Here is a 288358-nt window from a genome sequence, read left to right as displayed (position 1 = left end):
GTTCCCAGGACAAATGTTTCTCCGTGTCTGGGAGCTAGTGAGCTGAATAGCTGCTCTAAGGTTCTCCACCTCTGACACCAGTAAACACTCAGCCACGTGAAAAAGATTTTAACATGCCCAGACACTCTGGGGTGTGTGTGTGTGTGTGTGTGTGTGTGTGTGGTGTGAAATGTAGTTCTCCTGCCATAACCGTTTTGTACTTTTAGAGGAAAAAATGCTTCACTGTTTGTCTCTAGGACCTGTAGCTGCCAGGACAAGGAGCCATGGACCATAATCTTATTTATACTCTGTCTCCGATGAGTTACTCTGCATTTACAGCAATGAGAGCAGAAATTGGCACAAACTTGTATTTTAGGAAAGTGTTTACATTTTTGAAAGCATCCCTCTGATATTTGCTCAGAGAGGGCCAGATTTAACAATATACTTTGTCTGCTTTGTGCCACTCCAGCGAGACAAAGCAGCAGCAAATCCACTTTAACTGGCTGGCTAAACTGAGTTTATATTGTTTGCATTGCCTGACCAGTGGAAAGCAGCCTGGAGAGTACTGCTGAATCTGGTCCAAAGTTTAAACGAATTGCAAACTCGCACTGGGGACCATTTGAAGAATCAAATAGCTTTGCAGCACAAAAAGTCCAAGACCAAATTCACTGGTGACATAAACCGGGGTGGAAGTTACATGTCACTTCTAAATTGGTCAGAAAATGGGTGTAAGCAATAAAGCGATGTAACTTGTGACTACTAGGTACTCAGTGAGTGTACAAACTAGGTGTAATTTACACGTTCAGAGGAAGAAGAGGGAGTGTTCAGGAAAAGGAATTAACACAGGGTGTAGGATAAAGCACAGGATGGGCTGCAGCTGCTATTTCAGCAGCTAGGTTATTGTTGCAGCCCTGTGGGTGAGAAGGACAAGGGACCTTTGTGGCATACCTGAACCCTGGCCATGCTTTGGGAGGATTATGAGCCCCCTGCTTTAAGGCCTGTTTATATTATCTATACTTCCCAAAATTCTGATCAGTGTTAAAACTGGTTCAGTGAAACTGATTTAAAATCCGGTTGGAGGTACAGTGGCGAGCAGGCTCCAGGTTTCCAAACCACCTTCAGGGATTAGATTTCGATCTCAGTTACACTTGTGTCAATCTGGAGTGACTCCATCTGAATCACTCTGGTGTAACTGAGAGCAGACTCTGTTCCAGTAAATGGAATTGAGTCAAATAGCAGATCTCAGACTGTGGGAACCACATTCCTTCATTCGGACGCCTGACTCATGCTGCATTAAACCCAACTGAGCATTCAGACCAAGTAACAAAACACCAAGGCAAAGAGGTAAACAGGACCTGTTCATTCATGCTCTTAGCAACAGTTCGTCCTAATAAGGAGGAGAAACTAGGACACCTTAGAAAGAACGGTTTTGTTTTTCTTGTATTGGGTTAAAAAGAAAAAGAAGTCCCTGTTACATAAGTGCAAATTGCTGCAACTTTGAGAAATGTGTGTCCTGGGGCCCTTCTTTACGTTGTTTGTCATTTATCACTTTGAAAGTCTAGGAAATGTATTCGGTTAATTTTCCATAGTAATTTGTGGCCAGATTCTGATCTCAGTTATGCTGCTGTGCATCTGGAGTTACTCCAGTGGAGTGAAAGGAGTGATTTATACCAGTGTAAATGAGAGTAGAGTCTTCCCTTAAAATGCACTCATTCCTGTAAAAAGAATGAGGAGTACTTGTGGCACCTTAGAGACTAACACGTTTATTTGGGCATAAGCTTTCATGGACTAAAACCCACTTCATCGGATGCATGCAGTGGAAAATACAGTAGGAAGATATATATACTCAGAACACATGAAAAAATGGGTGTTGCCATACCAACTCTAACGTGACTAATCAATTAAGGTGGGCTATTGTCAGCAGGAGAAAAAAAAACGTTTGTAGTGATAATCAGGATGGCCCATTTCAAATAGTTGACAAGAAGGTGTGAGTAACAGTAGGGGAAAATTAGCATGGGGAAATAGTTTTTACTTTGTGTAATAATCCATCCACTCCCAGTCTTTATTCAAGCCTAATTTAATGGTGTCCAGTTTGCAAATTAATTCCAGTTCTGCAGTTTCTCGTTGGAGACTGTTTTTGAAGGTTTTTTTATTGGAGAATTGTGACTTTTAGGTCTGTAATTGAGTGGCCAGGGAGGTTGAAGTGTTCTCCAACTGGTTTTTGAATAATTCTTGACGTCTGATTTGTGTCCATTGTTCTTTTGTGCCTGGTTATAGAGAATCACATGGTTATAAACCACCCCGCCCCTAAATATTCAGTGATAACTGCCTTTTAATATCCCAGTCGCAAAATTCTCCCTAAGGGGAGATTGCGTAAAGGTGGGAAGAGAGCTAAAGTTGTGAGGAGCAGGTTATTGGGGCTGGGGGTGTGGAGGGAATTAAAAAAATTGCCCCTAAATTATTGAAAGGATTGAGCCTGATTTTCATCGCAGACTGGGTTCACCCTGCTATTGGCTCCTTTGGCTTCAGTGGAGTTACTCTTGATTTGCACCGGTTGGAATGGAAGCAGCATTGGGACCATTTCCTTGAGCAAACCAAACCTTTTGTTACTTGGAAATAAATAAAAACAGAAGAGTCTTGGAATGAGCTGAACAGAAATTCTCAGTGACTCGGGCAAATTTGGGTTGCTGTAGCCTGTAAACAAACAAAAGGAACCCTTAGCAGGAGCATGTTGATTAATGCAACTTTCTTCGGTGCATGGGGGATGATGCAAGGGCTGCTACTGTGCCCTGGATCTGGATTTTGGGCAAGCTCAGAGCAGGATTCAGGTTGGAATTTGGCCCCGGGCTCTATAAACGGAGTCAAACCAAAACCTGGATCCAAACACCCCCAAATACTGGGAGAAATCTGAGACGCAAGCCTGAATCTATGGCCAGATTTTCAAGGTAAATAGGTGCCTTAAACTGCAGATAGATGCTTAGAGAGGTTTTCAAAAGTGGGATTTTGAAACTCCAATGGGAGTTGCAGCCAAATCCTCAGCTGGTGTAAATCAGTGTAGCTCCACTGAGGCCTGTTTCTTGATAATGTGTCTTTTCCACCTCCAGATCTCAGGCTTTTGTGGTCTGGTAGAACCATTCAGTGTGCCTCAGACATTCCCTGATCAGCAGTGATGGTCGGGGTGAGAGACAAAAGTAATCCTGAGCCAGGACTTTCCAGAAGGAGGGGAGGGAATTCTACCTGAAGGTCAATGCCCTTGATGGAGGGACACGTATCTTACGGCCAGAAGGGCCCACCAGATCATCCAGTCTGACCTCCTGTATGTCACAGGCCAGCACCCAGGGGTGGCTCTAGCCATTTCGCCGCCCCAAGCACGGGGAGCGCTCTGCCGGTCGCCAGTCCCGCGGCTCCGGTGGACCTCCCGCAGACGTGCCTGCGGATGCTCCACCGAAGCCGCGGGACCAGCGGACCCTCCGCAGGCACACCTGTGGGAGGTCCACTGGAGCTGCCTGCCGCCCTCCCGGCGACCGGCAGAGCGCCCCCCCGCGGCATGCCGCCCCAAGCACGCGCTTGGCGTGCTGGGGCCTGGAGCCACCCCTGCCAGCACCACCTGCACAGTAAACCCAACAACTGAAACTGGACTGAATTATTACAGCCCACAGGAGACTAGCCTGTTACATGTCACGGGTGGAGAACAGAAGTGACTGAGGCCCTGGAGTGCCAGGCAGGGGCGGCTCCAGGCCCCAGCACGCCAAGCGCATGCTTGGGGCGGCATGCCGCGGGGGGCGCTCTGCCGGTTGCCGGGAGGGCAGCAGGCGGCTCCGGTGGACCTCCCGCAGGTGTGCCTGCCGAGGGTCCACTGGTCCCGCGGCTTCGGTGGAGCATCCGCAGGCACGTCTGCGGGAGGTCCACCGGAGCCGTGGGACCGGTGACCGGCAGAGCGTGCCCCGCGGCGTGCCGCCGTGCTTGGGGCAGAGAAATGGCTAGAGCCGCCCCTGGTGCCAGGGAAATGATTAAGTGAGATATACCCAGATAATCCCCCATGCTGCAGAAGAAGGCAAAAAAAGCTCAAAGTCGCGGCCAATCTGACCTGGGCGAAAATTCCTTCCTGACCCCACGTATAGTGATCAGTTAGACCCTGACCATGTGAGCAAGAACCAGGCAGCCAAGTACCCAAGAGAGTGAATTCTCAGCGATCTCAGAGCCCTGGCCCACCCTGCCCAATGTCCCATCTCCACCCATGGCCATCCCTGATGCTTCAAAAAGAGTTTAAAAAAACCCGTGCAGAATACATTGGGCCGTGGGGGAGGGAGAATCCCTTCCTGACCACTGCAAGTGGTGTCTGAAACCCTGAAGCATGAGCTTTAGGAACATAAGACATCTTGCATGGTGTCCCTTCCATGAAACGTTAAAGCCATGCTGCTTTGAAATGTCCACAGAGCCTGAGCTACATTGCAGAGAGCTGGCCAACTCTTCAGCCATCAGGCAAAGAGCGTACACCCAGAAAGAGCTTCCCTCCAGCAAAGGAGGAGAAATATATACACACGCAGCTCGCTTAGCACAGTCCATTAAACTCAGCATGAACTCCAGGCCCAGCCACAGCCCAGGATATTTATGGAGTGAATATTTTCCTGTAAAGGATGTGAAAGAATAATGCAACTTCTGTGCTTATTTTACCTTCCCCCTCTCATGTATACAGGCTCTTCAAACCATTTCATTTAGCTAAGACTGTGGGTCATCTCCTGGCTGCTCCGGCATGATGGATGAGAAATGAGAAGGCACAGAGAACTCGTCTCCCCACTCCTCCACATGACGGCGGCCCCAGTGCAAGGATGTGGGGCGTGGGGCATGCGTCCTGCATGTCTGAAAAGGAGGCTTAGAAGTTGCAGCTGAGCTGATGGCTGCTCCCAGCCCAGGAGAGGCTCTAGCTGCCTCAGCATGTCACAAGCAGAATGTCTCTGGCTGTGCTGCTGGTCATCTCAGCAGTGAGGCGTGGGGCTGAACAGGCCATGGAGACAGAACTACTCTTTCACTACTAGAGCCGGTTCCCACAGGGCAAGACACTGCAGCAGTATTGGGAGAGTTGCTTTGTTGTGGCCTGTTCTGTGACTAAGCAGAGTCCTCGGGGCTCTCAATCTGATACCTATCAAAATCCTAATGTATGCTAGACCCACCACCATGATTCCTGAGGCAGGATAACCCTGGGTGCTTCAGGGGTGGGAACCGTGAGTGTTGCTCTCTCTAATGTTTCTGAGTGGAATGGTGTATCCCGCTACCCCCGGTCCATGGATGAAGCCTGATTCTGGTCTCACACTGGGGTAAATCAGGAGTAACTTCCCTGAAGTCAACAGCTACACCATGGTAAAATCAGCATAAGTGAGACCAGAATGAAGCCCATTTTTGCTCTTCACATTTATAGGATCCGATCACCATGGCGTGAACCTCTAAATCTGGGGCAGACTACGGGAAAATACCTTTGGCTTTCCTCCTCCTAGGCTGAGTGACCAAAGGAGTGTAGGATGATACAAATACAGAACTGCAGAAGTTGGTGAAGGTGGTGGGGAGAATGCCGTAAATACATCGCACAAAGCGCTTGGCCAGACGAAGGTCTCTGAGCAGCTTGTGGCTAGAAAAGAAGACAGGAGCAAGATGGCGCCCTGTCACGGGTGCTTTCTCACCACACTCATTTTTCTTCCATCTAAAGTATGGAAACTTGGCTGGCATCCCTGCTGTGAGACTCTTCCCTGATTCAGCCTTGCCTAGGAATCCACACAAGACTCCCTCCCCCTGCCTCCTCATTGCATATGTAGGCTGAGAGATCACCAAGACACCCTTCCAAAGCTGTCCACATTCATTTTCCAGGGACTCCTTTCTATGCCTCATTCTGGTCAAACAGATGGACCCCAATGAGAGTGTGGGCGAACAAGTTCTTCTATTCCTCAGTCTTCTTGTCCCAAACTTTCTAAGGGACAGCAAAGCAGGTCGAGCTGACACATTCTCTCTAGAAGAATTAGAGGAACTGGAAAGAAATCTGTTTGTTTTCTTTGCAGAAGGAAGGGTGTCCTCTTCGCCTCACCAGCTCCATGTGTTAGGGGGAGAATGACGAGGCAGCTGGGGCCAGCTTATGCATCGTATCCTGTGACACCTCTTTGGTCTTGTCTACACTGGCAAGTTTCAGCACAGTAAAGCAGCTTTCTGTGGTGTAACTCCCGAGGTGTGCACACAGCCAAGCGACTTAGCGCGCAAAAACTGTGCAGCTGCAGCGCTGTAAAAAAACCACCCCGATGAGAGGTGTAGAGCTTTCTGCGTCGGGGCTACAACGCCGCAGTGCCAGTGTAGACACCCTGGTCGATCATAGCACTGCAGTTGGCCTCTGGGAGGTGTCCCAAAATGCCTGTTTTCGCCTCTCTGGTCATTGATTTGAACTGTACTGCCCTGCCCTCAGGTGACCAACTGTGAGCCCCACCCCGTAAATTCCCTGGGAATTTTGAAAGTCCCCTTCCTGTTTGCTCGGTGATGCATGCAGTGGTTTCAGCGCGTCTTTCCAGGTGACCATGCCTGCTCCACGCACCAGGCGATCCCCCGTTTGGAGCAAGGTCAAGGGCTTGTAAAACTAACTTGAAAATTCATGTTAATGTAGTTTTAGATTATAATTTATAATTAACTAAATTATAAATGTGGGATATTTTTAAATGCCACTACTAGTAGGGTATCTAATTTAAATATTGCAAAACTGCTAGGGGAAGAAAGTAAATATTGAATATTAAGGCCCTGATCCTGTAGACACTTAACAGGTTATATACGTTTATTCTCAAAAATAGTCCCATTGACTTTGATGGGAATTCTTGTGCTTGAAGTTAAACATCTGTAGAAATGTTTGTAGCAATAGGAGCTAATGTGTTTATTAAAAACTTTTTTTCTCAGTGGCATAAAATCTTTGTCCCATCAAAGCAAACTTGTTTCAGTGCTAACAGTGAGTAGTTATTTTGACTTTTTTGATACATTAACAAAAGTGAACTTTTATTTTTATTTTATTTTTTAAGATCTACAGGGCAAAATTCTCAAAAATAAGATTCTGAAGTTAGGCTTCTAAGCTCATATTTAGGGATGTATAGGTTGGCTTTTCAAAAGCAGCTAAGTGTTTTAGGGGCACAACTCCTGTTGACTCAAACTCTGATGGAGTATAGCTTGGTTGAAGCACTTCAGCTTTTTTGACTTGTGTAAGTTCAGTCTATTGGAAGCTGGTGTTGGTTGCAAAAGAAGCGTGGACTATTGGCTTATCAGTTTTGTATTTTGAGTTTGTGGTGTTCTCAGGGTCAGGATATCAATGAGGCCCTGAACTTGTCTTTTTCAGCATAGGTTAATATTTTAAGTATGAAACTTCCTAGCAGATAGAAAATCTAAATGTAAAATCTGAAATTCTACTAATTAGAAGAAGAAACTAATCAAAAGTGGAGTGCCCCAAGGGTCGGTGCTGGGGCCAGTTTTGTTCAATATCTTCATTAACGATCTGGAGGATGGTGTGGACTGCACCCTTAGCAAGTTTGCAGATGACACTAAACTGGGAGGAGTGGTTGATACGCTGGAGGGTAGGGATAGGATACAGAGGGTCCTAGACAAATTAGAGGATTGGGCCAAAAGAAATATGATGAGGTTCAACAAGGACAAGTGCAGAGTCCTGCACTTAGGACGGAAGAATCCCATGCACTGCTACAGACTAGGGACCGAATGGCTGGGCAGCAGTTCTGCAGAAAAGGACCTAAAGCTGAATATGAGTCAACAGTGTGCCCTTGTTGCCAAGAAGGCTAATGGCATTTTGGGTTGTATAAGTAGGGGCATTTCCAGCAGATCGAGGGATGTGATCATTCCCCTCTATTCAGCACTGGTGAGGCCTCATTTGGAGTACTGTGTCCAGTTTTGGGCCCCACACTACAAGAAGGATGTGGATAAATTGGAGAGAGTCCAGCGGAGGGCAACAAAAATGATTAGGGGGCTGGAGCACATGACTTATGAGGAGAGGCTGAGGGAACTGGGATTGTTTAGTCTGCAGAAGAGAAGAATGAGGGGGGATTTGATAGCTGCTTTCAACTACCTAAAAGGGGGTTCCAAAGAGGATGGATCTAGACTGTTCTCAGTGGTACCAGATGACAGAACAAGGAGTAATGGTCTCAAGTTGCAGTGGGGGAGGTTTAGGTTGGTTATTATGAAACACTTTCACTAGGACGGTGGCGGTGCACTGGAAAGGGTTACCTAGGGAGGTGGTGGAATCTGCTTCCTTAGAGGTTTTTAAGGTCAGGCTTGACAAAGCCCTGGCTGGGATGATTTAGTTGGGTTTGGTCCTGCTTTGAGCAGGGGGTTGGGCTAGATACCTCCTGAGGTCCCTTCCAACCCTGCGATTCTATGATTCTATGAAAAGAAACTAGTATAAAACATCCATTTCAGACATTTAAGACTATGAAATGGAAAAAGTAAAGACCTAGCAATATGTAAATTAAAAAAATTAATTTTAAATCCATTTAAACTTAAATCATGACTTTTTAAATTGGAAAAAAAATCAATCTCTAAGTTTTTTAACTTGGGGTTTTTATCTACCCTGCCACTTATCTCCTTGTTCTTGTGTGCTTTAATTGGCAGTGAAATAGTTCACAAAAATGATTTTTAAATTGCATCATTCCACTCCAGAATCAACAATCCCTTTGGCTGGGTGGGAGAAGTTACATTTCTTTCAAGCTGTGTGTAGATTCAGACCAACAGCAGAACATTACATTGCACTTGGTTCACATTTTGAAGGTTACCTTTACCCTAAGGGCTAGAAATTTAATTTTCTTTCCTACTGAAAGCTGAGATTCTATTGTACAAGACAACAGCAAAGGGTCCTGGCTGGCGGAGCTTCTGCATGTGGAGCCAATCCAAAACTCTGCTCTTCTTTCTGCCTCTGAACTCTTCCTCTCCTCTCTCTGTCCTCACCACGTGGTTCAATGAGCCTGTTCTCTGTCCACTAATCTCACTGGTGCAGAATGGGTGACTTGAGTTTGCATTGGAGCAACCTTTCCAAAAATGTAAGAGTGCCCCCCTTAGGCAGTGTGAGGGATACAATCCCTAAATACCCAGGCATCCCTTCCCAGCCCTTCAGAGTCAGATTTTCCCTTTGCTTCTACCATGAGCTGTTGTGATTTGGCATTCAGTATTTGAAACCACCCTGTGGGGAAGGGAAAGTGAAAGATTTGGGGTGACAAAGCAAACTGCATAGGGAACATCAGTCAATAGGGGCACAGGGCAGGTGGAGTGGTATCCACTTCGTTGTTCCCCCTAGTGGCTGCTGTCATTGTTATGCCATAGCAAGCAAGCGTGATTAATATGTTACTAATTATTTCTTGAGCTCATCAAAGCCTCTGTGCAAAGCATTTGATTCAGCGCCCTTGTCCCCTCTGTAGTTTCCCCAGAGTTGCTTTGTTTTAGGTAAATGTGGGGGACACATCCCTCATTACACCTTTTTATTTTTAAAGCTACAGGTTACATAAAAAATGAAAGGTGTATCCAGAGCGCATCTCAGGGCGAATGGTCCAGGCAGAGATACAGCATCATTGCCAAATGTGGCTCTGGTGGGCCGGTGCGGGAACATCTTGTCCCAGTACCTCTCTCTGCCACCCTCCGCCTGCAGCTTCCGAGTTGTCCTTTGACATTACAAACATAAGCCTTCCCCTAGCGAGCTTCAGTTTTCTTGCGAAGGGTGTGGGTAACATCCCCATTGCAAACCTGAGTCTAGTGCGGCAATCACATGAGCCCAGACGATGTGGCACTCAGACAGCATCCTCCTGACCACGGTGCCCTGGGCGCGTGCCCACCCTGGTAAAAGGATCGATGTATGTGGGGGAAGGGATTGACAAATGGGGAACTGAGGCACGGAGAGCAATGCCTAAGGTCACACACAGGCTGTGGTATGGTAAGGGATTGAACCCAGCCCCCTGAGTCCTAGTTAAGGCCCTTGGCCACAAGGCCATCCTGTGTGCCTAGTATGCGTAGGAATGTTGTAGCTGCTTGCAGCAGTTGCTGACAGTGTTTCAACCCTGCTGTGGCCAGTATAATGTAGGGAGATATTACTAGCTGTGCTTTGCCAGACTCGGGGACAGGGCTAGTAGCATGAAGGCCAGTACCAGAAGGGAGGAGAGAAAGAGATGGCAGCAACCAGCCGTCAGACTCTGCACTGATTTGAAAACATGGGGCCAAACCCTGTGCTGTTGACTCAGGCCAGCTTCCCACTGAAGACAGTGGGAGATCTGGCCCATTGTAGGGGTGACACTCTCCCGGCTGCTCAGACCAGGTGACCAAAATGCTCCCTTCTGGATTTAAGAACTATGAATCAACTAAAATGCCCTGGATTTGGAGTATGGGCCAAATTTTTCCAAGAGCCCAGGGTCATATTTTCAAGTGTGCACCCAGGACTGGGACCTGATTTTTCCAAAGAACCCAAACATCCACCACACTGGGCTCGCTTGAAAATCTGTCCCTAAATGTTTTAGCTTCATATTGTTTTATCTGCCTGGAAACAGGAACCACCAGTGTTTTGATAAACAGTATATGCTCTATCCCTGTAGTCCCTACATACGCGCGACCAAAGTGGCATTTTGTGCCAGAGGACCCATTGCCTGGCCTTCTACAGAAACCATACACCGAGGGGACTAGTTCCCCCTTCCTTTCCCCAAAGCGCAGGCACACTTTGGTTGCAAAGCTCGGTACCTCTGGGAATTGGCTCTGAACTGGGGATGCTAAGAATGCTTTAATGTCTTTATTTCATTTATAAGGACATACATAGACACCCGCCCATCCCAACCTCTGAGTGCCCCAATAGACTTGAATCTCACAATAAATGTTCAAATACAATGGGCTGCTCCACCCCGCACCAATGTAAATATATCACATATTACATAACCTCTCAGCCAGGGACACAATCTTGCCCAAAAGGTGGATGCTGCAGCGTGCCCCGGAAGCTAACAGGTCCTGGCCCTATTGAAGTCAATAGGAGTGGAGACAGGATTCCATCCCTGGGCTCTGATGGACAGGGGATGTGTGACATTTCCCACCCTTTCCGCCTTTCCCACCTGCGTGTGAGTCAGAGAGCGAGCAGTCTTTAACTGCTGCTGTGCGCTGAGCCTGCCTTTATGTATCACTTTTGCCTGCCAGCTTAAAGTGCCGACACAACAGTGCAGTGAATTCATATGTCAGGTTTGTTTTTCACTTCCATTGAAATGGGATGACTGTTTTAGCTCTCAAGAGAGAGCTTCACAGCAATAGACTGGATATGTTGCACAACCACACAGCCCTAGTATCCACAGAAGCATTGCATCTTTCTTGAGGTTTTCTCTCCCCAAGTCTCCACTGTCTCATTGGAGTTTATGATAAAATGGATTTAATTAATCCTTGGTGGGTAACCCTATTGGATGAGTCTCCTGAGCAGAGACTGTGCAGTAAGAACATGTAGAAGAAGGTCAGACCAGGTGATTTTAGGGATCCTTTCTGGCTTTATAATCTATACTTTATAAATCTATTCTATAATTTAGTTCAAGTGGGACTGGGCTGAACTCACCAAGATGGCTGTAATTGGCGTTGAATTTGGACTGGATCCTGAATCTGGGAAAGAGGAAGACAAAGGAATGGAATCCACATGCTTTTTGGATTCTCTGCTTATGAATTTCATCCAGCTGGATGAAATTCAGCATGTTCTATTCGTAGGGCCAAATTCACCCTTGGTGTAACTCCATTGAGGTCAGTGAAGTTACCACAGGGATGAATTGGACTGATTGCCAACACAGAGAGTTTACTCCAACATAGGTTCTTTCTAATCATTTCTGTTGCCCTTCCTCAGACCTCAACATTGTTTTGTTTTATTTTTATTTTTGCTGGTAAAAAGCCATGTGTTCTGTTGCCAGGTATCAACTTTTAAAATAATGTGAAGTGATTTTAAGGCTGGTTAAAGTTGACTGCTTTGGAGAATGAAATCCTCCACTGCCCTGCACGTGTGACTCATCCCTGACTCAGAGAACCCCTACATAGGGCTTGAGAATAAATATGGAAACATACAGAAATCCTTTTGTTTTTACGAAGTCTAATCAAACAAGTTTTCTTTTTGGCTCCCGTTTTATGTGAACATTCTGATGCCAGGCTCTGTGTTTGTCCCACTTCTGTTTCAAATAGTTGTGGATAACACAAAGGGTGCTTTTGGGTTGCCTGTCGGGTTGGATTTTGTGTTGCAGCTGATTCAGATCCAGGTTCCCTCTCCTACCTAGGGATTGGCCTACTTCATAGTGCTTAACTCTTCTACAACTTAATGTTCTGAATCCAAACCTGGACCTGGATTCAAATATCATGGCTTGAGCCATTTTAGTTTTATTCTCATCCCCAACGTTCAGGGGAGTTAGGTAACTGGAGTTGGTTTTTTATCTCATAATTAGTCAAGAGGGAAGTCCAGTCTCCGGCCCGTTCCCTCCTTGGAGACTGCTATCAAGGGGGCCAGTTATGATGGTAGTTTTTATGCTGTGGACCCCTTCCCATGAGGAACTGTCCCGAGATCCATCAACATTTCATACGGGCCACTGAACACCCTGCAGACGGGACAATATTTTTTAAATCAAGGGTTGAAGGAAACAGTAACATCTTATTGATATTCCTTCAGCACCTGAGTGCTCCAAGGAATTGTACCAGGGTGCTCTTGTTCTGGTTTCTGATGGTGTTTATTTGCCTGATATTCACTCTGCAGCGTGACATAAGTTTTTAGCAATTATCCAAACTTCTTTTCAATAAATTAATAAAAACAAATTCAAGAGAAGCCATTAGCAGGACATTGAGAGTGACGCACAGAAGAGCATAACAATTAAATGAATTAAACACCAAGCATTCTTCGCTCCAGGGAGATATTAAACTGGGTTGACGTCTTTATCCCTTCATTAAAAACAGCTCAGGCAAAAAGAAGAGACACAAATTGCTCCTAACTTGGGTGTTTCCTCACTTTGAAGGTTCTGAGTCACTCAGTCTTAATGTTCTCTTGGCTTTTGGCACTGGAGGTGAATAGCTCAGTTGATAGTACCAGGCGTGGTTTTAATTTGTCCAATGCCCCGAGGAACAACTCAGTCCTTGAGCTACTGATGGTATAGGCAAGGGATCTCAGTCACTAGGCCTTGTGTTCAATCCTGCTACCAGAAGATGGTAGATGTTGTCTGGCAAGTGCTACTTTCACAGAATCATAGAATATCAGGGTTGGAAGGGATCTCAGGAGGTCATCTAGTCCAACCCCCTGCTCAAAGCAGGACCAATCCCCAACTAAATCATCCCAGCCAGGGCTTTGTCAAGCCTGACCTTAAAAACCTCTAAGGAAGCAGATTCCACCACCTCCCTAGGTAACCCTTTCCAGTGCACCACCACCGTCCTAGTGAAAGTGTTTCATAATAACCAACCTAAACCTCCCCCACAGCAACTTGAGACCATTACTCCTTGTTCTGTCATCTTCTACCACTGAGAACAGTCTAGATCCATCCTCTTTGGAACCCCCTTTTAGGTAGTTGAAAGCAGCTATCAAATCCCCCCTCATTCTTCTCTTCTGCAGACTAAATAATCCCAGTTCCCTCAGCGTCTCCTCATAAGTCATGTGCTCCAGCCTCCTAATCATTTTTGTTGCCCTCCGCTGGACTCTTTCCTATTTTTCCTCATCCTCCTTGTAATGTGGGGCCCAAAACTGAACACAGTACTCCAGAAGAGGCCTCACCAATGCTGAATAGAGGGGAATGATCACGTCCCTCCATCTGCTGGCAATGCCCCTACTTATACAGCTCAGAATGCCATTAGCCTTCTTGGCAACAAGGGCACACTGTGGATTCATACTCAGCTTTGTTGACTTTAATTCAGCATTGCCTGTTTTTAACACGGTGAACGTTTTATTAGCAACATTCTCGCCAGGTAATATGCACGCAGACCACTGGCAAAGGCCTGCACTGGTAACTTCACCTTGACAATATTTTTTTTCCGTAGAGGGATTATTTTTGCTGTGTGCTGAAAACATGCTCAGTGCTGCTTAACAATAATTATGCTGATAATATTTATATAGTGCTGCCTGCTCCACCGCACATCCCTGATAGTAGGTAAGTATTATCATCCCCGAGCCAGGGCGTGGCCACAGGGTCATGCAGCAAGTTTGTATCAGAGCCAGGGTTAGAACTCCCAGAGCTCCCAGCCCCACCTCAATAGACTGTGCTGCCTTTTATACCGTGGTGATCGCCGTAAGTTATTGAGCAACAACAAAAGTGTCTAGGATTTACAGAAGCACAGATGTCACAGCTACAACGTGGTCAAAATGATTTGCAATCCAGATGTGGGTTATTTCTTTGTTGCAAGAAGAAAATGAGAACAGAGGTGCACAAGGCCCTGCCCCAGCCTCTCTTATTTACAACTTGTGCATGTCCTGCAGAGTATGATTTTGAGCAGCGGGTATTAGACAGCACAACTAAAGCACAGCTTAAAGGTGCAGCAGCTTCCAAGCCCAGATTTGTATCAATGCCTGGCTAGACTGCTTTTGTCTTGTAACTGCTGCTGGGCACTGTGTGTTTATGCCACTTCCAGTTCATTAACTCCTCTGTGTAGAGACATAATCTTCTGTTTTGTGGCGTCAGAACCAGCTGCTATGAAAATGATTGTGAAATCATTGATCTTCAGGTGGGAGAAGAGCAGGAGGAGCAGATAATGCGGTTAGCACTTTACTGGTGCCTTCTGTGCAAGGATCCCAAGGGATTTTACAAGTCTGAATGAAACGTCACAACACCCAGTCTTACCGTTGGCAAAACAGAGGGCAAGCGACTTGCTCGTCTAACTCACTTTGCGACTCTGAAGAAGGAAGAGAATCTAGGGTCCCATTCGGAGACAGGAAACGGGGAGGGGGGAGACTTGATGTTGCTTTAGGCCACCTTTGCGCTCCCTATATTCTGAGGCTGTAGAGGGCCCAGTACAGGACCTGGAGTAAGTTGGAGCAGCCTCAGGGCTGCTCCTACTTCTGTTCTGCTTTCCCTGCCCCTCAGTGAGTGCGGGAGGCAGAGAATGGCCATGGTGTAGTGCGTTCTGTCCACACCCCTTCCAGTGGGGTTGGAAGCAGGGCTGGGGTAGAGCCAACACTGGCCAGGGAGACCCCCTGTACTGGGCATATTGTCAAAGGGCTCCGTCTTTCACCCCCTTTATGGCCCCTCGACGCTGCCCGTGCAACATGAAAGGGCTCTAGTGTAGATGAGAATCATGCCCCAGGTCTCCAGACTCTTGATCTAATCGTGAGTGCACCCTTCCTCTCTGTATGTATGCACTCCAAAGGAATAAAGGTCCTGCTTTCACACAGTCGCCCTGAATAAATAGAGAAGGAGCATAGAACATATGACAATGTGTGGGGAAAAACTGTTTCTATTCTAAACAGCACATTTTGCAACAGGCAACATTGTTGGCAGCTGCCCAATATATTCAATCAGTAGAGATAATGCTGTTGCTTAAATGTCGGCTTAACGATTCCTTTTGAGAATTTACCCTGATGCGATACGGCTGCTAAGCAGCTTCATGGAACAGTAAGGCAAAGTTTTGATGGGTGATTGTTATTTTCCGTAGCAGTTTCATTTCTGGTTTGCTGTGTTAGCTATAAATGGCATGGGTGAGTCGACTGACCAAGAAACTCCTGAGTTCTAATCCCAAACATGACTAGCTCTGGGACAAGCTACACCCACCCGCCTCAGTTTCCCCATCTGTACAATGGGGATAACTATATTTGATGAGCCCCCGTGGAGGTGGTGAGTATTGGCTAGTCAATGTTGGCGCAGTGCTTAGAAAATAAATGGCTCTGTTGTTAGGAACCCTGGTTAGGTATGGTTCTCATATTGGTGTTGTATGTATGTGTAATGTTATTGTGCTTTTATTTACTAACAGTACTGAGTGTTTTACCTTTGAAAAACAATGGAGAAATAGTAAAGTATACATTTAAACTCCCAGCACCCTTGGTAGGCAGCATATTATCTCTGCCCTGTTGTCTTATGCCTATATTGCAGATAGAGAAACTCAGAGACAGAGGTGAAGAGACTTAACCAAGGGCACACAGTGACTCAGTGGCAGAGCCAGAACAACCTGTCAGGAGTTCCTGGATCCCCTGCCTTGCTACCCACACCGCCGTTTCCCAGCATTCTGAGGCCAGACCAATCAAAAGTGCCACCTTGTGCCGCTCTTGGACTGTACGGAAGCCGAGGGACCTGATTGGTGCAAACCACAGTACGCTGGATCCAGTTCCCAGGCCTGGTCTGTCACTCCCCAGGCCAGCATGGACTCTGGGCTCATCTAATCTATGGGGACAATAGCAGCCTGCCTACAGCATCATAGCTATGCCTCTGTAACCCTGTAGCATAGCTGCAAGCTGCAGCTACGGAAGGGGCTTTTCATCCCAGTAAGAATTCTGCCTCTCCGAGCGACAGTAGCGAAGGTGATTGAAGCGTTCTTCCATAGTAGACCTAGCCACGTCTACACCAGGGGTGAGGTCAACATAGTTACAGCACTCAGGGGGGGTGGGTTTTTTTAGACCCCTGATAGCCACAGCCTATGTTGACCTAAGTTTTCAGTGTATGCCAGACCTGAGATTACTCCCCTCTGTCATATACATATCCTGAGTTCATTTCCCAGCCTTCCTCTCCTCTCCTTCTCATCTCCTGCTGCGTGGGAGTGTTCTGCCTTGCTAGGCAGGTGTAAGCAAAACAACTGTCCTGGATTGTAAAGGCTGCCCTTTATATGACCCCACGCTCTGTCTGTATAGGATACACTAGGTCACAAAACTAAGTGATTGGGCAACAAAATGGCAAATGAAATTTAATGTGGATAAATGTCAAGTAATGCACATTGGGAAAAAATAACCCTAATTATACATACATTATAATGGGAGCTAATTTAGCTACAACTAATCAGGAAAGAGATCTTGGAGTCATCGTGGATAGTTCTCTGAAGATGTCCACACAGTGTGCAGCAGCTGTCAAAAAAGCAAACAGGATATTAGGAATCATTAAAAAAGGGATAGAGAATAAGATGGAGAATATCTTATTGCCCTTATATAAATCCATGGTACGCCCACATCTTGAATACTGCGTACAGATGTGGCCTCCTCATCTCAAAACAGATATACTGGCATTAAAAAGGTTCAGAGAAAGGCAACTAAAATGATTAGGGGTTTGGAGAGGGTCCCATATGAGGAGAGATTAAAGAGGCTAGGACTCTTCAGCTTGGAAAAGAGGAGACTAAGGGGGGATATGATAGAGGTCTATAAAATCATGAGTGGTGTGGAGAAAGTGGATAAGGAAAAGTTATTTACTTGTTCCCATAATACAAGAACTAGGGGCCACCAAATGAAATTAATGGGCAGCAGGTTTAAAACAAATAAAAGGAAGTTCTTCTTCACACAACGGACAGTCAACCTGTGGAACTCCTTGCCTGAGGAGGTTGTGAAGGCTGGGACTATAAAAGCGTTTAAAAGAGAACTAGATAAATTCATGGAGGTTAAGTCCATTAATGGCTATTAGCCAGGCTGGGTAAGGAATGGTGTCCCTAGCCTCTGTTTGTCAGAGGGTGGAGATGGATGGCAGGAGAGAGATCACTTGATCATTACCTGTTAGGTTCACTCCCTCTGGGGCACCTGGCATTGGTCACTCTCAGTAGACAGGATACTGGGCTGGATGGACCTTTGGTCTGACACAGTCTGGCCATTCTTATGTTCTTACGTCCTGTATTTCAGCGATTAATCACCCAAAAGATCATGCACTGTGATGCAAGTGTGAAAAATCAGGATGGGGGTGAGGGATACTAGATGCCCATATACGACAAACCCCTGAATATATGGGACTGTCCCTATAAAATCGGGACATCTGGTCACCCTAGGTGTGTGCTCTTCGCCTCTAGCCATTTTGTGACCCAAATTAAAACATTGTGGGAAGCTGCCATCCCTTAAAAGCAAGCTTTGCCCTGTCGCCTTTCATTTCCATGCCGTGCAAGAAGCCACCCTAGGCAGGAGCATTGGGTTCAGGCCCTGTTATCTTGTAGCTTTGACTCCCCTGGGCCGGGTTGGTCTGCAGGCCCAGGATGCACTATCACGTATGGTACCGATTGGCTTCTAACAAAGCTACACTTTCTGTCCGTTCCCGTTCCCCTTCCCCTTCCAAGGGGAAAAGATTAGCCCAACAAAGCTTCATTTATTTAAGAGTACAGCTCTTGTGGCCAAAAGGAAGGTGGAGAGGGGGAGTGGAGGAAGCTGTTTCAGGCTTCATACTTTTAGAATTAAAGAGAGAGTAATAATAATAAAATCCTAGCAAAGAGGGTTTTTTTGGCCACGATTTGATTTCCCCAAGTGTAATGCAGCCGAGTCCCAGACTCCACCAGCAGCCCGTGACCACCAGGCACACAGGAATCTGCTAACGTTCTCTGGAATTCGGACACTTTTTGGTTCACCCAGTTTGGGCCGCTCTCCAGCTTGTCACTCAAGTGCAGGGCACACCCCGTTAGGAGGCTATTTAAAGTGGAGCTCGTGTGCAACATTCTCCAAACAGAGCGGGGAGCGAGCGAGTTGTCATTCTGAAACCCCACCCCCTCACTCAGGATGCGTGACAGCTTTGGGCTAATAACCTGGTCTCTCTTCCTTCTCCTTGCGCCTGGCTGGGTATGTACTGTACTGCAGTCGTTTTATTTACTGGAGGAGCTTTGCAGTGCCTTGTTTTGCAGAATGCTTTCAGCAAGCCTAACTGTTGCAGCTGTCACCTGCCTCTGACAGTGCTTAGGAGGAGTTAGCATTCCAATGCACTGTGTAGATAAATAACACTCATAACGGCATGCTGCACACACACAGTGACCTGCGTGGTGCTCTCCGTCCAAGGATCTCAGAGCACTTCGGAAACACATGTGGATGACGCTCCCCCGTGCTCTCCTGCTATCCCCGATTTACAGGAGGGAAACCCAAGGCACAGAGAGATCAAGCAACTTCCCCGCAGCATTACCTGCCAAATGTGCGGCACTGCTAGGGGTAAGACTCTGATATCTCAGCCATGTGCCGTCCTTCCTGCCAAGAAAAACAGCTGTTTGTTTGCTCCTGGAAACCATGAGCTTGAAATCTGAAAGAGAAATTGGATTGGAAGCTCTGTGGGGGCAGGGACTGTGTCTCGCTGTGTTTTGTGCCGTACCTAGTACAATGCGGCTCCGTTTCTGATGGGGCCTTTGGATGTGACCACAATCCAAATGGCAGCAGCAGGGGCATTATTAATGATGACGATTTGTTATTATAGGGCCCAAATTGTACTAATCACCTTGCAGACTAGTAAGGAGATGAGGTCCATGCCGCCAGCAGCTATGGATCTAAATAGATTCTTGTGGCTTATCGCACTGATGTATGCAAAGTGCTTTAGGTAGACGAACTCTGTGTATTGATTGTTGCTAGTTGCACCAAAAATGTGCTCCGTGATGTCCAAACAGAAAGAATGCTGATCTCTGTATGGAGATGCTTATAGTACAATGGTATCAGGGGCTGGGCAGTTTCTGTGCAGAGGGGAAATTAGCAAATGCTTTGGGGCAGGGACTGTCTTTTTCTTCTGTGGTTGTACAGCTCCTTGCGCAATGAGGTCCTGGTGTGTGACCCAGCTTCCTGGGTGTTACAGCAACACACGTTTCTGAAACACTTTACAGTCAAACTTCGGCCACAAATTTGATTTATCCAAATGAGATCATGTTCTCAAGCGTCTGCTGAGTGCTTTGAAGATGGGACTTTGGACTCCTATTCTCTTCCTAGCGTTGGGAGGGGAGCAAGGATCTGGTGGTTAGAACAGAGGAGCAGGAGCTCCTGAACTCTGCTCCTAGGTCTTGACGAGGATTATTGTCTAGTGGTTAGAGCAGAGTACTCACATTCAGGATTCCTTGGCTCTGCTCTCAGCTCTGCCACTGACTTTTTTGACCTTGGGCATGTCACTACCTCTCCCTGCCTCGGTTTCCCTATCTGTGAAAAGGGGATAGCAATTCTTACTTACCACACAAAGGTGTTGTAAGGCCTAGTTTATCAGTGCCTTGAAATCCTGTAACGGAGGGTAAAGCACTGTTATCCAAACTAATCCAGTTAGGGTGACCGGATGTCCCAATTTTATAGGGACAGGCCCGGTTTTTGGGTCTTTTTCTTATATAGGCTCCTATTCCTCCCCCCAATCCTGATTTTTCACCCTTGCTGTCTGGTCACCCTAAATCCAGTGTTAGGACTGTTGGAATGATCACGCTTTGCCTCCTTTATCCTCGTCAGTGTCCGACCATACAAAGAGCATTAACCATACCTGTCTTGCACCTTTCATCCCAGGCACCCAGGGTGCTTTGTAAATATTTATGTGAGCCTTACAATACCCTTTCCCACCTCTTTGAATGGGATCATGGTCCAAAAAGCAGGTTTTTTAAAATAAAGAACCCTGTGTCATTGCCTGCGTTTGCTCTTTCCCTGGTGTTACAGCTGCTTGGTTCACTGATCGGTCCCAAGATTTCCCTGCTATCCATGCTGCAGAGCCAGCAGCTGCAGAGATGTGAGCCAGTTTCTCCCACCCCACCCCAGATTCTTCACCAGTGCTAAGAGTTATGTGAAGCAAAAAGAACATTACCCGTCTCTCTTCGTCCAGGTACCTAGGTTCAGCCTGCGGTGCCAGCAGTTAGGAAAATCTTGTTTTGACTTGTGAGCTAAGGAGATGGGACCTGGGAGCCAGTGATGAGGATCATATATGCAGCTCGGAGATGTGATTCTGCTAGTCAGCTTTTTACACACAACTGCAGCTCAGACAGTGCTCAGGGCTCCTGGGAGTGGCTGCTTTGCAAATGATGTTTGTGATGCATGCAAGAGCTGCCAGCAAAACCAGAGGCAGGGCAGTCATCTTTTTTTGGCTTCTTTTTCTTTCTCAATTCCAGTAGCTATGATCCATAATATTGGCTCAATTCTGTTTCCACTGAAGTCTGTAGACGTTTGCCACTGACTTCAACAGAAGCAGGATCAGGCCTTTAAAGAGAAGTGGGGCCCCCTCCCTTGAAAACTCCAGCAGCATGGAACTTCAGGGCCAGTGACTTTTGTGGGTGGGAGAAAGATGAAATGTACATTGTCTGATCTGCTGCCTGGGTTCCTGTTCCACCCACCTCTGCAGTACAACCTGTTAAAAACGTACTTTGTATTATGCACAGGTCTGTTGCAAAGCGCCTGCTCAGTTCTCTGGGGAAGTTTGGAGCTGAACTTCAGACCTGGATTCATCTTCTTTGTATCGAGGCAATTTCTAGAAGAAAGTCTATGGGCAGGAATGAGGAAGTGTCTTCAGGCATGTTGCAGAATAATTCATCTTTTAATATGGCATGAAAGTGGAACAACTTATGGAAGGTGCTAGTGAGGCGACTCCAGGTAGCCACTTCAGCCCTGCCCAGTCTGCACTAGCGTTCCCTACCGTACAGGCTCCTTGTCTCTGCTCACTGTTGATAGTGGATGAGCCAGAAAAGACTCCAGCTGACTTGCTGCTCTGTTGGCTTTTGCATGGTGTCAAGTATCAGGGGGTAGCCATGTTAGTCTGTATCCACAAAAGCAACAAGGAGTCCGGTGGCACCTTAAAGACTAACAGATTTATTTGGGCATAAGCTTTTGTGGGTAAAAAACCTCACTTCTTTATCTGAAGAAATGAGGTTTTTTACCCACGAAAGCTTATGCCCAAATAAATCTGTTAGTCTTTAAGGTGCCACCGGACTCCTTGTTGTTTCTGTTGGCTCTGTAAGGCTAGCAGGAGTTAAAAGACACAAAACCTGAGCAGATTGGAGTCTGAATACACACTGGGGCCAGGTGTACTGCGTACCAAAGTGAGGTGACATGCGTGGTGTGAAGTCACACAACAGTTCTGTGGCAGAGCTAGGAAGAGAACTTCGCTTATCTGGGTCTGTGCTGCTGTAGCCACCAGACCATCCTTTCTCTGCCACTCTTGAATGGAAAGTTAACCTGCCTATAAACAAAAAGTGAAACAAAGCAGTTCAGTTTCTGTGTGTGAAGCTGGGAAAGGAGGCAATCAGCACGGACAGTGACAAGGTCAGGAAGTGATTTAAATTTTGTTGGGTTTAATCTAAGATTGTCGTCACTGGGAATTTAAAAAAAAAACAGAGACATTTTGAGAACGTTTCTTTAAATAGGCTGCCGCCACCACAGTGTTGGAGAGCGCCTGCTGCTGCTAACCTTTTCAGTGCACGGATCACATCTTAATATTGATATTGTGGCAGACACACATCACTCCCATTCATAATCCTCCCCTGTACCCACCTCTTCACCCAGTCTTGATCGAATAACTTGCCCCTTTGGCAACTACAGCAATTGCATCTATGAAAAATAGAGGAAAGCACTGAAGTACTGTCAGCTTCTTGTAATGCAGCCTCACAGCTGGAAACAGGGAGGATCCTGCCAGCTCTCGACCGCGGTTTGAGAATGGGTGTGTTACAGGCAGCAAGGCGGTGTTATTTATTACAAGAAGATTTTGCACTAGGAGTTTTCAAAGCGAATTAGATGAATTCCTCTTGAATGGGGTAAGACTTGGTGAGGTCTTGTGGGTTACGATTAAGCCAAATCCCTGTCCTATACTATACTGTGCTGCTTGTTGCAAGAGTGTAAAGCAGCTGGCATCTCCTAGCTCCATGTGAGGTTCAGTTAGGACAGCGGTTGGGAACAACAGCCAAAGCAGCTGGAGAAGTTTTACTACTGTTATTGGTCACGAAACAAAACACGCAAGGAAGCTGCTTTACCGGCAAGGGTTGGGTATGATACAAGAGCAGATACGTATGAACTTGGTTGCTTTGTTACTTTACACTGATATCTCAAAACGTGTTGTAAGCTTAAACTGACACATGCAGATAATACTCAAAGATCATTTTGTCACTGCAATTGCAGCCACTTCTGGGGTGGAACATAGCAGATGACTAGTGGTGCACAGAGGCATGACACAGCAGTTAAACATGGGAAGTGAAGAACTGTTCCATATCCCTGTTGAAACGACATACTGGGAATGTTGGTAGGCAGAATGTAGTTACCCAGGTGGGATTAACACCGATTTTTTTTTTTTTAATGAAAAGGGGGTTCTTTAATGACTGCAAATTTAGCACCTTTAGTGACCCTGGTTTCACATCTCATCCAAACCATGCTGTGTACAGCAGCTGGGGGGTTGGTTCAGCACTGGCTCTGGGGGAAGGCTGCCACCTGCTGTATCACCAGCATCACTTACAGCATCCCGGGTTTTCCCTCGAGCGTTCCCATCCTTCGGACCCAGCCCAACCTTGTTCACCATGTGAAATCAAACAGCAGGAATACTGAAGTGTGGGTTTTTGAAAGGAGGGAAGGGCACCCTGAAGTCCTTTGACCAGAGATGGCATTACTTTTGCAAGGTCCCAAGGAAGGAGGTTACATTAAGGACCCCCTAAAGGCAGGGCTCACCTCTGAGGGCCTACTTGGAGAGGTAATGTGGCCTTTTGAATATAGCACTGCACTGGGATTTGGAAACCTGGGTTCTATTCTTGGCCGGGCTGCTGGGTGACTTTGGGCCAATCCATTCCCCACTCTGTGCCTCAGTTTCTCCATCTGTAAAATGGGATTAATAATGGTGACCTCCTTTGTGAAGTGCTTTGAGATGTACTGATGAAAGAGCCAGGTATGTTGTTGTTGATACAGTCAAAGGGAAGGGGACCAATTCCACAGAGTGGGGAACTCCAAGCATTCTCTTGCCATTTTAGTGTTTAAAGCTGACCCTGCCTCCCAGGGGGTTCCTCTTTCCTGGACTCCTCTTGATTTTAGGGTAAGGGGATTGCTCATCTGGAGCTGCATGGAAGGTCCTTCCTGGTACCCGGATTGGGGAAGTGGGGAGAGAAAGGTGGGTTTATCCTGCTGGAGCTGGGGCAGCAGATTCATGCACTTTTACTCTCTCCACCCTGGTGGTTTGTGAGAGGAAGGGTTTTATTTTCATGGCTTGTCTGTCCTCCAGGCAGAGTCGCAGCCGTGTTCGTACCCGTGCCAGTGCCCCTCTCAGCCGCTGCAGTGCCCTGTTGGCACCAGCCACGTGTGGGATGCCTGCGGATGCTGTAAAGTGTGTGCCCGGCAGCTGGGCGAGCTGTGTTCCCTTCAGACACCCTGCGATCACCACAAGGGACTCCATTGCAACTTCTCCAAAATCCACAGAGACGTCGGGATCTGCTTAGGTGAGCGGCTGCGTATCCCTCCCGTGTGAAGCTGCCCTGCCCCCAGGCCCCACAGACCATGGGAGAGCCAGAGGGACATCAGAACCTGCCTTAGGGGACACACAATGGCAGACCAGACAAGTGGCCGCCTTACGTGGCCTGTGCGACCCCTTTGAAACGAACTGATGGACCAAAAAGTGTGTGACTGACTAGATGGCACAAGTCAGGCCCACGGATACAGACTCCTCACATGAAGTCACAGGGCAGGGGATTTGGATTCCTGGATCCAAAATCTCTCTCTCCATTGACTTTTATATATCACACTCTTAGCACCGGTGAGCTAGTTCTGCTTTCCTGGGATTAAACCCAGTGCACGGCCTGTTGAGGGTACCCTGAGCTCCATCCTCTAGTCCCAACAGGGATTTCTGGGTCAGATCCCAAACCAAAGGGGCCCCGTTCTCTAGTTCTGCTTCCCTGTGGTACAACTCTGCCCACTAAGAGAGAAACTGATTTTTCTGCTACAATTTAGTGGGGGAGATTTTCAAGGGCCTTACTTCCCATTTGTGCCTAAATCTGACTGACTTCCAATGGGGGTTGGTCGCTTTAATGTTCTTTGTGTCTTTTGAGACTCTCCAGCAATGGCATCAGTCTCTGCACTGAGCCTCCTGTAAACGCCAACGTTTTTCAGTTTCACTGAGTGCATGGCCAGGAGGAACCGTCGGATCGTCTACTCTGACCTCTTACGTCACAGACCAGACACTAGTTAGACCAAAACATTTCAGTCCTCAGGCAACTAATCCATTGTGAGGCACGGGCAGAGAACAGGAGAGGCCGGGACGCCCCCCAATGCTTGAGGCCATTTTGGACTGTTATTATAAAGTAATGTTACTTTCGTAATCGGAGCAGAATTCTCTACCCTGTCACATTATCGGTAGCATTTTAAATCCAGTGGACACACGTGGTCATAGTTTCCAAGGCCGGAAGGGACCATTGTGATCATCCAGTCTAACCTCCTGTATAACACAGGCCAGAGAACTGCCTCCCAGTAATTCCTAGAGCGGATCTTTTGGAAAAACATCCCAGCTCGATTTTAAAAATTGTCAGTGATGGAGAGTCTACCAGGGATAGCTCAGTGGTTTGAGCATTGGCCTGCTAAGCCCAGCGTTGTGAGCTCAATCCTTGAGGGGGCCGCTTAGGGATTAGGGGGTTGGACTAGATGATCCTGAGGTCCCTTCCAACCCTAATAATAATCAGCTAGGAAGAGGCATGAAGACCTAGAGGGAATGACACAGATTTGACCCTGGGTAAATTTGTGCCTATGGTTAATTACACTCACTGTTATAAATTTACACCTTATTTCCAGTCTGTTTATGATGTCGCAGCCTTCCTGTGTTCAAAACATTAATAGAAATGGCCAAAAAGATCATTTTCAAAAGCGTGTATGCGCCGACTGGCTTCTATGACTCCTGATAACAGCAAATGCAAACCTGTTTTCACCAGACCCCTCCTGGAGCGTCTCTCAGCGAAGGCTACTGCATCCCTGCCCAATATCAGCTTTTTAGCCAGAGCCACTGTGCCCGTAGGACTGTATAAAAAATAATAAATAAGGACTTTTTCATAGTGGAGGAAGTATATTCCCCCCCACCCCCTTTTCTTTGTTTTCCTCCTCAAAAAACAGTGGAATCATTTTTGGCTCAAACTTTCCAAAAAAATTTGCCCTTGGACAGACACCAGGTCTGGAGAATTTCTGCCTGAGGGGTACAAGGTAGGTGAGGGAATATCTTCTATTGGGCCGACTTCTGCTGGTGAGAGAGACAAGCTTACACAGAGCTCTTCTTCAGGCCTGGGAAACCTTTAATTTCCCACTTTAGACACACTTTGTGTAAGCTCAAAAGCTTGGCTCTCTCACCAGCAGAAGATGGTCCAATAAAATATATGACCTCACCCACAGGTGCCAACTTTCCAAAGTGCCGGGGGGGTGCTCAACCCCGGACTCTGTCCCAGGCTCCACCCCCACTCCACCCCTTCCCCCAAGGCCCCCCCCCCCCCCCCTCCTCTTCCCTGCCCCCCACCACCCCCCCCCCCCCCTCTTCCCACCCGCCCCTCCCCTCCTGAGCATGCTGTGTCCCCTCCTCCTCTCCTGCCTCCCAAATGGCATGAACAGCTGCAGGAGGGAGGGGGGGGGGAGGGGAGGGGGGCCGGCAGGGGCCCAGGCTGGGGTGGGGGGTGGGGTGGGGAGAGCTGATGGAGGGGCTGCCAGTGGGTGCTCAGCACCTACTATTTTTTCCCCGTGGGTGCTATCACCACACTCACCTTGTCTCTCTAATATCCTGGGACTATCACGGCTACAACAAACTGCCTGAGAGGTAAAAGTTTTGGAAACTTTTAAACTACTGAAAAGGGGATTGTAATAGAAACGTTCACACAACCTTAACTCTAGCTCTCATTAGTGCTCCAGCCACAGTATTTCAGAATTAGTTGGAAGCGATAGAGTTGCAGGTTACTTGTTGCAGCTGCTGTTTTTATTGTGCTACTATTATGTGCTAATTTTTCACTTGCTTGCAAGAATTCAGATGGCAAGTTTAACTTGCAAAAGCCAGTTGTCCTCTTCTTTGATCAGTCTTATTTTCTTTGATCTGTTTAATTTTCTTTCCTCCCCACTTGTTACATCTGTGGTTGGGCCTTTAGAGGTGAGTGCATACGTTTTTCAGTTTTAATTTGTGTGAGTTGATCTATCTAACTATTGGTAATAGAAACATACCACTAACTGTATCTGGAGTTTGTGGTGTTCTCATAACAACTGGCCTGGTCACTGCACGTACATAAGCATAGAACAAGCAGAACTAGACCCAGTGGCTGGAAGTCGAAACTAGACAAATTCAGAATGGAAAAAAATGTTTAACAGTGAGGATTATTAACCACTGGAACAAATTACCAAGAGATGTGGTGGAGTCTCTGTCACTTGAAGTCTTTAAATCAAGATGGGATGTCTTTCTAAAAGCTGTGCTCTAGCTCGACATATGATATGGGTATGATGCAGATATCACAGGGTGGACTTCTGTGGCCTGTGTTATGCAGGCCAGACAAGACGGTCACAATGGTCCTTCTGACCTTAAAATGGGAAATTAAAATTAGTTGGCAAAAATCCTATTGACTTCAGTGGGGCCAGGATTTCAGCCTAGAATCTGTGAGCATCTGTTAGAAAAATGTGCACCCTAATGGCTTTGACTAACCCTGTCAGAACCATCACACTGATATCTCAGCACATCAGCAGCTGGAGACGGTGAAGGAACTTGAGGATGGGGTGAGAGATGGAGTGGTGGAAGTGGAAGATGACTTCAGCTACTGGGTATTGGACAGAGAGAAGAGAAGTTTACAGGAATCCAGATGAGTGTGAACTAGGGTTTTGGCAGTGGGGACAGGAGAAGGAAAGAGGAGCTTCTAGAAATATTAGCAGGAGAACCATCACAATTTGGTACCAGCCTTGGCATGAGGGGAAAAGAAACGGGGGGAGTCAAAGAGGATAAGGATTATGAACAGTGTGCATAAATCACTAGAGGGAATTCCTTCCCCAATGAGCTTAAAGCCGAAAATACAGATACATAGACAGGATTCCCCAGGAAATCCAGAGGTGAGAACAATTCATGGTCAGCAGGCTTATTTGTGTAGTGTATGGATCTTTAAGTGTGTGTCGATTGCACATCGGTATGTCCATCTCCAAACACTGGCTTCCACGTTACAAGACTTCTGCATGCTGCCACAGAATATTACACGCTTTAAATATGCAATCACCACACACAGTTTGTGCCTACATGTCATATAAACGGAGGAAAGCCCTGGTCCATAGACAAGGATGACCACAGCGAGTGGCAGGAATCCATGTGTCTGAACACACATCAGCCAGAACTATGTGCTCCACAGCAGAAAAAGGAGTTCAAGAAAGGGGAGGCACTTTCATCTGAGGTGGAAGCACCCCCCTGACGTGAACGAGCCCTTCAGGAACACATGACAACATGGACTGTTCTCAGAACGCTGTGTAGTGCAGGGCTCAATGCTCTGTGCTGGGTTAGTGTTAAAATCAATCATACAAACATGAGGCTGGAAACTGACACCTGGGGCTGCAGTGTGTGTAACTTCTGCAAAGATGCACCACGGGCAACATTGCACTAAGATCAACTGCTGTAGCATTGGCACTTGGTAGCCAAAGCAAGAAAGGTTTTGGGGAGGCCTTTAGATTAATGCTGCAAAGACGGGGTGCCTGTTTAGCGTTAGGGTTCATTCTCACCGAGGTAAATGGCCCTTTTACCTGGGTCAGCGGTAAAGCTAAATTGGACCATTGTGTAGTTGTGGAACATATGAGGGAAGCTGGTCCTGTGGCTAAGACAGTGGGTTGTGCCTTTTTTTGCTGCTTTATGATTTATAAAGATGATTTTTTTTTTAAATTAGGGGCTGGGTCTACTTGTTCTCCTTAGCTTAGAAATATCTGGAACATTATGTCTGATGTTCCTTGGCTTTGCTGGAGAACTTGGAAGTCTCTGCCATGAACTGGAAGATTTCTCAGCCCTCCGTTGAAGGGTTGGTATGGACGGTCTTTAAAAAAGAGCACATTTCTCCCAAGTGTCTTCCAGACCTTTGAATTGAATAGACATCAACAAAAACAAGTGGAAAACAAGCAGCTTCAAACAGTTGGGAGGGAAAGTGAGATTTTGATTGGACTGGGTTTCACTTGCATTAGCTGATGTCACAACCCTGCCAAGTCTCCAGTCACACAGGTTCTTTCAGGAAAATCAGGGTAGACGAGGTCCAGGCACCTACTGGGAAAAAATGGTGCTGCAGAGAAGGATCCTTTTTTATGACGTGAAGAATTCCTGAACGGATACAAACCCTATTTGCTTTTTCCTTTTGCAAGCCACCTTTAAACGTGGGAAATCGACTGCCCTCAGAGGAATGTTGCCTTTTTGTCTGATAGGGGTAACTGGCAGCAAAGCTTTTGGCTAGTGTGTCGTATCAGGAATGCATCGTGCACCACACCATTGGCTTGGGCACTTTCTTAGATCCTGGCAAGAGAAACTCTTTGGGGTAAGAGGAGGCTGATTACAAGTTGGGTGGTTGTGAAGAGCTGGTTGCACTCAGCAGCCCATCCGACTGGAGAAGAGGTTTCTCCAAGGAACATCAGCCTGTCTGGCATTAGCTCAGCGAGCAGCTGGGGATGGGGAGCGGAAGACGAGTTTCAGAAAGGAGAGCGCAGTATCGGGAATACCCCAAATAGTGCAGTAAGCCAGATCCTAGAGTCTCCAATTGCACCAGGTTAGCTGTGTCCTTTCCCCAGATCCGTCTCTGAAAGAACCAGGTCAGTGAGGGTCAGCCAGAGCTGCCCTAGCAGCAAAGAGTTTGATCTGATCACTGCGAGCCAGGTTGTGACCCACGTGCTCACCCTGCTGAGCAGTTATTTATTTGCATTATGGTAGCACCGAGCAGCCCCAGTCATGGGCCAGGACCCCAGTGTGCTAGGCGCTGTATGAACACAGAGCAAGCCCCAGGGGGCGTAACTCACATGAATAGTCTCGTCAGTGGGGTTCACAATCTGGCCCTAAGCGATGGAGCAAAACCAAGGCACTGGATCCAAACTACCCAGAGCTTTGGGGTGCTTCAGATCTGGTCTTGAGCCCGTCCCTATTCAACTCCTGCTGTCCTGCATGAGGGGGCCGGCTCTCTACCACAGAGAGCTCCAGGCAGTAGCTCTTCCTCCAGGGATTTATAAGGCCTCAGACTAGCTCTGCCCACAGGAACTGTCAGCCAGCTGCTTCATCGCTCCTCATGATTCCTGGAGCCACCAGTTTCTTCTTGCCTGGGCACTCACCCAGCCGTGTAGATCTCGATGCTCTGGTCAGTCCTGCAGGGGGCTAGTGCCCTCTGCTGCAACCTAAAACGTCAGCATCTCGTGCTTCCGCAGCACTGTCCATCCAAAGCGTTTAGCTGGACCGTAGCGACGGAGGCTTGGACCAGACCTCAAGGGCACCCATCCATCCCCCGCACAGAGACAGGATTTCACCAGCCTGTCTCAGAGGTGGGGCTGGTCAATGCAGCGTCGAGCAGAGCTGCACCGGAAATGACCCCGGTGCATTACTGGCTTGCTCGATGGGTTTGTGAACAGAGAGGTCACATCCAGCCCTCCTCATTTTTGGATGGGGGCTCAGTTCGCTGCAGGTGAAGCTGCCCTTGTCCAGCCATGCAAATTCAATTAGAAGGGCTTGCTTACCCTGGGGGGAGGGGCGCAGCCTGGTCCCTGGTGAACTCAGGCTCCCCTTGCACCGGCACGCAAGGAAAAGACTCTAACCTGGCTGCTTGGGACCCCGGATGCCCGTGGGAAGATCAGGTTACACCCCCAGGATTCATAGATCTCAGGACAGGGGAGCTGATGTTCACATGCTTTGATTTCTGGTTACCACGTAATCCCCTGGAGGAAGAGACCTGGCCCTCAGCACCTGGATCGTTTCTGCTGAATCATTCCATCAGCTCTCCCCTTCTCCCCCCTCCCATCATCTCTCCCTACAGCCCACGAGGGGGCGACCTGTGACCTGCTGGGGAAGATCTATCACAACGGCGAGAGCTTCCAGCCCACCTGCAAGCTGCAGTGCATCTGCATGGACGGCGCCATCGGCTGCATCCCCCTGTGCGCCGACGACCTGCGGCTCCCCTCCCCGGCCTGCCCGAACCCCCTCCGGGTCAAACTCCCAACCCAGTGCTGCGAGGAGTGGATTTGTCCAGGGGGCAGCCAGGAAACGGCCCTGGCAGGTGAGCAGAGCGACAAGGTGGGGGCGGGAATCTCTTTTATTGGACCAACTTCTGTTGGTGAGAGAGGCCAGCTTTTGAGCCACACAGGTGGAAGAGATCGTTTAGCGTAAGGAGTTAGCACCGATTTCAGGGGACCATTCCAGGTAGAGTGGCCCGTTAGCGCTCTGCAGTCATAGGACACCCAGGGGGGTTAGTGGGTTACAGCTTGTTGTCATGAGCCGGGTGTGGCCAAACTTACTGGCCCTCTGAGCTGCATTTCTTCAGACGTTTGAGAGCTGGGGTGCGCACGCTGGGGGTTCAGCCCTGCAGGAGGCACCTGATGGGTCTGGGGGCTTCAGCCCCTGCGGGGAGGGGGGGGTCTTAGGCCTGATGCTGAAACCCTGCTCCAGCTGAGGTCCTGTCTGGAGCTGACAGAAGCGGGGAAAGGAGACCAGACCCTGCTGACTCTCGTAGTGAAAGGGCGAACAGCTCTGGCAGGGCCTCGCTTACTGCCCCTCCTGCCCCATTGCTGGAGAGCACGACAGTGCCAGCTCATGAGCGGCCCAGCAGAGCAAGGCCCCAGATGGTCACTTGCTTTGCACCTGGCAATGTGCCTTGTGCCAGGTTCCTGAACGCTCTCTGGTGTCCCTCTTGACCTGGGTCAGTTTATAGGGGGAACCCAGCGCCCGGGCCTGAGCTGAACGACCTCCAGGAGAACTGCCTAGTCCAGACCACCGAATGGAGCGCCTGCTCCAAGAGCTGTGGGATGGGCATCTCCACCCGCGTCACCAACGACAACCCCCAGTGCCGCCTGGAGAAGGAGAGCAGGCTCTGCATGGTCCGGCCCTGCGATTTCCCCAGGGAGAAGATCATCAAGGTACTGGCTGCTGGTGGAAGCTGGGAGCGGGGGGCACCAGCGTCTGTGAGACTAGATGGGGCAGGAGCAGGGCTGGAGTGGGTAGGACAAAGCAGGACGAGGCTGAACACACAGCGGTCAATTTCCAGCCATCGCAGAGGCCTTGGGCATGGGCAGCACTGCGGTTGCGTGTGCCTGGGACACACATCAGTTCAATCCAGGTCAGACTAGATGGTCCAATTGTCCCTTCTGGCCTTACAATCTATGAAACTATGAATTCAAGCTCAGGAGGCCACCAGCTCATCCCCCAAGATGCTGGTCATTGCCCACCCGTCCTGGCTGACATTCAAAGGCCCAGTTCAGCCCTGGCATGGGCAGGTGTCACTCGTATTGATCCAGAGGGCCTGGGCCGGGGATGCTCGCTCTGCCGGTCCATCAAGCACACTACCGGACGTAGCCTCACCCCTCCAGCCCTCAAAGCCGAGGGGATGTTTGGAACATCAGTTCCCCCTAATACTGCATCTCATACAGGGCCCAGTCCTGAGAGGCGCTGGGCACCCTCCACTCCCATTGACATCAATGGGGCAGGATCAGGTCGTGTAGCTAGAGCCGGTCAAACACTTTATACCGATCTGTCTATATCTCTATCTCTATCCAGTGAAAACTGGTGTTTGGCTTCAATCAAAGCGATTCACCAAAGTGTTCTGAGCTCTTTGAAAATCCCCGTTTTACCTCCAACGTTTTAAAATGTTGGAAAAATGTTAATTTTTTTTCTCATTTTGGTGGGAAAAATCCCACTTCTCGCTTTTTAAAACTGTTTCCCCACAGCTACATTTCATTGCTTTATTTTTCCCCAATAGAGCCAGCGACACTGAAACAAAAAATGTTTCCAAAAACTCAAACATTTTGAATTTTTTTTCCCTAGAAAACCAATGAATTTCAACCCAAACAAAACCACTTGTATTTCCTCTGAGGGTTTTTCTACTCCCCCCACAGGTGCTTTTTTCCATAGCACGATGCCGTCCTGCCGGGTTAACCCTTTTCTTACTGCTGCTCTCTCCTCAGAAAGGAAAGAAGTGCGTGCGGACCCCGAAGTCCCGCCGGGGAATCCGCTTTGAGTTCTCGGGCTGCACCAGCGTCCGCTCTTACCGGCCCAAGTTCTGCGGTAGCTGCACTGACGGCCGCTGCTGCACGCCCCACACCACCAGCACTGCGGAGGTGGAGTTCCAGTGCCCAGAAGGGGACTTCTTCCACCGTAAGCTAATGTTCATCAAGACGTGCTCCTGCCACCATGACTGCCCCAGGGACAACGACATCTTCCTGGCCACCTACCGCAGAAGGATGACCGGTGACCATGTCAAGATAGAGAGGCAGTAGCCCCTCCTCTCCCTGATCAGGCTAATGCGTTGAGCGCTCTCAAGTGCCTGCCGAGCTGGTTCCTTTTGAGGATGCTGAGGCAGAACGAGGCGAGCCTGGAAACAGAGATGGGCCGGGACTGAAATCTTGATCCAAATTCCCCAGACTTCGAGGCAGTTTGGATCCGGATCTAAGCCTTGTGGCCCAGGCCCATTTCTAGCTGAAAGTGAAGTGGGTGAGCAATTCCTTAAAGCCCCTGCTGTGCCGGTACCTGGCAGCAAACCCAGGGCAGGAGGCAAAGGAGAGGTCCAGGAAGTCTGAATGTGCATCAGCGTGCTAGGCCTGTTTCCCATTAAACAACAGACTAGGGCCCTGGTGCATAGGCATCTATCTTTTTGCAGTGCATCCCTGTAAATGAAAGTAGTGCTGGCCCAGTGATGGGTTAGTGCCGGGTCTGCCAGTCACTCTAGACTGATTGCCACCTGCCACCTCTTGGTGCTGTTTGACCAATACTCTTCCCCTGCTCAGTGCCCCTGTTCGATACCTATGTCCCAGAGCAGTCAGCAGCTGGAGAGTCCTGTGCATCCACCGTGTGTCTCTGACATCAGCCGTTTTTCAAAGCCAGATGATCCTGCATGTGCCCTGGGGTCTACTGAGAACAGGAGAGAGAGTTACAAAGAGTTGGCCATTCAGTCCCACTGCAAGAGACCTAACATTGCTGTGTGGCTTTCTTTGGAAAATCCAAACCCAGTTCGGGACATCTCCGTAGACGATGGGGCTGTGCCGGGCTGTCACTCTGCTCACCGTCAATGCAGAAAGGGCGGCTCTATGGCCTGATTCTGATCTCAGATACCCCAGTGTAAATCAGGAGTAACTCCAGAGAGCACTGCCAGGGTAAAACAGGGACACACTAGATTAGAATCAGGCTCCCATCCTGAAAAATCGCAGCCAACAGATCTGCCCCTGTAACTTCTGAGTCCCATGTGTAGATTTTACTGCCAGAAAATGAGTATTTCCTACTTTTCACCTCTGTTACCGCATCAGAGCCAGATCTGTTGTGGGAGAGCGAACTGGCTTCTCTCCTGGTTCGTGCATCAGCAACAGAATTGCAAACTACACTTCAGCTTTAGAGTCTTTATTCCTGGTGGTGTGTGAACAAGAAGAACCCAGTTCAGGTCAGATCCCAGGGAGAGTTTGAGGTGCTGGAAGGAAAAAAAAACCAACAACAATTGTTAATTGTAAACTGAGCAGATTTGACCTGGAGTTATTGAGACAACAACATGAAAAGCTCTGACTGGGGCCCTGTGTGTCAGTCATGGGATGCATCTCTTGCCACAGAACTATGCTTCATAATCTCAGCTTCCAGTAGAGAAAATCGTTGCTAGTTCTCACAGTTACGAACAAAAATCTTACAATTGTAGCCCAAGTGTAACCGATGCAGGGGTATCTACCAGAGTGTGCAACCAGTCTGAAGCAATAGCTTTGAGAGGTGTGAACTGTTTGCCTCAGTGGGATGTTAACTCTGAAAACTAATGAGGGTCCAAAAGCAACATTACTATTTAACGCCTGCTCATTTTAGCAGAAACATCCAGCTAAAGGGCTGATCCCACCATTTCCAAGTGCCTTTTGTCTCCATTCTTTAATTCATCCGAAGCTGGGACAGAATTTCTACCAGAATGATGCAGAATCAAGGGGCCTTGCTGCAGAACTGAGGTCCAGCGAACTGCAGAGGCTGGGACTGTGCCTACGCTGCCATCCATGGCTGTATTTCAGAGCAGAGCTTCCTTTCAAATAACGTTCCGGGCAGTTGCTAAATGCCGCCCTTCGCTTATAGGCTTCAAAGCATTATCCCTGACTTGGCCATCAAAATGCCCAGGGTATAAAACATCACCTCTTTCCCCCCATCCCTGAACAGCTGCAGCAGCATCGCTCTCATCACAAACACTCCTGGAGCTTTGGCCTCCTGTTGTTTGCGCTGGGATTCAAACTGTAGTTTACGGTGTTGCTGTCTGTCAAACAGCCGGGCCGGGGCTTTTCCATGCTGTAATCTCCCCTGCACCCGCCTCTTTGGTGCAGTTCTGCTGGGTTGGTGGCTGTTCTTCCTCTTGGCTGCCTGGCTTCAGAGTGAAAAACTAAAATGATGGCTGCACTTTACCTGATAACAATAAATGTCTCTTTATTTTGTACATAACCCCACCCACCTGGACTCCTCTGTGGATGAATGGTCCCTGGAGGGCCACTGGCTGCATAGTGGGAGGGGGGATATGTCAAAGCAGGGAGTTGAGAGGAGCTCCCTGCTGAACAGGGGCAAGTCTCAGCTGTATGACCAATCACCAGCCACTATCAAACCAAGGCTCTCTGCCATTGGTTGGTGCTGGAGTCCTTAAAGCCCCAGGATCTTTGCCATTGGTCCGTGTTGAGTCCTCTAAACAGATTCATTCCTCCCCCACAGAGAAATGTTGCCAGTAAGTCATGTCCATCCAACATCTCACTGACTCTAAATAAGAGGCAGGGAGACCCAGGCTGCCTGGCTGAGTGAACTGGGGGTCAGGAGACAGTTCTGGTCCCAGCTCTGCGGCTCACTGGGGTATGTGACTTTGGGCAAATCACTTCATCTCCCTGAGCCTCTGGTCCCGCCTTGGCAAGGACAAGGCCTGGCATGATCCCAGCTGATGCTGATAGTACAGTGCATGTGCAGAGAGGTGCCAGCCTGTGCCCCCACTGCCCAAGGCCAAGGTGATGCTTGGGCCATGCTAGCCTCCCATCATGCAGGTGTGCGTGAGCCAGGATTCAGTTGGGTGCCAGCCCTGCGGTGCACGCAGAGGCAGCCATGTGCCAGACATGCTTCCTGCAGTGTTTAATACTCAGATAAAAATAAACCTGGGAGCAGATGTGGCCAGAAGTCAGTGTGAATGGGGGGAGTTTTATGGAGGCTCAGCAGCTTACGGATGGTCTTCACTATCTCATCATATTATCCAAGGGCGGTTCTCCCCCCCACCCTGCTCTCTCTTAATATTTACAGGAACCATTTCCCAGAGGTCAGGCGGGTGAATCTCGCATGATGCCAGCTGGGACAGAGGAAAGGTCCTTTCCTGTCCTATAAGCTTTGACCCTCCCCCATCTCTTTTTGGGGGAGACTCTGAGGCTACGGCCCCCTTGGAGACAGGACAAGTAAGCTGGCAGCTGGGACAAATCCCCCCTCCCCTCCCCCCCAATTTACTGTGTATAACCAGGCCCAATTTCCTTCTCGCTCTGTTTTACACCACCCCCTTCCATCGATCCCCAGGGGGCCGCTCCTCATTCACGCCAGCCTAAGGGAGAGCAGAATCGTATCGTTCTCTGTCAAGGTGGGGCACACTGACTCCAGACACTCCCGAACTTCAGGGATGTTTAGCGCTGGCTCTGACCCAGTGCCTGACCCTGTGAATCACTCATTGCTGAGTGGTGGGAGGGGGGCCCCTTCGCAATCCATGTCCCACCAGACCCTGTCTAATGCCAGCCTCACAATCCCACCCTGCACTGCCACCTCTATCCCATCCCCGAGCTGTCCACTCCTAGGGCAGCGTCGTCAGAGAGAGGGAGAAAAGTGGGGAGGGGCGATCAGGAGCTGCAGCTTCTGGCACAATCCCACCCATTCCCCTGCTCCCCACCCCGGGGTACCAGAGAAGTCACACAACAATCTGGCATTTTCTTATAGTGGTTCCCAAAGCACTTTGGAAGCAGGAATTTCTTCACCCACCCTGGCATGCCACCCCTTCGGGGGTGGACTGTAGCAGGTGTTCAGTCGTGCAGCGCAGCTCGCACAGTAGCACACGGCAGGAAGGAGAGGTGCGAGGTGTGTGTGTGTGTGGGGGGGGCAGGGATAGAAGGAAGCAGATCAGATCATCCGCACTGAAATCTGGCCAGGACGCGGGGCTAACACTTGTGGGAAGTGCCCAGGGATCTTTAATGACCATGAGTAGTTGCAGCCTGTGGCATCCCCGAGCTAGAGTCGAGGAGCAATACGCTGGGATGCCTCTGGCTCCTGGCTGCCGGCGACATGGGGGCAGTTGAGGAGCTTGTCTCTGTCCTCAGTGGCAATGGGGCACCGCATGCAGACACCGGTGGGGGGCGGGATGGGACCAATACATGAAACGACAGAGAAATTGGCACCGTCTGCTTCTTGTGACTGGGGGCTCCAGGAAACAAGCCCCTCACCCCAGCAAGGGGAAGACAGGTGAGGAGGATGGAGGAGGAAGACAGGAATGGAGGGGGGACGGCTCACTGGGAAAGGGATGAGTGTGGCCTGCTTTGAGTTTAGGGCTTCTAAGAACCCTCTGGGGTCACTCCCCATAATGTCCATTAGTTCTCATTCCCTGTTGTGTACAGCCAGTGGCCACTAGGCGGCAGCAGACACCTCACTAACTGGGACTCAGGTTCTCCTGGTGCGTGGGGGGCTTTCCTGGGCTCGCTGCAGAGGGGGCTGAGATGGGGACACACGGTTCCTTCGTGCCGCTGCCGCCTAGGAAGCCTTCCCACTTCTAAAGGCGTCTCTGGTTGCAAACGAGAGGCCCCCTTTGAATGCGCTGCAGCCTGGGGCCCGGGCGAGGGCCTGGACAGGTCATCTCCCCCGTCACTGTGGGTGCTGAGAGCCCCTGGGTGAGGTGCCAGCTCTGCAAAGGATCTGGCTCACGAGATCCTTTCCATGCTCAATGGCCCCATTTCGCTGAGAGGCAACGAGGGGCCAGGCACGTGTGTTTCCCACGCTGCCCTCAGCAGCTTTGCGCGTGGTCACCAAACACGCTCCGTGTCCTTTGTAGCGAGCCCCGGGCTGTTGGCGTGTGCTGGACGGGCACCCGGCCAGCCCCTATTCGCCCCCCGGGCAGCACCAAAGCAAGTGTTCCCCACACGGCCCTGCTGACGTGCCCCAGCCCTGGGCCACGGGCACTGCTAGATCTCCGGCCTCGAGCTGGTCAGAATGTTTCTGACCAACTGTATTTGTGCCGGAATACAGGGCCGACGAGAGGGGGGAAGCCGGTACAAATTACCGGGGCCTGGCGGTCCGGCTTCCCCGGCTTTCCCGGCCCTGTTTAGCCGGTCCGCCCTTGCTGGGGGGCCCGAAAAATGTTTTTCACCGGGGCCCGAACCCACTCTCGCCGGCCCTGCTGGAATGTTCCTGGTATTTATTGGTATGACTGTACTGCCCAGGAGCCGCAGCTGGTTCACTGAAGGTGGAATGTTTTGCGGAGATGTCTGGTTTTGACTGCGTTTGTGATGGGAAGGTTTCTGCAGGCCAAGGCGGCCTGTCCAGTCACTTCTGACCGGAGGGAGAGGATTCAAACACCTCCTTTTGGAGCCAAAACCGGCCGATTCGACACAATTCCGTTGCACAGAGAGTTTTGGGCTTGTTCTAATCTCAAACGCTCAAAAGCCTTCGTGAAATGGAATCGTCCTTCTCCGGCCAGTCCTGTTCCATCCCCAGCGAGACTGTGGGCATCTCTGCGGGCAGTCAGGCTTCCCAGCGGGATCAAACCCGAGTGTCCCCTGCCGTGCTCTGAACCCTGGGGGGTTCTGCTGGGCTGGCGAGGGGTGTAGCTCCGGTGTCAGCTTCTCTAACAGCAGTAATGGAGATGACTTTACTCTGGAGCCAAGTGGGATTGTTCGATTGATGCGCGCTCACAGGGTGAGACTGCCATCTGCTGGGCAGCCCAGCACGTGGGCTTGTCTACACAGGGGTGTTACTCTGGAGCAAGGGAGGCTGTGAACTTAGGCTAGTGCTATTCCGGAATACGAGTGTCCATCCTGGGGGGCTGTTCTGGTCAATATCCCCATGTAGAAAAGCCCCCAGCCCCCGGTTTTACCGTGGCGTATTGAGCTGCTCAGCTGTCTGGCTTGGGCTTGAGTGGACCATGCATATGGGACGTGTTCTTGGGGCCAACAGTGACCTGAGGGCTGCCGCCCTCACTTACCTCGGGGACTTTATCGCTTTAGCCCAAACCACGTCCTGACTGCGTGTGTGGGGTGATATCCTGGGTGTGTCGCCAGGCCCTGGCCGGGGATAAGAGAGCTGACGGAGTGGGTACGTATTCTCCACTGCGCTCTTCTCCCCGCAGAGCAGGACCCTTATCAGCCTGCCACACCGGTCCCCTGGGCCGGTATCACTGTCAGCTGCAGCCTGCAGCTCAGTGGAGCTGAAAACAGGCTCTGGGCTCTGTCCTCCACCGGGGCGCTTGGGGGAGGGCGCTGTGCAACCATTAGCAAAGGCTCCTGCAGCTGCCCCTCAAGGCGACCTGCCCTTGGCTCTGTCAGCCTGGCCAAAGGCGGGTGGGGCTGAGCGTTTGCATCCCCCATAGAGGAGGGGGAGAGAGAGCCGGACTCCACTGGCCCCTAACCCTTTAATAATAACAACAAATGCTGCGTATCACATACATATAGCTCTGCATGCGCAAAGTACTAACTAGCAACCCTCCCGCCCCTTGGGATGTAGGGAAATACACCCAGGTCACCCACAACGATGCTATCGTACGCACTGCTGTACAATGCTGGCTATTCTGTCTGTGCACCCTCTGAGCTCTGCTGGATGGAATCTGAACCGCTCAGTGGTGTGCCATAGACCCTACACTGCGGGTAGCTCGTGGAGAATCTCTGTTAGCTCCAGTTGTAGCCGCGTTGCCGTTGTGAAGTCCCAAGGAGCTGTGGTGTGCAGCACGTTGACAGCTGTGGAGCCCTTGCTGGCGATGATTAGTCTTTTGAAAAGAGAACAAGGCCTCCCTCAGCAGAAATACATGGCGAAATGAGGACAGAGCCGGAGACAGTCATTTCCCTTGCGGTGTCTGAGCCTGCAGCTGGAGTTGCTCATCTGGCTGGAACGTGGTGTCATCTGTGACGCTGGGATGACATCTTAGGGTCCCAGCGGCAGAGACTAAACTGGCTCTTATTTTAGTCATTGTAACGGAAGATAATCTGACATTTCTACAGTCCCTTTCCGCCCATATGGCTTTACAAGCTGGGAAGGTCAGAATCACTGCACCCAGCCCCTGAAATGCAGCCACCTCTGGAGTAGAGCGCAGACATTTAGGCCAGGAAACGAGGAATATTGAATTCAGTTAAAACTGTCAGGGGGATTTCAGCGAGACAATGCAATTGCCTGGTTAGAATTTGGCCAGGACACCATGGCTAGTGTCCCAACAGTTGTGAAAAATACCACGGGCTCCTTAACGACCACAGGTGGTCAGGACCTCTTATCCAGCAGCACAGCACAGCGCCCCCTTCTGGTGGTCTCAGTTCTGCCCTGACTCAGAGGGAAGCGCACTACCTACGGAATCACCAAAGCCACTTCCTCACGACTCCTTGGTTTTCTTTATTTAGATGGAATGTGTGGGCCAAAGGTGTTAGCATAACCCACCATTATCCACCAGTGTTCAACCTGCTTAGCACCACTAAAAACCCTTCTAGCCTTTTATTAGAAGGACAAACAGTCACGAGTTTGAAATGTAAAGTGGAACGTCCCTTGTTTCCTTTCCCTTTAGCTGGAGAGAGTTTTAGAAGGAAAAGCCCCTTGTTCGAGGGTCTGAGATGGTATCAGAGATGGTGACAACTGGGCTTTTGGGGAGAAGAGAAGAAGGTAGTTGAGGTGGCTGGATCAGTTGTTTCTGCTGCTTTCATCCCACGTGGCAATGTCGTCTGGGTGCCTCTCTCTGGCCCTCTCTGGTCAGGGCTTCTCTCAGGATTAGATTGAAAAAGGCCTGGGGTCCAGTGGCAGATTAACCACTGGGCCAGTGGGGCCCATGCACAGAGGCCTTGGAAAAATGGGCACCCCGGTGCCATGACCCAGTCCTCCCGCCCGGTGTTCCTGCCGGGGAGCGAGAGAAGCCCCCGCACCCCGGCCCTGCTCCCCGGCAGGACTGCTGGGTGGGGAGGGGAAGCCCCCGCGCCCCAATCTCAGCCCCCAGCAGGAGCGCCGGAGGTGGGTGGGAACTGCAGGCCCCCACTTGCTCAGGCTGAGGGCTCCACAAAATCCTAATCTGCCTCTGCTGGGGTCCCAGAAAATTGTGGGGTACCAGCCATGATGGTGCAGCTTGCTCCAGTAACCAACTTCCCCCCAAAAGTCTCTTTCTTTAAGGACCCCAAAAGGGAGCGATGGGTGGACTAGCCCATCCCCTCATTATTTTGTCTACCAATTAAGCCTAGTTTCTGACACACCAATTTGGGTTCACTGATTTCTGGTCCCACACTGTTCTTGTTCCCCATACACAATCTGAACACAGTCCTTGAGTTATATCAGTCGGCCGTTTTGTTTGGACTAATTCAGTCATTGTGTCTCCCTTTCGTACCCGTTCCCATCAACACTGGTGGTTGCAGGTTATTGTGATGCCTTATGAACTTTCACTCACTCCCTACAGTGAAACTCACAATTAGGGGAGCTTTGTAGGCTCAGTTATCACAAGACCACCCAGCCAGGTAGTGACCCGCCCTGCCTCTACTTGGCTGTAATCTCCTCCCTTCTCCCCTGTTGCTGCACTGCAAACTGGATTGCGTCACTGTCCGTGTCTCTTTATTCCAGAGTCGCTGGTGAACAATTACCCAGTTTAGTTATTCGGGTTCCGAGGCAAATGGGACTCTGAGCTTATCAATGATTCAGGAGACCCCTGTGCCCAACGTCCACCGGGGATCTTTAGAGCCAGATTGTGGCCCAATAAGCAAATATTACTGTGGAGTGGGGACAGGTAAAGCCTTTCGCTTCCAGGTGGTTTTTCGGAGAGAAAGAAAGATGTGAGGCTAAATTAAGTGCGGTTTGTAAAATGCTTTAAGACCCTTGAATGAAAAGGGCCGTAGACAAGACATTATTAGTGGCTCCTACTTTTTAGAGCAATAGCAACATGCTCTAGCTGTGTTCTCATCTCCTCCTCTTTCTGGCTGGCATCTGCAGGGTTTAATCCTCCTCCCCGGGTGTCAGCATTGCATCCAGCAGGGTAGCTGCGCTCTGCCAGCACTGCCTTGCAGCTAGCGGGAGGGGTGAGCCAGCCTTCTCGTGGTTTATTGCCTGCGGCTGGAGGCAGCTGCCCATTTTTCAAACGCTGCAGCCCACCGAGGGTTAATTGCTCTGCCCGGCTGGCCAGGTGCCCCTGCCCTAATGAGCTGGATTCCCCAAATGGCTGCTTTGGGGCTGAGCGACAGCAGCAGGAGCCCGCGGGGCTCCTCCAGCCAGACAGTCCCCTATCAACATTCAGGCAGCATCGCAGAGGCCAAAGGGACAAGCCTATCTCTTCTGTTCCCTTCCAGATGCTCCATTTGCTGAGACACCCAGGGTGATGGGGGGTCATTTGCTGCGAGAGCTGACGGTAGCATCTGGGCATGAGAGCTCTGGGACTCTCCCAGCAAAGAGCTCTCCCCCTGAGCATTTCCACTCCATGTGCTGTTCCCTATATGACACCTGCCAAGGTGTCCCCCTTATTTGCTGCATGGCCTGCTTGGGAGGGCACCTCTGGGAGTGATCACTCATGGCAGCAAATGGGGATGAGCTGGGAATTGATTTCCTTCAAACGTTGCAGGGGAATGAAGTGCGTATCAAAGTGAGACACCGATGGTACGGGCAGGTGCTGGGAAAGCATCCTCAGTCCTGATCTCTGCAGCCCCCTCAAATCCCAAACTCCCTTCCCAGCTCTGCCAGGGCCCCTCAATCCTGAGCCACAGCCCCCGCTGCTATTCCAGTCCTGGGCTCCCCCAGCACAGCACAGCCGCAGCATCTCAATCCTGGCTGGCAGCCCCCAGGCTATTCCACTGCCGGAAACTCTCCTGGCTAGACTGCTAGCCCCATAATGGTTCTCACTGGCAAATACAATGCGCACTCATCTCTAGGACTCAGGCCAAGTCTCTCTTGCCCCATCCTATTCTCCAGGCCGCACGCCAAGTCGTGATGCAGCTTTTCTCTCAGCCAGCCAGACTAGCCCGGCTTGTCGGATGCAAAGGGAGTAGCTCTGATGCAGGCACCTGCCCCTTTCCCTCTAAATCCCTCTGTTCTTGCTAGACTGGGTAAGCGGGTATGAAACAGAGGCAGCATCAGGGCACCGCGTCACTCATGGCAAAGCAGGTAAGAGAGCAGGGAGGTGGTTTCCTGCGTGCCTCCGGGGGCAGAAACATCCTCACAGGGGTTTTCCACCTGTCGCCTGCTCCCAGGAACAGGAGCAAAAGGGGCGTCAGAGTATGTGTTGTGAGCAGCGGATCCTCTTCATGGCGGGAGCCAGACTCGCAGGGACCGATTCTCGTCTCCATTACACTGGCGCAAATCCAAAGTAACTCCATTGACTTGGGTGGAGTTACTCTGCATTAGCACTGGTGTCCACACAGAGGCCCGGGTTCGGGCCTGGTGCCAAGCAGATGCAGCTCCATTGATTTGAACAGGAGTTGCGCCTGATTACACTCGGGTGAAATTTGGGCCCCAGTGTTTCCTTGTGGACGCTGGACAAAGTTAGCCCGAGATTTGCTCCTGAGTTTTCTCTCTCTGTCTGTCCTCTTTCACCCACGTGCGGCTCCAGCTAGGACTCCAGGCAAATAGCTGCTTCTGCAGAGCAGACACATACCCTTGGCCAATTAATCTTCCTCTGGTGGTGAGAGGACTCCCTGCTGCCTGCCATGGCCAGGGGGCCCCTCTTCTGTGTGGGCAGCCCGCATGCCTCTAGCAAGCTTCCCACACCTTGGGAAGCCCATGACACGTGCCCACATGACACCAGGGGGCCATGACACGTGCCCAGGCATCAGCGGGATTACGCCATCTGCCCCACGGAGCTAAGTGCTTCTGAAAATGTTCTATAATTAACAGAGGCTCCTAAAACTGGTACAGGGGCCGGTGCCAAAAATCCCACCAGGGTCCTCTTGTCACGCTGACAACATCTGCTGTATTGATTGCAGATCTCTCTGCCAACCGCCCTCCTCCCCCATGATCTTCGCCCCCTCCCGCTCCGCTGGGAGCCAAAGGGGGCTCAGCAGCTCTCCAGAACTCGAGCGTTGCCCCCGCCCACAGCTCAGCTGCCGTTCTGCTCGCACCAGGGCCAGCGTCAAGATCCAGGCTCTGGGACCAAGCTGACGGGCCCCACCCACTGGGTAGCAAACAGATCGCCGCCCTCCTGGTGGCTTTATACATCACATGTCCTCCTCGCCAGCCAATCGGAGTTCAGGATTGGCCATCGTGCTTAAGCACTCTGTTTTGCTCAGCATCAGCTGGTGAATTTCGTGCAATGAGGGGGAGTCCTGACCGGCTGCTGAGGGGGTCATGCCCCCCCTGGCCAATTAGCAAAAGATGCATGAAAAATAGCGGTGAGAATATTAACTCTTAAAATGAGAGCGAGAGAGACTGAGCACAAAGCTACTGATTAGCATGAGAGCTCCTCTTTGCTACACACGGCTCACGAGATGACCTGGATTCCTTAGCATTATGCTAGCGACAGTCATTCATTTGTCCAATCAAACAGGATGTGCTGTCTTCCAGTGCTACAGAGCTTCGGCTTTATTTTCACACTAGTGCACAGGACTCCGTATTTTACCCATCTATACAAATTTTCATGACACTTTTGCAGTGAAAGATGCCACCCACAAAAAAATACTTTCTCCTGCTCTAGCACCTTTCAGCTAGGCACCTCTGAGTGCTTTACATGGTATGGCGTACTGGCACCTCTCTCCGAGTGCTTCCTTCTTGTCCCGCATCTCAGCTTGCTTTCTTCTTAATTTTTTTTAAAGTCTCTAGCTTGTATGGTTGCAAAGAAAATGTCAAAAATGTGACCCAGATGTGAGTGAGGCAGAGAGATTTGCTTGAGTTTGCAGAGGACATGTGAATTGTCGCAGTCATCTCAGTGAGGTGCTAACTCTGATGTGCAGTGATGATCATGGAAATGCCTGTTTGTGAACTAGGTTCCTCACGTAACACAGGAGAGGGTGGGTCCCAGATCTGCACTGCTTTCTGGGAGCGATTTCTCATTCTGGTGCCACAAGCTGGGTGGCGTTTGGGAGATGCCGCCACTTATTTTTTAATCTCCCATCAAGAAGGACCCTGTCCTGAGAAGCCAATCAGAGCCCTGGGGGCTAGTGAGGCCCCATTGAGGGGAAGCCAGGCCCAAGGCGCCCTGTGCAGTTCAGAGAGCTGCATGAGCACATTGTAAACAGCCACACAAGCTACTTCGAGCAGCCTCTCGTTCGGGCGACTCACATGAGCTGAGCTTATTTTGTGGGAGGAGGCTGGACAAGTACCACCTTCTGCCCCTCCCCCCGTTCAACCCCTGCTTAACAAACATTAGTTAACCTCACAGCCACCATAAGGAAGGAAATACTGTAAGGCACTGGCTGGTGTGTGCACCACTGCCCTCTAATGGACCAAAGTGGAACTGCTCAGCCATGTGTCATGGACCCTATTTGGCTAACAGCTAATGGAGATTCTCATCTAATAGGCCTGGGCTGTTGAAGCAAGAAAGTCTGAGTTCTGACCCTGCTGTGGCTGTGCAGTTCCTCGTGGACATGGCCTAGCAGAATGCCAGCTGTGACATCCTCGGTGACTGTGGATTTGTCGGCGTATCACCCCCATTTTACACAGGGGGAAACCAAGGCACGGAGAGGGAAAGGGATCTCCTGATTCCCAGAGAATCAGTAGCAGAGCCTGGAACAGAGCCCGGGGGCCTGGCTTTAATCATTGCTTTGTGGTCCAATGAAAGCGCCTTTGCTCAGAGTCCTCCACTCAAAACTACCGAGTGGCTGAGGAAGGAGAACAAAAGGTTTTGTGCGGGGTCAGCTCAATGGGGCTGCCGCTTGCTAGCTCACCCCCGTCTGGCTTTGTTTTGTTTTCAGCAGCCCTTTCCCTGCTCCGTCGGCAGAGCCGGTCGCTGAGCGGCCGGGCCGCAGCTGGTTGGAAAGTTCATGCACAAAGCTGATAAGTCCAGAGGCTGCTGCAGCAAGTACTGGGCCAGCTTCACTCGCACCATGCTGGGCACAGGCAGGGCTCTCCACACTGCAGGAAGGGCCACTCGGACGCATCATTTGCCATGATCACCCTAAGTGCCGAAGAGGGATGAATCCTATTAGGGCATCTGCTGGGCAGGCCAGGAGCGTTGTCTCTAATGCAGTTATTAGTGCACTAGTTTTAAATGGGCCAAACAATGGGATTTCACCACTTCCCTTGGGAGATTATTCCACCTCAATGCTTCTCCTTCATCTGAGGCTCCCCCAGCATTTCTAATGGTCATTTGCCTTTCTACAGCACCTGCTATGGAAGGTCTCAAAGGGCTTTACAAAGAGGAATGAATTACACCTCACAGCCTCCTCTCTGTGACATAGATAATGATATTTATCTCCCTCTTGCAGGCAGGGAAACGGGCCGAGAATTGAAGTGACTTGCCGGTGGTGACTCAGTCAGTGAGTGCCCGAGTTAGGAAAAGCACTCGGGAGGCCTCACTCCCCGGGGAAAGTTTCTCTGAAGAAAATCTAGGTCGCTGCACAACGACTTGGGAAACTGAAATTCTGGAGAGTGAAAATTAATCGGTTTCCAGGGGGAAAAATAGGATTTGATTCCAGTGGCCAAGATTTGGAGCTTGCAGTTAGGCTCTTAAATACATACAGAGGAGCAAGCTGCTTTTCAAACGTGCTGAGTGCCCGGCAGCGTCCGGTGAAGCCGGTGGAGTTACAAAACTAGCAGCAATGAAAGGACAGTCAGGCCCTGAGTAAGCAAATAGAGCAGCTGTTCTGCACCCGGCAGCAACTTACACACAGCCGCCCTTGGCACGTGTCTGACTGAGAGAGGATTGCAATGGGGAACAACCGTAACAGCTCTGCTCCTGCTCTCACTTACCCCAGTGATTCTCTGGTGCCCTGTATCAGGCCAAAATGAGAGCAAAGCAGGTGTGCACCCCCTCTTCCCAGGTATGAATGGCCACAGATTTACACTGGTGTAACTCTACTGACTTCAGTGGCATCCCTCCTGCTTTACACCAGGTCAGTTTCCCTTAGAAGGAGAAATCAGTGATGCAGAGTCAGTTTATTTCCTTGGTGTGTACTGTATTGTTTATTGACACTATCTACATCAGTCCTGGAACAAAGGTGGCTCCAAACAACATGCATGCCATCACCCCCCTTTCAGAAATCTCAGCCTGTATGCCAATGCCGGATTCCCAGGAAGCCACTGTGCCCCAAGAATTGGCTGCGGTTACAGAGATGAAAACTGAGAGATAACTCTTGCTGTTTGCAGCAGCTCCCTGCAAAGATGAGCTCCACAAAACCAACAGAAATCAAAGGCGCAGGAACTAGGAGTGCGGGGGGTGCTGCAGCACCCCCAGGTTTTACACGGGGCCAGCGCCAGGCCTCCACTCCCCAGCACGGGGCTCAGGTCCCGGCCACTGGCCCCGTGCCCCGTGCCCCACTCGCTGGCCACTGGCCCTGTGCCCGGGGCCCTACTCTTGGTCCTGCACCTGGAGCTCTGCTCTTGGGGCATTGGCTCCGCTCCCTGGCCCTATGCTGAGGCCTTGCACCCGGCTCCTCACTCCCGAGGCCCTGGCCACTGGCCCTGTGGCCAGAGCTCTGCTACTGGCCCCACATGCAGGGTCCTGGCTGCAGGCCCGCCCCAGCCTTTGCCCCCTTGCCTCTGTTCGGGTCCCCCCCTCCTGGAGACACAGCACTGCTCCCAGCCTCAGCTGGGGGAGGGTGTGCAAACCGGGATAAGGGGGCTGGCTTTCAGCACCCCCACTATGAAAAGGGTTCCAGCATCACTGACAGAAATACAGCATTTCTTAGAAGACTGCGCACTGCTCGCATGCTAGGAAAAATAGCTAGCAGGACTGTGTTCCAGTCTAATGAGTGTGATCTGCCCAGTGAGGGGATGCGATAGCAGATGCAGCAAGAAACGTTGACCTGAGGGTGCGTGGTAAAGGGGGTGTGTGTATGTGTAGTGGGGGAGCTAATTTATTTGCCCTTTAACTGCTCTCCTGTTAGTTGCTACCATGGGAGTTGCACTCCTTCGCATCTGTCCGTGGTATCTGGATAGATGTTGACCGATTCATCCTTATGGCAAGGACGCTGTGTCCACATAGCTGCAACCATCATGCAGGATAACTTAATCAGTGACTGCAGCAGGCAGTATCTGGCTCTCTCTAGGCCAGACCTCATTTGGTGAGGCCATTAGACTTACCCTTGGTTGATTTCAAGACGGGGGCTGTGGGCCTTTAACTTTCACCTGGGCCGTTGGAGATGGGCAACATGGGGCTTGATTTAAACCCCCTTCTGAAGAAAGACACATCTAAGGTCCTGTCCACACACAAAAGGAAGCACATAAGGGCTTGTCCACATGGGAAAATGATTTCAAGCCTTAAGAGACAATTAAAAAGTGGCACCTGCTGTGCTGTTTTCCCTTGTGGCTGGTTGGTTGCACTGGGGCAAGTCATGCTTGAACTAGAGCTGAAGTTTGGCATTTCCGTCCTGTGAGAAACGCCAACACTGGTTTTCTTCCCAAGTCAGGAGGAGAAGCTGAAACGCCGAAGGCTTTTGTGCAACGAAACGTTCCAAGCCATTTCCATTCAGAAATGTGGAAGGGTTTCGTTTCAACATTTTCCATCACAATGAGATGTCTCACGTGCATGGTGAAGTTATTACCCTTGTAACAAATCCATGGGCACTCAGGATAGTTGTTCCTATGCTGCATGTGAAATTTAATGCAACCACAGCAGGGATAGAACCAGGGGGCAGATTGGGAGGAAAAAAAATAAGCATGGGATTTTGTCCTGGACTCCACCCACAATTCAGGCCCCACCCACTCGTGACATCGAAATCATAGAATCGTAGATCCCTAGGGACCGCAAGGGTCTTCTAGTCTAACCCCCGCCAGGATTTGTTGTGTCTAATCCACCCACAGTGGATGGCTACCCAGCCTCCTTTTCAAAACCTCCAGTGAAGCTTTTCACAGTGCTCCTATGAAATGCTTATGGTGCTACTCACAGTCGGTTGTGAAGAGCTTCATAATATGACGGTCTCTCTCCTTTCTTGAATGCTTTGGCCAACAGTAAAATTGTTAACGATGCTGGCATTTAAATGGTCATCACTGGACTTCAGGGACAGCTTCCTCTTGAAATGAATAGAAGCAGGTCACTCTTCTCTTACGTCTATAAGGTTCTCAAACTGGGAGTTGGGACCCCTCAGGAAGTCACAAGGTTATTACATAGGGGGTCGCGAGCTGTCAGCCTCCACCCCAAACCCTGCTTTGCCTCCAGCATTTGTAATGGTGTTAAATATATAAAAAAGTGTTTTTAATTTATGGGGGGGGGGTCGCACTCAGAGGCTTGCTGTGTGAAAGGAGTCACCAGTACAAAAGTTTGAGAACCTCTGTGTTAAACTGTCTTCAGACTCACGCAGATCTCACTGTTCAGTTTACACTTGTTTCACACAGCATACACTGCTGTAAGGCCGTCATAACAGAGTGGTGAATCAGGCTGTATAGATGTAGATGAAAGTTTAGATCAGGGTTTCTCAAACAGGGGTCGCCGCTTCTGTAGGGAAAGCTCCTGGCGGGCTGGGCCGGTGTGTTTATCTACCGGCCGATCGCGGCTCCCACTGGCCGTGGATCGCTGCTCCGGGCCAATGGGAGCTGCTGGAAGTGGTGCAGGCCGAGGGACTTACTGTCCGCCGCTTTCATTAACTCCCATTAGCCCAGAGCAGAGATCCGCGGCCTGCGGACGGGGCAGGTAAACAAACCTGCCCAGCCTGCCAGGGGCTTTCCCTACAGAAGCGGCAACCCCTGTTTGAGAAACCCTGGTTTAGATTCTGAAGCACAAGAGCCACAGTCAGCAGAAGAAAGGGCAGTCCAGCCCCAGAGCAGGACTCAGATATTTCCACTCCAAAAGCACATGCCCAGCATTCCACTTGAGCTAGCAAAAAAATCTGTTATCTGTTAACAGTTTAGGGTCATAGTTTAGATGAGATCAGCTGCCATTTAGGCACAAAAATAAGTGGATATATTTTTCCAGAGAGGTCAGCATGTGGGTAGCTATTGGGAGCTGAGGTGTTTGAAAATCTGGGCCCAATTATGAGTGCTGAGAATTTAACAATCTAGCCCTGAGCTTTTTTGAAAAAGCCAACACTTAGAAACCTCGGAGCATTTCTGATTCCATCTTGTTGAGAATTGTGCTGCACATACACACTAGCAAGCACATCACAGTGTTGTGTAGTTCTACATTTCCTTTTCTTTCGGAGATTCCAAGATACTTTATAAACAATATTAACCTCACAAATGTAAGTCAGTCATTCTATAGACTCATACATGGTACCAGAACTCTAAACTGAGTACGGAGCATGTGCTAAACAGAATTCTCCATCACTAATTTTTTTTTTTTTTTGCAATATGAAAAGATATAACTTGATTTGTTATATGTCTAGGAGTTTTTAAAAAAGTTTTTACAGCAGAAAAATATTTTTTTGTGTGCCCTTGCATAACTCAAAGACCAGTGAATGGATTTTGCTCAGTTTTGAAAATATAATAATCTTTGATCTGAAAATAGATATGGAAAATTCTAGGCCAAAATGTGAAACTTTTCAGAAAGTTGGGAGTAACTGGAAGCAGAGGATTTACGATGAAAGTTCCTCTGTAAGCTCAACTACAGCATCTACTATAAAGCAATAATACAAACCGCAGAAATGCAGCCACCTCTGAGGAGAAAGGTAGCAACAAACAGCACAACAGTTGGTGAGGGTGGCAGGAGCAGGACATTTCGGTGAAGGAGTCAGTGGCAGTTTTCTTATGAAGAGATCATGAAATCTTTAATATTCACACAGAACACATGGAAGGTCTCATATGAATGACTCACATGGAACAGCTTAGGTACTAGGGAAGGGTAAAAGGTGGAGAGTAACTTGCTGGGATAGGAACCTCTGAGTCCAAGAAGGGGTAGGATTTTAAATCTGCATTTTAGGCCACTATCCCATCCCCTCTAACAAGTGTCTGATATCGCAATGCTTTGGAAGGGGTGTACCGTTTAATCAATTAGCCCTGACCTGGGAGCAGGGCTCGCTCCAGGGGTTTTGCCGCTCCAAGCAGCAAAAATCCAAAAACCAAAAAAACACCGCGATCGCGATCTGCGGCAATTCAGCGGGAGGTCCTTCGCTCTGAGCCGGAGTGAGGAACCCTCTGCCGAATTGCCGCCGAATAGCTGAACGTGCCGCCCCGCTCCGGAGTGGCCGCCCCAAGCACCTGCTTGCTAAGCTGGTGCCTGGAGCCGGCCCTGCCTGGGACATCTCTTACAAACAATTAACCACAGTATCATGGAATAAAGGTCAAAACATTATAGCTTAAATTAGTGCTATGACAGCAACAATGCTGTAGACTGAGTACCGTGGTATCATTGTATGTAAGAAGGATGGCCACAGGGCCGCCCAGAGTGGGGTGCAAGTTGGGCAATTTGCCCCAGGCCCCCATGAGAATATAGTATTCTATAGTATTGCAACTTATTTTTATGGAAGGGGCCCCCAAAATTGCTTTGCCCCAGGCCCCCTGAATACTCTGGGCGGCCCTGGATGGCCACCTAAACATACTTCCAAGTTGCAGTGGTGCTACGCCTAGGACTGTCCTGCCAGGCCTTTAAATGATATGTTCAGGGGTGACACTATGTGGCGGCACGGCCTCTTGATGTTACAATGTGAGAACCTTCATCCTCCAGGAGGAGTTTAACAGGTAGGAAAAGAGATTCCAGACATGTCCCGTTTCCTCTAAGTGCAGTTCCTGCATCTCTCTAGCCTAGAGGTGCGTCCATGGTGCAGTCTCTTTTGGCTGGATACGCACCCACAATTGTCAGTTGAGTCCATAGTTTAGGGGTGCTCCTGGATTCCTCACTGACACTAAGCTCTCCCATGGCATCTGCGAGTAATACATTCTACCATTTCCGCACGGCGAGGAAACACCATCCCATCCTGTCAGATGATGACCTGGCTTTGGTGATACAAACCTTTGTTACCTCTAGACTACAGCAATGCAATACTGATGGATGTGCAGCTATCGGTCCTTAGGGAACTCCAACTAGTACAGAAGGTTGCATCACATAGCCTCATCAACACAGGCTACCATGAATACATCAAACCTGTTGCCGATTCTGCACTGGCTTCCCATAGAATATTGAGCCAAGTTTAGGATTTTGGGGCTTATCATCATGGAGTTCAATGACCTGGTCCCAGAAAACCTAAAGAAACCTAAAGCTTTGGGATGAGCATCATGATTGACTGCTCCACTCCTCAGGCACGATGGAACATCCTATCACAAAGGTAAAACGCTGTGCAGGAGACAGAACTTTGGAGGGGGCTGGTCTGAGACTGTGCGGTGAAATCCCACAGGGTTAAAGGAGCACCCCAAACGGCCACGCCTTCCGCTCTCAGTGCCAGGCCTGCTTCTTCAACTTGCCTTCTCTAACACACGCAGAGCAGCACAGACAGACTTGTGTTAAAACCTCTCCATCAAAACAAAACACTCCACTGCACACACATTTCTCCTCTTGCGGGGAGGATGTGAACCATGCGTGAAAGGTGTTAGCCACGTTGTTTAATGCATTATTGGAAGGTGCTGAAATCCTACAGTGAGGAGGGGGGGGACAAGAGTCTAGCTGTCTAGAACAGAAGTGACAGGTCCAGGAATAGCTTGTGGGTAACCCACCGCACCCCCATTCCCTCCATGACGATGCCTGGTCACGGCGTCCCCGCCAGGCACCGTGATGCCGTTGTTGGGCCGTGGCCGTTGGGGGCTGGACTCCTGCTAGCCCAGCCGATGGCGACGTTGCTCCCAGTGAATTAGGGTCTGTTGCAATGACCAGGCCGGGCAAGAGAAATCTGGGGCCCCAGAATATTGTGTGTGCTGGGGCCCCGCCCCTCCCATTTCTCCCACTTCCTCCAGTGACCCATGTTCTGGGGGCCCAGGACAATTGCCCCCCTTCCCCCAGCCCTGGCAATAACAGCCCCTGCCTGGCTGCCCACCTGGCCAGAGCTGCCTGCTTTGGCCCCGCCCCTGACGTCACATCTCCACCTGCCTGCCCCGCCCACTGCAGCGGCCTCTCCGAGGTCCCGCCCCCCCACGGCTGATAGGCGGCGCCGGTAGCCAATGGCGAGGCCCGGGGTGGGGCCAGGGCGATCTCGTGACGTCAGACGGGGGCAGGGCTCCAGCCCGAGCAGGTGGAGGCGATTTCGGAGCGGCCGGTGGGGAGAGGCGCCTCCGACAGGGCGAGGCCAAGGGGGGCTGCAGCCCCGCCCCGGGTGCCCGGCGCAGGTAAACAGCCGGGGGTAGGGACCCAGGGGCAGAGGAGTGTAGGGGCAGGGACCCCGGGGGTGGGAGGAGTGCAGGGGGCAGGGCAGGGGGCAGGAATCCCCGGGGAGGAAGAGGGGTGCAGGGACCCTGGGGGCAGAGGCAGTGCAGGGCAGGGACCCATGGGGGTGGGTGGGAGGAGTGCAGGGGCAGGGCAGAGGGGTGCAGGGGAGCAGGAATCCCTGGGGAGGGAAGAGGGGGTGCAGGGACCCTGGGGGGCAGAGGCAGTGCAGGGGGCAGGGAGGCGTGCAGGCGGGGCAGGGACTCCCCAGGGAGGGCAGAGGAGGGGCAGGGACCCCTGAGGGGGGCAGAGGGAGTGCGGGACCCGTGGGGGGGGGCAGGGATACATGGTTTTTCGGAGGAGAAGGGAATTAGGGGGCTGAATCTCTGACCAGAAAACTCACCTGGGGCTCTGGGAGTCAGACCCCCCAGAATTTCCCCCTGGGGACTAGCAGGGAGATTGGGGGAGGGTCCTGAGAGCTGGGGAGCAGAGTTAGAGGGTGCAGGAGAGAGAGACCCAGGGTGGCTCCAAGGAGTGAGGGCTGGGTGGGCTAAGGGTACCCAAGGGGGAATGAGAGGCAGACTGGGATTGCCACGGGGAGAATACCTAGGGGAGGTGTGTGTGTGTGGGGGGGGAAGAGCCCAGGTCTGGGGTTGTGTTTGCTGTGCCTGCAGAGGGATAATTTGCACCTTCCCCCCACCGCCTGTCTGCTTGCCTTGTTTTCCTAGTGGGGTATGGGGGATTGGAGGGGAGGGGGAGAAGGGATATGCCAACAGTGACTTGTTGCCTCAGCTGGGGTATGCCAAACACGCTAGTGGTTCTGGGAAGACTTGAGGGCTCGAATGACTTTGCATCTCTGGTATTTTGGCTATGTGACATTTGCCATTACTCAGCAGTCGCAGGGAATTGCTGTGCCTTGTAAGCGATGCACTTAGTTTCTAACTCGTAGCCAGGATCCTCTCTGTATATGTTCAGCTTTTACAGGATATTTTCTAGTTTTCCCAACTTTATGCACAAGGGGCTGGAAAGTTCCTGCATGAATTGATGGGCAGCCTCTGCAATGTGGCATCCACTATTCTAGCCGATCACGCCATCTCCAGCGTTCTTTCTCTCATCTTCCTGCATCTCCCCCTCCCATATAATTCTCTTTGCCTGAGTGCTAATGTTAAAATGCACTGTGAGTTTGCAGACTTGGCAGGGCAGGGAAGGAGTTGGCACTCGGAGGGTGAGCAGGAGACCGGATTGTTGTGTTCAGAGGTACGCTCGTGCCAGGGCAGCACTGCGGAATTTCTCTCTCCCTGTCTGTCTCTTGGAGAACAAACACTCCTCCTTCTGGCTGCTTGCAGACATAAACCAACCCAACTTCAACGTGTTGTACTTCATCCTGAACAGCCTCTGGAGAGGATAAAGTAAACCCTGCACAGGTTGCAAAGCAAACTCTGCTAAGAAGGCAATAATACTTTTATCTTCAGCTCTGAGTAAATTCGGAAAGGCTGACAAATAACTTGTGGTGTAGGTAGCTCCGGTGGCTGAGCTGTTGATAACAAAGCCTGTAAAAACTTAATATTTGGTGAGAAGTATGGCAGAGTAATTCTGGGAGTAATGTATTCCAGTGTTGGATCAAGGAGAACAGGGGTTCTCAAATTTTTACAACGTGTAAATATCCTCTTAATGGAGCCATTGGATTATACCTTCCCTCTCACAGCATACCTGTGACAAGTTCAGCAATTGCTTGCAGGAGAGAGTCGTATTTAAAATACATTCCAATGTATTTTTAGCATCACTTAATGGGATTGATCTGCTGCAGATGTGGGGGAGGCGGAGTCAGTACCATGTGATTAACTGTAGTTCTAGGGCCACCCACAAATATTCCATGCGTTGTGGTTTAGGCTGTGTTGATATTTGTACCTAGATGCCATGGTGATTGGGTGTGTGATAAATACTTATGAATGTTTTAAATGGCATATTGATATATATTTAGATTATTTTACAGTGTTGGTATATTCCACATACTTAACTCCACCTGAAGATGCACATTGCATATTTAATGGTATATTAACTCTTTACCCAGAAGGAGGCTTCAGCTGACTAGCTTCCAAACATGGGGCCTGACTTTTTTTCCCCAGAGGTGTTGAGGGCTTGCTCCTTTTTCATGAGTTGTGGCTGGGCACCCATGAAATCGGGCACAAAAGATTTTTTCAGCTACTGAATTATTTCTCCCTTTGTCCTTAGAATAAATACAGGCAGTCATGGATGGAAAGGCCTCGTGTAGTTTCCTTACTCAGCTGTTAATAAAACATGTAAGCCCATTGTAGCTTGCAGGAGCCCATGTGATTTAAACAGGTTGTTGAACCCAGCAGTTTTGTCCTCCTGCCAGTTGCTGTGCAGAGAGGTCTGGACAGATGAATCCCATTGCCACAAAACAAAGCAAGGGAAAGCTCTGTCCATCCCCAGCCCTCACCCGTGCATGGAACGTACAGCCCAGTCCTGCACCACTAAAGTCAGTCTTGCCGTTGACTTCAATGGAAGCAGCAATGAACTCTTGCACAAAGAGAGAGGCTTTGTGGCATTAACTTTTCTGCGTGAATACCAGGCTACAGTGGGACAGGGTAATAGGGTGTTGTGGGGAAACTTGGACGGCCTGGTGGGGGAGGGGTGGGCATGAAGGCATATGGTAGCGTGTTGAAACTGCACTGCCACCCTTGCTGCCTTTGTAACCCATCTCCTGGCCTTATAAACCCTTACATGGGGTGCAGCAGGGTGTGCAAGGTTGCCGCGCTCCAGCGTGGGGGTGAGTGGATGCCGCGTGAGGGAGAAAACTAGGTTTAGTGCTAAGTCATCCTTCAAATTGATCAGTCAGAAATTTTGAGCCCCTTCTTGGCTGTTCCTGGGCTGGTGAGGGTTCAAGGTTCAAAAAAAAAAAGGGGGGGGCAGGGTCATGTCTGGAGAGGCATGGAGTCAAGGACGCTCCTCCTTGTGCCAATGAGACACTTGTTACACTGCAGTGAAAAACCTGCGTCTGGCCCATGCCAGCTGGCTTGGGCTAGGGGGGCTGTGTAACTGTGGTGTAGATGTTTGGGCTTGGGCTGGAGACTGGTCTCCAGGACCCTGCGAGGTGGGAGAGTCCCAGAACTGGAGCTCCAGTGTCTAAAGCAGTTAAACAGCCTGCAGCCCGAGCGCTGGGAGCCTTTCCTTTATACAGTGCTCGGCATGTGCCCTGGGCAGCATCAAGACCATTACGTGCATTCACAGAGGTGAGAATGTTGAGACTAGAGACCTGTGTGTGGGTTGAGAGAAGGGGAGTCTCACTCCGTTTATTTCAGTGTGTGGCTGTCTAAACAACCACATTTGATACGTTCTTGATTTGGTAACAAAAATGCGGGGCTACTCCGGTGGACAGTCGTTGAACTCAATTATAGTTCTTCCTCAACCAGTTTCTTTCAAGCTTGGCAGCTCCCTGGCATTCTTCACAAAGGGCTTGGCACATGCAGCTTTGAAACTGTAATGCTGAGTTACCTAAAGAATCTGGATTCCTCGACGCATGAAATGACTTTTTTCAACCTTTCTAGTGAGTGCCTGAAAATATCGGCTTAGAATGAAAGTACTTTCTGATCCGTGGCTTTAGCCGCTAGCGTGATGTTATCATAACTGCCGCCTCTTGGATTTTAGTCAGGGAGACATGGCAATTGTCTAGAAGTGATCTCTAGTCACGTGACATTAGCCAAAGCTCAAGGTGTGCCTTAGGTCAGTGTGTTCATTTGAAGTCGATGGCTGACCTGTGGAGGTCGCTTGGAGGATAACAGAGATAGTGGTGATTGTGTTCTAGGATATGGTGGTTTTTAAGCTGATGTTGTAATTAAACAGTTGTTCTTTGGCACTCCTGATGGCCTGATCTGTAGTTACTACCTGACTAGCTGTTTGCCAGAGGAAGAAGGTGCAGGTGTGTGAAACTATTGTTTTCCTTTTTTTGGTATCAAACTAGCCATGTTCTACAGCTATACAACTTCATTTACATTTGAAGTGACAGTTGAACTCTGGCCATGCCAGTGGTTCTCAAACCTTTGTACTGGTGACCCCTTTCACACAGCAAGCCTCTGAGTGCAACCCCCATTATAAATTAAAAACACTTTTAAACATATTTAACACCATTATAAACGCTGGAGGCAAAGCGGGATTTGGGGTGGAGGCTGACAGCTCGCGACCCCCCATATAATAACCTTATGGCCCCCTGAGGGGTCCCAACCCCCAGTTTGAGAGCCCCTGGGCTATGCAATCCCAATCAGCTGCAGGAGAAAAAAGCTAAAAGATTTGATCACAAAAAGTTCAGGAACTGAAGGGGTTACTAACCTCTCTTTGAAGGCTCTGAAAAGTGACTCTCAAAAGGCACCATGTGGTTCCATGTCTGTTTCTCAGGGACCCACCTCTCAAATGTGGTCTGTTTAAAGTAAAACTCTTCTGTCAGAAAACTCGCCCAGAACTGTGCGAGTCAAACCCCTGCTGCAGGCAAAGTAGCCTGCTATAAACCATGATTTGTACTGGTACATCTGGTTTTAAGCAGGAGTCAGTTGTGCTGCTGTAGATAACAGGTTACCCTTTTCATGCTAGGAGTTGGCGCTGGTGGATCTGTGCTGCGGGCTGCCCTTGATGGCTGGGCTCAGGGCAAATCTTCAGGGTAGACAAGGCCTTAGAGTAAATAGTTCTGTTGATAAGGGGGGAATAGACTCCAACTGTGTTGGCTCTGCTGGGGCTGAACTCTTCCTTAAGACACTAAAGTCAGCTGATCCGCTCTGTATATGCATTGCCACGTCTGCGGAGTGAAAAGGTGCCATTCTCACATAGCCACAGCAAGTCTAAAAGTAATTGTAAATCAGCTGACAGTGTCTGAGGCCAGCGCTGCGTGGAAAACTGTCAGAGTGCGTGGGGCCCTGGAAGCCCTTTCTGCTGCACGCACACCTGAACTCAAATACCTGTACTCTTCATGAGACTATTCCTCCCATCACCGCTTTGCCATGCAGGCAGAATCTGGCTGTTTTAACCCTGTGCCTTGCTCCCCAGGGTGTGGCTGAACTGCTTGCAGGTCCTTCGTGCTGGAAGGCCAGCTGGTTCAACACCTCTGACTGCCCTGGCTTTGACGGTATAAACGGGGATAAGCATGATAGTTCCCTGCTACTTCTGCTGGGTGTCATGGGTAGAGCATCATCCTAGGTAGGTACCTCTACTTGTAGGGAGGACTGGAGAAGACACACCACGCTGGCAGCCGTCAGAATGTCTGTCTGCGAGTAAGGCCTGTAGTTGGTGGCAGGGTCTCGGGGATCGTAGGGTCTGTTAGGCTTTGCCCACCTGGAAATGGCAGTCCTCCTACCCAGCTTTCTCTTCCAGGGAGCTAGGACATAGGGCTGTCTGCCCTGTTTGCCCACTAGAGGCTGCTCATGGGACAGGCTGAAGGAGCTACTTGTTTCTAGCTTGGACTGTGAACATTTGGGTCTCCAGTCCCCTGCGCTGCGAACAGGAGCTGCTCAGGTAGAACATTTGGGTGCTGATTCCCCAGTAGTTCTTCCCTCTCGATCACCATCGAGACAGCAGAGGAGTGTCCCAAACTGCAGAGCCGCAGAGAGTGAGGAACATGGTCTCTTTTCAGGACTACATTAGAACTCTGCACCTCGTTACGGCTCAGTTAGAAAAACGTAGGGCACTTGAGCTTCTGTCAAAACATATTGCTAAGGGGAATTGATTTAGAGGTTTGGGAATGGATATGGAGTGTGTCTCAACTGGGATGGCAGCTCAAATCCAGCCGAGGTTAGCGGTGACTGAAAGACGTTGCTGTCTGGTGGCTTTTTGGTGGCATATGTGGAATGAGTTTGTTGGCATCTCCTTTAATTTCCTAGTGGACAGATGTGCAGATATCAATTGTCTGATGCTAACTGGGCACTCGCTGGCAGTTGTGGCAGAAAAGCCAAGGATTGGATGGACCATGGGGACAGAATAGATGTTTAACGCCCAGGAGTGGTCTCCCTGTAGGCTAGAGGGCGGCATGACAATGCAGAAGAAGCTGCTGTGCCCTGCGTTCTGTTTGCATACACAAGGGACTTCACTTTGCAGGGCAGTTATTTGGGTGCCTATTACAGTGTAAAATTCACACCCTTTTATTTATTTATTTTTAGTTTATAGTAAAAAAAAATTACTGTTAAAATAATCTGGGAAGATAATTAAATAGCAGTAAAGGTAAATACCTAGTCCACTGCTGCTTAGTAGTAATTGCAATGTTTAGAGTCACTGGCAATATATTCAAACAGCAGCTCATGGTACAAAACAGCAACGAGGCACCTTTTTTGCACATACGTGTACTTTGTATAAAAAGAGCTGTATTGCTTTCGTTCCAGCATTGGCGTAACGGTAGTATGAACTCTGCCAGCTGGCTTTGGGAGGGAAACAGGCAACACTGCTTGTGGAAGGCCAGTGCTTTACATAATCTGGGACTTACAAAACAAGCTCAGAGGCTTGGCAGATCCTGTATGCTATTGTCACTGCTCAAAGTTTACTGTACTTCTTGGGTTCACTTCCAGATTTCTGGGCTGTCTGAGGAAGATGCAAAGATCCCAGTCAGAAGAGTCAGGTGTATGTGGCATTTAGTCCACCGGCATTCCCCAGATGAAACTATTTCAATGTTTCACAAGAGATTTTGAGCAGCTTCGTGCAGCTTTATAGGGCTTGGCCTCAGGTCTCAGGACTGTTCCTCTATCCACCTAGTGGTGTTTGTTTTTAGTCGCTCTGATACCCTGGAGAAAATCCTGAAAGGTCACTCTTGTGTGTGTTGGGGAGAGTGTGAGTGTGTGTGTGTGGTGGGGTGAGTGCAATCATATGGGCTCCTATCCCAAGTGCGTGATCAAATTTAGAAAATGCCAATTAAAAACTGGCCCTGATTCTCAGCCTCTTCCACCTTGTGCTGAGGCCAGGAACGGAGGGTGAAGATGGCATTAAGTCAACGTTGTGTTCCCTGCCAGGGCCAGGCTGGCCCCTGCTGTAAGTTAGAACAACCCTAGGTGGTGATGGTTCTGTAAGGCTGCACTTAGGTGCACTTCCTTTGGATGATTGTCTGCTTTTGACATGTCCCCTACATTGGGGATTGGCGGGGGGCAGCATAGATCCAGTCTGGTAGCTGTAAGCCAGCTGGGAATCCTTTTTTACACCTCGCTGTTCCCCGAGGGGCCATTTCTGGGGGCCAGAGTAGCATAAAGAGGCTGAGGTGTGAGAGAACTGGGCTTCTTGCATGTAAAAATCATCGGAGTGGAGCAGATTTCTGGGGTGTGCGCTCTTTGACTGCCAGACACCTTTTGATTCTTAGTCAGTTATTTCAAATTCTGATAACTAACATTTGCACATGTAGCGTTTCTTTCTTCTGAAGCATCTCAAATGTTTTACAAACACCAATTAAGCCACCCAACACCCTGTGAAATCAATTGAATAAAAGAACTTTATTAAAATGTTCTTTGCTCCTGCTTGTACTTTTAAATAGGTAATTAGGAAATTGTTCCCCTCTTTCTTTTTAATTTATGAGCTTATTCCTTGTAAAATATAACCCTCTAGCATTGTTTTCAAACAAGCCCAATTCTGTGCTTCCCTGGTACGTAGTAAAGTAAAATTGGGAACCCAGGCATCCTGAAGACATGAATAAATCCTCCTCTTATAGGTGATTTGTAACTCATTTCACATAGGCTACTAGGTGGTCATTACTTTTTGCCACAATTGATTTGAGCCAGATTTGAACAAGTAATCTAGAGCCGTGTGCGCCATTACCACTGCTTTGAGCCAGCTAGTACTGCCAGCTGCAGCGTAAACTAAGTGGTTTATGAATAGTTGACGATGTTGCATTACATGTTTCCAGGCGTAGAAGACGACCACTGCAGAAGTTGTGAAATCACTGCAGCCTTGTCGTGAGTCTGATACCTATGCTGGCTTCTGCAGAACTCCAGATCTGCCTGGTATAGGAAATAAGGTTGCCAACCCTCCAAGATTGGCCGGGAGTCTCCCGGAATCCGCATCCATCTCCCGGGGGCTACTGAAAGCAAGCCAGGAGATTTTAATAGGATGTTATAAGAAAATGACGTGATCATGCTGGGGAAAAAAAAATTCTCCCGGAATAGCTTCAGTCAGAGTTGGCAACCCTAATAGGAAACAGCAGGGTGGCTTGATGGCCTGAAGCGCTGCTACAGGCGTTAATTGCATTGTTAATGCACTAATGCATTTCCATACTTAAAATTACTCCTGACCACATGTAGCAACCAAAAAGTGGGAGATAATGGCTCTATACCTTGAGGCAGATGGCAGCTGATAAAACAAGAGATGGGGAGGCAGCATTGCCTAATGTAGCCAGGACTCCTGGCTTCTATTCCTAGCTTGCTGTGTGACCTTGCTTAGCTGCTCTGTTTCCTCCTCTGTCAAATGGTGCTACCTCTTGCCTCTCAGGGCTCTGTGAGAGGATCAATAAATCAGTGTTAAGGGCTTTTCATTTCTATAGCCTCTATATTCAAGAATCTTAGTGGTGGTACATTTTTTTTTTTAAGTTAGCATTTGATATGTCAGAACTTAGGCTCCTTTGATTAGTAATGATAAATCTCTGATAGGGCCAGGTTCTATCCTAAATTACGCCCACGCAACCCACAAATGTCAGTGTTCAGCACGGGGATAAATGAGGGCAGAAGCTGACCCAATCTTCAACCACGTTGTGCTGTAACGTGACTTTCTCTACACTGTTGATGTTGTGCTGGATGCACGTGGAGGTAAACCTCTCCCGGATGGTACGGATTGTCCTCATCCAATGTGCAGGCTTGTGAGTAGCCTAATTCCAGGCTGGCAGATGGGGTCAGTGCTGCTTGGGGATTTCCTCAGATGTAGGAGGGAGGCTTTAAATAAGAGGGAATCGTTTGTAGTGAGTTGCATAATTTGAAACCAGCTCCCTGTAAACACTGACTGGTTCTGGGCTCAGCGAGAGACACTTTCTGTCCAAAAAAAGTTTATTAAAAATCACAAGTGGTACAAAATAGGGTCTTAAAAATCGAGCTGTAGTAGCGTTACTGAGACTTGGTATGTGTGTGGTTTGTTTTTTTTTTGTGGGGGAGGGGGAGCAAACTTCCCAACGTGACTACCGGTGATTTTGGGTGCCTACCATGAGACACCTTAAAGAGGCCTGATTTTTCTGAGGATGGGTGTTCAGCATTCTGACAATTGGATCCTTCTAAGGTGTTTCATGTTGGGCAGGGCACCCAGTATCACTAGTGACTCTTGAAAATCTTGGCTCCTGTGTGATGACCTAATTTAGTCTTCGAGGAATGCAGGCAAGACAGCACTGGCTCGGGCTAGCTCCCTGAAGCCCTCAACTCCCCTATCCTCAGTCCCCAGCTCTGCCAGTCCATCTGGGTCTCTAACAGCAGAATCTGCATATTTGTGATCTGGGCAGAAAGCTGGTGGTAGATGTCTGCTTGTGATGAGTACCTGTTCCGCGTCATGTACTTCTAAAGAGCCCCAGAATGTGCACATGGGGTGCATGATGCATCCGACGAAGTGGGTATTCACCCACAAAAGCTTATGCTCCAATATGTCTGTTAGTCTATAAGGTGCCACGGGACTCTTTGTTGCTTTTTACATGTGGGGATTGATGAAATTCTTCCAAGCAGGCAGTCTGCAAGGGAGAAAGGAGATCTTAGAGCCAAAAATCAAGCCACAATTTGCCCAAATATCTTCCCTTAGCATCACTATTTTCTACAACTAATGACATGGCAGTATCTTGCTTCTGTAGGGTTGGCAGCAATGAGAACTCTTGTAACTGACACTTGGAAAGCCGACTCAGCAGGAACCCATCAGCTGTCACTCTGTAACATGTTGTCTCTTCCTATTTTAGGAGTGAACCCTTTTATTGTTAAGCTAGTGAAGCATGCACGGCAGCTTCTTCTATAGCAAAGGGTGCAGATCGAGCAACACTGGAGGAGAAAATCCAGAGTCTCTTCCCCAGCACAGCACTGGCTCTGTTGCTTTCTCTCTTACAGTAGCTACTGCATATATTTCTGCCACCCAATTGCTAAATGTCTGTAAGTGGTTACTGAAAACACTAAAGAAATGAGAAAACAAATGCCATGGACACAGTAGCTAATTTTCCCTTGTAGCTTCCACGCTGCCATCCTTTTCTACGCACCTCCCTGCGCTCTGTAGTTCAAGTTAGTTACAGCTCTGAGCACAACAAATAATGATCATATACAGACGCGCTCGGCAATTGAATGAAGAAGCTCATTTGCACAGGGCCGTTAATTCCCTGTATGTGTTAATCTCTGAGACCATCTGTGTCCCTGCCTAGGCTGGGGAGATGATGGAACTCTCGGGATTTATTCCAGGAGGTGAACATGAAGAGTACTGCCTGCAGATACCTTCCCTGGGTCAGAGGAGGACAAGCCTCATTAGCTTTGGAAATAGCTGCTCACGTTTTAGTCAGGCAGGCAGCTTTGTAGCTAGGAAGTGCCACTGGGATCCAGGATGTGGGTTTTCAGAGAGCCAGCATACTGAAAATAAGAGGGAGAAACATACAGGCCCTTGTTAGCACCTTCCACCCAAGGGTCTCAAAGGGCTTTGCTGGTCAAAGACCGAAGGCTCATGACACCCCCGGGAGGTAGGTAAGAATTGGTATGCCCCGCTTATAAATGGGGAAGCTGAGGTGAAATGATGTGTCTAGGATTGAAGAGCAAGTGTGTGGCAGAGCCAGGATTAGAACCCAGGGGGCCTGTCTCCCAATCCTTTGCTCTGTCTGCTAGAAGCACTGCTTCCCTGACTTCTCATATGCCGTGGTTTTATTGGAGGGAGAGAGAGAACAGATGGTCTTGGCTTAAAGGAGGCAGCGGGGGGCAGACGGGGACAGGACGGGGACTTAAAACAACTGTATGTGTGAGACCAGCCCTTCAACAGTGAAGTGTCAGTCCTTGATTGTGCTGCCTCTGCCAGGGAGCAAAGGGCTCGGATTGCTTTGGTCACAACTGAGTGCCTCCGGGTAGCTGACACTTGGAGTGATGACAGACCCAGAGAAGGCCGTGCCCAGAGAGGAGGTGCAAATCTTGGAGGAGGACGACTCCTTTATTCACAAACCAGAGAAACACTCTAAATACACCGGGCCTAGTGCAGTACAGGCAAGGCTGCTGCTCTTTGGGGATCTGTGCCTGGATTTTCCCCATTACATCTGTTCAGTTGATCTAATCTGAAGACATGCTTTGCAGTGGTCACATGCCCCAATACTACTCTGCATCAGATCGCTGTACGACCAGCCTGTTAGTCTGTAAAGCACCAGGGTTGTGTGGGGTCTTGGCCTGTACTAGGGGTGAAATAAGGCTGAGTGCAGCTGCTCTCTCTCTTCTTTCCTTTGCTTTTGGGAATTGAGTTTCCCTTCCTCAATAGCTGATGAAATGAGGACTTGCCAGGCAGGGGATCTGAGCTGGGGTCAGTAAATGGAGACGGGGCCTGGCATGGGAGTCTCTTGAGCTCTTGGCCCTGCGGCTAGTAGATGCAGGGGGAGCAGCATCTGATAGGGGAAGAAGAGATGTCACCTGCCTCTTCTAAGCAAAGTTTTTACCATGGGGTAAAAGTTCCCGGGGCAGAAATTCTGACTTGTCAGCTCTCTCCCCTCCCCTAGTGCCCTGTAGCGGGGTGGAGTCAGGGTGATTCTAAGAGAGAGAAGGGGGAATGTGGGCTTGGATGGGAGTGATGGGGAAGGGTTGTGTGTGTGGGGGGGGGGAAGGCAGCCCCCTCATGCCTGGTTTCCAGTTTCTGAGTGTGGGCTTTTGTTATGGCGAGAGAGTGAAGGTGCTTTAAATTCCTGATACAAAGCAGGCCCCTGCATTGCCTATGCCCTGGATTTTATAATGAGGCTGTAATGTCCACACCGGGGAGGAACGCTAGGTGGATGGAGGCAGCTTGTATCACAGGTCCTCTTAGCTAACCAGAGGTGCCTCTTAGCCTGAGGACGTCTGAGTGTGTCTCTCTTCTCCCCCCCCCTCCATGGGTTGAGCTCACTGCCTCAGTCTTGCTTCACTTGGAAGGTGTCGCACCTGGAACTAGAATCAAAGTCTTAGGATCTGTATCTGAGGTCTTGTCTACATGGCAAGTTGCTGCACAGCAAGTGAGGGTGTGAATCTACAGCACAGCAGCTTGCTGCATGGCAGCGTCTCATGTGAATACTGCTACTCGGTGTAAGCCCTGGAGTTTGGCTTGGCATGCTTTGCTTGGACATAGTGGTACATCTCTGTCGATTCACGCCCTGTCCTGCAGGGCAGTGGCTTGCCATGTAGATGAGAGATTGTGACTCTTTGAGGCAGGGACTGCCTCTTTGTTGTGTGTGTGTGTGTGTATAGCATGTAGCGGAATGGAGCTGGCACCTCTATGTGCTACCACAATATAAATAAGGATCCTGGGTTTTTCGGAAGAGGGTTGAAGACCAGACTGAGATGTATACAGTGAAAAATGGAAGGTTGGTTTGTACTTGCCCGTTTTTATTTCTGGATTGTGATGCCTGTAACAAGTAACTATGTAAAGTCCTGCCTTTTTATGAATAGGTTCTTGCAAAAGCAGGTCAAGGTTCCACAGCTTATTACAGCAGCTGTGAACAGCATCCAGGTTGCAGATTGCAGTAGTGGACTTCCCATGCAGAACAGATAGAAGCCTAGCTACTAATGTCACAGCTGGTACTGGAGGGCTGAGTTCACTGTGCTAAGGCTCCCCCCAAAACTGTACAGCCCCAAAGGGAATATCTTTTTTACACTGTGATTAAAATACTTTCTAATCCTGGTCACCATAGTAATGAGTAGCTTTGCAGCCCCGCTCTAAGCGGACTTACTGCCTCAGTGGTTAACGTCCTAATATAGCTTAGGAATTCAAACCATGCACGGGCGCTTTTAAGTTAGGTTTAAAAGTGACCTGCAAAGGTATGGAAAAAATGAATGTGTCCTGTTGGGCTTCTTTATGTTGGATAACAAAGAACTGGAATTCTTCTCTTTATTTTATTTTCAAAGGTCTCTTCCTGGTTGTTTACTACCTTTGGATTATTGGGCCATATCCTATGTCACTGCCAGTTTACACTGGGTTAGGGTCTGGCCCATCAATTCCTGTCTTCCCTTATTTATGCTGACAGAGCCAGAGAACTAGAGGAGAAGCTTTCTCAGCCCTCAGCTGAAGGAGGACGGAGGTTTAATTTTTCACAAGGGGAGAGCTCTTCTCCCAAGTGTTTGCCAGGCTCTTGAATTCAGTAGATCAGGGGTCGGCAACCTTTCAGAAGTGCTGTGCCGAGTCTTCATTTATTCACTCTAATTTAAGGTTTTGCGTGCCAGTAATGCATTTTAACATTTTTAGAAGGTCTTTCTATAAGTCTATAATATATAACTAAACTATTGTTGTATGTAAAGTAAATAAGGCTTTTAAAATGTTTAAGAAGCTTCATTTAAAATTAAATTAAAATGCAGAGCCCCCCGGACTGGTGGCCAGGACCTGGGTAGCGTGAGTGCCACTGAAAATCAGCTCGTGTGCCGCCTTCGGCACATGTGCCGTAGGTTGCCTACCCCTGCAGTAGATGTTAATAATAAATAAATAAATAAAAAAAAAGGCAGTGTGTTAACAGTCTGGTTGAAAATGACTCCTCCTCTTGATTGTGCAGGTTTCACTCTTGGTACTTGTAAGGATCTCCCACTAATTCTCCAGTGGTCTATAGGTTTTTTATAAAAAAAAGCTAGACAGGATCTAAATTTCTAATGTACAAAACCAAAGCAGGATAAGAATGGCCATAACTGGTTCAGATCAATGGTCCATCTAGCCCAGTATCCTGTCTCTGACAGTGGCCAGTGCCAGAGGCTTCAAGGGGAATGAACAAAACAGGGCAATTATTGAGTGATCCATCCTATCAGCTAATCCCAATTTCTGCCAGTCAGGTTTATGGACACCCAGAGCATTGCGTCCCTAGCGATCTTGGCTAGTAGTCATTGATGGACCTGTCCTCCATGAATGTATCCAATTCTGGTTTGAATCCAGTTATACTTTTGGCCTTCACAACATCCCTTGGCAATGAGTTCCACTGGTCGACTGTGTTGTGTGAAGTAATACTGCCTTATGTTTGTTTGGTTTTTAAAGCTACTGCCTATTCATTTCATTGGGTGGCTCCTGGTTCTAGTGTTGTGTGAAAGGGTAAATAACACTTCCCTATTCGCTTTCTCCACACGATTCATGATTTTATAGACCTCAAGCATATCCCCCCTTTGTTGTCTCTTTTCTAAGATAAGCCATCCCAATCTTTTTAATCTCTCCTCATATGGAAGCTGTTCCATACCCTAATCATTTTTGTTGCCCTTCTCTATACTTTTTCCAATTCTAATATCTCTCTTTTGAGATGGTGTGGACCAGAACTGCACTCAGTACTCAAGGTGTGGGCGTACCATAGATTTATATAGTGACATTATGATATCTTCTGTCCTATTATCTATCCCTTGCCTAATGGTGTCTAACCTTCTGTTTAGCTTTTTTTGACAGCCACTGCACATTGCGCGGATGTTTTCAAAGAACTATCCACAATGACTCCAAGATCTTTCTTGATTGGTAACAGCTAATTTGACCCCATCATTTTGTATGTATAGTTGAGATTGTTTTCTGATGTGCATTACTTTGCATTTATTAACATTGAATTTCATCTGCCATTTTGTTGCCCAGTCACCCAATTTTGTGAGATCCATCTGTAACATTTTGCAGTCAGCTTTGGACTGTTAACAGTATGTCCCTGTTGTGGGGTGATTGATTAGATCTGATAAATCAAAGGTAGGCAGTGGGAAATTAGGCCATTGCACCTGATCACCTGGGCAAAGTTGGTGTCACTTGGTACCATCTTGATTAAGGTGGGTTTTTGCTCTTCTGGTGCCGGGTGTAACTGAAGTAAAGAATCGGGCCCCTTGTGTCATAATGTCCCAAAGTGGTGTGTGAACACTGCCACAAAATCCCCACACCATGTAGGTGGAATGTGACACAACCAACTTCTAGAGCTGTGTCTACACTGGGAGCTTTTGTTGGCACAGCTGTGGTAGTCGAGGCAGGGTGTGAAGAGGTGTGATCCCTGACTAATATAGCTGTGCTGGCAAAAGCCCCAAGTACAGATGCTGCTTACCCTGGCAGATACAGCTTGTCTTGCTTTGGGGGGATGGGTGTGTGTGTGTGGCTGGAATAAGATATGTCAGTAAAAGCACAGTTCTGCTGGTATAATGCGCATCCACACTCCGAGTGCTTTGCCAGTTTAGTATAGCTCTGTAGTACAGCCATGGCCTTATAGAACAAAATAAAAGGCAAGTGGTGCCAGACCATGTTAAAACAATAGTTAAAGATTCCTCTGTTTGCTTGATTGTCTAGAGAAATGTGCATAAACTCCGGTGGCCTAAGTGACCAATTGTGGCTGTATCAGTACACCTCTACCCTGATAAAACACAACCCGATATAACACGAATTCAGATATAACGCGGTAAAGCAGTGCTCCGGAGGGGCATGGCTGCGCACTCTGGCGGATCAAAGCAAGTTCGATATAATGCGGTTTCACCTATACCGTGGTAAGATTTTTTGGCTCCTGAGGACAGTGTTATATCGGGGTAGGGGTGTATTTATATGGTCCAAATGCATCTGACAAAGTGGGTATTCACCCATGAAAGCTTATGCTCCAATACATCTGTTAGCCTATAAGGTGCCACAGGACTCTCTGTTGCTTTTTACAGATCCAGACTAACACGGCTCCCCCTCTGATACATAGTCCAAATGATATGATGAGTACTACACATCCTGAGTCCCTCCCCTGAAGAGCATACGGAAAAAGGGTGAAGGAAGGGGAGCAGTAGCGGGTAGTGATAGTGCATTGTGCCTTACAGGGCAACAGTAGTTGTTTTTTAATCCCTTTGTATGTGGCTAATGTTTGTGTGTGGAGAGGATTAGGATTTAGAGGCTTTATGAAGAAGTGTTAATTTATTAAAGAGGAAATGTGTGTTTTTGTTTTTTTTAAAGCCTACTACGGGGCTCAGTCCAAACCCATTTGGATTTGGGATGGAGTCTCACTCAGTCCCCCCACCCCCATGCCTGATGGAGTTTGCCTTTACAGAACTGATCCTTTTCAGGCTTACCCAGACCCAGCATGATGAGAAGTGAAGTACGCCCCAATTTTCAGTCTCCAAATTCAGGCTCAACATTTCTCTAGCTCAGTCAGGCTCTTGGCGCTTCAAGTCTTTTTTTGTTTTCATATTTGGGACCTGAAATCTGCGCTCTGTGCATGTGTGTGAGGTTATCGTCCGAGATGCTCTGTGAATCGTATTAGTGGTGATAAAACACAGGACTCCGCATCCCCATAGGCAGGATTATCTGCATTAATTAACACAGCTGTTTTTTTTTCTACATCTTTGCACACTAACAAGAAATAGTCCAATATGAACCTCTGGTTCAGCCATCCGTTCCACTCCTGGAAAAGTCAAGTGAACGCTCTTAGAGCGTATGTAAAAACATATCGGTATGAGCACTTGGCTATGTGGTTTAACAGATTTTTGTGGATGTGGTTGTCTTTTTAAAAGCTGGAACTCCTTATTAACTGATGTCTTTTCTCTCCCTCCCTTCACTTTCATGTCCTGTCCTCCAATGGATTATGGCACCTCACCTGCGGGCTTCATCCGGTTGGCTCATCTCTGGGTGAGTACATGCTTCGTTAGACTGCTAGAGAGCGGAAATAAATGGTCCATATGCCTCTTTTAAAAACACTGATCTCTTTCAGTTGAAAGGAAACTGGGTTGGCTCTCCTGGCTTATCCTTTGGTGCATTGTTCGTTATGCAATTACAGGCTTTGCATATGGAGTCTGTGTGGTGGTGATGAAATTGGAGGTGAAGTGAAATGTGTGTTCACGGTTTTGGATAATGAGAATGAGTTTGTTGCTATTTCTGGATATCTTTTTATTAAAACATCTTTATCAGTTGGCTGTTCTTGCTGGCCAGGATTGCTTTGTATTCTTGCCATTGAAATAATGCACTTGTTAGTAAGGATTGTTTTGCACTGGGGAAAGAGAACCACTTTCTCCCCATGCCCCTCCTTCTGGAAACTCCCCCTGAAAATGGTGGTGGTGAATCAGTGCTGCAATTATGTAGGAGATCTCCCTGCAAGGGACCAGTAGGGTTGGAGGGGAGCCACCCCAGGATTCTCAGTCTCAGATCTGCAGACAGGTGAGCAGCACTTCACTATAAAAGTAACAAACGAGCATGCAAACCACAGGCAGAGAACTAGGGAGGGAGTAGTGCCAGTACAGTGTCTTCTGGTCTCTGCTTCTTGTTGAATAGTTGAGTAGAGTCTTGCGCTAATTTTGTACTGTACCATAAACAGCTTTTATGGGCCTCTAACCTCCTGCCAGTCTGACTCCACTGGCTTCAGCAGTTACATGTGAAATCCGACCCTGCGTTCCTCAAGAATTCCTGTGGAGCACAGTCTGGAACTACTAGTGTTAACTTATGAAAGCCCCTTGTAATGAGCCTCGCTCTTTTTGGCATAGCTGTCTTTCTGTGCACCTGGGTGCCTTACAGAGGTGGCAATGTAGGACTGTAGATTTCGGTGCTTACGTGGTGTTTTATCTGATTATTTTAAATTATTTTCTTCTGAAGTGTTGAACAGGATTCACCACTAGTAATGGTTACTCTCTTCTGCAAGGAAGTGGGATGTAGGACAGCAGAAATCCAGAGCCAAACGGCTGCATGTGTCTGGGTGCTTGCTGATGCAGAAATGCCAGTCACTGAAGAAACATTTGAGGGGAATGCAAAAGGAACATGAAAGCAGATTGGGTTTAATAACCAGGCAAGTGATGTTATGGGCTCTCTTTCAAAATGACACTCGTGGTCAAGAGGATTTGTGACTTTAGGTAAGGTGTAATGAATCACAGACTATCCGGGTTGGAAGGGACCTCAGGAGATCTAGTCCAACCCCCTGCTCAAAGCAGGACCAATCCCCAAACAGATTTTTGCCCCAGATCCCTAAATGCCCCCCTCAAGGATTGAACTCACAACCCTGTGTTTAGCAGGCCAATGCTCAAACCACTGAGCTATCCCTCCCACCCCTAAATGGGCCTCTCCTAGTAAATAAAAATATAAGCACTAAACACTGGATTCCTTGGGGAAGCAGTGAAAGCAAAATGCCACATCAAGGATATTTTTGTTTGGATTGTTGGAGTTGGTGGGAGCTGAACACCTCTGAAAGTCAGGGCTACGGCCAACTGATCAGTAGCGCCAAACTTGTTTTGATCAGAGTCTGTCTGACGCACGCAGACAAGCCTAGTGCATTCACAACAGAGTCAACCCTCTTAGTGTGTGAGGTACAACTGCAGGAAAAAGTCCTTTGCTATTGTGTACGCTGGAGGGGGAACTGGCATGTGCAGCAGAATAAGGCTGTTCACTTACATAATATTCCATGACATGCATGCTGCTACTGAAGGTAGCAGGCAAACTTCCTGCACAGCATCTGTCTAGGAGTCCAGCTGCTTAGTCAGCCTGAATACCTAAGAAGAGAGGCCCTCTCTTCTTATTTGGTTGCAGCACTTAAACTCTGCTGGGATGCTTTTGCTTCTGGGACTTGTTCTCCAGGAATGGTGGCTGGACTTCCTCATGTGAGCGACTTCCATATTTGTGACTTTCTCCTATTGACATCCTCAGCAGACCTTGGGTGTAGCTGCTTCCAGGGCCAGAAGGAGGGAAGTTCTCATCTGTTTTATTAGTGGGTTAATTTTGTGTCGTGTGCGGGAGGAGTTGGGGGGTTGTTTTTGGCTTTCAGCTGTACTTTTGCTACCCATTCTGGGTAGCTTGTGGATTATTTTATAGCTATGTTGTATCATAGCAACACCAGTATATACAGTGTGCCAAACAGGCCCTGGCCCAGGAAGCATATTAGGTACAGCACAGAAAGGCATGAGAGAACATGGCATTTTAAAAGACGTGTCTAGCAAACGGTGGGGCTGATTCTGATCTTGCTTACACTGCTGCACGCTTGTGGATGTAAATGAAGGGTAAACCTTGTGTTGGCCTTCTGCACTGAAGGGAATTTCACTTGAAAAGAATGTAGAGTCTGAACAAGGCCACTGGTCTGTCTTCCTTTACAGGAATGTGTATTAGTCACTTCCGCTCGCTAGCATGGCGAGCTACCTGGTGATATTTACGTGTCCCATATTGCTCAGCGTGTAGTAATTTGAACATTAATGTTTGCCACAAATTTCTCAAAGGGGTGCTGCATGGAAACAAGCAACTTAGCAGGCTTTGCTGGTATCAGACATTATTTCACTGAATGCTGTGGGTCTTAATCTTGGCCAAGCAAGAAGCGCAGAAGGCTAAACGATATCTTGTTAATGATGGGAAAGAGAAAAACGTGTGAGGCATAGTTTCACTGGAACAAGGACAGTACTGACCTCACCCAGTAGGGAAATCGGACAGCTCATGTTATCTTTACATCTATAAACCTTGCTTCTTTATATCTTAGCATTAGATGTAAAAAGAATAGGAAAAGCAGTAAACTAATCTCCACTTTATACCTGCTAAGGAGGAAGGGAGGGCAATGTAGGGAGTGTTCTCTAACTCCACGCTTCTGGTGAAACCGTTTCTAAGGTCTCAGAGAGAGGGAGAGCGCTTCATTGTTGTTTGTATTGCCATGGACGCCCTAGTCATGGAGTAGATCCTCCTTACGCTAGGTGCTGTACAAACAGATGGTTCCTGCCCCAGGGATCTTACAAAATATAAGAGACAACAGATGGACACAAACAGGTGAGCGAGTACCACGAAACAATGAGACAGAATTGGCCCCCATGATGCCTAGTGGCCCCTGCACACTAGCACCCTAATGGTTGACTCCCCTTTTTTAGGCATCACAGCAAAGGAGAGTTTTGAGGAGGGCTATGAAGGAGGACAAGGAGGTAGCTTTGCAGATGTGTACAGGGAGGGCCTCCCAAGTGTGAGGGACAGCATGGGAGGAAGCATGAGGGTGGTGGTTTGAAGATGTAATGAGCAGGTGATGGAGGCTGGCAACATGGGCTGATCGGAGGAGGCGCCAACAGCTCAGTACTGAATGGGAGATTGGGGATTGGTTGGATGGAACGTTGGGTTTCTAAGGTCATGTAGAAATGGTGGGGAGGGGCGTAAGTTGAGACTCCTGAGGAGGAAGATGAGGAAGTGGCAACACTCAAGGATTGAGTTTCGCTTCCCAGGCTCACCCAGTTAATGGCACACGGGGCCCAGAAAACTAAGCATTCAATTGAGCGGGGGGCGGGGGTGGAGGTGTCACTACTTGCTGGCCTGTCAGGGTATCTCAAGAACCTCCTCCAAAAAATGTCCTCCCTATATGAGCGTAGTCTTGGGGTGTATTGAGGACTGTGTTGGAATTGCAAGCCATCACTTAGCGTGTGCATGGGGAACAAGGTCCTGGTCCTGCTTGCAGGCTAGGGGGCTGTGTAGCAAAGCATGTGATCAGAGTTTGCCTGGAAAGAGCCATTTTGGAGCAGGTGGGGAAAGTTGTGCCTCTCTGCCTTAGGCTGCCAGTCTCCACTCCTCCTCCCCCCCCCCACCCCCCCTGTGTGTTGAAGTTCCGGAGTTTATATTGCAACCTTCCAGCAAGAGTATTTTATGGTTTTATCTAACATCTATGTTTGTATCCTGTGAACATTGCAAGTCCCCACTCCAGAAAATGCAATGTTGCCAGACTTTTCTCTGCCTACTCCAAGCTTTTCCCACCTCACTGATGTTTCTCACTTCCCAGCAGCTGCTACATGCTTATAATTATCCTGTGATAGTGGGATTCTGTGGTCTGCTGTAAATTTAGATGAACTCCATTGAAATCAGTGTTCCGTAGTTATACTAGGGTGACTGAGAGCAGAACTTGGCTTAAACTAGAGCTGGCCAGAAACAGAAACTTCCGGGGGGGGGAATTCCAAAACTAAAAAAAAAAATCATTCTGAAATGGGGGAAAAAAAATTAAACTTTGAAATTCCCTGTGGAATGGGAATTCTAAAGTTTGTTTGAGAAAGTTTAAAACCTGTCGTGCAGACTGGGTTCCATTAGAAACCTGCTGGGTTTCCGTTGGAATTTTATCGAAAGCAACATTCCCATGCAAAATTTCAGTGAACCACCGTTTTTTTTTTTTGTTTTTTTTTTGGTCAGAAAATTTCTGACCACTGCCTTATTATACCTTAACTACAGATAGAACTGGTGGCTCCATCCAGGCAGCACACAGAGTGGAGATACAGCCATTCACATAAAAAACTCTGAAGAATACAAGAACAGAAGGTGCTAGCATCATATGTATAAACACATACCACCGGGTTATCCTTCAGTAATCGTTATCTCAGGTTATTTAGTTTGTTTGTTTAAATTCCACAATGACAAACTAGTGCAGTGTTTTTCTCAAACTTGTAAAATGTGTTTTTTCTGTTTTTTTGTTGTTGTTGTTGTTTTTTCATCTTTGACCCAGCCAAGTGTTTTTTGTTTTTCTTTTAAGGTCTACATATCTTACATCATCTTCTGCCTCTTAAAGGCTTTGGTAAACTGTGTGTGTGTGGGGGAATTAAGTGTTGTCACAGTGGTTCACAATCTTTCCAGTCCACTGTACCCCTTTCAGGAGTCTGATTTGTCTTGCATACCCCAAGTCACTAAAGAGTGACTTGCTTACAAAATCAGACATAAAATACTAAAGTGTCGCAGCACGCTATTACTGGAAAAATTCTTTCTCATTTTTACCATATAAATTATAAAATCAATTGGAATATAAATATTGTACTTACATTTCTATGTATAGTATTAGAGCTGTATAAACAAGTCATTGTATGAAATTTTAGTTTGTACTGACTTTGCTAGTCCTTTTTTTATGTAGCCTTTTCTAACCCAGGCCAATATCTAGAGGAGTTGATGTACCCCCTGGAAGACCTCTGCGTACCCCCAGGGGTGCATGTGCCCTTGATTGAGAACCACTTGATTTAAGACATCATGGCTGGCATCTGAGTTAGAATCCATTTAAACAACTGGCCAGCTCACATCTTAGCACTATTGTTTCAGGCTCTCTGCAAACTTAGGCAGACACTACTTCACTGATTACACTCACCATATCTTGAAAGTTGTTTTTTATTGAGAACCATAACAGTTAGAGATTTCTTTATTTTATTTTTGGTAGGGAAACACTGCCTCTATGTAACAATTCCTGAGACATTTTATAAGGGTAGTAATTCTACCAGGTAAGTAATATTTAGCTTCTCTCCAGAATAAGCTCATTTTTATTGAGGGATAAATTAATACAGCAGCCACAGTGATTGCTTGTAATACAGTTCTTCTGTCTCTGTTTTATTACTGGTAGCCCTAAAAGTTATTTTCAGGTTTATTTCAACAAATCTTGCACAGTTGAGCTTTGACCTCTAGCTTGAGATACATTTGTAATTTCAGCAAAACTGTCTGCTTGTGTTTTTGGTTTAGGAGGCTGGTGTTTATGGCTGGAAAGTCCTGTTGTTGCAATAACATCAAGGTTCTTAGCAGAATTCCTCTGCAATATATTAAAAAGAGTCATGAAAATTGAACACTGAAGTGCAAAAGGCATGATTTGAAAATAGAGAAACACTGATAAACTTGGTAACTTTAAAAAAAAAAAAATCTAAGCTAGGTTTCTTAGAAATCAGATGCAGTAAAGCTGTTACCTGACCAAGGTAAGGGCCCATTGTGCTAGCTACTTTACTGGTATAATTTCTTTGAGAAGTGAGACTATTGCTAAAATTTACAGACTTATGCTGGTTACTGTGTGGTGTTATTTTGTCAACATTTGGTGCCCTGTGACTGTTGGACCTACAGTGGTATTTGCAGCAATAAGTATAAGCAGCACTACAGATGCCATGATAAATTGTATGCTTTGTTTTAGTGGCGGCCATTTGTGAATTTTAATGCTTTCAAGCCGTATTGTAAGAGGGGAAAATTTTGTTTTATTCTTCATAGGGTAGATAATCTGTTCATAGACAATGTAACTCTTTGACAGTTTGGCCCTGTAATCCATGAAAGGTCAGTGTTTTAATGGGTTGTCTCGTGAAATGATATATCAGGCCAGGGGATGCGCTTTAGTGCAAAGCGAGTTTTTCAAAACATAATTTTTAGAGGTTTGTTAATATTACTGAGTGCTTGTTCTTTTCTAGTTTTTGTTGCTATATCTCTTTCTTATTCTTTTCTCCTTGATTGCTTACGTAGCCTGTCTCCTATCATGTGCTGAGCAAACTGATGAAATGAACAGTGATTTCATGCAAAATGAGACGCATATGATACTGACTTAACTTACTCAAAAGCTAAGTTCATAAATAGGGATTTAATTGATCAAATGTAATTACTCAGATGTATATGAATAAAAGAAAATGTAGGCTGAATATCAGGATACTCTTAATACAGCAAGATCCACTAGGCTGTGGAAAAATTTCCCAAGGGAAGTGGTGGTAACCTTCCTACCTATGTCAACTTCCCTCCCCCTGCACAGCATTTAAAACTAATTTGAATTCCCAGACAAATTACTACTTAAATGGAATTAAGATATCTGTGAATCTAAAAAGAGATTAGCCATTTTTATTTAGTGCATTTATTTAAAGTTGCACCTATAATCTTTTTAAAAAAAAACCTCTGCTCTTTTGTCTGTTCTAACCCTGTGCTGGGGGAGAACCTGACTAGTTGCCAATTGCAGGAAATGAAAGGGAACAGCTGATTGTTTATTCCAGGGAAGGCATGATTATTCTTTAATATTAAATATTTTGTATTGGTGCCAAGGAGCCCTACCATGCTGAGTGCTGTATAAAAACACAAGACGACAACAGTCCCTGTGTGGAAGAGCTTGCTACTGATTTTTAGACAAGATCCGTGATCTCAGGGTGCTTCAGAGCTGAAAATTTGACCCATTTCATGCCCCCCGAAAAATCCATCAAGTGAGCCAGATGTACACCATGAGCCAAATAACTGACATTTCTTCACTCTGTGACTTGGGTCCTACTATCAGAGAGACTTGGTATTGCCAACCCCAAGCATTCAAAAATCATGAATCAGGTCCCAAATAATCATGATCTTAATATACATTTTGCCGTTTGAACTGCCAGTTCATGGTTTTCAAACTTTTCTTCACAGCCATGAGGGCTAGAAACTTAATTTTTAAAAGGAAAAGTAGTAACGTGACTCCAGGAGCTGGAGCTTTAAAAAATAAACAACCCACCAACTATTGTGAGATTTGTGATCTTAAAATGGTAAGAGTTGACAACACTGGCATGCTCTCCTCTGTATTACTGCAGCTCTGGAAATGAAAGTGACACACTTGCTAACAGTCCCTAGATTTGAATGTCTGGAGGTGGCAGGCTTTCAGTGGTGGTCCTATAACTAAAAATTCACTTCTTTCCATTGATTCAATGGACCTGATTTTTGCAAACTTTCAGGGCATTGTACAAAGCTTTTCTACATCTCTCAAGCAAAAGCCGTAGTAAATATTTCAAATACAAAATATACTATTTTTTTATTGTTTACATTCATACATATATCCAGACAGATGTATGAAAATACTCAAATGACTGTGAGGACACTAGAATAAGCCAGATCTGGAGTTTCTGGGCCAAACTGCCTTTTGAGAGATTGTGTTCCAAAAAGGAACAGATTACAAAAATGCATTATCAGGATTTGTTAAAATTTGATCACGCTTAGATAGTCGAAATGATACAAAATGGGGGAGAGTGGGTGGGAAGGAGCGTCTTCCATGGTAAAAGACCCTTCCCCCCCCCCAATGAAAACTTTCAGACAAATGATATGGCTTTGGCAAAAATTGATGCATTGTGCCAGAATTGGGATTATAATGGCGAGTTATTTTTTAACATTAACTATAGGGTTGCTGTTGTGGCTTTGTAATAAAACACCGAGGAGTGAATACACTGTAGAGACGACTTATCCTAGAGACTAGTAATGAGCTGGACTGATGAGCTAATAAATCTCTTCCACTTCATTTCTTAGCTCAGAATGTGACAGGCTTTTAACAGCCGTCATCCCCAAAGGTTGCCCTTCTGTTACAGCAAAGCACTATCTGCATCAGCTTTCAAAAGCTATGGAAATATTTTCCACATATTTGTAACTTTACCTCTATGGCAGATTATTAAAGACTTTGTCGATAGTAATTTTCTCCCACACAATGATTGTTAATTTGTACACTTCTCAATGGAAGGGAAAATATACTGGGAATCTGGATCTTAAATCCCTTGCTGAGAAGGGAGAGAGGTCATGTACTCTATTTATTTATTTATTGACAGAAATATATCAGAATTAGACCAAAGTGGATTTGTCCTACTATGCAGTGCCAAGTTGAAATGAGATTTCCTGTAGACCTCTTCATAGCCTTCTGATACCAATTGAATCAATATTTGTGATTATACGAGTGAATGTGAACCGTAGAGCCAGGGCCGTCAAACCAGAGGTTGACGAGACAAAACCACTGACTTCCCGCGGATTGTTTGCTTGCACTACTTAATGTTGCTGCTGCTGGTTTGACCTAATTCGTGCACCAGTGTAGAAAAGACAAGTTGACATTTTCAATTACTTCTAGCCAGTTCACAGTAAATACTTATTGTGTGGCTGTTTTCTTTCTTTTAAACTTTAGTTACCATTCAGCTTCAGGTCACTTAATTTTGTTCTTTCTTGTAGTGTATGTCAATTTTGATCTCCTCCCCCCTCCCCAGATTCTCTTGTTTTTCACATTAAAAATCCCTAAGTGTTGCGCGCGCACACACAATTCCTTCTTAGATGGTAAGCTCCTTGTGATCAACTCTTCAGGGCAGGGTGAGTTTTATTCAGAGCAGAGTGCATCGTTGACGTTTGTTAAATTTTTAACATAAAGCTAACGGGCATTGAAATAAGAGGACCCTGGGTCTGTAACTGCATGCTTGAATGTGGGAATCCTACTATACTGTATATTCTGTGGTGTCTTCGCAGAACACAGGGATTTATTTTCTAAGATTTTTATATATGAGCTCTTATTTGTCTAGGGCAAGAGTTCTCTTCCATCGTAATGGAGATTCCAAAAGGCTTCTAAATTCACTATTAAATGCACCATATTTAAACTGCTGGGATGGCGTGTTTTTGAAAACAGCACAGTGCGCTTACTTGCTCTCCCTCTGTTCGCTCTCTTTTACCTCTTCCCCCTTCTCTGCAAGACTCTGTTGATCTTCACCAGTCAAGGCTGCAAGAGTTCTGAGTTTGCTGCTGGCCTGGAACTACCTTGTGGTTTTCAGTAAAACAGTCTGCTGCCTTAGCCGCACATATACATGCTAAAAAGGAATATGATTTCTATGCTTATAACCCTTATTAAAATAACAGCATTCAGCTACTGACGATTCATGATTCATTAATATGACTGAATTTCTAATTGGGTTGTATAGTGTGATTTCTAACTTGCATAAAAAAATCGCAACGAATAGGGAAGTTCTTTAAATATTTGCAGTCCTGTCTTGGCATGGATCAAACTGTTTATAGCTAAGAATTTAAGAAATTTCCATGACTTCCTATGGGATTTCAGAGGTCAGTTTGGGGATGTGTAGGAAGGAAAAGGTTAGAAAATGAGTCAAAACCTAAGTGACAGTTTAAAAAATGAGGCAGATTTGAGCTTATACCAAAGTAATATTTAGTCAATTTGCCTAATTTTTTTTAACTTGAATGGGAACTAATATTGGGTAGTGTTGTGTTAAATGCTCATGTAGGGTTTTTAACGTTATGTACAGTGATATTCCTGTCTCATTAAACTGTATAGTATATGATGTAACAGGTAACTTTTTTTAAATTAAAATTCCATCTAATGCTAATAGTGTTATGAAAGAACCAGTTTAAAAAGTGTCCCCCAATCTGGGTTAATATGCAGCACAGATCAATACATTCTATAGAGAGTCTTTGATATAAACTGTCTCCTAACACACTGTAGAGTTACATATCAGTTTTAATGTTTTGGATGCGCTGCCTTTCCTCCCTCCCCCCTCAGTTTGAAATGTATAACTACTGTTAGTATACCTCTACCCCGATATAACACGAATTCGTATATAATGCGGTAAACCAGCGCTCTGGGGGGGCGGGGCTGCGCACTCTGGTGGATCAAAGCAAGTTCGATATAACGCGGTTTCACCTATAACGTGGTAAGATTTTTTTGGCTCCCGAGAACAGCGTTATATTGGGGTAGAGGTGTATTTAAAAAAATCAACAGGTTTAACATTCATTTTGCTCTATTAAGAATGGTCGTAATTGGCTATACCAATATTCCATCTAGCCCAGTATCCTGTCTTCTGTCTAGTGGCCGATGCCAGATGCTTCAGAGGGAATCAAAGAACAGGGCAATTATCGAGTGATCCATCCCCTGTCCTCCGGTTCCAGCTTTGGGTAATCATTGGTTTAGGGACAACCAGTGCATAGGATTGTGTTCCTGACCATTTTGACTAATATAGTCATTGATGGTCCTATCCTCCATGAACTTATTAATTCTTTTTTGAACCCAATAATACTTTTGGCCTTCACATACCTAGGCAACGAGTTCAACAGGTTGACTATGTTGTGTGAAGAAATACTTCCTTATATTTGTCTTAAAGCTGCTGCCTATTAATTTCATTGGGTGACCCCTGGTTCTAGTGTTACTTGGAGTAAATAACACTTCCTTATTCACTTTCTCCACACCGTTCATGATTTTATAACCCTCTATCATGTCTTCCCCCTTAGCTGTCTCTTTTCTAAGCTGAATAGTCTCTTTTTAGTCTGTCTTTATATGGAAGCTGTTCCATAACCCTAATAATCTTATTCCCCTTTTCTGGACATTTCCAATTCTAATATAGCTTTTTCAGATTGGGTGACCAGAACTGTGCACAGCATTCAAGATGTGGGGGTACCATGGATTTATATCGTGACAGAAAATCTGTCGTCTTTTCTATCCGTTTCCTAGAGATTTCTAATATTGCTATCTTTTTTTGACTTCCGCAGCTCATTGAGTAGATGTTTTTGGAGAACTATCCATGATTGTTCTTGAGTGGTAACAGCCAATTCAAACACCATCATTTTGTATGTATAGGTGGAATTATGTTTTCTAGTGTGCAATACTTTGCATTTATCAACAATGAATTTCATCTGCCGTTTTGTTGCCCATGTTGTGCGATACTTTTGTAAGCTTTCAAAGTCTATTTTGGACTTGGGGTTAGCAACACTACTTGCATCTAAATATTCAAAAATCATGAGTCAGGACCCCAAAAATTATGAGATTGGTTTAAAAATCTAATTTTTAAACCAAACTGGGGCTCTTATTTGAGATCTGTTTTTGAGCTTTTAGTGCTCACATTTTCAAGTACTTCAGTGTAAGCATGAAGGCTAGAAACTGATTTAATGAAACTGAGATTTGCCCATCATCATGAGAGTTTTGGAGCTGGGGCTTTATGAAAATGACAAAATATCATGAGAATTATGATTAAAATAGCAAAAGATGGCAACACTGATAAGGAAAAGCTAGGAAATATTTGTATGTCTCTTAACAGCGTGAACCTGTAATGGAAGCTGGTTGCAAGCTTTCTAGAGAGAGGATTACACACTGTGGCAAGGCCATCAGGGTGGGCGTCTTTCAGTGGGAGGTGAATTCTTTATGAGGAAATAGATTGTTTGTTTGGAAAGTATCAGGTACTAGTTGAAAACCAAAAGTTTGAAATTGGCCCTTGCTAGGATGCTGTTGAAATAAACTTCAGTGCGGCGTGCTGGAGGTTCAATGCTTATTGACCCCAAACCAGGAAGCACCTCAGTACTGAATATTAATAGGGTGGGATGGAGTTGATCTTAATGCAAACAGAAAACTGATCCATAGTTTAAATCTCTTCCCATTTTGCTCCAAAAGGCTTTTGTTGCCATGAGGTCTGTTGTGGATTATGTAAATATGTGAGACACAGCAGTTGCTTTCTCTTTGTTGGTACGTTTACATGCGAGGAAATCCATCTCGATGAGGACTTGCTGGAGCTGACATGATGATGTAAAATTGTATAGTGTATCTATTTTCTACTGACAAATTCAAAGAGAGAAGATTTAATAGTTCCACAGTTAGTACAACAGAAAACACTGTGTACCCTACAAGTCTCCAGGCCATGGCATGGGAACTTTCTCATCCTAGTACAGAAATTATTTTCAAAAGAGACCAACACAATTATCCCTTTTTGAAGACAAGAACCCAGATATCTCACTTAAGTTTGCTTGTTTCACAAGTACTCACTCTCTCCCCCCCCCCACGGGTTTTAATTGAGTTAGTAAAGATATATTAAAAGCAAAGTTCGGATGATTGGGGACACAGTAACTGTTCCATTTCTTACTTAATGGCCTTTGTTTTATATCTTTAAAAAAAGTTTTGCTTTTGTAAGTAGATTGTTATGGGAGAATAGCTCTATGCTTCTGAACTACACTACATTTTTCTATTTTTATAGAGAAAGTTGTATCTAAAATCTAGGACCTTGTAGAAAAAGGTTGGTCTGATTTAAGACATTCATCAGAAAAATTTCTAAATTTGTGTATTTCTTTTCTGTATTGTTTCCAATTTATTTGTAACGTTCTAAAGCTATTCTTCTGCTTACTCCTCCCCTACCTTATAAACACTTCACCGCTCTATCCTCTTAGCTGTAGCAGTGGGAGTAATCATGTCATTTCAACCTCCTCTTAAAGGACAGTGTTTGTTGTGGGTTAGAGCAGAGATTTAAAGAAGCTGGGATTAGATAATGTATCTGGTTGAAGTACTCAAAAGGCATCCATTCCTATAGCACTGGTAGTCTATGTAATGTATATAATACAGTCTAATATCTCACTTCAGGAAGTTCTCCTTTTGTGAGACCCAGCTATTAATATGCATAGACAGGAGAACATTTTTCATAAAGGGCTTTACCCTGTGGGGACTTCATCTGTGACTTTTTCAGTGACATGAAACAGTCTGTTGTCGGTAACTTGCATGTCATGCAGCGCCATGCCACAGAGCCCAAGAGAGGAAAAGACTGTTTCTGACTATTCCTAGACATGGATTTGCCAACTGGTTCTGTCATCTAATGGAGGCTTGTCTACAAACAAACTGAAATCAGTTGTAGTTACCAAATTGCACTGAAATAACTACTAGTATTGAGGTTTTTTGTTTTTTGTTTTTTTAATTTAAGCCTGGTCTAAACATAAATGTTTGACTGGTATAACTATGTTGGTTAAGGATGTGAGTTTCCCCCTCCCCCCCAAATCCCACATCCATTTGTAAACTTTAGTCTTTACCAGTCTAACTGCATCCAGAGATGAAACATTTTTATACTAGCACAACTGCATCCACACTACAAGGGTTGTACCGCTAGCCGTTATAGTATATTAGTATAGTTAAAGCAGTACAACTTTCCACTGTAGATGAGTCTACCCTAGAAGAACTTTAATGCTATTCCTTTACTAGTATACTGTACTGCCAAAGCTGTGCTTTACAATGGTATACGAACCCCCCCCCCAATCAAGTGATATGAGTAAAAGTGCAGTTTTGCTTGTATAACCGTCTCTGCTACAGGCTCTTGCTGGCCTAGCTATGTAAGGCAGGGATGAGAAGAGCCACTAATCTGTAACGTGTATATAATGCCTAAGTGTTGTCTGTTCCAGTTTGTGTGGAGGCAAATCCAAAGAATTCCTTGTTCTATCCAAGGACTATCCTTCAAGGATTGCTTCCTCTGGGTGCTTGGGTAGAGTACCCGGGGAACTGCATGGTTGTGGGTCTTCTCCCCCACTCCCCCCAGTCTACAGAACAAAGATTGATGTGAAGTCAGGATTTGATTAACAAGGCGCAGGCACAATGTGAGGAAGGCTCAGAAGCGAATGGAGCCAATGAATACTAAGGGCAGTGACAGATTTCTGTTGAATTCAAGTGTACAGGGTCAGGCCCTGAATGCATCTGGGGGAGGGAGGGGCACAATTGGAAATGGCCCCTCTCCTGTCACGAGGACTGAGCTGGGCTGGATCTTAGGGATCAGGCTCCGTATCCTGCAATCCTTCCCTTTAATGCCTATAGGTACCCGGCCCAAACTGCTTTGCCAGCGTCTCCGTGGTCCCAAGCGCCCTGGGCTGAGTAACGGGGAGGAGGGCAGGGGGGTAATATGGGTGCTTTTTCTGGTTCATTATCAGGCCCAGGGAAGGGCCTGGGCAGAAGCAGGAGCTGCCTAGGGGGAGTGGGGGCTGGGGGAGGGGGCTTGTCCTACAGATTTTACTTCTCCCCATTTTTCAGTAGGGAAGGAAAATCCTCTTCCCTCTTACAGCAGCCTCCCCCCTCCCCCTTGTGAGTGGGGCACAGCAGCCTCGCTCCCCCCCCCCCGCTCGGAGTGGGGCACAGGACCCCCCCCTTCCCCACAGCTCGGAGTGGGGCACAGCAGCCGCCCGTTCCCGCCTCCCTCTGTCCCGCGGGGGGAGCGCGCCCCGCTGTCTAACTGCGCGCTCCCGTGGCTCCCCGCAGGGCGCCCTGCTTTCCTCGCGTGCGCGACGCGCTCCCGCCGCCGCCCCTCCCCCTCCTCCTCCTCCGGGAGCCGCGGGTTCCCAGCCGCCAATGGCGGAGCCGGCGGCGGCCCCGCCTTCCCCGCCCGGCCAATAGAAACTTACTACTATGTTATTGGGGGGAGGGGGCGCGGGGTCGGGGGGCCGCTGGCGCCGGTGAGTGAGGAGACAGCGGCGGGCCGGGAGCTGGCGGGATTTCCCCCCTAGCCCGCCCCGGTGTGTGAGGAGAGACCGCCCGGCCGGGTACGGGGCGGGGGGCTCACACGGGCAGCCGGCGGGGCTAGTGGGAAGCAGCGGCCTGAGGGGGGGGGGCTAATGGGCGGGGGGCTAGTGGGCTTGGGGAGCAGCGGTCGGGGGGGCTAGTGGGCTGGGGGGGCTAGTGGGCTTGGGGAGCAGCGGTCGGGGGGGCTAGTGGGCTGGGGGGGCAGTGGGTATAAGGGAAATGGGCGGGAGGGGGCGGCCTAGAAGGGTCAGTGCAGGGGGGCTTGGGGTGTCTGCATGGGCATAGGGGGTGCAGGGTCTGGCCAGGGGTGGGGTGGGGCAGGGCGTGGGGGTCTCGGGCATGGCGCGGGGGCACTGGGGGACAGGTGAGCATGGGGGGGGCACGGCGTGGGGGAGGCGGGGGTGCCTTCCGTAGCAGGGTCGGTGTGTTTGTGTCTTTGCCTTGCCTGGGATTGAGCGCTTCGCACAGCAAGGTGCGCGGCATGGAGAATTGTGGGAGGGAAGATTGGTGGCTCTAGAGGAGACCGGAATTGTCTGCGCGCAGAAATGGTGGGATGCGAGATGTTAAGGGAGGAGGAGGAGATGATGGTCAAGATCATGTGCTGTGTGTGTGTCCATTTAATGTCAGCCCCGTCCTTTATGAAGGAGAGGCTTTCCTGCGTGTGCAGAGGGATGGATGTGCGGAATCAGTAGGTGTTCCCTATTTCTAACCTCCGTGAGTCTATTGTGTGGGAGGGAGGTGAGTTAGGAGATTCAGGAGGAGGATGGTGGGAATGAAGATATGGCGGTGAAAGGTTTGAAAAACCTCAAAACACAATCCGTCAATTGTTTGAGCTCTGAGAGGAAGAGGTTTCAAAAACAATGCAGGCCTGGTAGATGAGGTGAATTGAACGTTGTGATGGTGGAGCAGGTACTATTGTTACTGAAGCTGTTTTGCCTGAACCATGCCTACAAAGAAAATTGCCTCTGCTTTAAAAAAAAAAAAAAAAAAAAAAAAGCAGTTTACACATGGGATTAATTTTTGAATGCTTTAGTGATCAAAGAGTTAAACCAATCTCCCTGTGTTGCATCCTGCTTTTAGTCATGGATTTGATTGGTTTTGTATATTTCTTGATTTGCTTCTGTTCATGTTAAAGGGACACTGTGCAATTAAGAGGGGTTTTTAAAGTGAATTATAGCATTTAAAACTAAAACACTTTTTCAAAAGGACATAATCCATTTAAAAAACACACACATAATCCATTTAAAAAACCTGAAAATTATCTCAACAGTTGTTTCAAGCAGCATTGGAATAGAAGAAAAGAAACACTTCTGGGTTTTTTCACCCTTCAGTTTGTGCATTTGATGGCACTATGTTTAGTCAGTTTCACTTGTGTGATCACTTTCCTTATAGTTTGGGTAAAGCAACTACCTGTTGTTTTTAAAAATTAGAAAATGTCTCATTGTACAATTACAGAAATTCCCAGAAGCACTCAGGATCAGGAGTATGTATAATCTCAGCAATTGCTTTTAATGTTTTTTATTGACTAGATTTCAAGTAAATTATGTTCCTTTTACATCTTAATTTATTTTGCACTAGTTTGCCAATTGTATGGTAGCTGAAGAAAAGCCAGGTAAAACTCTAATTTTTAAATGTTAGCACAGAAAGTAACCAATTCATGTTTATAGAATTTCATACTGCCACTCGCTTTATTAAAATAATGTCTCCATGCCTATGATATTCAGCTAAGTGTATTTAATTAAAAATAAGCCAATAGGTTTATAAATTACTCAAACATCTTGTTTCTGAAACATTTCTGTTCATAAGAGATTTCTTCTAAGCCCTATGGGGCAGGGACTGCCATGGTGTTTGTACAGTGCAGCGTGGGGCTCTGACCTAGTTGAAATCTTTTTAGGTGCTTCTATGATATAAAGATAATATGTATATCTTATAAACAATTACTGCACTTCTATCTTAATGAATATTCAAGTCCTTAGTCTGAAAATGCCACCAAAATATAATGTCATGTGATTTAGCAAAGGTCAAAAAATGGCTTATATTTGGAGAGAGTGCTTTTTCTAGAAAGGATGGCTTTTTAGAAACCTAATTTTACAGAGGCTCAGTGATATGCACTATATCTTGACTTCACTGGGAGCTTTGTCAGTTGTGCCAGCTTTCTGAGTTTTCTTTAATATTACCCTAAATTAATAAGAAAATTCCAGCTGCTAAGTTTGTTGAACTTGGGTGCTGCCTCTGAATTGGGAAAAACCATTAGTGGACTGAAGGAACGTATGACTGCTTGAATCCATTATTTTATTTCATAAATGGACAATGCCAGCCTATAATTTCTCTGGTTGGGAAATGTAAGATGTAACAGATACTCAAAAAGCACTGAGGTCTTCTCACCGGTTTCTACTGTTGTGGCATGCCTTCAATAAGAGAGAAGGCTTGGGCTCCTTTGTGTCCCATGACGAAATATCTGTCAAGGCACATTTCATAAACTTCAGATAAACATCTCTTGCTACAGTTAGATGTAGATAAATTACTCTTTGTTCTCTCTGCTCCGCTAATTTTCAAAAGTGCCTTGCGACTTACACTCATAAATCCAATTTTCAAAAGTAATGTAAACTCCTAAGTCACTGGAGTGCTTTTGAAAAATTTACCCCTAGTCTACATCTAATATATATAATTACTGCAGCTATTGTGCATTAAGATGGCAGTTGTATGAGTTGATGTGATATTTTCAGTTGTCTGCCTTTGAATTTTCAAGGCTGAAGACCCATCTGTTATGTCATACCTTATTCTTTTAGTTATTGCCTTATTGAGTAAATTCAAAGTTATAGTAGATGTGTACCTCAGATTTTATGCCACTTCCCTGGTAAGCAACCACACTTAAAGTACAGTCATTAGTGATCAAAGAATCGCTGTACAGTAAGAAGCTTCGAACCATAGGACATTTCAATGCTCTAGATGCTTTGATATAACAGGCGGATTCTCATATGAAATGAGATTCTGTACTTGTGCACACAAGTGTCAGAGTGATCTTTAGAAGCTAAATGCTGTACTGATATTTTAGATCACAAGTGAGTCATGAAATAGAGCTGTCCTTCAGGAAACTATATTTATTTGTAAACCAAGAAATCCAAACAGGGAAAACATAATTCCTTATGATTCCTTGCAATATGATAAACATGCTAGCAGTGTGTCAGAGTAATGTCTGTTTAGAAGATTATCAAGCACAGCTTTTGTCTGATCCATATTCAAATGCAGGATAATGGATTGACACCCTCTGCATTAAATGGATTGGCTTTGAAGAGATTGTATTTGTGAGCACAAATTTGTTTTATACCTTTGTTTTCCACAAAGGAGTTTGCTCTGTCAACCTTTTACTATGATGTTGTTTACATCTTTGTTTATTGGAAAGAATCCCAGAAGTTGGAGTCCTAAGAGAAGGAACATACCAGAAATGATCCTTCTTGGAACATGATCATGCAAAAAACTGAGCTTTTTAAAATGGTGGCAAGACCATTGATTCACCTTGACTAGCAAAATCTAGTCAGAGCTCTGGAGGACAGAGGGGTGTGATTCTATTTTTGCTGTTCATCTGTGTGTGCTGATGTGCCCTTGAAATTTGCTGTTAAGTTTTGAGAACTTTTGCCCAGGCTGTATTAACTAAAAGAATAATAAACCTATATGTGTACACTGGGTTAGGTTAGTGTTTGGATGTGCCCTACTGGGAATTGACTAATGCTTGCTGAAATTGTTTGTTCAAATTCATGGTGAAAAGGAATGATAAGAAATCTAAGGTGTGTGTTGGAACTTATTTTTTTTTAGAGAGGGGTCATTTGGGGGGGGGGCTGGGCTGTGCCTGCCATAGAACGACGATGAAAACTGCCTCCCATTATATATTTCTTTTCCTGCCTCATTCATTCTTCATTTACAGCCTCCTCCCTTCTGGGCTGGTGTTTGGAACAGCATAATTTTTCAAAGATGTTAGAAAAAATACCAAATAGAATAAAAGGTTTTCAAACTTGCAGTCTTTCTTTTTAGTGAAATCAAAGGCTCTTTAGGAAGTGTATTATGTGGAGTTTTTATATTTCAAATTGAAGCCTAGTTTGTTTGTGATCCATTGTATTTGTTGTGCTTTCTCCATACTTTGCTTCACCTTAGTTTTATGCCATTGGCTGAATGTGTGGATAAAGATGAGCTCTTTGTGATTGTTTATAGCTGTTGTCCGTTCTAATGTGGTATATTTCTCACTTGTTGCACTGCTTTGATGAATAGGAAGATCACTTAAAGCTCCAAAGAGCTATGGGATGCAGTGTCAACAGGAGTTATCTTTGTCCATCAGATGGATTAGATAGGAATGTGGTTTCTAGTTAATCCAGATAATAGTATTAAAATATGTCTTTACATTCTATCAGTTGTTTACACTTGTATTCTGTTTACTATGAACTGTTACTTGCATAACACAACTATTGGTGTGTGTGAAAATCAAATATTAACTTTTGTGTGTGGATATACATCTGTTAATTGTATGAAGCAGTTCTAGATTGGGGCGAGATTCTATTTTAATTTGATGTGCTCTTGAGGACACACTCATACAGGATTTTGCTGGGATTTTGATATACTGCTTTTACGGTAAATCCCTATGTAATCCTGTTAGTCATTTTACCTTTTAAAATACATTTTACACAGAGCAAACATATCAAAAATTATAATTTTATGTGTAATTTGCATTGTCCTATATTGCACAGTGACTTGTTTAATTTTTATATCTGCTCAGATGAAGGACATCAAACATTTTGCTTACTTTGAGCATCTCTCTTTTCTGTCATCACTCACATATAGTGAAAGCGTAATCACTGCAGCAAGCTTACAACCTGCAGGGCGCTTCTGATATTAGAAGAGTTAAGTGACAGTAGGCAATAATCTGTCTGCATCATGTGATGTTGTGTACTCTTCCTCCCACACATGTATATTTGAAGAGTGGTTTCTCCCATCTGTTGTTGGAGATGAGTGCCTTGTGATGTCACTTTTTTTAAATCCCCAAGCTTTCTGGCAGATTCAACACTTGAACTAACAGTTTTCCTTCTGAATGGAAGAAAATCTGCACCAGTATGTTTAGACGGTCCAGTGGATTGCCCATTCTCCTGAAAGCATAAAGTGCCTTTTGAGAGTTTAGGGAACCAAAATGTTTTTTTGCATTACACTCTGGAGTCGATTGAGGAGTTGTGGCCCATATAATTCAAAATGACATTCAAACAATGCGGCAAGGACTACTAGGTAAAATTTGGACTATTAATTTAGTAGCCGATTCTATAAAAACAGTTCCAATAATCTTTCTGGCCGCCAGCTTGTTTAGGCTTAGTGTTACCAATTTGTATGTCATCTGTTGTCTTTGTCTTGAACTGTTCTTTTAGATAACAGTAGAATAAAGTTCCCCAGTATTCTGACCTCATATAGCCCACTGAGACATGGGGAGCAGTGCTTTTAGGAAGGAGGTGGACTAACTGATTTAGAGTGGCTAGATCAGGAGTCGGCAACCTATGGCACGTGTGCTGAAGGCGGCACACGAGCCGATTTTCAGTGGCACTTGCACTGCCCAGGTCCTGGCCTCCGGTCCGGGGGGCTCTGCATGCCTGAAACTGAATCACAATTAAACCACCACAGTTACATTAGCCTTAGCCCGAGCAGAGTCACCTGGCATGGGCCAGCTTTCGTTTTTTAATTGCAGTGTAGGCAAACCCAGTATATATGTGTGTGGGGAGTGGTCACTGAGCGCACAAGAGAGAGCCTTCCTGTGCTCTGTTCCAGTGCCCGGGTCTAGCATGTCTGGAGCAGCTGGGAATTGCAGTAACAGAGAATGTCCTGTTTAGCTTCAGACTAGAGCATGCTCAGCACAGACAGAATTTTTGGGGAATTAAAGCTGCAAGTCTTGGTCAGATTTGGGTGGATTTTTCACCATGATGGCAAAAGGCATATCCCCAACACACAACGACACTCTGTTGCGAATCCTCATGTCTCTGCTCCATAGCATGGGGTCTCTAAAACTTCTCAATGAAAAGATGGTCAGCATTTTTTTAAACAGGCGCGAAACAATATATCTTTTCACTAGCCTCGTTCTCTGAAATGGCTGAACCATTTTGATAGACATTTTTCAAAAATAAAAAAGTCTGTCAGACATACACTGTGTAAAATTTCAGCCAAAATGTATCTTTATGCTGATATGCTACTTTGTTTTCATACACCCACATAATGCTGTATGTAGGTATGGACATTAAGGTGAGTAGACATTTCATACTAAAAATATGCCAGAGCTCTAGGGAATGCATTATAAAGTTTAGGGAAGGGAAAACTGAAAATAGGGAGAGAAAATACGGTAAGTGAATTGTTTCATTTTTGTGTGTTTGTGTTTTGAGTTCAGATATGGATCCCATTTGTTTTGGTAAACAAAAACTCCATAATAAAATATCTTGTCTATTTTGAATTCCTACCACACCACTCTGAAAAACTGTAGGATGCAACTTTTTTCCCTACATCCAGGATAAAATTGAAGTTCAAGCTCTGATATTGGAATGCTTACAGCTTTTGCTAGGGGTATGCTAGAAATGGTTATGTTCCTACATGTGGGCTCCCTTTCCTCTTCTTCTTGCTTGCAGCATATATTCTTACATTCCTTGATGGAAGGTGGAAAGAAGTACTTAATGATACTGCAATTAGCAGACTCCCCTCCCTCTTTTCACCTCTAATCTTTCACTTTCAGGTTGATAGAATTAAGAAAGATGGTTAATGCTTCTATATTTTATTCTTGCTTTTATGTTTTAACTGCCAATTTAAAAGTAGAGAGACAAGGTGGATGAGGGAATATCTTTTACTGGACCAACTTCTGTTGGTGAGAGACAAGCTTTAGAGTTTATACAGGTATGTGTAAAACCAAAAGCTTGTCTCTCTTGCCAAAAGAAGTTGGTCCAATAATAGATAGAAAGACCAGGTGCGTGAGGTACTAATATCCTGGAAGAGAGACAGCTACGACAACATTGCACATAATAATTTGAAAGTAAACATATATGGCAAGAAACTAGGAAGGGACTTTGCAAATAAACCCATAGATAATCTACTGTTAAGACTACATAAAATGAAAATGTGCATTTCCTATTTGGGGCTTGAAATGTTTTTCACTTACATATACTAGCCAGAAGCAGATATGACATTTTGGGGAGAGGAGCTCAGCTGTTAAAAGCATTGCTGAGATTTTTTTTTACTTGGTTGCTGCTGTTGGGGGGTCTACTTTTTTCATATAAGCTCTTGGGTAGTTAAATGTAAAAGCCACAACACTCCGCTGGAGAGGACTCATAAGGAAAGATTAAGGCTTAAATGTGTGTAGCCTGTCTCACAAATGATTAAAATGAAGACATGACTCCATAGCACTTCACAGCATGCTGAGATGTCAGGCTTTGACACTCTTGAGTCAGCTCTAGGTTTCAAATTCCCAGATTCCTCAGTACTCTTTGGTGTTAGTAGGGTTTTTAAAACAGTCTTGTGGTCTAGAGGTGTTATATAGACCAGTGCTTTTGCTTCCTCCAACTTCCAGCCCTCGCTGGAGAAAGATTCTATTCTTCCCAAGCTTGTCACTACTACTTATATTGCTGCTGCCTAATAAGCCCAACTGGAGGGGCTTTCGCTTCATAACTGGTAGCCTAGGTAATTTCTTTGGGACAAATCTTCGTTGTTCTGACTGCAGGCTTTTACGCCCTTTCATACCTGAGAAGAGGCTTGTCTATGAAACTATATTGCATTCAAGCATGATTGTGAAGATCAGAGTTACTGATACTGTGTTGATCACAACTGATTGATTAGCTGACTTGATTCTTTGCAGCTGTTTTTGGAACACAAAATTTTGTAGGTGAGCCCCTTGTGTCTGGCAAAGAGAGTATGAGATATATAAATAAATCAGGTGAGAACATCAGAGGGGAAGAATTATTTAGTGTGGATCAAGGAGGTTCAACCAGGAGTAATGGGATAAAATTAAGAAAGGAAAATATCCCTGACGGTCTGTAGAATGGCTTACTAGTCATAGGAATGGAAGCCCCAGTATAGACTAGATTATACATTACTAGAAAAATATACTGTATGTAGTATTGTGTGTGGGCTGGATAACTTAAGTGTCCCTCTTCCCCCCCATCCCCCCCTTCTCCCGTCTTCTAACTTAGTAGTCTTAAGATGGTGCCAAAAAGAAGTGTTTAAAAAACAAAAACTCCAGGTGGATACCTTATTACTTTGGCCCTCCCCCTTGAGTTCTTGTTACTTGTGTATTGCTGCTTATATTGTTTCCGTACTTTATATCCAACTACCCGTTTTTTTGGTTTTTTTGTAACTTCTTTCCTGTCTGCTGGTTTCATACTTTTTTCTTCTCATAATTTCCTTTCTCTCTCCACCTTGGGGGGAAAATCAACCTTTTTTCTCAACAGCTCTCAGTCCTCTGAGTTTACATTGGTCTTTTGTGCAAATTCAGCCTCATCCGTATAGGCCAGGGGTTCTCAAACTGGGGGTTGGAACCCCTCAGGGGGTCATGAGGTTATTACATAGGGGGTTGTGAGCTGTCAGCCACTACCCCAAACCCTGTTTTTCCTCCAGCATTTATAATGGTGTTAAAGATACAAAAATGTGTTTTTGGGTGGGTTGCACTCAGAGGCTTCCTATGTGAAAGGGGTCACCAGTACACAAGTTTGAGAACCACTGGTATAGGCTTACCCTAATGTAGTCCTAATATAACTAATGCCTGTTTCCATGAATTTGTGTTGAGGCTAGACAGTGATGGATTAACAATCTCTCTGGCCCTGAATGTGGTGAAAATGATACTGTATACTTGTGCTGAATGTTAGTGTTAAACCCAGTTTTTCAGTAAGTTAGTTGTTGGCATTTTACATCCACCCCAAGTTTTTCAATATAATTTTCAATTATACATGTTATCTGAGTAGCTGTATATGCATTGGCCTGATGAATCACTTTTTCATGATACATGGTAACATGACCCATATGTGACGGGTTGGATCACAGAAACCCCCTTGAGAGCTGCCACCCTATGTGCCAAGACTACTTCTACCCCTGCCTTCCCTGCAAGCTCAGGGCCCCAGCACCCTGTCTTGCCAAGCCAGACACTCCCGTCTGCTCCAGCAAAGAACCAGGGTCTGAATTACTAACCCCAAAGCTGCAGGTTTACCTGAAAGTAGCTAACAGAAGTGTTCCTGTCTTTAACACTCAGATGCCCAACTCCCAATGGTGTCTAAACCCAAATAAATCAGTTTTACCCTGTATAAATCTTATGCAGGATAAACTCATACATTGTTTGCCCTGTATAACACTGCTAGAGAGAGATGCACGGTTGTTTGCTCCTCCAGGTATTAATACATACTCTGAGTTAATTAATAAGTAAAAAGTGATTTTATTAAATACAGAAAGTAGGATTTAAGTGGTTCCAAGTAGTAACAGACAGAACAAAGTAAGTCACAAGGCAAAATAAAATAAAATGTGCAAATCTATGTCTATGTCTAATCAAACTGAATACCCTTAGAGATGCTTCAGTAAGTTTTTTTCCTCAGACTGGAAACCTTCCAGGCCTGGGCACAATTCTTTCCCCTGGCACAGCTCTTGTTCCAGCTCAGGTGGTAGCTAGGGGATTCTTCATGATGGCTCTCCTCCCCCCTTTGTTCCATTCCACCCCTTTATATATTTTTAGCATAAGGCGGGAATTCTTTGTCCCTCTGGGTTCCCACCCCCTCCTTCTCAATGGAAAAACACCAGGTTAAAGATGGATTCCAGTTCAGGTGACATGATCACATTTCACTGCAAGACTTCATTGCCCACTTGCCAGCGCACACCTATACAGGAAGACTTACACCCATCTGCAGGTAAAACACACCCATCTGCAGACAGTTGTCCTGGTTAATGGGAGTCATCAAGATTCCAAACCACCATTAATGGCCTACACTTTGCATAATTACAGTAAGCCCTCAGTGTTATATTTCATATGTCTAGTTTCAGATACCAGAGTGGTACATTTATACAAATAGGATGATCACACTCAGTAGATAAGCTTTGTAATGATACCTTACAAGAGACATTTTGTATGAAGCATATTCCAGTTACAATATATTCACTCATTATCAAATTTTTATAAAAATCATATAGACTGCAACATCACACCATATAACATGTTAAAGCAGGGTAAAGAGACATCAGAAAAAATTGGTCATAACTAAGGCTATGATTTTTGTCAGAGGTCGCCGAAGTCACAGATTCTGTGACTTCAGCCTGGGGTGGCTGGGAGCTGCAGGATACCCGCGCTGCCTGAGGTGGTGGGCCTCTGAGCCACTGTGGGTGGCGGGGGTACCCGCAGCCCTCCTTCCCCTGCAGTTCTGAGCCATGGGTGGATGGGTACCCTAGAGCTCCGAGCTGCCCAGTGACTTCCCATTTTATCATGGATATTTCTAGTAAAAGTCAGGGACAGGTCACTGGCTTCATTGAATTTTTCTTTATTGCCCATGATCTGTCCATAACTTTTACTAGTCAGGACATGATTTTATTGTCCGTGACAAAATCTTAGCCTTAGTCATAATACTATTACTTTGATTTTTTTTTTTGATGGATTTAGTCTCCTTACCTTGAGTTGACACAGGGCTTGGCTACACTTGAAACTCCAAAGCGCTGCCGTGGGAGCACTTCCGTGGCAGCGCTTTGAAGTGCGAGTGTGGTCGCGGCGCCAGCGCTGGGAGAGAGCTCTCCCAGGGCTGCAGGTACTCCACCTCCCTGAGGGGATTAGCTTACAGTGCGGCTTCCAGTGCTGGGGCACTGTTTACACTGACACTTTACAGCGCTGTAACTTGCGCTCAGGGGGGTGTTTTTTCACACCCCTGAGTGAGGAAGTTGCAGCGCTGTAAAGCGCCAGTGTAGCCAAGGCCACAGTAAGTTTCAGCAGCAGCGTAGGTTTGTGTGTGGGGTAGGTACAATAACCTGAGGATAGAACTTGAGCGTATTGGTTGGTTTTATCTTTCTGTGTTGGCTGTCTATTTCTAATTTGATGGCAGTTCGCTGTTTATCCATTTCTCCTGTATTTTCCCTTCCTTGCTCCCCCACTCCCCCAGGTGTAATACAGTTGTTTTCCTCGTGTTTTCATGAAAAGTTTGAGATGACCTGAATAGGGCTCCTTCACATGCCATTTCAGTTTTTGGATAACAGAGCAGAAAACGTTTCAATCTCTCCAAGATACTTTGATGAAACAAATTGTAAACAGAGAATAATTATTGTTTACTAAGTGCTTTGTGTCATACATAAAGTTTCAGAGAACAAATAGGAATATGGGATAGAGTTAAAGTAAAAATCAGTAAACCAACGAAACTAACCAAAATAAAACTGCATATATTTCACTACTGCTATGTAGTTTCCTTTATGTTGATCATACATTCTCCTTTAATCTCTTTTGATGATGGCAGCTAAATGACTGTATTTTTTTGGTGAGGATTTACTGTTTACATTAAAGAACAAAGTCCTACCTTAATTGTTAGCAGTAATGATTTGGAAATCTTGAATTGACTACTATTGTATGTGTTGTGGCTCTTGAAGCACTCAGCTGACTGAGTGTGACTGCATAACGAACTCCAGTGGTGTCTTCAGCAAAGCTGTGAAATTCTTAGTCTTTATTTCAATGTTGTTTTGCATGACAAATTTTACTTCTATAAAATCTACAGCTGTACTGTTTTTTGGCAAGAATATTTTTGACCATAACATTAGTTTGGTGGGTGAGGGATGGATTTGGTCGTCATAAAATTACTCATCAGCTGCCTTTGATTTATTGATTAATATGAATGCTATCTCACTAATGTACGCGACTGGAATTAAAACCTTTTTCTAAATCTGTCTGGACCAAACAAAACCTGCATCTCTACATCTAAAGAAATTGAATTCTAGATCAATTTCATTCTAAATGAATCTTCATCTTCTGTGTAGAGCACAAATTGAAATCAGGTATAGAGAACTGATAAAGCAGTTGACTTTTCTTAGCACTCCAGTAATGCAAGTGTTCAGTAAATCAGCAGCTTTCATACAAAGATAATCAGATACAACTTAACTTCCTGAAGTGCAGAGGGTGACCCGTTGAGTAGTCAGCTTCAGAAGTAATTGATTGCTGAGCTGCTTCCGAGGGGAGGTGCCTGTGGTAACTGTTCTTTCTGCTTCACCAGAAATGGGTGTGGATTGTTAATGTTGTAGGTCAAGGCTGCATTTACATCCTGTTCTCGTCTATAGTTGAAAAGCGTGGAGGAGCTTGCATTTTACTGTGTCTGTCTTTTAAAAATTAAAAAGGGAACTGAATTGTGAAGAAATGTAAAGGTCTGGGCCTCTTCTGGGTAGTCTCTTGTTTTGAGTCATTGTAAAAAAGGTAAGCTTAGAAGACTTAGATGTTAGAATTGTATAACTTTTACTTACTGAAAAAAACACAATTGAAAACCCTGCTGCCTTTGGTTTAACCTTTTAACTTGGTTAAAAACAGGTAGTGAGGAGTAATATTGAAACAGATTTGTGGGTTGGAATGTAAATGGATCTTCACTGTAAATTAATTTTATTTTTGAAACAAGTATATTCTATACTTGGTTTTATTTCATCATTGAAAATTATCTCTGCAAAGGCTTTGTTTAAATAGTTTAAAAAGAAGCTGGTAATGCTTGAATATAAATATGGTACTTCTGTGTTTTAGGGCAGATTTTTCTTCTAGGTTTCTATATTTTTATGTATGTTGTGGCCTTTATATGCATTTAGAGGAAATTGAAGCTAGGAACCTGAACAAAATTAGCACAAAAACATTGCCCTTTTTCCATAAATAAAGTTTTTACAGTCCCAAACTCGAGATGGTAAGTAGGTAGATGTAAATTGCAACTAGTACCTCTCTAAACCACAATATTTAAAAAAGGTTTTGTTTACCTTAAGGGTGTAGTTCTTTGCATTGGGTAGCACCATAATCCATTTAAGTGAAAACACTCTTAATAGGATAATATTTTGAGGTATTCCTTTAAAAAAACAAACTAATATTGGAAAGCACTTGCACATATTATTTCGCAGTGAGATTTTTAAACTACAGGACAACTTTTCTGATTGGGCTACAACTTTTGGGATAGTTGAAAACTTTCCTCCCCAATATTTATGCAGGACATATGGTCTCCAAGGCTACCAGTATGCTAACAGCATATGGTTGAATGCTAAATTTTGCAGTTTTTACTCATGAAAAACTCCCATTGCCTGAAGCAATTCTGATGAACTGCAGGATTTGTCTTGTCTTATGGTTCCTATGCTTAAATAATAAAGTCCTCTGCTTTTCGTCCAGGGGTTAAGTGCAGCCCAACAATACAGTTGTTTCTTCCTTCCTGCCAGTCACTTAAAAATTATCTGGAACACCTGAATCAGCCCCCTGTTAATCAGAGAATGCAGTTTTAGGGTCCTATCGGATTCATCACTGCTCCTGGTCAAGCAAGCTGAGGAATGGCTTCTCCCACATCTTTGAGTTTAGTCTTTTGGCTAGGCGAGTGGTTCTCAAACTTTTTTTTTTTTTCCCGAGGACCACTTGAAAATTGCTGAGGGTCTTGGCAGATCACTTAATGATCTTTCCAAATGTTGTTTGTACCGTTAGCTAACTATTGTAAAGAGCATTGGATAAAAGCATTATATTCAAAAACCCTATAATAATTGTTTTTTCTACAAATAAAAGTGCACAACTCGTATTTTAATCAATAGTCTTACCTTTCTAATGCTATGGATGTCCTCTCTCTCTCTCTCTCTCTTCCCCCCTGCCCTGGCAGCCCCTGAGCGGCGGCTGGGAAGGGGTGGGGGTGTCTGTCCTCTGCCAGAGCAGCCACAGAGCTAAGGCTGGAGAAGATGACCATCTCTTCCCAGCAGCCGGAGCTCTGGAGCTTGGGAAAATCGCCTCTTTCTCTGGCCACCACAGCTCTGCATGTCCCAAATTCCCCCCACCCCGTCTTCTCACCCCACTGCCCCCTCCCACCTATTCTCCCCCCCCCCCAGGCCACTACCTCACCTTACATGTGCATCTTCGCCAGGATCCAGGCACCTAATTAGTGGAGCCATGCCTGCGGAGCTCCACTAATCAGATGGGTGGCCCTTCATTCTGTTGTGTGTGGCCGCCCAGGCCAACCTTAGAGGGAACTATCTGTGGCCCACCTGAATGAAGCTCGTGAACCATTGTTAGAGAACCTCTGGGCTAGGCAGTCTTCTTGGGTGAGGATGTAACCATATGAAACTATTCTTCTTCCAACCTCCGTTTTGGACATCTTCAACATGCTGCCTTCCTTATGCAGAGTGAGAGTCTCTTGAAAGCTCTAGGTGATACAAAGTGCCCCATATTGCGAGAGCTTAGGGCACTCCACTAGCTCTTTCCATTCAACTCTGGGTCCACTTGAACGTCCTGATTCTTATCTTCACTTAATGGCCTGAGGATTAGTTATCTTAAGGACTCACTACTTTCACAGTCCACCAAGACAGTCGAGTGTTTGGGAATGCTACAGTTGCTGGATCCCATGATGAAACTTACAAGAGATGGGGACCAAGCATTGTCTTTGGAAGCCCTTTGACTGTGGAAATTGTGCCATCAGTGATCAGGGTGTGACTGAGTCTGTTTTGAGAACAAGCTACAAGACTCATCTTTGCACAAGACTTTCCCAACAGCAGAGGCTGAAAAGTGACTGGGTATCATGGATAAAGAAGGGAAGGTGACAGATTCTCCCATTAAATAACAGTTAACTAATTCCAGGAAGGGTGGAAGAGCAGAGCTTTTTTGGCATACAGAAAGCTGTTCATACATTTGTATTTGGCTTCTAGGTGCTAATATGGTATAGACCTACATTCTTTAATTTCAGTTGCTCTTTTTAGAGTTCATCCCTGCTGCTCCAATCAGGAGACTTTGAATCTTTCCCTTAACTTTTGCATATTCTTGTCAAAAAGCGAACTTGCTGTGCACATTTGGAGTGATCATAAATTAAACAATGAAAAGATTACATGAGATAGAGATGCATGTGATATTTGGTTTTAATAGCTGCGTTAAAATGATGGAAATGATCACTCTTCAAAACCATTAATATTTAGAGCTGCTTCTTCATACTTTTTAGATCTGTGTAACCAACTGTAATTTTATACAGATCTGTACATACCAGAACTCTTATCTGGCAGTACAGACAAGAACACATTTTAACAATGATATATATTTTTTTTTAAAAAAGGGGCAGTTGCATTTATGTCGGATTTTGAATAACATTTAAAGTTGGATCTCCTAGTAAAATACAGGCCTCACCTGGGTCCTAAAATCATAGTTTTCAATGGCTTATCAGCAAGCTGGGCACCACTGTGCTGTTTCTGAAGCTGTTTTTAATATAAAGTGCTTTCCTAACTAAGGAATTGTCTCTGAATACAGTGGTTTAATTTTTAAACCAATTTTAGTTAATGGAAAAAGGCTGTGCACTGACACTTATTTCAGTTGAGGCCAGGCTTATTTTGGTTTAGTTGAAGTCTGTTAGGAATCTGTTTTATGTTAAACTGAAATAAGTGTCCATACAAGGTTTGTACCAGTGTACCTAAATTGGTTTAAAATCACACCTTTAGTTAAATTGGTGCTGCTTTCTCATGTAGAAAACCCTATGTAAGGTTACTTCCTTCCTTATCCCAAATGGTGGTGATTGTGATTATTAAATTCCAGTTGATGTAATTACTGTGGGTTTAACAAACACCCCCCGAAGTAGGTTTAGGGAGGAAGGTGAGAGAGAGATGACAGCTTTTTACTGCTATTCTGATGACTGTCTTTAAGTTTACTAAGAATGCTAATTGGCTTAATTCTATAACTGAGATTCAGATCTTACCGTTTCTGATTGGGGATACTTCATATTTGGAATGACTTAATTTTGGAGCTGTGCAGGGTTTGGAGGAGAGGCAAAGCTTAATTAGTATACTTTACTATAGTATACAGGCTACACTTAATTAGTATACTTTTTTCTTTGATAAACATAGCTTTATCTTCCCAGAAGGGAGTGCTGGTAAGTGAAATACAATAATATTTTAATATTTTTTGCAGCTTGTCTTTCTGTAAAACATGGTGGCTTCTTACAGCAGGGTTTATTCTCAATTTTGTACTATCTCTAGATTGAGTTCTCTTCACATTATTACATTTGGTGGAATTGTGCTGTATCTTTACCTACTGAGTGAAAAATTAAAGTCTTGGAACATTTTCCTACATTTGTTTTCAATGTTAAGGTGAATCCTTCTTTGAAACTGGCAGCCCCCTGAAAGAATGTAAGTTTCTTTTAATGTAAATTTACATTAATCTCCGGAGTTTCTATTGTGATTCTTGCACTGATTCTCTATATGTAAAATGAGGTTTATAAATACTCACCTGCCTGACAGGTGTGGTGAGAATGAATCAGTTAATGTTTTGAAGTGCTTTGAAGGTGAAATGGTTCTATAGTATAATGGGTGAGTCTAATGTTATGTTATACATAAACTCCTGTGTGCATTTAATATGGGACAACCTTTTGATTTGGATTGTAACTCTCTGACCAATTGATACTTCCTGTCATCAAAGTATGAATTGAAGCACTCAGTATAAATTATACAAATAAAACGGGGTGCAAAACACTAATCCATTATACACTTTCAGCAATCTGAAGCATGTTTGTGGCTTTTGAGTGCTCATTGCATGTGAGGAACAGGAATTGCAGAATAAATTGGCATTAATAGTTGAAGTTATAGGCATTTGCATTAAGATTTCATAAGTTGCTGAGGGGTGTGCTACAGTGTTGCTTCTTGTCACTCTCACACAATAGCCATGAATTGTTTAAGCAGCTTAACCCTGAAACATTTGCTTGTCGGTGTGGGAACTGCAACCACAGTAGAGGTGAATAATAAACATGGCACACAAATCTAGTTCTGAGGGAGATGATTCTCAAGTACTTGTAAATCATAGGCTCACAAAGGTTATAAAAGAGACCAACTCTGTCCCTGTTTGTTAGATATTGAATTGCTCCTGCATTTCATCTGGAATGAATCATGAATTATTAGCTGCTTACAACTGTGGATTTACATGGCATCTGTTAGAGTAATGTATATTCCATGTCCTAAAGAGGTTGTAATTGAAGGTCCTAGTTCTGAGGTGGTGCCGAGTCCCTTCTGTGAATTTCAGAGTGCCCTAAAACCTCGTTGAAGCAAGTGGGAATTGGGCACTCAAGTCTGAGCAGATTTGGGCCCCAAGGAATTAAAGAACTGATTCCAAACCTACTGAAGTCAATGGAAATCTTTTGATTGACAACTTAAATGAGCTTTAGATCAGGTTCTACCTGTGTGTTTGGGGGGTGTTTTTTGTTTGTTAAATCTCCAGTTGGGAGACTCAGACTTCAACTGTGGTCTGCTAAATAAATGTAGCCAGTCAGTTTCAGATCAGGTGATAGAGGCTCCTTTTTTTTTTTTTTTTTTTTTAAATTTAATTTAATTTTTTGTGGGGTGGGGGGACATGTGTGGTGTTGGCTCCACTCTTGGACTCATCTGTCTTGTTTTGCAGGGTGCTTTTTAAAATCTGTCATCAGCAACTAGGTCTAGGGCTTACACAGCTAGTAGAACATCCTTTTTAATTTAAAACATACTTTTCTTGTACTTTATATTTTAAGATTTGATTTACAGGAAGCACATGTGAATGAGGGTAGTATTTTTAATCAGATAAATGCCCTCTTGCTGGCTTCACGGTCTTGCCCACATTTTCAAAGGAATGTCTTGTAAGCCAGGTGCACTTCCAGTCAGACACAATTTATGTGAATTATTCTGTGTTTTTCATCTTGTAATACTGAGCTACTGGCCAGAAATACTTGTGACCATTTACTTAAGCTCTTGTAATAGTTTACAAAAGGAAATTGTTTCAATTTGCCCCTGAGGAAATCCAGAGGAGGTGGATTTTAAGAATGTTTTCATTATAGGACAGAAAGCTGGTTTTGCATAAGCCATCTGTCTGACCAGGAGTTGGTGAGATCACAGCTGCTTTTTGCCCTCTCTCCGTTTTTTTCACTGTGGATACAGTTGAAGGGGCTTCTCGCTGTGGTTGTAGCCTTAACAATGATATCAACAGAGCTTGCAGAAAAGAGGATTTGTGTGGTATTTTATTCTCTTGTGCTCCGTGAATGTGGATTTCAGCAACATTGTTTTGTTAGTTCTGTTGTCAGCAACACATTGAAAATAATAGGTCATTTTGTCTGGTATTAAGGCTGTGACATGCAGGGCACTCCTGGATTAAACAGAAGCATAATTTAGCTGCGAAACTCAATAGAGTTCTTGATATTGAGGTTTTTTTTCTAGATTATATAAACTGAAAAGAACAAATTGTGGCTTTGAGGCCAAAGTGGTGATACTAATCAGTTATGTTCTGGTCTTAGCATAAAAATATGTTGCTATGTAATTCAAAATGTACTTTTATTTGTATAGCACCTGAAAGTGTTAGGTGCCTGATAAGGGAATGAGACATTCTCTGTCCCAAAGAGCTTGTATTCACAGCCCTTATCTTCCAATTGCATGGAATACTGTTAACTTAAATGGGGCTTCAATTGGTACAAAGATCCAAATTAGTAGATCATATTGCATGCCTGGGGCCTAAATATAAGAGATGAAAAAATGAGGAACAAACAGGAGAGGACTATGGTTACAAAACTAGGGCGGTGCAGTTACTAAAGTTAAGCTACCAGAGAGCACACAGCTATTTGTACATCCTTTAAAAATACCTATTTTTGATTAAATAACATATATTGTGTCTTTTACTAATATATAAAGTACTAACTTTATAACACGAATTTGTACTTAGAAGTACTTTTAAAAATACATTTATTTTTGTATGTTAATACTTGGCTTTTGTAGATGTGAAAGCTTAGTTTAAATTGCTCTTTTAAAAATGTTTTCCCTCCTTTTCTTTATTTGCCCTTCTCTGTTCTCTCCTTCGCTATGACTGCAGGTTTCCTTAGTGTGTCCTGCATAGCTCTTCAGTTTTGTGTAGTAGTAAAAAAAAAACTTGTGAGCTACTTAGTTTTCCTAGTTGGGTTTAATACAAACTGAAATTGCACACTGGTGATATTGTGGGTGTAGTGCTGAGAGAGCCCAGGGCTATCACTCAGATGCAGGAGTAGGGAAAACTGATGTAAAACTTCAAAGCCCTGCCCCAGGTTTCCCCAGCACACCCCCCGTGGTCTGATTAGAAATGTCTGTTTATGGTTAGCCTGTTTCTCTTTAATGCAGTTGAGTTGGGGATGTTAAGCTTTTCCCAGTTCAGTATTTTAATACAAAATGAAACAGAAGCTTAATAGGGCTGCAGGTGGGGACTGGGGATCTGCAGCCGTGTCTTGTCTGGAAGGAAAGGTCTTGGGCAGTAGGAGGGAAAATATACAGAATGAACAGAGGGAACAAAGGGAGAGGCAGTGCAATTATACAGAAGTAAGAGCAGAGCAGCTGTGGTTGTAAAGGAGGGAGGCCTAGACTAATGGACAAGTGCAAGTTGAGCATAAAGGTATAACTTATACATGACATATTGTGTGTGTGTGTGTCTAGCCTGTAGAACAGTTTACAATCGAGATGAAAGGCATTATATTAATACAAGGAATTAATACTGTGACTTGGAATACATTAGAAGTTCTAGTGACCCAGTCCCTGGAACACATTCATTCACAAATACAAGGCCTGTTGGCCGTGATATCTTAATTTTGGGGGTTTTTGGCTTGCATTTCCTCTGTCTGATAGTGTTCCATCCATGCTAGTTTCATTTAATGAATGATGTTAAAACAAAGGATTTTTTTGTCTATTGAATATTACAGATTAGCAATTTCAGACTGAGACTTCTGCCCTTTGTTAAGTCATTAAAACAAAAATGGCATAAATAGGGCAACATTAATCTTATATAGTAATGTCAATTATCCAGTGGCTTTTGTCCTGATCTAGTTTCTCAATTCAGTCTTGAAGGTCAGTTCCATTGGTTAAGTACAGACAGATTTGATACTAATATTGAGCGTTATAGAGGTAGAAATAGCAGAAAATGTCTCAGACAAACAAAATGGAAGTTCAAGTGACCAGCCATTCTGAAGATGGCTGTGATTGAAGTTGGTCCAGAAAAGTGTTAAAACTTTTTTTCATTCTCTCTCATAAAGACAAGTATTGAATACACACAACCATCAGCATGTAACTTACTTCTCCTGAGTTTGTTTCTTAAAAGAAATAAAGCATAGTGGAGGTAAGATTTGTGCATGCTTCTTCCACATAGCTGTCTATTTGTCTCCTTGGTGCTGCAGCACCATGATTGTGGGCCTGATTTCAATAGAAATAATTTTAAATTGTGGGGTGGCTTTGTGAAGTGGGCAGATGAAGTAAGTTAAGAACCTGAATGAGACTATAGAAATCTTTTTGCTTGTGATAATAAGTGAGAATTTAAACCCAGGACTCCAGAGGTGAGAGGCATTTCTAGGACCTTGGAGACTTTGGTCCAAGTGGTGGTCCGAGGGCCAGATCCAGTCTGTAGGATGATTTTGTCTGTCCCCCATGAATAATTTTCAGTTGCATGCGCTCCTTGTGGTGGCTGTAAGGCTGCTGCCAGAATCTCCTTCTTGAGTCAGGAAGTAGCTGCTTTTGAATTTCTGCCATGAGCATATCTGTGTGTTGTGGTGTGTGCTTTGTGGATTTGAAACTTAGCACGTTTAAACGTGCTGCAACAATAATCACAGTGCAAGGGTGCAAGTAATCGCAATGGCTGCAGTAAGAAAAGAAAAGTAGATGTAGAGAATAGAACATTTCAAACTAAGTGGTCAGCATCACCTATGGAGGAAACAGCGCAGAGGCTCAGAAAATCTATCAGCTTCCTGAGGAGCTGAATGCAGAATATGGGGATTTGCCCCTCCATTTACAAGTTTGGTGGCTGAATGTGGATGAGTGCTTTCTGTTCTTTTCTTCACTTAGAAAGGAGAGCCTTGCATTTCTGAAAGAAGAGAAAATAAGCAACATCACTCAGTTTCAAGAGCAGGTGGATGACCAAGCACTTCTCTGCTCACTGGCTTTCCTAACAGATATAACCGCTTATCTCAGTGTACTCAGTCTCTAGCTGCAAGGTAGAGATCAGAATATTTCTACTCTTATGGCTCATGTCAATGCATTCTGCAGAAAACCTGGACTCTTCAATGCGCCCCTTCAGAAGAATATCACCCATTTTCCATCATGCAAGGAAATCGCAACTGAGATGGCTGATGTTCTTTTGCAACTTCTTGGAAATTTGTTAGATATCTTAGCTGAGTTCGTTGCCAATTTTGAAAGTTCTCAGTTATAAAACACATGAAGTCAAAATATCACAACGAACTGGAGAACACCACCCTTGGCTACTGTCTCTGACTTGCCTCTATGAAGACTGATGTCCACATTTGGACTCTAGTGCAAGGAAAATCTTACTAAGGGGATCTTACTAAGAGGTGAGTTATTCTCAATTTAATTTGATATTATTTCTTCTTAAGCCCATTTATGTCTTAATGGCTAAATCATCCTAAAAATGATCTGATTCTAGAATCTGGAATTCTGTTTCTGAATGTGGCTCATGGAGATGCCCCAAAACTAGCATCTGGCCGACAGCATTGAAAAGGTTGGACCATATGTTATCTATACAAGTCCTGCATACCTGGTCTTGTCACTGACATTACAGACTTCATACTGGAACTCAGCTGTGGTGACCTAGTGATCTATTACCATATTAGGGTAGGAGTTGGATATAGTGAGTCAAAGGCAAGAGTGAATGGAAATACCCCCTCCCAGTAATAGTATAATGGCTCCACAGACAGGCAGAAGGTGTCAGCATAATTATTTGGTTCAGGAGCAGACCTGGGGTTAATAAAGTGCTTGCCATGTATTCGTTCTCCCAGGGGATCAAAGGGACTCCCGACAGCTGAGCTATTCAAATGAAGAGGCAAGAGCCATCTCCCAGCAAGAAGTGCATTACTAAAATGAGGCAACCAAAAATGGGGCCAGATTAAAAAGTAATCTCTGCTCCCTACCGCTTGTCAGAACCTGAAGAATATACTTTGGGAAAATTGCTTTTTTAAAAAAAGCAGTGAAATCCCTAAAACTGTAATTTTCTCCACAGCTGGTAATTGTGTTTAAACAGTGAAAACACATGCAGACTGAATTAGTACTTTCCCTGTTTTAGTTAACTAGTCCTCTTGGAAAAAGTCATGCCACAAGTAAGAACTGCTTAAATGGCATAAATGGTGGTAGTGTGAAGGTTTGTCTCACTACATCGTATTTAAGTGCTTGTTGGAAAGCTGGCTCATGAAGGTTCTGTCACTTGTACTATTGTAGAAGATCAGTGACTGGTCATATGGAAATACTGATCTCTGGGAAGTGAACAGCAGTTTTTCTCTCAAGATGGCTTTGAATCAAAGGAGTTTACGAATGTGTTCCATCATCTGTTTGTTGATATAATTAAGGAATGAAGACTCCACCACATATCCCTGTTCATAAAGATTAAAAAGGGAAGCTGCCTGGTTTCACTGCCTGATGCAAAAAATGTGGTCCCATAATTGATACTCTTTCATACAGTAGTGGCTCTTTCGTATGTTTCTGTGGTGATGGGTGCTATAGAAAAACTGAAAAGGTTCATAGGGAAGAGCAGGACTTAATTAACATTAATTTTGTATAATTGGCTATTTAACAAAGAAGACTGTCTTCACTTAACCATTTTCTTTTCATCCTAATTTGGAGTCCCCTGCAAACTGACTTCCACATCCTGTTCAAATTGTTGTTTTTTGGAGTGGTTTCATTCCAACCTTTCCCTCTTCTTGGTGGTAAGGAGGAATTCTTATTCAGTGCCAAACTAGTTTTCTTTGCTACTTTCTCAGTTTGCTAGACCACTTCAGTAGTATACAGAAGTTTAGATCGCACATCCTCTAGGTACTGTAGTTGCCATTGCGCATATACTGCAGACTTTTTCCTTCTTCTTTCTGATCTGTCTTACTTACTGTCTTCAGTTTTATAGTCCCCTTTGCAACTAAAGTAAGGAAAAACATCAGAAGTGGATTCATTGCTGTGCTAGTGCTAGTACTGTAGGGGCTCATCAGAGGTAGCTTCCATTTTTCTGATCTCTAGGCCAGGGGTTTTCAGGACAAATTATTCAGTGGCCTCGGAGTGCGGGCATCAACTCTTGTTTGTGGCTGCTCTCACTCTTTTTCCTAAAATACTTAATTAGCTTTAGGAAAAGCAAATAAATTTGCACATATACACGTACAAATCCTTGTAATTTATTTATTTATTGCTAGCTAGTAAGTAAGTCTGTTTTGAAAAGTATCACTTTTCACAGCAGATTTGCTCAGCCCCGGCAAGCTTGGGAACAAATTAAACCCTGGATGGAGGTTGGGGGAGGCAGCGGTGGTCAGGGGCCATAGGGGTGATCGGGGGAGGCAGTGGGGGGGCTGGAACCTGAAGCCCTGCAGACAGTGGACAGAGCCTGGGGATGCTGAAGCTGCACTGATGGAGCTTGGGGCCTGCTGTCATGCAGCCGGAGCCCAGGGCTGGAGCCTGGAGCCCTGCAGCCGGAGCCTGCTGCCCTGCCGACTCAAGGTTTAAGCCCAAAGCCTGAGCCCTACTGCCCCTGGGAAGATGGGGAATTCACTGGCTGCCATCTCCTCCAGTGTTGTGCCCCAGGCGTCTCCAGAGGGGGGCAGCGCCTAACCCCTGCTGGCGGCCCCAGAAACTGACACCAAGGTGGTGCATCCAGGAGCAACAGGGACGGGGAGGGGCTGCTGCTTTGCCCCGCTCCCCCCAGATCATAGCCCAGGAGGCTGTGGCCTCAAGAAAAGCGCCTGGTGGCCGCATTTGAGAAATGCTGCTCTAGGCAATGGGGCGTGGTACAGGCACCATATAGCACGTTTTAAGACAGAAACTCTTATGGCTTACAAAGTGGAGATAAGGGTTTTGACTGCATTGTGTGTAGTACATACCTTTTTAAGATTGTTTTTCTTTCCTTCAGTTTTCTCTGTGCTACTGCAGTAACACACATGGTGCTGAACATTGGAAGGGAAGGGAAATTAAAGTGGCAGAACATTAAGACAGAGTGGTGGTAGTAATTTGAGAAATGTCTAAGGAAAATATAAGGAGAAAGAATTTTCTCTTGAGAAAATGTAGATGTAGATGTCTATTTTTGTGAAGCATAGTAGTGATTTCGCCATATCCTTTTGAGTCCTTAATAAGGATTTGTAAAGTTGAACCACTTGAAATTTCCCACTAGGCAACATGCTACTGCTATTGGATATGTGCTTTGTCCTCTTCTTGGGCTGTTGGAAGTTGACTTGCTATGTAGCAGTCCTTGTCATCTTCAGATGGAGTTGACTGTCTTCAGTAGGATCCTTTTCCAGGCCCAATGTAGAGTGGTCACTTTTAATATGAGTGCTTTGAGAATGAATGCAGGTCCCATCGCTTCTTCATTTCAAACTTTTGAAAACCTGAACTCCTTTTTTCCCTTAAACCTTTTCTCTTTTCTTCTTTTCTCAATCTTTGATGACTTCATTATCTTTCCTTTTGCCCAACTCACAACCTTGGGAGTCCCTACTGACTCCTACTTTTCCTTCTCTCCTCACATATCTTGCCATGCCTTATTCGCTTCAGTATCTGCTTCTACTTCTCTTTCCATTGCCAAAATCTCAGTATACTTTTTTCTGATCTTCCTCCTAGATTGTGGTAAACTTCTGTCTCACTACCCAGCTCTTGCCTCTTCATCTAGTAACATAATACAAATTTCTTCTTTGCCCCTTGTGTTGATATCAGTTATCCCATTCTCCATTTCCCTCACTTGGTTCCCAGTCTCCTCCTTCATAAAGTTCTGTAACTCACCTGCATCTTTGTCCTCATTGTCTGGTTCACCCCTGTTCATGTTTTACTCTGTGCTGTATGCATCTGCCTTGCTGAACCGTTCTTGCATTCACATTTCTGTGGGAATTTTGTCCCCCACACTGCTACATGTGTTTGAAAGAACCAAAAGTGATAAACACTTTCGTACACAATAAATAATTTGGCTTTGGAACTCATTGCCAGAGAATGTAGTTGAGGCCAAGAATTTGGCAAGATTCAAAGAGGGGCTAGAAATTTATGGGGGCAATAAGAGTATCCAGAGTTGTCATAGTTAATGCTGATAAAATAGTACTAGAAGAAGGAGAGAACCTCATGTTTCAGAGTTTGTCAGTATCTTATGATGAGACTTTCATGGAGGGTAGGCAACTCCACAGCTATCTATAGTGGGTTTTCTTGCACTTTTCTGTGAAATATCTGGTCCTGGCCACTGCAGGAGGCAGGAGGTTAGACTAGGTTGACCACAGGTTTGACCTAGTATGGTAGTTTCTGTGTTTCTAAAGTGCTATGTACACTATGGTGCTGTAGCAATAATAATGAAGACATGGGATTCTTGAGGCTCTAACTCTTCTCTTCTCCTTTGCTTGCTCCACCATGGTTGTAAAAGAATGAATTCGCCACTAATGTTTTGTTTTGATGTAATTAATTCATGACTATTCTATACTTCCTTCCTTCCTTCCTTCCCTCCCTGCCTCTCTCCCACCCCTCCCTCCGCCACCCCCAAAAAATAAACTGATGTCTTTGAACAACATTTTACATTATTTGAAAGACTGTGATCCAGGCATCACTGCCTTGGAAACATGTCATGTTACAACCTGGCGCAAGGGAGAACTAAAATGTATTCTACTCAACTGTCCTCTCTTTTTAAAATGTCAAACAATGGAAAGAAGGAGAACCTTCAGTTTCTTTTTGGTCTACACTGAATATTCTTTCTTATCTTGGCAATTAGGTCTTGTATAGTCTAAGGTCACTGATATTCCTTGTAATAGTATTAAAAAGTGACTAGCTTACAGAAAGCTTGTTGACAAAACTTGTCTCTGGAATTCTGATTTTTTTTCCCCTCCCCCCCCACCCCCTTGCGCTCTTTACCAGCTGGTGACTGAAGGTCAAAAAACAAAACTACTTTTCCAAATGAAGAGATCTTGGAATCAGTTCAGAGCTGCATCAGTATTTAGTTATCTGCTGAAATATATTTATTTTTGAGTGGACAGCAATTTTGAGATATTTAGTAATAGATTTAAGGCCTGATCCTGCAAACCCTATTCCCTAATTGAAGTCAGTGGGAGTACTTGTGTGAGCAAGGGATTTGTGGTGTGACTTATTAAGAAATAGAGTTGTGCTCAATTCCCATTTTAAAGAGATGTTTGGTAGTATAAACCCAGAACTTTATTTTTATTTGTATTTTTGCTTTTGCTTTTAAAGAGTCTTAATCCTTGTGAGTATTATTTACAATTAAGATAAGCAATTTGTTTTTGAAAAAATATTTCAAACCTGATGTCTCTTTAATGCAATTTGTCTTGGGGTGGGGGGAGAAGCTGAGTGGGTTGAATAACGAAAACCACATAGTGCACCCAAACCTCATTGCTGTACATTTGCTTCTGTAAGCATTTAAATATAATGGGATGAGTGCATAGAAGAGAGGCAGAATCAGTCTGGTGCATGAGCTAGCTATGGCCAGACATGCTTGATGCAGCCATTTGGAATCTGCTACAGAAAAGCAGTAGCCAACTAAAGCCTTTGAAATCTTTTAGTCTCAAACATCTTTTCATTCCTCTAATAATACGTGTGTGCGTGTGTTTGTGTGTACACATGCTATTTAGCAGGCTGCTCTTTATCAGAAGAGTACATAGGTCCCTTTTGGATCCTAATTATAGCCTTGGCTTGGAAACAACCGAAGGGAAAATAACAAAAGCAAAAACCATTTCACTAAGTGCCTGAAAAACTGTGAAGGAAGGAGACCAAGCTCTGTTGCTATACCTCCAGCATAAATGAGGCATAGTGTGAGTAAACACATCTGTGCACAGGAAAAAAACCTTTTGCGAAGTGTTGATGGTAAATCTGTTCCAGTTCACTCAGTTGAAGTATACTGCCTCTGAGCAGAAGAAACTATTCCTTTAGAAAATAGAGTGAGAGTTTTAAATGTGACTTGCTGAGTCAGTGTCTATCATTTGCAGTTTATTGTGTTAAAGACATAAGCAGCATGACTCTTATAAAGTAAAAGCACTATTGACTCCGACCTGTGGATAATGCCAATCAGAAAAATTTAGTTTTTCACTCACTGTAGTTGTCATCCAATATGGTTAACCCATGAGCCTTCACCTGCATTCAAATTTGCATTGTTTAATATAAGGGACCTTGTACATCCTACTGTATCTGAGGCTAAAATTCTATTGATTAGGTTCTAGTGGTGGCCTATGGAATGCTGTTCTGTTTCCATGGCCCCTTGCTGAGACTGCTCTTATCTGGTCAGATTTTGGTGTTTTCTTTGTTTTTGTGCCTACTCCTTTGCCTTGCTGTGCTTAACTTGACACAGACTTGTGAAAGGAGCAAAAAATCATTGCTATCTGTAAACTGCAGGTTGCTAACACTAATGTCTGGTCAACACGTTACTGTTGACCTATTCTGTGCATGTGTCTACACTCAGCTGATTTAAGAGCCCTATTATGGAGACTAGTAAAACCACCTCCCCAAATGGTGTTGAGCCATAGCTGATCTACTGAGATCAATGCAGTGTGAGTGTGAAACTGTGTGACCTTTGTCGACCCAGTAGTCCTCCAGCAGATGTCCCACAATGTCCCATGCCCTGTGACAGTGATTGCTCTGGTAATTATTGTAAACACCACTGCCCATGGATCACAGAGACTGGGAAGTCCTCCCTCTCAATCCCCCGAAAACATCCCACATGTTTTTGAAATGCCCTTTTCTGATTTCCCAGTTTTGTGAGCACAATTAGCAGTTCTCCCTTGTGTACAACTGACCAACCAATCATGCTGTCTCTACGCACTAGACATGCTTCTCCTTGGAGTAGGCATTAGGAATTGGGTCTCCTGGGCCTGCTATGAAAAGTCTGTGTGAGCACAGCTGTGGACCAGCCATAGAAACATGGACATATGTGAAAAGGAGTAGGGAAGATATCTGCAGTGAGATTCTGAGAGCCACTGCCGCACTGGACTGCGAACAAAGTCCCTGGAGGGCCAACATGTCAGACAGCTTGGAGACGGACAGAGAGGAGAGGAGACAGTCTCAGCAGGAAACAAAGCAGGAGATGCACCAGAGGATAATGGGTTATCTTAGGCAACACACCCAAATGCTGCAGACCCTGGTTGACTTATCAATCCAAAAATCCTAGACTTCCCACCCTTTGCAGTCCTTAGAGAACTCCATGGTAGCAGTTCCCTGCACTCTGCATCATGCCACATGGCATCATTGGCCTCATCTTTACCCCATCACTCCATGACATGGGACAGCAAGGAAAACCACACCTTCACATACCCGGACCTGTGTGAACCACAGTTAGTGTTCTTGAAGCTAGAAGCGACAATATTTGTGCACTGAAATGGACAGAAATGTTTGCTGCCTTTCAAATTTTAAAGTTCTGTTTTGTAATGTTGGTTTATGTTGCATTGCCTGTTCTCTTGCACAGTGTTTTTCTGCACTGTTTTTGACACAATAAATTTCTGTTTTTTGAAAATGAAGAATTTTATTAGTTCAAAACCCACCATGCAGAATGCTTAGTGGTATTCAAAGCACCCAGTATGTGTAAACGTACAGCACCACAGAAGTGATAGGTTAAGGAGATGCCCAGTCCTATACATAAATGTACAGCAAGCATTGCATAATTCATAGCTTCAGTAAAATGCACAGTCAGTTATAAATGTACAGCAAGCACAACATGGCTCCTAACAGCACCCAAAGCCAGGATCAGTCTAGCACAGAACGATACTGTGGCTGACCATTAAAGTGCTCTTTCAAAGCCCACCTCAACAGCATAACTCCACATTGAGCTCTTATAATGACCCATGTGTCTCGCTGTTTGAACTCAGCAGGCAGCTGCTCCACCTTCACCCTGGTGGCAGCTTCTCCCCCCCCCCCCCACGCCTCATCAATATTATGCGCACACACCATGCAGCTATAACCATTGGGATGTTTTTCTCATTGAGATCCAGTCTAGTGAGTAAATACCACCAGTATCCCTTCAGTCTACCAAAAGCACATTCAACTGTCATTTTGCACTGCTGAGCTGTAGTTGAACCTTTCCTTGGTTCTGTTAAGGTGGTTAGTGTATAGCTTTATGAGCAAGGGGTAGGCTGAGTCCCCTTGAATCACTGTTGGCATTTAAGTATTGTCAATGGGTAATCTGGTTTGGAAAGAGTGCCCCTGTGTGCAGCTTTCCGGACAGTCCTGTGTTCTTAAAGATGCAAGTATCATGCATTTTCCCTCACCAGCCCATGTTGATATTGGTAAAGCATCCCTGATGATCCATCAGTGTTTTCATAACCATAGAAAAATAGCCTTTTCTATTGATGTGCTCTGTGGCAAAGGTGGACTGGTGCCAAACTAGGGATATGCTAGCTGTCGATTGTGCCCCTGCTGCAAATCCATCCACTATGAACTGCATGTTGCTGAGTCACAGTCCTGTGTATCGGGAGATGATTAATGGACCTACATGCTTGTGCGACAACAGCCCCCATTGTGGATTTTTCAACTCCAAAATGCTTATTCATTGACTGGTAGCAATCTGGTATTAAAAGCATCTGGAGTGTGATCACCACACACTTCTCCGCTGTCAACGGATCACTCGTTCTGCTGTCCCTGCAAAGAAAGGTAGGGGTGAGCTTGGACCGCAGATCTAGAAATGTGGCCTTTCGCATCCGAGAGTTCTGCAGCCACTGCTCATTGTACCAAACCTGCATTACAGAACAATCCCATCAGTGATCTTTTCTCTGGTCCAGAAGCGAGGTTCCACTGTCTTCAACTGCTTTGTGAATGCCACAAACCGCCTTGAATTGTTTTTCACTTTGTCCCTGTCCTCAGAGAAATAGTCCCATCCATTATTGTGGTATTTCCTCTGGATCTCCAAACACAAGAGGATCATGCATCCTGTATTTACAGTGTTCATGAGAACAGCACAGCTCTTCAGTCTCCATGCTCCTGTTAAAGATACTGGTGGACACTGAAAATCCTGTGTGGGTTTGTGGGATTAAAAAAAGTGAAAATTATGGGACATAGATGACATTATGCAGTGGAGAAAGTTACATATTGGGAACTTGACTTCAAGATCCCACAGATCCCTGTGCTTACTCATTTCTACCCCACCACATGTGAAAATTTCCCAAAAGGCGTTGCATAGATTGTGGCATGTGGCACCCTGGGATACCTACTGGGGTGCCCCACATTTTGCTTAGACACAGGCACTCCTGGTGAGTACATGCCATACCCATACAAGCAGCCAAATATGCACGTACAAGAGTGATGTACTAACTTCGGAGGCTGCGTGCTGACATAAGTTATCACCCAAAGTTTGTAGTGTAGACATGGCCTTAAAGTCATATTTTTGGAGTGGCAGCTCTTCTAACAGTTTCTACCTTCCTCAGTACAGTTTGATGGGTCATCGGTTCAAAGTCGATAAAGACAGGGCTTGAGGCAAGCTGCCAGCTATGGGGTTGTGCCCGTTGCTGCTTTTACTGTTTTTGGAGCATTGCTGCTGTTGATTCAGAAGTGAACTTTAACAGCTATATCATACAGATTTCTGTATAATAAACCTTGTAGTTTTGTTCTGATGTCTGTAATGAATGACAATAAAGAAAAAGTCTAGCCATAAGGATTATTTTCTGTAATGTAGTAAAAAAGAGAAGCAGCTGCTTGCATGGGAAGACTCTTTTTTTTTAAGCATATTTGAAGTTAAGAAAATACTTGTGTCTGTGTCCCTGTGCTATGTTTAAAAAGACCGTAAAGCTTTGGGACTCTACCAGTGGGTTTGGAAAAGGTAATCATGTAAGTCTGAGTGAACTCATTCCATAAGTAATTTAAAAGAATAGTTTTTATGGACGCTGCTTGTCCTCGTATTGGGCCCAACTCATTTCAGTTTTGAATGTTTCCTTGGCACATTACGAATTTGTAGGCATTTCCAGCTGTATTACTGGTGAGCAGATGTAAGTGAAATGTAAACCTTCTGGAGGCTATTGTCCTTGTCAGTTAGCGAGATTTTTAAACTGCTGCATATCACAAACTTTTGTTTTTAAATCTAGGCTATTATCAGGAAAGCATTTTCTGGGATACTTCAAAGAGGAACTTTATCTGAGTTGCACACTATTAACTTGTAATAAATTTTATCCCTCTATTAATGTCAGATCCTTTTATAAATCCAGTCCTCAGTTTGACACAAATGATCTGCTGAAAGCAGATGGTAAGCTACTGTTTTGTGCCCTCATTTAAATAGAAAAGCTGTACCGTGGTAGGAGGATGAAGGAGGGGTATAGTGCTGCTGACATACAGTAGATTACTGGGAACGGTCCGGTGAGAATTAAATCCAGGCAATGACAATGTACCATCTGTGTTGTAACACTGGGAGACTTATTTTTTCCTCTGTTACTGAGGCAAAATTTTCAGATGTTTTGGTGAACGTATCTTATTTCTTCTGGTAATAGGACCTCACCATTTGGTTAAAGGGACACTGTCAGTCTGTTCAAGACCAAAGCCTAACAGCTTGTAAAGGACCCAAATAACATTTTAAATAACTTGCAAGGGATTTACCTTCCTAATTTGGGGAGCTCTAAGCAGGTTTAGTATGTTTTAAACAGAGAACACCCACATCAGATATTTCTATCAAGGACAAATTGAATAAATATAAAATCTGTACTGCGCTCTTCATGTCACCAGAAGCTTTAGAACAGTGGTGGGCAAGCTGCAGCCCATCAGGGTAATCTGCTGGCGGGCCACAAGACAGTTTCTTTACATTGACTGTCCACAGGCACGGCCGCCCGCAGCTCCCAGTGGCTGCAGTTCGCCGTTCCTGGCCAATGGGAGCTGTGGGAAGCGGCGGCCAGCATTCCATTGTAATGGAATTGCTAGCATTTTTATTGAGGTTTGCATTAGGTTTCTCTCTCAACTTTTTTTCAACAAATTTGTTGTCTTTTCTTAACCCTTGTAAGAACCTTTTGAGAAATTTACCTGGAGTATACTTGTTTGATTGCTAATCTTCAGTAACACTTCAGTAAGTCTCTTCTGAAAATTTATCTATTGTTACAACAAGTACCAAAGATTGCTGTAAGTGGAAGATGCTTTAGAGAGAATTCTTTTTCAGTTCATTTACTTTGTGCACTTGACAGTACTTTTCATATAGTCATTTTTCCATAATGGTTTGAGTGGACCTTTCACAAGACCAGGATGGGGGAGGGAGAGCATTATTTTACTAAGAGAAACAGGAAAATGTAATTGTAAAATTGATAGGGGGGACTCGGATGCAGCATAGTACCTTAAATATTGTCCATTTTAAAGAGCAAATTAAAGGTAGTTTAAAGTTTGTGTCCTTTAATTGAAATCTCCCTTCTTTGTCACTTTTTATTGCTGCAGCAGCATTCATGTTGCATTTTGTCTTTCAGTAAAGCCATATGTTGGTTTATTAGGTAACTAGATTAACAGCAGCACATTGTAATGTGTATGACTTCATAAAATAAACTTTTTATTATATTGTGTATTTAGGTATTAGGATCTACTACACCATTAAATACTGCTACATATTATAAGAATTTAAGGCTTCCTAACTTAAAAAAAAAAAAAAAAAAAAAAAAGCTAAAACCAAAACCCAATTGTTTTCTTTTAAAATAACAAAGCCTTGAAGTTTAAATGGTATTTTTCATAACTATATGTTGAAATGATCAGGGGATTTACTTTTTGCGTTGAAGGCGATAAGTTAGTGACTTAACCTTGTTCGAATAATAAATGTGCTTGCTTCTGAGTAAGCATTGATTAAGGGACAGTGAAGCAAGCACTTTAACAATGTTAAGACCCACTGTGCTAGCTATATATCCCCCTACTAGTCTTTCTCTGAGCCATTGGGATGAATGAACCCAGCTATATTTGCTTTTGGTGTGACATCTTTATTATACTTTAATACGTTTTAATCACTTATGCTAGTCAAGACCTTTTGAAGACAATATACAGTGATAACTTAGTGTTTTCAGTGTAAGGCTTGAAATATCTAGACTCTCTGGAACCAAGAGAGCCAACAGAATCAATTCAGTCCTTCCAGATTTTCCAGTTAGATACATTCTGAATTACCACAATTGAGTGTAGGTATGTTAGAAGAAGTGGAAGTCGGCAAGACTCCAAAATCCAAAGTCCTGTCTGATCTGCTATTTGAATTGGGTGTTTGCGCTAGCGTCCTTCACTAACAATTCCCTTTTCCTACTTGTGTGCAGCTTGTAAGTGAAATCATTTCTCTTTTGTCAGATATTTGTTGGAGTTTCTTGATGCATAGAATTAAATTGGTCATTGTTGTTGAAAACTTATTACTAAAATAATTCAGATGGTATTAGAAACCTGAAAATTTACTACCTTGAAAATTTTACAGCGTAAATAATGCATAATAACCATATTTTAGTTATTGAAGTAGCACTTATGTAAATGAGGGCAGAACTGATGCTGAAATCTAGAACAACCAGTGTATTTAGAACAGCACTAACTTCCTATTTTTAGAACCAATAAAATGGAATAGCCAATTAGTTTATTCAAACCATGAATGTTTGAAACAGAAAATAGAATGGAAAATCTTCCAATTACTTACTCAATTTTAATTTTAATTTTTAGTTATTATAAAAACCAGACTCTCTCCCTTGCTGGAAAAAAGGATGTCTAGAAAGATGTAACTATATTATGTTAGCCTCACGGATCAGAGGAGGATGCCCTCCATGTGAACAATTAGGGCATGGTTTGAGTTTCAGGGGAGGTAACAAGTGGACTGGTAGTTCGAAGGTAAGGATGCAATTTCTGTAGAGGGTGGTGGGGATTCACTGGATTGCTAACAGCAGTCTTTTTTAGGAGTTAGAGTATTTCAAGCTCAGTTTTGCAGTTTTATTTTTTCTTAAACACTTTATTGTAGTTTCTGAAATATTTGTCATTGGCATAATACTGACATGGTGTGTACCTGGGCCTGAAATCATCAGTCCTGTGAAATTCTATCTACTACAGAATGCTGCATGGCTCCTCAGGCTATCATGAGCACATTAAACCTGTCCTCTGCTCTCTGTGCTGACCTCTCATAGGCTATGGAGGCAAGTTCAAAGTGTTGGTCCTTATTTTCAAGGTGCTCAATGTCCTGGGTCCAGCATATATAAAAGATAAGCTTTGGGATGCTGACCACTGTGCTCAACACTGCTCCTCAGTCACAATTGAACTTGCTACTGTAAGGGTAAAGCTTGTCTGTGCCAGAGACAGAGCTTTCTGGAGGACTGATCTGAGGCTGTGGAACAGACACCTACAGGAGCTAAGGACCATAACTAATCTTATGCCTTCCATTCCAACTGGAAGGCATGCTTTGTTGATTTTAACTTGTAACAAACACACAGCAGCATACCTTTTAATAAATAATCTAAACAACCAATCAGCCTACCAAAACAAAATGCTACACTGTACACACACTTCTCCCCTGGGGAGAGGATGAGAGAAGATGCTAACCACATGTCACAGACATTAGTCGTGTTGCTTAATGCACTACTGGAAGGTGCTCTGATGTTATGGTGATAAGAAGGGGATAACAACTTGAATAGAATAGAACGTAACTTTTAAAATTGAATTGTTAAAAAGAACTCACATCTCCAGAACTGCATGAGGCAAAACCTCATCTATACAGCAGGTGTCTGTGTCCCAGAAGTTATGAATAATAAGATGACAATATCTAAATGATCTGCAGGATCTGAGAGAGACTGTTTGGGAGTGGAGGAGATATGAATGAAAGCTTTGTCTGCATTTCAAAATGTCTTTTTTTTTTTAAATATATAAATTTCCAAATCGGGGAAGTATGGGAGTATCTTACTAATAGTGTCTTCCCTAAGGGTTTAACAAAATAGCTGTGTATAAAAAACAAAAAAAAATGTTGCTCTTTCTGTGAGCTGTGCTATGAAGGTTCCACTGGAAAACAAAATACTACTTAGAAATGCCTCCTTATAATGAAAGTTTAAGGCGTGTATTTTAAATAATATATGTTCAGTCTTAATTTGTTCCATCTTACAATACAGGGCCTTGTGTTCTTACGCTTTCAGTTAAAACCATAAAAATGAATTCTGAATGTAAAACTTCAGAGAGAGAATATTATTAGTGAGTCCAAGCAGAGCGACAGACAATGAGTGCATCAGGGACCTTGTAACAAAATACTGTATTTGACGGCACTTAGTGAATTGGTGGTGGTGGCTAACTGACTCTATTAAATCTTTATTGGGAAGGACAGGAAGAGGCAATACATGTACGTGCCTATCTCCACATCCCTAGGTTTGTGAACTACATTTGGATCAGATCACTGGGCTGTCCCTGAGAAAAGAAGAGGTACGATGTAATTCCTGGGGGGACAAAGGAAAGACTTGGAGACGTTTGCTCATCTAAAGCAAGACCCACCTTTCAGTGTTGGAAAAAAACACAGTTGTGTAGTTGCAGACTACTGAAATCACCCAAGTAAACAGACTTTGTTGTTCTGGGTCCGGAGACTTTAATATTAGTTTTCTCAGAGAGGAAGTGTCTATTATTGGGGAGTTATCCTGTTTACTTCACTTTAATAAAAAAAAGTTTATCTTACAGGCCTACCATCCCTATTCTTCACTTCCAGAGCCTTGCATTTACCTTTAGATAGGAGGGAATTTTGAATAGATGATGTTTTGATAGTGATTCTTGCCCATTTATTTTTTCTAAATGAAATCAATGGGAAGTAGCTACAAAGCACATTGTTTTGGCAGCCAGACCAAAACATGACTCATAATTAACCCCTTCTCTACTGAATATGGATTCTTTTGTGCCGTATACTCATTCTGTATTATGTAGGAGTGTCAGCAGTGCAATTAAACACCAACTCTTCGGGGATGTACCCAGTGAGTTGGCCATTGGTGGAAGTGTGTGTTTTTTGTCCAGGGTTTTGGGCAACACTGAATTGGTTAAACACTAGTTCTTGCCTGGCAACTCCTGTCATAATATCTAGTTTTGTAGCTGTTAAAGTTGGACTAACAACATTAACTTTGATTTTTCTCCACCTCTGTTAATGTTGCTTCCAGTGGGCATTTATGGGTGGAATTTTGTATTGATTTGACATGACAAGACCTGAAAAATTTGAAAGACAACTGTTGTTCTAGTCAGGTATCGTTCCAACAATTGTAGAGGAATAGAGATGTGACTCGGTTGGGGTCCAAGAGTACAGTGTGGGTATCTTAGGCCCCGTGTGTGTTTGCTTTTTCCCCTCTCTCATACATCATGCCTTGCTTATTTTGCTGCACGTAGGGCCTGCAAATTGAAACACATTGATGTGTAATTTTTGCTGCTTCCCCCAGCAAGAGAGTAGGAGTAGCTGATGAAGACAAGTATTACCAGTTTTATGTTGCTGCTGCTGAAATTTCATTGTCCATTTTTCCCTACCAAATCCTCTATCAAGCTACAGAATACTAGACCTATTTAAAAAAAAAAAAAAATCCTACTAAGCATGTGTATAATCTCTCCTTTTACATATATATGAGTTACATTAAAATTTGTCCTCTGATCTACATTATTCAATCCCACACTTCACATACCCTCTTGCAAGTAGGTTGTGCCATCTGGCTCTAACTTTCTTGGATTTTTACTTCTTGAAGAGGGTCCATTGTGTTCTGTCTGGACCTGTAACAATCTTTTAAAAACACATTAATTCAACAGACCTGTAAATTACCCTAAGATCAGGCAACTTAGCAACAACATAAATATTACAAATGAACCTCATCCTGGAATTCCCACTCAAGTGTCTCTGGGTAGCCATACCAAATCACCTTACAAGTGAGAGAAGAGAAAATGGGCTTTGCAATGCACCCTGGAAGCTAACAGAAGTGTTTCATAGGATAAGGTGAGCAAATGAGTTCCAAATGCTAGGGCGAGGGGAGCTAGCTAACAGACAATGTCCTGTCTCTCATACCACTGTGCCTCCACTGACAGCAAGTGTGGTAGCATTTCACAGGGACACAGTTAGGTCCCACTACTAGCACACACTTAACCTCTGAAAGGAAATAACAGTAGGTTATAGCTGCACAATATTTATTGCTGGTGTTGAAATAACCCCCAGTTGACTGTCAGATTCCAGGCTTTTTGCAGGGCTGATTATTGAAAAGTTAAACATTATCCTCCTCTTTGTAAACTGAAGAAATCTGAGCTATGCTAGAAGACATTTGAGTCAATAAATTGGAACTCCAATGTCATTTTCACTTTCCATAGTTTAACCACACTTTTTTTTTTTTTAAGAAACAGACTTATGCTGTATTTACCCTGCTGACTTGAGAGAACAAGGAGAACAGTGCAGATGGGAATTACTAAGTTATCTGAAACAAACATGAGATGTGAAAGGACATGCTTATCATGCTGTTCCAGGATGGCAGGGCGTACGATCCAGGTCATCACAAATCTCTAGTTCTGCTGTCCTTACCTCATTCTTCTATTTAACATTTCTTCTTTTGAGCATATTTAAGGGGGCTTTTCAAAACTCTCACAGCAGAAGGTATTGTGCAAACTTGTGCACACATGAGGTTTTCTCTCTGGCTGTGCTTAGCATTGATTTTATATTTTAATTGCCTAGTTAAGCAGACTAAATTATGGAATAAGGAAAATTTAAATACAGCATTAAGCTTCAATGTAGGTAATGAATGATGGGAGATCTTAAGAGAGTGGGGTGGAAAGGAGAGAGAGGCAACTATTTAAGGATTCAGACTTCTTGAAATGTAATCTTGTGAAGATTTTTAAAACCAGCCTGAAATGATGGTGAAAGGTTAAATTTTGTCTAGTCTGCTGTTTGTTGGGGGCACTTCCTTGGTGTAGACTCATGGGTGAGTGGGGAAAACTTTTAATTCCTGGAGCCTGCTGCAAAGCAAAGCAAACCTCCATTGAATGGACTAGATGGCTCAGGGCAGCCATTCCCAAACTGTTTTTTCCCCCAAGCAAGCACTTTCTGGTGGACCGTGGCTGCTCCTGTGTTGCTGGCTCTCCTTGTTTCCAGCTACTGAATCACATTAAAAGAAGCTAAAAATACATTAAATACTTCACTTTCCCACATGAGAAATTGCCGTAATCCATGGTGGTGGTATTAGATCACTGGTGGAGCAGGAGATGGTCCATCAGTGGCAAGGATAGGTGTCCACAAGACACTATTAGACTATGATCCACTTCATGAAAATGTTTGAGAACACCTGACTCAGGGGATTGCAATAGGATATGGAGCCTGTCACTTATTATGGATTGTTGGTTCAAATTCGTCTCAGGTGAACAGCAATAGAGGTTTTTTTCATGGGATGGTAGCTCACTGTTCAATCTAAAATAAGTTCAGTGGGGATTTTGGAGAGTCTCAGTCCAGCTGTTACTTCACAGGTGTTGACATAGTAGAATCCTCCAGCACCAGTGACCACTTGATTTGCAGCCTCAGCTAAAAGGACAAGGACTGTGGAACTTCAGTCCTTCGTCCAGTTCCCCAGAGATCGTCCCTTCAGGTCAGGGCTGAGATATCTTGTATTGGAGGGATGATGAGGAAAAACTTGAATTGCTGCTTGTACCTGTTTGCTTGTAGTGGAGGACTTTCCCATCCAGGGCACCTTTCATGAGCCATATGTTTTCAGAGAAAAAGAACCCACAACATACATTTAAATAATGGTGACCTATTTGAAACAAATTTTAAAATGGGCTTTGTATAAGAGACTTGCAGTAGTTGCACTGTGCTATCTCAGCTGCTTGGAACAGTAGACATGTACAGAGTTGCAATATTTTTAGGACAACCAGTATTCAGTGGTGTTTGTGTCTGTGGTTGAAAACTTCAAAACCAATTTATATATTTTTTTAATCTGAAGCATTTCGGTGACTGTGGGAAAATGAACATTTACATTTTTTTAATTTGGGTAAAGTTTTGAATGTTAAATGTGGTAATGCCTAAATGGGTGATGTCTTGAATGTTGCTTAATTCTAAATGAGAACTTTAAATAAATGTTTCTACTTAAGGTTTGGGCTAGAAGGGATTGAAACAGACATGTTTGCCCCATGTAAGCAATGGTAATTTGTTACCACAGAGGCATGTGATGTAACTCTCAAAGATTAGTTCTATCCCCTCCAAAGCATGATTATTTCAGGTCCTCTTTATACTTTAAATAGATACGCTCTTCATGTGATTTCCATCTCTTTGTGTCAACAGCCAGGCTGAAGTTGAAGTAAACATGGCATCAGATTAGTGAAATGGACTTCAAAAAAACCTGCTGTCCATTAGCAGGATAAATGCATTTGAGAAAGCCTTTGCAGTTTAAATTTGAGACTTTTTTTTGCCCATGCAGTGCAAGTATCAATTTCTAAATGCCAAATTCCTTAGGTTTCAGCAGTTTAGTTTACTAAAACCAGATTGCTTAAAGGCAGAGTTATTTAGTTGAAATAGGTACATTTTAAACTTGGCCTCAATAAGCACCATTCTGAGTACTTCTGTATAGTAACGCAGTAATCAAACTAGGTTGGTAGAGGAAATGAAGGGGATTATTTTGTGTTTTAAATTTAATATTTAGATTCTTTAGTCTGTTACAGGGACACTTATTTTTGGTAGGATCTGAAATTTTTTGTTTTAGTAAAACTTTTGATCTTTTGAAGAGTGTTGTTGCTTGTAGGTGGTGTATCTTTGGGAGGTTTTTCTTCTGAAACTTCCTGTTTACACCATTTTTTTCAGTTATATATCTCAGGAAGCGAGATACGGCTGCCACAGAATTTTTGTATAGGATGTCACTAAGAGGCTTGTTTAGTTACATGTCTGTTTCCCCCTACTCCCTTCCCACAAAACAGCACAGGGACAAAGTTTTACTGTAGGGTGAAAAAGAAGACTCGAAAGAAGTGTAAAGCTAGAAATGCTAAGAGAAGTGCACTTTTATTTCTACAAACCTCATTATTTGCTTTTGTTTGTCTTCTGCAGTTGTCACACTAGAAATATCTCACATTGACTATTTTGATTAGGCAAGACGACTGCAATTTTAACTGTGATGCATTCTAAGAGTTGCGGAAAGGAAGTACTAAGGAAATGACACTTGCAGTACCAGAGTTAAGCAGAATCGTTCATGTATCTGAAACACATTTGTTGGTGTAATCCTCGCTGTAAAAGGTAGACATGGATGAAAAGGTCTCTATTTTTTGAAAAAACTACACTAAGTCAAGTCTAGTTTTACATACGAGTGTGATTTGTCAGTGATAAGATTGCTTTGTATATAAAGCTCAGTAGGCCACAGACCAGAGAGAGCAGCTCTCAGGAAGTGGTGCTTGGAGTGCTTGCTATTTGATTTACAATGGCTAAATGCATGTGTAAACACTGAAGAAATATTATTGTTTACTTTTTAAAATCTGTTACAGTTTCATCATGACAACAGAGAAGAGTCTAGTGGCTGAGGCCGAGAATCCTAAGCAGCAGCAGCAAAAAGAGGAGGAGGAGGTAGCTGCTGAAACACAGAAGCAAGAGGCTTCTTTGGGCGAGGCTTCCCAACAGGCATCTGAGGGGCATCATCAAACAGGACAGAAACAGAAGGCATCCAACGGTGATACCCCCACACACGAAGACCAGAGCAAGAACAAAGAGCGCTGCACTTCTGAGAGTCGGGGGCTGTCACGCCTCTTTTCATCATTTCTCAAAAGGCCCAAGTCTCAAGTTTCTGAAGAGGGAAAAGAAGTGGAGAGTCCACAAGAGAAAGGTGAAGGAGGTCAGACAGAAACAGATCTAGGAACCAATCCCGATGAAGAAATCCTACTGAAGGCGCCAATAGCAGCTCCTGAACCTGAACTCAGGACTGACCCATCTTTAGATCTTCATTCACTAAGCAGTGCAGAAACACAGGTAAACAAAGTGGATTTGGATTCTCTTTGGCTTCCTAATCAGCTAGCTCATGTAGTCAGGATTATTTGTCAGGTTAAGTAAGGAGTAGAGGTTTGTAATCCTCCTATGTTAGATTTGATCAATGAGAACCCACAAAATTCTGAAAAAAAACCTTTTTGGAACTTCTAGTATTTGACAGACATTATGCTACATCTGACACTTCCTGCTCTTAGGTTTTTTTTATTCTGCAGTGTGATCTGCTGTCTAATACTTATTCCTACTGTTTGTAATCATAATATGTTTAATCTTCAAAGCATTTTATATAAACACTAACAAGCTCCTAAAACACTTACAAAAAATATTGCTCTGAGGAAAGGAAGTTTGTCAGTCAGGATGAGAACTCAGATTACATCCTATGAAAGTTACTTTTAATACTCATTTTTAAATATTCTCATATGTACACTATGGGTAGAAGAAAAGTCAGTAGAAAACACATCATGGAATTTACAGCTGTGTTCAGCAGAAAAAACACAGCAAAACAGACAACACAAGTGACAGTTCAGAACCTCATGGACCTTGGGTCAGTTTACAACCTTCTCCCACCAGTGTATTAGGCCCTGTTTTTTCTGTGGCCTCACACATACTTATATTAATTACTTAGAGTATATATACTGGGGATTTAAAGAGAGACTATGGACTTTGTGTCCAACTAACTACTAGTTATTTTGTGGTTTCCTTAGGCACCTTAAAAATCCTACCCTTAAATGCGTAGACCTCGGAGCTTTAAAAGGTAGGTATTATCCCCGTTTTACTGATGGGGAAACTGAGGCACCAAATGTTAATAGCCAAATGTTCAAAAGTGGCCTGTGGTTTTAGATACATCGCCTCTTGGCTACTGGACTTGAAATACAATGGGCTTCTTTTTCTTTCCTACCAGAAGTGCTAAGTATCTGCAACTCAAGTTCAGCTGGCATGGTGGCTGCTCAGCATTTGAAAGAGTCAGGTCCAGGTTGTTTTGAGTTGGACACCTAAGGCTGATGGCTGTTTGTGAATAATTTAGCCTGGGTATCTCGCCCAAGCAAGTGTGGGCTGGTCTACACTGGGTTGGGGGGGGAATCGATCTAAGGTACGCAACTTCAACTACGTGAATAGCGTAGCTGAAGTCGAAGTACCTTAGCTCGAATTACTTACCGTCCTCACGGTGCGGGATCGACGTCCGCGGCTCCCCACGTCGACTCCGCTACCGCCGTTCGCGTTGGTGGAGTTCCGGAGTCGACAGGAGCGCGTTCGGGGATCAATATATTGTGTCTAGATGAGACGCGATATATCGATCCCCGAGAAATCGATTGCTACCCGCCGGTACGGCCGGTAGTGAAGACGTACCCTGTGTATAGAGCTGCGAATAGAATCCAGGTTCCTTAGTTCCCAGCTCCGTATGCTGGAGGCAGTGTGATCTAGTGGACAGACTAGTGCTGCTTGTCAGTGGTGTAAATAGGAAGCTTATAGCTACAGTAACTCCTCACTTAATGTCGTCCCGGTTAACATTGTTTCGTTGTTATGTTGCTGATGAGTTAGAGAACATGCTTGTTTAAAGTTGTGCAATGTTCCCTTTAAACATTGTTTGGCAGCTGCCTTCTTTGTCCACTGCTTGCAGAAAGAGCAGCCTGTTGGAGCTAGCTGGTAGGGGCTTGGAACCAGGGTGGACCAGCAGCCCCCCATCAGCTCCCTGAAGTTCCCTGTGCAGCAGCCGCCCAACAGGCTATCAATTGCTGGGCAGTTCAGCTGTCCCTCCCCGCACTGCCATGTGCTGTTCCTGCCCTCTGCCTTGGAGCTGCTCCTGGGAGCCTCCTGCTTGCTGTGCAGAAGGGGGTGGGAGAGGGGTGCTAATGTCAGGGTGTCCCCCTCCCCTGCTCCTGTACCTCACCTCCACAGAGTGAGCGTGTGTGTGTGTGTGGGGGGGCAAAGTAGCATTTTTTAGGAACATAACTACAACATTAAATGAGGAGTTTGAGAAATTTCCACTTTAAATTGTATAGCATTGCCAAACCAAACATTCAGAAATCATGAGTTAGGCTCCCAAAAATCATGAGATTAAAAAATAATAATTGTGAAGGTTCTTATTTGTCTTTTGGTTTGAGCCTTTACAATACACTCTGCTTTCGTTTTTTAAAAAAGTTTCTGTCCCTCATGTTTGCAGAGAGAAGCTTGAAAATATGAACTGAGATTTTTATGTAATCACTTAACTCCAGGAGCTGGGCTTTTAAGCAAAACAAATACTATGAGTGAGGTTTGCAATAAAATTGTAGGTATTTGGTACACTGAGTATGTGAACTTGTGCAAAAACAAGCCCCACGGTCAGTGCATACAAGCTAATTTTGACTATAATGTTTTAAATTAGTATTAATGTCCTTTTAAATCCTGACTTTTAACAGATATTTCTACTGTGAAACCATTTATGTGCAGTGTCCTGTTGTAAAGCCTCCGAGCCAGCATTTGTGTCCAAATCCATCTGACTCTCTATCTGATTGCTGCTTTCTGCTATGACAGAGATAGGATAATCTGTGAACATTGATCAAATTTAAATAATTGCAGATACTAAAGCATGTGTTGGCACAATGGCATGAAGGAAGTCTTCCATTTTAAGTATCACTCATAACACAGGAAGACTGATTAGAACGTTGGATCCCAAAATTAAATTCTGTATTATGTGGGTAGGTTTATTGTGATGAAAACTGACACATTCTCAGGGCTCCAATGGAAATGTAGAAAGGACTGTTTTACAATGAAACAATTCTAGGATATTGCGTGTTTTTATGGATTAGCTGAGCATTTTGCCTGCAAGATTGAGGGGTCAGATTGGAAAAATGAGTCTCCAATCTAAAATGAGATGCCACTAACAGTAGATTGAACATGTCTTCATAATATAATCAACCCTGTCCCTTCTGACATGCTTTGATAAACTAATAGCTAATGAGACTGATTTACATTTTCATTAGACTTCAGAATTAACATGCACTTGAACTGAATAACTATCAGTTGACATTTGAGCTGTTTGCTGTTTCAGATTCTTTGCAGACTTGGGCAGACATCACTGAATTGGTTTACATTGAAATGATCTTCAATGAGAAGGGCTAGAAATGTAGTTTAGAAAAAGAAATTGTAGACTTTAGAGCACAAGATACAGCACCAGAGAAAAACTCGAGGTTGCTGAGCCACTGTGAGGTGGCCCACTTTGATCTCTAATGGGATTTAATCACCTACAGTACATTTATGCTGTTTGATGCTACTTGTTTGAAACATGTAAGTAATACATATGGTGTTGTGGGATTTCAGCCTGCTCAGGAGGACAGGAGAGAAGATCAAGACCCAGAGAGCACAGACCTTGAGATTAAGGAAGGAGACGGAGTGCAGGAAGAGTGTTCCAAGGCAGAGTTGAAAAGAGAGAACCCTGAGACAAAGGCAGACCAAGAATTAAAAGCCACCCAGAAATCAGTAAGAAGACACAGAAATATGTACTGCAAGGTTTCCTTGCTGGATGACACCGTTTACGAGTGTGCTTTGGATGTAAGTGCCATTCAGTCTCTTAAAATGGGTGGTGGGGGGGAGGGTTTAGAATTGGGTGATGCTGCCAGTGAAGTAAATAGTTAAACGCCATTGGAGTAGGACTTTTGCCATAAACAATTTATTTAAGATATGATAAGAATGTGGGGCACTTTGGACATTGGAAAAAAAAATCCAACATTTCTATTTGAGGGAAAAATGCCGTCATCTCACTTGCTGATGCTTTATCCTTCCTTTGCCCCTATTTCTGATACTCCAGACTTGAGTGTGAGATATAATTTTACATCCTCTTAAGATTTGATTATAACTCTAAATAATATTCGGATCAGAGCCATAAAATGTTTCTTGTCAGCTGGATTTGTATGCTTTGCTGGCTTTTCACCCAGAATACCTTGGAAATCTAAGATCACGTGCTGCTGACTAGTAACAGGAAAATAGTTTCAGCAAATCACCACAGAAAAAATGAGATTATCACCACTTAAACTTGGTCAAAATACTTATTTTTGCTTTATTCTTTCAAATTCTTCCTTCTTATATGAGCTATGCCTTAAAAGAGTTAGAAGGCATGCTTAATGGGCACATAACTATCAAGTCTGTCTTAATCATTTATCTAAGACACAATCCTTACATCAGTATTTATAGGAATTCTTACAAAGGGTGATGGTAGCACTACCACCAGGCCAAACCCTGGTTCTGAACACTCGTTCTTAATTATAAAATTTTGGGTTTTAGCGGTTGTGAAAGGGTTGCTTCTATTCCTGTCATCAGAGTGTTGCAGTTGCCTTAGTTTTCCGTTAGGGGGAACTGTGTGCAAAATGACAAATTCTGAAACTGTCTCCCTTTGGGTGTAGTTTAACAAGTCTTGACACAAATGCATCCCAACACAAGAAGCCTCTCCTTTCTACACCATCTGCTCAGGCTTGATTCACCCTTCTGTTTCAGATTCTGTAAACTGTCTCTTCAGCCTTTACAGCCCTCTCACTATGGTCTGGGTTACCTTCTGTCCTCGTATCAGAGGTTCATAAGTTCTCCCTTTAGGTTAAGGGGTTCACCCCTTGGTGCATGGATCCAAGGCAGTCTTTTCCTCTTCCCCTTGCCTGGGGAGACCTAGCAGCTGCTGGTGTTCTGCTTCAAGTTTCCCAGTGGAGATCTCTGTGTCTTGTCTTACACTGAGAAAGTGGCTTGGCTTTTATTCCACTTTCTTTCCTAAAAGGGCTTGTTCTCAGCTTGCAATGCCTGATGGGCATAGGTAGGTCTACAAGTCCGAGAATGCCTGTCCTTAAATGTTCAAGACACAATAACGAAACTGATGAGCTGGGCCACATGCCCTTTTATGTGAGTATGTAAAAATTGCTAGTAGAGCTACAATGTCTAGCAGTATTGTTCAGAATAGAAATAGCAGTAAACAAATAATGTTTTTAGCATCCCCATTAAATCAATTTCAGAAGCTCTGCTCAGTTCCCTATAGTTGAAAGGTTTTTGGCTGTACGTGTTTTTCATATATATCTCATAGGATGATCCCAGTGTCATAGCAATAAGAAGTCAACAGAAATCTAATTCAACATCTGAGTACTAGCCCGACACATAAACAATCTGGCACTTAGTCTTTGAGCTAATTAAGCCCTGAGCCCACTGGTTAAGTCTAGTTGCTCATTTGTGACCTGTTTAGGTTTCTAGGACTTCTTGTGCAAAGCAGTTACCTTAGATGACCCTGTACAATTAGGTCAGTGCATCAGTGTTCGTGTAACAGTGTTTCTACCATTGCTATCACATGGGATGCTTCTGGTAACATAATTTTATGTCCTAGAGATGGTGAGGAACATGGTTGGGGCAAAACCTTATCCAATCACAAGAAGTAGCTGACCTTTTAAGGGAAGGCCTGGGACAATTATGTAGTTGAAGCCTAAAAAAATTGTTTGATGCAGTTTGTAGTTTCTTAGCTGTAGTTACAGTTGTATCCCTGGAGCTGTAAATCTCTTTAGGCTATAGCTTCTCTGTCTCTGTTTCTTTCTGTCTCTCTCTCTGCCAGTCTGATTCTCTTAAAACATCTAAAGCTTAAATTATCAAAATGTCCATTGTTTCTCTAGAATATTTGATAGAATCTAGTCGTTAGGACAAATGTATGTGGATTAGACCCAGTCTGAAATTTTGTTGAACTCTGCTATATGGCAGATATTTAGATTTAATTTTTAATCTCTTTTTAATTTAAAATGAACATATTGTAGCATTTAAAGTAGTTTTAAAAATGAAAATACAGTGGGTCAGAAGTAATTTTTATTTCCCGGGGAGCTTCTTGTGGTGTTGTGCTTATTCTTGTTCTGAAAGTGGTGGTGTAATGAATGCCTAAAGAAAAATCAAACAAACCTCCCCAAAGTGTAGTATTTAAATAACACTTCACTTCAGAACATTTAGAAAAAACCTAAATTAATCATAAAGACAGATAAATATTATTCTAATTTTAAATGGGAATACTGAGACAGGGAGCTTGTGATTGGAAGTCAGCGGCACAGCTAGGATTGGAACCCAAGGTTCCTAGCTCCCAGTTTTATGCTTAATCTACTAGATCGTGCTGTGTCCCAAAATACAGTGTCAGAATAATAGGTGCTATTTCCAGTCACAAGTCTCAGTCTGATCACCACTTGATAAACCTAGCTAATGTAGCATTTTGTACTGCCACCTATCACTGTAGCATAAGTACCATCTCGAAGCATTTTATAAACACTTACGCCACACAACACCTCTTTTGGGTAGGGAATAATTATATACCCATTTTTTTGAGATGGGTAAACTGATGTGCAGATAAAATGACTTTCAGGATGCTTAGTCAATATGATCAGGAACAGAGTCTACATCAGTTTTAAACACTTCCCCAATAATTCGGGTTTGCTGTATTTGAATTTCCTATCTGATGCTCTTGCCCGTAAAGTGAAATACTTGGCCATAAATTGAGGAGCCAGTCAGTATCCTTTCTTTTCTCAAGAATCCAGCCCTCTTCAGTGGTTATGTAGTGGGAGAGTTTTTGGGGAGGGGAGCGGGGAGAGGAGAGGCAAAAAACAATGTATAATATTGAATCTCTGTTACTTATTTGCAGAAACATGCCAAGGGTCAGGATCTGCTTAGAAAAGTATGCGAGCACCTCAATCTTCTGGAAGAAGACTACTTTGGACTGGCCGTATGGGACTCTCCAACTTCCAAGGTAAGAAGGTGCTTGTGGAACTACAGTCGGCAATCAAAAAAACCCAAAACTCTTCTTGATAGGTTATTGTCTCCAAAATGGGAAGAAGTGTGTAGCGTCCCAAAAAATTATGTAAAAAGCAACAAAGAGTCCTGTGGCACCTTATAGACTAACAGATGTATTGGAACACAAGCTTTCATGGGTGAATAGTATTCAATACAATTGCTGTGAGGGGGAACTATCCCATCTCTCAATGGGGTGTTAACTCCACAGCCCACTACACTGGGGATGCCTGCCAACACCTCTCCAGCAGACGGCTTTGTGGGTAGCAAGAGAAAAGTGCAGTGGGCTTGTCCCACCTAATGTAGCAGATACATCCCAGGTGCTGGGGTAAGTATTGAGGGTCCCTTGCTTTCATCCCACGAAAGCTTATGCTCCAATACGTCTGTTAGTCTATAAGGTGCCACAGGACTCTATGTTGCTTTTTACAGATCCAGACTAACACGGCTACCACTCTGATAAAAAAAATTATGCTTAATCTAGCTATATCTTTATTTTTTCCCCATGTGTGAAAGACCTTTTCTAAGAATTGGCAAAGTGTGTGAATTGTAAGAGTAACGATACTGTGAATAAAATGGAAACTACTATAAAATAGGACAGCGGGGGGTTTGCTAATGGAGGGGAGCAAAACGAACTTGGAAAAATCTATTCTAGAGGAACTGAAGCTACATGCAAAATAGATTAGATTAGTATTTTTTTCTGTCTGTCTTTGTCTTTCTTATTACTGCATTATAAAGATACAACAGAAGAACTCAAGGATTTAAGTTATTCAGAAGTGTTGGAGATATTAGGGTTTTTCCTTTTAAAAAAAAAAATTGTGGTTTACAAAATAGAGTGGATAGGATAGAGGAGTAAATACTAAGATGTGGAAGAACCTGAGCACAAAAGGAAATCAGAGAATTTCTTCATAGTCATAAATTATTCCATGTATGTACTAAAGGCAATAAGAGGAGTAATCAACGTCTTGTATTTTGGGGGTAAATAAGCATATTTGGTTTAGCTGTTAATTTGAGTCAAGTGTATGTAGATTGGTATCTCTCATCTCAATTTCTGAAGGGTCCTGTGTTCATTTTCTTCCTCTTCCTGACTTGTCTGTGACTCTTATGGCTGACTCTTAGTGATTTAGCCTTAGGTTTGTTTTGTTTTATTGATCAGGCAAGTGCGTCCTTCTTCACTGCCATGGGTATACTGCTCATATGTATCTGAATGAACCAGTCAATCAATATTATGACTGGAAACCACTTACTCCCTGCACCCTAGTATTCTGCGGTACAATACTGGCTGTTCCAACTTTGTAAAAAATGGAAAGAAATGTAAGTGATTCCAGATTTAACACTGTGTTCTGTGCACACATAAGGGAATTATTTGGATAATTCCCATGGAGTTGCATATGTAAATTCCACTCCTGTTGTGTGTGTAACCGAGGAAATGGAGTTAGAAAATTTTGAGTTACATTTGATTTTCTACAGGAAAACGCTAAATGGAAACTCAGTTTTCATCCACACTTATTTGTGATTATTTGAACTAACCAAATAAGTATGTAGCCTTCTTGGAGCACTTTTCCCTTTAGAGTGGAAAACTATCACAAGAGAATGGCTCCAGCTGGCATGACCATCATTGGAAAATGTCCCTGGAGCTCTTGTCAGCATTTACAAGATTTGGTGGGAGGCCATTCTGGATTAATATTTCAAGCTGAGGCTTGTCACTGACAGAAGGGAAGGAAAATACTAAAAGTGCAAGTATTTAGTGAGGCAATGCAATTTTTAATGTATTTGCTGAAAATAAGTTAAATTCTTCATACTGAAACTCAAATTGGTAAGTTTTACTTTGATTTTGTTTAGATTTCTGCAGTGTCATTGTCATGCATTGTTGTTTTAACCTGCTTGAGTGTTCTTTAACAAATCAGACTGCCTGACATAAAAGTTAAGTAAGGCCTTGTTGAGTAAAAATTAAGCCTACCTAGGGGTTGATTTCAAATCATTGTCTGACTTGAAATGTACTTAAAGACTTTTCATAGCTTATGGTCAGTATTCTGGCTACCTCCTTGTTTCGCATATTGGAATCATTTATGATAAACTGGTTTACTATGGTGGGATGAAGAAATTAAATCATTAAAAGATTCTTTAAAAGTTACAAAGAAAGATTCTTCGTGTGGACAGTTAACAGAATGGTGGCTTTCATGTCAGCTGAAGTTTCGTTTTTATTATCTTATATTTAGAATTTGATTCCATTAAGTATGGAGTAAACAACCCCTTACTGCAAGAATGAAATCTACTATATGTAAAACATTGTTAGATATTTTTAAGGGCAGAAATGTCAAGCTGTTCAAGCTAAGTCTTGTAACCAATGTGTTTTGTGTTGTGGGAAGAAAATTGCCAGGTCATCATTCTCTGACCACTTACCCTTTTGTCTGCCTCTCTTTATATCCCTTACTTTTGAGTCAAGCAGGCTTCCTTAGGTTTGGGACAGGAGGAGTGGAAGAAAGCTAATTGCATTGCCGACTTTGAAAACAGAATTATACACATGCTTTTTTTTTTTACTCGATGTCTGATTCGGAGTTTGCTGCTGTAATTTCTTACAGACTGCAGTGAGTGAGAGAACACTGTTAGTAGCAGGATTGTTCGGTGTCGGAGATTTATTGTCACTTAAAACCAAGAATGAGAGAGTTAAACAGCTGTTTGATATAGATTTTAATCCCAGTCTGGAATAAACTATTAATGTTTGCAGCCACCTTTTGCTCTTTTGAGATAATTGCCTTATATAGCTATATCTATATATCTTTCTGTTTAATGGAGTGTAAACTTCCAAGTCTGGCATTCCCTCCAGCACTACAGTACTCTCTAAAAAGCGCCCTCACCTAGTTATTTGATTTACCAGCTAAAGTGATTTTAATAAGTCAACAAACCAACATTTGAACCTCCTCTAAAATGATAGCTAGGGTTTGATGGGAGAGAGGGGGTGTGCGTGTGCACATACACATGAAAATATCATACCTAAATATTTCTACCTTCAGAAATAAACCAACAGTGTCTGTAAGGAAGGGCACTTTCATCCTCTGTTTTTCCAATGTGGGAAAGTGAATAGAGGGACTGTTTAGCACTGAAGGAGTTTATATTGGAGTTTGTACTAGTCTGAAAGGGAGAATTGTTTTCCACTGATTCATGAAACAGCATTGGATAAGAGTATCATTAATTACCGAACCCCTCATTGTCTGTTGGATTAGGCAGACAGGATGAGTTCCATGAATGCATGACTGCACTCAGGCTGCGTTAGAGCAGTCAGCTAGGCTGTCCCATTCTCACTGGAGAAAACTAACATTTGTAGCATCAGCACTTACATTTAAAATCGCTATGCTGACAAAACCATAGACCCCCAAAAACACTGTGTAGATGGCCTGTGGGCCTTGTTTTTCATGGGTTTCATAGCACTAGTTGTAAAGATTGGACGAGTAGAAGGAGCATATTTTTAATAATGAATTTAAATTAAACTTATCCACAGTTTTTACCAGTAAACATGTAAAGTAAAATGTCCTTTAGGTTAAGAGAGATGAGCTTAGAGGGCTGAATGGGGTAGGCATACTAGTTTTTCACCTCAGAAGACACAGGTTTACAAATCCTGCTTAGGTCACATGAACATGAATTTGATGGCTTCATTCTAGCCTCTAGAAGATGATTATCAATATTGCACTGTCTTCATACAGTGTGTTACAACTGATAGCTTCTGCTAAGAAGAGGCTCAAGACTGAGATGTTTCAGATTATAACTGAAGGAGGAGCATTGGCAGGACTGTGAAAGAATTTCACTGGCATTAGTTTTGCACCACCTCCTTGCTCCCCAAAAATACAAATAAAGGAGATAAATTACGGGCAACTGAGGAAACTGGATAAAAATGTCTAAATAGATTATCTCCTCAACTGTTTCCTGTGGTGTTTCTTTTCATACTTGTCAACCATGTGAGTTTTACTGTTTTCTCCTCTTACAGACATGGTTGGATTCTGCCAAAGAAATAAAAAAGCAGGTTCATGGTAAGTGGATTGAGTTCATCTTGATCTATTTTCTTTTTTTTATTGGTAGATATTTATAGCTTTGGTCTACAATTCAGAGAACCCCCGAAGACCAGTTAGAGTTCATGGAAAGGTGTTTGTCAGGGATCAGCACAAGTTCAAACAGCATGCACTCCCTCTTTTTACTCTTAATAGTGGCACTTTGGTACAATGAAGAATATCCTACAGTACATTGTCAGGAGGTAGACAGATGCTGTGCCTCCATAGTGCAGTCCAGAATTAGATAGATGTCTTTCAGCCTGCTGGTGTGTGTGCGGGGGGCGGGAATGAGATGAATGTCATGGAGAACCACTTAAGGATAAATAAGGAGATGGGAAACGGGAAAAGAAAAGTATATGCTGTAGCAAACTTTTGTGGATTCTTCAAAAGTGTTCAGGCATCCAAATGGGTTGTCTGAGCTGAACAAGTGGCTTGAACAGTGTCAGGATGAATGTCTCACAGTATAAGCAGAAATGGATGGTGACTTCTTTTGATATTGGGCCAGTTCAGTGCAGGGACCAGTGTCCATGTGGATCCATTTTCAGAGACCAGTTTTTCTTCAAAGAATACACACACTCAAGACTTCTCACTGCAGTGAAAGTGAATTTCTGTGTAGGTTTACAGGGAGGAAGAGAGGTATTTCAACAAAGCTATGAACTGAAGAGGTTCTCTGTGTGGCATAATAGAGGCAAAACTCCATTGGTGTTAATAAACAAACCGCACTGGGAAAGCTTCTTCATTCAGTCATCCATTTTTATTATTATAATCTACAAAAGCAATTGTTTGTGTGCACAGCTTTAGCTGCTTTTCTCTGTTGAGACATTAGTGGTAAAAGTACAATATTATGAGACTGGTGCAAAAACCTACAGCAGGATGATATTTAAAGGAACCCTTTATTTCACTCAGCTGATTGAGATAAATTTAAATAGTCTTACTGGAAAAATGACATGATTAAGATACAGATCTAAAAAAGGGAACAGTACTTTTCTACAGACAATCCCAGAATGTTTGTGTTCCCCTTAAAATAGATGGAAAGTTGCTCACTGTTATCTTGAACTTATTCATGAATAATTTGAATGTTTCTGGCACCATAGAATGAAAATGGTAGGATTTGTCTCTTAACTCAGTTATGGTATTGGGTAAGAGGCAAATCTGTAAATGGAGTCTGTTTGATTTCTCCCATCCTCCCCTTTCCCAGCCCCATATGGGACTTATTAAATCTTTTAAGAAACCAAATCAGGAAAACTTGCCTTCCTGAATTAAGTACCATTTTAAACTATTGAATTAGAGGGTAATGAATGAAGTCGTTATATTTGACTCAGGTTTTTGCAGCAATTTTAGAAATTCCCTACTGAAGCATTTAATGCCTCTGCCCTTCAGGTCAGCTATCTAAGGGCAAAATTGATTATACCCTCCAAGAGGAAATGGTGACCTCATTCTGAACACTTGAAAAAATAAATCTTTAAAGCTACTGCCTTCTTGGTATCTGAACTCTCTGAAGTAAGGAGGGGAGGGGTGAGTTTTAATGTCCACACAATGTAATTATGATTGTAAGGTGCTAGATTGGAATATTATATTTTGTATCTTTTTAATGATTTCACTTATCAGTTTGTTTAAAAATCTATATTTTCAAATATAGTATGACTCCCAGAGAATATATGAAAAGTTTCATTTTTGTATAAATTTGCTTGTTAGATGTGATTTATTGAACAGTGGCTGAGCATGCATTTTGAATATAATTGTAGTACTCCTAGAAGTAAGACTGATTACACTAATTAGAGCTAAGTACGATCTCTGAAAGTGCTAAATAAACCTTGTAATTCAGCTGTACTAAAACATTTCAGTCTTGACCTGCAAAATGCTTGCTGTTTTAGTCCTGGGTGTTTCTTGACTACACATTGACATTTGTACTGAATTTATATGGTGGCTGTGTGGCATGGGCCAATGTTTAACCACTAAAAACCTCTTTCTTCTCACCTAAGGGAGATTTAAAACCTGAGTCTTTGGTGGTAAAATGCTAATTCATTAACCCACACCACAGTTTGTCCTTTATTCATACTTGATCACATCTATGAAAAGCAAAGAGGTATGAAGTATTTAATGAGCAGTAGATTCCAAAACAAGTGAATTCCACATTTCTTATATTATCTGAATATGTCTACCTCCACATAGTCTGCTTACGTGTTCCCCATAAAAGATATATTTTAAGCTAAGTAAATGAAAACAGATCAGAAACTTTATCACTTCTCTTTAAACTACATTCTAGAATCAATAGTTCAAATGGCAGCATTCAAATATAAAATATCATTTGAATGCTTTATTTTTAAAGTCAGATTTGATAGTCATAATTTTTATAAACTTCTGTATTGTGAACATTTTTGTTGTAAATTTTCAAAACTTATATGTTTCTAATTACAGGAGGCCCCTGGAACTTTACATTCAATGTGAAGTTTTATCCACCAGATCCAGCACAGCTGACAGAGGATATAACGAGGTAAAGACACATTATTTCCCACTAACTCTGCTAATCAGGCTCACTTAGTAAAGTACTGAGAATGGAAAGTACAAGTGTGTAATGTTTTGCTTTTCAGGTAAAAGCTCGAAAGCTATTTATACCTTTGTTTTCAGGTATATTTTAGAGTTAATACTATAGGACTAGACAGTCTGCATTGAAGTCTATATGTGCATGATTTTTATGTATGCATCCCTACGCATACTTTGTTCAAGGCATTTAAAGGTCTGATTTCAGTTATCAAAAGCATCCTCTGCTCCATTTTGAAGGGGGTGATTTTATTTTTAAATCCTGTGATCGTTCTTCCTTTCAGACTACTGCAGGTGTAGCCCTTATCCTTTGAATGAAGAGGGTGCAGTGACTCTTTTTTCTTATAAGCCAATACAAACACCACTCCATGCCATTTAGCAGCATAAAAAGTGGCCTTCCTCCTCATTTCCTCAGGCGCTTGCGCTCAAAATAAAATGACCACGTTTTTGTTTCTGTTGCAGGAGTTCTCAACCGTTTTCTTGCTGAGGCCCACCCCAATATGCTATAAAATCACCATGGCCCACCTGTGCCACAGCAACTGGTTTTCTGCATAAAAAAGCCAGGGTCGGTGTTAAGGGGTAGCAAGCAGGGCAGTTGCCTGGGACCACGTGCCACGGGGCCCCCGTGAAGCTACGTTGCTCAAGCTTCATCTTCAGCCCTGTGTGGTGGGGCTCAGGGCCCTGGGTTTCAGCCCCATGTGATGGGGCTTTGGCTTTCTGCCCTGGGCCCCAGCGAGTCTAATGCTGGTCCTGCTTGGCCGACCCCCTGAAACCTGCCCCGGACCCCTGGTTGAGAACCACTGTTCTATTGAACTCTCAGTTAAAATCACATCTTCTGCTTCTTCCCTGTAGGTATTATTTGTGTCTTCAGCTTAGACATGACATTGTTACAGGGCGTCTGCCTTGTTCCTTTGCGACACTGGCCCTGCTGAGTTCTTACACAGTCCAGTCTGAATTGGGAGATTATGACCCTGAGTTACATAGTGCAGATTATGTCAGTGAGTTTAAACTGGCCCCAAACCAGACAAAGGAACTTGAAGATAAAGTCATGGAACTACATAAAACATACAGGTGAGTGCTGGTATTAAGGGAACTTGTCTGTGCACCACAAAGTAAAAGGGGTAATTAGAATTATAGCCATTTAGTATTTTCCCAAATTCTTTGTTTTTGTTTTTCTTTTCAGGGCCATCAATATCTTTTGTGAGCCTTCAAACAGAACAACAGTGAGAGAGAGAGAGTTAGTTTCATAGATGAGTTTTCAGTTCACAAAGAAAATCCATCTGCTTTAAGTAAATAAAAAACCTCCAAACAGTTACAAAAAGTCCTTCCAGAATTTATAACCCACTTGCTTTGCATAAACTATCCTGATAGTATCTGATTCCTTCATCGCACTGAGAGAGTCCAGAGTTGGTCATGCAATACTAATTACCCCTTGAGACTACTTATTTACAAACTGTAGCCTTTACTGCTTCCTTCCCCTCTCCCCCTCCACTCACTCCCGTTGTTGTCCATTTGTCCACCGTTTGTGTCTTGTCATAATCCTAGACTCTTTGGGGCAGAGGTTGTCTTTGTGTTCTCATTTTACTTGTTTGTATGGTCTCTAGCACAATGGGACCTCTAGGCGCTACTGCAATATAAAGAATAACAAAGGAGTTGGTGAAAACATTGGTGAGTCCAAAACGAGTGAGAATGTTCTGAGAATATCCTGCAGCTGTTGGTTAGTTAGAAGAGTTCTGTGAAACTTTAAAATATCTTTAAGAACCCCACTTTTGGAGTCTCTATAGTCATCACCCTTATGACAGTGGAGGATGGCTTTGATTCCACTTCGAACTATATAGTGCGCATACTGTTAACTTTGTCCTTTGTTCTCCCTTCTCCTCTTCTATTGTTGTTCAGTTGTCCTGTGCGGGAGGGGGCCTTGTCTTCCTTTTTGTATGTTAGCACTTAGGATTCAGTGGCCTACCTCCTGAATGGAGTCTTCTGGTGCTGCTGCAATACTACTAATAAATAACATTGTACAACACCAAATGCATCGGAAGTGGGCATGAAAGGTGTAAATACTGAGATCTCAGCATAACTTTGTTTTTGGTGCTGACATGAGTAGAACTCTCATCATGCTATAGGGTGCATTGGTTTTATTTACTAAGCACCAACACCATATAAAACACAAAAAGATGTGGCCTCTACCCGATGGGGTTCATGATCTTAATATACGGAGAGAGCTTGTACAATTGCATTCTACCTCGGTGGAAGGATTTCAGAGTGTAGCAGTTTTTCAAATGTATTACTAGGTATGTAGCTGCACTTCCAACTTTGTTGGATGATGATATTAAAGGGAATAGACGCATAGACTTTAAGGTCAGAAGGGACCATTATGATCATCTAGTCTGACCTCCTGCACAACGCAGGCCACAGAATCTCACCCACCCACTCCTGTAACAAACCCCTAACCTATGTCTGAGTTATTGAAGTCCTCAAATAGTTGCTTAAAGACCTCAAGGTGCAGAGAATCCTCCAGCAAGTGACCCCTGCCCCACGCTGCAGAGGAAGGCGAAAAACATTCAGGGCCTCTGCCAATCTGCCCTGGAGGAAAATTCCTTCCCGACCCCAAATATGGTGATCAGTTAAACCCTGAGCATGTGGGCAAGACTCACCAGCCAGCACCCAGGAAAGAATTCTCTGTAGTAACTCGGATCCCACCCCATCTAACATCCCATCACAGGCCATTGGACATATTTACCGCTAATAATCAAAGATCAATTAATTGCCAAAATTAGGCTATCCCATCATACCATCCCCTCCATAAACTTATCAAGCTTCGTCTTGAAGCCAGATATGTCTTTTGACCCCATAGGAATGAACTTTTTCTATAACCTAATATTTGTGAAAGGTTTCTTTATCGCTCTGTGACTCCCTTTTCATACTGGTGGGTCTCTCTTGAGCAGCTCTTGTATCAGGTTAGAGGATCATAATAACTAAACTAAAACTTTTTTAACTTTTTGAAAAAGAAATATTATCCTATATTGTGCATATTTACACTAATATACTGACATGTTCAACTACAGAGACCACGCTGAACTGTTTATTATCTAGCTCTCTTTGCACTTTTTAAGGAGCCTACCACCATGATATATAAGTATTGTACAATCTGAAAGAGGGGTGCAAGTGTCGGTAATTTTAAGAGAAGAAAGAAAATGCCATAAAACACTGAAAATGAGCCCAAGCCCTAGTGTGAGACTTGAACCTGCAGTCTCTCTTGACTGCCCCAAAGCTGTGAGTTGAGCCACAGTAATGCCTATAGTATCAGAGAGGTAGCTGTGTTAGTCTGGATCTGTAAAAAGCGACAAAGAGTCCTGTGGCACCTTATAGACTAACAGATGTATTGAAGCATAAGCTTTCATGGGTGAATACGAAAGCTTCTGTGTCTGACGAAGTGGGTATTCACCCATGAAAGCTCATGCTCCAATCCGTCTGTTAGTCTATAAGGTGCCATGGGACTCTTTATCGCTTTTTAGTAATGCCTATAGTGGACTTCAGTACAAGGGTGATACCAAAGCTATAATGAACACCTCAAACTTGCACTGTCAAATCAATATTTTAAACTGATTTCTCTACATTTGTACTGAGGGGGAGAGGCATGCGGAAGATAAGCTTGTCAGTTGCTCAGTATCTTCCTTTGACTTCAGGTTATAAAGTACTATTTGTGATAGAACAGGCAACTAACATCGCTGAATTATTTTTTTCGTCTTTTATTCTCTTAAAAGAGCCAGTGAACATAAAGCATTTTGTTTAAAACAAAATTATTAAAAGTTGACCTGAATAACATGGCTATATCTAGATTTGTAGTATTCTATAGCCTCCCTCTTATAGATGAATTCATTAATATTGGATGATGTTCTGAGAACTTTAAACATCAGATGGTTTTTAGGTAAAGAATTTCCACATAAAATGTTCTTAGTGCTATTGCCGTTTTATTTGAACTATAAAGGGTTTGTGTTTAGGAGATGAATGTTGACCTTGTTGTTCCACTTAAAATGGGCTGTTGTTGCCATATTAATCCTTTTTATTCCCGTTGATCTGTACTGTATCACGCCTGCATAAGACACAACACTAGGATTTACAGTTTACATAAAATGTAAAGTGTTTTGTAAGTAAGCTATCAAAGCAGCAAACAAAACTAAATGTATATAAATGAGTACTGTCCCAATATAGCATTTGGACATTTCTTGCACAATAGAAGCCTGTTACCAGAGATACTTCAATAACACTGAAAATAGCCCCATTATCCGGATGCTTCTGTTATCCAGAGTTGCATTGTATTGCCTTTCCTATGGACAGGACACCTATCTAGTCCCAGAAAATGTCTTATTCATCTAGCCTGCTCCTAGTAAGAGTCTCCTATTAAGTGATTTCAACTTCCCTGGCATATAATTCTCAGAACAATAGCTGGATTCTGAAAAGTATTGAGTGGGTGCCACAGTTTGCTGTTTGGCTTCAGTAGATTTAATTTGTTCACCTTTTTTGCAAATGAAGTTGGCTGTTGACGAATCATGGCACTGATTCTCTACAGTGGTGCTTCCCTTTTTCAGTCTGTAAACGGGTCAACTCACCCCTGCGGCGCCTCCTACTGGTGACTCCGGGAAGTAGCTCATTCCAGCACTGGAGCGCCCTCTGCAGGCCGGTGATCCACCTGTTTGCTACTGGCCCCCGTGTCCCTCCCAGGACCCCGGTGCCCCTTTAACTGAGTTTCCCCTTCCCAGGGGAACCCCCACCCTACTATCCCCACTTCGCCTCAGTAGTGGCTACTGCCAGTCATTCTCTAGCCCCACATCCTGGGGCAGACTGCAGTATTAGCCTGTTCATCATAGGCAAAGGGGTTTGGACCTGCTGCCTTGGCCTACCCTCTGCAACCCCCGTACCTGTTGGCCCACTGCTAGGCCACAGCCTGGGGCTTTCCAGGCTGGAGCTCCCCAGCTCCTCAGCCTTTCCCCAGCCCTGCTTCACCCTAGGTACCTTGTCTCAGTTCCCTGCAGCCAGGCCCTTCTCTCTCTGAAGGCAGAGAGAGACTGACGCTCCTAGCTCACAGCCTTTTATAGGGGCCAGCTGTGGCTGGATTGGGGTGTGGCCCAGCTGCGACTACTTCCCCAATCGGCCCAGCTTTGAGAGCAGCAGCTCTCAAGCCCTGCCAAGCCGCATTTAAACCCCTTAAAATCCGGAGCAGGGATCCACCCTGCTACAAGTCCGTTTACTAGGGTGACCGTGTTTCCCAAAGGGGAAACGGGACATTGTGTGGGGCTCACCGAAGCCCCTTCTTGTGTGCAGAGCTGGCCCGAGCCACTTGCTTCCCCTCCTCCCCAACATTCCTTCATGCTCCACTTTTTTGGCAAAACTGGACAACTTGGACAAATGCCCAGTTTTGCCAAAATATTAGGGCGCCCAGGACAGGGCTTTAAAAAGGGGACTGTCCTGGCCAAAATGAGACATATGGTCATCCTAGGTACTTCAGAGGCATAAGATATTGAGGAATTATCATAGAATCAATATGAAGCAGTATCTTTTGTAAACATAACATTCTGCATTCAGAAAATAAATTCAGCAAACCAAGGCTCAGCAGTTCTTTTGCTAAATAGAAGATCACTGTCTATTCCTTTAAAACTAATCATCATTATAGATAATAGTAAGTTCATTGTCTTTTTTTTCTCCACATATCCTTTTTTAGATCCATGACTCCAGCCCAAGCAGACCTCGAATTTCTTGAGAATGCAAAAAAGCTATCTATGTATGGAGTTGACCTTCACCAAGCTAAGGTAAGAGATTTTTGTTGTTGGAGTACGTTGTGGCCCACAGGTTCCTTATTTCAAGAGCCCTGATCAAAGATGTAGGCAGGCAGGCAGGCAGCCACCTTTGCAGAAATGCAAGCATATAATAGATATGTTGTAAGCATTAGTGCAAGCTTTATAAAAAGGAAGTTACACTTCCTGATTTGCTTCTCTGTATATTATAGAGAGCTCTTTATAAACCTACCAATGTAGACAAGCTCTTAGTCTGAAGAATTTAAACTAATGTTTGATCCTGAAAAGTAATCCACTCTCAGAATTCTTTTAGAGTTTATACTGTATTTATCAGATCAGACACAAACTTTGGGCAGATGGGGTTGGAGAAGAGATCAATAGAAGGGAGGAGGTTTTAAGGAGAGATATGAAGGAAAGTAAAATTGGCCCTTGGCACGTGGGAAGTTGGAAGCTGTTCAAGCATGCAGGACAAATGAATTCAGTAGCTATTTAGGAAAAGCCAAAAGGAGTGTATAGAGAAAATGCTGGGTGATCAGTTGTTGGAACTTGTAACTCCAACACTGCTGTAGGTATAAACATGTATTAACTTCCCTAGGACTTGGAGGGAGTTGACATCATTCTGGGAGTCTGTTCCAGTGGCCTTCTCGTCTATAAAGATAAACTGAGAATCAACCGCTTTCCTTGGCCCAAAGTGCTGAAGATTTCCTACAAACGCAGCAGCTTCTTCATTAAGATCCGGCCAGGGGAGGTACATTGCCAGTTTATCTTCTGTTTTTGTCGTGTATTGTCATAAAACATTTTCTAATTAGTGTTGTTTGTTCTTTTTTGCATAAAGAACAGAAAGGTGCTGTGAATATTTAAAGTTGTTTCCATAATTGCAGTAGTACAATTGGTTTTTCATTTTAAATTATACCTTATTTCCTGTCTTATTTGGCTTTGTAGTAGATTCAATTTATAATATAAAACTAAAATATCTGTCTGAGCCTATAAAATTACATTTGAATTATAAATTACATAGTAGTTAGCTCCACCTATTTGTAGAGTATGGTATTCTGATGGTATTCTGCTGTTGAACATATTCTCATTGGAATAATACAAGCACATAACAGATCTTTGGTGCAGAAATACAGATATAAACAAAATATTTCACCATAACCTAAATGAAGCAAAATGTTTGATCTTTCTGATAGTACTTAGAAACATAACTTTAATTAGGAGAGCAGAAGATTCTGTGGTAAAGACATTTTTTTTCTTGCTGTGGAAAGCAAGTAGCTGTTCATTTCATAAGACCTTAGATGACTATTCATAATTCAGAATGTTGTACTTTTTATCAGTTGCCAAAGTATGTAGCAACATGGTGTAGAGGGGGCTGGATCATGTGGAAAGGGGAATGGAGTTGCCTCTGCTGCATTGTTTTATCCACACCTTGTTGGGTCCAGCATGAATGGAAGCAGACAATGAGTAGGGAGGCCAGGGGAGACACATTTTCCCCCCACCCCGGGAAAATACGCCTAGAAATGTAATATAGTTGCAGACCATGTTTTCATTTCTGTGGTGGAAAATCCCTTTTAAAGGGGATCCCAGAACTGCTGCAGAGAAATATAGGCTCCATATAGAAGGGCCTATGCCTTCTTGCAGATGCCTGGATATGTTCATATATATCTACAGGGTTTGTGGACCAAACCTGCATCTCTCTAGTGGAAGAATGGCGAAGAAGTTCTGTGAGGGGAATTTTAGAATTGCTTGCCTGGGTTTTACCTGGGTATGTTCCATGTAGTGATGTTCTTTTGCATACGTCACTTGTAGCTACAATAAAATAATCTGCATTGCAATTTTCCATAGCACGAACAATATGAAAGTACCATTGGATTCAAACTACCTAGTTATCGGGCAGCTAAGAAACTGTGGAAAGTCTGTGTTGAACATCACACTTTTTTCAGGTATGTCTTGCTTAAAATTGTGTTTAAGATTTTTTTTTTTAAATATAGTGGGTTTTTAAAAGTGATACTAATTTCAAGTCTCAATTTTTGTAAGTCTTTTGCTGATAGATATGTCTGACTCTCCTCCATAGTGATTTAAGGTAATAAGGCCTGTAAAGAGTAAAAAGTGTGTATGGAGACAGACTTTTATTTTAGTGTTCCTAAAATAAATCAAGCTAGCAAATGAATGTTTAGCCATCAAGAACATAACATAGGAAATCCATCAAAATACAGAGATCTTGAAGTAAGGCACTGAAAGCATAACATCTTTATCTAAATGCCATAAGAGAATGAGAATAAAGAAGTGTTTGCCAAATATTTAACTCAGATATTGGTTATTTTATCTGGTATCTCTGTCAGGTGGTAAAATCTTTACCCCTAAATGGTTTCTTTTTAATAAGAGATTATTGAATAAAATAGAGGCTGAGATTGAGAAAACCAGTGACAGTTTCATGAGAGCTAAGGATGTCAAGGTTTGTAGAAAGATGCTGACTGCGGTGCTGTCATGCACTGTGTTTTGGTATCCACTTTGAAGTGTTGTTGTATCAGAAAGTACCTCTCAGCTTTGAGAGTTTGAGGTGCAGGTACTGATATGATAAAGGTCAAGAAAAAATTCTTGATAATAGGACCTTATACAACTTCAGATTAACTGCTGTGCTAAAGAAATAACATAAGATGCTTCACATGAGTCTTTTGGTCTGAAAAATGGTTGCTAGATAGTAAATATGTTACTCTCCCATGTTGTTAATCTAAGGGCCACTCCTTACTCCCTAAAGCTTTTTCTTAGAAATCTAAATGTTATATTTTTGGTTAATATAGAAACGTTGCAGGTGTGGGGTCTGGGTGCCGAGGGAGTGGAGCTTGATGGGTTGGGAGTCCAGGTGCAGCTGCTGGGGGATCAATGAGGTGGGGTTTGGGTTTACGGGCCTCATTGGAGGGGTCCAGGTATAGGGGGGTGAGGCTTGTCAGGATGAGGGTTCAATGGGTCTGCTTAGCAGGGGAGCCCCAGCTGCTGCTAAGGGGATGCTGCATGCCAGTCTCCGGCTCCCCCCACCCCCTGTGATTCTCCTATCTCCGGCCCCCTGCCCTATTCCACACCCCGTTCCTTCCACACTGCCTCTTCTCCCTACCCCCTCACCCCCCCCTTCCCTCATTTCCCACTCTGCCCCACTGAGGGCACTCACTGCTGCACAGAAAACAGGAAGGCTCCCAGCACACAGAAGGGCAGCACAACTGGCACTAGGGCCCAGGAGGTGGCGTTCAGCTGCAGAGTCTGGGGAGGAGACATGCAGCTTCCTTGAGCTGGGCATATCTGTGCTTGAGAAATGGGGGGGCGGGGAGTAGCATGTAACCCTGTGTGCCCCCCTCCATGCCTGGACTCTAGGGGGGGGGCACTCCTGCCCCAAGCTGCACTCCTGGTCCCCCCTGTGCCCCAGCTTCCCTGTTTTTTTTCCTACAGAGAAGCACAGGAATCCCGCCGTGGTGGCGGGCACACAGTCATGCAGAATCCCCCCAGGTGGATGTTATGTTAAGCAGCGGCGGCTCCAGGCACCAGCCGCCAGTGTTCCAAGCACGGGCCTGGGGTGGCAAGCCGTGGGGCGCACCCTGCCAGTCCCTGCAAGGGCCCTTCGGCGGCTTGCCTGCGGGAGGTCCGCCGGGCTCACGGATTCAGCGGCAATTCGGCAGCAGGTACACCGAAGCTGCGGGACGGGTGGACCTCCTGCAGGCGTGCCGCCGAATCCGCGGGGCCAGTGACCTCCCGCAGGCAAGCCGCCGAAGGCTGCCTTACTGCCGTGCTTGGGGCGGCAAAAAAGCTAGAGCCGCCCCTGATGTTAAGAGATCATTTAGAAAAATATATTCAGTTTTTCCACTCCCCCAACCCCCATCTCTTTAAATTCTTTCTATATAATACGAGTGATTTGAAGATATAAAACTAAAGTACATGTGAACCTTTCAGGCTAACTTCCCCTGAAGCACTTCCCAAGAGCAGATTCCTGGCACTGGGCTCTAAATTCCGTTATAGTGGACGGACGCAGGCCCAGACAAGACAAGCTAGTGCCTTGATTGACAGACCTGCTCCACAGTTTGAACGAACAGCAAGTAAACGGGCATCTAGAAGCCTTGATGGAGGTGAGTGAAATTTCATTACCTTATTGTAAGGTTTCCATACATGAAACCCATCCCATATTTTTTTTTCTATTGAAAATCACCCTGTAGGCTTAGGCTTCATACCTTTTTTTATTATTATTATTATTAATAATAATAATTTAGCTTAGCTAAAGAAGAAAGCTGATGTAAAGAGTCTGAAACTGAGACAGTGCCTGGAATATATTTCTAGACACTTAGTTGTTGTAAGGCAGTTCATTTTGTTAATTTTAGTTTATTAAAAAAAATAGTCAATTCTGATTCAAAATTTGTGGGCAGAAAAAATTGTAGAGAGAAATAAATTGGTTTGTTATAAAGCTCATAAATGACAGTGAGGTGACACTTCACAGAACTGTCAAATAAGACAAGCAAAAAAGAATGTGAATTTAAAACCTGAAGACTGACCCTATTCCTAAAGTCTGTTGAAACAGATTTCTTTTATTATATGCTGAAGCAGCACCCATTCTTCCCAAGACTCTTTTTTAGTTTTGAAAGTAATAACTCAAGTCGTGAGAAAATGCCATAAAACACGTCACTAAAAAGTCTGTACCTGCTTGTCCTGTTGCCACCAAAAGCTAAAAGAAAAATAGTACGTTTTAACTTTGATGTAGTAGTTCTCAAAAACTACCACAGATCTAGCTTTGGATCCCCATACTACATCTGGGATCCAAGTGGTGGTACTTGTTTTGTACTGCTAAGAAGTTTTTAAACTTCATCAGTGGTGTTGGCATGAGAGTTCATTTCAGACTCTATGGGCAAGTACCATAGGAGAAGGGAAAGTTCCACTTTTACTAATCTTGTGCTTTAATATCAGACCTCGAAAATAAAAACAGCAAATTAACGCTTCTGTCAGAATTGAAGTCTGCAGCCTTCTCTATATGCTACATGAGTAGCTTGTTAACATGTGCACAATTTCTTCAGCTAAACATGCGTCTCAAAAAATTGAGGTCAGACCTATATTGGAGGAGAAGCAGGAGGATGTGGTGATGGTTGAGATTCCAGAATCAAAACCTGTGGAACAGTTCGGAGAGAAGCCAGGTATAGCTGTGGTGGCTATGACTCTCTGCAGTGCCTTTTCTATCCTTTCCTTTTTTATGCTTGTTCTTGATCGCTCTGAAATGTTTCACAAATTTTGGCCTTTTTCTTCATTTCTTTGCAAGATCTGTCTTTATAGTCAGGCAGCCAACAGGCTGGGATGGGTTTATGTCCTTAAGTGTGGAGAACTGTTGGAATAGAATTGCTTGATTACACTTTTTAGACATGTATGCAGTGTAGTTGTGGCTGTCAGTCCCAGGAGATTAGAGAGACAAGGAGGGTGAGGTAATATCTTTTATTTGACCAACTTCTGTTGGTCAGAGAGACAAGCTTTCGAGCCACACAAAACTTTTCTTCAGGTCTGGTAAAAGTACTCTGAATATCACAGCTAAATGCAAGGTGGAACATATTGTTTTCTAAGGGATCATTCAAGGTTAAAAGAGGCCTGTTAATATCTCTGCAGTGATAGGGCAAAAAGAGGGGGTTAGTGGGATACAGATTGTTGTAAATAAATCCAGCAGACTTTTAGACAGAAACTCTGTGCTCAGATGGAGAGATTTTAAAGGTATAATTACATTTCAAATAAGACTATATTTTAAATTTGTGTACTTTATAAATGATAGATTAAAAAATGTGGAATATTGTTTTTGTGATCCTAAAACATCTGCTTTAAAACTCTTTTTGGATTTCATCTTAGAGGTTGCTCGCGTTTTTTTTTTTTTTTTTTAAATCTTGTTAAATACGTTTTGTAGTTCATGACATCTTGGGGAGCCATCTTTTGTAGAGCCTAGATTTCTTAGGACATGTTTATTATTTGTTACAATAGTATCTTGGTGACTTCTTGGCAAAGAAGCTGAGATGTCTATAAATTTTGTATATTGTTAGGATGAATTTGTGTATTATACCAGTGTTATCCGAGATCTGCTCTGTTTGCTACTTCTCTAATAATGAAAGGAAACTCATGATGAATGCTTACTGGTGCATAATTCTATCCAGCCAGCATCCTCCCTATCTGTGTTTGAGTAGAGTCCCATTCTTCCACTCCACCACAATTCACTATAGAAACCTTGTTTTGTAGCCATAATGTTTCTATCCAAAAAGATATAGACAGGCCCATCAATACTTTTCCTAAGATGGAGACTGACACAGGCCAGTCATTCCCATCTTCTTCCACACCAAAGTGACCTCTGCCTACGCAAGTGTTGCCAGCTCCGGCTGGCTTGAGAAGTCAGAGATTGATACTGTAGATCAACCCAGGCCTCCCACAAGGCACTACAAAGGACTAACACCTAAGACACCAGGACACAATTCTGATTGTTCTGGTATGCAGTTGCAATGCAGAATTATACTAAAGATCTAACTCCTAGAGCGGCTTAAAACAGGCAATTTTAGTGTGTTGGCTGCCCCTCCCCCACAAAATGTAGACATGCACAGTCCTTAAGAGGTGAGTCCCCATTGACCCTGACCTCACCATTAGTGACTGTTATTTCCCTGCAGTCTTCCATTTGGTATATTAATGCATTCGTAACTTCTTCTAGCCAAACATACTTTTGAAAATATTGAGATGAAACCAATAGCAGAAGAAGAGGAAGAGGAGAAAGTGGAGGTGTTTAAGGTTACTGTTCCAGAATCAAAATTAATGGAACCGTTCCAAAAACAGCCAGGTACAGCTGTGATGGCTTCTCATACAGTCGTGCTAACATCACCTCCTACAGTACTTACACCTGCTTTTACACAGCTTATTTGTTATGTATGAGCAGCGTTATGGATTGCCAGTGTTAAAGGTGCTGAAATACTATAGAATATGGCTAGAATTTTTGGTGTGGTACTAACTCAATTAAAACCAGAGTAAACGTGGCAGATACCTTGAATCATAATGCTACATCAAACGTAGTTATGAACCAGACAACTTTAGTGAGGTCGGGAGACATATATAAAAATTTTTTACAGCAGTGGTTCAGCAGTTCCATTGGTACATGCACTCATACATACAGATGGCAGCCTCCAAAGGTGGTGTACCTTGCTGGAAGTGCTGCAGTGTAGTCACTTTCATAGGCATATGTGTCATGAATCCTACTAGCAGTATACAAAGTCTAGAATTGTTCAAGTTGTGCTCTCCCTGACCTGTGGCAGATGTTGTGCTACACAGTTTGAGGAGTTAGATTGCAACCTCCTTTTTTCATTGCATTGTTCTTGGCGGCTATTCACTAGTGATTCAGCCTCCCCTGGAGTCAGTTGCTCTTTCCAAGCCACTCCATTGCTTCAAATAAACCTCCATTTGTCTTAAATAAAGGCAGATTTTATTGGCAAATTACAGAAGTTGGAGACCAACATAATGTAATAAAATAAAATGTAAAATAAGTAGAAATATCTCCTACTTGGATACTGTGGAAAGGGTTGATTAAACTAGTAAACTAGCTCTGTGATAGATTACAGAATATCCAGATATTACCTACTGCAGTGTGGCAGGCAAAACTAGTTTCTCAGGCCTGGTCTACACTAGGACTTTTATCATTTATTTATCAGCGTTAATTAACTAACACAACAACCGCCACACACAGGAAGCCATTTTAAAAGACTAGGGGGCTCTTTTAGTTCCCATTCCCTCCACCCGGCAGGTGGAGTAGCGCTAGCGTAACGCAGGCTTGCTTGGAGGGGCTGGGTGTGGATGTGGATGCTAGCAAGCAGGCAGCAGACACACAGTGCACCACTCTGACGGCGTTGACAGGAGACAGCAGCCAGCCACACAGGACTCTCTGGCCAGCCACATGAAATGAATGAATTTTTTTTTTTTTCATTTTTTTGGTTTCTGGCTGACGGTCTGGTTGCACATCGCTCGGGCTCGGCACCCAGCAGCAGCAACAGCAGGCAGCTCAGAGAGGCAGAGAGAGCAAGAGAAAGAATGCAAGAGGACTGACAAGTGGAGGGAAGTCCCAGGATCTGATCTGTGGTGTGTGGGTGAGCTGCTGCTGCTGAAGCGCGGAAAGCGCAAGAACAGGCGAAGACGAAGGAAGGTCTCTAGAAGAGAAAAAGAAGAAGGAGGGGAAAGCAGTGGAGGCGCGCGTGAAAGTGAAGAAGACTAAAGCAAGGGAAAAAGAAAGTCAAGCAGCACCAGACGCCGCATGCCCAGCCAGACATTCTAGCCAGCTCTCCACCTGCATGCCATTCAGGTGGGTCTGCAGCCAGTGCCAGCCAGCAGTGGGACCGCTCCGACGAGTGGGTGTGATGAGGACGGTTCTCTGTACGTTCAGTTCCTGGGGGGATGAGATGAAGAAGATTTGGGGGGGCGGCGAGCTCTTCCTCCCTCCCACCACTTCCACCTCTCAGCCCTACTTCTTCACATCATCAGGGAATCTCCCAAAACCCCCCCTCGTATCGCACCCCCGGAAGAAAGAGAAAAGGATCAGAGAAGAAGAAACTAAACAACAAACATTTTTTTTTTTTTAAAAAAATTTTTATAAAATAAAAAAATATATAATAATAAAATAAAATATAAAATAAAAATAAATAATAGCTACAACACATATACAAGCAGATAGATAGAGAGCAGGGAGAGGGCAGCTAAAAAGAGCAAAGCAAGAGGAGAGCAGAGGGAAAAGCTTGGTTTCTTGGGGCAGGCGCTCAGCTGTCCGCAGGGCCGACATCATTGGGTGCATGCACCATCTAGGGGCAGGAGGCAGAGCATCGCAGCTCAGCGCCTGGGGGTCTGTCGCCTGATGTGCTGCATCTGTGTGTCTGTGTCTCTGTACTGTTGCGGCCACTGATGTCCTTGTGGTACTGTGTGCTGCATGTGTGGTATATTAGTGGAGTGTATGTTAGTGTTATATTGCTTTTTTTAGAGTACTTTGCATAAGAATGACCTTTTACTTTGCATTTTATGATTTTTGATAAAGAAGTTTTACTTTAAACAGAGTTTACTTTGCATAAGAATGACCTTTCATTAACAGAGTTTTACTTGCATAAGAATGACCTTCGCTAACAGAGTTTTTTTGCATAAGAAAACAGCCTCGCTTAGCCCAGGGCTTCAGGCCTCAGAGATAAAGAGTAGCAGCTGGCTTTTGGCGATCATGCTCAATAACCCTTGTTTTTGCACATTTTGCTGAGCAGCAGAGCACAGCTAAGCAGCAACACTAAAGCACTCTGTACTGTAAAGGCAAGTAAGGCTTACTTTTGTTTGTACTGTAAGCTTCTATCTGCTATCTTTCCTCTTCTCTGCCTATTTCTCGCTGCTGCAATTGATTGCAATCTCGTGAGTCGAACTGTTCATCTCCTGCTGACTAGACTCTGTTTCTTGTTTCACTCTTCTGGACTGACTCTGGAAACTCACTGCCACTGTGTCTGTTCCAAGTTCATGTTCATCTTTCAAACATCACCTTTGTTCACACACAGCACAGCTTCGCGCCTTCCCGGGCAGGCCCATTCACCCGGATGCCCAGCAGAGCACCACTGCAGAGGGCCTGAGGAGAGGGGCATGAAAGAGACATGAGCTCCAGAGCCAGGGCCCAGAGGAGAGCAGAGAGAGCACGCAGGCGAGAGAGCAGCAGCACAGCAGCAGGCACAGCAGGAGAGCCAGGAGGCGCAGGATAGGAGGGAGGATCAGTCGGAGGTCAACAAGCGCAGGAGAGGCAGGCGCCGCCTCTGCAAGACCGCAGCAAGCCAGACGCCAGAAGACTGCCCAAGCGCCCAAAGAGGAGAGTGCAGCCGTGAGGTCGCTGCCCTGCACCCTGCACCAAAGTGTGTCCCCACCCCCCCTTGTCCAAGAACTGACCCAAAGCATCAAGAGAGGGGCCCTCCCAACCAGCAGAACTGTCCATGCACACAAACAACAAAGACAATTTTTAAATACTGTCAAAGCGCTCTTTTTAGTTCAAACTTCAACTCAAGTTCAAGTTTTAACTTAACTTGTTCTTGTTATTAGTGTAAGCGGTTTGGTTGTACACTGTGTCAGTTCTGTTGGGGTTGTTCTGGTCACTTGTGTGTTCTGTAGTGTGGTTGAACAGTGGTCACTGGGGTACTGCAGCAGGCACTGCAGCAGTGTCAGCACAGGCACAGTCTAGCAGGGTACACAGGCCTGTGTGGTCATGCAAGCTGGACCGCTCAGGGTGGTGTGTACTGGTGGCTGCTGCCTTGTCCCAGCTTGTCCTGTATGCTTCCTGGTGCCTGATCACCCATCCTCCACTGCCCCCCCCGCAGCCCAAACCCCCACCTCCCGTGTGCCCCCCGCCCTCCCCCCCACCCCTTCCCCCCATCCCTCTCAGACCTCCCACCCCCACCACCCACCCCCCCCACACCCCTCACCCACTCCCAAAACCTAAACCCACAGCTCACCCCACCCATCACAAAACACAGCCCAACCCCCTTCCTGCAAACCCCAACATCAAATTAACAAAATGTTTCACAGAAATGCAAAGTAATTCAAACTAAAAAAAAAAAATATTATTAATTTAAAAAACATTAAAATAAATTTTTAAAAATCCTTCTGAAGTTAAAAAAAATATATGGAAGTGGGAAACTTGGGGATATCAGGGGGACAACAGAAAGGATGCTCTGCAGATGCCCTCCGCCTGCTTCTGAGCTGGCCTAAGCCTCTCAGCGATGCCCGCTTCTCCAGCAGTATGCTGCATGATGGCTGCATCAAGCAGCAGAAAAGGCGAAGCAAGGTCCTAGCCATGCTCACTCCCTCTCCAAGCAGCAGTCAGGCAGCTTACATCCTCAGCACCTGATAGGCAGCAAGCGCAGCAAGGTCTTGATCCTATTCTTTGTCAGGTAGTCAAGCAGCAGCCACAAGGGCCCCACATCTCACCACCATTCTGCGGGTCAACAGCCATTTTGAAGGCGCACTGATTTGTGCTCGCCCGAGGCGTGGCGCCTCAGAGGGCAAGCCATAGGCCCAGGGCAGGCCGTGGCAGGCCAGGTCCCCAACGCCCACCTGCCCATCCGCTTGTTTGTGCACATAGGCCCAGGCAAACAAGAGCGTGTGCCTGAACACTCAAGCCACTGCCACTGCCGCCCCCCCGACACGACGCCATGAACCTGCCCCACCCCTCCCCCCTTGTTTGGCCCACAGCTGTGGCAAGTAGTAAGCCCCCCCCCCCATGATGCAAAGCTGGCCCTGGGGTTGGTGCCCTGGCCTCCATGGTGTCGGCGTGGGAGTGGCGGCCAACCATCCTTGATGTGAGTGGCCTGGCATCCCCAGCCCCACCCAGCGAGGACATCATCCAGGGCGCATGGGCTGGCTCCGGCCTGCTTGACGGTATTGCAACTGCTTGCTCAGGTTGCTCGCCTGCCGGTGGAGCCAGCACAGTACGCGTGGGCTGCTGTCACACACGCCAAAGTGCGCCTGCTGCATTGCAAGTGAGCAGCTGAGGCCCAAGTGCAGCCTCCAGCTGGCATGCTTGGCACACACCAGGTCAGGCAGCAGTGCAGCTGCACAGTCTGTGCTCGCAGGGGTTTCTAGGTCACCGCCACAGATCGCAGACTGACAGCACTGTGTTTCTCCACCAGTGCCATTGTCTCCACCTGCAGCCTCAGCACTCTGCCACAGGCCCACACACCCCACTGCCCTGATGCCGCCCCACTCCACCACACCTGTGCCACCCCCACCCCTGCCCCACGCCTCTGACGCCCCGCCGGAGCTCTCCGCCCACAGCTCTGGCTGCGGTCCTCGCCGCGAGGACTCCACCGAGCCGCCGCGACCAGATGACGGCCGGAGTTGCGGAAGAAGTGAGCGCTAATGTGCGAGGGCTGATGAATGGCAGCAGCGATGCCCATTGGCGGGCGGCGCTGCGAACGAAGCAGCGCAGCATTTCTCCACGCTCGGGAGGACGGAGGGAAGGGATTCCGTGGGAAGACAGGAGGGCGGGAGAACGATTCCCCCTTGGAAATCATTGGTGGGCTGTTTTTGCAAGTAGCATCATTGGGTGGGAAAGAACATGGGGAATGCAAAAGGTGTATGCGGGAATGTGTGTGTGTGGTGGTGTCGTGTGAATGTAGAAGTTCGACTTATTCGACTTCTATGTGGGAGGTCGAATCACATTATAGTATGGATACACACAAACAAATCCATTAAGGTGAAGATAGATCCTCAGAGCCTTGCACTTCCAGCCTGCCAGCTATGTCCGGATCACATGGTCCACAGTTTTGTGCATCAGCAGAGTTTCTTCTTCCCTTTGTAGGGAAATCATCCCTTTGTTCTCCCATCAACCAGTCTTTGTTTGCAAGGTACCCGTTCCCTCCACTCTTTGATCCCATCACATACACCTCTGTGGGTCAGAGTAGTGGCTTACTACACCTCCAAAACCATGCACGTGGCTATTGCCCAATTGTACCGATTTCTCCACCCAGCTCTGTTGAGATGGATTTTTGTGAACATGTTGCCTCCCAGGCATTGAATCTGTGCACACCTGACAGTTAATTGTTTCCTTTCTCAGCCTGACCACTTCATTATTATCCATAGCAAGCTGTGCCTCTATAGCCAATATTATGCTGGGTACAGAAATACATTTTAAGTATAACCTCGTAATCAAAGTAATTAGTATTTGATACATCAGATAAGTAATTATAGTCTGCCAAAGGAAACTGTGTGAATTTTGTTCTCTCTCCCCCTGTCCTCTTATCCCAAAGCATCAAAAAATTAGTATCATAATGCTGCGTGCTGATATTCAGACAAGGTTCCTGAAGAGAGATTGTTCTTGCAAGCTTGTTCTTGGTAACTTCTCCTTTTCCCTGCCGTCTTTGAGGTGGCATTTTAATGAATGCATAATTTTTTTAGTTATACATGTCCTTGAAAATATTGAGATAAGCCCAATAGACGAAGATGAGGAGGAAGAGAAAGTGATGACAATGAAAGATCTAGAACTAGAGCCCAAATTTCTGGAACCAGTCCAAAAGGAGCCAGGTACAGTTGTGATGGCTTCTCACACCCGTGTGGTTTACATTTCCTTCTACTAAGCCTGACTCTGTTTGCTATCTCACAGCTACCACGTACAACTTCTCCCATGTTTATTGTCACTTCTGCAGTACAAGCAGTGTCAAGGCAGTGGTGCTAGATGAGATTGTGCCAAAAGGATGCCAGGTCAATACTAGACACTTATTGATGTGTAGGAGAAGTGTTGTTGTTTTTTTGAGAAATGTGATACCTTGGATTAATATGTAACAGTGAAAATTAAGTAAACTTCGGTATCAACAAATTTGTGCACTTGATTACCAGTAAAATTATGTTTGCAGTTTTCTTGCATTTTTCTCTTAGTCTGCTATTTGTATTGGTCAAATACATACAGTATTTCTGCATATTTTATAGACAAAGACAAAAAGCATTTTAATACCTTTTTGAATGAGAGGCAAAACAGGGATTAGAGGATATCTAAACATACAGTCTATGATCCTTAAATCTGAAAATTTCTGATGTTTTGGGTCTAGCTGGGTGAACCGTAGTAAATTAGTATTAGCTTGGACAAAGTATCGAGTGTGTATTGTCCTATTTGAGCCATAGGCCCGGAAACTAAGGGTGTGGGGGGGTGCTGCAGCACCCCCAGGTTTTAGGTGGGGCTCAGCTTCTGGCCCCACACATGGGCTCCCAGCTGCCGGCCCCAGCCTCAGCCCCCTTACCTCTGTCTTGGTCCTGTTCTCCTGGAGGCATGGCTCTGCTCCTGGCCCCAGCTCAGGGGACGGGGGAAGGGGTGCAGAGGGGGGTAAGAGGGCTGGCTTTCAGCACCCCACTGTTAAAAATGTTCCAGCGCCACTGATTTGAACCAGTAGTTGACTTCATGAATATGAGCTTCTGTCAAACTGAATTTATTATTTCAGATAATGGGAAGAAGTTTAATTAGACAACCATAACAATTAATAGGCTATTGTGGGTATAGAAATTGCTTAGTGAATTGTTTGGGGCTTGCTTTGACATAAAGGATCAGTTTGACCACCTATTCCTAAATGTAAGGACTTTTAGAAACTTGGTTGCTCAGAAGCTAGAATTAGGGAAGGAAGAGAGTTGGTGAGTTTTGCATGTACCTGATGCTTGTATGTGAGGCACGCTTCTGCTGACAGACTCGTGTTTGAAGCCTCTGGGAAATGATGGGCATCGTTCCTCAACAGTGACTCTTCTTGTGGCAGGGGAAATCATTTGACCTAAAAAGTAGAAGTCTGCTTTGAAAGCCAACTGGAGACTGCTGCTTGTCTGTAAAGTTTTATAACGAAATACCTAGTGATTTTTAATAGGCCAAAAGAAAATGCATAAATCTGATCCAGAGATGGTGAGGAGGTAGAGAATCTCAATGTCTGATTCAAAAACTTCTGAAGTTTCTGTTTGGAGACTTCATGGTACAGTTAATACAAATGATCACAGTTATAAATGTTTGTACTTTAAAGGTTTCATAGTGATGAACTTATATCAGTGGTGGTTGAAAGATCCAGAAACTCCTTGCAGGGTCACAAGTAAATTAGTATTTCTGGTGTGGCTTCTTTGCAGAGTGCAAGCTTGCTTTTTAACTTTCTGTACAATGCCTTTTATTAAAACTATAAGGAAAATATCCTCCACCTTTCTGTACTAAATGCACAAGCTGCTTTACCCCCTCCCCCCCCCCTTTTTTTCCCCCTCTTTAAACTACAGTGCTCTAACCTGGGAAGATTTTCCTAGGGATCTAGAATCATTATGCATTTTGAACCTTGCCTTGACTCTTTTTTCCTGTTCAGCAGTAGCGGTGGTTACACCTGACCGAAGCCCACGGCCCACCTCTGCACCAACCGTTGCTCAGAGACATGTTGAACCTACCCCACCAGCTGCATCAGATACCAAGGAAATAGTAGTAGTCTCTAAAGTGGAGAAGGAAGCTGTGGAAACTGAGGGAAAGCATGAAGAAATGCTACCCGAGAAGGTGAAGATGGAACCATCTGAAGTGGCCAAGGTACGCTAGCCTTAGAATTACCATAAAGTGTTTATTTGTGAGGACTGCAAGTGATTTTTGCTTTATATGGAATGCTAGCTCTAAAATGGCCTCCAATGGCAATGTTGCATTAGATGGGATGGGATAGAGAGGTATCTCATCCCTGTGTAGTCAGTGGACTGGGAATGGGATCCCCTCTAGCTAGTTGGTTGATTCCAGAGAATACCTTTCCTGAACTTCAAGATACCACAGAAAATGCTACAGTGCATGTTACAGTTTTCATTTCTTAATTGTACCTAGGGCAGAACTTTTTTTCAGGGATGGTCCTAAACAAATTCGGTGTTACCCTTTGATCACCTTAAAATGGTATGTTCCGCTGAGAATTAACTCCATGTACAACTGAATTTGTTCTTGTTAACTAATAACGCTCTTTACTTCAGTTGAATTGCCCCTGATGTACACAATGTGAGAGAAGAATTGGGCCCAGAGTCTTCCAGCTTTTATAGTGTAAGGTGGTGTTTTAATTGATTTGTTTTCCCTGGAGAGCTGTTAATGGACTTCTGACAGGCTGGCAGCTGGACTAAAATGTTGATTTGTGACTGTTCAAACACTGTTTAGAGACTGTGTTGAATATATTATTAAGTGGGACTACTTAAAAATTGGAAAGTGAAAATATCTGGTTCTTTGAGTATTCTGTGTAAAATATAGATAGATAAAAATATAAGGCAGAATAGTATATGAAGAGGTGTTTCAACATTATTTTAAAGTTTATTTTGAGAGAGGGTATGGATTGTGGAGAATCTAGAGGCAGAAAGGGTAGTAGATAACTTAAGATTGCTTCCTGTCACTCTGAATACTGTACATTCTGTTTTCCCCATTTTTTGTTGGGAGTCAAACTCTTCTTGTAATTACATCATATAGAGAGCAAGTCACATATGGTAGATGTAGTTATATTCCATGGAAGATCGGTATGTATAAAATAAGCACTTGAGGCACGAGGGAGGAGACAGTGCAATATCCTCACCAGCCCCCCAGACAAGCCAAGAAATCTTTATTTTCAGTCTTCAAGGAATCCCTGTAGGGATATTAAGAATTCTTGTTGGTTGGAGAAAACTGGTGGCAATCTTGAAACATAGGGCCAAATTTGGACCTGGTTACATCTGGTCAATCTCTGACTCTAATGAAGTTGCATCCACTTAAAACTGGTGAATTTGGCCCTTCAGAACCACAATTCAAAACCATAATCACAGTGTCACATTTTCATTGTGTGTTAACCACTTTGTAGCTTCCTTAACATACAGTACTAAGTGTATTTCTTTTGATATGTAAGTGCCTCTCTTCCTTGCATAGTCTACTTGCCATATATCTCTGTATATAAAAACACACATGAGAGGTGAACAAATCAGTTAGTCAACAGGACCGTCTATGATTAACGAAACACAACTTTTGGTAACCCACACTTGGACTGATGACACCACAGTTTTTAAAATTGTCAATGGCTGTACACCATTGCCAAATATTTAAGAGCTCTGAACTTTCTGTCATAAAGGCATGGAGCAGGAGCACTAAGTCACTGAGGATGAGTGCCAAAGACTAATGGAGTCTTGCAGATAATTGAAACATTGTAAAACAGGTTAATGCCACACAATGGTTGCGTTTAAAATAATTCCATTCATCTAGTCCCTCATTTATCTGACAGATTTTTCAAGTAGTTACAGTATTAGGTTTACTTTGGCGCTTAGTGTAGAAAGAATTCTTGTAAAATCCTGTAGACTCTAGAAGCTCCTAAACTGCTCCATAATGGAATCTAGTCTTGGGTTAATCACCTGTTTCTTTATCCTTGCATATATAACTATTTTTGCCTTGTGACCGCCAATCTTTGTGATGTTTCCTGTATTTGTACTTTATCCCATTTCAACATTCTTCCTGCATTGTGGTGGTGGTGGTATTGCTATTTCAACAGGCCCATCAAGGTAATCTTTCCAAAGTTACTTCAGTGATAGGCTAGCAGGCGGTGCAGTTTTATTTGAATGATTCTTGGTCTTTATCCTGCCCATCAAATGTAAGCATGCCATCTCTGTTACAGCCTGGATTGCCTATGTGAATTGGATGAATTCAATTCCTTTTAACTTTAAAAAGCTTTGAAAATATTGGTTCTTAGTTCTACAGTTATGTGGAATGAAAGACTCAGATCCAGTGCTAGTGGTAGGTCAATTGGCTGACAAATGTAAATATGTACTTATAGACATGTGTATGGCCTGTGTTATACAGAGGGTCAGCCTAGATGATCACCATGAAAGAACATCTTTATTTTCTGTCTTTGAAAAGTTGTACGTCTATTAATTTGAACATGTCACTTTTGACAGTGATCTCATTGGGGTATCAAATTGTAGATAACCTTTGGAAACATTGGCTTCCAAATATCCTTAAAACAAAAAGCCTATCTTTGGTGGAACTATTAAATAAATGCTCTTGGGGTCTTTTAAAACACTGGTCTCAATTGTACTTTCAGTTTTAGAAACATGATGTTGAACTAACAAATTGTCACTGTTAGTTATGTTAACCCTTGTTAACCCTCTTCAAAAGACTGCATGTTGATTCCTGCACGTTGACACATTTCAAAACCAACTTAATATTTCAGCTGTGTTTTGAAACTGAGTGGTTTCCAAAAATCTACTAACAAGAAATGTTTTTACCACTTTATTTCTTATATGTAGGTGGGGAAAACGCACAGCGAGGTCACATTGCCTACCACAAATGGTGACCAGCCCCAGGTTTGTGCTGATAATTATCAGTTAGGTTGTTCACATTTTTTTTTAAAAGGTTGTAAAATGAAGGTTCAGCATAACTAAATGAACCAACATTTTTTGTTTTTATCACTGCAAAACAGCAGCCTGCAGAAAAAGAGGAAGATCCGATAAGAATGAGGAAGGTTAGCCATTTTACACTTTCACCAAGCAAAATTGCCATATCACTCATGCATACTTAATATATTTAAAAAGACAGTGCTCCAATTTCTTCATGTGCTTTGATTTTTAATCTGCAAGTATCCGTTGCTTGTTTTCAAAACGATTCAGCTTTTTGTCCCAGTGGCAATCTGAGATTGTTAAATAAATCTCTGTTAAAGAACTTCTTAGTGAGAAACATACTCTGTTTCGAATATGAATTGTGTTTCACAGTTCTGTGCTGAAATAAAGCTAGTAACAAGCACAAGAAAATTGTACATTGAACGTTCCAGGAAATGCAAAAACTTAGCCATTTATAGTTTTATGGGGTACATGACAGGGAAGATATGTAAAACGCTGAAGGTATTTCAAGTATATTAATTGTAGTACACATTTTAATAAAATGCTTTTTAAAGGTTGGAAGCATTGGGAAAACTACACGTACAATACCATTTAATGCAGCACCATACACACTTCATTATCAGGAAGTTGAAAATGTCTTAATCTTTGCAAGTCTTCCATAGAAAATGTTGAACATTTATTTGCTGAGAGCAGGATGCCTTTGTTGTAGCAATGCAAATAAGCCAATGAAACTCTGGGAACTGTCTCTTTAAATGAAACTCATTACATTATTCCATTGTTCATGAGCAAGGTCCTCCATTTCTTGGTGGTGACTGTTTCTACACACGTTCTTGTGGTTCTATGGCCCATCCCATATTGGCACAATGCTGCGCTCCAAACATTTATTTAACTTTTTTTATTTGCCAATTTGCGATTCCCGCAAGAAAAACATTTTAATTTTCTGTGCTTTTCTTTTTTTTGTTCCCCCTTTCTTTCATTTTCACAGAAAAGATCAAAGAAACTAGATGGTGAAAACATTTATATCAGGCATAGCAATTTAATGTTGGAGGTTTGTATGAACTTGACGCTTATTTCAGTTGCGTTTGCCTGGACCTTCTGCATTCTTTGCTGAACTCTTTTTCTTCCTCCTCTGCTGCTGAATTTGTTTTTGCATGCTGTTGCATGAAGCCTTTTTTAAAAAAAATATGCTTTTGCATGTCGTCAATAAACACGATGATGTGCAGTCATTTCTCCTACCTTTTTTTGGTTTTCATTCTGTCATACTTACCAGAAAAATATATGATTGGGATAGTCCTGTGTTAAATCTATTTCTAGAATCCTAGTGACTTTATTGCATGTTTTTTTTCCTTCAGTCCACAAATAGGAATTTCTACACTGGTAACTCAGAATAACATGAATCACACAGGATGCAAGTATATAGAGAGTGTGTGTGTCTCTCCTTGACTGAGACAAGGGAAAAAAAGAGGGGAATGGAATCAAGGATGAATCACAATTGAGCACATAAAAATGAGACTGACAGTAAAGCTGCAAGCTGTATAAACTATACAGCAGTCTTGTTCAGCATTCTTCAGAAGGGCTCATGCCACTTCAGGAGGGCTCAAGCCACCATTGCTTGCTCACAGTAATGTTAGATGGGGCCTTTTTTTGCTTTCCAGAGAACCGCCAATAGAATTTACCATCATTGTTGCTGTAATTTTTCTCTAAACACTTTCCTGTTCTAATGTGTTCTAGGAAACATACAGGTCTCTTACATTGGAACAAACCAGTGGTCAATAGCAAGTCCCCTAGCGTCTGATGTAATTACTATCCCTAGCGAAGTGTGCCATTGAATACACTTCAGTATGCTACTGCTCAGCTGTATTCTGAGGGTGCAAGGTTGTTTTCTGTCATTTCATGCACAGGTGTAGATCTTGGATAGTCAGCTTTAAGATACTGAAACTTAAAATTTAGAGGGTTCACACGCAAATAGGATCTCGAAGACTGGAACGTTCCAATCATATATTTATACATTGTTATGGAAGACACTTTGTGGCTTCTGGTACTGACTTTTTCTGTGTGTTGTGTTTCTATTAACGATTACAGCTTCAGCAGCTGATAGGGGTTTCCTCAGCAGTTGCTTTTGAAAATGAAATGTAATAACTGCCTTTTTCTTAAAAAAATATTAATTTAAAGCTTTGCAGCTTTTGGTTTCTGACGGCTACAATTTTAAGCTTTTGGACATCAGTAAAATGGTCAACAGGAGTCATCTACAGTCAGAATGCAACAAGGATTTCACCCACCATTTGTTTAGGCCATGCATAAGCTAATTGTTTATCTATTCTCAATGAAAATTTGTCTTAAATGCTTTTTTCCTGCTAGTGTGGTACTTGGCTCTGGCACATGTATTGTGTGCTCCAGTGCACTTCGTTTTGCCTCAGCCTCCTCAACCTCTTACTGCCTTCCCCTGCCACCCGAAACACTTTTGTTACAGGTGTTCACAGACCCTCAGCTAGAAATGGGCAACCAAAAAGGTTGCGTTACTTATTGTTTCTTCCTTTTTATTCTATGTATTTGGCAGATCAGATTAAATCCAGAAGACTGGCTGAGTGTGGGAAAATGTTCTAGAAAATGTTGTTTTATTTTATTGAAAACAGTTACTCCTTCAGATCTTGAACTTCTGTGCTTCATAAATTTATAAAAAGGTGGAACAGGAAAAAGTGTAATTATTAAAGCGCTTTGTTCATTAAAAGAGGCTTACAAAAGCAATTCAAACTTCTGTGGGATACATCTTAAACTTTAGCTTCCGCATTAATACTATTCTGGCAGGGGAAGTCCAAATGTGAACAAAGTGCTTCTTACCAGGGGCAGGCTAAACAAGAGGCGTGATCTTTGTGTTTTTTCAATCCAGAGTCAGTGGCAGGGCTCCTCTGCATGTGTTGCTAATTCCAGCTTCTGAGCTTACCATGGAGTCTTCAACAGTGTTTTTCATGCTTTTTCTAACTAGCAGGCACTCATCTCATGTTTTCATGTGGGACAAAAGCTAAAACTATTGGTTCCCCATGGATAGGCCAAAAGAGAGAGCTATATTAATGAAGCACCCTTTTATCTCTGCTAGCTGAAGGCAGTCTGTCTTTGGTAAGCTTGTAGGGTCGTGGGACTGGGTGACCAGACAGAGTAGGCTCTTTTGACAGGTATTAATTTAAAGCAAATGCAAGCAATCTAGTCTTGTGTAAGTAAGTGACTTAGTAGGTTGAAAAACAATTGAATGTATAGAGATTGGAATCGGCAAAATCAAATTTGCCAATGAATCTGTCTTGCTTGTTTTTTGCACTGTCTTGAAATGTCTTTGTTTAGCTTAAGCCTATTTTATTCAAAAGGCTTTGTTTTAAACAAACTGTTTTTACTTGCAAGGCAAGGCTGTTTTTGAATGAGATAGTTGAATTGTGGACTTGTGTTGAAGTCTGTGCATTTATGCTGTAACCTGGCATCATAGAATAGAGAATTAACGTTTTCCATACCCATATTGTTTTAGCTTGGGTGCACTGGTTACTCTGGCATGAAGTAGATGCTCAGTTAGTTTTAGGAGTAATTTTCTCATCTCACATTTTGTTCACTAGTGTGAAACCACTGGTATAGTTCCTGGAAAGAATGAGGTGTGGGCAAAGAAGGTTATGAGGTTGCTTTTTAAAGATAATTTCATATGGGAGTGGAAGAAGTGGAAACTAGAAACAAACTCTTAAGAATGTTAACAGCATCTGTGAGCTTCCCTTAGCTATTCAGGGTTAATGGAAGAACAACAAAAGAGGAAAACATGCAGTGAAGGATATGAAATCAAATTGTCGGGGTTCTTTTAGTTTTGTACCTTGATATTTTAAATCCTCTTTAGGTAAAAATCCAGGTGTTTTGACTGTAATCTATTTTGCTGAAGTAAAAGATGACTAATGTCAGGTCTCACTGCTAGAGGGGCAGACATCTTCCACTTAATTAAAATTTGTCCCTCAATCCAAGGGTAGAATAAAGGGAAGGAGAATATTCCCTTGTATGTTTAGAGTGAGCACAACTAATGGAAATTAGCAACAACTTTGAGTGCAGCTTGCTATTTGGCAGCACAGGCAATTTTAGATGGCCTCTTTTTATGTGCATCTTCATTTGATTTTTTTAAATCATAGGAACTAGATAAAACTCAAGAAGAAATAAAGAAACATCATGCTAACATCAGTGAGCTGAAGAAGAACTTTATGGAGTCCGTCCCCGAGTCCCGGCCTAGTGAATGGGATAAACGCCTGTCTACTCACTCCCCCTTCAGAACATTTAACGTCAATGGGCAGGTCCCCACCGGAGTGGAAGGAGTGAGTACTTATGAAATGTGGTATTTACTGATTTTATATTGTAGCAACTAAATACTGACGCTAAAGGAACATCTTTAAATAGTGGAGGACTAAACTTGGCTCATGTTATATTTCTGGTTGGGGACATTTCAGATGTCTTTTTTGGTGGGTTTTAAGAACAACATTGTTGCTGAGGGATTCATTTATTTTAGCTTAAGTCACAATTCTTATGTGATACAGTATAAAATAATATTGGAGCTTCCTATCTGGCTTTGTAGCAACATTAGTTAATGTTGCCACTAGAATTTTGTTTTCTTGCTATCAGTTTCAACATTACAAGAGCGCAGACTTAAATAGTTATGTTGGGATCTGGATTATTCAAAATACAGGTGGGGGTAAATCTATCTTCCAAAATGGAAAATGTCAAAATTGATGTGGATTGTAATTTTAAATTTTAGCTTCAAGGATATTATCAGAAGCCATGGAGAGGGGAAAAAAAATATTTTGGATGGTGCCTCTAAGAACCAAAAATCACAAGGCTTGATAAGCCAGAGAGGAACCTTGTTAAGAGAGTTGTGTATGTAACTCGGCCCTGATCTTGCATCAGGAACTGCTTGTGTGTACCCATATTCCAGTGGGATGTCTTACTAACATGGGCACAGGGGTATACAAGGGGTTGGGCCCTGGCTTGGTAGAAACATAATTGCTTTTTAGGGAAGTGTTATCCATATTTGTAGCAGTTCATGCACATTCATAGGCCTCTTCTTTAGTTTCATAAGAATTTTACTACTTTTCGTCAGTAAGTAAGCTGGAGAAGCCAAGAGATCAGTCAGTCTGCTGTCTAGTCTCTTCCTTACTGGTAGTCAGTATCTTACTGGGATAGGCCTTGTCATATTACTACTGCTGTTACTTAACTCATAATTAAAGCTCCTAGATCAAAATAATTACAACTTCTTGAACAATGATAGTTATCTGCCTTAAAGGGAGGGAGTGAAATCCTAGCTCCATTGAAATCAGTGGCAAAACTTTCACTGGTTTCAGTAGGCCCAGGATTTCACCATAGATCTGCCCCCCTTGCCCCGCCACCAGTTGCTGTGGAGACTGTTTTTCTTTGCTTGACTTTTAAACCATGCAAGTGTGGAACTTGTAACATGGAATAATCTTGGGGGAGGAGGAGGAAGTTTCCAGTTAATTTGTTAAACACATGAAGCCACTTAACAGTTTGATCACTGAACTTCATTTTAAGAAGCCTTTCTGCAGCGTGCTCTCCAGCAGAGATGATACAGGGGTCTCCACCCATAAGAGTATTTCCCAAGATGGGGACAGAGGGGATAGTGTGTGCTTACCAACCCGCAACCACAGTGGTTTGTTAGCAATTCTTTAACACTGTACTAAGGGTGGTGCCAGCCCTATGTGATACCTGTCTCTGGAAGTTCCAACACTTGTGACATGATCCTTCTGAAAACGGCATTTCAGTGAAGGTGATTTATGATGGTAACATGAGACACCTGCAGAAAGGCACATGAATAGTGTTTTAGTTTGCCTTCACATTATTATCAAATGTATAAGGACGATAAATTTGAATGTAATATAATTCTTTTTGCTGATGTACCATTATGCTATTGTAGCAAAAATCATGGCATTCTATACGGGGTTATCTTTCTGCTAGTCCTATATCTTACATTACAAGACAACTGAACTTTACACACTTTGTGTATGTCCAGGTCAAGAAAGCCACTCTCCTGTCCTCTGAAAGAAGGGTTGGTGGGCCAGAGGTAAAGCTGCTGTTATGATATGTGCTTCTGAACCAGAATTTTGCTATTGTAATGGCACTAAGCAAAAACTCAACAGCAGCTGCTGAGTAACATTTTTTTTGGGGGGGGGCAACATTAAGTAGTTTCATATCTCACAGCTTCCTGACCTAACACTTTAAAGGATTTGCACTGCTGCAGCTTTTGCAGCTTTCAGTTTGCTTATTTCGGCGCATGGCTGGTTGAAAAGCTGCATGAAGATGTAACCGTGTATTCGGAAAGAAAAACAATTATGAAAGTTTAACTATACCCTGTTCTTTTTATGTTGTCTTCCTTTCCTTTTCCGTTTTGTTTTTTGTTTTAATAATCATGTTACTGTTGCATTTTATTTTATTTCTTTTGCTGCCCAGTCCCCCAGCTACTTTCTCCCTGATACTCATCACTTAGGGGTGTGCAAAGAACCAGCCCCAAAACACAAGACTGATCAAAGGAGGTTGGATCAACTGAGAGAGCTTAGGGCCAAATTTTTTCTTTCGTAGATGTGCCGGGGTTGATCATGCTTGGCCAACTGAAAGAATGGAAAGCATTTCTTGAATAAACTGCAATAAAATTTTCCCAAACAATTTTCACAAGTGCTAAAGCATTTGTATGATACAGTGTTCATTATAATTTCACATTCTTTAGATTCTGAAGACTCAGATGCACTAAAATGTAAAACAAAATCCAGAGTTTGGAATGTTACTACTAAAAACATTCATGTTCCATACTCCTGATTCCTAAGGGATTGAAAATTTTGCATTCATAACTACAATATCATTTTAAAAAAAAGTGGAAATTTTGATACTATCTTCATTTGCAAAATCTTCAAAACAAGATTTTATCATCTGCATTAAAAACTAGGTGTCAAACCTTATAAACGAATGTCACTTTTAAGGCCAGTATAGTATAGGAAGTTGTAAAAGACTGCATTTTTATACTACCATTTCTGTTTGTAATACAACAAAATTAACTTTTCTCAACAATTTCAATTGTGGAACACTTAAGCACTAGATTTTAAATTATCCTTCTCTCAAAGGGAAATTGTGAACACTCATGAACATGGCCCTAAGATTAGTGGATTCTATGAAGATGGTCATATTCAGAAACTAAGTTATAGGATATTGCTGAAGTGCTTCTATCCTGATTGAGCCTCCACAGAATTTGTCCTTCACAGCAGTTTGCCAATTTAGTAATAAAATATTGATCAGAGCCTCTGGAAGACCTGTCCTAACACTTTGTACATCCCTAAGTACCATTTTGAGCACTTCCCATCTGTCATTTTTGTTCATCTCTCTGTCTTTCTTGATCTTCTACCACGAAAGCAGACACAGGAACGTCCTCTGTTAGTACAGGATGAAGACAAAATAAAAAAGCAGATGCCTACTGAGACAGCATTGCCCCAGCAAGCAAAAGAAGACGTTCTTCCAAAGGTTTCTATTCCAATTCCTGAGGAGCAGAAATCACTCAAAAAGTGCCACCTGTACTCTAGTACTTTTCCTTCTCCACGCATTCCCTTTATGATGTCCCTTTTTGTGGTCCTTGCACTAACTGTGTGGTGGTTGGTCTTTCTGTGATCGGAAACGGGGACTAATTGAAACCTCATGACCACAGCTCTTGAATGGTCGACTGCATCTTCTACGCGTTGCTCTCTGATCTCTGTAGTTCGTTGTCCTACGAACACTCTACAACTATGTTTATCATAATATTTTACCTTGTACAGTGTATGATTTGGAATTCTAAAGGAGTGGCAGTGGGTTGCCAGACCTGCAATAATACACTGAAATTTGAGCCTTGGTGATCTACAGACTAAACTTTAAAAAGCATGTTAGCTATTGAGTACCTATCTGAAAGTCTTTAGCACTGAAGTGGACATGCTGACAGTGGCTGTTTTGCTTCTGTACACTTCAGACTTCTTGCACAGCGGTTTGTGAAAAGACTTGATTGAAGGTTACTCTTATTCTTAAACCCAGCTCTTGTATACATTTATAGTGTTTATGGTGGGGAAAATTCAGTCTCAAATACGTATTCAAAAGGCTTAAGATCATTCACAATAGTGTACAGAGTCTGGTCCATAACCACTCCTTTTCTAAGAAAACAATATTAGCATACAAATCGCTTTTCTTTAATTAAAAAAGGCTTGCGTGTCAGTGGCTCTCTTAGGGATAATTCATGTATGTACATAGGAACAGACTACTTCAACTGTCCTCTTTATGGAAGATCCTTTTCAGGTCTTACTACTGTCTTTGCACGAGCATCACTGCATATCTTTTATAGCTGAACTCTCCTCTGAATGAAAATACTGTCTAACTTTTGTTTTGGGGGGCAAAACCCTCATTAAAAGCAGTACTTATTTATTGTAAGGTTAAATGAATCTGTTTCTGAATTTGACTCCCTTGGTGCACTGTAGATATGTTCTTTCAATTTGTGTTGAACTCACTGAAGTGTGTGTACTAATGGTCATGTGAATGGAAGTAATGTGCTGTTAAGTACACATCCTGTGTCTGCATGTTGACTAATAGCATTGTTGTTAAGTTTATCAAAACATGTTAAAAGAGCAGTATGTCCAGATCATAATTCTAGTGTTAAAACAATTATTATTTTGACTTCTTTAACAAAACCTTTGCATACGGCTTATTTTTTTGTAGCACTTTTGTATATATCTGGATTATTTGGTTCAAATGATCTATAATTGAGTTTAAATTTGACTGTATTGTTAATGATTCGGTTATATGAGAACCAAGATTTGATGCTCAGCTGGGCTGAGCAGACGTGGCTCAGAAAGCAGAGGGAAGATGGGACTCTTTCTCGTGGGCAGTTGCTTCCGAGTATATAATAGTCAGGGGACAGAGATGAGCCAGCCCACTCTTCCCATTGTAATTTGCATTCTGTAGAGTATGGGTGTAGAAATAATATTATTGCTGAGACCTGCAATCAGTATTCCCACTAAAGGGCTATTAAAGAATGAAAGACGCTTGGATGAAAGGGACTAAAATCTGTGTCTATATTTTTCTTTATAGAGTTATGTACACAATTTTAGGAAGTTAATGTGTAAGTATACGTGTGGGTGGGTGTGCACGTGTGCGTGTGTGCACTGGGAAAAGAAAGGAGACAAATCTATGAGTGCATGGAATTGTGCACACGTTCTCCAGTAAGAGGATAATAGTGAATCTTAAAATATCTCATTTGCATCTCTATTTACGCTCATAAGTGCGTTGATTGAGGCTCACTGAACAGTATTTCAGAACTTTAGCTAGGAAGAATCTAGTTAGTGAGTGAAACATTAATTTAATTTTGTTTTTAATCTCATGAGAATGTTCATGGTTTTGGCCAGTACTGCTTGAATACTTGTAATGAGTTCAGATTAGTGCTCCCATTTGTGCCCTCAGGATTTTTGCTGTGTGTCAATACCAGTTTAATTGAAAAGTGTCAGACCCTTTTAGTACCATAATCATAAACTTCCTATTAAAAACAAATTTGAACATTGTATTGATGCCAAATAGTATATACTGAAACCATAATATACTGTTTTTTCTTTGTAACTATTTAAAAATGTTAAAACTAAATTAAAGATAACCTTGATATGCATATACAGGTTTAGCCACAGACTAAGGGGAAATGCCACTTCAAAAGAATCATGCACTGGATGGATCTAAAGAATAAGGCTCAGTAGGCAAATGAATGGAGAACCCCAGTAGTAGGGCTCGTTGTGAAATGTAGGAGGATTGCCCTGAGGAAGTGGGAGGAAAGAGCAGTGTGGAAGCTGGAACTTTGGACCAGTGGGTCAAAAGCTAAAGGGAGAACCTGAAATAGATGCAAGGTGTTGAACACTTCTGGTATATGAGTGCTTACAAGAATTGGAAAGGACAAGATGTTAAAACTCAGATCCCAGGCTACTTAGAAAAAATGTTTGCTCTCCACAGCACATCATCTCAAAAGTGAGGGGTAGCTGTGCCTTCACCAGGGGCGGCTCCAGGCCCCAGCACGCCAAGCGCGTGCTTGGGGTGGTATGCCGCGGGGGCCGCTCTGCCGGTCGCCGGGAGGGCGGCAGGCAGGGCTCCGGTGGACCTCCCGCAGGCGTGCCTGCAGCGGGTCCGCTGGTCCCGCGGCTTCGGTGGAGCTTGGGGTGGCGAAATGTCTGGAGCCGCCCCTGGCCTTCACTCCCAGCCGTTAACTATTCTTGTGCCCCCAAAACACACTATAACCAGAAAAAAGTACTTACCACTATGTTTAAAGAGCCATAGGCCTGAGATTAATATGGTGCTATTGAGGATAGCTGGACTTGAGGCAAATCAACTTCTCACGGGACTACTTTAGAAACTCCTGTTTAAAAAAAATATAGAGAGAGAGAGAATACCCTGAAATTACTATAATGAATATCAATCATCACAAGGCCATGATTTCTACAGCCATATCTGCCTTGTCAAAAGGAACTAGGAAGTGCATTTTTTTGGGGGGGACCTTACCTAGAAAGAGGTTTGAATGTAGTGTTCAAGAGATCTATCGCTCTAGGATAAGAAGAGTTTCTATCCTTTTGTTCTACTCAGGTCGTCTCTGAACTTCCTAAATAAAACAATCTCTTTATCAAGATAACTTTGAAATGAGACTGGTTTCTATCAGTAAAAGACCTTTGAACTACAGACAGATTCTGAGAGAGCCCCACATAATGTTTCTCAGCGCTTAATTACTATCTCTGAACAGGACATGAAGAAATTGAACAAGCTATTAATATCTTTTTATTTAGAGATCAGCTAATCATCCAAACAAATTGTGAAGGTGCATGTCTTGCATTAGATTAGATTTATACCATTCACACAAGTCTGTTTCTCACAGAAATACCTGGTAAATACTGCATTACTTTCAAGCACCCTTAGGATGTGGTCTTGTCCACATTTAAAAATTCATGGAGCCTTAACCTAGTATCCTAGAGTTGGCCTTTACGTTCACTTCCTGTAAGCCACCATCTTTCTGATCTGCTTTTTGAGGGAAAGGAACATCAAGGAGGAAACTTAAAATTTTGCCTTCATTATGTATGAGGTCTTACTCTTTACTTCCCTCCTCTTAGACTGGAGAGTCTTATGCTTCTTGGACCTCTAGATGGAGGGTAATTGTAGAGTATCAGAGACTGAAGTTTTGTCGAGTACAAATTGCAATGTATCTCTTGAAAATATTTATAAGTACTCTGTGCTACGTTTTGACCTATCCTGGAGAGAGACTCCCACCTCTTTGTTTGCTTCCAGGGCATATTTAAGCACAGTATTACCACAAAACCACCTTTTATGGTAAGGATGGTAAAATCTCACTTGCATATGTGTTCAGTATCTCAAGGTCCCTTTCAGCCCTGCATTTTTGTGATTCTATATTGCATTACATACATACATCATATACACTTTGCTATGCTAATTGTCTTTCTATGCTTTCCTTAAGGTCAGCTGAAGATGCAGTATTGAAATAAAAAACATTATATGAATAATACACATTTGTGTATATATAAATAGTTCTGTATGCTTAATGTAGTACAAAATGTCAGTTTTAAATAGCTTGCAAGGAGATGTTTTTTCCTTTTATGTCTATTGCTAGCAGAGATACTTTAACAGTATGATTTACTGTTTCTAGAACTGAGATGTTCTTAAAAGGTGCTACAAGAGGAGTTGTTACCTTACAGCTAGATATGTAATTTCTGATGTCAGGCAGTTTAGGTGCAGAATAAGGTGTTTCACACTATACCTTAGTGTAAAGGTAGATGTCGCATAGCGTTCATGAAGAAATACTGAAATAATGTATCTTAATCTATCCTGACTCCAGAGGACAAGATGGAGTGGAGTGACCACAAACCATCTAGCTAGCCTACTGGCCGATTGTTACCATGCCAGTGTCAAACATTAATTCATGGCAGTGCTGATCTTGTTGTCATCATTTGTATTTGGCCAATAGTGTAATTGAGATTTGTTGCACTGATAGTAAATATTTGAGAAGGTTGTGAATATTTGCTGCTCTGAAGGGAGAGTAAACATGTCAACAGGATGCATAAAATGTAACCTTGCCTAGGTTTATGTGAAGAAGGCTGCATTCTTGCACTTAATCCTTGATGACTTATTACAACTCAGGATGTTTCAGCAGCACCTAGATATTGGTCACTACGTGCTTTATAAATACCTAAATGGATAGAGGCTGCTAACAGTATTAATATGAATTAGTCTTAATTATTTTCCAGCGTTTTTCATTCTAATATCTTCGACTGTCACACCTAGAGTTTGTTTAGCTAAGACTTGTGTGTGCTCTGTGTGGTTATGTAAAATTGGGGATGCAGTCCAGTTAGAGGCAGAAATAAGAGACTTCTCTTCAAGGCTTCAATCCCCGTAGTCTTTGGGTTGTGAAGTTCAAAACTCCAGAATAAATTAGTTGATTGTATATATAATGCATGTACTCAAATAGAAGTCATTTTAAATTCTGTGAATCTTAATTTATTTTCATTATTATGTTAGCGTTGCTAAACTCCCTTGTGGGGTGAAATGCAAAATAGTCTCTTGGTCTTACCCACATTTTCTTTTAAAAGTTATTGGCACTTTGAAGCAGGGAGATGGGTTTGAGTTCCCCAGTGGCTGTCTGTTTCAGGCCCAGGCATCATTGGGGACTTTTTACGAACTATGACGCTAGCACTTTGAAATTTGCGCAGAGATTTTTTCCTTAACTCAGGGCTTATTGAAATTCAGATTAAATGAAGATAAAATATATTAAAATAGATAAGTGGTACTGGATATAATTTTTTTTAAAAACCTGTATTATTTACATTTTAATTGGAGACACTCAGATGAGGTCTGTTAGCAGAGGACCAGTAACATCCTTACCTAGTACACTTCTAATTTTTAAAATAGACTGTTCAAGTTGTATGACCTACAGTGCTTCAGTTTACCTTCCGTAGTTGTATTTGGTGCCAGAGGCTATCAGTCTCATGAGGCAGCATCATTCCTTTGTACTGTGTTGCACAAAGAGTTAATGGTACCAGCAGGTGCTGTGAGGTCTTAAAGTGATCTCTTGACCAGTACTAATATCAAAATTATAGCAGGATAATTTGAGTATTATCAATTGGATGTTCTCTTGGAATACAGAAGTAGATCTTCAGGTGCTGGTTCCTATGTGTATTCCACACATGGGTATGCATGTGCACCATACTACTGAGTCTGGAGATTCCTTAGTCTGTTCACTTGTACATGCGCAGTTGCTCTCCTTGTGCTCCAGACTGAGGACATAAGAGGCTGTGTGAGCTGATGCCTCTGTAGTTCCTTTTTACTGCCGCATGGCCTGAGTCAGACTCTTGTGTGTCCACAGATTTCTCCAGTTTTTTATCAGCCTGTAAATAGTTTTAATATTTAGCATAGTTAAAGGTTTAATATTGTATAGTTTAGCTTAGTTTCTTCCATTTCTTGGGAGACTCTCCTCATGCACTGGGACTATGCCTGGAGTCTTAGGATTCAAGAATTGTCTCTCATCTTTGCTCCTTCTCTGAATCATGGGCATCAGTGTTGTCTCTACTGTCTGGGTTAGATGCATATCTAAGCAAAGAGCAGCATTTGCTGTTTGTTTCCCCTGCGGACACGTGAAGCATGTGAGCTTCAGTTGAGGAAACACATTATGGAGAGGGCCATGAGATCTCACTGTGATCCAGGCCAGAGAGACCTCTCACCCCATCCCAGTGCACCAGTGCCAACCAACAAGCAGCGCCCCTCTGAGCACAAGCTTATGAGTGGAGCCTAGAACTGCTAAGCCCAAGGAATCATTGTCCAGGGCTTTGCGCAAGAAAAAGGCACTCTTAGCTCAGGACTGCTTAAGATTCCCGGGCAGGAGGGTAAAGCATGAAAGCAAATCCATCAGTACTGTCACTGATTCTGACTGCTAAACATAGAGACCGCCATCCACCGGTCCATGTAAGAGCGCTGCATCTGACTCTTCAGCAGTACCAGCCCATCCTTCTCGAAAGTCCTTTTACTTTCAACATCTTGGGACATATTGGAACTGTCAGTCACAACCACTGGACAACCTGGAACACCGGGACATGCAGAGACACCTATACCTCACTGGAGGATATCTTCCTCTTTTATCCTCAGTCCACCCTCCTTTTGAGCCTGATCCTCCGGAGAGTCATTCCCTCACTAGAGGAAGAAACTACTTTGACAGTATGGGAACCCTCAGGCAGAAGTGTTCACCCTCTAGTACCAACGGTCCTTGGTGGAGCAAGAGCAAGTCACCTTCGTGGACAAATCAGATGTTCTGGCCAGCCCATCATCCCCTCACAGATGAAGCTTGACAGGGAATTTGATGAGATTTGGATGCCCTCTTCCCAGATATGACTATTCCTGGATCTGTCCACAAGCCCTACCATACCTCTTCCACATAGCATCTATTGGATCCATTGCAGTATGAGGAGGAAGTGATCCAAGTCCGCAAGTACTGATGGTTTTGACAGGGAACTCATTCTCTTCACTGGATGAAGCAAATGCTTCACCATCTCTGCCAGATGACCATAGGCAGTATCAGGAGCTCCTGCAGATGATAGTAAATGACCTTCAGATCCCACTGGAAGAGGACCAAGTTACCCAGCCATCAGCTCCTTGACATCCTGTAACCTACAGGTCCCAGCAAAGTCTCTCCCCTAGTAAATGAGGCCATCATGGAACTAGCCAGGGTCATCTGGCATACCCCAGCCTCCTACACCCCCACTCTTAAAAGAGATGAGGCGCCATTTTGTCCCAGACAAAGGAGCTGAATTTCTTTTCATGCACCCCAACTTTGTGCAGGCAGCCACAGAAAGAGAAGATTACAACACTGTAAGGTCACTTTGGCTGACAAGGGCTTGAAGAGGTTGACCCTTTTGGAAAGAAATGTATTCTCATCTATGAACCTGCAGTTCCATATCGCTAACTGTCAGGCCTTGTTAGTGAAATACAATTTTAATAACTACTTCAAACTGGCAGACTTTAAGGACAGCCTTTCCCCTAGAGGACAGAGCCCAATTTCAAACCTTAATTGAGGAAGGCAGGCTAGTAACAGAAACATCCCTACAAGCCGCAGCGGATGCAGCATCTAGAGAGCAAGCCACTGATATAATTATGAGGCGTGAGTCTTGGCTTCACTCTTTGTGGGTTCCCAGGGAAGTGCAGAATACCACTGAGAACTTACCATTTGACAAGTCAGATGTTCACTGAAAGAACTTTTGAGTCCCTGCACATGTTTAAAGACTCTAGACTGACCCTCTGCTCCCTGGGAACTTACACCTTGGCCTAAAAGAGAGAACACCAGAGGCTGGTGTATAGAACAAGACTGTTCCCTCCACAACCATCCCAGCATCAGCATCTGGCTCAATCTCCACACAAGCCAACTGAGTTCAAAGACTTCCGTTTCCACCCCTTTTGCTACCACAACATCCATCCTCCTCCTAAGGGCTACTTTTGATGTCTGTCAAGAACCGCCTGCCTTTATTGATGCTAACCACTTATATCCCTACCCCTATCTTTGCAGGCTCTCACACTTTTCGCCCACAAGTGGGTTCTAGAAATCATCTAGAAATCATCCACTATGGTCATTCCATCAGATTTTTCTTTCTTTCCCCCTTCCCCGCTTAAACTCCTTCCTAATTCCTCTCCAAGGACCACTCTCTCAATACTGCCAGGAGGCTAATTAATATAACGTTTAACATCCCTGTGGTGGGAAGAACATCTCAACAGCCCAACACTGTGGCATTTAATTTCAAAAAGGGGAACTATGCAAAAATGAGGGGGTTAGTTAAACAGTAATTAAAAGGTACAGTGAAAGGGGAACTATGCAAAAATGAGGGGGTTAGTTAAACAGTAATTAAAAGGTACAGTGACTAAAGTGAAATCCCTGCAAGCTGCATGGGCCCTTTTTAAAGACGCCATAATAGAGGCCCAACTTAAATGTATACCCCAAATTAAGAAACACAGTAAAAGAACTAAAAAAGAGCCACCGTGGCTTAACAGCCATGTAAAAGAAGCAGTGAGAGATAAAAAGACTCCGTTTAAATAGTGGAAGTCAAATCCTAGTGAGGTAAATAGAAAGGAGCATAAACACTGCCAAATAAAGTGTAATAAGAAAAGCCAAAGAGGAGTTTGAAGAACAGCTAGCCAAAAACTCAAAAGGTAATAATAAAATGTTTAAGTGCATCAGGAGCAGGAAGCCTGCTAAACAACCAGTGGGGCCCCTTGATGATCGAGATACAAAAGGAGCGCTTAAAGATGATAAAGTCACTGCGAAGAAACTAAATGGATTCTTTGCTTCAGTCTTTACGGCTGAGGATGTTAGGGAGATTCCCAAACCTGAGCCGGTTTTTGTAGGTGACAAATCTGAGGAACTGTCACAGACTGAAGTGTCACTAGAGGAGGTTTTGGAATTAATTGATAAACTTAACATTAACAAGTCACCGGGACCGGATGGCATTCACCCAAGAGTTCTGAAAGAACTCAAATGTGAAATTGCGGAACTATTAACTAGGGTTTGTAACCTGTCCTTTAAATCGGCTTCTGTACCTAACGACTGGAAAGTAGCTAATGTAATGCCAATATTTTAAAAGGGCTCTAGAGGTGATCCCAGCAATTACAGACCGGTAAGTCTAACATTGGTACTGGGCAAATTAGTCGAAACAATAGTAAAGAATAAAATTGTCAGACACATAGAAGAATATAAATTGTTGGGCAAAAGTCAACATGGTTTCTCTAAAGGGAAATTGTGTCTTACTAATCTATTAGAGTTCTTTGAAGGGGTCAACAAACATGTGGACAAAGGGGATCCAGTGGACATAGTGTACTTAGATTTCCAGAAAGCCTTTGACAAGGTCCCTCACCAAAGGCTCTTACGTAAATTAAGTTGTCATGGGATAAAAGGGAAGGTCCTTTTGTGGATTGAGAACTAGTTAAAAGACAGGGAACAAAGGGTAGGAATTAATGGTAGATTCTCAGAATGGAGAGGGGTAACTAGTGGTGTTCTCCAAGGGTCAGTCCTAGGACCAATCCTATTCAATTTATTCATAAATGATCTAAAGAAAGGGGTAAAAAGTGAGGTGGCAAAGTTTGCAGATGATACTAAACTGCTCAAGATAGTTAAGACCAAAGCAGACTGTGAAGAACTTAAAAAAAAAAAAAAACTCACAAAACTAAGTGATTGGGCCACAAAGTGATTTATGTGAATAAATGTAAAGTAATGCACATTGGAAAAAATAACCCAACTATACATACAATATAATGGGGGCTAATTTAGCTACAACAAATCAGGAAAAAGATCTTGGAGTCATCGTGGATAGTTCTCTGAAGATGTCCACGCAGTGTGCAGCAGCCGTCAAAAAAGCAAACAGGATGTTAGGAATCATTAAAAAAGGATAGAGAATAAGATGGAGAATATCTTATTGCCCTTATATAAATCCATGGTATGCCCACATCTTCAATACTGTGTACAGATGTGGTCGCCTCATCTCAAAAAAGGTATACTGGCACTAGGAAAGGTTCAGAAAAGGGCAACTAAAATGATTAGGGGTTTGGAGAGGGTCCCATATGAGGAGAGATTAAAGAGGCTAGGACTCTTCAGCTTGGAAAAGAGGAGACTAAGGGGGGATATGAAAGAGGTATATAAAATTATGAGTGATGTGGAGAAAGTGGATAAGGAAAAGTTATTTACTTATTCCCATAATACAAGAACTAGGGGTCACCGAATGAAATTAATAGGCAGCAGGTTTAAAACAAATAAAAGGAAGTTCTTCTTCACACGGCGCACAGTCAACTTGTGGAACTCCTTGCCTGAGGAGGTTGTGAAGGCTAGGACTATAACAGCGTTTAAAAGAGAACTGGATAAATTCATGGTGGCTAAGTCCATAAATGGCTATTAGCCAGGATGGGTAAGAATGGTGTCCCTATCCTCTGTTCGTCAGAGGATGGAGATGGATGGCAGGAGAGAGATCACTTGATCATTGCCTGTTAGGTTCACTCCCTCTGGGGCACCTGGCATTGGCCACTGTCAGTAGACAGGATACTGGGCTAGATGGAGCTTTGGTTCTTAAGTTCTAATTCTCTTCTCTAATGACAGGCAATAGAAGGAATGTCATCTCAGTATCAAGGAAGAGGGTTCTATTCCCCATAGTTCTTAGTCCCCAAAGAAGAGAGAGAATGGTCTTTTTGACAACTGAACATCTTTATTCAAAATTCAGCTTGGTTACACTAGCATCAATAATCCCCTCTCTGTGGAAGGGAATGTGATTCACAGTTGTCGACTTGAAGAATGCCTATTTTCATGCGGATATTTATCCGTCCCACAGAAAATGTATTCGGATCCTGGTAGGTCAGGAACACTACTAGTTTAGAGTCCTTCCCTTTGGACTAGCAACTGCACCCAAGCTATTCACGATTGTATTCTCAGTGATGGCAGCCCAAATGAAATGCCATGGCAATGTATTCTTCCCATACTTGGACAACTGGCTTCTAGCAGATCATTCCAACCACGAGGTCAGGTTGGTGACTTTGTTTTTGCTGCCATCTTTTAATAGCACCGGGAGTCTGCATGGAATAGGAAAGACTCCACTTGGAAATGCTACCTAGCTAGAGACAACTTTGCCTGGGATGGCACAATTAGTCTTCCTCAGAATCTGAAGATATCCCAGTCATTTTAGATTGTCTCCAGTCTTTGAAGAATTTGGGTCTTTCCATTAGCTCGCTGCAGTTCCATCTCTCAGCAGTCAGTGCCGTCCTTCCCTAGTATATGAGCATTCCATTTTTACTCACCCAACAATAGTTAGATTCCAAAAGGGCCTAGTCAGGACCTTCCCACCAGTGGTCAAGCCTACACCTCAATGGCATCTCAGTCTAACCCTGTCAATACTTATCAAGCCACCATTTGAACCTTTGGCCACATGCTCTATGTCCCAGCTTTCGACAAAGGTTGCAATTTTAGTTGCTTTAGTTTGGCCAGGAGGGTGAGTGAGACAGGAACGCTCATGGCCGACCTACTATACACCATTTTTCACGAGAAGAAAGGTTTCCTTTTGCCTTCTTCTTAAATTCCTCCCTAAAGTATTTTCTGAATTCCATCTAAACCAATATTTCCATTTCCTGATTTTCTTCCCGAAACCCAGTGCTTCTGTTGACGACAAGACTTCATTTCCTGGATGTCAGATGAGCCCTTGCAGTCTACCTGCAAAGGACCAAACCAGTCAGAAAATCACCAAGATTGTCACATTAACAGAAATGTCATGAGGACAAGCAGTATCTTCTCAGAGAATCTCTAAATGGATTTCTGGTTGCATCATCATCAAGAGTTACCAATTAGTGAGTATTCCTCCCCAGGAAGGGGTAAGGGTCTACTTCACAAGAGGCACAAGCTGCCTTCACAGCATCTTTCCAGGAAGTACCAGTACTGCGGAGTGGCTACTTGGAGCTCCATTCACACATTGACAAAGCATTATGGGCTATTTCAGGCCTCCTCTGCATGTGCGGCTGTAGTGACTTCAGTTCTTCAAGCATCTTTACGGACTGCATTCTCATACACTCCTCTAGTCTGAGTACTGCTTATCAGTCACCGATGTGTAGAATACACATCGGGACCAGAAATAGAGAGAACTTCCCTGTAACTAGAAGTTCTTTGAGATGTGTGGCCCTAGCTGTATTCCACTACCCACCCTCCTTCCCCCTGCTTTGGATCTCATCTGATTCATGGTAAGAAGAGTAACTGGAGAGGCATCATCCTGCACTGCCTCTTATGTCCTTGGTCTGGAGCATGAGGAGAGCCATTGTGCAGGTATGTGGACACTGCTTACTGAGAATCTCCAGGCTTGGGCGCATGGTGCACATTCATACCCGCACGTGGAATACACATAGGAACAACACATTTCATAGAACTTCCAGTTACAGGTAAGTAACCTCCACTTATACACCAAACCAGTTCTTCTGCAGACTTCTTTTTCCTTGTTTCCCCATTTAGTTTGTGAAGGATATAGTGAGGAACAGCAAGCAATGGGGTTTGGACATGATCAAAGGGCAAGTAGAAAAAGGGAGACTGATTTTCTTACACCCTTGTGACTTTACTGGAGTTGTTCCTGATTCTCACCAGAGTGAAATCCGAATCTGTACAGTCTACACTTCTGAGCTTGTCACGATGATTATCAATGATATAAAGTGTGTTAATTTATGTAAGAGTTGGTAACTTTTCACTGTATAAATTACACCACTAGCCTAATTGATTTGTGTGTGTGTGTGAGAGAGAGACAGTGGGTAAAAACAGTGTATAGACAATAGGAATATTCCAATAGATAGAAGGAAAAAATACCTTTTAGAAAAGCTCAATGAAAGGAGGGAAGGTTAGTTTATTTAGAACCCAGTTTGGTCTCTATTTAGAGTAGTGGTGACCCAGGATATCTAGACAGATACACATTCACTTATTGGGTACAGGAATATTTCTCAGTTATGGGGCTGTGGGAAAGATTAGGACTCTGGAGCTATGTTTTTTGGCAAGCAGGGGCGGCTCTATGTATTTTGCTGCCTCAAGCATGGCAGTCAGGTGGCTTTCGGTGGCATGCCTGCGGGTGGTCCGCTGGTAATGCGGATTCAGCAGCATGCCTGCGGGAGGTCCGCCGGTCCCGCGCCTTCGGTGTAATTGCTGCCGAAGCCGGCAGGCATGCCGCTGAAGGCAGCCTGACTGCTGCTCTCATGGTGACCAGCATGCCGCCCCAGGCACATGCTTGCTTCACTGGTGCCTGGAGCACCCCTGTTGACAAGCACCCAATATTAGGAAGGTGCATTCTGATGAACTGTGTCTGTGCCACTCAGTGTCTGTAATTTTATACCAGTGGTATATGGTATAGTTAACAGTCAGTGCATGGGGACTACAATAAGATTATTTTTAACTAAACCTCTCTTTTGGAACACTTTTTTCTTTTGTATTTTTCTCCGATTATTTGCTTTGTAAATATTTACATTTATTGTTAATAAATGTTGTTGCAAATCTGAACCTTCTTTCTATTATTCTGTTAACAAAACAGGAAGTATTCCTGCATTATAACCTATTTGGACTAACACGCTCTCTTTCTTGTCTGGGTGAGCCCTTTATGCGAAACCCAGTACTGTGCAGTCATATACAAAAAGTGGATCTTTAATCCATTTTTTTTTTTGCTTTATTTTAGAGCTAACCACTAGCTAGTGCAGGGTCCACTAGTACCACTACAGTGCATCATCCCACTAGGTTGCCATTGTAGGCCCCTATATTCACTGCCATATAATACAGCCATCATAATTTGTTGAGACTGCAGCTCGTGCAGCCTGATAGCTTTAAAAAATCATTTGGCACTCCATGAATTGCTCAATGTAAGTAACACATTTCTTCGTACTCGCTACTATCATTGAATGCGAACAAACTAGTTTGGAAAAGCTACAGTAGTTGCATCTGTTCTGCAGCCAGCATGAGAAACATTCTTTCCTAACTCAAAGCTGCACAGGACTTTGCTGGTCAGTGATTCTAACGGTGTTGAAATGTTTTTTTAACATTTGGGTTTTTTTACATTACAGTTGTTCTGTGGTGTCATCAGTCATGTGAATTCATTGCACAGTACCTGGAAAAATGTGGTTTCAGGCAAAAAAAATTTTGATGCTCCTTTAAAAAAACAAGATTCCATTAGTATCTGTCAGGGTTTGGGAAGCACTAACTTTCCTAACTAACCAACTTCTATTTCCCCCACTCACACCAATTTCTCTTCCCTCCACCCCCATGCTTATGCAATAAAATTATCTGGCCTTGTTTCCGCAACGGCCTTACTTTGAAGTTGACTAAAATTGTACATAAGACGTATCCCTTCATGAAGGGTCATTCATAAATTAACTAGAGTAAATTTTCTTTATACCAGCTCGTCAGTTGTGAGTTGATTGTTTATCCAAAATCAAGCAGAATCTCTCCCTAAACTGCTGAGGGAAGGGAAGACCCACTTCAGAGAGAGCCTGAGATGGAAACATCCCCCTCTCCCTCTCCTATGAACTCTGGGTTGTGCGATGTTCTCCCCCCGCCCCCCCTTTGTTTTTGACTGCCCCAGCAGGTGAAAGCCCTAGGACTGATCTGGCCCACGAGAGAGGGGCATACTAGGGGAGGAAGCTGTTGCAGTCCCTAGAAAAAGAAAGCTCCCATGTTACCCACAACTGCTGGAAGGTGTCTTATAGTGAACACAGCACCTGAACCCAGATGGCAACCTTGGGACAATCGCAGGGTGGTGGTAGGAAGTGGCTCTGCTAGGGCAGCTTTAAGTACCCCTGAGTGTCAGATCACTGTTAGCCCTCAAAGGGCCCTGTGTTGGAGCTGGGTGGAGTGGAAGGGCCCAGGCTCTCCTACCAGTCACTGCCCCTGCAAGTCACTGGCCTAGGCCCTGACCACTAGGTCTGATGCTCCCCTACCAACCACCCCCTGAACAAGGACCCTCGTATATCCTCACTGCTTCTCTGCTTCATTGGGACCTGCACACGTGCAGAATCTTACTGACTTCATTGGAGCTCTACATGAGTATAGGCTCTGCCCATGTGGAGCAACTTGCAGATCTGAGGCTTTAATAGTATCTGGAGATGGAGTAGGGGAAATGAAGCAGTAAAAAAGTAATGATTTCTCCTCAGTTTTAATATCTGACTATGTTTCTAGTATATTTTCAGTTGCAGCTGCTAAACTGACTCTGAATGCAGTGTTCATTTCTAAAGACAGTTGATACCCCATGGAAGGGGTACTAGAACAGCAAATGTGCAACCTCTCACACCACAATACTATATCCTGGGCTGTGGCCTTCCAGAACAGAGTTGTTCCGTAAAGATAGAGGGAAGTGTGCTCTGGAAGAGTTTAACTTGACAAATTGCTTTATTAATAAAATTACTGGGGTATTGATCTTTCAAACTGCTAAGCAACTGAAATTCCCTTTGATGCACTGGTAATTGATTTCACACTGCATCTTGCAGGATTTGGATCTGTCTTCAGTACAATATTGTTTGAAATTACAAGACAGGCTAATCATCAGAATATTATGCTCATTTCATTGGTGACCTAAAAACCAATCCAAAATATACAACCTCACAGCTGATGGCCATAAATAAAAGCTAGCTTTTTCTGTCCTACTTGTAAAGCCTTAACTTTCTTTGTCTTGGGAAATCGGGAAGCTATATAATGTGTAAAAAGGTGTTGTACATTAAAGAGATCTATTTACTGCTTTATAATATTCTTAGCTCAAGTGCTTCTGACAGCTTTGTTGAGGTTGAGAACATTCATCAGTAGATCTATGGAATTATTACTGGTGAGTGTAGTTCATTGCAAAATCAATGTCTTCTATTTAATGGCTAATAGTGCATTCGTAGGCATTTACATCGATCTTGTTTGCTTATGTGTACACTTGTTGTATTTTGGGGATAACCTAATAACAAATGCAAGTGTTTGACGCAGATAATTCTATACTGAATAAAAAGTTGATTAGGAAGATTAGCTAGTTAGAGTTTGTAAATTTCATTCAGTTCTGTTTGTAGGTGTTTTAAGTTGGCATTGTTAATATTATTATTCCATTATCCTAATTGTTTATCGATACATTCAGTAACTGGCAGCTTTGGTGGCTTAACAAACTACTTTATCAATCCGTAGACACTCCCTCCACAGTTCTCTTGTATGGTGAGGTAATTTAAAATTTTGACAAGAAAGTCGGCACCATTTCTGTGGAAATGTGCTCTATGCAAGTACTTCTCTGAATGAGGGAGGATAGAGAGTAGGAAAACTTGACAGTTAAGCATGAGCAACTGGCTGAATGTTGGGAGGGTGGGTAAGAAACAGCCTTCATATTTTTTGCTGCTAAAAAGTACCATTAAAAAGCAGTAATATGTTAAACCACTAAAAATATCTGTGGTCTTTGGTATCAGCCACACAATTGGTCTGTTATTAATTTATCCCGTATTTGAAATGCTGGTTTTAGTGTCACTTTTTTTCACTGTAACTTTAAGTAAATGTAGTGGTATCGTCAGTATTTTTCACCATCAAGTACATTGTGATTGGGGTTTCCCAGGATGATTGTTTTAATTGCATTCATTTTTGCTCTTAAGAAATGGGGCAATGCATCTTGTCCTGTACTCGTCCTACACTATGTATGGCTTATACAAAATAGTCTGTTGCACATCTGATTAGCTTTTTATTGCAAGTTGCCATTAGAAACTAATGGGTTGATTTGTCAGAATTGCTAATCACCCTCCACATCTGCTGATTTAAGTCAAAGTTGAGATGCTTTAGCAGCTCTGAAAATCAGGCTTTTAATCGTCCTAAAAACAGGAGTGCCTTTGCATTTGCAAATTAAAAAACATCTTGATGAAATCAGATGTCCAAATTCCCAATTTATCTTTATAAACAGATCTATTCTTGCCTGCATGTAGATTGTATTTCCAAACAGGAACAAGCACCGGCATATTTGTGTATAAAAGTCTGTGTGTGTAAATAGGTAATTATATCTGTTTATAGATAGAGATAGTTTTTAGTTAGGCTCCCTTGGTGTACTGCTGGAACAGGAAGGGAAGAACAAAGCACTTCTGGTCAATTGATCTTATCATAATTTGGTTCAATTTTTTTTGTTTGCATGTTGATGTTTATTTCAGGATGTTGCTTTATTGAAAACCAATATATCTTTACTGTAGATCTCATTCTGAGTGCTGATGTTTTTGTATACACTCACAATGAAAGTTGCATTTAGTTGCAAAATATTTGTTCTTGTAAGAGCTTAAATACAGTTCCAGTTTTCTCGGTCGTTTCTATAGACTCTTTGCTTTCTTTATGGAATTTCATTTTTTCGTGCTGTTCAACTTAATCTCACAGTTGATGTTTAAGCAAATTGAGCTTCCAGAGCATATTCCATAGAAGTGCTGAGCACTTGCTGCTCCTACTGAAGACCCAGGATCAGGCCTCTAGTTTGCAAAACTTTGTCACGTATCACTTGGTACGCTGACAGTACGCTAAACGAGCACTTAAAATGAGATTAACACATGGGCAGAAAAAAATGACAATTTTCATTGTCTCCCCCAAATGTGAAAGGTAATTGCAATATGCTACCTCATATTTAGGCAGTAGTTCAAAATTGGCATTACCTGGGAGAGGGGGGGTGTAGATACATTGAAAATATTACTTTTACATCAGAAATAAATTTATGCATACCATCTATCTTGGTACTCCTTGTATCATTTTAGTCACTGCTGAATGTGTTTCCCAAGTTAAAATCCAAAGAATTTACAGGAAACACAAATTATTTGGAAATCTTAATAAGTAGCGATTTGTGATTTACCTTATCTGTAACGTTACATTGTAGAGATCTAGAACTGACCAATCGTTTCATCCCAACAAAGTGAAAGTAAGTGTTAACTTGTCCTTAAATAAAAAGCAGTCATAGTTCCTAAAACAGATTTGTGCTATCCCATCAAATGGGAGCCATTAAATCAGGGGTGTCAGACTTCCGACCCACTTGATACATTGATCTCAACCCTATGGCAGATTCAGCTTCTGCTGAATGCAAGCTTTGTTTTAAATTAAAGACGATAGTTCTTGCGCTTGCTAAGAAAACCTTTTGAATGCAAATCAATGTGATAATGTCTACTGATCATCTTAATGGTAACTTTTGAAGCTTAATGATAACGCTTAATATGGAGCAAGATTTTCCGAAAGCCGAGGTAGGCAGTTGTGCGTGCAGTATGCACACGTATTTGTATGTCCTATTTGTGTACATTTACCACAACTAACCATGCAAATTACCAATTAAATAACGAGAAGAATTAGCTAATGAGCTCTATCATTTGGGGCTTTTCCCCTGCCCTCATTGAGTGATACTGAATGCAACAGTAACTTAATAACTATGGTAAAATTGTAGTTACTATGTAAGGCTGCTTATTGTACTCTGTTTTTAGACTAATATTAGATTGTCAGTGGAAGAAATGCTGTGACCCTAGGATAGGATAAGAGACCCTAGCTTTGGTTCACAGCCCATAATTAAAAATGGAACCCAGTCCTCTGCAGAATGAGTTTGAAATGAGTTTATGTATTAAATATTTTTCCTGCACCCATTGGGCATTTGGGAAATCAGATGATTGTGTGCCAGTTTTGTCTTGTGTGTGTTTTAACTCTTGTCTTCTCTTCTGTCACTGTTCCTTTTCTTCAAGTTCTGGCTAGAGGGCTCCCAGAGATGTAAGAAGACCTAGTTGAGAACTTGCTAACGAGCAGAATGGAAGGCAGAATAGCTCCAGCCTTAGTTAAATCCTCTGGCTTGGCACAGTCTTCCAAAGTACCTCAGGTGCTATAGACACACTTGCTTTCTTCTAGGGAGGTGTATTGATTTATTACATGTCTTTTCTACAATGTACTGTTGCTAATACTAATTACACCTCTACCTTGATATAACGCTGTCCTTGGGAGCCAAAAAGTCTTACCGCGTTATAGGTGAAGTCGCGTTATATCAAACTTGCTTTGATCCACCGGAGTGTGCAGCCCCACCCCCACCCACCCCCCCGGAGCACTGCTTTACCGCATTATATCTGAATTCGTGTTATGTCGGGGTAGAGGTGTATATTGTAACTTTAAAAGGGTTGGTATTGTAAGGGTTTCTGTGCGCAGACTGTTACTATTACAACAAAGTATGGTACACGTGTTTCAGTAGTTTTGGACAAATCATACTGCGTTATGTAGTTGTTAACCTGTCTTGGAATAAACCGAATTACGTATTCGACCACAGTGTGGTCAGTACGCATTAGCTTGACTATCTGGCTTTCCAGTGTAGAGCTATCACTTACTTACACGATTCCTCAGCTAAACAAGGAGTATGTTAAATTTTTGTGCAAGTCAGGCCTGGTCTTCAGTGTGGGGGGAATTGACCTAAGATACACAACTTCAGCTACAGTAGGTCGACTTATCTCGTGTCCTCACGGCATGGGGTCGACTGCTGCCACTCCCCCATCGACTCAGCTTCTGCCTCTTGCCGCAGTGGAGTACAGGAGTCCACAGCAGAGCGATTGGGGATCGATCACTACCCACCAATCCGGCGGGTAGTGTAGACGTACCCTCAGTTGATCTGGGTTGTCTAGAATAATGATTACTTCATGTTGAGTAAGGATACATCATAATTCCTGGGTGAGCCAGTGGTTTCTTTCAGTTTGGGAGCCTCCTGATGATTGAATCAGTTGACTACAGGACTGACTTCTTTCAATAACATTATCAACAGCATCATGTCCTTTACAACAATGTCTGTATTAGTTATCCTAGACCAGTGGTTCTCAATTTGCGGGCCACTTGCAGCCCAATTAGCATACAGCTGCAGCCCATGTGACATCCTCAGGGCCATCCAGGTATTATATATATGGTGTGGATGCGGCCCACATAACACAAAGAGCTGCATATGCAGCTCACAGTGGTAAATAGGTGAGAATTACTCTCCTAGGGGCTGCAATAACAAGACCCCTGCAGTTATGTTTCAAAGGTGCTACACAATGTTAGTTCTAATCAGCTGAACACAGGCTGTCTGAATTCCCAGTGACAGTGATGCTCTTTCAGTGGCTCATGGTGGTTTTGTGCCCACTTCTCCTCCCCTCATTTCCACTAAAGTCTTATTTTAAGGAAAAGAAATGGACTTGGAGTATAGTGTCACTACAGTGATGGGTATCTTTGTTCCTACAATTTCTGATTGTGTGCAGACCTCTCCATCCACCATACAGCAGTTACTCCTTTATTTCCTAATTTAAGCAAAGAGTGTTTGTCAAGAATCAGCCTTGTGATTTCTCAAGGTGCCAGGGAGAGACAGCTGTTTGTTATTATTCCATAACCCTAAAGCACATGGATAACGAGTCATTTTGGAAGGTTGTGTTTAGGATGTCCGCTGGATGCAATGTGTATTACACAAAGAGTTTTCAGGCTTTTTTTTTTTTTTAAATAAAGTCCACCTATTGCTGTGCATAGATTGCAGTTGACTTGATACAGTGTAAGTTAGAGACGGAAATTATTTTTCTTAATACTTCAGGATGCTACGTTCTTCCTAACCTTCTCTGGCCTTTTTGTGTATTTTTTTCTTTTTAGAGTCTGTGTGACTTTCCCCCCAAAACGGATGTGGATGCAGTGACAGAGAGGAAAAGTACTGCCCCTGACTTTGAATTGGTGGGCCCAAAGCATTCAGTAGCCTGTAGTGAGAACCAAATGTCAACTCCACCAGAGTCTTTACAAAGTCATGACTTTGGCACTTCCTCCCTAAGCAGTGAGGATGAGGATAGAGCTCTTGTATTTCTTGAGAGCAAGGATGACCTAACATATGAAAAGGGTTATGCAGGTGTGGAAAAGCAGGCAGATTACTCAGATGAGCAGTCTGAGGTGGAGACCCCTACAATCTCTGTTTCACCTCCACTGCACCCCTGTCAGAGAGAGGAGGAGGCAGAGAATGTTGAAGAAAATTATTTTACAAGAGCTCCACTTAGAAATCTAAACGGAGAGTGTCACAACTCGAATATTGATAATGGGCTTCCCACACTCATTCGCTGTTTTCAGGTAGTAACTGTAAGCTCAGAATGCCTCCTTTTTTTTCAAATCTTCCTTTTGGTTTTTGAAATGAAATCCCAAACACTGCAGCAAGCATATGCTACAAATCTGTGATGAGGAATTATGTCTACGTGGCCTGAATTCATTCCCCAAACTAATCAGCCAGTTAATCTCCTGCAAAGTCTGTGCAACTGAGCCCCCTCCAATTTAGCCTTGCATAAAGTGACAGACATGCCTCAATGAAAAATGGCCTTTGTCTTCCTTTGAATCGAGTGCCCTGTGTTCTAAATAAAAGGAAACATGCAGACTCCAAAGGCCACCACGTTTAATTATATTCCACGGAATTGGGTGGTTATCATGGGTTTTTGGTGTGTTTTACTGCTATATTGCAGAAAATTTGGAAACCAGGCTAAAGGAGATGCTGCAGGGCTGAAACGTAAATGTAGCACAATAAATTGTAGCTCTGTCAAAAGTCTACATTTACATTGCAATTGTCATGAGATTTCAAATCCCACCATCACCATGGCAGAGATTTTTGCCTGCTTCAGTGTTGCTGAATATCAATCATTTATGTCAAAATAGATGACCACTTAACATATTTACTAACAATCAAGGTGGCAACTGTCAGGCTTTGGGAAGGTGAGCAGAAACTGATTGAGCTGGGAAAACCTTGTGGGTCTTTTGCTAATACTATCTTCTCTTTTGATGAATTACCAGGTGGTGGAAGGACTGATTTTTCCAGTTTCTCTTTCAAGACTCACACACTGTTTTTCTTTTAAAGACTTGTATCTGACATTGATTTAATAAAAGCCAGTGAACCACAGGTTGATGAGTTTTTTAACAATGGAAATGGCTTTGTTTGCATTCAGAATAAAGCTTCAGTCAGCCGTGATTAACTTATTTGTCCAGTCTCTACAGCATCAATTTTGATATTTCAGTACAGTCAGCGTCATGGTCTGACTGGCAGTTTTCTATGGGGTCCTCATCCTCGTACTTAGGAAGCTAATCAGTATAGTACATTCATAGTAATCTGACTGTTTAACCCTTGATGACTTTATTGGTCTAACTTAAGAAAGAACAGTACAGTTAGCAGAGAGGATTTCACTGTGTTTTAAGCCGCAAATTTGACTTTGCTGGTTCAGTGCTTGATCCTCAGAAACATGTATCAAACTCTCTGTAGGGCTAAAATGTTCAAGATTTCTAGGCTCAGTCTTGGTTTCTCAGTCTGTGATGTTTTTATCAGATCAATGTCAGAGCGTTGACCAGAAACATCATCAGTATGTAACTATGCTATGTGTTTTTTTAAACCTCTTTCATAGCCACCCCTAGTGAAGACTCAGACAGTTACTATTTCTGACGTGTCCAATGCTGTGAAAAGTGAAATTCCAACAAAAGAAGTTCCCATTGTTCACACAGAGACCAAGACCATCACCTACGAAGCTGCACAGGTAGAAATGTTTTGCCTAACTCACAGTGGATTTAATTAAATGTAATATTATGTAAGTGCAGAGTTTATTAATCCTTAGAATGTGACCACATAAGAATATTAGAATGGTCATACTTAGTCAGACCAGTATCCTGTCTTCCAACAGTAGCCAATTCCAGGTGCTTCAGTAGGGATGAACAGAACAAGCAGTCATTAAGTGATCCATCCCCTGTTGTCCAATCTCAGCTTCTGGCAGTCAGAAGCTAGGGACGCCCAGAGCATGGGGTTGCATCCCTGATCATCTTGGCTAATAGCCATTGATGGACCTATCCTCCGTGAACGTATCTAATTCTTTCTTGAACCTCGTTACAGTATTGGCCTTCTCATCGCCTGGCAATGAGTTCAACAAGTTTACTGTGCATTATGTGAAGAAATGCTTCCTTTTTATTTGTTTTTAACTTGCTGCCTATTAATTTCATTGGGTGATCCCTAGTTCTTGTGTTATGTGACGGAATAAATACACTTCCTTATTCACTTCCTTCATGACTTTATAGACCTCTATCATAGCTCCCCTTAGTTATCTTTTTTTCCAAGCTGTGAACAGTTCCAATCTTTTTAATCTCTCCTCATATGGAAGCTGTTCCATGCCCTCAATCATTTTTGTTGCCCTTCTCTGTATCTTTTCCAATACCAGTGTCTCTCTTTTGAGCTGGGGTGACCAGAACTGCACGTAGGTGGAGATCATATTGTAGATTCTAGCAGTGCAAGAATTATTCTTTCCTGCACCAGGTATTTTTTGCAGGTTTCAGGAATATGATCATTTAATTAAAAGCTGTATCATAATACATACATACAGGGGACTGAATTAAGGTTGTCTTTCAACTGCTTGTCCATAGACATATTCCACTGATAGTGTGCATGTGCCCCATGGGCCCGAGGTTGGAGTCTTTTGGCTAGCAGTGTCTGTTGTGGCCACCCATATACCCTGAGTTCTTCTTTGAGTGCTTGCTCATGTCTGTTCCATGTTAGGTGTGTGTGCTCGCCACATGCACTGGTGCAGAAGTTTTCCTCTCAGTGGTATCCGTAGAGGACTGGCTCTGGCGCCCTCTGGAGTGGCACACACATGCCTCCGTACATGGTGTTCTACAAGGACAAGGTTCAGTTGCGTCCCCATCCTGCTTTCCTGCCAACAGTGGTGTCACCTTTTCATGTTAACCCAGACATTTTGCTCCCAGTATTCTGCCCAAAGCCTCACTTGTCCAACGAGGAGAGGCACTTGCACACCCTAGATGTCAGGTGGGCTCTGGCTTTCTACTTAGAGCATACCAAGCCCTTCCATAAATCTGCTCAACTCTTCATCACAGTGGCTGAGAGGATGAAAGGCCACGTGGTGTCTACTCAAAGGCTTTTGTCTTGGATTACTACCTGCATCTGTATTTGCTACGAGTTGGCTTATGTTGTACCTCCACCGATAGTGATGGCCCATTCAACTACAGTTGAATGCTAGGTGTCAGCAGCAGCCTTCCTAGCACAAGTCCCTTTCCAGGACATCTGCAGGGCCATAATGTGGTCATTGGTACACTCCTTCATGACCCACTACTCCATCACCCAGTTGCCAGAGATGACACTGGCTTTGGCAGAGCTGTGTTGCAATGGACACGTCCATGAACTGTGACCCGCCTCCGGAGATACTGCTTGGGAGTCACCTAACATGGAATGGTCATGAGAAAGCACTCTAAGAAAAGAAAAAAAACAGTTACTAACCTTCCATAACTACTGGTCTTCGAGATGTGTTGCTCATGTCCATTTCATGACCCGCCCTCCTTCCTTCTTGCCGCAACTCCGAAGAGGGGAACTGAGAGTGGGAGAGCCAGTGGCACCATATGCGAGCTACTTCAGAGGGCGCCACAGCTGGTCCCTTATGGATACCAGTGAGGGGAAAACTTTCAGCACCAATGCATGTGGTGAGCAACACATCACGAACAACAGTCACGGAAGGTTAGTAACTTTTTTTCTTCATGTCTCATGCCAACCACATTAAAAGGGCAGCGTGGACAACTGCCACTCAGTTCCTCTCGCTGGCTCTAGCTTTGAAATGGAACTGCTCCCTTGTCTGTTTTCAATGTATTGCTGGCTCTCTGTTCATTCCTTCTAAATGGTGTCCTAATCCCCGTCTAGTTAGGTAGTTTGCCAGTTGGCACCATAGTAGTAGTAGTTTTTTCAGATTGCATTTCTTTATCAGGAAAATCCTTGTGTGTCTTTCTGGTATCAAGATGGCGAGTTCTAAGTCCTCTGGTTTCAAATATCATCCCTTACAATGCCCATCAAATGAAAATATTCTGTGTTGAATAAAATGAAAAGCTTGGCATGTTTCATGAATCCTTAAACAGGCTGAATAAAATCAGCCTCAACACTCCAGATCTGCGTATTAAACTAAGATTCTGTTTGTGACAAACTTTTACATTTGCATAAACAAATAACTTGTGTATATATTGATGTGTGCGCAGCACTAAGAATTACCCGTAAGCGGTTTTCAAAGTAGCTCCATGTCTGAACAGAATTTCTCACCGGCTGCTGGTGCTTTGATGTAGACTAGACTGTTCTAAGCAAACAAAGTGTAGCCTTTGTCCTAGGAGAGATTTGCTGTCTATTTTATTTTCATTTCTGTTTATCACACTTTTTTCCTGTAGTCTCTTTTCTGTTTATCGTTCTTCAGAACTTTGTGTACAGATTAAATTATCTTGACATTTTTTGAAAACTTTGTTTTGTATCATCTTATCCTGATGATTTGCTGCTACATTCCTATACCTAAAGCGGGTACTGAAACCAAAAATAGACTCAATGTGAAAGTACTTGTTATAATCAATCTCAAAGCACTTTAAATTAGTAAATTAGAATATTAGTGGTGTAATAACTATATTCAAATGTGGCTCCATAGTTAAGGCTGAAGCAGATTTTGACCTGATGCAAATTCTTAATATCTTACAAATGTAATTTTATGTCAGAGTAAATATTTTTTGACAAGGCAAATCAGGTTAGCTTTTAGACAATGGTTCAGAAAAACCTCTGCACTATTTTTTCCTGATTATATTTTTCTGGTTTATCATTACTGCAAAATGGACTGGCCTGTAAACTTCAGGTCGTGGTAAGGTCCTGTGCCCTTTCCCAGTTTTGGAGATTTGTTGGCAGAATGCGATTATTGAAAGTAGTTTATGGGCTCCGGGTGTGAGCATTGACAGAGTGTAGGAAGGTCGCAACAGCAGCATGAGAGCTGCACAAATGGCACAAAGGTACAGTGGAAGCCATGGGAACTCCCCATGGCACTACAGTTCAGATTCATACCGCTGAGGGCCTGCAGTTGCATGATGCAGAATACCTAAATTGTGCGTAGTACAGATTCTTCTTTGAGTGGCTACAGACGTGCATTGCACTCAGGAGTGTGCAGTCCCAAAGCACAAGAGTCGGGGAATTTTGCTCTACAGTACCTGTAGGAGTGGCGCTCGCACCCTACAGCTCTTAGCCCCTCTCCTGGCTATTTAAGGACAGCACAACTCTGACCCTTCCCCATTACTTCTCCCTACCTATGGCTAGAGTCAGAGTGTTCTATGTGGTATTTACCTCACGCTTTTCTATCTCGCTTTTCTGAGATTTTGTTGTTCTGGAGATAGTTACAGTTATTTAGTTAGTATACTTAGTTGTTCTTCGAGTGCTGCTCATGCCGATTCCATTCTAGGCATGCGTGCACCCACGTGCCCGGTTGTCAGATATTTTTGCCTTAGCAGGCTATACCTGGAACCAGCTAGAGCGAATGGCCCAGGATAGAAGACTATGGAGATCTGTTGTTGGCGGCCCATACCCCGGTTGGGGTGACGGGCATGAATGAATGATGATGAGTATCCGTAGGGTCGACTGTGGTGCCTTCTTGAGTGCCGTGCTCATGTGTCAGTGCATCAGGCACTGCCGGCCCTATGCTCTCTCAGTTCCTTTTTACTGCCCGTGGAGGTTATCTGAGTGCCTTTTTCCTTGCCTAGCAAGGATTAGCGGTTCTTCTCTACTGTTTTGTGAGCATTAGGGTCTTGTAAATAGTTTGTTTCAGTAGTTGTTAAGTAGTGTAGTTACAAGTTGGAGAATGGCTCCATGGGGACTCTGGTTTTAAGCCCTGCTCTGACTGGAACCGGCCTATGCTGCCTGAAGTCCTTGGGGGGAATCACATGTGAATGACAAGTGTCACATAGAATCATAGAAATGGAAGGGACCTTGAGAGGTCATCTAGTCCAGTCCCCTGCACTCGTGGCAGGACTACGTATTATCTAGAGACAATTCCTTCTTGTAAGAGTACGTGAGCTATAGGCAATTCCTGTAAGAACTCGGAAAGAGCACGACAGCCGTTTGAGGGCCCTCCTCATGGAGGCTGCTCTCTGCCCGGCTTCTGAACCTTCCCGGACAGACTCCACCCCTAGCACTTCGGCCTCAGTGCATAGTACACCCCAGCACCCAAAAAGAAGTCGAAGAAACATAACTCCCCAGAACTGAGCAAGGAGGGCGATGAGATATCAGGCAAAGGACCCAGTTCGGGCCACCCACCCACAATGGAGCGCTTCCCCAATGGTGTCCCATAGCCCCCTGAGGGATCCACAACTGACTTCCAGGAGCGGTAGGGGACACAGGCTTGTGGCAGGGCTGACACCTTCCCAGGATCTCCTGGCTCCCAAAGGGCAGAGGCCTCTAGCGGTGCCACTGGCACTGCGTGCATTGCAAGAAGTGGCAAAGGCTCCCTATGAGGGCAAGCCAGCCGTAAAGACCTCCCAGAGGGCAAGTGAGCACTGCAGATCTCTAGAGCCAAAACAACACACTGTCTCCACACCCCAGATCTCTGGCTTCTCAACTCAGATCCTCTGCAGGTCACCCTAGATTGCCAGCATCATGGTCGCCCTCTGCCCTTTCGATGTGGATCGCCTAGGGGGAGGCACCGGTCACCGTATCACTGGCACTGTTCATCCTCCCATCTCCTTGGCACAGATGCCTGTCTCCCACACTGCGGGAATGGTCTCCGTCATAGTATTGATCCTGCCTAACCCCTGGCACCGGTCCTCCTATTCAAGACACCGATCCATCCAAGGGAAGAAAATTTCCTCAGATTCTGTGATGATGAGATTTCTAAGAGGAGTCAATCGTCTCTACCCACCTGTGAAAGAGGTTCCCTTGTGAGACCTTGATACTGTATTAGCTGCCTTTATGGGACCCAAGGTCCAGGAGACTTGTTCCCTGTCCCTCCTGTGCCAGAAGACAGACTTTGTTGTTGCTATAACATCTGCAAGGAGAGTAAGTGAGCTATAGGTCTTAATGGCAAAACTCCCATGTACACAGTTTTTCAAACAAAGTGGCCAACTTTTGTTAAAAGTAGTTTCATCTTAACCAAATTTATTGCCGGTGTTCTTCTCTAAACTGAACTCCAATGCAGATGAACAGTGACCTCACACATTGGATGGGAGAAGGTGCTTGGCGTTTTAGAGAGGACTTCTCAGGCTTTTTGTTTCCTTAGTGTAGCCCAGGCCTAAGATGCCACAAGTACTCCTGTTGTTTTTGCTAATTATTTGAGATTAGGTGAGATTTATCCAAAAAGTAATAATGATCTCTGGGGAGTTGAAGTTTTATACAGCACAGAAACTGGTTCCACCTAGTGGTCACTCTGAAGATATAATCTTATCTTAAATTGTCATTACAATCTCATAGACTGTTCTGTAACAATAATTGGACAAAAGAGGCTGTTACTGTATATCTTTAATTCAGTCATTTGGAGACATGGACAATAAACTCTTGGGCAATAAACTGGCTTTGGAAAGCCTGAGATTGTACAGAATGGGAGCCACGTAATTGAAGAGATGGTACACAGTTGTTGTTACTTATGGTTTATTTAGGTTATAGTAGCATCCGGGGCTCTAACTCTGTGCTGGGCACAGCCCTGGAGAGGCTGATGTACAAGGGCTTGGGGGAGATGGATTCCAAAATAGCTTCCAAACCTGTTCATTGGATAAAATGTCAACTAACCCCATCTGCCCCCTCAGCCATCTTAATTTAACAGCTTCTTTTATAGGCGGTTCAACAGAAGTGAGACTTGAGCAGTGTAATGGCCTGTATAGACCAGTTCAGGGAAGGTGGTATATGCAAAAAAGGCAGTGTGGACAAGGCTGGTATTGGTGGAGCAGGGAGAGTGATGGGTATGGGGACCTTGTCATGTAGCTTCTATAGAACCTGTAGGAGTAATTTGTGCCAATGCAGAGCAATTAGAAAGTAAACACATAGTACTACCCATGCTGCCTGAAACATGCGAGTCAGTTCAGTGTGTGCTAAGCAAATTTACCAGCACAGCACCCCAATTCAACTGGAAAGGGAGAGGAGAAAAGAGAGGCTAGAGAAGACCCATTCGTCATCCCAGAATTGAGAGTGGGAGAGCTGAACAAAGTCACTGTGTGGAATGGAGAATCATCACCCTGTGGTTGGGTGAGATCGCAGTGTAGAATCCTAATGGATGTCAAGGCTTCTCTGCTTGATTTCATTGTGGCTCTGTTGGAGGGCAGCATGGCTCCTTGGTTCTTTAAGTGCTGTACCTTCAGACAGCATTAGTCTTGAAACCTTTGTTACACTGCTAAAACGCTAATTATTCTTCCAGCTGAGAATCTCTTCACTTTGTCTCATAAATAATGCAAAGTCTACTTTTGCAATGATTGTACATCATCTTAAATTACAGTACTGAGGTCCTGTTGCAATGGTGACTGTGTGAAGATCATTGATTGCTGTTTTGTGTGTGTTTCATAGACAGATGATGGCAGTGGGGACTCAGACCCTGGAGTCCTGCTCACTGCTCAGACCATCACGTCAGAGACCACCAGTAGCACAACCACCACACAGATTACAAAGGTAAAAAGGTGATGCTAACAGGACTGGTATGAAATCTAAATGTTCTATTGATGCTCAAACCCGATGAAGCAAAGTTGGCCTTTCCTGCCAAATATTTAGTTGTACAAATATTTTTCCCTCCAATCCTGTTTCCCCCTTTCTCTGCCCTTAATTCTGCCTGACACCAGCGCAATCCAGAATCACTTGGAAATGGACATTATCTTGCTTCCTGAAGAACTGTCCCACCACAGGTTGAGTGATCCAACAGTAGCTTGGGATCCTGAGGCAGTTCTGAGAACCTCCTATCAGTGTGTCAGCCAGATATTTATTTCCATTTTAAATGTCGCTAGCCTTTGAGTTCTTATTTGCTCTTCTGTACAGTAAATAAGATTGAGTCCTGTTTAGAACTTTTAAATTAATGCAGCATTGGAGCTACACATGATTAAAGTTGGGCAATGTTGGCAAATCAAACTTACATGTGAGAAATCATCAATTTGAGAAAGTAGGGATGAGTTTGAAGACTTCAATTTACTTCTAATTTATGGGCATGTCCCTTAGTTCTACACCCATTTCACATTTTTATCAAAGGTTTTGCAAAACCTAAAATACTTCACTAATGCTGTCATGGACACACTAACTGCCAGCATTGCTGTGGGCTTCTTGTTTTGTTGTGTGTTTATTTCAGTGCAGAGTTGCAGGGAATTTTTGAATTTGAACCTTCCTCTGAACAAAATTAAACAATATTATTGTGCTAGTTCCTGGGTGCCAAAGTGAAACCAAGCAGCCTGAGTGCATTGTCCACGCTGAGTGAAGCACACAACAGTGTGTGCATACTCTAGATGCTGAAATACAAATTAGATTTTTAAAATGACTTTTGGGTGTAATAATGGAACATGTTACATTGACAGTGTTCCTTTGACATGATTAACATTTCAGCCTGCAAGACCGGAATGATTAATATTTTTATTGATTAAAAAACTCTTTATTGACAATGTGCTTGTTTGGTTTGGAAGAAGGGAAAATTGTCATAGACTGAAGTGAGATTTTTTGTGTCCCCCCCCTCTCACTCTCTCTATGATCCAGTTATGCTAGTTTCCCAGTAATGTTTTGGTAATTGGCAAGTGACTTTAGTTTGAGTTCCATCTTTTGAAAGCCAGCCTCAATCCACTTTGTAATTCTTTACCATTGTTGCACTGTAGGCTACTAGTAACCTATGTTCTTTCATACTAGACTGTAAAAGGTGGAATTTCAGAGACAAGAATTGAAAAAAGAATTGTCATCACAGGAGATGCAGACATTGACCACGATCAGGTGAGCGATTTTAGTGTTACCCAGCCAAGAGCCATTTTAGTTTTGGAAAGAGCTAATCAGTTGTTCCGACCTGCAAATTATTTCTGTGCTAGGCAGTCAAATGGCCTCACTTGTGGTAAATCCAGTCATTTAGGTTGCAGCCTAGGGAAATTGGCCTGGGCTAGAAAAAAAATTGCTTGTCTCTGTGGAAGAGGTAACACTTGTCATTTCTGGTGTTTCAGCTGCAGACATAGATCCGTCTCATTTTCAACTGTTAATGTCAGAAAAGTGACTGCAGATGTCCCTGTGGGTGCTACCTGTTACTATTGTATGTCTTCAGGTTGTAACTGGCTGGCAAACAGGCATTTAGTTCTGCGGAGACATACTGTAGCTGGGGCAGAGCGAGCTGAATTCTATTCTGCCAGATTGCCATATATAAAAACTTCTGGAACCAGAATTTTGTGCTATGTCCAAAGCAGAAGGGCTCAGCTTTGAGTGTGCTGCTGGCTATTTTCAGTTCAAAACAAGTTTGTTTTTTTTAAAATCTGAGGAAATGTGACATGAAAGTCTCCAATGAAGAATAAGTATGAGACAGCTCAGTCGTTCTTTTAGTCGCTTTTTGCCCAGCATTTCCTTAGACCAGTAATTCATCCCTTCTTGTATTTTAAAGGAACATTGTAGAGTTTAGAGGACTCTGTGTGCACATTTGCAAGGATTAGTTTTGCTTTTATGTCCTGAATGATATTTGTAAAAATTTGAATTGAATAGCCTAAAAAATTAGAGAGAGAAATTTGTGTATACAAGCGTATCAAAGCTGAAAGCAACTGAAGTTTAGAAGCAAACAGCCTTTGCCACTGATCATCATGTTTTCCAGTGATTAGAATATTGACCTTGGAATCTGGCTATGTATGTTCTGTTCTGGGCTCTGACACTAATTGTGTGCGATCCTTTGGCACGTCACAGGCCCTACTCTGCCTTGGTTTACTGGTCTGTAAAATGCTTAATACAATATCAACTTCTTGAGGGTTAAATGTTTGTAAAGTGCTTTGAGAACCTTTGTTGAACGGTGTTAGCGAAGTATAAACTGTAGTGTTGCCATTTTTACTATTAAATTAAATTGGCTCAGGAAAGTTTAGCGAGAGCTAGTATGAAACTCAGATGTATTTTAAAAGTTGATACACACACACACACTGTCATCCTGGTGTAGCTAATCTTCATTTAGTTTGCGAAGGGAGAAGTCACCAGAGAAAGAGAGTGTCAGGGTAGGATCAGATGCATTCTTTAACATGTTAACAGTGCTCATAGATCTCTTTCCCTTTTATGCTGGGTATTGTTTTCTGCTTCTTGAAGAACTCTTGTTTCCACATAGACAACATGCTCCAGCAGTTGGAGCTCAGTGATAAAAACAAAATATCAGAAAAAGTTAGTTAGTGCACCCAAGTAGTAACAGAAACCTGACTGGGAATCTGGTAACTCTTCCTAACTGGAGAGATGAGCTTTTCCTAGAAATTAGAGACATACAGTTCTCAAAGCCACTGAGCTGCTGCCTAAACTTGATCCAATGAACTGTTCCCCTTTCTCATAACAACAATATTATGGTTTCACATGAACATTAAGCTGCTTTAGGGCTTTTATTGGTGTCTAATGGAGTAATTATTTATAGAGCATTGAAAAGTGTGCTGTGTACGCCAGACACTCAACACTAATCACAGCACAGTTCTGATGTATATTAGTCAGTGCTTTTAGAAGCACATCCCATAGGGCAATTATTGTTTAGGCCCGCCCCAAACCATGTCAACATGCATCAGCTGAGATCTTAGACTCTTTCCAAATATTTCAGTTCAGGTGGTTCTGTGATTTAATTCCCAAATGATTTTCTTGCCAATCATTCAAGCCCATTATGTGTAGTTCTCACACAGCATGTTGAATGGAGAAGTTAACACCCCTAAGCAAATTCATCCCTAACTTTTCAAAATTAACATGCTCATGAATGTCTGTGAGACCATCCTGCTGAGTTCTTTCCATTTGTACAACTGCCCCCAGCATTCTAAGATGGTCATGCCTTTGTCACTGAGTGTTTATCCCACCTAACTAATCTCATTCAGATCTCTGAAGATCGAAATGTAGTTGTTGATTATCTGCTGATTTAGGACTAAATGATTCCACCACAAGGAGACTATGGTTTTGTAGCATGTAAAATAAGAACCATAAATTGTACAGGAACAAATACTAGGTCAGGCTGAATGAGATTAGTTAGGTGGGATAAACACTCAATTACAAAGGCATGACTGTCCAATAATTTCAGTTTTTATGTTAATTTTCTAGTGTGCTGTGCAGATGATGGCGGCTACAGTAAATGGGCAGTACTGCTGTATTGGTATTGCAATAGTGTCGAGAGATCAATAGGAGTGGGGCACCTCTTTGTGCTGTGTTGTGCAATGGCATGAAGACATGGTGTCTTCCCTGAAGAGCTTCCAAAACTACATAGAAGACATAGTAAGGTGGAAAGGGACACAACATGCAAACAAAGTAGTGGTTGATGGCTGGAGGAAGAAACAAGGGTGGTTGCATGGTGATTCACATTCGTTAGTGGAGAGCAAGAGCAGTGAATTAGTGCGAATCTAGACCAACAACTCAACCAAAGGCAAATGGCAAAAGCATTCCCTGTTTGTGGCTTCATACATAAAATAATTTTATCATCCACCTTGTAAGGTGGGAAGGTAGCAACAATGAAGTCAGCTAGCAGCGGAATTTCCTGGAGCTAAGGCTTTTTACACCCTCAGGAGGCTGTCAGCTGGACCTGCTGTCCCAGATTGGCTCCCCTCTGGTCTGGGTGGGAGTGGCAGGCAGGCCTGCTGCCCAAGGCTGCAGCCACTAGGTGAAATCCTGCCTCCACTGAAATGAATGGGAGTTTTGCCATGGACATCAATGAGGCCAGGATTTCACCCAGTGTCTGATATGGTGACATGGGAGAGACTGCAGTGAAATTCACTTTGTTCAGCTGTTTGCAGCCCACTGTGCTTCTCTGAAGAGATGTTTCTTTCTCAGGTTCTAGTGCAGGCCATCAAAGAAGCAAAAGAGCAGCACCCGGACATGTCTGTGACCAAGGTCGTCGTCCACCAGGAGACCGAGATTGCTGAAGAATAGCACGGCCAGGTGAGCAGGTAGAAATACGTGTTCTGACCACACCGGCTGACTGGAGGAGGAGACACCTACAGGCAGAAGGGGCCAGTCATCACAAGTCCATGAAAAATCTATCAGAGCCTTTTAGGTTTCTCTTTGAATCTCAGTATTTTGAATGTGATCTAGCAAGGCACTTCCTGTAACTCTAGAAGCAGAAGATGCAGAGAGATGTTGATTTGCATAGCACTTCAGGTATCAAGGTGCCTTACAGACTTAAGCTACAATGGAACCTCACTGGTTGGAAGCCCAAAGAATCACCTCTTTTAAGACTAGTACAGAGAAAAAAGTGTTTAGTTTATTTTGTGCACTGGCATCCTGGATCTTTGTGTTAGCTCTTTAAAACACAGAACAGGAAAATGCTTGTAGTATGTAAGACTACTTTTAACTTCAGCTGATTAGATTTCAGGCTGATGCTGTGGCAGCAGGGTTGCAAATCTTTGGTGACAAAAAGGGGAAAAACACCAGTGTGAATTTTAGGAACTATTGTGTTGCAGAAATCATTTTGATAGATGCCAAATTCAAGCAGGCGAAGGCTACTACATAGAGACGCTAACTCAGTAGAAATACATTGGATTAAATGTCTGTGGGACAGAATGAAGACGCTATTTTTTTTAATAGGAAGGCTGGCATGTATACTACAACCATCTTAGAACAGGAACTGAGAATCAACTTTTTGTTTCAAATGAAGCAACAGGTTAATTTGGACAGGCTGGATGCAGTTGACCAACTTGGAATTTGACCAGTCCTGTGTCCACACTACAAAAGTATGGCTATATTAACAGTTTAGTAGTTGTGCTTACTCAAGCTTTAGCCTATAGCTCTGGTCTTGCCAGCCAACTTGTGCTGCTACAAGTGATGCAGAGTTTAGGTATAACCTGAGTTAACTTTGCAGTGAAGGCAGTTGCTTAGGTGCTTGCAAGACGTTTCATCTATGACCATGGATGATCAGAATCTCCGTTTTACTTCGTATCCAGCATCTCCAACACCATGTTACTTGGACATTGGTTTCATACTTGCTCAGAAGGAAAAGACAAAGGTGTTAAATATGAACCCCTAACTCACCACTCACTAAATTGCCAACATCACGTCCTGCAGCTCCTGGCTTTTTCCCTAGAGGTCTCCTATGCAAGGACTGTCCAAGCCTGGTGTGGCTTTGCTGTGAGAAATCAGAATGAATAATACAACTGTGCCAATTTTATTTTATTAGCATAACCTAATTAAAACCAGGTACTGTCAAGTTTCTGTTTTGATAACAGCCAAACTCAGGTGAAATTCCCTATGTTGTCTATATAAACAAAAGCTTGATGACACTGATAATTCTAGAGCCCTATATAGAAAAAGCATCATTGCAGCATAGTCATTACAGGTAAATATCTCTTCTTTCCCCCTCCTCCCCCCCCCCCCGTCTTTCTGTCTTAATAACATCATGCAGTGCAGAAGAACAAGTGACCACAGACTGATGTTTACCCCTTGACTAAAATTAGGAACTTTGAGTGAGTCTGCACTAGGAAAAGCAGCAGTCTGACAATGTCAAGACGTGCTTTCTGGATCTCCTTTCCTCTCAGCAATATTAAAATAGTGGTACACACAAGGAGCAGTCGTGTCTCTGCTAGCTGCAGTGGCTGTGAAAAGGGTCAGAGTTCAACATCACTTGACAAGGAAGTTGTGCAGAAGCATTTTAATGGTGGAACCAATGGGGGGCCTCACTCCTCAGGTCTGGAAGTGAAGGTGGTACTTCCCCCTTCACCCCAGGCTCTGTTATCTGCAGCAGTGAATAAGGGGTTATGGGCTGGGCTCTATCCCAGCAGTAGCCCTGAGGCCAAAGATTTACAAATAGTTCTCATCTGCTTCAGTAGTAAGTCTGCTTATTTTCCTAATCTAGAAAAGACCCCAAAACTTGAGTTAAGGTTGCTGTGATCTGCTATGACCTCAGTACCTAGCTTTTCAGTTTAGTAGTTTGGAAACAATAGTAACTGTTTAAAGCTGCTTTAAGAATCCATAAAGGCAGCAGCGTTGTCTAGCAAACATTTTATTCCTAGGGCTGTGCTCAGCATCAGTTGTATTGGTGCACCAACATGTTTTGGCCAGATAGCATGCTGGATAAAGTATAATTAAACAGGTTTCAGAGTAGCAGCCGTGTTAGTCTGTATCCGCAAAAAGAACAGGAGTACTTGTGGCACCTTAGAGACTAACAAATTTATTTCAGCATGAGCTTTCGTGAGCTACAGCTCACTTCGGATGCATAGAATGGAACAAACAGACAGGTGATATTTATACATACAGAGAACATGAAAAGGTGGAAGTATGCATACCAACAGGAAGAGTCTAATCAATTGAGATGAGCTATCATCAGCAGGAGAAAAAAAATGTTTGAAGTGATAATTAAGATGACCCATAGAAGGTGTGAGGAGAACTTAACATAGGGAAATAGATTCAATTAGTATAATGACCCAACCATTCCCAGTCTCTGTGTAAGCCTGAGTTAATTGTATCTAATTTGCATATTAATTTGAGTTCAGCAGTCTCTTTGGAGTCTGTTTTTGAAGTTTTTTTGTTGCAAAATTGCCACCTTCCAGTCTGTCACTGAGTGGTTAGAGAGGTTGAAGTGTTCTCCCACTGGTTTTTTAATGTTATGATTCCTGATGTCAGATTTGTGTCCATTTATTCTTTTGCGTAGAGACTGTCCGGTTTGGCCAATGAACATGGCAGAGGGGCATTGCTGGCACATGATGGCATATATCACATTGGTAGATGTGCAGTGGCACTGCTATGGGTACCCGCATGGCCCCACAGTATGCCAACATCTTTATGGCTGACTTAGAACAACGCCTTAGCTATCGTTCCCTAACGCCCCTACTCTACTTGCGCTACATTGATGACATCTTCATCATCTGGACTCATGGAAAAGAAGCCCTCGAGGAATTCCACCGTGATTTTAACAATTTCCATCCTACCATTAACCTCCGCCTAGACCAATCCACACAAATGGTCCATTTCCTAGACACTACTGTGCTAATAAGCGATGGTCACACAAACACCACCATATACCAGAAACCCACTGACTCCTATACTTACCTACATGCCTCCAGCTTCCATCCCGGACACACCACACGATCCATTGTCTACAGCCAAGCTCTAAGATACAACCGTATTTGCTCCAATCCCTCAGACAGAGATAAACACATACAGAGATCTCTATCAAGCATTCTTAAAACTACAATACCCACCTGCTGAAGTGAAAAAACAGATTGACAGAGCCAGAAGAGTACCCAGAAGCCACCTACTACAGGACAGGCCCAACAAAGAAAATAACAGAACGCCACTAGCCATCACCTACAACCCCCAACTAAAACCTCTCCAGCGCATCATCAAAGATCTACAACCTATCCTTAAAGATGATCCCTCACTCTCTCAGATCTTGGGAGACAGGCCAGTCCTTGCTTATAGACAGCCTCCCAACCTGAAGCAAATACTCACCAGCAACCGCACACCATACAACATAAACACTAACTCAGGAACCTATCCTTGCAACAAAGCCCGATGCCAGCTCTGTCCACATATCTATTCAAGTGACACCATCATAGGACCTAATCACATCAGCCACGCCATCAGGGGCTCGTTCACCTGCACAACTACCAACGTGATATGCGCCATCATGTGCAAGCAATGCCCCTCTGCCATGTACATTGGCCAAACCGGACAGTCTCTACGCAAAAGAATAAATGGACACACATCTGACATCAGGAATCATAACATTCAAAAACCAGTGGGAGAACACTTCAGCCTCTCTAACCACTCAGTGACAGACTGGAAGGTGGCAATTTTGCAACAATAAAACTTCAAAAACAGACTCCAAAGAGAGACTGCTGAACTGGAATTAATATGCAAATTAGATACAATTGGCTTAAACAGAGACTGAGAATGGTTGCGTCATTACACTAATTGAATCTATTTCCCTACGTTAAGTTCTCCTCACACCTTCTATGGGTCATCTTAATTATCACTTCAAAAGTTTTTTTTCCTCCTGCTGATCATAGCTCATCTCAATTGATTAGACTCTTCCTGTTGGTATGCATACTTCCATCTTTTCATGTTCTCTGTATGTATAATTAAACAGTCCACATGTGTGTTTGATCCATTCCAAACAAAAAGTGTGTGGATGAGAGTTAGGAGGAGGGAGAGGATGAATATGGGAGCAGTGGAGAGACCGCTACAGGACAACTTAAAAAAGCCAAATTTGGTAGGAGGAAAATCCCACTGACTGCCTATCTTTCAAACCTTCATGCCGAAAGTCAAGTACCTGTCTCATATTTAGGCTCCTGAATAAAATTACTCTGCTTTTTCAAAAGTGCTGAGCATGCACATTTCTCATTGGCTTCTTCATTGGGATTTGTGGTTGTTTGGGGCTTCTGAATAAACGGCACTTATTTAGGGTCTTGACTTTAGACACACTGTGGAAAATTATGGTCAATGCTTTAAGGATCTGAGTATTGGGAGCAAGGGGGAAAGCACCTTGTGAAGTTGGTGGTGTTAAAATGCCCCTCACTGGGTGCCACTGGGAGTGTTTCCACAGGAAGCTGGCAACTTACCCTAACCTTGTCTTTCTAGGAGATGTTTCTCCCAGACTGAGAGAACTCCAGAAAGGGAGGAGAGAGCGGTAGAGGAAAAACTGCAGAGAAACTACCTGGAGCACAAAGACCACAGATTTACAAGATTTGCTGTCAATAACTGAACATTCATATCACTTACTAGGAGTTACGCTTTGACATTTACTTGGGATTTTCCAGAATATAGTGGATCCTTCTGAATAATTTTATATTGTAAAACACAGTATGCCATACTTCTCACTGTACTGAATGTTTTTTTTAATAGGTTTTCAGTTTTGCATTCCCTCATGCATAGCCTCCAAAGGCCCTCACAAAAGGGTTGGTTCTTAAGTCTTATTCCTTCAGATATACTGGGGTTAAGCCATGCTCATGCATATCTTAGAAACTGCACCTTAGAATAACAGCTGTTTGAAAACCCTAGTGATTGATGGGGCCTTACTTAGATGTCAGCGTGTGGCATTTCTACTTGCCTCTTGCGATTGGCCCTAGATATTTCCAGAAAACTCCAAGTCACGCTACCCAGGTGCACAAAACAGAGTTTCTTTACTCTGCATTTCCTTGCTTTTATGGGTTTTGGTCCTTGATGTTGTTTGAACATAGGTGGTGGGGGGGGGGGGTTGTGGTGTAATATTCACACATTTCAGTAGTTGGCTAGATTAAGGAATACTGGAAGTTGTTTCACAACTCTTATACTGTGAATTCTAGAGCTTTAAGAGAACTGTGACAGGGCACTACTACCCCTTCCTGCTCCTCAGAGACTGCTTTTCTACTGAATGCTACCTACCTATTTTTGCTTTCTAGATGCCATTTAAATAAGTCTATAGAAGTGTGTGGTTAAGGGGTTTGGGCTCTGAGTGCTATATGGTAGGCTATGCAGCATTCGCAATAGTTGATTTCTCAGTGTCAACTTTTATTTGTTTAATTTTTCAATAAGTTTGTAAATCATGTTTTTTCCAGTACTATTTAAAGCTACCCACAAATCAGGGCAGGGGGTGTGTGTGTGTGTGCGCGTGTAATCTTAACTTAATTTAAAATCATCTCTTAGACACTCTCACCTTCCTAGATATGTAAACTCAATTTGGGCTGTCAGTCCAAGACATTCTCGCAGCTGTAGATTATATCAGCCAGTGGGAACAAAGTTAAACTTTTTGGAAAGTGCACATGCTCAGATCACTGGCATTCTCCTCTCCACATAAATTAAGGTTCTGTAGTACATTGGCTTCTTCACTGCCATGCTGCAATGAAACACCAGGGACAGAGCTGGCTGCAGTTTTCAGCTTCTGGATGATGGTGCATTCAGGTCTATGACAGCTACCCAGCTGCTGTTTTTAAAACATCCCATGTACTTTACCAAAAAAGCACTGAAAATATTTTTTCTAGATACTCCTGTCATATCCACTGTAGCAGCTTATGGCATACTTAATAGAAGTTGGGTTTTTTAATTGTAATCATTTTTAAAGTATTTTTAGGGAGAATATGTGTGAATGGAATTTTCTACCTGGAAATGATCCATAAATTTGTAAGGTGACCACTGTGGTGGTAATCATGACTTTCAAACTGAGTGTAATGCTTTTGTGGGGGTAGGATATACCTCCTTTCATGTCAGCAGCAGCAGATCACCACCACCTGTTTGGATTTAATGGAAACCTCTTAATCATGCCCTGGTTTTTCTTTCCAGCAATATTTTAAAGTTTTGTAATGAATAGAGTTGTGAGCAATATTTTTTTAAAGCTAGGGCTTTGAAGTTGTAACTCTGTATCTGGTGTGGCACACCTCTAGCTGTGAGGGAGAACCCTTTGCTGCTAAGCTACATTCCAGGATGAGAAGAAACTGGCAGCAAGTGCTTTACTTAAAGTTTGACCATGTTGTTTTTTTTTAAAAAAAAAAGAGGTAGAAGACTGAGCTAGACTCAATGACTTACTGTTTGTTTGAAAATGGTCTTTAAATGGCACTGTCTTTACAATTACAATTTCACCCCACCTTAAAGCAGGGCTGGCTCCAGGGTTTTTGCCGCCCCAAGCGGCCAGAAAAGAAAAGAAGCCGCGATTGGTCGCTGCTCCACTGCATTACTTTCTTCTTCGGCGGCAGGTCCTTCTTTCCGAGAGGGACTGAGGGACCAGCTGCCGAAGAGCCCGATGTACTGCCCCTTCCCCTGGGCTGCCCCAAGCACCTGCTTGCTGAGCTGGTGCCTGGAGCCGGCCCTGCCTTAAAGTAAGTTGTTAGTAGTGGCTGGAGACACTGTCTTTAAAAAGGCTTATGGAGCTGCTTGAATCGTGGTGTACTTATCGGCATCTTGCTTCCTATGGAGCAGCTGTTTTGCAGGAATGCTACTTTATCTCCTGTAGGCAGACATTTAAATGTGCAGTTAGCTAGTGAACTGCAATTTAGACCCCCTTTCAGTCCCTCGGCTGCACCTTTTGGCCTACAAACCTGGTTTTCTGCTCTGGGTGGAACCATGTGGTCTTTAGACTGGAGCTCCAGGCCCTCTGTTTACCAACCACAAAAATCTGACAGGCCCAACCGGATTGGGCACCTATGAGGCAGTTTCCTCCCACAATAAGCTTGCAGTGACAGTTTTGTCAAAACAAAGCATTTCACTCATTCATCCACCCAGAAGGCACATAGGCCTCTGACTAACCCTCTGCGCTATCTGCATGAGTCAGCCTCTCTAACCAGAGTTTAGGTAGGCCCTAAACTTTATTCCAGCCCCTGCTCCTGAATCTGAGGGTTAGTTTGCATCTCCACAGCCCTTTTCAGTCTGCTGCCAAACCTTCCTCCTCCTCCCTGGGACAAATCCTACAACTGGTCACTATCTTACTAAGGCTGAGGAGAGGGATAAAAACATCTCTGTAGCTTTGCTGGCACCTGTTGGGTACACCTCATAATCTGGCAGTTGTGGTTGAGCATTTGCTGGAATGCTCCTTCTCTGGGTCATTGTTTTGCCTTTCCTGTTTGGTTGCTCTAACATGCTATTGCAAGCACTATTGCAGACTATCCATAAAATGTTTCCCAGTTCTTCACAGCTGGTTTTATGGGACTTTGACCTACCAAATGTTTAATCTGCCCCTAGCACTTAACAACATTTGAGGGTTAACTCATGAAGGAAGTACTAAGGACCTTGACACAGCTGTAATTTAGTTCACACCCAACCTCGTTCAATAAAGCCATGGCAGCACAAAGTTTGAGTTTATTTAAAAAAAAACAAAAAACCCCTCCTCCAAAGGAACAGAGATCTTGACTTGTCTAAGATCCAGAGGAGTTTCTTGTTGGTGAGTTTTTCCCTTCCCAAACAATGGTGCACAAGCATTTCCTACATGTTACAGGCTTCTGCCTTTGCAAGAAAACCCATCTTAAAAAGAGACAAGAATAGTGTAACTTTTAGATAGCTGTGCTGCTCAGGTTCCCTTGATAGCATTAAGTGTGCTTGTTTCTTCTGTTCACCCTCTGATATTATACGTCAGTGCTCTCTTCATGGGACAAAACACAGTGCAAACCAAACTGGCTTCTGAAGACAGGCAAAACTTTTTCCCTTGGGCACTGTTGACCTTTTCAGGAGCTTGTTGCCTAATCTGAGTAGCTGCCACACCCATGCAACCCCAGCACACTTCTGAGGGACAAGTGTTTACAAACAAGGTTCTCCTAGTCCAGATCTTGGAGAGGAGTAGGGATTGCCATGGAACTGCTCCTACTGAAGCAGTTGAGCTTTTTATAGAGGGACAGGGAAAAAGTAGTAGCAGTAGGTAGAGTGAATCTTATTAAAACCTAACTAAATTAACTTCTGCCTGTGCCCCATCCCACTTCACCTTCTCCTCCTACAATGAGTTGATCAGATTGAGTTTTAAAATTTGGTCCACCCTGAACTGTGAATTTCATGTCATTGTAACATATGAACAAGGTCTATGTATAAGATATGAATGTTCTTAGCTAATCCCAGTCCAGGAGGTAAGCCAGAGACTGGCTTGATTGTATAGTATACACTTTATGGAAGCTATTTATATATGAATGAATGTATAGAAAGGAAGGCAGGAGAAGCAAGACCTCTGATTAATTAAACTGGAAAGGCAGACTGCAATCTCCAAGCAATACAGCTGTATTAAAGGACTGACTGAGTGAGTTCTGATTTTAGTAAACTGTAGTTTGCTGATTTCATACAATGTACAATTACCTTAAGAGATGTTAGTGTCCCAACCATGGGTTTTTTACAAGTTTAATCAAAATTTAGTTACAAATATGAAGGAGCTTTGTACATTTTTTAAGACAATTGTGAATTGTCTAGAATAGCTGTTTACATCCTTTCTTTACAACAAATAGGAAATATCACAACAGACTTAAAACTGGCAGATCGTTATAGATTGACTAGTAAATGACAGGAGCTGTTATTTTGGACTTTTGTAGTCATTCAAAGGGAAAGTTGCTGTAGTATTTAGACAGACTTAAGTGTTCAATATTGTTTCTTGTATTGCATTTTTCAATAAATTTTCAAACTACTGAATTCTTTGTTTAAAAAAAAAAAAAACCTCTTCCCTTGTCCAGCTCACTCAGGGTTTGTCTGCACGGGGAGTTATTCTGAATTTGGAATGGCTACTTAACTCCATGGGCAGATGCTCTTATTCCAGAATAGGTGCATCCAGCCATGGACTTGATCCAGAACAGGAACTGAAGGCAGATTAACTTTCATGAGCATAGACAAGGCCTTGTTGAACTAGCAAAGATATATTTGCTGATTTCACCCTACAAGTTTCAGTTATGAAGAATCTCAAAGTAAAACCCCCTTCCTGTGAACACCAGCTCTGAAGCCTTCCTCAGAGTCCCTGCATTCTTTGTGACCTCAGGGGTACTCCAGAATAAGTCTAGGATAATGTTTTCAGGAGTGCCTAAGTGGCTCTTGGATTCCTAAATCACTTTTTGAAAATGGGACTAAGGCCTGTATTACACTAAAATTAGGTTGAAAAATCCACACCCTGACTGAGGTAATGAAGCTGACTTAACCTCTGGTGTAGACAGCATTAAATTGGCAGAAGAATTCTTCTATGGACCTAGCTACTGTCTCTCAGGAAGGTGGATTAACTACAGCTGCAGTACTTCAAAGGTAGACAATCCTGTTGCCTCTCAGGAACGCTTACTATATTGCAGTGAAGGTCCTGTTGTGCTTGGGGCAACACTTCCAAGATAAGTGTCTCCCGCTTCTTAGTCTTACCTCTCTGGTCTGTCATTCCCCATAATTGAAGAGGGAAAAAGAAAGGGATTCTTGGGCCAGGTAGCAACACTAGGCCCTGACCTGCTGTACGTAGAGTGAGTTTCACCAGTTCTGACAGTACAAGTATGTTTGTTCAGGTGGAGCGGGGAGGAAGAAAACTGGAAGCAGAGTTTGAAGGATGCGGGGACTTTACCGCTGAACCCTTTCAGGCTTTCCTGCATTTGCAGCTTTGCCTGCAGTTCAGGAAAATGACCACTAGAGCGCTCCACAACTCTGCACTAGACTCAAGCTGCAACAGCATCTGCTCATCAACCTCCACTTAATTGATTTGCTTGTGCTTTGTTGAACACGTGAACTAAAACCTCCTACAGTGAGTCTGAAGGACGGTTCTGCTCTGACACAAGGGGGAATTTTCCACAGCACCTAAGTGAGGGACTTACATCTAGTCTTCAAGAGTGACTTAGGTGCTGTGGGAAGTTTTACTCAAATAGCCCCAGAGCACCAATCCACTGAAGACAAGTCAGTCTACGCTAGCTGCATAAAGTTTCAGTATACGTGGTTTATTCCTAACCCCACCCTATTCAGAGGACCTCCGGTAGAGTTAATTCACGCCCTAGAGCTAGGGGAATAGTGTTTGTTTTTTTTGCTCTCTGCTAGTGGGACTCTGGTTTTTTCCTTCCCCCCCTCCCCCCGCCGGTGGGACTCCATCTCCCCACCCCACCCCCCCATGTGTCCTGATATTTTCTTCATCCCATCTAGTCACCCTAGGTGGCTAATACGAACAGGGCAAAGGCCCAGTATAGATGCAAGCATAGGCAAAAAACAGAGTCCGAGTCTTGCTGGTGGAACAAAACAAGAAAAAAACGCATGAGTGTGAAAGGACAGATTTCATCCTGACCAAACATCAATTGGGACATGGGACAACCGCTTAAAAATCGGCACAGCTGGTCACCCTATAGCCACCCCTCCTGCTTAGGCTGGGATTGCATATCAACTCTGCCTGTTACAGGAGCCCCAAGGGATTGCTTATTACCAGCACAGAGCTCCTGGATGAAGACCCTGTCAGATGGGAGTGACCCTCCTGTAGGGAAGGGGAATGAAGAGAAGGCAATAGCCATGTAGAGGCTTACTCATAATCGCTACCCCCTGATGCAGTATTCTTGGGAATAGGGGGTAAGGATGGGGAAAGGCAGCCACGATGCACACTGGACCGAGCTTTATCCAAACCCGAGGTAAGAGCCAAGACTAGAACCTAGCAATCCTGATGACTCCATGCTCGGCTCCAACTGCTTCCACACTGCCTATGTGCTCCCTAGCTGGTCTCTTACCTGTGCCAGAGGGAGAACTGTTACACACACACAAAATAGTGCCTGCAGCATGCTTGGGAGCAACTGCATTCAGCAATAAGAAGGGTAAGGGGAGATTTACTGTGGAAGCCAGTTAGTTTAATTCTAATACTGGCCCTCGTGCTTCAGCTAGGAGGGAGAGCAGGAGGTAGAGATGAATTTTGACATTGCATTTCTAGGATGAAGTAAGGTTCAGTCGCTTCTGCTTCCAGTCCCCCACTGCGGTGTCTTGTACCTTCCTCTCCAGCCTGTGGTTACTGGATGTTAGCAAGGTACAAGATACTGGATGAGATGGAACACTTAGACCATTGAGCTGGTAGGTTAACAGGTGACTGGGCCTATGAACCAGTAGAAGCTGGTTCTGCTTCAGTCTCCCTCTTCTCCTTAGAGTTGTGGGCAGCTCTGCTGCAGAATGATAGATGTTATGAGCCAGATTCATTGTACCACCACAGCTTTTCCTCCACAATGTTGCTGCTTTTTCAGTTTCCTTTGTGCCAGGCCTGCCACAGCCCAGGCAGCTGTTATCCTGCCCTTGGCACCTGTCTTGTGTTCTCCAGCACAGCTGCTCCACGTTGTAGACAATGCTGAAAGGACTGAATTAATGATGCAGCAAGTCTGGCACACTTGTTTCATCCATGCACCCACCCTGAGTCCTTGCTGCTCATCTGTAATGAATTCCATGCTCTCTCATGGCAGGGCTTAGCAGAAACACCCAGCAGCACACGAGCTGTCCCTTGTCTGCTCTAAACTAGGGTTTGCACCCCAGCCCCTCGTACTACTATTCAGACCTTCAGTTCCCGGAGGCTGTAGGCTCCCCACAGTCTGGTGTGAAAGAAATGAAAGGGGCTTTCCCGAGATCATGCAAGTAGCAGAGTTGTAGAACAGAACCCAGGTCTCCCAACCAGTCACAGCAGGCCCTTGCCTAAAACTTTACAGCCCATATGCAGGATTGAACGTGATCTGTTGCCTACAGTCTTCCAGAGGTGGAGAAGTCTAATGGCTTGGTTGTCATGCCTCAGTTTACCCAGCTGCAAAGGGAAGATATTTTACCGGGGGGGAGTCCCAAAGCTATTTAGGTATTTAACTGCCCTTGAAATGAAGACCTTTGTGAATCCCAGCCCTGAGGGATTCATGCTTGTAGAATGCTGGAAGCAGATGCACACTCAGCATCAAAACACATCCGTGTCTCTGTTACTGACATCATCATATTGGCCCTACTGCAAAACTAACAATGGCCTTAGGCCAGGGTGCTTTCAAACCTTTCCAACCATCAGCTCCCCACACTCAGTAAGTAACATTGAAAATCCGCCAGAAATAGTTGGGTAAAGACCACTGCCATGACTGGATTCTTCATAATCCTTCCAAAGAACTTGATTTACTTAATACAGCACACACACGAGCTGTCTAATACATTTTCAAATAAAATACCACAGAAAGTAAGCCTCTTAGGCTGTGCATATAAGGCCATCTAGCTCCCTTTCGCCTCCAACGCTGGGGTACGCCCTTGCTCTGTCTAACCTCATTAAAATCACAATGTGCATCCAACCCTCCAAAGTGCATCCGTTCCCCAGGATAGGGCTATTTAAAGAGGATGTAGAATATCATATCCAGTGTCTTGAGCCGGAGAGACTTTGATAGCAAAGAATTCCAAAGCCAGTGGGCAAGAAAGACTCGGAGAATGAAGGAAACATGTTTTGTGATACTTAATTGAATTATTTGCACATCTAGTCTGGGGGTTACAGTCCTTCACCAGCATGAGACAACAGCCAGATATGTGGTGAAATGCAAAGGCATAAGTGTTAGTCTCCCCTGGTTACTTCCTTAAGCTATTTTTCCATCTGTTACAAAACCCCACCCTTCCTCCCAGTTCAGCAGGTTCTTAAGGGAATAAATCTGTCCAGTGCAGACAGCTACCAGGGCTTTGTGAGCAACCACTCAAGGACCAACAAGAATGGCTGCCTGTTTTAAAAGGAGATGCCTCCATTTTCAAAAGAGACTGAAAGTCAGGTCCCTTTAAGAGGTATCTCAATGTAGGTACCCAAAAGTTAGTTACTTTCAACTACTGAGAGAAATCTCTTCTAACTGGAGACGGCCCAACAGTCACTGTATTTACTGAGTCAAGAACATGATGGCCCTTTCTTCGAGTTTGTTTAAAGAAAGCCTGTGTCTTTAAACCACACGAGCAGGCAGAGAGTCCAGAAAGACATCATCACCCCTCCATCTCCTTCCTCTCCATTATTTAATGTCATCTATGAAGAAAATAAGCGTCCATTTAGCAGACCACAATTCAGCTCCATCCTACCTACCAGTTCCCAGCATGATCCCACTTGGCACTTGATTCTCTCCAAGGGGCAACACTTCAGCCTAGATGCAGCCTCTCACCCTTCTTAGGCTGGGAAGGGCAGTGGGCAGGCGAGAATGTCACTCAGGGGGAACGTGCTGCTTTTTCTAGATGCTCCAGAACCAGGGCCGGTGCAAGGAAGTTTCGCACCTTAGGTGAAACTTCCACCTTGCGCCCCTCTGCCCCGGGGAGCCGTGTGGCACCTCCCCACCCCAGCTCACCTCTGCTCCGTGTCCTCCCCGAGCACGCCTCCCCCGCTCTAATTGGGCTTGCGGTGCCAAACAGCTGATTGGCGCCACAAGCCTGGGAGGTGGGAGAATTAGAGCAGGAGCAGTGTGCTCGGGGAGGACGCGGAGCAGAGGTGAGGAGCCTTGTGGCAGCTCCCCCCGCCGCCCTGAGGCACCCCCGTGGCAGCATTCCACCTCCCCGCCAGCCCAGGGAGCCGTGCGGTACCTTCCCACCCCAGCTCACCTCTGCTCTGCGTCCTCCCCGAGCACGCTGCCCCTGCTCTAATTCTCCTCCCAGGCTTGCGGCACCAAACAGCTGATTGGCACCGCAAGCCTGGGAAGCAGGAGAAGTGGCGCAGCGACCGCGCGGTGTAACCCCCGGGCTGCCGGCGGCGGTTCAGACTCCCTCTCCCTCCCAGCTCCGCGGCTGCTGAAATGCTTTTAAAAAAATTGGGGGCACTGCTTTTTGGCACCCCCAAATCTTGGCGCCCTAGGCAACCGCCTAGTTGGCCTAAATGGTAGCACTGGCCCTGTCCAGAACTGTCTCACAACTGAGGAGCACCAACATGCTTGCAGCGGGGGGGAAGGTTTAGCTGCCTTATCTAGCACATAACGTTTCTCCTGCGTGAGCTGGATCCTGTGCAGGTCACAGCAGCATGCCCACTACCTTACAGGCTCTTGCTGCCTTCCTCTGGATGCCTTTAAAAGGTGACCCAGGCAGCTGGCTGGAGTTAGGCACTGACACCCTCCTTGGGCACCTGTGTGTGGGGCTCACTCGGCTCCCCGAGGTCATTTCCCCAAAGCAGGAGGCCATCAAGGTTTGTAGAATCGTTAGCAGGGAGTTGAGAAGAGCCAGCAAGAGGAAGGGCAAGACTGAGTAGCCGGGAGGGGTCAGCCTGGGTTTTGCTGCCATCTGAAGGGATTTCATAGACTAAGAAAGGCCCATTGAATTATGGGTTTGTTGGTTTTTTTTTTAAAAAAGTCAAATTGGCAGCAGGCGCTGGAGCCCCCAGCGAGATGACAGAAGCCAGATGATGGAACACAGGGCTGAGGCCAGATTCCCTGGGGCTAGGCGTGACGCGAGGCCCTAGTGCCCATCAGGATAGAGCAGAAGATGGGGCTGAAATAAGCACAGGGTCAGTGAGTGACCAGCATCCAATTCATGAACAGCGACCAAAGTTTGTTACCCTGTTCTGCATGGACTAGAGAGGGAGGAAAATCCAGTGCAGGTTACTAACCCCACTGTCACCCCATGGGCAGCGGGTGAACCACTGGCTGGGGGAGGCTAGTCCCCAGCCAGCCCCCCCCTCCTCCCAGCCCCAAAGCACTGGGAGGGCAGCACGTGGCCCCCCACGCCTGGCCCCTGAGCACAGGGCAGGCAGCCCCAATGCCTCCAGCCCACCCCAACCCCCCTGCCCCAGCCCCACCCGCTGCTTCCCTGAAGAGGAGCAGGCAGCAGCCTGCCTGGGCCGGGGCCAAGCAGGGCTTTGGGGTCGAGCTGTTTGGGCAGGCACAGCCTCCCCCAGCCTAGGTGCCACGCTGCCCATCCCTCAGCTCCCACGTCCACGCCCCGGATCTTCCTGTCTCCTCAGGCACGTGGCTTCCCCCACATCACTGTTCATACCGGGGGCCATGCTAGGTTTCCCCTTCTCCCCTGAAACACTAGGCCGGGGGGGAGCCTCAGACATCTGAGTGGCCCAGTGGGTTGAGTCTCGACATGGGCGTTAGGATCCCTGGGTTTTAATTCTAGTCTGACCCTCATCCCCAGACACACACTCGGTCTCCAGGCCTGAGCGTCCCCTCCCCCCCCCCCGGGGATGATGATGTTCGTCCACCTGCATCAAGAGCCTTGAGATCTGCGCATTAAGCGTCTGTCCAAGTGCTGGTGGTTACGAACATCCTATGCCCAGAACGGAGACGAGACAGCAGTTCTGAACTCCATGGAAAATGGAGGCCAGGGCAGAGCTAGAAGTGATCGTACATAGCAGGCTAAACAAGACGGTGCAGTCAGAGGCTGCTCGCGACCCCAATGCTATTCCTAGATTGAAGCAGACAGGACCTCGCAAATACAACCCGGGAGCTGAGAGTGGCTTGCTGCGAGCGCCCCTAGAATGCAGTTCTGCTCCCTGGCCTGGAAGACAACAATGTACAACGAGGCAGCTACGGTGATCCACTGGCCGGGGGAGAGACTGGAGCGAGCTTGGGCGGAGCACAGGCCTGTGGCGGAGACGAAGCAAAGCGTTGGCAGGGTGGTGGGAGCCAGGCAAGCTCTGCTACCTGCGCTATTCCGCTCTCAGGGGCTGCCAGTCACCTTGGGCCAGTGCTGAAGTTACTTTAAAAATAACCCCTTTAAAAGCCCCGTCTCCCTCCCTGCACAGAGCCACCTCACCCGGATTCTGCAGCTGCCAGGCTCAAGAGCCCAGGGGTGGCGGGAGCAGGGAGGCAGCCTGCCTTGTTCCGGGAGCCTTAGGGAGTGGAGCGGAGGCTAAAGCCCTCAGGTTAGGCACAGGTAAGCAATCTGCAGGCTCCTACCCCTGTATCTACCACACCTTCCTGCGGGGAGCTGGGCTCTCACACCTGGCTGGACCGGAGGACACGTACAGAGAGGGCTCATCGGGGCATTCAGGGCAATCAAGCGCTCGCGCCTCCCCCCAGAGCCAGACCTGGAACGAACTCCCATTCGGGTCCGTAGGGGGCAGTGCTGGAGAGCAAATCTTGGGTAGGAAAATCCCTCCCCGGCCTCAGAGCTAAAGGGGAATCCACAGCCAGGGGCTAGAAACCCGGCGTGCGGCGCGTCGCCGCTGGGCCTTGTCCTGGGACCAGCCCAGCTGAGCGCTAGGCCAGAGACCTAGCGTCGTAGGCAGCCGGGGCCTGCGGGTCGCAGGGGGCCACTCGCCCCAGGCTGGAGAGGTTACGCGAGTGGCTCTGCCTGGGTACCTGTAAACAGCCAGCACGGAGGAGCTCGGTTCATGGGTTTGGCAGGACCAATGAAGCCAGTGCTGGCGCTAGACCCTTGAGGACCCTAAGCAGGAATATTTCCCCCCCCAATAATTAAATGGGGTGGGGGGGCACCTTGAGCTGCAATTGCTCAGTCTGCCTAGTGCCGGCTCTGAATGAAACGTGTCCAGGATCATTTCTGCTTGGGCTTAGCGACCTCGTTAGTGTCCGTCTGCAGCGGAGGGGTGGGACTGTCGGGGCTTAGCAAGGGCCAGTGCGTTCCCTTGGGCAGAGGTGCAGCTGCAGCCACCCCCTTCCCCGACTCGCCTGGGCGGCAGCAAGAGGGCAGAGCCGAGCTCGGTTGCCAAGAGACACTAAAATGCCCTCCACACACCGGTGCCCTCTGCCCCCCCCCCCCCAGGTGCCCCGGCTCCAAGGACGAGCACAGAGGGAGCGAGGGCACTGGGGCTCGCACCCAGCCGGACGGCCGCTGGGCTCCCTCCTTTGCCAGGCCGGCCACACCAGCCCTGACGCTCTCATCCAGCCCCTCCCTTGTAGCTTGTAAAGAGGGGGCAGGAGTCATGTTGCGTTAACCCCTTCCCTGCTGGGGGGAGGGGGCTGCTGGGTTTCCAGTCCCAGGGGTGTGCCTAGCCGGCGGGGTACCCATTCAAAGCAGGGAGTCACTCGTTTAGCCGCACATGGCCCCATGGGCATGGGACATGCTTAACTGCTAAGCAGGAGACAAGCCCCCACCCCTCCAGGTGGGTGGATCTATCCTTGGGGGGAGAAGCACCAATTCAGTTCCTAGCTGCACAGCCAGGGCCCCTCGCTGCTTAGAGACCCCTGCGGGGGGGCATTGCCAGAACATGCAATACTCCTACCCCGTTGCTCCAGCTCCACTGGCCTGAACTGGTGGGCACAACATCGGCCTTGCCAGACGGCCTCAGCCCCATCGTCTGTCCAGTGCGGTTACCCTGCAGCAGCAGCTGCTTCAGGGGAAGGTTGAAAGAAACCCCGCAGGCGCCGGGGGCAGGTTATCAGCTTCAGCCCTGAAGCACGAGAGCAGCTAGAGACCAGCCAGGGGGTCTGGAAAGGCTGAGGCTTCCCCCGGATGACGCCGAATCCTTTTGTTCTCCAGCTCTACGTCCAATCCTGTTCAACATTTTGCCTCGGTAGCGCTCATGGAGCAATGAGTCCCACAGGCTACGCGGGCCTTGGGCAAGAAAAATACCGTCCAATGTCACTTTGAGCCTCTATTCTGGGGCATGGAGAAGAGAATATCCTGATCTACCTCCTCCAGCCCCGTCTTTGCCCTGTGTCCTCTGACCACCTCATCTCCTCGCCCATGGCAGGCAGGGGATGTTTGTACAGGACTGTGCGCTTTATGCCATGGGGATTCTTTCCTGAGTTGGCCCAGGCAAGGTGCTCAATCCCTCCTTTACCCCTATAGAGGCTCAAATGTGGGGTGCTGATCTGTGAAGGCAAAGTTTGGGAGGAAAGTGCATTTGAATGAGAAGCCTTCGCAGGATGGTGCTGGGAGGAGAGAGGGGTCACGCTACAGAAATGGAACTGGGGAGAGTTTTACCTTAAAAGGGTACTGGGGCTAGTGCCGTGCGCAGGAGGAGAGGAGAGATTTCTTTGTTTGACTCTCCCATGTCTGCAACACCCTCGGCTGAGCTTCCACACCGCGTGTTATTTATAGGAGGTTATTGTGGAGGGGGAGTCCGGGGGCAGAGGGCTGGTCTGGGCTCCTGATGTTTTGTTTCTTTATACGCTGTTGCGTTGGCTTTTGTTAAAGGCACCGGGGGGGGGGGTGCCTAGATGTTACGCACTGGGTCATTGTTCCTCCCCAAGAGCCTTTTGTTCTATCCTGCCCCCAGTCCTCACCCCCCCCATTATTTCTAGAGGGATCCTAGAATCTGCACCTCTCCCCTTGCCGACCTGTGAGCTCTCATCATCGTTCATGTCAGAGTAGCTCAGGTAATAGCAGTGGTTATCATTAGAGCACCAGCAGAGGGAGCGCAATTCCTTGTTTGGGTAGGGCCTACATAAACTGTAGCTTCTCCCCCCCCCCCCAGTTCTGCGGTTTGGCTGTAGTTTACGGGTGGGGTGTGTGTGTGTTTTTTCCTTTGGAAGCAGGGAAAGATGCTGTACCGTGGACTGGAGTCAGGTATAACGTGTCAGCCAGGCTGCAGGCTGCTCTGCAGGACGGGGAGCTTAGATCCTGTTTCCAGGCTTCTCCCAGCCCCTTGGTACAGAAGCTGGCGTTTCATCCTGAACCCCAGCAGACTCTGCCAGCGCCATTGCCCAGACGCGCCAGTGAAATTAACCAGCCGCCTGGCTTATTGCACAGGCCGGGTAAACAGCAGACTTGGGACTCTCCCAGTTTCAGAGCCATTCCTGCCTTCCCACCCAGCTGCTGCCTGCGACCCCGTAGAGCTGCTCCTAACCCTGCTGCCGGCCTCCCCTTCCAGGGCCTCTCCTGCCATCAACCTCCTGCTCGTAAGCAGGGGGTCGAATCACCACGTTACACACACACCCGGGCTCGAGCCATGGGCCCTGCATTCCAAACACGCCTGGACTTAGCCCCTTACAGCGGATGGGGTCCCCAAGGATCAGAGCCAGCGCTAGGTTTGGATCTCAAACATCCCGACCCTGGTGCATCCCTCCAGGAGGGGTCTCACACTGCTCCCCCCCGGTGTCCTGCTTCTGCTCTCTTCCCTTAAAGCCCTCTGGGGAAATCAGTGCTTGGGCCAGGGCCTGGAGAACGCACAGAACGTGCTGCCTGAGGTCACATCAAGAAGCGCCGCTCCTGGCTGACGAGATGCCCCGTGGCTGCCCAGCCCCCTCTACCATCCCGCACCACCTCTGCCATTTTCCGGTAACCCACTGCAGTGACTGTGCCGTGGGGAGCTCTGAGGCCAAGGGGCAGAGGGCGTAAAGGGGGGCCTGCGGATTACAGGAGGCTGCTGGCTCTGACTGTTACATTCTAGCTCAAAGTGTCATGGGAGATCTCAAATTAAAATCTGCATCGCTCTAGGCATCAATACCCCTGGGAGATGTACGGACAGACACAGGTGCCGACTCTGTGGGTGTTCCGGGGCTCGAGCACCTATGGAAAAAAATGGTGGGTGCTAAGCACCCCCTGGTGCCCCCCAATCAGCACCCCCCCACCCTTCCTGCCCACCACGATCAGCTGTTCCGCAGCATGCAGGAGGTGCTGGGGACAAGCGAGGGCGGCATGTTCTCAGGGGAGGGGGCAGAACGGCACAGGAAGAGGTGGGGCAGGGGTGGCGCCTTGGGGGAAAGGCGAGATGGGGGTGGGGCCTAGGGCACAGCACCCCCGGCACATTAGAAAGTCGGTGCCTATGCGTACAGACACTGTGTAAGGAATTCCGTATATACCCTGATAAGTCTGTTCTTAAGGCATCTAACTGCGGGGCTGGGTGAAAAGCAGATTTTCCACATGGCTCCGTAACCCTTCGTTTCTGATGGTCTCATTCGCTGTCGCCCGAATCTCAGTTCCGTGAGCACGGGGACGGTTAGCGAACACCAGTGTCGTGTGCTTCGCGGAACGGCGTCCTGAGGGGGAGCTGATAAGCCACCACGCACAGGCCTGTGGGAACAGCCGGCTGGGCACTTCTGTGAGCAGTCAGTGGATAAGAGACTCGTGGAGGATGCGGGGGTTGGGGTGGGCTTACCGCTGCCTGCACAGACAGAGCGAGGCCTCCAAGGCAGGGCTTGTGCTGCCAGAGGCTGGGGGCTTCAGGGGGCTGCTCCCCAGCAGGGACGGACAAGACTGCCTCACACTCAGGGCAGCGCTATTTTGGAACAAGCTCCTCTTTTCTAGCTGCCTCTGTGAACACACTAGTCCAGAGCACAAGAAGTGGTTTGACTCCAGACTAATTACCCCACTTCCACAATGCCAACTCTTACACCTGGCATCTCCACTTTGGATCTTAGGGGAAGACCATGAGAGCCCCTCTTGCCCGGCAACTGTGGCAGTGATTTCACTGGGCCCAGCTCTCTTCCCCAAACGGGTCATTAAAGGCAATAAAGCAATTTCAAAACAAAACCAGAACTGAAAGGAGTTTCCAGCGCAGCAGCCGTGAGCCCTGGCCAGACAGGGAGGAGAAAGTTCCAGTTCAGCACCACAGCGTTCCAGAGCCGGGTATTTTTAGTTCTCTCTCTCTCCCTTCAGAGACTCACGCAGCTGGGTTGTTTTTCTGGCAGCTCCGTTTGTTTAACCAGGGTCAGAGCTGGCCTCAGGGCCCCCAGGGAATCCTGTGAAAAAGCCCAGCATACGGGAGGGATAAATATTACGCAGGCAGGTCTGGAGCCAGAAGGCCCATTCTCAGAGGGAACCTGCTGCTCTAGAATCCAGAGAAATGTCATAACTAGGGATTGAACTCGCGCCCTCCGGATCTCGGAGCCAGAAGGCAGTCGGGAGCGGGCACAGACTCTGCCCTGGGGCTCAGGCACAGAAGGGGAATGCCTGGCACACGCTGAACAGCGACTAGCTCCTCTACGAGCTATTGGAGGCCAGATCCTGCTCTTGGTCTCGCCTGGTGCTGCTAGAAAGATTTAATGGCACGACAGCCCGGCCACACGCCGTGATGGTTTATGTCCCCCTCTAGTGGCGAAGGTCAGAGTCCGCTGCTTCCAGCCCAGGGAGTGAAAGCAATGGGAGTTAGGTGCTTAAACAAACTTCAGATCTGCCCCTTGGCTGGAAGCAACGGAAGCGCTTGGGAGCAGCACTGTAATGAGACTCCCTGTCTGGGCGGTTCCTGGGTTCGAGCCCTGCTTAAGCTAGCATCTAAAATAGCAGCAGCCCTGGTGGCGGCATGAGGCTAGGTATAGATGCAAGGGGTTGAGCAGGACCGCGCTCCGGCCGCTAGCCCAAGCTACTGCCTGCATCGCCGCGGCCACTCTGTGTGTGTGGGTCCAGCCGAGCCAGGAACCGCGTTGCCCCGCTGCAGCGGAGATGTGCCCCCGAACGACCCAGGCAGCGGGTCAGTTAACAGCATCTGTTTTGGAGTGAGTGAGATGTGCTGCAAACAGGTTTTCTTGAAAGCCGTTCAAGGGCTAAAAAGCTCCTCTGCAATCGCTTGGCTGCAGCCCAGGCTGGAGGAGTGGAGATGCCCAACAGGAAGATAACTGTAATTGTTCCATAGTTAAGTATTTCTACCTACTGCACCTTTAAACCTTTTCACACTCAGGCCATTCAGTGCAGCCTGTCCAGACGCACCCTGCGCGCCCTCGTGCAGATCTGACCTTCGTTGCCTTCAGATTGACCAGGGATCCCTCCATAAACAAAGAGCAGGTGGAGAACAGGCAGGGAAGGGATTGGTCTTCCCAGCTCAGTGAGACTAAATCCGCTTCTCCGGAGGTTAAAGTGGACCTTGCCTCATCCGATGGTACAGCCCAGATCACAATGCACCAGAGCAGATCCAAGAGCTATGACAAAATCCCATTGTTTTCATCATGCCGGAGCCAGAAGCAGAGCACGTCATTTTTAAAGATGATCCTGTTTGTTCAGAGTTATTTCAAGACTCCCTCCCTGTCTCCTTAGTGTCTGGGTATAATTGAGATGATTATTAAGTGCAGCGGGGGGAGGGGGGAACAGGGACGGAGGGAGAGCAGCAGCCTAACAGGAATGGATGGCGCCTACATCACCATTTCTCATGAAGTGGAGGAATTCTAATGGGCTTTTAGAGTCAGCTTTGAGAGCGGAACCCTTAATTCACAACTAATTAACCACAGATCAGTGGCAATACTTGGTGTTTCCCATACACAGCCCTTTGCAGACAATGACTGGAGAGGTTGGGGTGCATTAGCCCCATTTTACAGGTGTGCAAACTGAGGCATGAAAAGCTCAAGGGCTTGATAACACGGTCATGTCAGTGGCAGAGCTAGGAACTCTGGTCCCCTGGCACATGAACAAGGATCCCTCCCCGCACACCCCTGCCCCAGCTGGGATGCTATGGTTATGCTCCTGCCTATTGAGAAAGGAGGTGGCGGGGTGCAAGGAAGCCCAGTTTCCAGCCCAAGGTGAAGTGCCAAGGAAGGGCCCCTGAGCTGTGCTCGGCTGCTGGGGAATTCTCCCAAGTTAGCCTGAATGCCCACAGAGTGTTCACCACAGAGCCCGGGACGAGCCGGATGCTTTGCTTGAAGAGAGAGCAAGGGGCCAGGAGGAGCTGGGGAGGATGGCATGGAACGTGCGCGCCCAGCAGAGGCTGGCGATTAGATGAAATCAGGTGCAGAAGCTCCTGGACACGAGAAGAGCCATTGTTCCCCCCACACCAGCATGAGACTCAAGGAGGATTCTTCCCATCCCCAAATCCTGAACCCAGCCAGGGGGTGGAGAAAGGGGATGGTAGGTTCTGGTTCTTAACACACAGCTGCCCCATAAGCGACACAAACTCCACTCCACAGTCCCCACCCTCTGCAGTGCTGCCAATGCTCATGACTTTACCCCAGGCCTCCCACCAGCTGGTGTCGTGCACCAAGCCCCAGCTCCTGGAGCCAGGCGATGACATCAGCTTTAAATGAAAGTCTCCAGCCCTTGCAGCCATGAAGAACGGCTGGAAAACCGTGACCCCTAAAAGGGCAGAGACAAGGGGTCAAAGAAAACAAGCCCAGCAGCGATTATTTTTAAAACCCACATGGACTCTTATGCCAATTTCATGGTTTTTTGGGGGCCGGATGGCGAGTGCCCAGGGTTGGTCGTGCTGCCTCTTTGCAACGACTCCTGCACCAAACAGAGGTGAACCCCCAGCTCTTCCTGTGCGGCTCCAACCCTGGACTCTCCCACCTGAGCACCCGCAGCAAGTCTCCAGTATGCTCCCTCCAAGAGCAGCCCCTCCCCTCCCCCCTATGCACATGGAGAAGCCCCCCATGCATTGCTATGGGCTCAGGTGAGTCCTTTCGCAACTCAGGGGCAGGCCCAGACACACCCACAGGTGCTGCCATGCAGCCATCATCTGCCACCACGCCCCATGCAAATCCCCCCTGCTATACCCACCCTGACCTCCCCATGCAGCTCTGCTGCTGGACCTTCCTCCTGGCTGCCCAGTCCTGTCTCCAGGTGCGTCTGGAGAGAGGACAAGCGTTCGTTAGGCAGGGAGAGTAAATTAGTTTGTAAGAGAGGAAAGTCTTGGAAACTAACCAACCGCAGGCAAGAATCTACAGCTTCATACTGGATCCCTCAGTGCTACACATTTACCCCTTTCATCACTAGTCATCCTGCATCCAGTGATGCCCGGCTCATCAACCCACAAACATCCCACGTGACACATCATCCCCTGCATGCAGCAGCGTGATGGGGATCCCAAGCCCACGCTGTGTGGACTGGGAACGCACGTCTCTCCGGGCAAACTCTTTGCACCGGGGCTCTGACCATCTTTGCCTGCCGAAGAGGCACCTGGACAGGCCGGAGAACTGCCACCGACTTTCCCCGTCCCTGTAGGTACAGCCACAGAGAGGATATTTACTGTGAGAGGCCTGGGTATCCGGAGCTGTTCCTGCTCTGGGACGCAACCAGCATGGCCCTGCAGCAGCCGGCCGGACAATCAGGAGGAATCGGAGCGAGAGAAAAGCTTTCCTGTAATGCTGCACTGGAAACGGGAAGCTAAATCCCAGCCAGCTACCTTCATCCCAATTCTCAGCACAGCCGCTATTGATGAAAGAGCCCAGCGCATGCAAGATTCATGCTGAGGCAGCTGCTCCAAACCACAGCGTCTGTTCCAGAACCAGGACTCAAAGCAGCAGGGCCTACGCAGAGCCTGTCAGAGCACAGACAGAGGAGCCCCAAAACCACATGCACAGCGACCCAATGCAAACTACAGAGCTACCCAAATCATCGACGGAGAGCAGCCGGCGCCCCCAAGCTGGTTCAAAGTGAGTGAGGGACGCTCTGACCAGCGAGCTCGAGCTGTGATGGGATGGGGAACTCGCTGCGGTGCTGGGAGCGTGGGGTTATGAATGGATTGTGGCTTTGCCACAGAGCCCAAGCCTGCAGCCTTTGCTCCGGCACCTCAGCCTCCCCTTGGGAGCCTGCTGTGTCCACAGTGTTCCCAGCAGCTCTGCCCCGGGCCTGACAGGCAGCTGCACTTGGGCGGGAGCGGAACTGGACAGAACCCTCCCCTCTGCTCTGCACTGAGCTGGCTGGCCAAGATCAGCCAGGTTCTGCTCCAAAACAGCCGTCGAGCCCGTTCCCAGTACTAGACACGCAGCCCTGCCCCCCTGCAGGAATTAAACCTCCGCTGCCTCTGACACAAGGATCACCACCACCCCCATTTTACAGGCGGGGAAGATGATTTTTCAAGGCCACGCAGCAGAAGTGGGACTAGAACTCAGGATCCTAGTGCTCAAGCCGCTGATCTGGCCCCAAACCGGCATCTGAGTGAGGGAAAGGAAGGGCACGTTAACCTCTTCCATGCTGGACATGCCAAATACAGCCAGGAAACACTTGTATTCAGTGCAATGACAAGTGTCTCTCTCCAGATCTTTGAGACAGACTTTCCAGCAATGTAGGGGTTAAAATTCTCCATCAGCTACCCACAACTCCCCACAGGGTTTCCCCCATAGCTAACTCATCTATCTCAGTTTGCCTGCCTCCTTCATTGGGAACAGCTGTTAGTTCCTGCTGATGGGAGGAGCGGGAGTTCATGGCTGTCAAGGAACTGCCCCCCTGGGACCCGAGCCCTGCAATAGGGATGGTTCCCATCAGAGCCCCAGAAAGGGATCGTTCCCACAGTGCGGCTCTCAAGGGAGAGCCCCCAGGTAGTTAGCAGGATGCTGACAGGCGCTCGCGTGAGTCCCCCAATACAGTCCTACAGCAGTGGCTTTGGCAGCCCTGCAGCCATCCCTCCACGGGCCGCAGCCAGGCCAGTTCTGCCCCCTTGGGCCGGTGAGGGCCACGGCTCCAGAATCTCCCTGGCTCAGTGACTTCCTGCGTCTCACATACCACACTCCTGTGAATACGCTCCAGAATGACAGTAGCTTTTTTTTTTTTTGCACTGCATCACATTGACGACTCATATTCAATTTGTGACCCACTAGACCCGCGCCTCCCCCGATCCTTTTCAGCAGCATTCCACCTAGCCCCTTGGCCCCCCCTTTGATAGTTGTGCATTTCCCCCTTTGGCTTTGCACTTGTCTTTCTTCAGTTTCAGCTTCCAGATTTCAGACCCACTCGCCAATTTGTCAAGATCATTTTGAATTCCAATCCTGGCCTCCAAAGTGCTTGTGTGACCCCCTCCCACCTTCATTATCTAAGTCCTCCATGAAAACCTTGGCTAGTGCCAGCCCTAGGACAGACCCCTGCGGGACTCCAGGAGGTCTGCCCCACAGTCTGTTTGCAAACCATTGAGACACCCTTTGAGCAGGCTCTTTCAACCAGTTTTGAAAGCACCTTATAATATTTCCATCTCAACCACAGTTCCCTAGTTTGCTTAGGAGAACGTCCTGTGGGACTGTGGCAAAAGACTTACAAAAATCTCGATCTATCCCATTTACAGCTCCCCCGCTGTCCTCTAGGCCAGTAACGTACAAAACCCTAACACAGGACACTTGCAGTATGGCATTAACTCGTCAGAGAACATGCCAGTTAAATCACCACCAGCATAGGAATTCCCTGGCTGTTACAGACTCCAACGAGAAGCTGCTGAACTTGAATTAAGAACATAAGAAAGGCCGTACCGGGTCAGACCAAAGGTCCATCTAGCACAGTATCTGTCTACCGACAGTGGCCAATACCAGGTGCCCCTGAGGGAGTGAACCTAACAGGTAATGATCAAGTGATCTCTCTCCTGCCATCCATCTCCATCCTCTGACGAACAGAGGCTAGGGACACCATTCTTACCCATCCTGGCTAATAGCCATTTATGGACTTAGCCACCATGAATTTATCCAGTCCCCTTTTAAACATTGTTATAGTCCTAGCCTTGACAACCTCCTCAGGTAAGGAGTTCCACAAGTTGACTGTGCGCTGCGTGAAGAAGAACTTCCTTTTATTTGTTTTAAACCTGCTGCCTATTAATTTCATTTGGTGACCCCTAGTTCTTGTATTATGGGAATAAGTAAATAACTTTTCCTTATCCACTTTCTCAACATCAGTCATGATTTTATATACCTCTATCATGTCCCCCCTTAGTCTTCTCTTTTCCAAACTGAAGAGTCCTAGCCTCTTTAGTCTTTCCTCATATGGGACCCTCTCTAAACCCCTAATCATTTTAGTTGCTCTTTTCTGAATTAATATGCAAACTAGATACCATTAACTTAGCTTTGAACAGAGACTGGGAGTGGCTGGGTCATTACACTAATTGAATCTATTTCCCCATGTTAAGTATCCTCACACCTTCGTGTCAACTGTCCGAAATGGGCCATCTTGATGATCACTTCAACAGTTTTTCTCCCCTGCTGATAACAGCTTCTCTTAATTAATTAGCCTCTTACAGTTGGTATGGGCACATCCACCTTTTCATGGTCTCTGTATGTATAAATAGCTTCTTACTGTATGTGCTATTCTATGCATCTGATGAAGTGGGCTGTAGCCCACGAAAGCTTATGCTCAAATAAATGTGTTAGTCTCTAAGGTGCCACAAGGACTCCTGTTCTTTTTGCTGATACAGACTAACATGGCTGCTACTCTGAAAAAAAGTGCATCGTGTGTTGTTAATACAGCCCTAGGCTTGAAGATGTGAAAGTAGAATGAATTATATTGTAAAAATAGAATGGATTAAAGAAATGCTGTATGTACCTTTAAGCAGAAGTAAGGAATGCTGAAATACAAGTGTCAGGAAAAGAAACATTAAGGCATAAACAATGAGTCCACTTAAACTAATAGTGGAACATTAACCGGAGATTGGTAAAAGTTAGTAAGGAAATTAACTATGTATGTCTAGCCTCAGGTAAACTTGTCAGTTCTGCTTTCTTTGTCCTCTTGTTAAGTTCGTGCCCTTTTTCTCTGTATAAAATAAGGTCGTGTGGGTCTTGCCTGGCGCTCACATTATCTGGGTGTATTAGCAGAGTGCTGTGCTCATAATACAGAGTGGTCTGACAAATTGTGAGTCCTGAGTCTGACTTTGACAAAGACTGTGCTAGCAAGACTTACCTGTCTGGAAGACTTCTAGCTGCAGAAAGCAGAGCTCCTCAGACCGCTTCCAACACGCAAGCTCAGGAGAAGAGCACGAATCACCCTGCAGGTCACCGCCCGGCTGGAGGAGGGGGGGGGGGGTAGCTGCTGCTGCAGGTGAAATGCATGAACTCGTGATTTAGCTCCACCTGTGCAACTTATTAGCTGGAACCAGGCAGAGGGTAAACCTCAGCGAGAAGTGACAGGAAACCTGGGTCCCGCTCTGCCCTCTCTCAAGTGCAGGGCTGCCAGGGGCGGAGTGTCTCTGAGGATTTCATGCCGCAGGGTGGCTGGCATTGTTCCTGGGAGTTGAATTAGGGTGCACAGAACTCCATTGACTTGTGCTCCTAACTCTCCGAGGCGCTTTGGAAAGTCCCACCTTACATAAATAAAGTGACTCCAGCCCTTGGAGAGCCCAGGGTGTGGGAGAATGTGTGGAGGGCTCCCCCCCCCCCAAGCATTGCAGCTCTCTGCTTTCTAGTTACGGACGGTTGGGCTGGGACACCCTTTGAAGCCAGGGGCACCATTCGCAGCACTCACAACTGAGGAACACAGGAACCCCGCAGAGGTTCCCTGCTCTGCAGCAGCAAACCCCTCTCTGCGGTCAGTCGGCGCCTAGCACGGTACTCGGAGCCAGACACTGCCTCGGCTCTGACGTGCCGTGTTCTCTGGAAGTCGGCTGCTGCTGTCAGGATCGCGGAGGGGGCGTTTTAATAGCAGCCCTTCAGCTGCCTTGTAAAATCAGGCTCCAACGCAAAGCAGCACGGTTACAATAGCAGCGTCGGCAGCCCAAACATTGCAGGGCTCGGAGCTGTTCGCCCGGCGTGGCTCGGGGGCTTGGAGCGGCTGTGGATTTTCCACGGGGCTGCGTTATTTTCGGGGTTTGCTCACGGCAATATTGGGGTTCCTCGTTTGTTACAGTAGCACTGAGAGGCCCCAGATGAGGTCAGGGTGCCAGCGAGAGCCAGCCCCTGGCCTAAAGCGCGTCCCATCGAATTAGACAGGGCAGAGAACAAAGGGGTTTTATCCCCATTTCACACGTGGGAAATGGCCTCACAGAAAGAGATCTAGTCACCTGGCCGCGGTCCCACAGGCAGTCTGGGAAGGGACCATCCCTCCTCTCCGGTGGGACCCGTGTACTCCGGGGACGATGGTTCTTTGTAAAGCCCCCTGACCTCCACCCAGGACACGTGCTCGGTGTGATTGTTCCAGTCCCCAGGGAGGTGGAGGCACCACGCGCTGGGGCAGGGTGCGGCTCATGTGACACTTTCTGGGGGCACCCAGGACTGTGGGTTACCTTGTTACCCTCCCGCCCCTGTGGGAGAGAGATTAGTTGGTGCTAAAGGGGGTGATCATGGGGGGGGGGGCTTGGTCTGTCTCTGGGGCCAAAACAATGAGTTTGGGGGAAATATAAGGTGAAGCAAAGCGACATTTTAGTACCACCCCGAGGGAACAAACAGGGCAGTGCTGGTTTCCAGGACCCAACTTTGACCTTTGTCTCCCATGGCGTCATACCCCCCAAACTGTTCTCCTGTTGACTTAATAGTCAAATCCACTGACCCGGATATTTGGCTAGTTCCCCCTGTTCTTCGAATCCTCCAGAGGAAGGCAGAGGAGCTGGGAGCCCAATTTCTGTAAGCCCGGAGGATTCCCTTGAACCTTTCCACCTCCTCCAGGGTGGGCGTTTAGGGCTCGGCTGTGGCCCTATCACAGGTTGTGTTTGGCTGATTTTTGTTCTTACGTCTCCCTCCATTTGTCTCCTTTGAAATAAGTCACTTCCCCTGGACACGGCCTCCTTGGGGTGGGCAGGGGTTGGTGCCGGGTCTGAGTGCAGCATGCGACCAGCTGGGATGTGGTGTTGGTCCACGGGGGGCGGGGGGGCAGTTGATGGAGGTTACCATGGCTACATACCCATGCCCCACCTAACTCTCTCCCTGGATACTTCAAATGTAAGCTCTTAGGGGGCAGGGGCTGCCAATACAGTACATGAATGTACAGCCCCTAGCACAATGGGATCCTGATCCCTGACCGGAATGTCATCAGCACTGATAAAAACTGGAAGCTGCATGGACAAATTTCCCACTTTCTGGAAATGTGACCCAGGCTGGGCTGAGCTCTGGTCTCAGTGGTGGCAGAGCACGGCCCGGGGGGGCTCCGAAAAGAGGTGCATGTGCCTAGCCCACATTAAGCCAGACCAAGCGCAGCCTGTGGAGTCACTGGGGCTGCGGCCGCCACTGCAGAGTGAGGCTGACAAGGATCCAGGGCAGGTTTGCCCTGCAGGCGATTTCTAGTCATCTCACACAGGGCAAGTCAGAGCTCACATCCTACGACTGGGCAGGGTTAGTTTGGAATTAGAGGTTGATGCTGCCTTCGGTGCAGCCGTGGGCACTGGCAAGCTGCCAGCATGGCCCTCGCCATGCCAGCAATCCCTGCACGGAGCTGAGCGGGAGTGAAAGGTCACGCAACGCAAACCGCTTTTTTTTTTTAAATTTCAATTCATTTGTCTCCTTTTCCGGAGAAACGGCCAGGGAGCTCGGGCCGCAAAAGGGCACTCAGCAAACTGCTGACGGTGAATGTAGCCAAGAGCAGACCTGGGGCTTTGGGGCCGTCTCCACCACAGGTGCGGGGTGTGGTTGCCGCTTGAGCTGACGCACCTGAGCTGGCTTTAATCTAGCTAGCTTGGCTACCGGAAGCCGCAGCAGCCCTGCCTTTTTGCGGATACAGACTAACACGGCTGCTACTCTGAAACCTGCAAGGAATGTACCCGGTGTTCCAGGTGGGTTTGTAGCGCCTGCACTGACGCTCACCTTGCCACGGCAGCGCCCTTCTGCTGCCAGAGCCGGCTAGATTAAAGCCAGCCCAGGCCCTCCCTGAATGGGAGACTCTGGCTATTCGTCCCCAGCATGTTTAGGGGGAAGTCCCAGGCCCAGCTGCCAACTGCAATGCCAGAGCCTCAGCAACAGACTCGTTGGCCACTGGAACAGTTTCCCAAGGGACGAGGTGGATTCGCTATCGCTTGGGAACCTTCCCCTCGGGACTGGATGTCTGAGAAGATGTGAATTCCAGCTCAACCACAAGTGATGCCTTGGGTGAGGATCTGTGCTCCCCAGGGGCTCTTGGATGGTCACTATGGCTCCTGTCTGGCCTTTAGCCTAAGTAAGTCACGTCCCACCCCGCTCAGCTCAGGTGTTACATTGCAGCACAGAGCCACCTTGACAAAATCCAGGAAATCCCACTGCTGGCACTTTTCAAGGCTGTATGGGAGGCGCCCATCTGGTCCCTTACTAACCACCTCCCTGGCGGCGGACGCTGCCTCGCTGTGGCGAACAGAATGGGGATAAGCTGCTCCCTCTGCTCCTTCCGCCTCCCTCAGCCTGCTGAGAGGCTGCTTGGCTCGGGGTGATGCTCAGTTCAGATTTGTTTTGAAGAAGGAACGTGTTTCCTGCAGCTGTTACTCAGGCAAAATGCCCACTGGTTTTAATGGGAGTAAAACCCGAGTGAGGACAAGCGATAGGGCCCGGGAGAAAAACAGTGGGTTCTTGCTTTTAAAAGATTTGTTAACCCAAACTTCCCTCTGCCAGATAATATTTAGCACTTCCCCTTGTTAAAGCACTTCAGCCATGTTAACTAGTTGATCTTCACCACACCCTGGTGCTACCGATGATTTTCCCTTTTTTGTTTTAAAACCGATGTGGAAACTGAGGCAGGGCGATGTTAAGTGACGTGGTCACAGACCGAGCTGGCGGCAGAACTGACGACTCGTGTGATCAGTCCACTGATAATATTTACAGAGCAGATTTCATCCAAGGATCTGTAAGTGCGCTACAAAGGAGGCGGAGTCTGATTATGCAGATGGGGAAACTGAGGCACAGCATGTTTCTGTAACTTGAGGCCACAGAGAAATCGGGGATTAGCTTTAGCTAAGCTGACTGTGTCTAGTGCCTTACTCCCTGGGCTATAATAAATCCTGCTAGACTACACGGTGTCCCTGCAATGCTGGGCGCATCATAGCGCACGGCTAGTGCCTGAGAACCCGGCCGGGAGAAATCGCACTGCTCCCGCGGCGCAAAGCGCAGAGCATCGAACAAACAACACGCAGGTAAAACTTAAACACGGCTTTTCCCATTAGCAGGCCCAGTCTCGAGTCATCTTATTAAATATGAGTCAGGACGGCGCTAAACGACATAGAGAGATGAGTGGTATTTGCCACAGCCCCTTTAACACCAGTGCTCACTTTGCTTCTCACCCCACCGTCCAGAGGGTAATTAAGGCCACGGTGACGCATTTGGAAAGGGCCATTGGGAGTAAAATTAGAAACATTTCTATGAAATTCCTCACACACAAGGAAATGGGCAGCAGATGTTTTCCTTCCTCGGCAGGTTAATGCCGAGCTGCGATTTTCCCTGCTAGCGGCTGCAAAGGCCCCTTCGACACAGACGGGTCTGCAGCACCACCGGCAGGCTGGGCTTAGCGAGGTGAGGGGGGAGTGAGGGCTCAGTGGGAATTTTGCCAAAGTCCCGATTTCAGAACTGGCGGGGGCCTGATTGTTCTCTCACGGGTGTAAATCTATCTACAGCAGGGGTTCTCAAACTGGGGGTCAGGACCCCTTGGGGGGGGTCATGAGGTTATTACATGGGGGGGGGTCACGAGCTGTCAGCCTCCACCCCAAACCCCGCTTTGCCTCCAGCATTTATAATGGTGTTAAATATATAAAAAAGTGTTTTTAATGTATAAGGGGGGGTCGCACTCAGAGGCTTGCTGTGTGAAAGGGGGGGGGGTCACCAGTACAAAAGTCTGAGAACCTCTGAGCCCCCACGACTATCAGATCTGAGAACCTTAAAGTCTTTAATGCATTTATGCTTCCAGCACCAGAAATGCTAGTGGCCTGTTTTTAGCTGGGGCACAGAGGTACAAAGAATAAAGCCCATGGGAGTTAGGCACCCTGCGAGCAGAGCAGCTTTGAAGTACCATTTATACCTGGGCTAGTAAGTTACCTGGTTGTGCAATGAAGAGCTTATTCAATAACCATGTCATGTACCCGCACGAATCACCCAGGTCCAGGGAGACGCGGATGATGTTTGGTTCCATCAGCCCTGAACTCACCCAGACGGAAAAGGAGGTTGAGGGAGAGATTTTTTTCACTTGGCCAAAGTTCCCGAGTGCCTTTTTCTTGTGCCACCCCGTGTGTGCGCAGGCGTCTGTGGGGGAAGCGTGCAGCTCTGCGTAGGCGTGCACCCCAGAGTGTGCCTCGCACACGGGAGGCAGCCCTTTGAAAGCATGGGCTTCTGCGCTGATTCCACCAGGCCAGGGCCTTGGCCGAGGGAGTCCAGCTACGTAGCCAACGTCCAGAGGAGTGCAGGCAAAGCCAGCGTCTCGTCTGTCCAAAACCTTCCTGTCTGAAAATGACTTTCCACTTAAGAATCCCAGCCCTGATTAGGGTGACCAGACAGCAAATGTGAAAAATCGGGACGGGAGTGGGGGGGTAATAGGAGCCTATATAAGAAAAAGACCCAAATATCAGGACATCTGGTCACCCTAGCCCTGATGCCCCTCCCCTCCTCCAAATGTACTCAAACACTCCACCCCATTAACCCCTACCTGCCTGCAATGACGTAACACAAACCACCACCACCCCTCCAAACAGCCAGGGACTCCCGAAAGTCCCCTAGGGACTTTGCTATTGATATCAATTTTAAGCACTATCAATTACCTCTAGTGATGGGCGGCCACATATAATCCTAACACAGGTTGATATCATCTACCCAAGCGCCCACGGACGTCAGTAGTGCTAGAATATTTGCAAGGCTGCATGCCTGGTTGTGCATGGCTACAAGAGAAACAAGCCTTGAGCCTTTAACTTGTACCGAGTCGGACAGCAGCACGAATGCATGATTAGCTGTGTGCCTAGACAGCCCATCCTACTGTTCCACAAGGCTGGAGTCGGCTCCTCCAGTGCACTGCCTGCCAGGGGCAGAGGAAGCCGGGTTTGGCGTTTGCAACACTTCAGACTTGATGTTGCACAAACCAACCAACCAAACTAGGGATAAGACCCAGGTTCCCTTTTATCTGTAGTTACAAATCAACCTGCTGCACAGGGTCTTATAGCTGCAGATGACTAAGCTGTCACCTAGGCATGGCTAACCTGGTGCCTGCGTGGGTACCTGCCGTCACATCCCTGCTTACATCATAACACTTTTAAAATATGCTGCACATCCTGTTCAAAGTTACCCTCCTCGTCCCCAGCATGTGCCAGGGCTGTGCAAAAGTCTCATGAGCACATGATCCAAATGCAAAAAATGTGTCGTGTTTTTGTGACAAGGCACCCACAGTGTCCCCCTGCCCCCACAGGAGCAGCTTTGCAGAGGGAGCGGGGGAAGAGACACGCTTGTACCACCGTTTGAGGCAAACGTTGACCTTTCTGGGAAGGGGATGGGAACTGATCAAACTTAAATGGCGAACATTTCCCAGGAAGAAGTCCACTTCCTCCCCTCCCCCTGCTGTGTCACGCAGCTCTAGGGCCAAATTCAGAGCTGGTGTAAGTGAGTGCCACTCCTGTAAAGCACTAGCTACCCAGCAATCAGAGGTCTGATTGCAGAGCAGAGCAGTGGAGACTGGAAAGGCAGACACACACCAGCTTTAATCACGCTAGTGCGGCTAAAAATAGCAGTGAAGACACAGCAGGGAGGGCTGCATGAAACCCGCCCACCCCCTGGGTATGACTCCTGTTCCTAGCCCAGGGTGAGGTCTGTGTGGCTGCATTTTCACTGCTATTTTGAGCAGGCTGGCTAGATTAAAGCAAGCTGGGGGTGTGCCCCTGTGAGCTGCACTCACACCCCCGACTGCAGTGTGCACCTGCCCTCACCCAACGGAGTCCCGTCTAGACATTGCGGAAATGCTCCCATTGCTTCTTCATGTTCAGCCAGGTGCCCTCCTCAATGAAACCAGACACTCCAGCGATCCTGCCGCTGACGGCTCCTGTCGCTCTGACAGTGGCAGAGGGGACTTCCTGGAGGAGACGGGAACTGAAGGCCGCTGGAGAGTGTGATGTTACACTCCAGATTCTTTATGAAACTATCCTTATGATATGGATATGACATAACTGAGATGTTTTATCCAAGATGGCTCATGTAAGGTGTCATTGGAAAGGTTACGATTTACTGAATGTGATTATCCAATTTGTACGCATTCATCATTCCTGTATCTAAGTTAGGAATATGAACTATGTAACCATTAAAACTGGGTGTGTGTTGGGAAGACACCCACCAGAGGACAGGCCATCGGATCTGATGGGCCATTAGGAGGAACAACAAGACTGCGATGATACTAATCTGTCTCCCTCCTGGGAGGCCGTAGCTGTGACAATAGTAGATCAGGTGGTCTTGTCTGGGACGTTGTCTGGGGCTTCTTGTAACTTTCCACTAAAAGGAGGGGGGGGGGTCAAATTTGGGAAACAAAAGATTCCCACCTTCTGTAAATCTTATTTAAGGGTTGGGAGGAAGGCAAATGGAGAGGAAAGAAGAGGGGCTGCTGAAAGTATCTGAAGGGACAAAGGAACTAACCTGAAGCGAAAGGCAGGGGTGAGTCCAGACTGAGACAGGGGTCTAGTCTGTAAGAAGAAATAACTGGAACTTGGAGCTACAGAAATGCTGCATCCTGCCTAAATTCAAGATTTAGGGTGAGAAATTACTATTTGTCACCAATTTCTTTAGTGAAACAAGCTTAGTCTGCGTGTTTGGTTTTATTTGCTTAGTAATCTGCTTTGTTCTGTTTGCTAATCCTTATAAGCACTTAAAATCTACCTTTTATAGTTAATAAATATATTTTGTTTATTATTAAACCCAGTTTGTGCAATTTCTAATGGGGGGCTTGAGGGGGTACATATTTCTCTTCACGTTGAGGAAGAGGGTGAATTTTGATGAGCTTGCACTGCGCAGATTCTTCTATACAGCGCAAGACAATATACCTTTGGGTCTGCACTCCATGGGAGGTGGACACCTGAGTGCTGGAGCAAGTCCCGTTAGCGGAGTCTTCCCAGAGCTGATCTCCGTGTCTGTGTTGTTCTGCAGCTGGGTGTGGCCCTGCCTGTGTCTGTGCTGGAGGAGGCTTAAGAGCCTGACTCAGGAAGACAGGTTAAAGGGGGCCCAGCTGGTGGAACAGGTCGGCTCAGTGGTATCACAGAATCTCAGGGTTGGAAGGGACCTAGTCCAACCCCCTGCTCAAAGCAGGACCAATCCCCAGCTAAACCCCCAAATGGCCCCCTCACAGATTGAGCTCACAACCCTGGGTTTAGCAGGCCAATGCTCCAACCGCTGAGCTTTCCCTTCCTCCCCCATCAGCCTATCACGTGGCATCCTGAAGGGGGGCTAGCCGTGACAGCAAGCTTTGCAAAGACAGATGCCGAAACATCATGCGGGCAAAATGACTGACTCAGCACCTCGGTGGTGGTGAGAGGACATTTAATAACCCTGGGAGCCTTAACGTGGCATTGGTCGGTGAATTGCTTAGCGGAGTGGGGCGGCGGGGGGGCCCCTCATCCACCCGCTGCCGCAGCCCTTCCGGCTAACGATGAGGAAAGGGGCCTCTGCGGCTTAGTAGCAGGGATCCCCACCCTGCCTCCCCTTGCAGGGGTGCTTGTCTGAGCCCAGATTCCACACGTGGCTCAGGGAGAGGGGGTTGTAAGGCAAGGCCGAGGCCACCCACTGAGAAATCGAGTGACTATCCCTCGAAGAGTCTCCCCTAAGGAGCAGCAGGCCTGTCCTCGGCTCAGTCAGCAGCACCGACCTCCCCACAACACTGGAACATCTGCTTAAAAGAACACCACACCCAGCAGCCCCCCAGGCGAGGCAATGAAAAGACGGGAGGGCGTCCTGGCCGTGTCACCCATCCCCTGCCAAGTCAGACCCTTGAACCCATCTCTGTTCCCACCGCCGGGGCGCTGGGGCTGGGCTCGTCCCTGCCCTGCTGATCTGTCTGCTCCAATAGCCTGTCGGAGGACTCGCCCGTGCTTTCCAGTTTGGCGTAGCCCACCAAGCTGATGTTGTCAAGTCTAGGCCAGCTCCTGTTCTTCTGGTCTTTGATGGGCGCCACCAGCCGCACGCCCGGCCTGCCCAGGTCCAGCGACTTGGAGTGACCCGGATTGTGGAGCTGCACATCTGAGCTGAACTCGTTCTCGGTGCCTTCTGGGTCCAGGTACGTCTCGCCCGCCACAGCGACGGACGGAGGCCCGCTGTCTATGTTAATAACGACATGGCCACCCTGGAGGTCATCTCCTCTGGGGGAGATGCTGGCGCCGCTGGGTGGGAGAGTCCATGAGAGCCGCGGTGCCTCATCCGGAGCCCCTGTCAGGCTGATCTCCCGGTCGTCGCCCGCCCCTGGAGATGCAGATGGCTTCTCAATGAGGCAGTTGTTCACCTTGATGACGGGAAGTGACCGGGCAGTGGCAGCCAAGGAAATTACTGACTCTGCCCCACGGGTGAAGGACAGATTGAGGTTCCCCTCCATGGAGTTGCCAGAGTCTGAGCGGACGCTGAGGAGGGACATGGAGGGGGAAACCCCCTTGTGATGGAGCAGCTGGGCCGTCGTCTGGAGCCTGTTGTGCCCGTAGCAGTCGGCCCATTTGTTCCTAGGACTGGAACAGGATTGGAAGCCGCTGGAGGAGAGATCCACCTCGTAACAGCCCTCGACACACTCGGCATTGGCCTTGAGAAGGGACAAGCTAGTCCTCCTCTGGCAGTACTTGTCCTCCTGGCTGAAGTCCTGGGGGAGGCCTGGGGTCATGGAGTAGAGGCCTTTCTGCATCAACAGGCGGGTCTCCATGTCCCTGTTCTCGTACAGCACGGTGTTGGCGCAGATGACAATGAAGAGGCCGACGCCCATGATGACGGGGCCAATCAGCTTCAGCTTCTCACTGTGAGGGAAGTGGCGGCCCTGGGCAGAGACCTTCACTTCCTTCTTCATGTCCCCCATGCCGCTGGTGTTACCCGGCCTGGCCCCAGGCCCGGCGGCGTGTGGGCCCCGGTGAGGCCAATAGCCCACCACGGCGATCGTCATGCCGACCAAGACGACAGAGATGCCCACCATCATGAAGGCCCCTGAAGGCGAGCGCATCCGGAGCTGTCCCTTCATGGCCCCCTCAGTCGGCGGCTTGCGCCTCAACCTGCGTCTGTGCCTCCGTGGAGGAGGGGCGGGTCCCAGGGGCTTCTTCTCCAAAGGATCCTGATTTCTCATGGCTCTGCTGGCTTCGGCGCTGCCGGCTGTCATGGCATCCTCCTTGTCGGGTTTTTCTAGAGAGTGGGGGAGAAAAGAGACGAACAGAAGGCATCACTAGCAGACAGTGGAGAGGACGGGCTCACAACCGAGGAGCTGGGACAGGGTGGCTCATGCAACAGGCCTTCCCTTTCCTTTCTCTGCCTCCTGCCTACGTCCTCCTAGAGGCATTTCTCTCCTCCCCACTCAGAAGCTCGACTGGGTGGTGTCTTTCAAACACAAGCGCTTAGCCCATGCCCACACAAAGTAATGCACAGCTGCCTGATGAATTAGTAAGGTTGATTGCATGTATAGCGGAAGAAAACAATGGTCCCTGCCCCGAACAACCCTGCAAATGAAAGGGAGACCGTGAGCATGAATGCCTGTCTGTGCAGGTGGAAACAGCTCCCTGGGCACGTCAAAGCAGCGCGGGCACAAATAAACAGCCCTTGCTCTGACCACGTTCACACTGAAGTTGTGGTGAGTAAGGACTCAGGTTTTCACCCTGTACTTTCCATTTCTCTGGCACCTTCTAGGTAGGGATGTCGAAGGATCTTACACATATTAGCTTAACCTCACAACATCTCTGGGTGGTCGGTCTCATTATCCCACCGCATTTTACAGCTGGGGAAACTGAGGCACGGAGCAGGGACGGCAAGTCTGTGTGCAACAAAACCCAAGTCTCCCAACTCCCAGCCCAGGGCCTTAGCCACAGAGCCAGTCTTCAGGCAGCAAGAAAAATATCTCCATTAAAACAAAACAAAGCAGCAGAGGATCTTGGGAGCATCACATTTATTCTCCAATCTGCTCAGTTTCCTACTCAAAACAAATTGTTGTTTTTTTTTAAACGATCAGCGTTATCATTATTATTATTATTGACTGCTGCTGAGCCGGGGTCTGATCACCAAGCTGTGAACGTCCATAACTCACGAGCGGCCATCGTTAACGGGAATGACCTTCCCATTACAGACTCAGCCTGCAGCTCGATTGAGGATGCGGGAAGCCGGACAGAATCTGGGTTCATTTTTCCCCTGCAGCATCGCAGGCAGGGCCGGCTCCAGCTTTTTTGCTGCCCCAAGCGGCGAAGTGGGGAAAAAAAAAAAAGATAAAGTCGTGATCGGCGGCACTTGCGGCGGCAGCTCTGCTGCACCGCTTCATTCTTCAGCGGCAATTTGGTGGCGGGTCCTTTGCTCCCAGAGGCACTGAGGGACCCGCCACCGAATTGCCACCGAAGACCCGGATGTGCTGCCCCTTTCCATTGGCCGCCCCAAGCACCTGCTTTCTTCGCTGGTGCCTGGAGCCGGCCCTGGGTCACAGGGCTGACAGCAAGAGCTTTGTCAAACTAAGCTGAGTCTCTTGAAAGAGGCACAGGGAGCAGATCAGTGCAAATCAGTGGGGTCTGGTCTGTGGCCACACTTAAAACAACTCTTGCCATTAACGCCACGGGAGGGCTTCACAGACCCCATCAGTGGGTGAGAGAAAAAGCCCTTTTCGTATTACAGGGTCAGTGGCAGGAGAACTGAAAGAACGGGAGAGTCTGTCTCACGGATCTTTCTGCCATTTACTTCTGGTTCTTTGCTCAGCTTGGGAAGTGGAGCTCGACTAGCCGGTTTGCTTTTCGCTCATAGTCAGGTGCATCTCCTCAGGGGCCCTGCATTAGCTCCCGCTGTTGTGTTTGGGCTCCTAGAACTGCAGGGATTGGTTGATACAAAACCCCTTGTGTTCAATGAAACGTAAGAGTCATAGAATGTAAGGCCAGGAGGGATTATTAGATCATCTAGTGCAGTGGTTCTTAACCTGGGGTGCACGCACCCCCTGGGGGTGTGAGATGCCCTCTCTGCCAGATGTTTTAGAAGGTAAATCATCGAACACACAAATGAAGCACAGGCACTTAAGTACAACTACTTTGTTTCTTCAAACCTATGTATTTATTAACATTATACATTTTTTAACGATTACTATAATAAGCAAACAAAAAAAATAGCTAGGTTTAAAGAACTGACCGACTTCAAGGATTTTTGATAAGGGGCGCGAGAACATATTTTGAGAACCAAAGGGGTGCAAGCTGCAGTAAAGGTTAAGAACCACTGATCTAGTGTGACCTAGGAGAGAATGGTTTCAGAGTGGTGGCCGTGTTAGTCTGTAGCAGCAAAAAGAACGAGGAGTACTTGTGGCACCTTAGAGACTAACACATTTATGCCCAAATAAATAAATAATTTTGTTAGTCTCTAAGGTGCCACAAGTACTCCTCGTTCATTTTTCTAGGGGAGAATATTCACCTCTTCTGAGGCGGGCAGGATTTGAACCTGGATTACTTGCATATTAAGCATAGCATTCGTCTGCTAAGCTACTGAGAAAGTAAGAAGATAAACAAACATATGGACAGTGTTAGTCTCTAAGGTGCGACAAGTACTCCTGTTCTTTTTGTGGCTACAGACTAACACGGCGGTGACTCTGAAACGTGTCATATGGACAGTATATTTCTATTGGTATGTGCAGTAGGGGCCAGAAGGACAACTGCCAATATACCCCAAAGGTACCACATGTGCAAGGAAAACACCCTTCCAGAGCAACACCGAGACGTTCCCCTCAGCGTAGAGCAGAGACGTGGGCTGGCTGTACTTGGCACGCACAGAACGGTTAGCCACGTCTGAGTGGCTTTTCTCCCACAGAGGTACAGCGTGCGCATTACTCAGCAAGTCTTTGTTACATACGCAGGAGCACAGCCTGTTTTCTAGGTCAGTTCTAGAGTTGACTGAATCAGCTGCTTACCCCCCAGGCAGATCCTTACCCCGGCTTGTTGGGACATCAGGACAGTGGCTGGGAGCAGGCTGCTGGGTTAGCGAACAGGCACTGACTGAGCCACGGATGATCAGATTTTGCAAAAACAAGGGGTTTCAGATCGAACATGCGGAGAATAATTTCCCCCCATGTTGTGGATTGAAGCCAGGTTTAAAAATAACCCTGCGGCCACATTCCAGCTTACCAGCTGCCAACATTGGTTGGCACTAAGGAAGTTTGTGTCCACACACCAACTTGGCAGCTGACAGCATTTTGCTCCTGTCAGAGGACTAGGCTGGCACGCGGCTCCTTTCCTGTAACTAGGCTGGAATGTAGAATTTATGTGGCACGGACAGGACCCCCCAACAGTGCCCGTACGACTGACTTGGCCAGCCCTCCTTTCTCCCTCTGTGTGCATGACTTCTGGGCACTCTATCCCCTGCCGAAGCAGGGTTGGAGAACGGCCCAGCTTCTCCCACAATGCACCGAAACAAGCACGCAGTGTGTAGATGTGGACGCGCCATGGTGCTGAGACAGCAAAATTACAGCCGTCTGAATTGTGTTCCTCAAAACGCGTTAAAGTGACCGTGCCTCTAAATCCCAACTGTCGACAGAGCGCAGCCTTCCCCTGCGGAACTGGGAACCCAGTCACAACAGGATGGGGATTCGCACAGCACAGCCAGAAAGTCAAATTGATTAGAAACTAAAAACACACACAAGGAAAGAAGGAAGGAAAACAACCTGCCTAATTTCACTGCCTAATTTGAGCAAAGTGCAAAAAGCCAGCAAACAGCATAACCAATGGAAAGCAAATGAGATGCTGAAGTTCTTCCAATTTTAATCATCTTAAGGCATTATTAGTATCAGAGGGAAGGAATTAAATATACAAGCTTCATGATGACAGTGTGTTCCTGGCACAGGGCTGTCAAGCTGTGACAATTTGAATGAGGGAGATTTAAAGGGAAAAAACCTGACAAAACCCACAGCCTACTGATGAGTGAGATTTTAAATCTGCCTTTGAAACATACTGCTAAAGCCTTCATCACTTGGGGAAAGGCATTATAAAGGTTGCCTTAACAGTCACCTAAAGTGATGGAGTCAGCCCCAAACTGAGCAAGATTTTTCTCCCTTAAAACCGTCTGCTACCAAATGAAGTTACCCGGCATTTTAAATCTTCCCTAATATCCTAGGATTACGTTTGCTTCTCCTCAGTGTGCTGTTGTTTATATTGCGTTGTCTCCAGCCCTCTGTGGAGAGCAACTAACCTCAATTACAATCTTAGATTTGACCTACCTTTAAAAAGCTACATTCAAACTTGGAAACGTCCTGCTGACAACTCCAAACTCCGTGGATTTTGCAAAGCCTCTTTGATGCTGCTGCAGACTTTGGCTGTTGTAGGGTCGAGTGAAATCCACGCCCCAGAGCGCAATCCATTGCCGGCAGTTGCAGGGAAGAGGATTCTTGTAAATTTCACACACGGTCTTAGCATTAAAACACACAATGGGCTGGTTCTATTTTTGGCTGTGTCTCTTTAAACCTGATTCCCTTCCTATCTCATTTCGCTTCCCCTAAGCCCCGCATGTTGCCCTGCCCAGCGAAGCAGAGACCCAGCTGCTTTTCAAGGCAACTGCCTATAATTGCTTGGGGACTAACAAGCATCACACCCAATTGACCCTCATTCCAAGGGTCATCCGTCAGTCGGACATAATTTACCTGTGTCTCACACAGACCAGCTGTTATTCCCACCCTTCATTACTGGCAATGACCTGCGTCAAAAGTGCCTGCTCGCAAAGCCAAAGCTGTTAAAAATAAAGATGACAATTGTGGTTTGATGTGTCCGGCTCTGCTGCTATGCCCTCTGCTCCTCTGAGCCACGATCTGCTGCTTACCCTCTGGTTTCCTCACGCAAGACCTGATTCGAAGCCTGCTGAATTCATGGGCGTTGGATCAGGCCTGCGGCGTCTCTTGTGCTGCACACAGAATGGATGGTGCCAGCAGCTAGTTGTGAAAAGGGTAAGTAAGCTAGTGGCCTTCCGGGGCTCATCTAGTGCTGGCAAGAGAAGCCAGCAGGCTTCTGGTCATCTCCAGCCTAGGACCACACAGGCCCTGTGAGCTTCCATCCCTGCAACACGACTGTGCCTCCACTCTGAGCGGGAGGTGCTGGTTGTCCAGGCGGGCGGGGAGTTGATTCTCCATGATCCGCTTGGTCTTTGGCTTCTCCGCACAGCCCTCCAACCAGGCGGCCGAGCAGGGAGGTGAGTTCTGCAATGCAGTGCTCCAAAGCTCTCCGTGGTGGGGTGGGCGAGTGCTGATCAGAAGAGGGTGTGTTGCGTTTAAAGGGGTGCTCCGGTTTGGTTGGCCTCCCAGAACAGTCTCCATCATTTTATCCTCTGATCCCCAAAAGGCTGTTTGTCCTGCAAACAATCACTGCACGTGGCATTTCAACAGACCAGCAAGAAACAACCCACCCTGCCCCAAAATTTCTTCACGTGACATTCTCCCCCGCCCACAATGCCCTCCCTGAATGCCCTCTCCTGCGCATAGATGGTATCAGCACAAAGGGGCCTGTTTTTAAAAGTTGGAGCATTTAATACTCCTCACTAGAGAGGCTGTTCCCAGAGTTCAGCAACATTATTTTTATTAATAGAATCCCCAAGGGTTACATAAGCTTCTTTTTTAAAAAAATCCAGCATTGCCATCAGATTCTAAAACTCCCAGACACTGTCACTCGAGTTAATTGATTAATTCGATATTTTAGCAGGAGCACAAAACCTCACTACGTGGATAGAGAGACTGAAGCCCTCTCTGTTCTGTGTGGGCATTTGAGACCCTACTGCACGCCCTGTAAAAGAGGGGAGTTTGCCCCAGTGTCACTGATGAAAGATGCCCTATCCCGCCTGAAGTGCAGTTTGCTGTGCAGCTTATCGGCTGCCGCCCGCCAACCCCAGAGGTGGCTGCATTTCAGCAGATCTGAATGTCTGCAGTTTGGGAAGGGTTTGGGGGTCCCATGGGAAGACAGATGCTACAGAAATGGCATTAGCGCTATAGAGCGAGGCAGCAGCTCAGCTCGTAGACCGGGCGTTTGGAAGTTAAGCTTCCAATCCCTGCAATGAGCCTTTCATTAAAAATCAGAACTATTTCTCTAATCCCCCATCACATAGCCAGGTTGATGGCTCCCCCTCCAATCCCACTAGCCCCTCCCCCCCACCCCAAGCTTGCCTAAAATCTTAAGATAAACCATCAAAGCAAACTTGGCATGAAGCATGTGGGTGCTGGGAAAAGCCTCTCTGCAGATCCACTGCACTATTCTCTTCCCAGCACCCCCTGGCTGTGGATAGGGGCATTCCTCGTGGCAGGGCCAGCACCACAGGCCTGGGTTTACAAAGCTTTCCACAAAGGCGTGTTAGCGCTGGCAGCAGCCCCCTGGCCTGCTCGGCGGTATAGAACGAGCCCAGCATGCTGGAAGGAGATGCTGCTCTTCCACAGCACCGTCCATCCCGTGAGCCCGAAGTGTCCCTGAGCCATGTTTTACAGATGGGGAAACAGACTTGACCGAAGCCCCCAGCAAGTCAGCAGCAGCGCTGGGAAAGGAGCCCAGAGCCCCGTACCTCTCTCCTATGCGTTACCCACAAGAAGGAGAGACACACAGAAGGAGACAGTGTTGCCTAGTGGCTAGTGCACTGGACCAGGAGTTAGGAAATGTGGGCTCTATTCCTGGCTTTGCCTGTAGCCTACAGGGTGACCTGGGGCAAGTCACTGCCCCTTTCTGTACCTCAGTTTCCCCATCTATAAAATGGGGATAACGATACTGACGACCTTTGTAAAGGGCTTTGAAATCTACTGATGACAAGAGCTGGGGATTATCATAAGACTTTCCCCACACCCACCACCCCCCAGGAAGAGCCTCAGTCCTGCTGGCAGCATTTAACACAACCCCCTGCTCCAAACACGACACCTTTGGGTGAGCGACCTGGCCGAGGACCTGGGGAATCCAATCCCCGCTTGCTGGGGAAGGGCAGTTCCGGTTTTCCTCGGCACTTCTGAAGGCGCAGTCAGGCGAGTGGCTGTGCCAGCTCCTGGATCCAGGCTTGCTGCTGGGTGAAAGGAGGCTCTGGGGAACCCCTGGTTAAAGTTCCAAACAGAAGCAAGGCGGGGTGAGTCCCTTCCTTTCACTGCAGTTCACCCCTGGAGCTCGTCACACTGCTTCGCAAAAGGGAGGGGTTCTCCTTTGGAATGGATGAGATTCCACCAAACAGGCAGGTATGAAGCAAAACTTTCCTTGGGCAGGATACAGTCTCCCGGCCCCCTTTCAAAACCATCCAGACCACACAGGCCGAGCGCTGGGCCGTGCCACCCCCACACTCAGCTGATTCTTCAAGAACAGGGGCTGTTACGTTTCCAGCGAAGTGCCGCTCATGTGCAAGCTTGTTTGCTCTGCACAGCTGGCTCCCTCCTTGGCTGCAGCGCTATAAGAAGCCATTGAAGCAGATTCCGCAGTTTCTCTACTTTGCAGCTCCTGCACCCCCGAAACATCAGAACTGTCACAGGCTCCAGAAGGGAGTTTTCAGAGGAACCCTGTTAGAACAGCCCTGGCTAATCTGCCATGCTCCGGCATGCCGGCAGCTTTCTCCCGTGCCCACGCCTGGGAGCCCAGATGGGATACTCTGCTGCTGTACCAGAGTATCGCTAGTCCTGGATCTATGCACCCTCCCCAGCAAGCCTCTTGACTGGCCCCACAGCAAATCCCCTCAGTGTCCCTGTGAGACGCGCTTTCCAAAGTAGCCTGCTTGAGCCGCTTCTTAACGTACTGCAGGCAAAACAGTTGCTCGCTACTGGACAGCGAGAGATGCCCAAGGAACGTCGGTATCTCCAGAGAATGCTACAGGACAGGAAGCCTGAACCTCTGCCTTCCTTGGGGAGGGGAGAAAGAGATTCCTGGTTCTGATGCCCTACGTGGAACGGACCCGACCTAGGGGCCCTCTGGCGACCACTTGCTCACACTCTTTCTGGGGGGACAGCCCAATACCACCCTGGGGACCACTTCCTTGCAAGCCAATTGCCACATCCTCCCATATGCCCAGCGTGGCAGTCCCAAGCCCACATGCAACTTGGGTTCTCAGCATTGCCAGCTCTCACCAAATCTGATGTTTTGCTTAAAGCCGCAGGCAGCTCCTGGAGAGGACTGATTGCACGAGCAGTTGTGGTAGTGGAAGAAGTGACCTGAGTGCATTTTAAAGGCTCAAAATCACACATGGCAAATAAAAAGCCCCCCCGCATTTATTATTAGTTTTGAAAATTGCGTGGTTTTTTGGGGAGGATCCTTGCTTTGTGAACTTTGGGGGGTTACAGTACTGCGGGCACAAATTTGTATGAGCTAAAATTGCTCTGTCAGGCTGGGCGAGCAGGAGAACAAACGGCTAGAGGTTTGGAGGGGAGGGAGACGGAATCTGGAGGAGTGAGGTCTCGGAAGAAAGATAGCATGAGAGATTGAGAGAAGTGAGTTAGCTGCCCGGCCGTGCCCACGCACAGCTCAGAGCCTGATCTCTAGAAACGGGTGTCTAAATCTCCCTTTGCAACTCCGCTGTGCAACGGCCTGGCCTGGGCAAGGCGAGGAGACAGCGGTCAGCAAAGTGGTTTACCACTATTCTGGCTCCAGTTCCCATTCAGGCCTCGTTAGCACCGAGGGCCAGAGTTCAATTCCCGGCTCTGCCATTGTCCTGGTCTGTGGCTTTAGGCACGTCACCCACAACCTGCTTTGTGCTCTGGGCCAAGCAGGGTGAGGCTGTGCGGTGGGAGTGCCGAGCCTTGGGTTAACAAATGCTACAATGATCGTCCCCTTTGACTGGACCGAATGCACGTGACTCAAGAGACCTGGTCTGTTACGCACGGGACCCTTCCAACCCCATTAGCTGGGCAGGCAGGACAGCTCCAGACTCCAGAGCACAAGTAAACCCCTGTCTTCCCAAGACAAGCAGAGGGAGAAGGTGCCGCCGCATTGGGTCTCACCCGGGGCCCGATCCGCACCCCATCAGAGTCAATGGAGGTGGATGGGATCCTTGCAGCTCAAGGCTGCATCATGGGAGCAAGAGCAAGAGCTGAGCTCCCCCCTGCCAACACCTCTGGGAGAGGAGCCGGTGACAGTCCCCACCAGCGACGCCAGGCAGCAAAAACTCCAGCGTTCATCCCGCCCTGGAAGCCCCGCGTGCCCCAGCCCCCACCCAGCCGCAGAGCTCCCTCCACCACTGTGCTGTCACCCACTCATCGCCAGGTGGGCAAAGCATCCAAGACACGACTGCCGGGAGGGGCCAGGCAGCGCTGCTCCTGCTGGAACAATCATCCCCAGAGTCACCTCCCACCACGCAAGGAGAAGGGGAATCATAATTACAGTCTGCGCCAAGATATGATGGTTAAAAATAACTCCCTTTCAGTGTAACCTTCCAGCGCCACCCACGCCCAGGGGGCAAAGAGGAGACGCGCCCGGAGCCCTCTGCCAGGCGCAAGAGCCCTTCTTCCATCCTTAGCTCTGCTTTGATCCCCTGGTCAGTCTCCCCTGTAATATCGGAATTGTTGGACTCAGAGCCCTGGGAGGCTGGAGGCTGCTCGCTCCTCCCAGGACAAGAAGAGCAGGGGCAGTGGCAGAGTTCAGCCAGGATGCCCAACGTCAAGGGGACCCCGTTTGGGAGCTGAGTTCCCCCTCCAAGACCCGGTCAGGCCATGGCTGCACCAAGGAGTTGGCCAACAGGGGTCGCTTAGCGCTAACTGCGACGGTGGGTCCGGACTGGGCCCATAACGACCAAGAACCGTCAGCTCCCCCCGGCTGGGTGGCCGCTGGTGTGAAATGAATCAGAGGGCTCAGGTCAGCGCCCACTGCACCGGCGTTCACATCACAAGAACCTCAGCAGAGTTGGCAGGACTTAGGCATCTCCACAGAGAAGCCAAGGGCCCCGGTGATCACGTCAAATGGGAACTGAGTACACAGTGGCCGAGCGCAGTGCGTGAGGAGGCCTCCCCTGGTCTGGGGCTCACGGGAGCATTTCAGCCCCAGAGCTGCCAGCCCCTCAACCATAAAGTCATCAAGAACAAGGTGACGCACGGAAAGGCTGTCCGGGGAGGGCGTGACCGCTCTTCTGCCGTGCACGGGGCGGGGGGGCTGCCCCGTTCTGCTTCTGAGGGACCAGTGCCCAGCAAGAAATGCCAGTAGCTCTGCCAGAGCATAGAAGCAGCCCTGGTGCTGCCACCACCCCCTCTGGGCAGATACAATCTTGAGGCAGCTGCCAGGCTTCCCCACTGAAAGGCCTTTGAGAACAGACCAGCACCAGGCTAGCACCCAGAGCCTGCTGCCGGGGCAAGGGGTGGAACAGGCAGGGCTGCTTGGGAAGAGGGCTAAGGGCACCACCCCCACTGGGCTGCAAATGGACAATCCCCAGCAGCGGTTGGGCAGCAGCAGGTCCCATCTCAGCCTTAAGCAGCATTTAGGGACTCTGGGGAGCTCGGCACGTCCTGGCAGCAGGGAGTACAGGGATGGCACCCGAGCCGGAGGAAGGAGTCAGCAGGAAGGGCAGGGGGAGCTGGCAGGGAAGTGGGGTCACGCCCTCCCCCATCTCAGAGCCATGTTCAAGTCCCCCAGGCACACCCTGGTACGAGACTCAAAGCCAACGGTGAGCAGCAGAGGCCTCCGTTACACCGCAACGCCCAGGCAGGGAGCGGAGCTGGAAGGCTCAGAGCAACCTCTCTGCTCGGAGGAAGCGCCCACGGGCCTGGAGCGGATGGGTGAGCAGGGGCAAAAGCCGGGCATGAGAGGGGCCGGGAGAGCGGGCAGGTAGCATGGCGAGCCGCTGAGAGCGTGTGACAGGGTCAAGGCCATCGTGGAAGCCGGGCAGAGGCGAGGGCCGGGCATGAGAGGGGCCAGGAGAGCGGGCAGGTAGCATGGCGAGCCGCTGAGAGAGTGTGAGGGGTCAAGGCCGTCGTGGAAGCCGGGCAGGGGCGAAGGCCGGGCATGAGAGGGGCCGGGAGAGCGGGCAGGTAGCGTGGCGAGCCGCTGAGAGCGTGTGAGGGGTCAAGGCCGTCGTGGAAGCCGGGCAGGGGTGAAGGCCGGGCATGAGAGGGGCCGGGAGAGCGGGCAGGTAGCATGGCGAGCCGCTGAGAGAGTGTGAGGGGTCAAGGCCGTCGTGGAAGCCGGGCAGAGGCGAGGGCTGGGCATGAGAGGGGCCGGGAGAGCGGGCAGGTAGCGTGGCGAGCCGCTGAGAGCGTGTGAGGGGTCAAGGCCGTCGTGGAAGCCGGGCAGGGGCGAAGGCCGGGCATGAGAGGGGCCGGGAGAGCGGGCAGGTAGCGTGGCGAGCCGCTGAGAGCGTGTGAGGGGTCAAGGCCGTCGTGGAAGCCGGGCAGGGGCGAAGGCCGGGCATGAGAGGGGCCGGGAGAGCGGGCAGGTAGCGTGGCGAGCCGCTGAGAGCGTGTGAGGGGTCAAGGCCATCGTGGAAGCCGGGCAGAGGCGAGGGCCGGGCATGAGAGGGGCCGGGAGAGCGGGCAGGTAGCGTGGCGAGCCGCTGAGAGCGTGTGAGGGGTCAAGGCCGTCGTGGAAGCCGGGCAGGGGCGAAGGCCGGGCATGAGAGGGGCCGGGAGAGCGGGCAGGTAGCATGGCGAGCCGCTGAGAGCGTGTGAGGGGTCAAGGCCGTCGTGGAAGCCGGGCAGGGGCGAAGGCCGGGCATGAGGGGCCAGGAGAGCAGGCAGGTAGCGTGGCGAGCCGCTGAGAGCGTGTGAGGGGTCAAGGCCGTCGTGGCAGCCGCAGGAGAAAGTGAAGAAACTAGAACCAGGTGAACTCGGACGTGGGCTTCTATTTCTGGGCCCCTAGAGCTAGGGAGAAGGAACGTGCCAAGAACGCCAGGCTGCTGGGAGACTCGGCAATCAGCCGAGACGTGAGCTCAGGCCTGCTCTTTGCTCCCCTGAGTAGCCCCATTCACCGGCTTCGGCAGCGCTGCTCCCGTGAGTCAGGGTTACTAGCCACAGAAGCTTGTGTGGGTCTTTCTACCCATCTCTAGCGAGTCTTTTAGCTGAGAAGTTAGGAACAGAAGAGCCCCCCCAGAACTCGCGCTGGCTTTCTCCCTGCGCGCTGTACTTCCCAGAGCTTCGTCTAGTCCAGCTCCGGCAATGGGGCAGAGTCTTCTGCAGCCCTGAGCGGGTGTTTTGGCTGGTATCCAACCTAGATTTTCCTCTGCTCAATTTCCCCTGCTAATCTCAGCGAGGCCTCCTGGCCCTAAATAATGCCTCTGCCCCCTCGGCTTTTGCCCCCGTCACAGCTACTGCCCCCGCCCCTTTTCCATCAGCATTAGCCCACTTCCCTTTCTTCCTGGGGATAAAGAGTTCAGCTGCCAAGCCCAGAGGGAAATAAAATGGGCAAAGCGGGGAATAAGGAGGGGGGTCTTCATGGCTTTTTCTCCGCAGAAACAAAGCCTGTTTAATTGCTCACCGCCCATTATCATCCCTAGGGCTGCCACTTTCTTGGCTTCCTCCCTCGGGATAAAGTCTGTGTGTCACGACAATTGCGATATTTGCAGCTCATGTGCCATCAGCATACCCCAATGCAGTGTCACCTTGCGGTGACATTCCCATTAGCCTCCAAACAAACTGGGGACTAATAATTAATCACAGTTAAGTAGATTTCCTCCAGCGCCTTTCACACAAGGATCTAACGGGCTTTACAAGTGCAAACATGAACTCATTAACCGACAGAACCTAGGACATAGAAAAGCCTTATCCCCATTTCACAGACAGGTAAGCGGAGCCACAGAGAGTTGGGAGTAGGACTCAGGTGTCCCAGTGGCCAGTCCCTTGGCCTAATTCTGCTGCTGGGTCATTTCAGTGGCTGTGACCCTCATCTGTTCCACTCAGGAGAGGCCCATGCGTGGGAAGTTTTTCACTCCATGCAGCTGATGAAGTGGGTTTTATGCCCAGATACATTTGTTAGTCTCTAAGGTGCCACAAGGACTCCTTGTTGTTTTTGCTAATCTCCCTTCAAGCGATAGCTTGGGAACAGGGCCTGCCGCGCTAAGAATCAGAGCTCGGCATCTAAAAGATCACAGTGTTGTTCATGCAGCGCAGTGCAGGGCTCCGCACTGAAGTTGCCCTGGGCTCCCGCACACATCAGCTCCTTCCAACCCTGCAGCCGCTAACCAGTCCCTGAATATTTTGCTGACCCGAGCAGTCACCTGTTCTGCCCAGCTGGTGGGCTGGCAACTGAGTGGGCTATTTGGTTTCGCTGCATTTTTAGGTTGCACGACCCAAACCAGAGCCAGCTGCAGGAGCTACCAGGCTCATCACCAGGGGCGGCTCCAGGCACCAGCGCACCAAGTGCGTGCCGGGGGCGGCAAGCCGCAGGGGGAGGGAGGGGGGCGGGTCTGCCGGTCGCCGTGAGGGTGGCCAGGGGTGGCTCTAGGCATTTTGCCGCCCCAAGCACGGCAGGCAGGCTGCCTTTGGCGGCTTGCCTGTGGAGGGTCTGCTGGTAACGTGGATTCGGCGGACCTCCCGCAGGCGTGCCACCGAAGGCAGCCTGCCTGCCGCCCTCACGGCGACCAGCAGAGCGCCCCCCCTGGCTTGCCGCCCCAAGCACGCGCTTGGCGTGCTGGTGCCTGGAGCTGCCCCAGAGGGTGGCAGTCAAGCAGCTTTCGACGGCTTGCCTGCGGGAGGCCCCACGCTTTCGGCGTGCAATTCGGTGGCGGGTACGCCGAAGCCGCAGGACCGGCAGGCCTCCCGCAGGCATGCCGCCGAATCCGCATTACCAGCAGACCTCCCGCAGGTGCTGCCGAATCCGCATTACCAGCAGACCTCCCGCAGGCGCTGCCAAATCCGCGTTACCAGCAGACCTCCCGCAGGCGCTGCCAAATCCGCATTACCAGCAGACCTCCCACAGGCAAGCCGCTGAATCCGCATAACCAGCAGACCTCTCGCAGGCGCTGCCGAATCCGCGTTACCAGCAGACCTCCCACAGGCAAGCCGCTGAATCTGCGTTACCAGCAGGCCTCCCGCAGGCGCGCCGCCGAATCTGCGTTACCAGCAGGCCTCCCGCAGGCGCACCGCTGAATCCGCATTACCAGCAGACCTCCCGCAGGTGCGCCGCCGAATCTGCATTACCAGCAGGCCTCCCGCAGGCGCACCGCTGAATCCGCGTTACCAGCAGACCTCCCGCAGGCGCGCCGCTGAATCCGCGTTACCAGCAGACCTCCCGCAGGCGCGCCGCTGAATCTGCGTTACCAGCAGGCCTCCCGCAGGCGCGCCGCCGAAAGCCGCCTGACTGCCATGCTTGGGGCGGCAAAATACATAGAGCATCCCCTGCTCATCACTGCACTGCAAAGCCAGGCAAGGGCCAGCAGCCTAAAGGAGTTTGCTTTGGGAGGGAGCATGGTCTGGTGGTTAGAGCAGGGGACAGGGAAATCAGGACTCCTGGGTTCGGTCACCGATTCACTCTAGGATCATGTGCCAGTCACTCATGGCCTGATTTTCGTGGGTGCCAATCATCAGACTCTCAGCCCAGGATGAAGGGAACAGACGAACTGGAGCAGGCAGGGACTAGTGGGAAAGAACCAAACAGCAGACTGACGCAGAAAGGTCAGAGCTGTGGACAAGGCAGGCAGTGGAAGGGAGCCTGGGTTCTATATAGGGAAAGCTTCATACCCAGGGAGCAGTGGCCCAGCCTTCCTGGAGTGTTCCCAGCAGAAAATTCACCCTGGCTTCATTGGGGTTTATGGGTCTCTTCCTTCCTACCCCTAACCCAGAGATGTGCACAAGCATCCAGCTGATTGCTAATTACAAAGCCTGCTTTAGGCAGATTTGTTCTGCTAATTACACTAATCACCATGGCTGGGGACTGAACTACAATCTGTCACAGGCAGGTCAAGCCAGTTAGATGGCCACATAACTCATTACAGGCTTCTTAGAAAGGGTTTTTCATCTAGTTCTCTCGACTCTGGCCCACCGCCCAACAAGGCAACATGGGCTGAGGCTGCACTTCTCGGGGCAGATTCTGAAAGGACACCTGCCTTGCTCATCTTTTTAACAAACACGATGCAAACAATCAATCAATCCTAATTCAAGAGAACAGTATATTCACATGGAGTTTAGATTGGGATTTTTGTTTAGCTCCTTCACCTAACTGAAGTGGGCAAATAGCAGCATTTCCTCTAAAAACCCCTACACACTGGAAGCGGCACAGAGGTCTGAGTTGCACAGAGAGGGAAATGTACGTACGAACATATTTAGCAAGCGATCCAGCAAAAAGAAGACACAGAAAAAGAACACGGGGGTGCGATTTTCAAGGAGTTGGCTGGGTGCTCAGCTCCCATTGACTTTGGTCCCTTGGGTGCCTTTGAAAATTCCAGCAATAGAACAGAGGAAGGTAAGAGCTCCTCTATGGGGCTAGTAAGTTATTGAATGTTCAGAGGTGGAGAAGAGATACCGAAGAGGGTGGATTTCTTCCCTAGTGCAGCCAAGATCACAGAAGAGGACTGAGGGTTGGAAGGAACCTCAGGAGGTATCTAGTCCAAACCCCTGCTCAAAGGGAGATCAATCCCCAACTAAATCCCCAAGAGGCCCTCTCAAGGATTGAACTCACAACCCTGGGTTTAGCAGGCCAACGCTCAAACCACTAAGCTACCCCTCCCCTTTTGAACACACATGCACCCCCTTTGCTCCCCCTCTTACCCCAGCTCCCCTGTGACTGTCCATGCAAAGTCCCTGCCATTGGCCAGTCCAGGGTATTGTTCCTTGTGGAATATGGGGACAGACCCTTGGCCAAGGGTGTCTCAGCCAGGCACATGGCCTAGCGGCAAGGAAACGCTGCAGGCACTGTTGCATTTCCCCCAGCCCTGTCACACACCTCTTAGCTCCGGAGGATGCACATTTATGAACAGGAGTTGAACCCACCTTTAGGTCAATGCATGAGATTGGGATTTTCGCCTCAGCAGCTCGGTTCCCTCTGTCCCTTCCTGGGCCCCTTAACACAGGGGGAAGTTGCATGAAGATTGATCCTGGGATTTCTGTGCAAAGGGCGGGAGGGAGTCGGAGTCTCTTTCGACTGCAGTTCTGGGATGCGAAATCTCCAACCGCCTCCGAGCCAGGGACTAGATCAGCCGCCCTAGATCCTCGGTCTCTCTTCCAAGCCCAGTTCTGCGTCCGGGATCAATCTGCGCGTAAACACTCCGGGACTGGCCCTGGGGGAGCCGAGAGAAGCAACTTGCCTTCCCGCTGCAGTTTGCACGGAGCCTGTGACAACAAGGCTGGGTGGGTGGGTGGCTGCGTGTTCCCGCCCCCCACCGCAGTTCTAGGGGGTTCACTGCGGACCCAGCGGAGTTTGTCCGGGAAGTTTCTCCCCTGTGGGGAGAGGGAGGTTTGTTGGGTTTTTGAATCACCAGCTGAAGTCAGCCACCGACCAGCTGCGGCGGAGCCACCCGCAGCGCGCTGGGTCCGCTGCTCTCCCCGCGCGAAGCGCTTCCGAAGCCGGGCGGCTGGACGGAGAAGGGCGGCGAATCGCTGCTCCGGGGGCCGGCGGGGGGGAACCAGCAGGCGGTCACCGGGGCGGCCGGGGAAGTTTCCGCGCTCTCCCGGAGGCCGGACGAAGGCGCAGGAACAGGAGGCGAGGGGTCCCCCGCAGCCCAGGCGCTCCCACCCGCCCCCGCCTGGGCCAGCTCGGCCCCTTTCGGGGCGCCAGGCTGGGCCGAGTCCTGGCAACGAAGTGCGGGGCCCCGCCCGGCCGCTGGCCCTGGGGGGAGCCGGGGATGCTCAGCCCACGCGGGGGCGGGCGGGGAAGGGTCACTTCTCCACCCCGCCTCGCAGCCGCCGGGAAGGGGCAGGCAGCGCCCGGCTCCCTCGCTCCACAGCCAGACGCGCGGCTGCGCCAGGTGCCCACGGGAGCCGGAGCGCCCGGGCCAGGCACTGACCGCGCCGCGCTGCCCCCCCGCCCCCCGCCAGGCAGTTACCCGCTGCGGGAGGCGCCCGGGTCCCGCTGCTGCTCCAGCCCCCGGGGCCGAGGCTCCATGCGGGGGGCACCAGCCCGGGCGCACGGTTCCAGCCTCTCCGCCCTGCTGCGCTCCTGGGGCTGCCGCTCCCCAGCTAGGGTCTGGGCGCCCCCCGCCCTGCCCGGGATCTCCTCCCCTTCATCCTCCGCTGGCCTCCTTTGAAACCCTGCCTCCCCTCCGCCTCTTCCGTGTCTTCTGCCGTTCTCCCCTCGGGCGCAAACATTCCCTCGCCCGCTTTCCCCCCTTGCAGGGCTCAGATTTCGCTCCAGCTTCCCCGCGCGGCCCTGCTGCCTTGGGAGATTTCTTCGGGGTTTTTCTTCTAAAAACATCTGCACCATAAAGTGACAGAAACACACATTGAAAAGACCTCCCCCGGCCCTCAGCGGCTTTGCAAGAGAGTCTCTGCTTTCCCCGCAGAGGGGGGAGAAACTAGAGAGCCCTTTTTGGGATGAAATTCGGTTGTGGGCTGGTTCTTAGCGCAGGAGTGAGGAGGTTAATTAAAAATCAGTGCGGGACCAGTTTTAAAAATAGAGCGAGGCAGGTGGGACAGGCTGAGGACAGTCTCCCCTCCGAGTCTAGCAAGTTTAAGGTGAGTCAAAGCGGGATGAAAGGAAAAAGTGCTTTGGATTCTTGCCAGCTGGAAAGAGGCTGTAATATTTCCTGTCACACTTTTGCCCACTTGGCTACAACATCCTAGGAGGAGGGAGAGCGAAATCCAGCTGGGAACAGACTCAAAGGTGGCAATTTTGCAACAGAAAAGCTTCAAAAACAGACTCCAAGGAGAAGCTGCTGAACTTGAATTAATATGCAAACTAGATACCATCAATTTAGGCTTAAATAGAGACTGGGAGTGGCTGAGCCATTACAAACATTGAATCTGGTTCCCCATGTTAAGTATCCTCCCAGCTTCTTGTCAAACTGTCTGAAATGGGCCAGCTTGATTATCACTACAAATGTTTTTTCTCTTAATTAATTAGTCTCTTCAGAGTTGGTAGGACAACACCCACCTTTTAATGTTCTCTCTCTCTATATATATATGTGTCTCCTCACTATATGTTCCATTCCAGGCATCCGATGAAGTGGGCTGTAGCCCAGGAAAGCTTATGCTCAAATAAATTTCTTAGTCTCTAAGGTGCCACAAGGACTCCTGTTCTTTTTATAAATATTTGAGCAAACTCGGATACTAAGATGAGAGGTCAATAGAGATAGATCCTGCTGATTTGAAAGCCCATTTTCCTACACAGAAGCTAAGGAAGTCTCCCACAGCTGCCAGCAGTACAGGGCCTGTGACACAGAGTGGAACAGTTCTGATTTTTTCCCAGAAGAGGGCAGCGGGGCACAGACAGACTTGCTATTTCATTATAAAAATAAGGAGTCCTTGTGGCACCTTAGAGACTAACACATTTATTTGGGCATAAGCTTTCGTGGGCTAAAACCCACTTCATCAGATGCATGGAGTGAAAAATACAGTAAACAGTATAATTATTACAGCACATGAAAAGATGGGAGCTGCCTTACCAAGTGAGGGGTCAGTGCTAACGAGGCCAATTCAATTAAGGTGGAAGTGGCCTATTCTCTGATACAGACTAACACGGCTACCACTCTGAAACCTATTTCATCATAGATTTTCTTTCCCTTCTGCCTCCCAAATGTACCTCTTCTATGTGAATTTATCATTCACCGTGAAAGCCTGCTGCACTAAATGCATTGTTACTTTTGGGGACTAACATACTTGGACAAGGGCCTGGAGAGGATGTTTAAATTAAGGTCTCAAGGCATGGCCTATGTTGGCTAACGATGAAAAGGAAAGATTTTTTTAAACAGTTTCAAATATGCTGGTGTGTGTATTTTCCCCTCCATCTTGGATGACCCTTTGGTCCTAAAATCAGTAGAAGGATGTACAGGAAGAGTGGACCCCCCACCCCCCAAATTGCAATTGTGAAGTGCTAATGCACCAAACAGCATATCACATTCACACCAGCCTGCACCAAGGCAGGAATCAGCCATGTCCATCAGTTTTAAGGAGCCAAATTCCTGTTGATCTGTAGCAGGCAAAAGCCTGTTCCTCAGCCCTTTCATTAAAACACTGCTGGACCTTGCCTTTCCCCCCATTCGGTATAGGGATCAAATCCCACAGTCCATATGTGTAACATCAATGGCAGGTTTGATGCAGTCAGGGCTGCAGGATTCGGGGCATGGCAGGTCTGCTTTGGGAGATATAGGGCTGGGTTCGTTGCATGCCCTCCTGTTGTATGCTAGAGGGGGCACCTGCCCATTTGTTTATAGTGGTCCAAGGGGTAGAGCAGGGGTGTAGGAGTCAGGACTCCTGGGTTCTCTTCCCAGCTCTGGGATGGGAGTGAGAGTCAGGACTCCTGGGTTCTCTTCCCAGCTCTGGGATGGGAGTGAGAGTCAGGACTCCTGGGTTCTCTTCCCAGCTCTTCCATTGACATGCTGTACAGCCTCTTTGTTTCTCTCACAGTCCCTCCCTCCTGGGGATGCTGCAAGGCTTAATTCAAGTGGTGTTTGGAAAGCACTTTGGAGGTCCTTGGATGAGACGCCCAGGGGAAGGGCAAAGGGTTATTATGACACATTTCAAATTGCTAGCTCCACCCTGGAATCAGAAAGCTGCATGGCTGAGCCCTCTGCCAGGAGGAAAGTTAGCAAAGAAACACCATGGATTCCTTGTTCCTGACTTTGCTTTTTCTAACACTTAGCACCACATTAACACCCCCTGCAGAAGCATCTGAGCCTGACTCCATGTGCCAGGAAAAAAGAATTCTTTAAAGAAAGATTTTGATTTATATTCAGAGTCTACCCACAGGCCAGTCCTTCCTTCCTCTATGGCCAGCACTAGATCTGAAGCACTATTGTCTGCTCTGGGAGCTGCATGTCTTCTGATTTATCTCAGGGTGTGTGAGCAGGCGCCAGCAGTGTGACTGGTTCTGATCCATAACAGCCCAGTTCCGGACTGGCAGACTCCAGAACCAACAGTAGAGGGGAGATTATTTATTAGGTGCACTTTGGATGCTAGAGGAAGTTCCCTGCTAGGACGTTATCCCAGGTTCCTCCTGCTTTGCAAATAAACATCACCTTGACCTTTGCTCTACAAGCACGGTCCAGATGTAAGCGCCGAGGGCCGAGAGGCAGATCTTCACTCCAGTTTCAGCTCTGCCACTGCCTTGCTGTGCGGTCTTCTGCAAGCCCTGTGCCTCACTTTCCCCAGCCATTGAATAGGTTTTCCTACATCCCGGATGCTAAGGGAGGGCCAAGCATTAGCATGATTATACTCCCTGCTCCTTGGCACCTTGTTCTGGGCCTGAGGCATCCAGACTGGCTACAAGGAGGTGCGTGGGGGGGAGTAGAACTGCATGGTGCTTTAACACAGCCAGGGCCTTATTTCACAGCGAAGGAATGTTGTTATGGGGAGGTGGGGATGACTCACACTGGAGAACACACAGCTGTGAGAGCCGGCTTTTGCGCAGGCTTTCAGAGGCAGCAGAACCTTCCTCCTTAGCAGGAGTTGGGAGCAAAGCCGCTGGAAATCAGCCCTGCTTGGGTGTCAGCGTCAGGCCGGGCCGGGCCGCACTGGACAGCAGTAGCATGTGCTGCTCCCTCGGGCCGGAGCGCTGCACAGGGGCCGGTGTCCCCACAGCGGGACCAGGCCCAAGCACCAAATGCACATCTCCAGCGGAGCTGTGGCGGTTAGATGCCCCCGTGGGAGGCAGGTACAGGGAGAGGGCTGGGCAGAAGGGGTGAGGGAGGTTTTGGATGCAAGGGGGGGTTTGGTCCATCGCCATTCAGTTTGGGGGGGGCGCAGCTGCCCATAGGAGGAAGGGGAAGGTGAGGGGTAGCCTGACCAGGGCCCAGTGCCAGCTCTGTGCCTGACACAGTAGGGTGGAACCTCCAGGTATGTCTACACTACACACGAAACCTGGGCTGTGACATGGGTTTGAGCCCCAGCCCTCTTCCACTCACGTTCACCTCAGGCTGACTTGGGTCAGGAAGCACCCAGGAGCCAGGTCCTAGGTCCCTGATGGGGGGGTTGGTCAGAGCTCAAGTCCCTTTGTGACTTGGGTCCAAGTCCTGTCACTTTGCAGTGAAGCTGCAGCTCAAGCCGCAGACGCGAGCTGGAAGGTCTGCGCAGCGCAGGGCGGATGTGTTAGCGCGTCTGGGAGGCCGAGGCCAGCAATGGTAAGCCCAGGTTTACACTCAAGCAGGCGCTTGGAAACACTGCGTCCACAAGCCCGGGTCCCAGTGTAGACATGCCACAGAAGGGGCTGCTTGGGGCTTTCCTCCCCTCCAGCCAAGTCACTGCCGCATGCTCCCAGACCTTTCGCATCGTACACATCATCAGGGGCAGCCTCTCCCCCCAGCCCCTCAGCTGCCCCGTTCGGCCCCCCCTGCCCAGCTGCAGTGTCACTCCCCACCCCAGAGAGCGAGCTGGATGCGGGCCGAGGCCGGGCAGCCCTCCCGTGGGCGGGGGGAGCCCTGGTGCAGGCAGCAGCGAGGAAGACCAGTGCTGCCCAACCCACTGCCCAGTGGGCCTGCTCCGGCTTGGCCATGCTGGTCCTTTGTTATGACGGAGGCCTGGCAGGGCCAAAACTGAGTGGGCCTCAGAGCAGCTGGTGCTGGTCCCCCTCACCCCAGCCAGTGATACTCACAGTGGCTGCAGGCACTGCTGCACTCAGTTATTATCCTGCCTGCGCTGAAGCCTTCCCTGCTGCAGGCTCTCAGTGCTGGATTGCCAAGAATGAGACGCCACAGGCGCTTATGGGAGGCAGCTAGCTCTTATCCCCATGGCTAGGGAAACTGAGGCACAGAGCGGTGATGCCATGTGGTCAAGGTCACACGGTGAGTCCATGGCAGAGGGAGAAACGGTCCTGAAAGTCATTGGTTAATTGCTGTCGCCTGTGGCCATGGACTTCTTAGGTTTGGGAGATGTTCCAAACCATTTTTGGCTGAAGGGGGCTCAGCCGGGGCTTTTGTTGCTGTGTGAACAGGCAGACACACACGTATACGACTAGGAGTTCACGTTTATACAGGAGGAACACTTCTGACTATCTAGCTTTATTTAGGTACCCTTGAAAATGAAGCCCCCACATATCCTGTCCGCATTCCAACTGGGTCATTGTAGTTTGATTTGGAAACTGGACTCAAATTGTGATGTAGATGGTTGGACAGCTGCCACCTTCCACCCTAGAGGTAGCACCATTTCAGTGGTTAAGTGGTTATATAAATAGTTCAAATTTTGACTAAGCGATTGTACTGAGATCAGATTGGAGGAGAGTTCTGTAAACGAAAGCTCACTATCTTTACATGTCACTGGAAAAGTAATTATATCTAATCTTTTAATAAGGTCTTGGAAACGGCCTGAGAACTTGACGTCCCAAGATATTAACCAGTCTCCATTTACAGGCAAACTTACACATTTTGGTAAGTTGGTTAGACTTTTATTCCTTTACAAGGATAAACTCAAATCAGCAGAACTCATTAATTTATAAAAGGCCTAGTGACACGACACAGATCCTCGGGGGGAGAGGGGGGGAGGCTTTTCCAGAGAAATAGAGCGCTAGCTTGCAAATCCTCACTTGTATTATGTTTGAGGCTCCACTGTCTTATGACTTGGGACAGAATTTATACCTCTGGAAAGAGGGTGTAAAATGAATCCAAATTTGATTTTCAAGGCAGTGGAGAATCAGACCCATAAGTGATACTTACTCAAGCCCGTTGATTTCAAAAGTACTGTTCCAGGGAAGGATTGAAAAATTAAGCCCACAATACAATCAATTTAAAGGAACTTCACTAAGAGCCAGAAATGAGCTCCATAAAATAAGTTTTTATACAAGCAAAGGGGACCAGAAATATATCCCAGGAGTTCACTAAAATGCTCGTTAGAAACTATTGCACATGCAGGGTGTTTTGTAACTTACACATTGCAGCATCCTGCTAATGGAAAAGGGAAGGCGAAACTGACTGTAAGTGAAATTGACAAGCTAAAGGAAATGCCAATCAGCATCCATAGTGAGCAGCACCTTCAGTACACCCCGCACTGACAGTGCAAATCAGTGCAAGCACTCTTGGTGAGGACGCACGCCGCCGACACAAGGAGTGTGGCGTGGCCGTGTAAAACCGCTTTCATTGCTGCGGTGTACGTCAACATAACTTAATTCTGTAGCGTAGCCTCGCCTCGGTTCCGACAGCGAGGGCTTAGGAGAAGCAGGAGAAGCCAGGGTAGTGGCTACTCTAAAAACAGAGCCCAGATCTCCCAAGACCCAGCCTAGTGCCTTTGCCCTAGGCCAGACTTGCTAGTGGTCACACCCAGCTGATGTGGTGCTTTTGTCTTTTTTCATACACTTTTCACAAAACAATCAAAAAATCATAGAACTGGAAGGGACCTCGAGAGGGCATCTAGTCCGGTCCCCTGCACTCGTGGCAGAACTAAGTATTATCTAGACCATCCCTGACAGGTGTTTGTCCAACCTGCTCTTAAAAATCTCCAATGATGGAGATTCCACCACCTCCCTAGGCAATTTATTCCAGTGCTTAACCGCTCTGACAGGAAGATTTTCCTAATGTCCAACCTAAACCTCCCTTGCTGCAGTTTAAGCCCATTGCTTCTTGTCCTAGCTCAGAGGTTAAGAAAAACAATTTTTCTTCCTCCTCCTTGTAACAACCTTTTACGTACTTGAAAACTGTTCTCATGTCCCCCCTCAGTCGTCTCTTCTCCAGACGAAACAAACCCAGTTTTTTCAATCTTCCCTCACAGGTCATGTTTTCTAGACCTTTCATCATTGTTGTCGCTCTTCTCTGGACTCTCTCCATGCCAGGCCTCATCCTCAAAGGGAACCTGCAAAGATGCTAGATTTATAATGTATTACAATGATCTGTAACACACTAACAACGTCTCCACAGCTGCTACTCCTTATGACTGGAGAGGTGTTAATGGGCCACTTCACCTTGCATGGTCCCTTGAAATGCGTTAAACAATCTGTTCCATCTTTAGCTAAAGATTGTTTAACGCCTTTCAATCTTTAGCTGTGACACTCTGAGTACCTTTCCCAGAGCTGAAGCAGAGCTCTGTGCAGCTCGAAAGCTGGTCTCTGCCCCCAACAGAAGCTGGTCCAATAAAAGATATTTCCTCAGCCACCTTGACCCTCGTTAGAGTTGGCTGATGGGAGTCCTAACCTCTGCTAGCTCACAGCTCAGGCCGGTGGCTTATGCTGGTTATATAAGGTTAACTTTATTAGTGACTTACTGTGCTGAAGTCACAAACCCATTAAGATGAGGAGGTTTCCTGGGGTTGTGTAATATAAATTAGAAATTCCCACAAAGAAAACAGCAGTAAGCAGAGATTGTGGAGATGCTTGATGGACAGCTGCTTGGCTGATGGCAGATGGTAGAGTAATCACCGCGGAGTCACGGAAGGGGGAAGAGGGGATATAAAGGGGGAGGGGGAGAGGAGACAGTGACAAGTCAGCTGGAGCCTTAAGCAACAGAACATACTCCCATCCCGCTACTGGCCTGACAAGAGCCGGAGGGCCCCATCCTGAGAGGTGCTGGTACACACAGGCAGCTAGTAGAAAGCCCAGTGCTGAAGTGCAGGAGCATGAAATAAGAAATAATTGGAGATATACCTATCTCCTAAAACTGGAAGGGACCTTGAAAGGTCATTGAGTCCAGCCCCCTGCCTTCACTAGCAGGACAAATACTGATTTTTGCCCCAGACCCCTAAGTGGCCCCCTCAAGGATTGAACTCACAAGCCTGGGTTTAGCAGGCCAATGCTCAAACCACTGAGCTCTCCCTCCCCCCATACTGATCAGTCCGACTCTGCTCAAGCTTCAGGAAACATCCAGGTCACCCTGAGTGTGCCGAGAGCCTTAACATGTCTTGAGCTCGCCATCCCCCTACCAACCTGTGTTCTCTCATTTGCATAGCTCCTCCCCATCCTGTAACACGAGACCTAAGTTTCCCTTGCTGAGCAAGGAGTTGAGTGCACCTGGCAGGATTGGGCCCACCTGCTGGCAGATGATTTAGCACGAGAGGATGAAGGGTTTGGGAGAGGGGTTGAGGAACTTTTGTTGGGGTTTGCAGGGAGCCCATTGAGTCACACCGGGCCAGCGTGTTCACTGTTGTTTAATGAACGTGTTTCAAAGTCTGATAAGTCCATGTTATAAGCCTCGAATAAAGTGTATTAAACACATTCTGAGTTTTTGGGCATAGTTTTTTAGTTTAAATCTTGAAAAGCAATGGAAAGTTACCGTTAATTCTCATGCAAGCCCGAGCTAGAGACAAGTACAGCATAAGCAGCTGCAGCTTTGCAAGAATCACAGGCCGGGGCCTGAAGGAGAGCTCTGTGTTGCTCAAAAGTTTGGCTCTCTCACCCACAGAAGTTGGCCCAGCAAGAGAAACCACCTCACCTACCTTGTCTCGCTAATATCCTGGGGCCAACGTGGCTAGTGGCAGTCATGGTGCAAACCGACATTGTGCAAGTTCCCCCAGCGTGTCCGCCGGCATACCCAGCAACTCATCACATCACACCCCCTCTCTCAAGGAGAGGGGCCACAGGCCAGACGGTCCAGCAGGCTCTTGAAAAAGGAACCCAGAATTCTGTGAGCCGAATTCAAATTGAACAAGGCAGTGAATTAACGCAAAGCAGAAAGATGTTTATGATATTAAATCTAGGGCTGGTCAAAAAAAAAAGTATTTTCTGCACAAAAATTGGTTGAATAAAAGGAACATTTTTTGCTTGTTGAAATTTTTCATAGAATGCTTTTTTTTTTTTTTTTTAGGAAAAGGTTCATGTCTGTTTGAACTGAAATATTCAGTTTAATTGTGGTTCTCCCCCTTTTTCTCTGCCACTCTCCCCCACCCCCCATGGGAACTACAAACATGTGATTTGAAATGATACATTTTCATTTTGATTCACTGGGGATGGGGCGGGGGGGGGGGAAAATCGATGAATTTTTCTTCTACTGACAATGAGGTCCAGTCAATTCATCGTGTTTATTTCAGTAGGGACTAAGCCAACCCTGCACTAGACATGGTAGAGTAGTAGAAGGTCTTTGCCCTGAAGAATGTACAGTATAAATAACGTAGCTGCTGACGAGATACCCCCCTGGCACGGGATACAAATAGTGTTTTGGGCAGAGGAAGAAGCAATCAGGGCTCCTCGGATCCATTTCCAGCTCTGCTACTGGCTTATTGAATGCCCTGGACAAGTCATAGAATCATAGAATCGCAGGGTTGGAAGGGACCTCAGGAGGTATCTAGTCCAACCCCCTGCTCAAAGCAGGACCAACCCCAACTAAATCATCCCAGCCAGGGCTTTGTCAAGCCTGACCTTAAAAACCACTAAGGAAGGAGATTCCACCACCTCCCTAGGGAACCCATTCCAGTGCTTCACCACCCTCCTAGTGAAATAGTGTTTCCTAATATCCAACCTAGACCTCCCCCACTGCAACTTGAGACCATTACTCCTTGTTCTGTCATCTTCTACCACTGAGAACAGTCTAGAACCATCCTCTTTGAAACCCCCTTTCAGGTAGTCGAAAGCAGCTATCAAATCCCCCGTCACTCTTCTCTTCTGCAGACTAAGCAAGCACAGTTCCCTCAGCCTCTCCTCATAAGTCATGTGCTCCAGCCCCCTAATCATTTTTGTTGCCCTCTGCTGGACTCTTTCCAATTTTTCCACATCCTTCTTGTAGTGTGGGGCCCAAAACTGGACACAGTACTCCAGATGAGGTCTCACCAATGCCGAATAGAGGGGAATGATCACGTCCCTCGATCTGCTGGCAATGCTCCTACTTATACAGCCCTAAATGCCGTTAGCCTTCTTGGCAACAAGGGCACACTGTTGACTCATATCCAGTTTCTCGTCCACCGTAACTCCTAGGTCCTTTTCTGCAGAACTGCTGCCTACCCACTGGGTCCCTAGTCTGTAGCTGTGCATGGGATTCTTCCGTCCTAAGTGCAAGACTCTGCACTTGTCTTTGTTGAACCTCATCAGATTTCTTTTGGCCCAATCCTCTAATTTGTCTAGGTCCCTCTGTATCCTATCCCCATCCTCCAGCCTATCTACCATTCCTCCCAGTTTAGTGTCATCTGCAAATTTGCTGAGGGTGCAGTCCACGCCATCCTCCAGATCGTTAATGAAGATATTGAACAAAACCGGCCCCAGGACAGACCCTTGGGGCACTCTGCTTGACACCAGCTGCCAACTAGACATGGAGCCATTGATCACTACCCACTGAACCTGATGATCTAGCCAGCTTTCTATCCACCTTATAGTCCATTCATCCAGCCCATACTTCTTTAACTTGCTGGCGAGAATACTGTGGGAGACTGTATCAAAAGTCACTTTACTTCAGTGAGCTAGATTCTGATTTCACTTATGCTGCTGTAAACCCACAGTGGCTCCATTAGCCGAATTCGGGGGGGGGACGTAAGATGGTCAGCATCTTGGCACTGGTGTTATGCACCCCCATCATGGACCAGGACGCCATTGCGTCAGGAGCTGTACAAACACTGATAAAAAAGACAGTCCCTGCCCCAGAGAGCTTGCAATCCAAGTAACGTTTGGATCTGAGAAAGCTCCAAGTGCTTTACAGAATGTTACTGAAGTGAAACATATTAATATCACCGGGGTAAGTTCTGATCCCAACGACATGGGAGGAAACCCACCGGCCTCGGTGGACAGGCATAAGAGATTTAACTTTGACCCTGTGAGTATAGGAATCTAAGTGACACCAACACACTTAGGCCGGTTCTACACCTAAAACTTAGATCCAGCTGTCACGCTGGGCTGTGAAAAAATGGACCTAGCCCCCAGTGTAGACACAGCCAGGTTGATGGAAGGATTCTTCTGTTGACCTGGATTCCCATCTCTTAGAGATTGGGGGAGGGATAACTCAGTGGTTTGCGCATTGGCCTACTAAACCCAGGGTTGTGAGTTCAATCCTTGAGGGAGCCACTTAGGGAACTGGGGTAAAAATCTGTCTGGGGATTGGTCCTGCTTGCAGCAGGGGGTTGGACTAGATACCTCCTGAGATCTTTTCCAACCCTGATATTCTATGAGAAATGGATTTACTACATGGATGCAAAAACCCCTTCCATCAATGTAGGAAGCATATGCCTCACAGCTGGGCCACTGTCACATAGATGTCCCTATTTGCCATTATACAGTGCAGATAAAGCCCTACCTTAGGTCAACAGAGGATAGAGCAGCAAGCCTACAAAAGCTGCATTATTAACGAGCTAGCTAATTGAGCCACACATTTTCCAGACACTAAACCATTTAATTCTTTTTTCAGCACCATTCCATTATTTAGTTGTAGATACGTTTTTCTGCCAGATAAATAAAAGGTGCAAAATGTCAGGTGGCTCTCACGCTGGAATGACAATCAGCACAGCCAGATTCACTCTTAACAGTCTTTGCACATCTATTTGTTTTTGCTATTTTCTGTGTGTCTGAACAGCAAGATTTTCCAGGGTGCCTCAGGAAAGTGTAGGAGGACACAGCTCTGATGTCTTAGTCCCTAAAGGGTTAAGAAAGAAACATCACCTAGTGGAATGCTTACTGGTATAAGAAAGGTGTGGGGTAGCAGTCTGAGCACAGACCTTGGAGGTCCCAAGTTCTAATCTCGGCTCTCACACCAATGCCTCTGTGACCACATCTCCACAGTATCTCAGCACCTCACAAATGTTCATAATCATATTTCCCTACCTGAGATGTTATTCCACTATATAGACTGTCCCTAACAGCAGAGCAGACGGAGGATAACTGCACAATGGAGATGAAACTGTTGTGTAATGTTACAATGGCTGTGAAGGTGGATGAAGGCTGCAGCAATCAGAGGATTTCCAATCGTTATGGTGTCCAGGCCGTTGGTTTCAAGTCCTCTATCTGTCAAGAATAGTGTGGTGACTGTTGTGCACCAGTCTCCCCACTTTAAAAGAAGTCCTGCCTTTAAAAGAAGGCATCTTCCAGTTTTTGGGAAAACAACATTTGCACAAGTCAAAAGTCTGGTGGTGATCGGCGAGTGGCGATGGGAACAGGATAGTGAAATCCAGAAGTTCCTAGTTACAGACCGACACACAGGCGATGGGTGTGTGATACAGTCGTCTTGCTCGAGGATTGAGGCGGGTCGAGCATCTCGGCAACTGCACCCATGACTGAGCAGTCCTTTTTAGGATCCACTCTGCTCACCCCACATGGGGAAGGGATTAGAAAAGGTACCCTAAAAAATAGTCTTGCTTCTGTTTTTACTGGCTGGATAGCTGCATCCACCAGGAGCACCACCTCAGCGGTCGAAAATGTAAGAAACTTTTCAACTGTGGAACTTGGAACGTACGTACCCTGATGGACAATTCAAACAGTGATCGACCAGAGTGACGAACAGCCATTATTGCTCATGAATTGAGTTGGTTTAACATCGATATTTCTGCTTTGTCCGAAACTAGAAGACAGGACTGGTGAGGGAGGAGAAAGGAGGATACACCTACTTCTGGAAGGGAAAATCTATAAATGAACCCCGATTGCATGGATTGGGCTTTGCTATGAAGAACAAGCTCGTAAGGTGCCTCTCTGGGGTACCAGTTGGTATCAATGAGCGGTTTATGACACTCCGACTGAGGCTCACCAAAAATCAACAGGCAACTATTGTGAGCGCCTATGCACCAGTGATGGATGCCGATGAGAATGTAAAGGAAGATTTTTATTCTCAGTTGGAAACCATTTTATTGGACACCCCTACAGAAGACAAGATCATCCTTCTGGGGGATTTCAATGTACATGTTGGATGAGACTCAGACCTGTGGAAAGGAACAATCGGGAAAGAAGGAGCTGGCAAAAGCAATTCAAATGGAATTCTGCTCCAGACCAAGTGTGCTGAACATGAACTTATTATTACGAACACCCTTTTCTGACAAAAGGAAAAGTTCAAAACATCTTGGAGACACCCACAGTCATAGCACTGGCATCTCCTTGACTACATCATAGTTTGTACCCGAGATCATAGTGACGTACTTCTCACAAGAGTAATGACAAGTGCTGATAACTGTTGGACTGATCATCATCTTATTCGATCCACAATGAAAGTTAATATCGCCCCCAAATGGAGGCTGCAAAAGAAGCAGGTCAGGCACAAGCTGAAGGTTCAAGATTTGAAGGACCCTATTAAGTGTGACCACTTCCAAGCAGTCTTAGAAGAAAAGTTCCCATCAATTCCAGAAGAAATTGAGGAACATTGGAGCTAGTTGAAAGCAGTGATCATCAGTGCCTGTGAGGAAACCATAGGCTCCCAAACCAGAAAACATCAGGACTGGTTTGATGAGAATGATGCTGAAATTGAGCAACTCATCAATGAGAAAAGAATGGCATTTTGTGCATGGCAGAATGACATAAATTGTAATATAAAGAGAAAAGCCCATGCCAAGGTGAGGGTGGAAGTACAACGTGAAGCCAGAGAACTTAAGAACAAATGGTGGACTGAGAAAGCACAAGAACTTTAACATCTCGCGGACATCCACAATACATGAGGTTTCTTTAGTGCCACCAAGGCTGTTTATGGGCCAGTTTGTCATGGTATGAATCCTCTTCACTCCAAGGATGGAACCACACATCTGAAGGAAAACGAAGCCATCAATTCTCACTGGAAAGAACATTTTGAAGGTCTCCTTAACTGTAATTCTATGGTTGTAGTTGAAGTTCTTGAGCAAATCCCTCAACAACCATTTAGGGACAAGCTCAGAGACCCTCCCAATTTGTATGAGGTACACAATGCCACCAGGCAGATGAAGAACAACATGGTAGCAGGTCTAGATGGGATCTCTGCTGAAATCATTAAAAATGGTGGACCAGAGTTAATTCGGCAGCTTTACCTGCTTATCCTTAAAATCTGGAGAAAGGAGGAGATACCCAGTGAAATGAGGGATGCCTTGATTGTCACACTCTTCAAGAGAGAGGATGAAGTGGATTGTGGAAATTATCATGGTATCTCCTTCCTAGCCATCGCAGGCAAAGTTCTGGCACAGATCCTTGCAACCCGCCTTCTGCTTCATCAAAAGAAATTTTACCGGAGTCACAGAGTGGTTTCCAACCATGTCATGGAACTGTGGATATGATCTTCTCAGCATGGCAGCTGCAAGAAAAGCGTCGGGAGCAAAACCGACCACTGTACATGGCTTTTATTGATTTAACTAAAGCCTTTGACTCAGAGAATCGCCGTGCCCTCTGGACTGGACTTTCTAAGATTGGATGTCCTGATAAATACACCTATGTCCTAAAATTGCTTCATGATAACATGAAAGCGACTGTTCTGAGCAGCACTGGCTCTCAGAGTGAACCTTTCAAAGTACAAACAGGAGTCAAACAGGGCTGTATAATCACTCCAACCATGTTTGCGGTTTTTATTGCCGTCATTCTTTACCTAATTGCTGGGAAGTTTACAGCTGGCGTTGAAATCACTTACAGAATGGATGGGAAGCTGTTCAGGCGTAGCAGGCTGAAAGTCAAGCGTAAGATCTCCACAATCTCTATTGTGGAACTTCAGTGTGCTGATGACAATGCAATCTTTGCCCACTCTGAGAAAGATCTTCAAATTATCTTGAACGTGTTTGCCGATGCTTACGCATTTCTTGGTCTCACTCTTAATATCAAGAAGACTAAGGGCTCTATCAGCCCTCTCCAAATGAGGTATTACATGCCCCACCTATCAAAATCAATGGAGTGGCACTGGAGAATGTCGATAATTTCCTCTACCTTGGAAGTCATCTTTCATCCAAGGCAGATATTGATGCAGAAATTCAACATTGCGTGAGCTGTGCCAGTGTAGCTTTTTCTCATTTACGGCACAGGGTCTTTGAAGATTATGACATTCGAACAGACACAAAGCTTCTTGTTTATCAAGCCATTGTTCTCCCAACCCTGTTGTATGGGTCCGAAACCTGGACAACCTATAGACACCACTTGAAAGTCCTTGAGAGGCACCATCAACGCTGCCTTTGTAAGATTCTGAAGATCAAATGGGAAGACAGGCGCGCCAATATTAGTGTTCTGGAAGAGGCAAAGACCATCAGTATCGAGGCAATGATCATCCATCAGCAATTCCACTGGACAGGTCACGTTGTCCGGTTGCCAGACCATCGCCTCCCAAAACAGGCCCTGTTCTCTCAGCTGAAAGAACAGTACCGTAACGTGGGTGGACAACGGAAGCGTTATATGAACTTGCTGAAGGACAACCTAAAAAAAAAATGTAATATTGACATTGATACTTGGGAGACACTTGCCCAGGATTGCTTAAAATGGAGTGAAGTCCTACGTGATGGTCCCCTGCATTTTGAATTTGCTCGCCGACAAGCCGAAGAGGACAAGAGGCGCAGGAGGAAGGAGAGACTGGTCTCCAGTCATGGCCAACAACCTCCTGCTGAGCCTGAAAAGATCTGCCCTCGTTGTAATAGAACTTATGATTCAAGGATTGGCCTTATTAGCCACTTGAAGAGCCATAACTCCCATGGAAGATGATCATACTTGGTAACGAGTGAGCGCCCATCATCATCATCCAGACTGGGAACTGCAGCACGGAGAGATTAGCTGATTTGCGTAAGGTCGCACAGGGAAGAAGGTGAGAATAAACTCAAACACAAGAAACAAATGGCAGTCAGGAGCCTACATTCCTTTGAGGATCTGTGCCGGAGTCTATAAAAGTTCCCCTTTCTGTAGCTGTGTGGAACCATCGTACAGTCCAGGTATAGCATAGCCCAGAAAGCTGGCTCCCAGCTCCCAGCTCAATGCACTTGATCAAGCTTCCAATAAAACAAAGGTTCTTTGGGCCAGACCATCCTCTGCTTCCCTGGGCAGCAGGGAATGACAGTCTGGTGGGGCAGACGCAGGGGAGGAAAGGAGGGCATGCTTCCTCCAGGGCATCACACCCGCCTCCCAAGGACACCATAGAATCCCCCTTCCTCAGAGTTCTGGCTGTGGGGTCAAATGTGGAGCCAGGGTTGGGTAGAGCAGGGGAGCAGACACCGCATGCACCATCATCCCCTGATGCTGGCCCATCAGCTATCCACGTAGCGTGAACTGCTCCTGGGGCAGGGTAGCACAGATCCCATGTGACACTGCCAGGCAGGAGGAGGGCAGAAAACGCAGCAGCCCAGGGTAGCTGCAGGGATGGGAAGCAGACTCCTCCCCATTGATGGAAAGCTCAACCTCACAGTATTTCCTGAGCCTATCGCACTCCTCCCTTGGGTGTCTTTGTAGGATTTGGCTCTAATGGCTCATGCCCCCTTCAAGGTCTCCCATTCACCCCTCCGTCTTATTGCAACACAGTAAGTACCAGTATGAATCGACACCACCACTCGGAGAAGAGCATAGAACCCAGGAGTCCCAGCTCCCAGCCCCCTGGTCTAACCGCTACCCCCAGCTTCCCTCCCAGAGCCAGGGATGGAACCCGGGGTTCCAGCTCCCAGCTCCCTGGGTCTAACCGCTACCCCCAGCTTCTCTCCCAGAGCCAGGGATGGAACCCAGGAGTCCCAGCTCCCAGCCCCCTGGGTCTAACCGCTACCCCCAGCTTCCCTCCCAGAGCCAGGGATGGAACCCAGGAGTCCCAGCTCCCAGCCCCCTGGGTCTAACCGCTACCCCCAGCTTCCCTCCCAGAGCCAGGGATGGAACCCAGGAGTCCCAGCTCCCAGCCCCCTGGGTCTAACCGCTACCCCCAGCTTCCCTCCCAGAGCCAGGGATAGAACCCAGGAGTCCCACCCAACTCCCAGCGACCTGCTCGGACCACAAGATGGGGTTGTCTGATATCTTAGACCATCCTGAACACACCCCAGCTCATGGAGCAGACCACAGGCCATTTTCTGCTCTCATGTACGTCCATGTAACGCTGGAGCTGACGTACTGGAGCTACTGCCCGAGTTCAGCGGCCTCACTGTGGCTTTGCTGCAAGAGCAGAGTTTGGCCTCCCATGAGTAAGCTGCACATTAGCTACAGGCAGGTTTGGCTGAGTTCGATTGATATTTCGTAGCAGCAACGTTTCTTTTAGATTTGTCTCTTTCAAGCTCCACAACTGCACAAAATGATGCTGGGTCAGACCATAAGTAGCTAACAGCAGCATTCCAACATTTTATGCACATCAAGGTGGGACTCTAATGTGCTCTCAAGCAACATTTCTTACTCCGCCTGTCAGCCAATTTCACTTCTCATGGATGGAAATATAGTTTTGTCAGTTTGCGTGTACGGTGAAATCGACGTTTACCAATAAATATTTGCAATCAAACGAAGGGGCCATCTTTCCCCGCTGGCTGAGGCCTTCTGTCAGCAGGGCCCGTTGGCCCGGAGCAGACAGGCACCACTTGGAGCAGGAATACATCCTCGTTAGTGCAAGAGCGGCAGAAGCACCCTAAATGTGCGGGGATCCCCGGTGCCTGAACCGCCATGGCCCTACCCTGGCACTGCTCCTTCCACGCAACCTGCCACCACTTCTCCCTGAGCCCCCACCCATGTGCCGACCCTTCCCCCAAGGCCCCACCCCCCGCTCACTCCTCTCCGTCCCTTCTCTCCCTTACGGCCGGTAAAAGGAGATGGGGCCATGGTCCCCACCCCCCGTTCCGGTGCCCCTGCATTAGTACCCTTAATAAGTTAAGTGGAGGGAGCTCATTCAATGGAGCTACACAGCAGGCTGCTGTTTTCTCCAGAGCAGAGATTAAATCTCTGTGGACCATCCAGCGAGCACCAAGCATTGGTGACGCGCCAGAGGACAGCCAGCCCCAGCGATGCGCCTGCGCTGCAATGGGATTAGCGTGACTCTGGGCTGACCAGGATGCCGCTCCCGCCCGTTGGAACTGCTCTTCCTTCTAGCCCAAAGAGACCTGCTGCTCCCCCCCCACCCTGATTAGTACAAGCACATTTAGTCCTATTGCAACACCACAGCTCTGGCGACCAGAGCCCTCTCTCCGCAGCACAGGCAGCAACAGAACAAATTTTGCCAACACGCCACCCTGCCAGCATGCCACAGTCCTGACCTGCAGAGGGGAGAGGGGAGTTCAGACGCCATAACCAGCTTAGTCCTGAGAAGCAGAGCACTGGGCCGAGGCTCAGGAGACCCGAGTTTTATTACCAGCCCTGACACTGGCCTCGCTGTGCAGAATTTCCTTCATACCTAGTACACTCACTCACTCCACTTCGGATGGAGCATTCCCCGGAGCGGGCCGAGGATTCCGTGTGAACAGGCTCGTCGGCTCCACGCGCAGTCTGCTCCGGCCCTACAGAGCATTCCCAGTGTCGCCATAGTTATTTCAAAGAGAGGGGAAAGGAAGAGGGGAAAAAAGCATCTGCCTAAAGAGGGGGCAGGGTAGGGGCCTGTGCAGAACAGCTCAGCACAGCCAGAGGAGGGGGACGTGGTACACAGGGATCGTTCTGTTCATTTTTCAGCCTGCCTCTGGCACAAGCAATGGTGGAGCCGCTGTTTGATGGAAACCTGCCAGTGGCCTCTGCTGGAAGCCTGTTAGCATTTTTCCATGATGCAGGCGGGGGGTGGGGTGGGGGTTTGATCTGGTACCAAACTGAGTCAAGGGCTGTTTTTTGCCTTCGGAGCCCCTTTCAGCGGCTGAGGAAGGAGAGCTGTGAAAATGCAGCAAGCAGGCGGGAAAGGGGGTGCAGCCGCCCATTGTCAAAGCTACCCCTGCGCTCCCGTGAGGCAGGCGGGAGTGGAGAGTGGCTCCCTGATGCCCCCTGACTGTGGTGCAGGGTTGCTGGACTCTGGGCCCAGGAGAATAGCACAGGGGACCTCTGCTCACTCAGGTCAGCGATGCAATGGGAGCTCAAGGCGTGAAGCAACGGGGAACAGCCCTGGGGAGGAGTTACCCCCTCCCCCAAGGCAGAGAGGCCAAGCTGTGCTCATGGAGCCTGCCCACGGCCCAGCCCCACTCGCAATTTCTTACAGGGCCACGGCCCCACTTGCTTCTGTCTCCCTCTCCCCGCTGCCTCTGACACATTCTCACCCACCTTTCCCTGGGTGCCTTGTCCTTCTCCCCCAGCCTTAGTCTACCAAGCCCATCGGCACACACCCAGTTAACCAGCCAAGGGAGATGCCCCCAAGCTGTCAGGGACAGGATCCAGCTAAGAACATGGCCCATTTGGTCCATGGTTCCTAGCCCCACTTAACCGGCCTAGTGCTGGCCAGTGTTGTGGTGGCCCTGAGTGCAGCGTGGCCTGATACCTCACATACTCGGTGTCATCCTAACACTCGGAGAGCAAGGAGCAAACAGCCAGCCACAGGAGCCCAGGTCACTGAACATGAGCAAGAGGTGCTGCCTGTGCTTACAGGTATGGAGACGTGGTGGGGCGCGGGGTGGAGGGGAAGGGTTTGTGCTAAGTAAAGGATGGACATTCAGCACCAGCTGCAGACTGGAAAGGTGCATGCTCCTCCCACCCAGCTCATCCCCAGCCCATCATGGCCAACTCTTGCCATTTCCAGTCGTCTCAGGGAATTTGGTGTTTTTCTTAAAGCCCCAGCTCCTGGATTCAAGTGATTACATGAGCATCCTAGTTTCCATTTAAACAAACAAACAACAAAAAGTGACGATCTAGCTCTTGTGGTTGCAGAGACACCTAAAGATGTGATCCAAGTGGCCCCTAATGGCTCAAAAACTGAAAGGCGAATAAAGAAACACTGCCCCCCCCCGGCATTTTTTTAAGTCAGTCTCATGATTTTTGAATGTGTGGGGCTGGCAGTGCTGTAGCCCCAGCCTGCAGCCCCTCTGCTAGGCCAATCCTGGGTGGGGGAGAAGAGAAGAGCTATCCACTGTGCCCCACCCTTGACCATTCTGCTTCTGTTCCTGCAGCTTCCCATTATCACGGCCCACAGGCAGCCATGTGGATGTCTCCCCCATTGCAATGATTCGCTTTCCCCTATTAACCTCTAATGCACAGAGGGCTTTAATTCTTCACTTGCAGCCCAAGAAAGGAGCCCCCTGACATGGACCATCACCTAGTTAACCACCAAGCCAGCTACAGCGAGGGGTTCTGGATTTGCCTAACTCTCCCATGGACGCAGGGATTGTGATAGTCTCAAAGTAGAGAGGCTCTCGCTAATGCAACATTTTAATTACTAGCAATGGAAGCAATGGCTTTTCATGGGATTCCCCCTCCCCGAGACAATGAGATGATGCACTTTGCTCTCAGTTAAAACACCCTTTAGTAGATGGTATGTAGCATCTTCACTGTATCCTTTTAGAAAAATGGTCAAGATGGCCAGATTCACAGCGGGCATGGTGCAGAAAAATCACACAAGCTGTCTGAATTAGGTGGTGCATTGAAGAAAGTACCTTTGAAACAGGTTTCCACACAGCTTGAATTCCAGCTGCTTCTCCTTTGTTTACCAGGAAGAACACCCAGCCTGGAAGTCTATACAGCACACAGCAACATCTAGTGGCTGAACAATTTACTGCAAGTAAACATTTTACAGCAGCCTACAGCAAGATTCATGTTCCATTCACCCACGAAAGCTCATGCTCCAAAATGTCTGTTAGTCTATAAGGTCTATAGTCTCCTAGCTGAAGAACTCTTTGCTGATGTTCCATACATGCATCCTCTAGCCAGTTTCACCCAGCCAGCAGGTAGACACACAGATCCTGGATGCAGAGGGGAGCCTTGCTTTGTTCCATGGAGACACCTTGTCACACTGTCTGGAGAGGCACACAAATGCGTGCCTACCTCAGGGCAGGCTGTCAAAAACAGGGCAGACACCCCAGAGGGTGGCACGTTCTATAATGAGATTTCACCAAGCCAGTAACAAATGTGAGTTCCTGGATCACTATAACAGTCTTACCACGGAGTCAAACAGTCCTTCTAGACTCCCCAGTCTATGCTTTCACCCAGACTGGACTTAGTGATAAATGGTCTCATACCATAAAAATCACACCAGAATAAGGTTGCTTCCAGTCCCAAGAGTCCAAATCAATTGGTACTGTAGAGTCTACACCAATGGCAACTCCTGGAGCCAATCCTATAATAAACTACCTAAAGGTTTATTAATTAGGAAAAAGAACTGAGAGTGATTTAGCGGTGTGATGGAGCAAGGCCGGATGGCTACAGGAAAGTACTCAGGAACAGGTATGTTAGCCCCAGGCTAAGCAAATCCCTAGTACCATGGGAACCAAAATGGCAGTTGCTCCAGGGTAATTAAGGCACCTGGGGCCAATTAAGAACTTTCTAGAAGGCACCAGAGAGAGCTACATTGATTGGAGCACCTGCAGCCAATCAGGGCAGGCTAATCAGGGCACCTGGTATAAAAAGGGGAGCTCACTCCAGTCAAGCAGGAGGAGAGAAGTGCGTGTGAGGAGCTGGGAGCAAGAGGTACCAGGAGCTGAGAGTGAGAGGCTGTGCTGCTGGAGGACTGAGGAGTACAAGTGTTATCAGACACCAGGAAGAAGGTCCTGTGGTGAGGATAAAGAAGGTGTTTGGAGGAGGCCATGGGGAGTAGCCCAGGGAGGTGTAGCTGTCATGCAGCTGTTACAGGAGGCACTATAGACAGCTGCAATCCACAGGGCCCTGGGCTGGAACCCGGAGTAGAGGTGGGCCCCCTCAAACCTCCCAACTCCTGATCAGACACAGGAGTTGTTGATCCAGACTGTGGGTTCCACCAGAGGGGAAGATCACTGAGGTGAGCAAATCCGCCAAGAAGCGCAGGACCCACCAAGGTAGAAGAGGGACTTTGTCACAGCGGTTACAGCAAGCAAACAGACACACCAGTGAATTACCAGCTAAATCCTAAGAGTGACAGAGTTGTAGTGAGCTGTCTATTCAAAGAATCTTTCAGGGCTCACCCAGGAGGCAGCCCCTGAGGATCTCTGGCCTCAGTTTACAGTCTCTGACCCTTCAAACAGCCAAAAAGAAGCAGTTTCTTCTTGCCAGGGATTTTTATTCCCTTCCCCCAGAGTTCAAGATGATGGGACATCTCCTCTTCATAAGGGCGTGGGGGGTGGGGGTGGGAGCTATCAACAAAGTCTGTCTTCTGATGTTCCACGATGATTTGTCTGGTACAGTCTATGGACCTTCTTTTGTTGGGCAAGAGATCACAAATGTTTCACACTTGGGAATGCATCGTTCCTGCCTGTGGGGTTTTCCAATTGCAGAGCAAACACTTCAGTATTACCCTATAACATGGGACATAGATATGATAAGTGAGATTAGTGCAGGCAGTAACATACAAGCATTTCATAGAGTCTAAACCAGGGGTCGGCAACCTTTCGGAAGTGCTGTGCCAAGTCTTCATTCGTTCACTCTGATTTAAAGTTTCGCGTGCCAGTCATGCATCTTAACATTTTTAGAAGATCTCTTTCTATGTCTATAATATCTAACTAAACTATTGTTGTATGTAAAGTAAATAAGGTTTTTAAAATGTTTAAGAAGCTTCATTTATGTTGCGTTGCATGCGGGCCGGATAAAGCACAACAACCAATATGATTGCAAGCTGAATCATTTATTATTTACAATGCATCATATTATATAGGCTTCTCCATATTAGCAAATGTCAGACACACCAACATTACATTGCTGCTGATTGGTTCTTTGTCTGATACACACACTTTTCACATGCATGGCCCTTTGCTTACTGGTTTCCCATTTCCCATGCAACTTATCTGATCCCAGTTAGGCCACCTGGCATTTGCCTCGCTCTGGCAGTTCCCTACTTTCTCATAACAACTTTATCTAACTCCTCTATTCTTGTTGTCCTGCTGCTGTAACTTTCCACCAAGGCAGCATAGGGATGATGTAACCCGACACATTTAAAATTAAATTAAAATGCAGAGCCCCCCGGACCGGTGGCCAGGACCCGGGCACTGTGAGTGCCACTGAAAATCAGCTCGCGTGCCGCCTTTGGCACTTGTGCCACAGGTTACCTACCCCTGGTCTAAACACTAACTACATTCTTATAAGGGAAATACCTTCTTCAGCTCTCAACTAATGCCTGCAGCCTGAGCAAGGGCTGGCACCTGGCCTGCCAGTGTCACACATCTGATGGTCAACAAGAAACCGCAGCAACTAAGCTTAGGGAGCTTGGGGAAGCCCTTGCCAACTGGAGTTGTAGACTCAAAGAATAAAAATCAGATGCTTTTGTGTGCTGTGGAGGTGGGGGCGAGGGTGTCTGGGAGAGATACACGCCCGGTGTGGGGTGAACTCCAAGGAGGAAGGGGAATCGCTCGAAGTGGCTCAGACAGGTGCAATTAAAAGGAATGGGAAGAAACTGAGCGAAAGTCAGACTAGCATCAGGAACAGCCACCCTGACAAGTCCGATTGTTGGACTGAGCTGTCCCTCCAGCCTGAAGGCATTAAACCCAGCCCGCTGAAGCACTGCAGTGCGCGCCTCGGTGTGGGCAGCGCAGGGATGGGCTTTTCCAACTTCTCAGCTGCAAACAGAAAGATGAGCAGGGGAGAGGCCAAACCAGAGAACCTTCCCTCACAAGCATTTAGACCCACAAGGAAGGATTCATCCCACTTCCACACACTTCCGCTCCCATCCCGCTCCCCCTTCTTTAGCGCTATCCCGTTCTGCTGTCCGCTCAGACTGCTCCCACCCGGCTAACGTCCCCAGGCAAAGATGATGAGGCGAGTCATGACTATGTGGCCATCGTTTTTCCCTACAGCCTGACTTGATTATCCGGAACTCCCCCACCTAAATGTAAGAGAATTGTTGATTGCCAAGACCGCCTTGTCTGGTACTTGTTGCTCTCGTTGTCTGCTTTTCTGGCCAACCAGGACATTTTGGGCACACTCCATTATGTCTCATTAAGAAGATGGAATTTTTGAATAACCACACGCGCATTAACAACAACACAATCCTCTCCCCTCCTAGCAAAGCCCCGAGAATAAAACAGACAGGCTGGAGCCTGCCCAGGTAAAACTGCCAATGCGGTGGGACTCCAGGGACTGGGGAACAGCTTGTGATAGGCCCTGAGATTCTACCAGCCCTTATGTAAATAGTCCATATTCAGCCTTACTCATGTGCCTGAGATTTGCTAGGATCAGGCCTTCGATTTCCCTTCGGGAGCTTTTTCCCCAGCAGCAGCCCCAGAACGACAACACAACGGGAGCAAGGTGAGCACAGCTTGGCCCGCTGTTGCGTATCGTGCTGTGTCAACCGTCATCATCGGCAGCCCTCCCAGAGCGCATCAGCGTGACTTGCTTCTCCCACTGCCTGGGTTTGTTCTCACGCTCCAGGGACCAGCTGACTCTTATTCTCCACGGTGGCTGTGAATATGACAGCTACGTACTCACAGAGACTGTCTCTGATCAGCAGATGATTAATGGCCCAAAGAAGACCAATGATATGGCCCCAAGATTGTAAATCACTCCACCAGCCAACGAGCCACTCACCCTCTGGGACGTGTAGAAGTTTGTTTTAAAACAGTTCTAGTTTAAGGTGTATTAAAAAAAAAACCAAGACAAAACAAAAAGAATCTCTTTAAAACTTGACGGGTGCCCCATACTAGGCCTTTTACGTACTTACACCCCCCCCAACTCTCCTCTCATTTAGCACTCTAGAAAGGAGGACAGAGTGGCCCCGATCGCTGCATGTGTTCCCCACCCCCTGGGGGCCCATCCATGTGGGGACTGGTGCAAGAGGCAGCACGAACACTTATTTCTGTTTAGATCAGGCTTATTTCAGTCTAGCTTAATTAGGAACAGGGTTAAACTGGGACAAACTGCTCTTAAGTGAAACAAGAGTGTCCACACAGGGGTTCACAGCAGCTTAACTAAACCAGTTTGGGGGTAGACAAGGCCTCAGGGGTTTCTTTTAGAGCGAGATAGCTGCATAGCTTTGTGGCGTCTACACTAGACTTCCCCCCGCTTAGAATTCTCAAGCGGAGCAGCTCCACTGATGCTAGCAATGGCTGGTCTCCAGTCATGCTCCCACCGATGCCGACTGAACCACCACCATGGAGCTCTGCTCGCAGAGCTGGGCTACGCGGCGGGGAGGCGGCTGACAGAACACTGGCTCGCTAGCACTTCGTTGCTATCGCCAATGCAGCGTCTCAGAAGGGCGGGGGAAGCGAGTGTTCAAGGCAGAAAGAGATCCGCTGGAATCTGCCAATCGGCGTCCACTGTAGAAGAGACACATCTTGTCTATTTCACACTCCCTATATCTCCAGCTGATCCCGAAAGTTACATTTCGGCGAGGTTTCAAGCAGGTTGCACAGGCCTGTCAGACGTTAGGGAGTAGGGGGTAATTTATTGGTATATTTCACCGTTAATGGGAAACACTGAGTGAATATCACCGAGGCTCTGTGTATTCACACACATGCAAACACTTTGTGGTTTAAACCCCTGTTGTTCCATCGCGGCCCCTTGTTTTCCTCCTCCCGGCAGAGAACAGGGCCGCAGCCCCACTGGTGGGGGGAACTGAAGCAGTTTCCATCTGGCTCTGGGGGCTCATATGGCTCAGCCCTCCAGCCAGGCCATTGCAGCAGCCCATCCCCTTTCTGAGGTAGCCGAGTCCAAAGTCACAGGTGAAAATCCAGCACCGAATAAGGGAGTCTTTGTCCCAGCTGGTTATTTGTGCCTCCACGCTTTGGGTTCAGCTCTCAGCCCCGCTCCCCTTCCCCTCGGGTGAGGCCCCCATTACCGTGGCCTCCCTTAACCAGCATTAACAGATCCCAGGTATCTCCAGCTAGTCCCATGTCAGGCCTACTTCCCCCCGGGCTGGGAGGCTCCGACAGGCTGCAATCTGACTCAGGCCTTGGCTCTCCCCCAGCGAGAGCCACTGGACTGTCATCGTCCCAGCCAGCTGAGCAGGTGCCAGGCTGTCCCCTAGAGCGTCTTCTTCGGGCCTGACCCACTACAGACGTAGGGGGTGGGGGTGGGGGGACTAACTGAGCTTGGAACAGTTCGTTAACCCTAGGTCCGTGGCGGGTATGTAAACCCCATCTCGCTCGCCCCTGGAGAAGTACCTTACCCATTCCGTGCAAATCAAAGCTTTCATGGACTCGGCCATCTCGTCCCATGTGGCAATAATTACACTGCTGTTTGCAAAGACTGGAATAGTCTGTACCAACGGCCCTACTCTGTGCCTAATGAACCACATATGCAGAACCCAACGAGCAGGCGTGCCAGTCAAACCTGCAGCGAACACCAGCGTGGACACAAACCCAGCCTCAGAGTTTGCCTTGAAGGGACCATAAAACACAGGAACAGATGGTACAAGAATTCCAGAGTGTGCGGGAATTTTCCGGACTGCGATTGATTATAAATAGCTCCTGCCAGTAGGGATCAGGACAGAGGTAGAAGTGCCAGCTGCATACAAGGCCGGGTTCTGCCATTCTTACCTGTGCACAGCTCCTTGCGGCCTCACCCAAGGGCAAAAACCTGACCCAAAGTCTGCTCCACGCAGGAGTCAGCACCCAGCACCTCTAAAGTGGAGCAATCCAGAGGAACAGGGAGGGGGAGAGGATGGATTTGCACCACAAAGCTCCCATTACTGAACAAGCCATTTCATTCATACTCGCTTGCCTGGGAGATTTCAGATTTTCAGGATCTCAATGTGCTGGATATTTTGTTCCTTAACAACCAAAACCGCTAAAATCCAAACCTCCCCCACTAGTTCCAAAGAACATTAGTTATAAATCCATAATCCCTTGAAGGGGTTGAGATGCTGTGGTAATGGGGTCATATAAGAGTGTGTGTGTGTGTGTGTGTGTGTGAGAGAGAGAGAAAGAGATGCGCGTGTACACACACACACACACACAGAATTTGACTTCTTGAGTCTTCATCAGAAGTGCAATCGTAGGCAGGTCCAGCAGCACCATCTAAAATTAAGGTGAGCTGGCACTTTCCATCATAAGACCTGTTTTCAATTGCTTATAAAACTTTCACCTACTTTAAGTCTTAAGGCTATAATGTCTCATGCCGGGTGTCTGCCTCAGGCTGATTTTTAAACTTTCAGCAAAAGTTGTCCAGCCATTTAGGAGAATGAGATTAACATTAGGGGAAGGTGTGTTTTGCCCATGTTAAAAAAATGCACAGAGCTGTTTTGTTGAGAAGCTTTAGCTCCTCCATGCTTTGGCGCAAGGACTTGACATTTGGCAGAGGGCGAGGTTCACTCTGGCACCATGGATGGGCTTTTGACATCTCCATGAAAATCTGCCCAAATTTGGCTAAGTTATGAGCTTCTGAAAAAAAAAATAGATCTCAGTTCACACATGCTCAGTGCAGCCTCAGAATTTGGCAGCTAAATTCTCCAGAGATTCCATCTTTACTGAGCATGCTCCAGCCCCTCACAGCTTCTGTATGTGACCAGACTGAATGTGCACCATCCCCACAGAGCAAATGAACATGCTCTGCCCTGGGGTTGGCACCTGAGCAGGACTTCCCCTGCAATTCCTCTTCATGGCAGCCAGGGGCCACTGCGGCGCTAGGCACAGGATCAGAGAGCGGGCAGACTGTTGCCCCAGGCACTCGACGCCACCCCCTGCTGGTGCCCAGGTAGAGAAGGAGGAAGCTGCATGACCACAGAGGGGACAAACACTAAACCCGGTGGGTGGGGGATGAAGGGATGACATTGACTCCAGGAGCCTGGAGTGCTGCCTGAGAGTTGGAGGCAGGGGTCCGGTGGGGAAAAAAATAGTACGTGATCATGTCGTTAAAGACTGTATCATAAGGCATAGCTTCAAGAGGGCTGAATTCGGGTTACGCAGGAAACCCCAACCCTGGCATTTCCTATGTCTGAGTGCCTGACTTTGCAACGTTAAAAGAACATCGAGGTAGTTTGCGGGTGTCGTTTGCATTTACACACACAGAACCAGGTAAGCGTCTTATGAAAATTCAGAGGCCAAATTTTGTGCTGGTGTAAAGAGGCCTTCCTGACTTCAGAGGAGCCCTCCCCCAGTGCCAGTAACGGATCTGCCCTCCCCCAGTACGCTGGCCTAGAGAATGACTAGTGAGACATCGTACCAGGCTATATCATGGAAAGCAGGTAATTCACCGGAAGTGGCAAATGGTTCAGAGGACCAAGCTTTGTCGCAGCAAGTGCTGGCACGTAGGCAGCACATGGGGAGTTCCCATGGTTGGCATCAGATTATGCTAAGAGCTTGAACTCCATCAAGCTGGGGACATCATGTCCCCCCCACATTAATGAACTGATCCTGAGCGCATCCCCGTTAAGTAGGGAATTATCATCCCAAGTTTTAGATGAGAAACTGTAAGCAAATCTCTTCATCTCACTGTGCCTCCATCACAGAAAGAGTCTGCAGCAGAGAAGGGAACAGAACCAAGATCTCTCAGGTTCTAGTCCAATGCTTGAGCCAGCCTTCCGCAAGAGAAGGAAGCAAGCAGCTCAGCTGGAGAAGAAAACCCCAGCCGGACTGGGGCGTCTACTGCAGAGTAAACCCCAAGTTCCTCTCCATGGAGTTGACCAGACTGGCTCCCGTAGCAGAACAGATCTCCAGGCATGCCAAGGGAGGCAGCAGGTCTGCTTGTTTGCAGAGCTGCCCAGAGGATTCAGGGGGCCTGGGGCAAAGCAGGGGAGCGGACATAAAAAAAGGTGCCACCCGCTGCGGCGTTTGTACTCACCGGGCAGCGCTCCGAGTCCACGGTGGGTCCTTCACTTGCTCCGCATCTTCAGCGGCTGCGGGTCCTTCACTCGCTCCGTGTCTTTGGCAGCACTGAAGGACCCACCACCAAAGTGCTGCCGAAGACCCGGAGCGAGTGAAGGACCCGCCGCCGAAGACCCGGAGTGAGTGAAGAGCCCGCCGCCGAAGTGCCACTGAAGACCTGGAGCACCGCCGGGTGAGTAGCCAGGGAAGGGATTCTTGGCCAGGGCTCATGGGACCCCTGTGGGGCACGGGGCCTGGGG

General features: G+C 46.2%; 3 protein-coding genes and 3 long non-coding RNA genes across 52 annotated transcripts in view; 3 read left to right on the top strand and 3 right to left on the bottom strand.

Annotated features, from left to right (window-relative positions):
* The first annotated feature begins 18578 nt into the window (after nucleotides 1–18578).
* Nucleotides 18579–35311, top strand: LOC120389023 (CCN family member 2-like). The gene is made up of 5 exons (XM_039511154.1): nucleotides 18579–18676; nucleotides 24021–24234; nucleotides 30769–31008; nucleotides 31653–31864; nucleotides 32909–35311. The coding sequence occupies exons 1-5, from the start codon at nucleotides 18617–18619 to the stop codon at nucleotides 33218–33220; spliced, it is 1038 nt and encodes a 345-aa protein (XP_039367088.1). The 5' UTR covers nucleotides 18579–18616; the 3' UTR covers nucleotides 33221–35311.
* A 17998-nt stretch (nucleotides 35312–53309) lies between these two features.
* On the top strand, nucleotides 53310–213781 carry EPB41 (erythrocyte membrane protein band 4.1). Of its 45 annotated transcripts, none has more exons than XM_039511986.1 (25): nucleotides 53310–53441; nucleotides 125780–126257; nucleotides 129570–129800; nucleotides 132889–132993; nucleotides 137014–137056; nucleotides 139493–139568; nucleotides 140468–140686; nucleotides 145335–145422; nucleotides 146003–146155; nucleotides 147250–147347; nucleotides 149344–149516; nucleotides 150453–150569; nucleotides 152105–152230; nucleotides 158338–158463; nucleotides 160257–160468; nucleotides 163165–163221; nucleotides 163338–163379; nucleotides 164240–164302; nucleotides 167403–167582; nucleotides 191438–191899; nucleotides 193210–193338; nucleotides 200133–200234; nucleotides 201444–201524; nucleotides 204552–204659; nucleotides 209295–213781. In XM_039511986.1, the coding sequence occupies exons 2-24, from the start codon at nucleotides 125787–125789 to the stop codon at nucleotides 204648–204650; spliced, it is 3453 nt and encodes a 1150-aa protein (XP_039367920.1). In that variant the 5' UTR covers nucleotides 53310–53441; nucleotides 125780–125786; the 3' UTR covers nucleotides 204651–204659; nucleotides 209295–213781. The 45 variants fall into 45 exon arrangements, with proteins under 45 accessions (XP_039367920.1, XP_039367921.1, XP_039367901.1 ...); XM_039511987.1 differs by having other exon boundaries at nucleotides 53324–53441; nucleotides 125797–126257; XM_039511967.1 differs by lacking the exon at nucleotides 53310–53441 and adding an exon at nucleotides 85196–85299.
* LOC120389415 lies at nucleotides 204319–232499 on the bottom strand. The gene is made up of 3 exons (XR_005590907.1): nucleotides 232458–232499; nucleotides 205749–205842; nucleotides 204319–204715 (listed from the first exon to the last, which is right to left on the bottom strand). It is a non-coding gene; the product is annotated as an uncharacterized LOC120389415 (long non-coding RNA).
* A 7822-nt stretch (nucleotides 232500–240321) lies between these two features.
* On the bottom strand, nucleotides 240322–260031 carry TMEM200B (transmembrane protein 200B). 2 transcript variants are annotated; one of them, XM_039511121.1, is made up of 3 exons: nucleotides 259469–260031; nucleotides 258417–258703; nucleotides 240322–242761 (listed from the first exon to the last, which is right to left on the bottom strand). In XM_039511121.1, the coding sequence occupies exon 3, from the start codon at nucleotides 242736–242738 to the stop codon at nucleotides 241374–241376; it is 1365 nt and encodes a 454-aa protein (XP_039367055.1). In that variant the 5' UTR covers nucleotides 242739–242761; nucleotides 258417–258703; nucleotides 259469–260031; the 3' UTR covers nucleotides 240322–241373. The 2 variants fall into 2 exon arrangements, with proteins under 2 accessions (XP_039367055.1, XP_039367054.1); XM_039511120.1 differs by lacking the exon at nucleotides 259469–260031 and having other exon boundaries at nucleotides 258417–259208.
* An 18-nt stretch (nucleotides 260032–260049) lies between these two features.
* LOC120389008 lies at nucleotides 260050–268227 on the top strand. 2 transcript variants are annotated; one of them, XR_005590709.1, is made up of 3 exons: nucleotides 260050–260096; nucleotides 264864–264940; nucleotides 267896–268227. It is a non-coding gene; the product is annotated as an uncharacterized LOC120389008 (long non-coding RNA). The 2 variants fall into 2 exon arrangements; XR_005590708.1 differs by lacking the exon at nucleotides 260050–260096 and adding an exon at nucleotides 262995–263232.
* Nucleotides 268228–281423: 13196 nt separating this feature from the next.
* LOC120389278 overlaps nucleotides 281424–288358 on the bottom strand; it is a 17463-nt gene continuing 10528 nt past the window's right edge. The window contains exon 3 of the long non-coding RNA XR_005590852.1: nucleotides 281424–281663. This is a non-coding gene — a long non-coding RNA (uncharacterized LOC120389278). The remainder of the gene's footprint in view (nucleotides 281664–288358) is intronic.

The sequence above is a fragment of the Mauremys reevesii genome, linkage group 23 (genome assembly GCF_016161935.1).
Source record: "Mauremys reevesii isolate NIE-2019 linkage group 23, ASM1616193v1, whole genome shotgun sequence".
Lineage (NCBI taxonomy): Eukaryota > Metazoa > Chordata > Testudines > Geoemydidae > Mauremys > Mauremys reevesii.
The sequence above is the reverse complement of the archived record's forward strand: the minus strand, read 5'-3'. Positions and strand labels throughout refer to the sequence as shown.

What these genes read in the sequence shown, in the direction of transcription:
- LOC120389023 (XM_039511154.1), top strand. Translation starts at nt 18,617, where the DNA reads ATGCGTGACAGCTTTGGGCTAATAACCTGGTCTCTCTTCCTTCTCCTT. An exon ending in AGACGTCGGGATCTGCTTAG is followed by an intron (nt 24,235 to 30,768) that starts GTGAGCGGCTGC and finishes CTCTCCCTACAG; the next exon opens with CCCACGAGGGGGCGACCTGT. An exon ending in CCAGGAAACGGCCCTGGCAG is followed by an intron (nt 31,009 to 31,652) that starts GTGAGCAGAGCG and finishes GACCTGGGTCAG; the next exon opens with TTTATAGGGGGAACCCAGCG.
- TMEM200B (XM_039511121.1), bottom strand. Translation starts at nt 242,738, where the DNA reads ATGACAGCCGGCAGCGCCGAAGCCAGCAGAGCCATGAGAAATCAGGAT.
- EPB41 (XM_039511986.1), top strand. Translation starts at nt 125,787, where the DNA reads ATGACAACAGAGAAGAGTCTAGTGGCTGAGGCCGAGAATCCTAAGCAG. An exon ending in TTTACGAGTGTGCTTTGGAT is followed by an intron (nt 129,801 to 132,888) that starts GTAAGTGCCATT and finishes ACTTATTTGCAG; the next exon opens with AAACATGCCAAGGGTCAGGA. An exon ending in AACCATCTGAAGTGGCCAAG is followed by an intron (nt 160,469 to 163,164) that starts GTACGCTAGCCT and finishes TCTTATATGTAG; the next exon opens with GTGGGGAAAACGCACAGCGA.